Genomic DNA, 282,641 nt, shown 5'->3' on the forward strand with positions numbered 1-282,641 from the left:
GGAAGGAAGGAAGGAAGGAAGGAAGGAAGAAGGAAGGAAGAAGGAAGGAAGAAGGAAGGAAGGAAGGAAGAAGGAAGGAAGGAACGAACGAAGGAACGAAGGAAGGAAGGAACGAATGAACGAAGGAACGAAGGAACGAAGGAACGAAGGAACAAAGGAAGGAAGGAAGAAGGAAGGAAGGAAGGAAGGAGGAAGGAAGGAAGGAGGAAGGAAGGAAGGAAGGAAGGAAGGAGGAAGGAAGGAAGGAAGGAAGAAGGAAGGAAGGAAGGAAGGAAGGAAGGAAGGAAGGAAGGAGGAAGGAGGAAGGAAGGAAGAAGGAAGGAAGGAGGAAGGAAGGAAGGAAGGAGGAAGGAAGGAAGGAAGGAAGAAGGAAGGAAGGAAGGAAGGAGGAAGGAGGGAGGAAGGAAGGAGGGAGGAAGGAAGAAGGAAGGAAGGAGGAAGGAAGGAAGGAGGAAGGAAGGACGGAAGGAAGGACGGAAGGAAGGAGGAAGGAAGGAAGGAGGAAGGAAGGAGGAAGGAAGGAGGAAGGAAGGAAGAAGGAAGGAAGGAAGGAAGGAGGAAGGAAGGAAGAAGGGAGGAAGGAAGGAAGGAAGGAGGGAGGGAAGGAAGGAAGGGAGGAAGGAAGGAGGAAGGAAGAAAGAAGGAAGGAAGGAAGAAGGGAGGAAGGAAGGAAGGAGGGAGGGAAGGAAGGAAGGAAGGAAGGAAGGAGGGAAGGAAGAAGGAAGGAAGGAAGAAGGAAGGAAGGAAGGAAGGAAGGAAGGAAGGAAGGAAGGAGGGAAGGAAGGAAGGAAGGAAGAAGGAAGGAAGGAGGGAAGGAAGGAAGGAAGGAGGGAGGGAAGGAAGGAAGGAGGAAGGAAGGAAGGAGGGAGGGAAGGAAGGAAGGAAGGAAGGAAGGAAGGAAGGAAGGAGGAAGGAAGGAAGGAAGGAAGCCCATCTTACTGGGCAGTTGTGCAGCCTTAGTAGGATAATACGGGCGCTTGCACCACGCTTGGCACACAGTAGGTACGCGATCTGTGCTCATTTCCTTACTCCACCTCCTTCTCTAGGTCAAAAGAAGAAAACCCTGCGGCACATCCACTCCTGTACACACAGATGCCCCACTTCGGGGCTCTGCCTTCCCTTTCGTTCTCTTTCTGCGCCCTGCTCTGTGCCGGGACCGACCTCGCAGCGCATCTGGTCCAGGGCTAAGGTGAGCCACGGCTGCACACGGGAGGCTGGTCGGTGGCACGGTCGACGGTCCGGGCCCCGCCACACCCACCCTCTCTCAGTGGAGGCGATTACAGGCCGTTGACGGAGGAGGAAAGTTAGTCAGTGGCCCTGCGAGCTGGCAGCAGCAACGGCCTGTTACATCACAGCCCGCACGCCCGGCCGCCTGTCACCCACCCAGCACGCTGGACAACGCCCCAGCGCCGGTCCCGGCCGGGGATGCATCATGCCGGTAACCCTGCTGCCTCCCTCAACGGTTGGCGGGCCCCGTCTTGCCTGGGCACCCTTGGCTCCAGCTCTTACCCAGATCATTATGGGGAGGGTGGCGTGAGCAGCCTCTCTGTCTCCTGGGGTGAGGTGGCTCAGACTGCTTGCACAGGGCTCCGTGGGATCTGGGGTTCTCTCCCAACAGGCCTCTGCGACCAGCCACCGGAGGCCCAGGGGACAGCTCAGGTGGTCATCGCTTTCAATGGTGCAAATGGACCGGATAGGGGTTGCAGGTCAGTTTGGGAGCTGGGGCTGCCACCGAGCAGCTGCAACTCTGAGCGCGTTCCTAGCATCTCTGAGCTGGTCCATTGGCTGTAAAGCTGGGATGATGACAGCACCTACTTCTCACAGAGTCTTCTGTTAAATGGGATAATGCTATGGAGCCCCACGCACCACGTGCCCGATGCAGAATCAGAGCTTATTCCGGAAATGGCTACCACCGGTGTAGCCGGAATGATACTCCACTATTCTTTTCCTTTACAACTGGTCAAATGGCCAAATGCAAATGCTCTCTCCAATGACATATGGTCACGGGGAGAATAGAAAGGAAAAAAAACAGTGTAATTTTGGATTATTAAAAAATCCTCGAGTTGGGGGGCCATGGGTGGCAGAAAGATGGGACGAAGATGGTACCTGTTTAAGCGAGGCCAGGGGCACGAGGGGTCCTTACGCCATTCTGCTGACTTCGTGTATGTCCGATGTTTTTCATGATAAAACGGTTAAATGAAAATCATACTCTGTGAGTCAGGCCGACACTTGGGTTGGTTCGGGAAACTCACATTGACTGACATGGGACAGATTTAATAACAATTTTTCTGAGGGCTGATTCTGTGGCAGGCTGGGGAATCGAAGATTAGGAACGGAGGGCCCGCTCTTAGTGCTTCCAGTGGAATAGAAGAGAGAACCATCAACAGGTCTATTGGAGATGAGCACAAAAGGGGGCCTTCCTAATGAGATGAGGTCTGCGGGGAAGAGCATTTCAGCAATGAGAACAGCCTGAATGAACATGCAGGGCTCACAGTGGGCCCCAAGCAGTTCTGGACGAGAGTGACTTGTGACACCATGCATGGCAGATAACAAAGCTGGGCAGGTGGCGGGCAGCGGGCATTAACTGTGGCTGCCTGCATCGCTGGGCCTTCAACTGGAGACAGGAAGAGCCCCAGGGGTTGCACCAGGTAGGAGAAGGGCTTACAATGAGATGTTTTTCAAAAAGTTCATTTCACAGCCATGGGGAGAAGATTGGAGGGAGCCAAGGACCAGCTGCGAAACTCCTGCAAGGGGAGCTTTTGAGAAAAAAATCAGCAGCACTAGGCTGTGATCAGATGGAGGTGGGGGCAGGGCTCTGGGTGCTCCCCCACCTTGATTCCCGGCTGGGATGATTTGTGGAATCTCAATAGTGGGGAGGAGGGCATGTGGGATGGACCCCAAGGCTGAACTTGGCTCCCAACGGACCTGCTATTGAAACTCTCCAGGAGGTGGGTGCAGCAGGCTCAGCCATGGCTGGAAACAGAGGTTGGCATTATGAGTGGAGAGGTGACAGCCGAAGCTGATGGGTCACTGAAGTGGAACCTGGAAAGTGAGAAGGGTGGGGATCAAGTCAAGGGCAGCTGAACATAAAGGGGGAGCAGGGCAGGAAGGAGGGAGCAGTGTCATGGAAACCAAGATGGAAAGAGGGTCCGGGAGCAATCTCAATGTCAGATGGGGACCGGCAAAACATGAAATTTGCTCATTGGACTGACAACACACCCATTGCTGGAGACTTCCACCAGGATGGAGCAGGCACTACAGCTGAAATGCCATGGGTTGAGTGGCACACAGGAGGCCGGGTCATGCATGTCCTGATGGTGTAAGTGAATCCTGCAAAGAAGGAAGGGGACAGGGAGTTGGAGGAGCTGGAGCAGGTGGGGTTGCAGTGGGGCTTATTTGGGGTGGGCAAAGTTTCTCAGAGACAGCCTCACCCTTCTGCAGGGCACTCTAAGCCTCTTGTCCTGACCACAGGCACACCCACGAGGCCAACAGCAGCCTGGACCCAATCACACAACATTGGGCTGTTCACACCATGGACCCCCAGTGACTCAAAGGAGGAGCAACAGGTCCTAGAAGGAGGTCGCAGAAAGCGTCTGAAGACCTGGATTCTTGTTGAAGCTCCACCAATCCTCAACGTTCTCATCAGTGAAATGGGCATAAACATGTTGGGTCATTCCCAAACTTGGGCAAGGTCACACACGCGGACGTTCTCTGCGTTTGGTATTGTGTAAGGGGAGCATGATCCTTGCTAGACAGTGCTGGCCTCAGTCCACGGGATGTTCTGCAGTGCTTCCTCCCTTGGATGAATCTTAGTGTGTCAAGGGTCAGGCTCCACGATCCCACTGTGAAAAGCTGCCATGATCTTCTTTGGGTTGTAGCTCCCCACCAACTTCAGGGACCTCATCTGGCACAGGGGTGTCTCCAGAGCTCACCTGAGTCCACGGCACTGTCCCACATTCTGCAAAAGTAAACACTGCCCAGCCAAGGTGGCTCCCTGAATGGTTTCTGGGTGAATCAATGAGACAGTTTACACATCCTGTTAAGTAATCATCCTCTCTCCTGGGGGTCCCCCTCTTTCCAGGATGTGATCCATAGAAAGCCTGCTGTCTCTGTATGTGTCCTAATCCAGCGTCATTGCCTGGGTTGCGCAAATAGCCCGTGAGGAGTGCAAACAAAGGCCAGCTGCTGAAGTAGGCGCTTCCAGTGAATGATGACGGAGGGCCCAGTGCACATAGGACATGGGTTCCTGAAACTCCCACTGGTGGTCCTGGCCCACGTTCTCCAAGGGCCAACTCTCCTTATGTTATTTGGGTCTCAAAGTGCCAGTCCAGGGGAAAAACAGACGCTGCCTCCGAACCTACTAAGTCGAGTCATTTCCAGGATGAGACACCTCCTTCCTTGCAGTTTAGGGGTTCAGTACTTTGAAGGCAGCTCAAGTCTTAGGGCCTCGAAGGGTAATTCATGAGCAGCTGGATCCAGCAAACATTCCACTAAACACCCACTGTATGTTCATGAGAGGTCCTTTTACCCTGTCATGAAATTACACTGTTTTATGGTCAGAAGGGACTTGTATGGTCATCTAGTCCAACCCTGCCTTCCCCTATGCTTGAATAATCGCTCCAGAGGTTCGGCTGGACAGTGGATCAACCCCTGCTTTGTTAAATTCTTCAGTGCCAAGGAACTCACTACCTTACAAAGTGGTCAGTACTGTCTTACAGCACCTTACACTGATAGATTTTCTTACTATGAGGATTTTAGTAAATTCTTAGCAAATCATCCAGGATTTAGTAAATCACCCCAGAAGCTCTGATTCGTCTTGCACTGACTCTATGGAGCCATGGGGCCCTCATCCACCTGCCAGCCCTCTGGGTGTTTAAACACAAACCTGTTGGCTGCTACTTTTCCTTCTCATGATTTCTAATACTTGTTATTGCCTATTTTTTTAAATTATAACCATCCTGGCTGGTGTGAGGTGGTATCTCATTGTGGTTTTGATTTTCACTTATCTAATGGCCAATGATGTTGAGCATCTTTTCATGTGCTTACTGACCATTCATATATCTTCTTGAGAGATATGTCTATTCAAAGCCTTGGCCAGTTTTAAAAATTGGATTATTTGTCTTTTTTGTTGTTGTTGAGTTGTAAGAGCTCTTTATATATACTGGATACCAAACCCTTATAAAATATATGATTTGCATATAGTTTCTGTCATTCTGTGGGTTTTTTTTTTTTTACTTTCTTGATAATATCCTTTGACACACAAAAATTTTATTGTATTTTTCCAGCTCTATTGATGTATGATCGACAATTAAATTGTAAGATATTTAAAGTGTACAACATGATGGTTTGAAAAAATTAAAAAAATTTTAAGGCCTTACTTTTTCAAAGTAATCTCTGTACCTAGTGTGGGGCTCAAATTCACAACCCCGAGATCAAGAGATGCATGCTCCACCAACTGAGCCAGCAGCCACCCCCCCAAAAATTTTAATTTGGTAAGGTTTAATTTAGTTATTTTTTTGTCTTTTGTGCTTTTGGTGTTACATTTAAGAAATCATTGCCTAATCTAAGCTCACAAAGATTCATAGCTAAGACTTTTTTTTCTAAGAGTTTTATAGTTTTAGCTCTTACATTTAAAAATCTTGGATCCATTTTGAGTGGTTTTCTGTATATGGTGTGAGGTAGGGGTCCACCTTCATGCTTTCACATGTAGCTCAGCACATTTGTTGAGAAGACTATTCTTTCCCCCATTGAATTGTCCTGGAATCACTGTTGAAAATCAATTGTTCTTATGTGTATGGGTTTATTTCTAGATTCTCAAATTTATCCCATTGAGATGTCTGTCCTTACACTGGTACCATACTAGTAGCTTTGTGGTAAGCTTTGGAAGTGGGAAGTGTAAGTCCTCCAACTTTGTTTTTCCTCATCAATATTGTTTTGGCCATTCTGCATCCTTTGTATTTCCATATGAGTTTAAGGATCAGCTTGTCACTTTCTAGAAAAAAAACAAATCAAAACAAAAACCCATCTGGCATTTTGATAGGGATTGCATTGAATCTATAGGTCAATTTGGGAAGTATTGTCTTCCTAACAATATGAAATCTTCCAATCCATACACTGGGAATGTCCTTCTGTTTATTTAGGTTTGCTTTAATTTCTTTCAACAATGTTATCCCCCTCTCTCTGGGCCCACTCAAACTTTTCTCGCAGCCAAAAACCTGCAGTCCCTCCAGGTTACATATAGGACGTGCATATAAGCCCCTCGGCCTCCAGGCTGCTCCTCTGAATGTGTTCCTGTTTGTCCAAAGAACCCCTGAGCACTGTGCTCCCAGTCTGGTCGGCATGGCAGGGGAAGAGGCCTGCTCCTCTGGGATCCCCTCAGCACCCTAGGATGCCATGCTGACCTCCAGTGACCCACCTGCTCCTAGGTGCTGGCATGCTGATCCTCAGTGTTGACTCATCTGCCTCCCCCAGGACACTGTGAACTAGTTGGAGGCAGTAACCCAGGTTCAGTCAGCTCTGTCTCCCCAGGATCTGACTCCAGGGCTTCTGTGAATGTTTGCAGAACAAGGCAGTTTCCTTGTTCTGGATCTAGACAGCTACGAATTCCACCAAAGAGAACACCTTGGGGATGCTCCTAGACCCTATTGATCTTATGGCATGTCTGTGAGTTAAAATCCCTCTCTCTTTGGAAACCAAGCATTCTAAGCATTATTGGAGATTCCTATTCCCCCTCTTCTCTCATTTCCTAGCTTGCTTCAAACTGACGACTCAGGACATTTAGCTCTAACTTGGGTGCTTAAATAGGAGCATTGTTCACTTTATGAGTACCCAGAGGCTCAGAGATGGAACACTTTAAATGCCATAAATAATAATAATAATAATAATAATAATAATAATAATAATAATCTCTTCTCCTGGGGGCTAAGTCTTTAAATTAAATGTTTGGTTTGGGTGGCGCCTTCCAACGCCTGCAGGCAACATGTAGCACCTTCAGATAGGAATTGGAAATAGTGAGAACCATGACTCAGGCACGGGAGAGACTCAGGAGAATATTAAGAGTGCTGCTTCTGAGATACAGCATCTCAGGGGACAGAAATAATCGGAAGTTTCCCCAGTAGGGCAGAAACAAGACCAGTCAGAACAGAAGACACTGGATATGTTGTAAACTAGATCCAGAGCCTGAATGAATGAGAGGTTCCTTGGGGAATCAAGCTGTGAGATTCAGCCCACCCTCTTCACTCGGGAGGTTCTCACTGAGTTAGGTTATCTAGAGAAACCCCACTGGCCAGGTCGCTGACACCCTGTTCGTGTCCAGATACCAGGTGGGTATAGTAGGCTCTCTTTTGACTAACAGAAGAGTCTGGATCCTCACCTTAAGTTGCTGGTGTGATTTTACTCACCCAATAAGAATTCCAAAGTAGGTGCCATTGACACGACTTGGTCTGGTCCTACATTCTGGGGATATCTTTCTTTCTTAGAGCACTCTAGAATCTGAACTTTACAAACTGGTCATGTTTTATGCCAATCTGCTCTCAAATGTTTATTGACGGATTGGCTGGGGGTCACCCAGCCCTGCCTCTCACCCACAGTGGGTACTGCTTTTCTTCTTTCAGATCCTGAGACTCAAACCCTTCTTCCCTAAGGTGGAGTGTTGGATTCAGTGAGGTCCAGGCCTTCAGGCCCTGATGCCCTAGGATCCCTTCCACCCTGACCATGTTTGAGCTACAAACTGAGCCTTAGGAAACTAGGGTCCCCTCCCAGTGCCCCTCAGTGAGGGGTAGGCACTGGGGGTTTGGTCTCACGGCCTGAACACTCAGGATTCTCTCAGGGGTGGCAAATCTGAGTAAACCTAACATGGTTTCCTATTGGATTATCTCTTCAAAAAATAAAAATGGTCACACAACAACATTTAAGGTTGAAACAAGTTCTAAAATACCAGCCCTAACTTTCTCTCTCTTCTTTATCTGTGGGCTCCTCCGTGTTCTTTTTCGCTCAACTGTGGAATCTTAATTTATCATGAGAACCTCTCCCCCCGGCACACACAAGGTCTTGGTCAGCTTGACACTAAAAGTTCCTCCTGGACTTGGCCCTTTCTCTGCCCCAGCCACAAGCAGGCTGGGCGGCCTGGCCGGCCCTCCACCACACGGAGCAAAGCCAACCTGCACCCAGAGCCTTCGGCAGGGTCCCCACAGAAGCTGACAGGGGCAACGCAGCGTTGAGGCCCTAAGGTACCTTGAGGAGGTGGAGGGACCAGGTGGGTTGGGGAAGAGGGTCTGGCAGCAAGAGCAGGGAGGCCCGTGAGGAGAGGGGTGAGCACTTCCTCCTCTCCAGAGGGGGGTCCTGGGTCAGCACCCGAAGAAGGCCTCCCAACATGAGGCTGGAGCTCAGGCCACCAACACTGCCTTGAAACATTAGTCAAGGGCATTGGAGCCTCAGGCTGGCCGGGCCACTAGCCCTCCTAGGCTAGGTATCCTGGGCCACCGCCTACAGGACAAGTCCTGCTGCCCCTTGTGTCCCCCTTGCTAGACAGTGTGGCCCTGTGGCCATGCTCTAAAATGCAAGAAGTTAGAGAAAAACCTCCAATTGTATCTTCATACCTCGTTGTCTTTTGGAGTTTCCACCAGCACCAAAATAAAGACCTCAGGATACATACATGGCTGCCCCTCCGCAAGAAAAGTCCTCAGACAATGACCCTATAGCCCTGTCTACATGCCAAGGGTTTCTCATTGCCATTTCAGCACCTCAGACAACCAAGGACCCAGAACCTGGAAATACAGAGACCCAAACAAATAAACCAGAAGAAATAGTCTATGCAGGGGAAAGAGAAAAAAAAATCATTCTTATTAAAATCCTGAAAGAAATATTCCATTCATGAAGGAAGCAGTAAGAAGATGTCTGATAGAAGGACAAGAAAATTAAGGAACTCTCTCCGAGGAAGTAAAGCAAAAAGGTAAGTGAAGGTACAGGAGAAGAGAAACAAGAAAACTAACGGGTCTAGTGCAGGAGGCCCACTTACATAGAATGGAATACATTCCAGAAAAAGAAGCCAAGAAAAGAGGAGAGGAAGTAACCAACAAAATAATTCAAGAAAAAGTTTCCCAAACGAAAGGCCCAAATGTCCAGAGTAGCACAGAGTTACAATACAATGGAGGCAAATGGATCGATGACCAAGGCTTTCCTGGGAAGGTGGCTTGATTTTATTTCTCTGAAAAGTTGTAAAATGTAGAAGAGAGGCCTCTAGTTCTGGCGGGTGAGAAGGCTTTGCAGATGGAACTAAAAGGGAGGCTTTGCATGCCTGCTGCTCAAGCATAGCACCAGGGCCTGTGTTCTGTGGGCCCCCAACACTCCTTGAAGCATGCTCCCTCCTTGCCCCCTTGGCAACCACCTGATATGTTCCTTGGATCCAAATGTCACGGGAGGAAATGATGGACTGCAGCAGGGTCTCATCAGTTGAGCAGCTTACTGAAGGGAAGTGAGGTCCAGCCTGGGTGCAGGAACTCCATTAGAGGTCCAGGCCCCCTCAACACCAACCCCCCAATGCATGCTGATTCCCTGGGGAGCTGGAGAAAAGAACTAGGGTCTGGAACAGGGGCATCAGGAACAAGGATCTTTGAAGGCTCCACAGGGTGCATCTGTGATGGTTGAGGGAGGGGTGCTTTAAATGCATTTTGGCAGAAAGAACAGATGATACCAAGGCATCACCCTCCCCCCTTGGCCTCCTTAAAACCCTTCATCTGTTGTCACACCTGTATGTGAGGCAGTGACGACGTGTGTTTCGAAGCAGGTTGAGCAACCCACCCAGACTTACTTTGTGGTTGGGTGTGAAGAAACCAAGGCAAGGATGACAAGGCCGGCGGCCTTTCTCCAAGGACAAGATTGATCTGTGATTCCTGAGTCACAAACGGGCAAATGGGAGAGGCTTTCAAATCAGGGCGTTGGAGAGAAGCTCGGGTTATGTAACAGAAGCACGGTGAGCTGTTCTTGATATGATTACCACTCTCAGTAATTATTATTATTATTTGACCTACTCAGATAAATCCAATTAAATAGAATTATTTTGCAATCAGTTGTTCCGATGATGGCAAGGAGCTCTCTCTGCGGAGGCACGAACAATCCCTTGGGTTTGTACTACACTGAGTGGTTAAGAAGACAGCCCCACCTGTACGGTCTCTTTTAGATTTCGATGCACACAACCAGAAGAAGAAGAAGATCAGATATGAGTTCCCCGTTTTATGAGCAAGGAGTTATTTTATGGCTCAGAGACGCCAGGTGACTTTCCCAAGGTCACATAGCAGGAAAAAGACAGAGCCAAGACGGGGCTGGTCTCCGGGACCCCACTTCAGACTTGGCTCTACCACTTCAGGCTAGGCTGCAGAGAGCCTCTTATCAGGTGGCACTCTTCCGGGCTGGAGGGTCAGCAAGTGCTAGAAAGAGTAGGAACTTTGGATTAAATAAAATAATGCAATGCGGGTCCCTAAAATGAAACCATTGTGTGGTAGTGAGGCATGGCATGCCCCTGAGCCATGCAGAATCTGTGAGCCTCAGTCCTTCACTGAGATCCAAACAGCCTGTACTGTGAGAAACCTGCGTGCTGTTTGCATCTGAAGGAGACATGAAAGTCCTGTTATTGCCATCTCAAAACGAAAATGTGGTTTTCCTCCTGATCGTAACAGCACGACAGATTTACTCTAGGAAATCTTGAAAAACCAGAGAACTATGAGGAACAATATAAAAAGCATTCATATTTCTACTAACATAATGTATTTCCTTCCTGAAATTTTTCTTGTATAGACGGGTATTTCTATTTTAAGGACTTGGGAATCATGCTGTATAAGGTTTTGCATCCTAGGGTTTTTTTTTTTTTCCCCACTTTAACTTATTTCACGGTTCCTTCCCCATGACATTGGTCTTTGAATATAAAAATTTTCCTTGATTTTTGTCCTTGTTAAGCCACAGAAATGAATTAAAAGAGAAAGAATGAGAAACAGGATATATGCCTGTGTAAATTTCCAAGCATATAAATTTGTTCTTGAAAAACAAAGTTTGAGCAATGTAAAGAAAAAAAAAATCACACACACACTCACACACACACACACTAATTGAGCCTAAAAAGCATTTGACAAACATTTAGCATTCTTTCTTAAAAAATTCTAAATAATAGATCATGGAGACTTTAAAAAAAAAGACGATTCACTAAGAACCAAGAGAAAACAGTTTTCTAAATGGTGAAACTTTAGAACAATGATCAATGAAATCAGGAACTAAACTGATGATACTACCATTATTATTACTGAACATGGTCTTGGTGCTTCCAGCAAATGCAATAAGATAAAAATACTATAAAACTGATTTGAACCTTGGAGAACAAGAAATTAATTTGTCTATTTTTGTTGATGATATGACTATATACCCAGAAACCCCAAAATTAGCAAAGTGACTAGAATTAAAAAGTATTTTCTAACATAGCTAGATACAAGTAAATATACAAATATTGACAAGTTTCTATTCTAGCCTTAAGTAATTAGAAATGGAAGAAAATATATTCACAACATCAAATAAAACTATTCAATACTTAGGAATACAATATACAAGAAAGAAAAACATTTGGCATTAAAATAATAAAATATTACCAAATAACATAAACCAAGACATGAATAAAGGGAAAGCCATATCCTATTCTTACATGAGATGACATAATATGTATTTAAAGTTGCCCCTCCAGAATTAATATATATATTTAATTCAATTCCAAATAGACTCCTAACGGAGTTTGTGTGTGTGTGTGTGTGTGTGTGTGTTTGTGTGTCTGTGTTTTTGGACAGATAATTGGACAAAATAATTATAAAGTTTATTTGGGAAAAATTCTTAAGAATACTTTTTGAGGGGGCGCCTGGGTGGCTCAGACGGTTAAGCATCTGCCTTTGGCTCGGGTCATGATCCCAGGGTCCTGGGATCGAGCCCCGCATCGGGCTCCCTGCTCAGCGGGGAGCCTGCTTGCTCCCTCTCCCTCTGCCTCTCCCCCTGCTCATGCTCTCTCTCTGTATCTCTGTGTCTCAAATGAATAAATAAAATCTTTAAAAAAAAAAAGAATACTTTTTGAGGGGTGCCTGGGTGGCTCAGTCTGTTAAGCATCCGACTCTTGATTTCAGCTCAGGTCATGGTCTCAGGGTTGAGACTGAGCCCCACATTGGGCTCTGTGCTGAATGCAGAGGCTGCTTAAGATTCTCTCTCTCTGCGCCTCCCTTGCCCTTGTGCACATATGCGTGTGTGCTCTCTCTCAAAAAAAAAAAAAAAAAGAATACCAATTTTTTGAAAAAGAATAATTAGAGGAATTTGCATTTCCAGACCACGACATACCAAAAAGCCATTCTATTCAAATAAATATGGTATTGTCATAGGAAGAGAACATTACATCTAGAACAAAATGAGAAAGTAGAAATAGAAAGCAAAAGCAGTATGTTTAAAAATATAATACATGAAAAAATGGTCTTTTACTAATGGGAAAAGATAAATTGGTCTTCAATCTTACAACTTTACAATGACCAATTTCAGATAAAGGCTTAAATATAAAAAGAAAATAAAAATCGCAGAAGAAAGATTTTATTTCTTTTCTTTTTTTTAGGAAGCTACATAATAATTTAGCAATAAGAAAACCTTTTTCTAGAAACTCAGAAGCTATTAAAAGGGGAAAAAAGGCTCATTTGTCAATATTAAACCACGTAAAATTGTTTATGGCAGAAATACTTTGAACAAGTTGCCAATTATATATATTTGCAATTCAGAGAACAGACAGTGGTTTAGTATCTATTACATAGAAATTGATGAGAGACAATCACCCAGTAAAAAATGGATTAAGAATATGGAGAAGCAATTCATAGAGGAGCAAATCCAAGTGACTAACAATTTTTTTAAGGATTCTCAAAACTCTAATAGTGTAGGAAATGCAATTTACACTAACTGAGATAATTCTTCAAAATGATAAAACTAACAAAATTTAAAAACAGCAATAATATCTTTTACTCTTGAGGTATGGGAAAATCAGTACTCAGTTACTGGTTACAGTTTAATTGAGAGGCAATCTGGTAACATCTATTAAAATTATATATATATATATATATATATATATATATATCCGTCAGCCCAGCAACAATCCATGCCTGGGAATCTAGTGCATAGAAATAAAAGCATCAGTATATAAGGCTATATATTCAAGAATTGCAGCCTTGGAAAACTGTGGGAACAAAGTGAATACATACCTGTCAATAAGAGAGGTTGAATAAAGCATAGTAATTCTCACTTTAGAATATAATATAACCATTAATAAGGATAAATTAGGGCTGTAACTGTTGACATCTTGGAGAAAACGGTGATGCAAAAACCTGTATAAAATATGACCTTGTTTTTGCAAACAATAGGATAAAAACCCTCTCTGAGCTTGTATATTGTTATATGAGTAAGGAGAATATATATTAGGTTGTTAGCATAGACATCCTGGAGAGTTGCTATAGGTAGAGTTGGAAGGGGCATGGAGGTCTGGCAGAAAAAAGGAAAAGGAAAAAAATTAGCACCCCAAAAGAAAAATAAACCAAAGGGTGGGGATGGTGTGTTCTGGGCCTTTTCCCCTGGCCTGAACCCAAGGGAAGTCCAGTGAGATTTGCCATATCTCAATATAAAGACCCAGCATGGAGGCTTTTCCTCTAATATTCAGCAAGTAGGAAAGTGGGAGACATAAACTTATCAGCTTATGCTTCATATGACTCAGAGCGGGTCAGTATATTCCTATTGTAGCTTCTTTAACAATAAAGCAGTAATGGAAAATCTCACCTCGTCCCTCCTTCATACGGGTGATGAAATGCAGTATTTGCCCTACCACAAACACTTCCTTGGACAACCTTGCTCCCCAGAATGTCTGCGGCCCACAAGGACCATCTGACTCGGGTAGCTTATCCACTGGCGGCTGATCCAGGCCAGTTGGAATCAGGGTGAAAGTGGGAGCTGAGAAGACACCAGGACCAGTCATTTGGTGATTGCAAGCTTTTGCACTGAGAGGTCATATTGAGTTGGGGTTGGGGTGACCACTAGGGCTGAGGAAGCAGGATTGCCAAGAGTGATGGCACTTGACTCCATCAGCTGGGTTCTGGAAGAGCAAGGGCCCTGTGCCTCTGCAGTCTCCTTCCTCAAAGAGTATCGGTGGGGAGCAGATTCCTCCGGGTGCTGAACATAGCAACAGCCTGTGTCCCATGCTTTCCCTGGAACGCGACATTCATGGATATGGGTCGCTAGGTTTCCATCTCAGCTTTGTGGCTTACGAGCTCTCTACCCCAGGTGGGGTAGTCAGTGCTCATTCGTTGACCAAACAAAGTGATGAACTGGTTTCCATGACACTGCACGTTTGTGTTTCTCTCTCTTTCTCTGCTTTCCAATAACCTTTACAGGAACTAATAAGACTTTAGATCACTTTATGCTACTAAAAAGTATCATGATTTGCCACAGGCAAATTTGTGAGTCATTCAACAATTGCATTGCTAGGTATTTACCCCAAAGATACAAACATAGGGATCCGAAGGGGCACCTGCACCCCAATGTTTATAGCAGCAATGTCCACAATAGCCAAACTATGGAAAGGGCGCAGATGTCCAACGACAAATGAATGGATAAAGAAGATGTGGTGTGTATACACACACACACACACTCACACACAATGGAATACTACTCAGCCATCAAAAAGAATGAAATCTTGCCATTTGCAAAGACATGGATGGAACAAGAGGGTATTATGCTAAGCAAAATAAGTCAGTCAGAGAAAGATAATTATCATACGATTTTACTAATATGTGGAATTTAAGAAACAAAACAGAGGAGCATAGGGGAAGAGAGGTAAAAATAAAACAAGATGAAACCAGAAAGGGAGACAAACCATAAGAGACTCTTAATCAAACTGAGGGTTGCTGGAGGGGAGGTGGGTGGGGGGATGGGGTCACTGGGGGATGGGCACTAAGGAGGGCACGTGATGGAATGAGCACTGGGTGTTGCATGCAACTGATGAATCACTGAACTCTATCTCTGAAACTAATAATAATATACTATATGTTAATTGAATTTAAATTAAAAAATAAAATTTTTTTTTAAAATTTATGGGTCATTTCACCGTCTTGGAACTGCTGATAAATGTTTTCAAGTGAGCACATCTACTCATGTTAAAATGAGTGGAGTTACAGGCCTCAGAACAACTTAATAATAGTGTTCGTCTTCAAAAATTCAAATACCGGGGCGCCTGGGTGGCTCAGTTGGTTTAAGCGACTGCCTTCGGCTCAGGTCATGATCCTGGAGTCCCGGGATCGAGTCCCGCATTGGACTCCCTGCTCGGCAGGGAATCTGCTTCTCCCTCTGAACCTCCCCCCTCTCATGCTCTCTCTGTCTCATTCTCTCTCTCAAAGAAATAAATAAAATCTTTAAAAAAAAAAAATTCAAATACCAACTTTAATCAAGAGGTGGCTTAAACTCTGTATGAAGGAGTTTATGTGACCACCACTGTTAGCTCTAAATCCAACTCCCATATAACCAGAGAAATTTATTTCTACTATCTTGAAGAGAAGAGAATCTCCATTTGTCTGTTCACAAAAAAATTTAGTGATTTTTTTTTTTTTAATGGAAACTTCCAGGAGAATATTCCACAGGCACAAAATTTATGACCTTTACGGAGTGGCAACATTTCCCTTTCATCTCTCCTCTCTGATTTCCCACCTCATCTTTGTTTTCCCGCCATTACAGAGTGGCAAGGTCAGACCAGGGTCAACGGTCGTCATGAGAAAGGAGAGCAAAACACTCCTCATCTCTTGCTAACAGGAAGACACAGGCAAACACATTATGGTTTCTGGTGGGGTTGATGTGTGGGGCACACACCCACACACTGCTGTGTGGACTTGTTCCCACGAAATGAGTCTTTCATGGTGGGAAGGGAATATTAATTTATTTGATTGGATGCCTGTCAGCATTGTTCTAGAGGGAAAATGCCAGAACCGCACCAGCAGACACAGTCATGACAAAGCATCAGCTGAAGAGCTTTCCTTGATTTACTTTAACATTTCGTCACCACAACTTCTTGCGGCCCTTGTGCCTACATACACCAACTGAATTCATTCCATTGTTCATTCCATACCTATCCAGTATCTTCCACATGTTGAGGACACACAAAGAACCTAGGGTCCCACCTTAAGGAGCTCCCACTTGGGGGGCAGAAGAGGAAAACACACAAAGGACCAGTGCTCAGTGCCCCGGTAGAGAGAAGCTCTGGGCAGTTTGGTGGATAGGCAGGCCACTGGCTCAACTCGGGACAGAGGAGGCGCCCTCACTGGGTCTGGAAGGGTGAGTAGACCTCACCAGGAAAAGAACCAGAAGGTACCAGTGTTCAGAAGAGGGAGAAGGCAGCGGGCTCAGACCCCTCCAGCAGTGGGGTGGGCCGGCAGCACGTAGACACACAAAAGCACCATCCTTGTTTGTTGGGCTGCATATCTTGCCCAGTGGACTAACTGAACGTTAGTGCACAGATGGCATTTCCTTCCTTTGTGGGAGCCCCAGTACCCCACAATGGGCTTGATACAGGTGGGGCTACTTGGTGAATAGAGGTGATTCAAACAAAGGCCATCACCCAGCTAGCCATGCGGTGGGCTCCATTTTGTCCTGGCCCAGAAGGGACTTAGCACCCTTTTTTCTTCGGCAGAGCCTGAGACTTGGGATTCTGATCTGAGAGCTTCGTGGTTCCCTCAAAACCCCAAGATTCCTCCTCTCTCTGTCCATATTTACAGAAACAACAGTGAAAAATACAGCATTTTAAAACTGACTGGGGAATACTAATGCCAGCTCTAAAAATGGGATTTTTTTTTTCTCCTCCTTTTTGGTCTATCAATTAATGTCAAAGAAAGACATATGGGTAGAAGATCATACCCTTTGAAAAAAAAATTAATTATTTGATCAAAGAAGAATGTTTGGTAAACTTGCCCAGAGTTAAACTAATTGGTTTGGGAGCTGATAGAATCTTCCTGAGGTGCTCTGTTGCCAAATTAGTATTGGTCAAGATGTTTGAAGTTCAGAGGAGAGCGGATTCTCAGAGGAGAAGCCCATTTGAATAATTGGCATCACTTGGTGTTCTGGTGTTCGCAAACACCGTCTTCCAGCATCCAACCCTCCTGGAGAGATGAAAGAGACACTTCCTCTCTAACTGACCTAGCTCTTCTGCAATGGAGATGCTCTGGAAACTTTGAAGAGCAAGTGGCTTACCTGTCCTTGAAAACGAAGTGTTCTGGAACACTAACAAGCACAAAGAGAAACGGAGGGAAAGCCTCCAGCAGGGTCTGCACCACAGCGGGGTTTCTCAACCTTAGCAGTGCTGTTGACTTTAGGGGGCTGCTAGGTGCTTTGTAACTCAGGTGGCAGCATCCCTGGCCTCTCCCACCCCCCCGTTGTGACAACCAGGTGTCTCCAGACATTGCTGAATGTCCCCTGGGAGGCCCACATCACCCCCAGTTGAGAACTCCTGGGCTAGACCTGTAGAGTCTATTCTTGGCTCTAAACAAAATTTGGTACCTGTAGCTTCAACTTGGAGACTTCCTTGGTCAGAGAGTGTTCCCTCCTCTTGCTTGTTGCCGTCCTCTTCCTAGCCTGTAGTGTTAAGACAGAGATTGACATCATAGGGGCGCCTGGGTGGCTCAGTTGGTTAAGCGTCTGCCTTCGGCTCAGGTCCGTGATCTCAGGATCCTGGGATGGAGCCTCACATCAGGCCCCCTGCTCCGCGGAGAGCCTGCTTCTCCCTCTGCCCCTCCCCCTGCTTGCTACTAAGTCCTCTTGCTGTTGGCTGAACTCATTCACAGCCCGTCTTACACATTTAGAAAGAGCCAGGAGGCTATGCTCTCTGGGACAGGCACTCAGGGCTCAGGGGAGGAGCACGGGCCTTGGGCTCAGTCGGGCCACACTCGGTGTCTGGCCGCACCATGGCCTGGCTGGGGCCCGGGCGGGGTCACTTAGCATCCTCACACTCCCCCCACCTCCCCGGAGCAAAAGGAGTCAAGAATCGCTACTTCACAAGGTCTTAGCGAGAAGGAAGTGGGGAGACAGATGGAAAAGTTCCCGGCACAGAGCAGGTTCACGGACATGGTAAATGATCCCGTCTGGTCGGTCATCATGACGAGCCCAAGCTGCGGAAGGAAGACAGAGAGCAGAGCGTGACAGGAATCTGTTCGCGGAGAGGCGACAAGGCAGCTCTCTGCGGAATGTGCTGGAGCAGTGTCCCTCAGATGGGGCTCCTGTGCAGCGCTAAACCAGGCACGAGCTCAGTGGCAGCCTGCCGCTGAGCACCCTCAGGTTCTAGAGCCACGAGATGTCAGCACCAAGGGGACAGTTCATGACCACCTCCTTCAGGGCTTCCAGGCTGTCAGTTTTCTTTAAGGAAGAAACTTCCAACTCTTCCGAACTAAGCCATTGGTTCCCCTGAGACTATAAAACTCGCAAAGGCAGTGCCGAAGAGCTAGGGGCAGGTGGGGAGCAGGGTGGGGTCAAATCCTCTGGAGTCCCCCCAGGGGACCTTCAGGGTCAGAGACACACAAGTCCAGAAGCGCTTACTTCACGGTCTTCGATTTGGCACACAGTTCACTTCCCCTTTTTCTTACTCTGAGAACCTTGGTTCTCAACACCACCACCATGGGTCCTGCTATACGTGCTCACGTATGCTATGGTTCTGGAATGACCGTGTCTACCTTAGCACTTCGAGGACGGCCACCGAATGCAGCCTAGACCCTTCGGTGGGTCCTTAGGGTGACTGTCATCACCAGCATAGAGGTGTCAATGGAAACCACGTTTCCCTGGACGTTATGTCACCAAGTTGATAGACAAACATTTACTTAATTAGTGTGTTTTATGTTTTATGGTTTGCTTTGTTCTTTTTTTCTTACCTCTGTTTTTTTTTAATTTTGTAAGTATGTGCAGCTTCCAAAATTAGTACAGGAAAGCAAGGCACGTCTGGAGAGGTCTGGTTTCCAAGCCCGTGTCCCCTCTGGCCCTGCCCTCGCCCTCTGCTGACAGGCTACCCTTTAAAATGAGGGCACCTGGGGGGCTCAGCTGGTTAAGTGGCTGCCTCCGGCTCAGGTCATGATCCCGGGGTCCTGGGATCGAGTCCCGCATCGGGCTCCCTGCTCAGCAGGGAACCTGCCTCTCCCTCTCCCTTTGCTCCTCCCCCTGCTCATGCTCGCTCTCTCTCTCTCAAATAAATAAAATCTTTAAAATATATAAATTAAAAAAAATAAATTCTTAAAAATCAATCAATCAATAAAATGAGTCATTCACTCTTTATTGATTCTTTGTGAAATATAAGAGAAGATATCTCTTGAGTCTATGTACTGAACGTGCACTGTATCATATTGTGTATATACACATATTACATCACATATGTACATGTAACTTTTATTTTTTGTACGTATAATTTTTAAATTAGCATGCTGCATACACACCATGCTTCTATTTCTCAACACAGCTTGAAGATCTCTTCCTTAGCAGAATATGAAAGGTTTTTTTTCATTCCTAAAATCAGCACCTCCAACCCTTTCGTTCTGACAGGTAAGGACACTGAGGCCCAGAGACTCCATCTGTCTGCTGAGCTCAGCAAGTGGAGGTCCGGGAGACCGCAGGTCCAGCCCAGGGCTCCTTCCATTAATCACAGACGGACCGAGTGTCCAGGGCCCCCTGGGATGAAAGGTCTTCCCAAGGCGACAGGCTGGGTCACATGCGTGCCGCCCTCCGCCGTACCTCAGGCAGAGGGCCAGAGCCCCCCGGGGACCTCATCCAGACCTCATCCAGACCACAGGCCCCAGAATGGTGGCTAGAGAAGGCTTAAGCCACCCTCAGCCCCGTGCCACTCCCCCTGCACAGACAAGCAGCCCGAGGCACAGTGGTGGCCCCCAGCCCAGCCTCCCCATGCTGTGGGGCCTCAGGTGAGTCATCTGACAGCGCTGAGCTTCAGTGCCCTCACCTGGCAAACAGGGATGCCCCGCGGGTTCCATGCAGGATGGGGCGAGGCGGCCGGGAACAGCGCACCATGGCCAGGCCTGCTATGAACAGTGGCACGGCATCTCCCAGCACGGCCTTTCGGGAGCAGCCACCCAAAGGTGGAACCCCAGCCAACGGAAAGCCGGTGTGGGGGGCGGGGAGAGTGGATGCGGGTCAGGGAGCAGGGTGACCTCCACGACCTGCCTCCTCATCAGGAGCAGGGCCTGTGTCGGTCCAGGGCCAGGTGCCCGCCTGGATTGAACAGAGAGCCTTCAGCAGAGGTGAGAGAAAGGTGAGAAAATCCTGACAAGGCCCCAGCAGCCCTTCCTCGGCCCATTCTCCAAAAGCAGGCCCAGAAGTACCAGAGCCCCAAAGCCCGGCCTCCAGCCCCGTCTCTCTGTTGATAGATAATTCCCCGCAGCCCTCTCAGCCCCCCAGCTAGCTTTGCCAGCCATCATTTCTATTCCCATGATCACTCTGGCCTCTCCATAACCCTTGGGACAAGCATGGAAGCTGCTGTTATCCCAGGTTTGCAGATGGGGAAACCAAGGCCCGGGAGGTCCCCAAAATGATAGAGTCTGTGAGAAATGCCACAAGGGGACCCTGACCTTCCCTATCCAGGAAGAGCGTGTCCCCTACTTTGGTACCGTAGGAAAGTCCCCAGGCCTCTCCGAGTCCCAGCTTCCTTATCTGTAAATCAGACTCTCAGAAGTCCCCTCACTGCTTAGTTAACACCTCAAATTCCAAGAATCGGGAAAAAAGATTTCCTTCTTCTGGCCCATCTGTGCCAACACTGCCTTGGGGGTCTGAGCCGGCAGAGCCTGGGGCCGAGTCTGGGTGCCCATATTTGGTGGGATCGCAGCCCCATTGGCCTGATCTCCAGGTGTTGGACCCTCCCTGGCTCTTAGTCACCTGCCCAGGAATTCGGGCACTTGTGGGAGGTGACAGAGCATCTCCGAGCTTCTGTCAGCCAGGTGCTCTCCAAGCCCGCGTTTCCTGCTCAAATCCTTGCGTGCTACGGAGACCGAGAGAGGGATCTCATGTCTGTCCCATGACATCTCAGATTTTATCTTGCTCTCTTTGTTTCCAAAGAAGGACATTACTTCTTGAAGGTGAAATTAAGATGCGAACACTTCACCTCATAGATTCCTTGGAGGGATCCGATGAAGTGAGATTTTTTTTAAAGCACATTTAGCAAGGAGCTGGCCCAGACCGGGGTATGGCGGGGCCTCGCAGGACCAGGCACCTCTGTGTGGACACTTTCCCAAGCGCTGACACGCTGAGTGGTCACGGCATGCTACGGGGAGGGGGTCCCTGTTTTCCAAAGAAGGAAAATGCCCAGAGAAATGAAAATACTCCCGAAGTCACAGAAAATAAGTGGTAAAGCTGAGATTTGAGGAAAGGGAAGTTATTGGCTCTTCCCCCATTTGGTGCCCAGAGGAAGCAGCTTAGGTGGGCTGTGACCCTGATTCCTGCTTTCAGCATTGCCTCTATGTACCTACCCCCCCACCCCACCCCACCTTGTCCTTTCTCAGACAGCTTCCCCCTGTCCAGCAGAAAACCCTCCCCAGACATCCAGGATCCTGGGATGAGCAAAGCGGATACACCCTTTTCTTTTCTATGGATGCCCATTCATTTTATGATTTTCAAGTCTCAATGTATTATTTTTTAATTCGCCAGAGAAGGTGTGAAATTATATGACTATTCTGCCTACCTTGCATTCTCTCATTTCTCGGTGCATCTAATCTACAAAAGAAAAATACTTTTCTTTTTCAGGATCCGTTGCTTTATAAGCACTGACTAATAAAACCAGGGGCTTAGCTTTCACTCCCAAATCTCACAGCGAATGGGGGCTGCGCTAGAATCGATCCAGGTCTCCTCAGACCCCAAGCCTGTGGCTTTTCCACTCTGTCTCCACTTTCCCCAAGAGAGAACCAGCCCAAGGGCCTGGGTCTGCCTGCCCGCCTGCTCCAGGCCTCCCCAGCCTGGGGCTTATCTGCACTCATGGCAAGTCTTCAAGTCAAGATGAAAGAACCAGCAATAGAGAATTTTTCCACACACAGGCCTCTCATCTGAAAGCCCTATCTATCTATTTATCATCTATTAATGTTTTTAAAAGAAGGTAATTGACTCTCCCAACACAGCTCAGAGGCAGGAGGAGACAGTCTTTCCTTTTTTCCTCGTGAAGAAAGAAGCCTAGAGGTGCGCGCTGGCCGGCTTTCTCCGGGGACGGGCGTTTGAACATGAGCTAGAATGCCGAACGGCAACAGCTCTGTTTTCCCTGACCCCCGCCTGTCTCCGTTTCCCTTTGTGGTTATGTCTCAGATCTGCTTAAAGACCACCTGCCAAAGGGAATCAGCATGCCACCAAGGCCTCCTCCCCGCTCAAGCATCAAGAGCAGTGACCAAGGCCAGGAGAGGATTCTAGACTCTGTCCTGGAGTCCTCTCTTGGGGGGATGATGTTCATCTCGTGGGGTTGTCATGGGATTCCAGGAGATAACTCGTAGAGAATCCCTAACCCAAGGCCCAGCACACGGATTAGAGACACTTACTGTTAGGATTTGCTGGCCTCTGACTGAAATCTGTAATTATCATGCTGCATTGATTATTGGCAGGGAGCAAACATGGTATAATTTTTAAAAATTATATAAATTATCTTCTAGACTTTTTTTTTAAACTTTCTATGACTATATCTGCCTTTGTTTCTGCTTGTATGGAAATTAAAATTTTGCCTTTTCCTGCAAAATTATCTTTTATAGCCTACTAGATTATGATAATAATACTTTGTACTTTTGTCGGGCCTTTTATCCAGGAATCTCAAAGCACTTCATAAACTTTAATTAATTCTTGCAGCAAGCCCCGTGAGGTAGGTGAGCATTATTAACCCCATTTTACAGATAAGGAGAGCGAGACATTGAGAAGTTAAGTAATTTGCCGACGGCCCCAAAGCGTTTAGTAGCTAAGTCTGAACAAGACCGCAAAACGCCCGTCTCAGGCCTTACTTGCCCGCTGGGGCTGCCCCGCTGGTCTCCCGGGGCCCCCCGGGCGTGATTGATGGGGAGGCCTCAATTGATTGCAGCGTCCATGTTAAGTACATGTTGTTGGGCTTACAGGCGTTATGGGGAATTAGTGAAGCTGACTCACGTTTCGCCCCCGGGTACTGGCCTATCTTCAGGTGAGCTGGGCAAAGCCTGCACACCCATTTCTCAGATCAGAATGTTCCTCTGCTACAAGACTGTCTCCACCAGTAGACTCCCATTTCCCTCCTATTTGGACTCAGCTAAGCATCTGCTGTGGGCCAGGCACTGGGATAGGGGCTACTTTACCTGTTCACCTCCTCTAACTTATTTTATGGCAACCCTAGGAGGGATGTTGTGACCCCTCCCATGCAGATGAGGACACCGGAGGCTCAGAAAGTGGAGTGGTATATCCAAGGCCACACAGTAGGACCAGAATGCCAACCAAGTTCTGGCTCAAGGATGGGTGATCTTGTCACCCGACCGGCTGACAACTGGCGTCCGGCTGTGTCCCAGGGAAGGCTGTGGCTTTTCCAAGGGGCAACAGAGTAAAGAGTCTCTATTGTCATTGTAAGCCAGGTCAAGCTCATAGCTTCTCTTCGTGGTTGCGTGAATTAATAGGCAACTCTCCTAGGAAGGTCTTGCTATAGGCAAGATTTCAGAAAGGGACATGGTTCCTCCAGAGACCCTTTCCAAAGGGTGCCAGCAGAAGGCTTTTATTGCCTGTCTCTACACCGCCCCATCCTTCCTTACTCAATGGCCTCTCACCACGGGCAGCAAAACTCCTTCCCTGGGGCTTGAGACACTGGGATGGCTCAGGATCCTTCACTTTCCTCCAACATTACTGTTGAAGTTGGACAAGCCTGGATTTGAATTCCAGGTCTGTACTCACTTATGGTTAATCTTGGGCAAGTCCCAACCTCTGCACAGCTCAGTCTCCTCATCAGTAGAGGGACGGATTGCCAGGATTAAATGAGTTGATGAACACAAAAGCCCACAGCACAGGGTCTGCATTCAGTAGGTGCTCATTAATGTCCCCTCTCCCCTCATCTTCTTGCCGGGTCATTGCCTGAATGGAGCTGAATGACTCACAGCAGTGCTACCCCGTTCTTTTCCTTGTCGGCTTTGCCAGCATTCTGGCTCAGACTCGAGGCCCTGGCATAGCTCACCCAGGTCGCTGCCACACCCACCAGCGGTCACAAGAGCCCTCCCCGCAGTCCCCTGTGACCACTGGCAGGGCCAGGGGATTGGCCGGGGGTCACCCAGCCCTGCCTTTCACCCACGGTGGGCGCTGCTTTTGCCTTTCAGATCCTGAGACTCAGACCCTCCTCTCTAAGGTGGAGTGTTGGACTCAAGGTGCTCAGTGAGCTTAATGGCCCAGGGTAATGAAGATGTGACCTGACAGCCGGGAATCTCTTCTGCCCCCAAGTTTGAGCCACAAGCTGAGCCTTAGGAAACTAGGAGCACCTCCTCAGAGCCCCTCGGCAAGGGGCAGGCACTGGGGTTCAGCACCACGGCCTGAACACTCAGGATTCTCTCAGGGGTGGCAAATCTGAGTAAACCTAACATAGTTTCCTATTTGGATTATCTCTTTAAAAAATAAAAATCGTCACACAACAACATTTAAGGTTGAAACAAGTTCTAAAATACCAGCCCTAACTTTCTCTCTCTTCTTTATCTGTGGGCTCCTCCGTGTTCTTTTTCGCTCAACTGTTGAATCTTAATTTATCATGAGAACCTCTCCCGCCGGCACACTCAAGGTCTTGGTCAGCTTGACACTAAAAGTTCCTCCTGGATTCGGCCCTTTCTCTGCCCCAGCCACAAGCAGGCTGGGTGGCCTGGCCGGCCCTCCACCACACGGAGCAAAGCCAACCTGCACCCAGAGCCTTCAGCAGGGTCCCCACAGAAGCTGGCAGGGGCAATGCAGTGTTGAGGCCCTAAGGTACCTTGAGGAGGTGGAGGGACCAGGTGGGTTGGGGAAGAGGGTCTGGCAGCAAGAGCAGGGAGGCCCGTGAGGAGAGGGGTGAGCACTTCCTCCTCTCCAGAGGGGGGTCCTGGGTCAGCACCCGAAGAAGACCTCCCAACATGATGCTGGAGCTCAGGCCACCAACACTGCCTTGAAACATTAGTCAGGGGCATTAGAGCCTCAGGCTGGCCGGGCCACTAGCCCTCCTAGGCTAGGTATCTTGGGCCACCACCTACAGGACAAGTCCTGCTGCCCCTTGTGTCCCCCTCACTAGACAGTGGGCACGACAAACTCAAAGCTTGGAGGGCGTGTCCTTGTGCACCCAACCTTGTTCAGGGTGGCCTATCCAGTGACAGAAGCATCCGGTCTCCACATAACCTGCCCCTCAGAGGAAAAAAGTGAATACAGTTATCATGCTCACCCGCATGTTTGCCTGTGGGTTCCCCAGGCAACTTCTGACAGAGTGATGCCCCCAGCCTAGGAGAGGTAGGGCTGGCCACTTGCCCTGCATCCAGCATACCCACAGCTGCCTCTGGTCTTCAGCTCCCCAGTGGATCTGCTGCCCCCACAACCTCCCAGTATGGGTTGACCTGAGCCAGTCCCTTAAGCCTTGACCAATGGGGAGGTTCTGAGCTGCAAAGCCAAAGACCTGGCCTTGGCCAACCCCACCCAAGTCCAGCCCTCAAGGATCCTCTCTTCCCATTCTCTGGGCCATCTGCCCACTAAGATGGCCTTTCTTATTTAAATAGTAGCAGAATTAAATAAATGTTTGCTAAGCCCTTGAGCCTAAGACAACCTCATGAACTCCCACACTGATATCATGTAATCAGTCCTTCCACTCAAGGGAATCAGACTTCTTTACAGCAGTGTGTCTTTCTAGAAGTTTCTGGACTATCACAAAGGGTGCAACTGTAAAAGAACGAGGATGGTGCTCACATGTTCGTGTGTGGGTGTGTACATACACGCCTGTGTGTGGCCCCTGGGATCCCACGTGAAGTATCTAGTATAAGCCAGATTACAAATATGACCCTGAACCACAAAAGCCCAGCCCAGGGGCCAGGCCTCTCCTCTCAGATGAAGGGAGTGAGAAGAGAGATGGGCTCATCCTTGGTCTGGCTTAGAAGTGCTCAGCCCCAAAAGCAACACTGTCTCCTCTCATCTTTAAAAATCCACCCCTGGATGGTTCAGTGTTAAAGTATATGACTCTTGATCTCGAGATCATGAGTCTGAGCCCCATGTTGGATGGGAAGATTACTTTTTAAAAAACTCACTTTTAGTACTTATGATCGTAAAAGTTAAAACTTGATTGTTACAGAAATTTTGGAAAATACAGAGAAATATGAAGAGAAAATAGCAATGACTGTAACTTTTACTGAGCCCTCCGGGCTTGGTGGGTGCACATTCCTGTGAGTGGGGGTGGGGGGGTGGGAGGGGGTTAGGTGGTAGGCTTCAGGCAGGCAGGCAGGCCCGGAGCCCCCTCCAAAACAGTTCACATTCTATGCTTTTCCTTCCAATGTCATCTTCTCCCTCACCCCCACCTTTTCAACAAAATTGGGCCCAAATGGCATTCATTTGCATTCTTCTTTCTGTGTTAAACCCTGTATTGGAAACATTTTCCCTGGTCACAGAGCATTCTTTGAAGACATCATTTCAGTTACTGTGTAGGATTCCTGCCTATGAAAACCTCTCCCATCATGTATTTAACCATCCTGCCTGGTGGACTTTGGGGGCAGGCCACGGAAATATGGTGGGCTCTGCCCCTCACGAGAAAGTCCTTCCTGGGGCCTGAGCCAGTTTGCATCCACTGGCCGGTGAGCCAGAGCCGTGGCCGGGGTTGGGGCTCCCGGGACGCCCCCAACTCTCGTCGTCAAAGATAATTCTCCCCGTTAAAACTGCCAGGCTGCCTAGTGGTTGTGAGGTTTCCTTTTGGGGAGATGAGAAAATTCTGGAAGGAGAACAGTGGTGCTGGGAGCAAAACACGGCAAGCAAATGTCCTGAATGCTGCTGAATTGTAAATTTTTTTTTTTTAAAGATTTTATTTATTTATTTGAGAGAGAAAGAATGAGAGACAGAGAGCACGAGAGGGAGGAGGGTCAGAGGGAGAAGCAGACTCCCCGCCGAGCAGGGAGCCCGATGTGGGACTCGATCCCGGGACTCCAGGATCATGACCTGAGCCGAAGGCAGTCGCTTAACCGACTGAGCCACCCAGGCGCCCTGCTGAATTGTAACTTTAAGACAGTAAATGTTATGCGTATTTTACCAATTCTTTTTCGTAAACTGTCGAACTGGAACGGTCACCGCGGCCCCAGGTTTCCTCCTGGCTCATGCACACACCCACTGCGATGGTGCAGGTGGCCTCACTCTCATGGGTGGCAGAATGGAAGGAAGGCTTAGAGCATCACAGAGAGGTCTCAAATACTGTCTTTCGGGTCAAGGATCAGCTCATTCAAAGCCCTGCCTCCCTGCGATGGCTGTGTCCCCTCGGCAGAAAGCCTGGCGCTGGGGCTCTGCCTGCCTGACGTCCCCCCGCCACTGGGCATTGCCCCAGCTGGCAGCCAGGGTTTTCTGCAGCCGCTGGCTCTGTGGCCAGGTCAGCGGGGATGTCCTGGCACCTGATGAGGTGTGATATTTATTGCTGTTGCCGTGGAGGGACTCTTGTGCACATCCCGGCCCAGGTGCCCCTCTTCATAAAGCCTTTCTCCATGCTTGCTGCTGGAGCCAAAGCCCTCTGTCCTTGCACCTCTGTCCTTGTCCCCTTCTGCCCTTGGTTGCAGTGATCTCTGTGCTTATGTCCCCTGCTAGATGGCAGCACTTCTAGAACAGAAGCATTGCATCATTCACGAGCCACCCCCAGCCCCCACAGCCACTCAGGACTCGTTTCTTCAGCATACGGTGAGGGGATACTTAGCAAGGTGCTGAGGGCACGACGGTGGACCTTGTCCTCCCCACAAAGAGGCTTCCTTCCAGTTAGACGTGCAGAGGACTTCAGTGCAAGAGTGTTAGTCCGCGGACAGGAGTGGCCAAGCTATCGCTGCTAAGGAGATGTGTCCTTCACATAGGTTGGGTGGAAATGGGGTCCATGTCACTGTTTTCAGAGGACAGATGGTATTCTTTGCAGCACGTGCAGCCCTTCTGCTGCGTTTCCCTCCTTTGCAGCAACCCCCTTCCGGAACTTAGAAGCAGGGGCTGTGTTCTAAGATTTCATGTGGAAGTTAGTTATTTGGAATATAAGGTGTATGTTACTGGAAACACTCCTATGAAAGGTAACCAGTTGTCCAAAATCACTCACAAAATCAAGTCAGCTCATATGTTTGAAATGCTACACACTAGTCAGTAAAAAATATTAGAATCTAATGGCCCTAGAACCCTGAGGGGATGCTGGTTGTCCTAACCTCACGTACAGGCAGATCCAGACTAAGTGCCTCCAAGACCTCAGTAGCCCTTACCCCACCTGCTCACATAGGCCCAGCCCCCTAAGAGCAATCCCTTGTCCTGTGTCTCTCTCTGGCAGACCCTTGTTGTGGGTGCTTACACACAAGACGGCTGAGGGGGCTGAGCAGGCTGAGCAGGCTGAGCCACAAGCACATGGCCTGGTGGAGCCCTTGAGCAGCCTTGCCTTAGCACCACCATCTTGAACTTTGTGGGCCCTTAGCCCCCTGGGCCCGCTCTCACCTGTGGCCTTTAGGGGAGCTGGGGGAAGCAGGCAGCGCAGGGGAGCCCCTTTACAGCTCACCTCAGCAGACTCCCGGCAGATCTGAGAGTTGGCCCACACTCATTGACGGGGGTGGACAAAGCTGGGTGTCACGGGGGCAGATGGTGTCTTGGTGCCCGGTCATTTCTGCTGAGGCCATCACCAGAACTCTGCAGAACTCAGGGTTGGGGAACCAGAGAGCAACTTTCCCTACTCTTAGTTTGTTCGTTCAACCTGTAGATCTTTACTGGGCATCAGCTGCGTGCTTACTCTTCGGCTGTAGACCTAAAGAAGCATATTTGTTGGCAGTTGTCTCAGAACAGAAAATCTGGATTCGCACCTGCTATTAGACTAGAAGCATCGGATTTCCCTGAGCTTTAGTTTCCTTATCTTCGACAGGGTTGTTGCCTTGCTGGGCTGTGGCAAGAGTTAAAGACGACCAAGCTCGTGGAAATATTTTGTGAACTGGAAGCACGGGGTAAATGCCGAGTAACTAAGTAAATGGGGAGAGGGTGGCCAGGTGGCTTTGGAGTGTGAGTTCTTCCGGGGTCTCGTTGTTTTCTTGATAACAAAAGGTAACAATCATACAAATGCTTAGATCTGCTGCCACCTCCAAATGGTGCCTCTCCCCATCTAAACGAGGTGAACTCAAAAAGAAGGACCTAAATCAATCAATCAATTAATCAACGTAAGACAAGCTTCTCATCATTTTTTAAAATTCAGAAACATAAAAAGTAAAAAGAAAATCCCCCCTCCTTCTGCACAGGTGCATCTGTAGCAGTATACAGAGACGATAGCACAGCAGAGGTCGTTTCTTCCCTGTAGACCCCAGACATTCTTAAACGTTTCAGTATGCGGACCTAGAGCGGACGCCCATTACCCGTCCTTTGGGTGGGTTCCCAGGGGGTGGGAAGGTCCTGAATTGTGGAAGGGCGCACGTGACCTCACATATCATATTCACACAGGAGCCTGCTCTAGAGCTTTGATTCTCCAACATCTGTGTGCTCACAGCTCACCTGGGTCTTGTTAAAACACAGGTTCTGGGTCACTAGGTCTGGGGAGGGGCCTGAGAGTCTGGATTTCTAGCAAGCCCCCATGCGACCGTGGGACCACAGGCCTCCATCTGAAGGGCAGGGCTGGGGAGCCGTGGTCCTTGTCCCTGGCAGCACGTTAGGATCACCTCAGGGCTCTATGGGTCATGCTTGGACACCACTCCCCTCAAAGTTCTCTGCTTTAATTGTCGAGGTTGGGGTCAGGGCATTGGCATATTTTGAAAACGCCCCAGATGATCCTAATGTTCAACTAAAGACATTTCATTTTAGGCCGGCAGACTTATCAAGCAAACACAATTTGTATAGTCTCTCTTTGATTAAAATAAAACACGTGTTGTTAACAATAATGTATTGGTATTTCAATATTGATTCATCAGTTGTAACAAACATACCACATTAATGCAAGATGTTAATAATAGGGAGAATGTGGGTGGGCAGAGGGGCAGGTATATGAGAACTCTATTTTGTGCTTGATTTTTCTGTAAACCTAAAACTGTTCTGAAAAATAAAGCCTATTAATTTTTTTTAAAAATTAACAACTGGCATTACGCAGACACTGACCAATCAGATGGAAGCAGAGTCCCTAGGGGACGGGCCGCAGGGACTTTGCTGAAGTCATGGAGGGGGGGTGGGGGAAGGGGGGTCCCAAGGGAGGGGCTGAGCGGTCAGAAGGCTCAGGACTGCAAAATTACTTCAATATGTGAGCAACTATCATGGTCTCAGCACCCAAATATCAACTCTGACTAATGCTACTATTATCAGTTGTTGTATATGAATTAAAGGCAGAAATGAAGGATGCCAAGAAATGACAACTTGTGCAGTAGATATTGTTATCCTCATTTTATACACGAGGAAGCAGAGGCACACAGAATTCGTGACTCGCCCAAGGTCACGTGACTCTTCAATGGCAAGCCTGAGAGCCGAACCCAAGCTTGTTGGCCTCAAAACCTAAGTTCTTCTCCGGCTCAGGTTGCTGGTGTTTAGTGAGCCTAATCTAGGCTTACGGGTTTACTTCTCTGTGCAGGTGGGTCATGAAGCTGGCATTTGCAAAGTGCCAAAAAAGTACACCTCCATTTGTGCACGGGAGGCTAGAGTTCCTGCCCAGTTCGGCCACTCACTTCACCAGGCGGATCTTTCCCTCCTTCTGCTTCACTGTAGACCTGGGGGAAGTCAGCACAGCAAAGACCTTCGGGATCCTTGGTCAGTGGTTCCTCCTTCCCATTTTGTAGACTGGAAAAGTGAGGCTCGGAACAGGGAGGCAACCTGGCTAAGCTCTTGGCAGGGTGCAGGTCAGAGCACTGTAATGCTCCCAGGTGCACAGGTGCAATTAAGCCAAAAGGAGCCATCTCCCCCTGCAGTCAGTGGGCCACAAGGCCGCTCTGTGAGCTGAATGCAGTGACGTAAGTGGGAGTTGTCCATGTAGGACTTCACAAACGTGTGACGAGGATGCCTACACTTGAAGCCCTGTGCCTCAGATCTGCAACTCAGTATCCTTCCGGATCCTTCATCTGGCCAGCGTGCGCTTCGCGAAAGTAATGGTTAGAGGAGAGTCCATTTAGTGTAATGAGGGGTTTGGTTTTATAAGCAGGAAGAATTGCCTTTGTCCAGCAGCATGAAAAAGTGATTTTAAAAGTTAAAATTATGTCATGGGGTGGCTCTCAGACTCCGGCAATGTATCACACCTCAGCAGAGAGTTACAGGGGCGCTTTCTTCCGAAGGGAGGTCACAGCTGAGGATGCCCAGCCTGTGGCTCAGGGAGCCGTTCCCACTTGCTTCTAAAGCGCTGAGTCAACAGACTTTCCAAGGAATATCCTGTCCTTGGCCGGAATCCTGTCCTGCAAACACGGTTCCTGGAGGGCCAGGTTGAAAGGGGATCACGGGCTCAGTAGGTTCAGATGGTCTTCAAAATGCAAATGCCGTTGGGTATGTTGCTATTTGTATGTCTGAAATCAACATTTATAGCTTTCACCTAGAGCTTCAGGGTCTGACATGGTAACGACCAGCCGGGCATGGCTATTTAAAAGCTTAAACTAATCAAAATGAAATACAGTTATAAATTTGATTTCTCAGTCACTCCAGCCTCATTTCAAGAGCCACATGGGCCTCGCGGCTGCCATATTGGACAGCAGAAATACCCAACACTTCCATCATTGGACAATGGATTGGTGCAGGCGTAGAAAGTGAGCACCATTGGCAGGAGGGGGTGCAAAGAGCATATCATATAGACCCGGGGAACCAATCAGAAAGGCCCAAACCACATGAGCAGGTGAGAGAGTCTGTAAGTCTAGATGTGGTCAGAAAATCTAGACCTGGGGATGGTGACACCACCCTACAAGGAGAAATTCTCCAGCTACATCAAGGTGCCAGATTGGTTCTGTCCAGAACACAGTTCTATAGATCTGTTCTCACTTTATCACATAGCACGTTTCTCCAAATCATTATAAAACATTCATAAACACACTTGTAAAGTCTGAGTACTGTTTTATCCTACAGCTATAGCATAATTTTATCATCCTTCTACTCATGTTGGATATTTGAAGTGTTTCCAATTTTTGTTATTATAAATGACATTTTCATGAATGCCTTTGTGACTAAAATGTCATCTGCTTTTCAGAGTCTATCTGTGGATAGTTAGAGCCCTACAAGTGGGTTTGCTAGTTTAAAGGGTACAACATGTTTGAGGCTTCTCATACTTACTGCGAAATTGTGTTCAGTAAGTGTGGTACCGATTTATATTTGTCCTTGCTGTACAAGAGAGCAGACTGTCACACCTGCAGCCCAAACAGTTCATTTGTGAAGGTCCCAGGCAGCCCATGGCTCCTCCCCTCCTCCTGCTTGAGTCTTGCTTTCACCCTCCACATGCTGCTGTTGGTTGAAAGCCCAGTCACGGTGCTCAGGCCACTGGCTCAGACTCATCTGAAAGGTCATGGGCAACGGGCCTCCCAGAATCCCCTAGATGGGTGTATGGCCCGGGCCCGAGGTTCAGACAGGTACGTTCTGGAGAGAGTGAAAGAGGAGGTGAGTGCCCATGAAGCCGTGAGAAGATCTGGGAGATGAGGCAAGGGTCATCTAGAGGGAAGGGACAGTAAGACTTCTCAGCCAAACCAGGACTCGTTGAGAGTGAAGGGAAAGTGACCACTCATTACGTGGGAACAACAGCATAACCCAGGGCTGACTGTCCCAGGCAAACCGGGATTTACACTCACCTTACAACATCATCTGGGACCATATGTCTACCCTAAAGTCAGCACCAAGAGTCTGTAAGGAAGGGGACCCTCAACATCAGAAATGAGGACCTAATTAGGGACTATGGCTGTTTGGTTTCTAAATGGATGCAGCGAAGGGAAAACATGGGCTCATCGTCCACGGAACATGCAATTTCGTGGGGTAACAGGACAGCACGTGCACCTCAATGCTAATACCCCACCTTGTCAAAGAAGCAGAGACCAGACAAGACCAGATACGGCCCAGAGACCCAGGAGAGGGCAGATGTAAACAGATCTGTAGGAATGTAATTACCGGGATTTCACTGATTTGAGATGAGGCAAATTTTAATCAGCAAAGATCTAACGGGAAGGCATTCCAGGAGAGGGAACTGGCTGGGGTAGATACGGAAGCAGATATGAGAGTTCTCAACTGTTTGTTGTTGAGCCTTTCCCAAATGTCAAGGCCGGCTCCAGGCACCTTATAATCTATGGAATAATCCAGTAACCAACAGCCATGCAAATTCCTACGTCCAGCAGCTCTACAAAATAACAGTTAGACGCCCCCACTCACAGAGATGGGGAAGACTTTCCCCCCAAGAGCCCAGGACCAGCTGTACTGAGAGCTAATGTCTCTGCTCACCAGGAGCTGTGGTTTTAGACCGGCGGGACAGCCGAGCGTCTGCCCCCCCGACAGGCAGTCGGGACCTGCAATGTCTGTAGGTAATTTGAAAACGATAACAAAGCTGACCGGAAGCTGCCTTGCTTGTCATTGTCCCCTGGCCCATCAATTCTCTCCAGTGGCACAGATGAAATACTCCTCCTTGAAGAAGTTCCTTTGTTCTAAACAATCGCTGTGGTTATAATTGCGTTTTAATGATACGTCTGCGAAACGTCACGTTTTCATTGCTCGCCTGGTTCATAAATTGTCCTTTGCTGCACCTCGGTTAATTCAGAAAACTCTCAGTTCTGTAGTTGGCCCCTGATTCACACAGACTTGGCTACATGTGTTTGTTCTGTTTCTCGTGGTTTGCAATCCTTCGGGAGGCTAACCAGCTGGTCCTTGCCAATCGCCCAGGACGTTTCTGCTCTTGATCCCTGCCTTTGAGCTCAGCCCGGGAACAATTCATGTCTCCAGCTCCCATGACAGATATGAAATAAACAACAATGTCACAAGGTTGGGAATGCAAAGGAACAGAGCTTAAATTCAACCTGTCCTTCCATATGTAGTTTCGATACAGAAAGTGTAAGCAGTGGGGATGCTAACTGTAAGATGTGATATTTGTATTTGGTGGATATGGATTTTTGTTCATACACGAAACATTTAATTTAATTTGAATAATATCTGTAGAATTGAAGTTTCTTCTTTTAAAACAATTTTTTGCTTGTTTTAAACCTAAAGAACAAATCAAGAAAGTGATCGTTGCTGCTGGTTTTTACAGAAGTTACTAACAGAAAACAGTTTTGTTGTATCGAGGCAGAGGACGTTAAAAAGGTTTCCATTGCAGCTGTCAATTTCAGTAGATTGTAAATTATCTCATTTAATCTCCAGGGCAACCCCAAGAGGTGGTTTCTATTATTTCCCCCATTTAGAGATGAGAAGACTGAGATTCAGGGAAAGGAGCTGACTTGCCGGGGAGGTCTGGGACTCAGATCCAAGCACTCTGTCCCCAGAGCTCACTCTCTCACTCCTGTGCTAGGAAATACTTAACCCCAAAGCTGGGCTCTTCCAGAGACAGCTGCTCACAGGGGTATGCAGGCCCAGCTCAGAATTTTTTTTTTAAGATTTATTTATTTTAGGGAGGGAGAGAAAGGGAGAGAGAGCATGCACGTCAATGGGGGGAAGGGCAGAGGGAGAGGGAAAGAGAATCTTCAAGCAGACTCCCTGCTGGGCCCAGGGCCTGACACTGGGCTCAATCTCGAGACCCTGAGATCATGACCTGAGCCGAAACCAAGAATCAGACACTTAACCACCCAGGCACCCCGCTCAGAATTTTTGGTAAGAATATTATAGCTACTTCTTTCAGTTTTATATGGCTATGTAACAAATTAGCCCAAACTTTAGTGGGGTAAAACAACCATCTATTACACATGAAGATTTGGTGGGTCATGGACAGTGGGGCCAGGTTTGTCTCTGCTCCATGACGTCTGGGTCCTCAGTGGAGAAGATTTGGTGGCTGAGTGACTTCCCAGCTTGAGCTGGATTGTATGTGTTGGTGCTGGCCCTGGATCCCTGAACGGGGCTCTTCACCTGGCTTGGGGTTCCCCCAGCATGGTGGCCTAAGGGCAGCCTCCCATCTTACAAGGTGACCCGGGGCTCCAAAGGCCAGCGTCCCAGCTCACAACGTGGAAGCTGCCTTGTCTTTACCATATTCTGTTGGTTTAAACAAGCCACAAGGCAGCCCAGATTCCACTTAATGTCTTGGCGGGGTGGGGCTGACATATTGGAGCAGCTGCCTTTGTAAAATCCAATCTGTGTCGCTTCTCTTTTTTCTCGTCCAGCTGGTTCTGACTCTTCCAGGCTGCTCAGCTCCCAGCTGGGCTCTTCCTGGGACTTCTGGCCTCTTCCAGACCCAGGTCCTTCAGGTGGCCCCAACCCAAACGGCATTTTCAGGTGCACCCTGGGGGAGGCAGCAGATAAGAGAAGCATTTCTAGTGCTAGTGGGTGAATAGAAATCAGTTTAAGTCAACCAGGGAGGTCCCACCCTCCTTCCTAGAGATTGAGAAGGCCAGGCCCCCTCTAGCTGCCAAGGAGGAGATGGGCCAGGGAGGTCCAATTGGATGTGATCCATTCCACTTAATAGGACAGGAAGGGAAGTATGCTGGGGAGAGTTAGTTCTTGTGTAAAGAGAGATAGAGGAAGAGATGCTCTCTACTTCTTTCCACGAGCCTTTGCTTTATAAACTGTGTCTGATGCTGACAACCAGGCCAGCCATCTGCAACCATGAAGGGAGCTCCCTCCACCCTGGGCATGGAAGTAAGAAAGATGAACAGGACCTGGGTCTTTAGTGTTGTTTGTGAGTTTCTAAATGAATGAAACTGGAGCCTCCCTTCCTTGACATTTCTTGGTATATGAGATGATTAGTTTTCCCTGTTGCTCAAGCCAATAGGAAACATAATACTGTGCTTACTGGAACTCTTCTTGGGAAGTGTCCTCCAAGTTAGCAGGAAGAAGATTTTGACAAGCCTTTGGAAAGGGAGCTGTGCCTGTCATTAGCCTGCTTGATCTCATGCCTATCCCCCCACCCACCAGGGCTGGGCTATTTTTCGGGTGGACGGAGATGGGGGCTGAGTCCTGAAAATCACTTGCCAGCTCTCTTGCCAACAGGGTCCAACTGGGGGGGCCTAGTAAGAGAGTGGAGGATGGAGAAGCTGGGTCCTTCTCCTCCTGTCTCTGCTTGGAGCAATATCCCTGGTATTGGCTGCTCCCTTTGGTGGTTCCAGCGCCCTCTGGTCGGTGCCTCTCTGTGGTTCTAGTTCCCACTGGGCACCCCCCAGGTGGCCACAGCTCTGCTGGGGGCCCTTCCTCCCTTTTATGCCCAGCCTATGGGTGGTAGCAGCTTTCTGCAGCAGTTAGATATTCTGTTATCTCTGTAACTAGTTCCCATGTTAAATTCACCCCACTGAACTGCGGGCTGGAGCCCAGACTGATATAGGGCATGGCATGCCGAAGGGGAATGTTTAATAACTGCATAGGGCAGCTAACCCCTCCTCCCACCCTTTGAGATGACTGGGTCCTGTTGTCAGAAAGGATTTGGTTGGGCTGATGGGAAATGTAGATTGAGATCTGTCTGCACAATCACAGTGGCCCCTGAGGGTCAGAGGCTGTCCCCAGAGTGAGTCCTGTCATATAGCCTTTAGTTCTTTTCCCAAGTGAAGCTAGGTACATGATGGTTACCTCTCTCCACGCCCTTAACTTGAGTGCCCTTGGCCCCTCCCCAGCTCAGACCAGCCAGAGGAGATTTTCTCTCTGTTTCTAATACCCAGAGCCAGCTCATGCCTTTGTCCTTGGGCCCCCATGCTGGGCTGAGCACCTGTCCTGGTGACCAGACATACACAGCACATGCCTGGGAGCTGGCCTCCCCTCTGACTGTGCGCTCCTTGAGGACAGGGACCTCCCTGGCCCATCTCCTCCTTGGCAGCTAGAGGGGGCCTGGCCTAGAATAAGGGCTCACAGGTTGAAGGGGGAAAACATGCATCCCCCTGAGATGCTCCTACAGGCTCTCCTGATGAGCCCAGACACACATTGCCTTATGCCCAGGGCGCCCGAGGCTCAGCCCGGCACGATACTGTTAGCCCTTCAGACTTGGGTCTGACTTGGCAGGAATGTGGAGCTCACACCAACCCTAGGCAGAGCGCCCCTTTCCAGAAGGCCTACGTTGTGCCAGGCCCTCCACATGCTGATCCCTGCCATGCAAGGAAGAACTCTTGCAGGCTCTGGGGTTTCCCAGAGGTGGGGACCCCACCAGGGTGGGGCTCCAGCAAGAAGTGGGGCAGTGGCAAAACCCAGCACAGGTGTTGCCACAGGTGGGGTCAGAGGCAGTCACCAGGAGCCTAGGAGAAAATCGAACAAAAGAGGCAGTGGGTCAGAAGGTCGGGCCCTTGGCAGGTAGCACCCAGCACAGAGTGGCAGCCCCAGGATCCTCCGTTGCCCAGCACACCAACTGCATGTAGGAGACGCTCAAGATAAACACGGACTGAATGAATGAATGACCGAAGGGAGAATATTCAGCATCTTTTCTCCCTCTGATTTTAGACGGCACATAGGGAGAAATTCCCATGAGCTATCAGCCGCGTAACCACAAGTCACAGATTTCTCAGGGCAGCCCTCGCTCCAACCTAACAATGTTGAGTGACTTTCGTGTGCCAGGTACTGGGCTAGCAGCTGGACGTGTGAAGGTAAGTAAATTGTGGTCCTTACTTCAAAGGGAGTAGGAAGAGATAGAGGCCAAGACCCAAGGCACCCATCCTGTCTGAGGCGCGCTGGGATGACAGGTGGGCAGGCTCTGCGGAACGAAGGGGTTTAGGAGGGCTGGTGCACAGCCCAGCGCAGGAGAAGAGACTGGGAAAAGGAGTGGGACAGATCTCAGAGGGTCCTGGGTGCTGGGCTAGGTGTCCAGACTTCACCCTCTGGGCCCCAGGCCACCAGTGAAGAGTTGTAGCTAAGTAAAGCGGTCAGATCAAGCGGTCAGATCTGAAAACCTTTGTCCTGCTGTCGGACCCCGTGAGGAAGGTGGCATGTCTGAATGCCGGCTCAGCACACACATCCTGGGGCTCTGTCTTCAGGCTGCTCAGAAGGCAGGCTGTGGGAAGCAAAGCATTGCTAAAACCAATTTGCCAGTCAAATGAACTCCGGCTCTTCACGTCTGGACAGAAGCCACCTTTTCTCCGCAACGTACCGCGTGCCCAGCGACCTGCCACAGGGTGCTGCTGGGCTCCAGGAGGCCCTGGCTCCCTTCCTGCCGGAAGGCCTCTGTGCCAGCAACTTGCCAGGGAGCCCTACCAGGGCGGGGGCGAGGTGGGGCAGTGAGACAACACTTTGTAAAACAGACGTCCTGGCACTTCCACTTACACATGGGTGTCTTTGGCTTCCCACAGACACCTGTGGGGGTGCCCCCCTTCTGTGATGACACCTGTGTTGCTCAGAGCAAGGAGGGCCTCCCGGAATCTCGCTGTGCCCGGGGCACGTCATTTGGACATGGGTGAAGATAGCACACTTTCCACCTTGGAGGGTGGATTGGATTTTTGGAAACACGTCAGGCGATTCCAGGGCAAGGCTAGTGAGTGATGAGCGACTGAGCTTCAGAACGCATGGTCAAACATCCACAGGTGACTAGAGTGTCCCATGACTGCTTCCCAGGTGTCCTGAATCAGGGCACCCTTGTGGGACGGGCCCTAAACTCTCCCAGGTCCTCATGTAACTGGATGTCACGAGAGCCTCACTCCCGAGTTGACTCTTGTGCCTCTGGGAAGATATCTGGTGCTGCAGCAGATGACCTTTGACATGTGGACAGAACACAAGCCCATTTTCCAGGAGGTTCTCAATGTCTAATATTCCAATATCGACTGCATGGATACATAAATGTTCGCCAACTGTTGTCTTTTACGTTCTTTAATTATTTCCAGTAAAGGGGACTCCTTAAATTTGTATTCGCTATATATACCTTTATAAGCCCTTCCGTGTTAGTAAGTAAATGAAGAGAAAACACCCCCTTCTTCAGACATGTCCTCATTTTTTGGTTCAAAAACCGTATACAGCAGATTTATACATGAGCCTCGTTGTAAAAGAAGTTAGAGATTCAAACATCGGAGTGCAAGAGCTTTGCATGTTTACGTACGCCGATCCAGCTAGAGAGCATTTTACACGAGGAGCCGGAGACCCAGTGAGGGGAAGGGTTCCAGAATGAGCTCGGTGGTGAGGGCAGCTAAACAAATGGGAGTTGGTCCTGGAGCTTAGGTGGGATAACTAAGGATGCACATCCAACATGGTTTTTGGTGTATTTCTTTGCTGCCATTACGGCTTCAGCTCCAAACACAAAAAACCTCACCTTCACATTAGTGTAACTTTTAGGCGTTGGCCACCACGTAGTTGACAAGGATCTGTTGCTTTTCTCCAAGGAAAGAAAGAGTCTGGGAGACGATGGAGTCTACTGAAAATATGCAGAAAGACATTAATGCCACACGTATGAATAAGGCCTGGTTTAGTCATCACCGATTTATCTTCTCAAACCCAGGTTAGTAGCTGGGTTTAATGACTCAGGCCCTGCTAACTCCCAGACCAAGGCCAAGGGCCTCTCCAAGAGTTTGCCCGCAGCCAGCTGGGCCAGCGCTCAAGGAAGCAGCTCCGCCTCCTTGCCTTGCTTCTGTTTCCCTATCTGGGTCAGATGGATCATCTGGGCAAGATGTGGCCTCCCCAAAGCAAAGTACGGCATGTGTGCAGGAGTTTGCTGTTCGGCGTGGGCTAGCAGGAGCGGCAGCGTATACGGGCGACCCGGGTGTGAGTGGCAAAAATGTACAGCACAGGGACCCACCAGCCGGCTTCCTCAGTCAAGAACTTGCCTTTTATTTCAATTAATACCTCTAAATCTAAAATATAATCACACAGCTGAGCTGGAACAGGACCCTGGATCTGGCCCAAAACGTTCCCTTAATGGCTGGAGACACAGAGGCTCAGAGAGTCGGGGAGGCGGCCAGGTCACACTCCCACGGCGGCAAGCTGCAGGCAAGACAGGGCTGACTGTCCTCCCTCCAGGCCGGGCCACTAGCAGGACCCCATGTGCGGAGACATCCGGTCCCCGCTGCCTGTAGGAGGCTGCAGGGCGGGGACAATGTTCGCCTGCCAATGACTGGCTGATTGACATGCCAAGGAGAGCTGGGGGTGTGGACACTCTTCCCCACTTGGCCGTGGCACTGGACACGGGAGACGTCTGGAATGTGAGGAAAAGTCTGTAATTGGGACAAAATGTTTCTTCACAGAGGGGGGACAAATACCAGGGTGCTTACCATGATCCTAAAGCTGTCTCATTTAGTGTCTGGGCTGTCATGTTCCCTGATGGGTTGTTAATCTCATCCTTCGGTAGGAATTAAGCTTGTTAGGGTGGAGATAACTTCCCTACTCCCTTCCCTAGTCCAGCGATGTCTGGCACCCACCCAGCGGCTGCTCAAGGACTATGTAAAAATAAAGTTGAGCAAGATGTGCCCCAGGCCTAGGGGACAGTACAACGGGAGTTTCTCAAAACCTCACAGGGTTTTGCAGCTGTAAAGATCCTTATGTCATCTAGTCAAAACTCCTCCAAGGCCAGAGAAGGGAGGTAATTCACCCAAGATCACACAGCAAGTCCCCGCCAGGGACCCCGGTAGAGCACGGGGTCCCTCTGCACCAACCACGACTTACCTGGGCTAGCTTTACGCGTTCTTTAAATCCTCACCAGGGACCCTCAGGTGGGCCACACCCCACACTCTAGGGTGGGATGTGATTGTTGCATTTTGTCTTCAAGGGAAAGAATGGTAAAATGAAAGAAAAAAGACGTGCCCCGCCTTCCTTCTCCCCTCCCTGGGGTCAGCGGTGGGGGGCAGCCCACACCCCAGAGGCACAGTCCTCCACCAGAGGCTGCACGCTCTTAGGGATAACAGATTTCCCAAGGCTTTTGCCTTTATGGATTCATTGTGCAGACTCAGTTGCTGTGCTGGGACTTACAGGGCTCTCTCAAAGCGAGGCAATCGCATCCGCCCTTAGAGATGTCTAGTCACTTACGAGTCCCGTGTACTATGGTAAAGGGCAGTGGAGGGGCTCGGTGGCCCGTGGCCCCTCTACCGCCTTCCCCTAAGGCCCTTAGACAAGCCTCTGGCTTAATACTGCACGTGTGTCTTCGCGTGGCCGTCGCTGCCAGCCATCTAGAAGGAACACACCTGGATACGTTTGTTGGCGCAGTGGCTCAGGAGCGGCCGGAAGCGGTGCCACCAACTTGCCAGGTGACCCTGAGCACGCACTTTGCCCCTGTCTACTTCTGCGCCCCGTTCTTGAGGTGAAGCCAGAATCGTTCCAGGTCCCTTCCTCGGCGCTGGAGGCGCCTGGCAGGAGGGGCCAGAGTGCACCCGGGGAGGAGGGGGTCCACGTGGCCCGCTTGTGCCCGCGATCTCCTTTCTCTGCCCTAGGACACGAGGCATTTAAAGCCAAGCAGAAGAACAGTTAATGCCCAGCGCGGATGCTGAAATTCGGCTTCTGCGGCGCCCGCTCCTGCACCAACGTTGATGTCCCGGAGAGCGGGGGGCCCGGGAGGGCCCGGGACCCGAGGCGTCGTGCGCGTGCGCGGGCCCGCCGCAGGGCCGGAAAGGGCGCCAGGCCGCCAGGCCGCCGGGGGTGCCCTGCGGCGTCGTGCGCGTGCGCGTGCGCGTGCCTGCCGCAGGGCCGGGAGGGGTGCGAGGCCGCTGGAGGCGTCCTGCGGCGTGGTGCGCGTGCGCGTGTCTGCCGCAGGGCCGGGAGGGGCGCGAGGCCGGGGGCGGGCCGGGTGGCGCTCGGAGCCGCTGACGTTGAAGGGCTCGGCGCCCCCCAGCCTCCGTCCGGCCGCGGGTTGGCCGCCGCCGCCGCGCTCCGCCCCCTTCCTCGGAGGACGCCCGGACGGAACCGATCGCGGCTGGTTTGAGCTGGTGCGTCTCCATGACGACACGCGCGGCGCTATAAGTAGCGGAGCGGCGGCCCGTCGGCTTTGTCAGTCCCCTCAGCCTCCGCCGCCGCCGCCCCTCTGCCAGAGCTCCGGCGCCACCTCGGGCCGGCGGTCCTCCGCGGGAGGGAGCGAGGCGGCGGGCGGCCGGCTGACGGGGGCGGCGGGGCGGCCGGCGGTCCTGCGCGCTGCGCTCGGGGGCGGTATCTCCATGGGGCTGGCCCGCGGCGCCCGTGCGCTCTGAGGTGAGAGGGGGCGCGTCCGGGCGGTTGGGAGGCGGGAGGAGGGACGGCCACGTGTCGCTGCGCGGCGGGCCGGGGGCCCGGACTGACGCCGCGCCTGGAGCTGCGAGGGACACGTGGTCGTCGCGCCGGCCGCGGGCCCCTGAGCCTGGGGAGCGGCCACCCCCCGGGGCCTGAGTTCCCCCGTGAAGCGGGACTAAGAACTCCCTGACCCTGCGAGCGCCCGGCGGCCACCGTCGCCGCGGCCCGTCCTGCCCCGGATCGTGCCGGCTTAGGGCAGCCAGGGCTGGAGGGGACCGCGGCTCACCCTTCCGAACCACGTCGGTGGGGATTCTGAGCCGGAAGCTGTTGGGAAGGCCCGCGGTGCTCTTTTAAAACCCATGTGGCAAGCCCGGCAGCAGGTGCAGACGTAGGAGCGAGCCCGTGCAGGTGTCGGGCTCCCATCGCTCAGCTCACTTTCGTCGGGATGCCCCGTTGTCCTGGAATTTTGTTCCTCTTGGTTTTCGTGTACAGAGGAAATGACCCGATGTGGAAATTCGCCGGCGTTGCTAGAGCTAAGATACGCGGTAGCCTTGTAGTGACTGTGGTAATGCATTCTCCATTAACTGTGCCTTGGACTTGTCTGTGTAAGGAATCTTTGAATGACTTAAGAGATTTAAGAAAGGCCCAGAATATTGAGATCCCAGTTCGGGCGAACAGACTTACACGTAGGAGGCAGCCCTTAAGATTTTCCAACAAAGCTGATTGTGGTTGTTTGAGAATCCCAACTAATTGGGGAGTGTGGGGAGCAGAACCTCTTAGAAAGGTCTGGGGAGGACCAAGAATGTGTTGACTTTATTTGAAGCTAAAATTGGGCATAATTTAGTTGACTTGTGAAATTTTTTTTCAGTTTGTTTAAATTGGTCTCTGTGTCTTGTATAATACTTTCCAATTGGCAGGGAAGAATTTCGTAGCAGAAGAGTGCTATCTTGTGCTCACTGATGCATCATTTTAAGTAACTTAGCTATACAGAACACTAAAAGGTGAAGTTTCTCTATACTGTAAGTTATTAAAATAAAGCTTTAAAAGATACTTAATAGTAACATATTTCAAAGTAATAAGCTCCCAAGTTTAAGCTTGAACACTGCCTAAAAGCATTTTAACAAGACCCTAACTAGCCCAGTCTGTCACTGCGTGAACCTGAGTTAAGTGTTAATTTTATATAGCCAAATGGGTTTGCTGTCCCCTTCGTCTCGACTTCCCCTAGAGGTGGTTTCGGCAATGTAGGAGGTTGACGATGGAAAGTCACGTTAGATCAAGCCTGGAAACGAGTTCTACCGGGGGCGCCTGGCTGGCTCAGTAGGTAGAGCGTGCGACTCTTGATCATGGGGTTGTAAGTTCGAGCCCCACGTTGGGTGTAGAGATTTTAAAAAATAAATAAAATCTTAAGAAAGAAGAAAACCACACAACGACCACAAAGGACAAATTCTACGATGCATGGGTTTGGATTTATGGCAGGCTCGTCTCCCTGGGCCTCTCATAGTGTCCCATGCCAGAGCAAACTGTGGCCCCGAACCATTGCCTGGCCTCTGTCATAGGCTGCAGGCACTGAAGCGGGTCGCACAGTGAAAAAAAGAAAGTCCTGCCTAGCAGAAGTTAAATAGGTTAAAATCAGTAATTTTAAGATAGCTCATTTACCAGTGTCAGATTTCGTGAAGACCAAGGACAGTGGCTCTGAATGTTATGAGCTTTATTTTTGCTTATTCGTAATTCATGTTTGCTTCCTTGCTTTTGTTATTCTTAAAGTTAGCCAAAAATTATTTCCATATGATTATTGTTCATAGCTAAGCAAGGATGAGGGTGCGTGTAAGGACAGATGAGATTTGCAGAATCACTGACTTGATGACAGGCAACACGGGTTTAAGAATGCTGATTTCTGCTCAGATACAGCTGCTGTAGTACACTGTGTTGATAGGAAGATTGCTCACTGTAAAAATACATGCATGTCATGAAAATAAAATAGCATAAAAATTAGCTCATAAAATTCTTAGGAAACTTAAGGGCACTCAGTAAGTTTAGCCTTTAGTTATTAAAAATTCTGTGTAAGACTTACTGAAAACAGAAGGTGGATGTTTATAAGGCGCCTTTCAATAATTACTGAAATGCTGTTTTAAGCGTCTAAAGAAATGAAACGGACCGTTACAAAAATTTTTCCATTTTAATGAAGTGATTCTGAAACCTGCTTTCTGTAGGTTTTTTAGCATGAATATTTGAAGTGCTTATTTTGAGGTATATAGTAGTACATACAGAATTTTAGTGTGTTGCTTTGAGAAAGCCTAGTGTTGAATCTACAGTGTCCTTGGACTGCATAGAGGTTTATGGAATCCTGTGACTTACACCTGAAATAATGGGATTCCCAAATCCAGCGAGTGAGCTATCTACAGAGAGCACTTGAGCAGCACTGCTTCCTGTGTGCTCACAGCCAGTGCCTGATCTTTCCATTTGATGTACTCCTAAGGTGGACCAGCAAATTCTGTTTATCAGAACATTTCCACTGCTGCACCTGAGGGCACGCGCATCTTCAGCGGGACTTGGAATTCCAGAGAATTGCCTTTGTGAGAAACTGGCAATAATTTCTTTAAATTCCATCTCTTAGTTTTCCATGTAAGTATTCATGGTTGTTGTTAAGAATTACTGAGTATTATATCAAAAACTAATGATGTAATGTACGGTGATATAACAATAAAAAATTTTTTAAAAAAAGAATTACTGAGTATTGGGGCTCCTGGGTGGCTCAGTCAGTTCAGCAGCTGCCTTAGGTCATCCAGGATCTACCAGGATCTAGCCCCACATCTGGCTCCCTGCTCAGCGGGGAGTCTGCTTCTCCCTTTCCCCTGGCCCCCTCCCCCCCACACTGTCTTTCTCAAATAAATAAGTAAATAAAATCTTTAAAAAAGAAAAAAAAAAGAAAAAGAATTACTGAGTATTGCTCCCGCTTCTGAGGAAATTTCTCCACCCTGTTTGCAGTTTGTTACGTTTCAGAGGAACTTCAAGAAACCATGAACAGCTTTAGTAATGCAGATTTAGACTGCCATTTCCTCGATGAAGGCTTTACTGCCAAGGATATTCTGGACCAAAAAATTAATGAAGTTTCGTCTTCTGTAAGTATCTTAAGTCGGTGCTGACAGCACAGCTTTGAAAATGCTGGGCCCATGAGTGAGAGACTTCAGTGCGGTCTTAAGGAAATGGAATGGAACTCACACGTCCTGTTAGGGAATTCAGAATTTATTAGCTGCAGATCACTCAGTGATAATAGTGATGTTCGTGTCAGTGGCCAGGGTAAAGAGAGGAGGGTTCGTTGATGGGAACGAGAGGGGAGGCTACATGTGGGATGTGTGATTAGGCTGCTGATGAGTTCCCTGCACCCACTCTTGCTGTAGGATGATAAGGATGCCTTCTATGTCGCCGACCTGGGAGACATTTTAAAGAAACACCTGAGATGGTTAAAAGCTCTTCCTCGAGTCACCCCCTTTTATGCAGTCAAATGCAATGATAGCAGAACCATAGTGAAGACCCTTGCTACCATTGGGACAGGATTTGACTGTGCCAGCAAGGTAAGCAAAAGCAGCAGGACTCAAAAATGATGATCTCAGATGGCCCTGGTTGGGCACATCAAAGTTGTGTTTCTTGGGCAATATATAGTAATGAAAGAGGGGGGACTGAACTCCCGTGTTCTCCTGTTTTTTTCAGTGATTAGCTTCCTATATATAACGTACTCTCTCATGTTTTTCAGACTGAGATACAATTGGTACAAAGTCTTGGGGTGCCTCCAGAGAGGATTATCTATGCAAATCCTTGCAAACAAGTGTCTCAGATTAAGTACGCTGCCAATAACGGAGTCCAGATGATGACTTTTGATAGTGAAGTTGAACTGATGAAAGTTGCCAGGGCGCATCCAAAGGCCAAGTGAGTGACTCCTCCGTTTGTGGGCAGGGCAGGGTCACATATGGGATCTGCACGTTGTCAAATTCAAGTTCATAGTTGTGAGATTTCTGTACTTTGGTAAAGTATAAAAGTCTGCTGGGTCAGAGGCAAAGTAGAAAATCTTAAATCCTCTTGATGAATAAAGCTGTAGGAGACTCTTGGGGTGCCTGGGTGGCTCAGTCGGTTAAGCGTCTACCTTCGGATCGGGTCATGATCCCGGAGTCCTGGGATCGAGCCCCGCATTGGCCTCCCTGCTCGGGGAGAGTCTGCTTCTCCCTTTCCCTCTGTTCTCTCTCGTTCTCTCTCAAGTAAATAAATAAAAATCCTTAAAACAAAACAAAACTTATGAGACTCAAATCACAGGGTATCCGAGCCACGAATTCTTTTTGTTCTAACCATGGCTCTAAGTGGTCTTCTGTCATGGGAAATTTGATAAAATTTTTCTGCTTCTAGGTTGGTTTTGCGGATTGCCACCGATGATTCCAAAGCAGTCTGTCGCCTCAGTGTTAAATTTGGCGCCACGCTCAAAATCAGCAGGCTTCTTTTGGAACGGGCGAGAGAGCTAAATATCGATGTCGTTGGTGTCAGGTGAGCTCTTGGTGGTGGCCTAGGGGCTAAGATACTAGACAATGCACGTTTTATAGGCTTTTCTCCCACTGTAAATAGTAATTTTCAGAAATAGCATATTCTCCTTTCTTTGCCCCAGCTTCCATGTGGGAAGTGGCTGCACGGATCCTGAGACCTTTGTGCAAGCCATCTCTGATGCCCGCTGTGTCTTTGACATGGGAGTGAGTATATGTAAACCCAATTCCGGGGCGGGGGGGTGGGGAGCAGGGCTGATAGTAACTAGACTCAGTTTTAGAATTAACCTTCTGCAGAAGTCATCCCATATTCCAGAGGCTTAAATCCATCTGCTGCATACATTTTCATGACTTGTTACCAATCTGGCTACTCGACTGACTGACTGAACTTTCCTGATTCTAGGCTGAGGTTGGTTTCAGCATGTATCTGCTTGATATCGGTGGTGGTTTTCCTGGATCTGAGGATGTGAAGCTTAAATTTGAAGAGGTAATTTATAACAAAAATGTTCATAGCTATTTTAGCAAGTTCCATTTTGGTGTAGTTCAGAACTTAAGTGTTTTTAAGTAATAACAAAAGAAATTGTACAAACATAAAAATGCCTTAGTATGATACTTTCAGTGAGTTCTGCACTATCTAAAATTGTATTTAATGGGCTTTGGTTTTCTAAACCACAATGAGTCAATTTCCCCCCAAATTGTGGGAAATAGTTGATTACTTTAGGAAAGAGCAGGTGGACTTCAGTACATCATTACCCCCAATGGGGTTTTCTAAATTTTGTACTTTTCCTTTGAACATTTTAATTGTCTTAGTCACTTATGAAGTTAAAGTGGACATCTTATTACGTGGACCATTATGTGGTGGTTGAGTTTATGGAATAGATCCACCTTCTTCTTAAAATTTTGTGAGATAGGCAGAATAGAGTTTTATTCTGTTGGCGTGTATCTGATAGCTTAAAATATTTAGGCTCCTTGATACCTCAGTAAGCAGTAATACATTTATAGTACTGTTTGATAGAATCCTACCCATAACATCTTATAAAGGATGGGGGGTATCCAGAGGGGAATCCAGATGAAACCACAGGGATATGCAGGCTGGGTTTAGGGAGATGCCAGTTGGTTGGTTTTTGTTTCGCTGCCGTCGCCCGGTAGTACACCTGCTGACGCCTGCGCTCACGTTTGTTCTAGCCTGTCACTGGTTCTCACTCTGCCGTGAGTTCCCCTTGATGACTGTCCTCGTCTGTCCCCGTCTGTCCCTTGTAGATCACCAGTGTGATCAACCCAGCCCTGGACAAGTACTTCCCGGCCGACTCGGGGGTGCGAATCATAGCGGAGCCCGGCAGATACTACGTTGCCTCAGCCTTCACGCTCGCAGTGAACATCATTGCCAAAAAACTCGTATTAAAGGAACAGACAGGCTCTGATGGTACGTATAAAGGACGAGTCACGCAAACAATGAATCCTGGAACACTACATCAAAAACTAATGATGTATGGTGATTAACATAATAAAATTTAAAAAAAAGGATGGATCATTGCACACGTAGCTGTACGTTGGTACAGAAAGTGGTAATTGAGACTCCTGTGCCTTTCCAGATGAAGATGAGTCGAGTGAACAAACCTTTATGTATTACGTGAACGATGGAGTGTATGGATCGTTTAATTGCATCCTCTATGATCATGCCCACGTGAAGCCCCTTCTGCAGAAGGTACTTCTGAACGTAGTATATACAGCAGTGAGGATGTGGGGTCATAAGCAGGGTAACTGGTTACGTTTTTCTCTCTCAAATGTAGAGACCCAAACCAGATGAGAAGTACTATTCAACCAGCATATGGGGACCAACATGTGACGGCCTGGATCGCATTGTCGAGCGCTGCGACTTGCCCGAGATGCACGTGGGCGATTGGATGGTCTTTGAAAACATGGGTGCTTACACGGTTGCTGCTGCTTCTACTTTCAACGGGTTCCAGAGGCCGACTATCTACTATGTGATGTCGGGGCCGACGTGGTTAGTGACGACACATTTCATGGTTTGATAAGAGCAGGTTTCTGCTGGCTCTTGTCTGGTTGAATAAGAAATCGTCTTGTTTAGATTAGATGTAAATACTAACAAGGTTCTTAAAAATAGTTGTTTTCTGCCTGTATTAGGAGTATATGCTTTAGAGGGGCGTCTGTGTGGCTCATTCAGTTAAGCGTCTGCCTTCGGCTCAGGTCATGGTCCCAGAGTCCTGGGATCGAGCCCCGCCATCGGGCTCCCTGCTCGGCGGGAAGCCTGCTTCTCCCTCTCCCACTCCCCCTGCTTGTGTTCTCTCTCTCTCTGTGTCAAATAAGTAAAATCTTAAAAAAAAAAAAAAAAATATATATATATATATATATATATATACATATATATATATATATATCTATGCTTTAGAAGATTTGGGAAATACAAATGGAAAGAAAATTCTCTGGTGATACTGATCTGTATTTGTTTTCAGATTTTTATGAAGGTGTAACTATTTCAAAAAAAGCCTAGGGTATTTCTATATAAATAGAATATTGTAATGAGCGCACATGACTTGTGCTTTCCCTGTTACTGAAAAGGTGGTCCTGAAGAAAGGCTTGCTTTAGAAATACACTGAACTGCTTCCTGATGACGTAGTAGCCGAGGAAGTAAATAGGCTCATGAGTAAGTGACTCTCATGAAGCTGCCGAGTCCTGGGGACTCAGGGTTTCTGAATGTGCCCCTTCTGTCTCTCAGGCAACTGATGCAGCAGATCCAGAACCACGACTTCCCGGCCGAAGTGGCGGAGCAGGACGTCGGCACCCTGCCTGTGTCCTGTGCCTGGGAGAGCGGGCTGAAGCGCCCCCCGGCCACCTGTGCCTCCGCCAGCATCAACGTGTAGGTGCCTCTCCTGTAGCTGTTACCTTCGAGTTTAGCTGGAATTGGGGGACTTGGGGGGGACCGTTTAACTTAATTCTTGCTAGTTTTGAAATGTCTCTGAGTAGGGTTGGCACGGATGCAACAGTATGGAAGACTAGGAGATGGGGTCACTTATCTGTGTTCCTATGGAAACTATTTGCATATTTGTTTTATATGGATTTTTATTCAGTTTTCAGACACGCTACTAAGGCGCGCCCCCTGCCGCTGAGCAAGCGTTTGTAGCTTGAACACTGCAGGGCGGGCCGGAAGCTTAGTGTTGTGACCTGTTTTAAAAATAAAGTATCTTGAAATAATGAGGCATTGGGGAATTTTTACAATGTGTCCATTCCAAACGGCTCACCTTGAATGTGTTTTATAAGTGGGAATTGATGTTTTGTCCCACCTGCTGAGAAAGTTGTCCCAGAGGACTTAGGAGTTGGTGGTCTTCAGTATTTTGAAAATCTGTCGAAATGCCATCTTCCTGTTCAGCATTTTTATTTCAAGTACATGAGTCTTGTATGAAGTTTGCTGTGGATCCTCACAGAGAACAGTGGATTTAGCCCGCATGTAGGGAGAAGGAAAAGCGTGGGTGAGGCAGGCCGTCCCCTCTGCTGCTGACACAGCTCGGCCCGCCCCGAATGTCCCCAGAAGTGGCTGTGAAGGAGCGCCTAGAGCCCTTTGCTAACTGCCTTGTGTCAGGGCTGTGCCCCGGGAAGGCCCCAGAAGCCCCCCGAGCGCTGCCTGCGGGACCCATGTTCCCTTCCCACTTGTCTTCTCTCCGGGGACAAGTTGCAGAGCTGCAGGTTAGGAATGTGGTACAACATTTGGCACTTACTTTAATAAATTCAACAATTATCCTGTCTTGTAGATCTCTACCTTCTTTGACCTTGACCACTGGCCTTTTATGTTCTTTTACTCAACTCGTACCCCTACCGCCCCCGAAAAGGACATCAGGCTCTCATACAGCGTAACCCCCAAGATGAGAATGTCGAATCGTGCAGTAGCCATACGTGGGGAAGGAAGGCCGTGCAAAAGCCAGACGTAGCCCTAGGATGCCACTAGTCCCCGCTGTCATTGAGCAGCATTGTCTCACCGGCTCCAGCAGGGGGCCATGGGAAGACCAGAGTCCGGATGGGAGGGAGTACTGCAGCTCCTTTCATCTCGGGGAGTAAGTGAAGCCAGGTCCTCCAGCTAGGGCTGTATGAGTACATTTACTAAAGGATTTGAGGGGAATGACCTGTTCTCTAAAAAGCCACCGTCCCCCCGCCCCCCAAGACCCAAGTTCCACATGGACACTGCATTGTTGTGGTTGCACAGTCCCCCCTCTTCCTTGGCTGCTCAGCCAGACACGGGCTGGGCATGTCCGCAGCTCTGCTCTCCCTTCCTAGACCTGAGAATGTGGATTTAGTTGCCATACGTACATACATTCATCAGGAGCTACAAACAAAATAGTTCTGACTGGAGTGGGGGCCAAGGGGAGGGAAAAACCTCTTAAAGTGACCGTTTGTCCCGCTTCTGTGAGCACATCCTTTTCTGACTCCTCAGGATGTTCAAAAGAAAGGAATTGGTGTTGAGGAATGGGAGCTAGTCACCAAGTCTGGAATCTTGGTAAATTAGGCCTTCTACCAGGAAGGGCTTGAGATCTCCTAGTGGCAGCAATGAGCTTGGATGGAAAAGAGAAAGGGCTTTCCACTCGAAGTATGCTAAGGATCTGGAAACTGCTCTTCTCTCAGCCAGTCCCCACCCAGCTGTCCAGTGCCAGTGGGGACAGAAACAGCTCTAGGTTGTCCTGTTCCACCCACATAACAGCCTCAGCCTCAGCCTCACTCCCGACAGTCTGCTTAAATTGCTTGTAAGCGCCCAGAGTTTCTGGGCTCTGCCAGGGCCACATTTGGGTCTGGAGGGTAATGTGGCCTGGCTGGGCCAAATGGCCACCTCTGGTCCTTACACCTGGGAGTGGGCAAGTGAGTTTAGCCAAAGAGGATGGAGATCTCAGATGCTGGATATGTGTCAACACTCCTCCAAGACCCTCCAGGTCCTAGGTTGCCGTGTGCAGTTACCTATTGCCATGTGGTGAAAGATGGCACTGCCTAGGGGCACCTGCGTGGCTGGTTGGTTGAGCGTCTGACTCTTGATCTCAGCTCAGGTCATGATCTTGGGGTCGTGAGATCGAGCGCCACGTCGGGCTCAGCACGGGGAGTCTGCTTCTCCCTCTCCCTCTGCTCCACCCCACACTTGAGTGTGAGCTCGCTCGCTCTCAAAAAAAAAAAGAAATGGCACTGTCTAGTCATTCACAGAAACCGGACACTTCCAGACTTAGAGTGTGAAGTGACTATGGCTCTGGGCAGCGGGTGAATTTTCCTCTGAATGTGCTGGAGACTCCAGATAGGCCCCCCATGGGAAGGGACCCAGAGCTCTCAAGCTGTTGGTCCAAGATGAAGGCAGTGGTCTCAGCCTGCATTCAGTTCACTCGGGGGAGCATCTTCTGAATACGGATCGTAGGGCCCACCCCACACTCCAGAGATGGGGTAGTGTGGGGAAACTGGGCCAGTGCCTGGAAAGTGCAAGAAGAGCCTCCCCAACTCCTTACATAGTCCATCGGAGGTGAGAGTTGTAACAGAGCAGACACAAAATTAACACATTTGAAGTCAAAAAGGTAAGGGACAAACAACCACATGAGCCCAGGGCTGACTTTCTAAATATCGGAAGGCTCCGGTCAATAAAAGGACAATATAATAGAAAGTAGACAAGTCACAAACATGGATTTACAGAAAAGTCCGAGTGTGAGACTTCCAAACTCGAGAAACGCACATGAAAACAGACTACCCCATGTCAGGTGGGCAGACGGAGGGGTTGCCTCGGCCGCTGGCTAAGCAGACGTGCTCACGCTAGACGGGAAGGGAACTGGGGGGGTGATCTCTTCGGAGGCCACTGGGCAAAACCACAACCCAAACTGACGCAGCCGTGTAAGGATTTCCTGACAGAAACCCCCTCACAGGCTCTTCACTGCACTGTTCACAGCACACGTTGGAAACACGCCACGTGTCCACTGAGAGGGACAGGCAAGATGACAGAGGGCCGGGGCCGCGGCTGCTCGCACCGGCAGGAGCTCGTGGGGCCCGCCTCCCAGCCACAGTGCGGACGAGCAGGGTGAGGAGCAGCGTGTCGTGCACTGTGTGTGTGTGCACGTGTGTGTACGCGCATTCCCGTGTGCACGGGGCCTTTTGGGAAGAACCGACGCCCGGGTGGGGGGAGCATCGGGGCCCGAGGAGGCTGCACAGCACCTTCTGCGTGTGTCCGCATCACTGATCTTACTACAGAGACCACGAGCCTCCCAAGCGAGGAGAGAGGCTCCGAAATGAATTGCGGGCGTCCGATGGCACGGCGGTGGGCAGAGGCAGGCCACGTGGCTCCCACGTCCACTTGGCGCTCCTAGCCTACACAGACGTTGCTGAGCTTGAAGCCAGAGAGGCCAAGTGACTCGTCTAAGGGAGCCAGTGAGTCGGGAGGACCTAAGAGGAAGGAGGTGTCCGCTTCCCTGGCCAGTCTGTGGTCCCGGTCACTCACTGAAGAAAAAGAGCCGTGGCGGGAACGTGGCCGGGGACGTGGCTCCGGGCCCTTGCTCTCCCTCGGTCTCCTTCCCACTCGGGCCGGCAGCAGCACCCGTGGCTTTGAGCCCCGGCCAGTGGGCGCCTGGAGCTGCGCACACCCAGCCCCTGCCTCCCTACCAGTGACAGGGCCCCACCGTAGCCGCCGACCCCTACAAGCGAGGCTTTCGAGTCCCTCGAGTCCCTCCCTGGCAGCTGTTCCGAGGGAGGGTCAGGGACGCTCAACGAGGCTCATCGGAATGTAGTGCCCGGAGGGAAAACGCCCGAGACGTCCTTGCTGCTCTTTCTGGGAGCGGAGGATCGTTCCATTGTTCATCCTCTCTGCTGACTAGAATGGGGAGGGTCATGAGCAGAGTGGCCCTGGGGGTGGCCTGGCCCCTGCAGCTTCTGACCCCCCCCGGGGACTGTGCACACTCAGCTCCCTGGCTTGACAAGGGGAGCTGCCAGACTCAGCAAATAAAAATATAAGATTCTGCGTGGGACAGAGATTCGTTGTCTGAAACTGAAATTTAACTGGGCAACACTACCGAAAGGCCTCCGAGTCCTGGGTATCAGGAGCCCAGCCTCAGCCTCTGGGCACTGTGTGGCCCACAGAAAGTCAGGTGCTCCTCGGAGCCTCAGTCTCCTTATCTGACAAGTGGAACAGGGACAGAAAGCTGTATGAGGCAGGCCCAAGTGGCTCTGAACCCAGGCGGGGAGGCCTTGGGGATCGGCACCCCAAGCCTGAGACCGCCCTCCCGGCTGCAGCCACCAGGGGGCAGCAGCACCTCGTGCTCCAGGCTCCTCTGCTCAGCTGGGAGCTGTGACCAAACTGTCAGGTCACACAGTCACTCAGCAAACCCTTGACCAGGGCCCCCGAAGAGCCCTGACTGTGCCAGGAGGGCCGTGGGAACAGGACATGCTCTGGCTCAGACGGAAATCCAGGGCCGGCCACAGCAGTGGATCTGGGGCTTTGAGGAAGGGGCTTCAGGCAGCCTGGGCCAAGACCAGGCCACTGCCCCCCAAAACTCTTCCTGAGCCCCAATAGGTGAAGCCCATCCCCCAGCCCAGCTGTCGCCCCTCCTGTCTCACACCTGCTGCACCAGCCCTGTGAACAGCCTTGCCGCCCTCGCCTTTCCAGAGTGGGTAACTCTGGAACCCAGCCACCTCCGGAGGTGACCTGGTGACCCTGCCCACTGCCCCACTTGCCCTGGACAAGGCCCTCCCTGTCCTCTCCTGTAAGACGGTGACGCTGAGGCTTGGCCTCCCTGCTGCAGTGTGGGGGTAGGGGAGGCAGAGGGGCGCTGCTCTCAGGGGATCCCTCACCCACTGCGCTCTCCTTGGAGCTGGGGTCCAGGTCCCTGCCTGTCTCCATGCATCGGTACCTAAGGCTACCAGCGCCATCCCCATCTTCACATGGTCCCAGGCCCACGTTCTTCCCACACCAGAGCTGCCCCCACGGGGGTGGGGGTCCAGTCCTAACCCTGGCTCTGGTCCCATGGCCCCCACATCCGGGGGATCGAGGAGCCCTTTGGCAGCCCTCGCTCTGAGCTGGAGAGCCTGAAGGGCAGATGTCGACCCAGGGGGTGGCTTCACCCGGCCCCGAGGCCCTGCAGCCCTTCCCTCTGGCAGCCGACGTGCAGGAGAGGACAGGGAGGGCCTTGTCCAGGGTCACGGGGCTCCTCAGTGGCCAAGCTGAGACCCGTACCTCTGCCTCGGGGTCCAGGGCCGCTGTGGTGCAGCTCCAGGGAGTAGGGATGGGCCGCGCGGCGACTCTCAGTCATCATTCCCCGGCCACTAATCCCATGCTGGGCCTGGCACTGGATCCAGGGGCAAAGGGGACCGGAAGGAGATGGATGGACAATATAAGGTCCATGTGAGGGAAGCAGCGCTGGGAGTGAGGGGAGCGGGCGCGGGGGGCTGTAGGCACTGTCTGCGGGGAGGCGGGGAGGGCTTTCTGGAGGAAGGGACATTTGCATGTAGTCTTAGCAAGGGCCCGGAGTGTGGGTGAGCATGAGGTTCAGGGAGGAGGAGGAGGGAAGGCTACTGTCGCCTAAACTGGGCTGGGCTGGTCTCTGCCCGGGACGTGCCTGGCCGTGTGTCCGTGACACCAGCACACGGACAGACAGACGCACGCTCCGGCCTGGACCGGCCAAATCCACACCGCTGGTCCCCAGACGCACACGGAGGCACACGCACAGTGCAGGGGGCACCGTGTGGGGGCTAGTTCTGATTCTGCTACTGACGTCTGGGACCTGAGCGAGCCTGAGGGGCCTGGCTGACGGCTCGTAGAGAGCTGGGAGCCGGCGGTGGGTCTGCGGGGCCAGCCCGCTCCCTTCCCGGGGCTCGGCCAGCGGCCTGCAGGTGGAGCATGCGCACCGCGAACGGAGCAGCGCGGCCCGGGCGCAACAGCGGGGCGGGGCGTGCGCGCGCGGAGGGCGTGCGCGCGCGAGCGGGGGGCGCACCCATGCCACGGGCAGGGGAGACGGGCCAGGACGGACCCAAGTGGGCCCTCTCGTGAGCTGCAGGAGTCGGGGGGCCGGGCGGGTCCTCAGAGACGGCTCCCCTTTGGGTCTGAGCCCAGGGACGCCCCCCAGCCCCCAGGAAAGCCTCAGAAGCTGCTGGGAAGAGCCCGTGGGTGATGCAGGGGGAGAGGCCCACTCTTCGCCTCGGGGGCAGCTGCCTTTCCCCCCAGGCGCCTGCGCGAGTCAGGCGGCCCTCACCGCATGGCTCCTCCGGCCCCGCGCCCTGCGTGGCGACCCGCACGGCCATGGCCCAAGCTCGCCCGTGGAGCGTCCGCTCCGTAAACACGCGTCCCTCCAGGCGCAGGCTCCCAGGGCCCCCGCCCCACTGCGTCTCCCACGCCGACCGTGCCTTCACCCCTTCTCTTCTGACGGGCCTTCTGGATGTCCCCCGAGCCAAGGAGAAGGCCGAGCCGCGGGGCTCAGGCTCCAGGCAGACCGCCCAGGGCATCCGGCCTGAGGGAAAGCGGCGGAGGCGCCAGGCCCTGAGAACGGGCCCGCGGGGAGGACGCCCCTCGGCCGCTGCCGGGGATCAGGCCTGGGTGCCGCAAACGCGGCCCCCGCTGAGCCCTACTTAGGGACGCACGGACGAGCCCTGCATTTCCCCAGACACGTGGGGCCCTGAAGGCGGCTTCAGCTCCCTGAGACCATTCTGTAATTAGGGGGAGCCCCAGCTTGGGTCCTTGGGAACCTATCCCGGGCTCCAGTCCCACATCTGCCCCTCCTTTCTGGGGCAAGTGACTGCCCTATACCCAGTGGATCCATCTGTACCACGTGGGTAGCAATGCCCGGCTGCAGGCTGATGGGACGTGTACATTAATACATTCAACAGCATCTGTCCTAGGAAAACCTCAGCAAACGCGGACCCACGTTTTGCTGGCTTAATGCTGGTTCCCACCGAGGAGGCCAGCCCACCCAGAGAAAGCCTGAGGCTGCAGTAATGAAAAGCCCGGGTTCAGAGTAAGGGGGGGTTAGCACTGCCCTCACGGGGGTTGACCCTGGCCTACCCACATGAACGGCCTTGGACATCACACCCCAACCTCCCCACTCTCCCCTCCACATCCCAGGGCTTCGAAACATGTTCCTACTTCAGGAGTTGTTCCTATCGCTGTATTTCCTCCAGGCCGGGGGGCGGGGGGGGACACTGAGCTGGGGTGTCAGAACTGGAACGGTCCATGGAGACATCGTGCTGGGGCAGGGGTGCTCAGTCCACAGGAGGAATGGAGAGCTGAGCCACAGCCTTTGAGCTGCCCCTGGGGCACACTGGGATCCTGTGTTTTCTGGGCAGGACCACACGGGTCCTGGGCAGAGTCACAGGAAATGCAGACCAGATCAGGGCCACTTTCTAGAAGGCCTACTTTAGACACATACATTATTAGGTCTGCAGTCTAGAGTCTGAGGGATACATAAGAAACTCCTAAGGAACTTGAACCAACTTGAGGTGCCCATACAGGATGGCAGAGGGTCTGGGCTCCCCAGGGCAAAGAGAAGGCAGGATGAGACCCTCATAGGAGAATGGGGACGCAGGGAAAAAGGGGCAGGCCCAGGCCTGTAGTGCAAATTACCAGGGAGGGACAGGAGACCTTACAATCTGCTCCAGAAGAGCCTGCTCCAAGATAGAGGATTCTTACTGGGAAGGTAGCTGGGACCAGTTTTGAGTTCAATTGTGGGTTCTTTCCTCCTTGGATGAGCTGAGCTTTCCTGGCATATGGATACCATCTTTAGGGCTACTTCCCCTCACTCTCAGGTAGCAGTGGACTCCCTAGAGAATGGCCACACTGACTTCTGTGAGCTCCTGCTGGCGCAGGGTCGAGGACCCCCAGACCCACATCTTCCACATTTAGGCAGAAGCACTTGTGATAGTTTCTTGGTTTTTTTTTTTTTTTTTTAAAGGTTTATTTATTTGAGGGAGAGAGAGAGCACAAGGGGGGGGAGTGGCAGCACAAGGCGGGGGGAGTGGCAGGGGAAGGAAAGATAAACTTAAGCAGACTTGGTGCTGAGCGCGGAGCCGGATGCGGGCTCGATCTCACAACCCTGAGATCACAACCTGAGCCGGGAAACCAAGATTCAGACGCTTAACCAACTGTGCCACCCAGGTGCCCCTGATAGTTTTATGTACCATTTTGACTGGGTCATGGGGGCCCAGATACCTGGTTAAACATTATTCTGGGTGTGTCTATGTGGGTATTTCTGGATGAAATTAACATTTCAGTTAGTCAACTGGATAAAGCAGATAGATGGCCCTTCCCAATGTGGGTTGGCCTCAGCCAATTCGTTGAAGGGCTGAATAGAGCAAGACTCAGTTAAGGGAAATTTTGCTCTGTCTGAGGGTCTTGAACTGGAATGTCGATCTCTTGCCTTCAGACCCTTTCTTGAATTATGCCATCGGCTCTCCTGGGCGGAGCTCCAGCTTACAGATCTTGGGACTGTTCAGTCTCCAGAATCATGTGAGCCAATTCCTTATCATCAGTGTGTGTGTGTGTGTGTGTGTGTGTGTGTGTGTGTGTAGATCTCCTGTTGGGTCTGCTTCTCTGGAGAATCCTGTTCCAGCAGTCCTTCCCATCTATGCCCCTCCCAACCCATTCCAAGCGCTGAAGCCCGCCCCAACAAGCAGTATTGATTTAACCTTTTTTGCAAAATTCAAGTTCCTCACTGGGAGGGGAGACCCCCCTGGGCCAGGCAGAGATGTCAAGGCATGATCTTGCCATTTTTAGCAATGGAGGGTGCTGCCCACCGAGGCCCAGAGCTGTGGGTACGCAGGGAGCTGCGCCGTGAACCAGCCTCTGCTAGGACCACTGGCTCGTTAGGCACTTGCAGACGGCCCAGTGTTCCTACTCAGAGGCATGTATCTTACAAGATTACTAACAAAATAGCCACGGTCCCTGATGGCCTGTGAGGCAGGCTCTGAGCTGCATGCTCTGCCCACTTACCTCCATCACCCGCCTCTCCATTTCACCCCTTTCACCAGCGAAGACACCGAGGCTCTGAGAGGTCCCACAGCCCAAGGCAGGCAGGTGAGACTGCTGGGGCCCATCTCGGAAACAGAACTCCAGTCCCGTCCAGCCCTTCCCACTGCCGTGCCCTCTGGGGAAGGTGAGCCCTCCTCAGCCAAGGGTACATCTTGACTGGCCAGTCACGGTCACCTCACACCCCCACCAAGGTTCTGACTGACCTGGGTTCCAGCCAATGGGAAGAGAAGCTGATGAGGAAGACAGGGTTGCTTCTCTTCTTGCCTGTGGAATGCTGTGTCAGCTGAACTGTGGGGACCCCGAGAAGATAAGTGTGAGGACAAAAGCTAAATGCGAGATTGAGGGGCGGGGGTGGTGGGGAAGGTGCAGGGAACCTGGGGGGCCCCAGTGATGCTCTCTCCAGCTGCTGGATTAGCCAAGCCTACAGCACGCTGCCTTTGGACTTCTCGACATGTGGGACAAACATCCTATGGTAGAAGCAACCTCTGTTCGGTTTTCTGAGGCTGGGACCAGAGGTGTCCCTCCAGCCACAGCCGGAGAAACCAGGTCTCCTTCCCGGCCCGTGCTGATGGCCCTGGTCCCCGCTCTGTCCTTGCAGGGCATGTGCTGTCCTGCTCCCTTGCTGATCAAATGGGGGCAGGGTGGGACGGGCGGGGAGGGAGGCAGGCAGAAGCCTGAGAGTCAAACCTGCCAGGGACGGTCACCTTTTATTTCCACAAGTATTTCTTGGCACGAATGGGGCAGATATTGAAGAGCAGGCTGCACAAGATTTATGGACACAGGGACACGAGAGGGGCCGAGTTTACCGACAGCAACTGGCCCTGCTGAGTCTACCTTGACCCGAGGGTCCTGAGCAACCCGGGGGCTCTCACAGGCCAACACAAAACTCGGAGAATTCCATTTATTTGATCATTTTTAATACAGGAAATGCCAGACCAATCAACAAGGACGACAGACCTTACACAGATGCCTGCATTCACTACGTGGACGGGACGGTCTCCACGGCACTGGGCACGCATGCATTTCCTTGGAAACGGGCAGATCGAGAGCGCATAAATACCACAAAATAACCGGGCTCCGGGGCGGATCACAGGCCACGGGGGAAACCACGCTTCACAGGCAACGGAGGCATGAAACACGGGACCTACACGGCACATTTCACTTCACCAGAGGCATAATTTATACACGAAAAGGAAGGAGGCCCCGGTATCTATACGTGCAAGCAGCTTTGGTCAGAGGAAACCACGAGCGAGGTGGAGCCATGCACGGGGAGGGCTTGCCCGTCTACTCTCCCTCCGGTCTCGTCCCCACCTTGCCCACGGTCACCTGCCATCACAACATACAACAGCTGGCCTTGTCTCCATCTTAGAAGCCCCATCCATGTCCTCAGCGGTGCTCTCGGGGCTCCCTGGGGCGGGGGAACACCCCAGGAGCCAGAACTGTGAGGCCTGTGTGGAAACACCTCCCTGGGGGGTGGGGGGCGCCCTGGGGGGCCGGGTGGGGGCAGGAGGAGGCCAGGTGGAGGAGGGAGGCACAGCCACCGGGCCGGGCAGGTGCCGCGTGTCGCCTGGGCCCCGGCCGAGAGCAGGAATGGTGGAGGAGGCATCCACCTGTGCAAGCAAAGCTTAGACGGCGAGACGAGCCCGTGTTTCTCTGCCGCTGTCCGGACGCCCGGCCCCTCAGAACTGACTGGCACTGCTGGGGTCACACTGCAACAAGCGGACGATGGAGGGGTCGCTCTTGGCACCTTTAATGAATTCTTCCAGCGACAGTTTGCCTGTGGCACGGGAGAGAGGAGAGGCGGGGCTCAGCCAGTGCTCCGCGGTCTTCGCACATCCAGAGGTCCCATCCCCGTCGGGGGACGCCCCCTTTGCCCTAAGTCTCGCACCTTCCCGAAGCTGGACCAAAGTGAGGCTCCACCCGCCCTGCACACATTTCTGGAAAAATCCCTTTTCGCTTTCACGGCTCATGGCAAAGCATCGGGCAACTTAAAGGACACACCCCCAGTACGACAGGGGCTGTGGCTTGTGGGATAATGTAAATCCTTTTAGAAGCCGCCCCAGGCTTTAGGTAACAAAACTGTGACCCCATTGCTGCTAGGGCCAAGAGTAGGAAAGCGGGTTTGAAAACTGAAGTGAGTTCCGGGGGAGCTGATGTTGGGGACACCCACGGGCCCTCCTCGGCGGTCCCTCTCCCAGGACCCCCCAACCCCGACGGGGAAGGACCTAGGTTTGAGGCTGGCTCTGTTCCGGCGGGCTCATGCCTTGGGGGAGTCTGCAGCTGTGAAGCCGTGGTGACATTGACCCCGCGGGACAGCAGTAAAGGGGCTAAGGAGCTCGTGGCCTGCGCCACGCCGCCACGGGCCACGCCGCCACGGGCAAGCTACCAATCTTTCACGGCTCAGGATCTTCAGCCGCAGCCTGGCCTGGAGAACGCGCCCAGCGGGCTGCTACCAGGGAGCCAGGAGAAGGATCCAGAGGCCCCCAGGCAGAGACCTCCCGCCAGCCCACTGCCAGGGAGGGACACCCCCTCCTCCCGGCCCCCAGCAGGGGGCAGGTGGGCTGGCCCCAGCGGAGACTAAACAACACCAGGGCTCAAGGATGGTCTGGGAAGCAACCCCTTCAAAGGAGGAGAAACTCTCCGGGACCCTCTGCTTACACAGAGGGGCTACTGGGCTTTGCTTCTCTCCTATGGTTGGTGGCGACTTTTACCCGCCACTCCCCCAACTCTGACCACTCAGATCGAGAAGCTTCTGAAAGCACAGCCCCCTCCTCCTGGCAGACAGCGGGGCAGGTGAGGGGCCGATGGGGGGCAAGAGGGGCCCTGGGGGTTCCTGAGCACGGTCTGGGTCTGTCCGGCAGCGGTCAGCGTGTTCCTGGCGATCGGCCAGTCTCCCATCACACGTACAGCCAGGAGGGGTGTGAACAGGAGAGGTTTGTGCTGGAGGAAACCCGCCAGGTACTCCTGACCCCTGGATGGAGGGGGCAGGGAAGGTGAGACAAAGTGTAGGGCCCTGCTCACTCCTGAGCAGCCCCCTCAAGAGGGGGTGCCCCTGAGCACCCCTGCCTTCACCCTCATCTCTCCAACATCGACCCTCCCTTCCCTCCCCGAGGCCCAGGGACAGATGCACACTGGGGCTCACAGAGGTGCCCTGCCCCACTGGGCACAGACTCAGGTTCCCCGACAAGCTGGGAAGACACGGCCCTGCTGGCCCTCCAAAGGGACGGGGTCGCGCAGGCTCAGGCAGGGGAGAGGGGTTGACAGCGCAGTGCCCAGGACTCTGTGCTCACAGCTTTCTGGGCATGGTCTCATTGAATCCTCACAACCACATGAGCCTGAATTTGTGAACCCCATTTCACAGAGGAGGAAACCAAGGCTGAGGAGAGCCAAGACTCGGTGCAGGTCCGTCGGAACCCGAAACTCTGCGCCCTGCTACCCTGGAGGGTGAAAGACAGGTTTTAAATCAGCCCATGGGCAATGCCAGGCACAAGGCTGTCTGATTTTACACACGACCGTGTTTGGGAAACTGTTCCTATGCTGTCTGGTGCGTCCGATGTACCTTCAGCCGCCTGTGGTCACACAGTAAACCCCATCCCTGGGCTGGCTCGGTCCTTAAACTCATTTGCCAAAAGCACTTCAGAGTTTACAGAGCATTTCCTCCTGCATTAGCTTATTTTTCATCTCCAGCACAACCCAGGGGGTATTTCCTTTTCTATTCTAAATGTCCCATTTCTTTATTGTTCAAAAGCAAATCAGACCTGACTCTGGGACTGCACTTGACAAAGCCGGCAGGAGGCCTGGACCCACCAGGTCGTGGCTGCTTGCTCTTACGTGGATCCTGCAGAGCCTCACTGAGAAGGCACCCCAACAGAGCCCCCGGGGGCCACTGGGGAGCCTGCTGTCTCAGGATGACAGCAAGGGCCCCACCATCCAGGACCCTTGATCCTTACCTTCCCCCCAACCCAAACAGGGCCCAGGTGCCGTCAGCACCCCTGCCTCCCCCTCCCTGAGACACATCCATGAGGCTGACAGTCTCCCCTGTTTAAGAAGCAGGGACACTAGGGCTCAGGGGAGACAGGGTATGTCCTGAGGACAGAGTCAGAGTCTCCCTGACTCTGAATCCTGCCTCTTCCCTCAGGACAGCTGTCCTGGCTGCACAAATCCAGAGGGGAGCTGGGGGAGGCCTGAGGAGCTGCCGAGGGAAAGGGAAGTGTTCCAAACATACCTCTGCTCTCAGTGGCCCTGCGCGCGCGCACACACACACACACAGACACACACACACTCTCCTTACCGTCATTGTTGGTGTCCATCTGCCTGAAGATCTTGTCCGTTCGTTTCTCTGGAGTGGACTCATCCTCGGGCATTTTCATCACAGAGGACACCATTTTGTATATAGCCTGCAAAGAGACACGTAGAAGCATGTGCTCAGAGATTCTGGAATGTTCCTGAGCAGATGGGGCAGGTGTGAGCTTCCACCCAGGCCACAGCAAGGCATGAAGAGGTCGAGATGCGAGCAGCCTTCAAGACCCTTCCTCAGCTTTCTAGAGGAACATTTCTAGAATGTTCCATGGTGGCTATCACAGATGGCACGCTGGGCAAAGGCAGCCAGACCAATTTACGTGAAGCTCGAGAGCAGGCAAAACACCACCACAGTGACAGCGCTGAGACTGGGGGCTGTCTGGGGTGGCAGGCGGCATGGTGCCCGGGAAGGAACTTGCGGGAGCCTTCTGGGGGGCTGGGAATGTCTGTAACTCACCGAGGGTGGTGGTGGTCATACAGGGATATATGTACCTGATCCACCACACTGCACACAGCTGTGAGCATTTTACTCTGTGACTGTTAGACCTCCGTTTAGAACAAGAAAGATTTTGTCCCTGAAACCCATAGGGAGAACCACATCACGAGCCCCAGAAAGGACCGGCAGATAGCTCAGGTCTCTCCAGAAGGATGGAGAACCTCTTCAGAGCACCTCACAGCACAGGCAGTGTGCGTCTCCCTGGGACAGGACATCCTCTTGGGACCGGGCCACACAGCACATCCAAGTGCAGAGCCAAAGGCAGCAGCGGCCCCTCCAGGGTCTTGACAGACTTCTGAAGTACCTAAAACACCATTCCATGCTGAGAAAGGTACAGGAGGTGAGAATCCCACCCGCCAGGCTGAGAGGCCATGGGGAAGGGTCTCAGGGTCTGCGGACGGGTGTGGCCGCATAGCAGCCAGATCCCATTTGGACAGGTATGGCGCCCACCCCTACCCCGTACATGCTGTTTTGAAGAATCCCACTGGCGTGTCCCAGTTTTGGCCAGGCCGGTCTTCTCAGCCAGTGATAGGCATGCCCGTTTGCGAAAGGGGCGACAGACAGGTAGGTAGGATTCCAGGGAGACAGAATTCTTATTTCTATCACCTCTTATAGCTAAGAACCAGAAGTGACAGTTGAACCACAGAGGTCCCCAAACCCGTGTTGATTTATTCCGTGTGAGAACCACCTATTAGGGAAATGGGCTGGTCACTCCTCGGGCCATTTGCAGCTGGTTTAGGAGTTCATGGGTTTGAAGCTCTTTGCTCAAGACTTAGCTCCTGAGCCGAGACAAGACTTACATGTAGACAATGCCTCTTCTGAGGAATCCTAGAACCGAATCCCCCAGGCTCCAGGAGTAGGGCACTGGGGGGCACCAGGGAGCAGGTCTGGGGTTCTTTACTCTCACAAACCCAGGCACCCAGTGAAGTGAAGAAAACTCGGTTTCTTTCTGGAAAACAGCCTCACCTGCCAGAGCTGTTAATAGGCATGAAGGTGAGGAAAAAAGGTCTCACGAAGAAGTGTTCCTACTGCGTCAGACCTTATTATTCCACGACCACTAATATTTCAGTTTTCCTTTACCACGGCATGCTCCTGGGGACGTGACATGCCGTGTGTCGCATTCTCAAATACGGGGACTCGAGAAGGTCTTAGTAGGTGCCTTCTGCAAGAATCCAGGGACCTCTCCATTATAATTTTCAGCTCTGTAAATTTTAGGACATCACCTCTCTGAGCCTCGGACTTTGTGAAATGCAGAGAAGGAACCGCCCCCCGCCCCCCCACAGGGTTGTGAGGAACAAAACAGATCAAAGCCCTTAGCCCAGGCCTGATCCAGAAACACTGGGTCTTCGCATTCCTACGGCAAGGACCCTCCCGGGCAGGTGACAGGCAGTCACTTTCACAAGCGGTGGCCGGGGAGTGGCTGGCGTCAGCGGGGACCGGGGGGGGGGGGCCCCTACCTGCACGATCTCCAGCATCTCACTGCGGCTGATGTAGCCGTTGCCGTCCAGGTCGTACATGCTGAAGGCCCACTTGAGCTTCTGCTCCAGCTTGCCCCGGGACGTGACACTGAGCGCGATGATGAACTCCCGGAAGTCGATGGTGCCGTCCCCGTTGGTGTCGAAGGTGCGGAAGACGTGCTCGGCGAACTTGGACGCGTCGCCGTAGGGGAAGAAGTTGGCGTAGATCTTCTTGAACTCGTCCACGGTCAGGTGGCCGGTGGGGCAGTCCTTGAGGAAGCCCTTGTACCACTCCTGCAGCTCGTGGTCCGTGAACTCCGTGTTCTCACGCAGGTCCTGCAGCACCTCGGGCCGCAGCTTGCTGTTCTGCTTGCCCATGGTGGCGGCTGGTCACACCTGCAAGGCGGGGGCGTCAGCGGGGGGCGCCCGGGGGGTGCGTGGCCGGAGAGACCACCACCGGGCCCGGGACGGCTCAGCCCGTCTAGGACGCCCTGCGGGAAGGGGGACCGCTCGTGGGCACACTCTGACTTTGAGAATGTGGATATGGGGGGGATGCAACTGAAATCAGTGGAATGAGGTGTTCACCAGGGCTGTACAAGACTTGAGGATTCATCCTCACGCTCCTGAGCCTCACCCGCTCCAGGCAGAGTCCCTGCTGTGCTGAGTGCACCCCTGACCCTGTGGTTCGTGGGCACCTCATTCTGTTTTCAGAACAGGTGTCCAGAAACTTTGAAGGAGTCCCCTCTCTACAGGGCCCCTGAGAAACTCCCCGGGGCCAGGGCGTAGGGGTGGGGTGGCTCTAGAATTAGCACCAGGCGGTCCACGATGTCTCGAACGTGACCAGTAAAATACCGCAGAACCTGCTCCCCACAGCAGGTCCCCGCACGGCCCGGACAGAGGAGCGACCCGCAGTGACGTCACTGCTAGAGAGTAACCCAGCTGTCACCTCCCCTCCTCATCTCATGGCCCGGCTCTGACAGTAACACGATAGTCGTCGTCTTTTAAGCATACAGAAGACGAGACAACCAAAGTGAAATGTCCCCCGCCCCAGTCCCCAGGTGCCCACTTTGAACTGCTTCTGTATTTATAAACTCTGAACAGTACGCACTGCATCCTCATTAGGAAAGATAACAGATACAGCTCATCTCTTCTCCCTGGCACGTCCTCCTTTGCCCCCTCCTGGGTTTTATTAGCTTTATAATACATATCCCTGTTTTTACTTGTTATCCTTACAGCTTTTTTTTTTTTTAAGATTTTATTTATTTATTTGAGAGAGAGAGAGAGTGAGCATGCGCGAGCGGGGAGGGAGGGACGGAGGGAGTGAATCTCAAGCCAACTCCCTGCTGAGTGCAGAGCCTGAACGTGGGGCTCGATCTCACGACCCTGAGATCATGACCTGAGCTGAAATCAAGAGTCAGACGCTTAACCGACTGAGCCACACAGGCGCCCTTTTATGACTTTAAATTATATAAAGTTCCTTTCCTGACTTCTACAGAGGGCAGCCTGGCCATGTCTTTCAAAATTGCAAACGCCCAGTTCTCCCATTTGGAGGAGTAGCTAAAGATACTCCAGCTGTGCAAACCGAGAAGCAGTAACCAGGATGTACTTTCAAGTGAAAAGGGAAAGTGTAGAGCCCACAAAGAGTTTGCTACCATTCGTGAAAAAGAGAGAAAACAATGTATATGTGCGTGTCTCTGTGTCTGGAAGGTCCTATTTGGACATGGCGTTGCCCAGAGAGAGGTGGCTGATGGACAAGGTTCGAACGGGGAGTTTTTACTGCAAATCCTTTGGCAACTTTAAAATGTTGAACTCTGTGCATGTATTTTCATAGAGGGAGCATCTGGGAGGCTCAGTCGTTAAGCATCTGCCTTCAGCTCAGGTCGTGTTCCCAGGGTCCCTGCTCAGGGGGCAGTCTGCTTCTCCCTCTCTGTCTGCCCCTCCCCCTGCTCATGCACTCACACTCTCTCTCAAATAAATAAAATCTTTAAAGATAAATGAATAATTAATAAACAAAAATAAAAATAGCCCAACCTCTATTTCTTGATCAAGCAACTTTATTCTTGGTTCTCTCTCCATAAGATCAAGCTATGGATCCCCCCGCCTTCCTTCCTTATCAGCTTCTGTTGCGAGAACCACTCTTTTCACAGTGTCAGGGTTTACAATTTCTACTTTCTGCCCTTACCTATAGGCTGATCTTAAAATGTGGAAGCCAGCAAATGTCTAAGGACTGGGGCAGCTGTCCTTGCCGCACCTGAGGTCACCAGGAACCTGCGAGGACACACATGATCTCCATTCCACAGGAGCTGAGAGGTCACAGGAGGTCCAGGCCACCATGTACAGATCGGGGAACCCCACGCCTCCACCAGCCAGCTCTCTGACCCACCCTGGGACTTGGGGTGGCACGCTCTGGGAGGCCAAAAAAGTCCTGGCGTTCACACGTCACTGATTCAACTTCTGGTCCCTTCGGAAACTCAGTTCATTAATAAGAGTTTTCTTTTTTTAATGACCATTTTGATTTCTACGTGAAAAATAAAGGTGAATGTGAAAATCGGTGTCTTGACGGAAGAGGAAAAACAACCAAGGTGCAGATCAGATCTCTGTCCTGTGGGAAAAAGCTCCAGGCCAGATTTGGAGGTGTGGCTGCCTCTTGATTCTGCATTTTCTGCCATGCTCTTGGGGCCCCACCCAGACCAGCTCCCGGGTCCTTCTAGGTGTCCCCTTGGCGGACCTGATGGTGGGTCACTGGGATGGCTCCGTGCCCAGACAGCCCCGCTGGGCGGGCAGGGCCATGTGCCCCAGCACTAGGGTGGTGCTGGGCGCCCAGGACAGCCCAGCATGGCAGGTCTGTCTCCTCAGGCACACTCAGGTTATGATTGAACTGTGACCTCCCAACCAAAAAAAGATGCTGAGGTTTTAACCCCTAATGCCTGTGAACAGGACATTATTTGGAATTGGGGACTCCGAAAATGATCAAGTTAGGATGAGGTTACTGGGGTGTCCTTACAAAAAGAGGACATTTGGAAATAGTACAGAAGGAAGACATGTGAAGAGGTGGGGAGAAGACAGAGCCATCTACCAGCCAAGGAACACGGGAGGCCTTCAGAAGCTAGAATAGATGCTTCCCTACATCCCTCAGATGACCCTACCCACACCTCCAGGACTGCGAGGGGAAACATTCCTGCTGTTTAAGCAGCCCGGTCTGTGGTACCTTGTTAGGGCAGCCGAATATGACAGACCCCAGGGCTCAGCACCATAGCCAGGGCACCTTGCCCACCAAACCCAAGGACAGGAGCTGAGGGCACAGGGAGAAGCCACGTGGGTGTTGCCAGGGCCTTAGGCCAGGTGCCCATCCTTCTCTGCCCGTCCATCTGTCCATCCACAGGCTCTCCCACCCGAACTCCAAGGTGGGGACCAGATCCAGGCAGCCTCAGGCATGACCCTGAGACCCGCCCCCTGAGGCTGATCCCCTCATTGAGGCACCTCCTGCCCATGCTAGCCTCCTGGGGGCATGTTCTTGCGCACACACGTCTACACCCACAGGGGGAGCAAGGAGTCCAGGAGGCCCCTGGTGCTGGGTGGGCTCCCCAAAGGTGACTCTGCAGAAGCCACTGATCGGGCAAGCCAGGTGGCAGAAAGAGCCCTCGCAGCTCAGGGCTACGGATGCCCTCCGCTTTCTCTGTCCCCAGGGACCTCTCCTCTGCCCCAACTCCCATGTGCTTTCTCTGCTCCTGTGAGGATCCCTCTATTAACCTGCTAGTCGCACCCCTGCTTCTGTCTGCTCTCTTTAAACAGCCTCCGGGCCTCCTCCAGGTCCTATCACGTAGGACTTTTGAACTGCAAATTTTGGACTGCAAAAGGTCAGCTGACCCGGCAGGTGGCCCGAGACCGCCCCCATGCGGGGTGACTCGCTGTGTGGCTTCTTGCCGGCAGACCCACCTCTTTGTGTCTGCAGAGCACTGGGCAGCACCCGCCCCGGGGCTCCCGGATGGGACCTAGGACAGCCTGAAGACTGAGCACTTCCAGGTCCGAGGTGCCTGGGCTTGAAACAGACTCATTGTCCAACCCTTTAATCAGTTTAGGTGCTCTCAAAGCCTTGGTATTTGCCATGCTCCTCTCGAATTGTGCGCGTGTCCTAGCCAGCGCCCGGAGGGGGCAGAACACCCACAGTTAGTCCGAGGCCTCTCCCGCGGGACCTCCCCGCCGAGACTTCAAGGGCGGGAGAGCCACGCACGCAGTGGGCCCGAGCCTCGGATGCTACTTTCTGCACCGGCCCCTCCTCGTTCTTCACTCCGTCCGTCCGGACCTGGCGCTGTTCCCACCAGCAGCGGGTGTCCCCGTGTCCTCAAAGGGGGCGCGTCATACTGCACGGGGCCCAGTGGGAGGGGACCAGAGTGAGCAGGGCGGGCCAGCTGCCATTCTGGACTGAACCAGGGCCCCCAAATTCACCTGGGAATGTGACTCGATTTGGAGACGGGGCCTCTAAGAGGTAATTAAGGCAAAATGAGGTCACTGGAGTGGGTCCTAATTCAACGTGGCAGGTGCCTTACAGGACACAGAGGGCTGGGGCGCCTGGGTGGCTCGGTCGGTTAAGCGGCTGCCTTCGGCTCAGGTCATGATCCCGGGGTCCTGGGATCGAGCCCCGCGTCGGGCTCCCTGCTTGGTGGAGAGTCTGCTTCTCCCTCTCCCACTGCCCCTGCTTGTTTTCCCTCTCTTGGGGCGCCTGGGTGGCTCAGTTGGTTAAGCGTCTGCCTTCGGCTCAGGTCATGATCCCAGGGTCCTGGGATCGAGCCCCGCGTTGGGCTCCCTGCTCAGCGGGGAGTCTGCCTCTCCCTCTGCTCATTCTCTCTCACTCTCTATCTCAAATAAATTAAAAAAAAAATCTTAAAAAAGAAAAAAAGACACAGACGGAAGGCCACATGAGGTCACAGCAAGAAGACAGCCATCTGTGAGCCAAGGAGAGGCCTCAGAAGGGACCAAACCTGCGACACCTTGGTCGTAGACTTCTGGCCCCCGGAATTGGGAGAAAGCAAATTCCTGTTTTTGAAGCTGCCTGGTCTGTGTCCCTTGGTTACGACAGCCCTGGGACGCTGACTCGGCTGCCCCTGGACAGTGACCCGATCAGCAAGTGCCCTTAGTGTCTGTGGGGGCCAGGCACCCGGAGGTCCCCACAGCCTCCCTCCCGACCCGCCAGCAAGCTCTGCAGGCAAAGCCAGCACTCGGCCCGGGCTGTCTGGCCCACACCCCACATCCTGCTGCAGGCAGCCACGGGGAGGCTGGTCCATGGGAGGGCCACGTGGCCACGAACAGCACCTTCCCCAGGCCACCTTGGATCGTTAATGGCACATCCTTTACCCTGACTGGCATCCTATCTTCTTCACCATGGAAACAAGCGGCTTTCTGTCAAGTTCTAGGCTCTGAGGGCTCAGGATTTAGAATCCACTCCCCTCACTGAAGACCAAATCACCGCTCAGAACGCTGCTATCGGTTTGCCTCAGAATGTATCTGTGATTTATCACAGGTCCCACAGAAATTCCAAACCCCCAACACCTCCTCTGCCTGAGAGAACACATGTTTATGGAAAGGACAGTACCAGATTAGGGAGAGGGACCAGTACGGTCAACCCAAAGCTGGAAGGTCACAGGCAGAGGGCTCGGCGGTGTGCCCGGGTTTGCCAGCTCCTTTCCACGTGTGTCCCTGAAGCTGACCCGCAAGACTGAGATTCCCCCCTCCCAGCCCCTCCTTCTCAAAGTGCTTCCAAGTCGGGGGTGGAGGGCATTCCTGGGAGGGCTGTGTGCGGTGAGAGGGCCTCCTTCCCGGACTAGGGTCCCTTCCTGGTCTGACAGTCTAAGATCCCTGGGTCTGGAGGTCCCAGGCTGAAGATTCCTGTGTCTATATTCGAGGTGGGGGAGTCTCTCATCACAAGCAGCAACCCCTCCCAAGAAAGGCAAAAGGGTCCGGGAAGGGGGTACAGCATTCCCTGGAATATTCCAGAAATGTGTGGTCTACAAATCTGTGTGCCTCACCAGACCCGCACTGTGTCCTGAGTCCTGATGCTTGCCCGCACGTGTCCCCAAGCCGGTGCTCTGCTCCCCAAAAGCCCAAACCCAGAAGTGCAGGCACCCTTGCCTTCAGCACGTTCTCAGGGCCTGGCGCCAGGCTGGGCTCACAGTGGTTATGCATCTACTCGAGTCCCTCGGGCCCTCTGAATGCCTAGGGATGCACCTCCTGGTTCTCAGTGCTCTGGGCTGCTTACGACACAGGTGCCTACGGATGGGGGTGGTGCTCCAGGGAGGAATCATTCATTCCCACAGGGGCGGGGGGACTAGGCAGTCTGCCTAGGAAGACAGCATGTGGAATCAAAACTGAACGATAAGGAGGACTTTAAAAGCCACTGGAGGTCGGGGCGCCTGGGCGGCTCCATCGGTTAAGCGTCCAACTCGATTTCAGCTCAGGTCTTGATCTCAGGGTTGTGAGTTCAAGCCCCACACTGGACTCCACCCTGGGCATGGAGCCTACTAAAACAAACAAAACAAAAACCAAAACCAAAAAGCCACTGGAGGTCGACCCCCCACACGCCACTTCTAGGCAGATTCCAGGTGCTGGGAAGATGGGGGTCACACTTGGCCAGGTTGGGAGGGTGCAATGTTATCTCCATCTTAGAGACAAATGAGGTTTCCGTGGGGCACGTGCTTGTCTACGACCTTCCCCGGGGCCCCTTCATTGCCCAGGTCCATGGGCAGTGATGGAGGCCACCACGGTGCTCCCAGCTGGTATCCCCCGCCACCATGAAGTGGGGCCCGTGAAGACGAAATATAGCTCCTCATGCACTGCCAGTCCCTTCCTGGGCCAGCTCACATGTGCCTACCAAAGACACAGACGAAACAGTTAATACAGAGAGCCTCATTTGTAGCTCTCTCCTGGAGGCTCTCAGCCCAAAGCACGCGGCCTCTCAGGGACCCGGGACGGTGGAATGCTGCATGCACGGTGACCCCTCTGTTACTAATTAAGCCAAGGAACCATTATTGACGACTGGCTGGCTGGGAAGATGGATGAGAACAAGCCAGCCTTTCTGCAAAGACAAAGCAACCACCCCCGTTTCTCAGCAGAAATGGCCCCCCAGCCCCGGTGCCCAGGCACACACCCATCCTTCATCTGAGGACCCGAAAATCTTACTCTCCTCTCCGTTGACAGATGGGGTGAAGAATGGGCGTGCCAGGAAGGGTCATCAATTCGGGATCAGAGCCACCTCTCACTTGGCTTGAAAAGCTTCATGACCAAGCAGGGCTCGGATCAGACAGGCAACAGCCTTCTGAATGCGTCAAAGATCACATTTTAATTCCCAGTAATGGCAGAATGGGGAGACAGTTAATGTAGCATTTACATCCATCCATCTCTCTGGCTCTCGGTTACTCCATTGTTCTTAATGTGCTAAATTGTTCAAAAAAAAGGGGGGGGCAAACATGTAGCTGGGGAGCCCTATGAAAATATTTAACCCAAAGTAGGCATCGCCTGCAAATTAAAGCCTTTTTAATGGCACAGTTCTACCAACTGCTCGGTGAGGCTCCAGGGAACCAAGTAGCAAATGTGTCATTAATCACAGCTCCACACCGGCTGATGGCATGGGTTGACATTTCAGTCATTGCTTTAAAATGCTTTCATCAGTTTGGATCTCCACAGCTCGCTGGGCCAAGCCGACTTACAAACACTCGGAGGGAAAACGATGGGAAAGACGGGAGGAAGCAAGTCCTTATGAAAGGCCCCAGCTCAGGATGAGGCTGAAGGGGCATCCGCAGTGAATCTGAACTTCAAGGGACCAGACGGCTCTTTTGGCGACGCGCACTTATTCTGTCTGGGCTCGAACAGGAAAGTCGGGGCTGAAGGGACCAGCAGAGAACAGGCAGTTTGTGCTGTTCCTCGTGCAGCACAAGACCCGAGCCGTTCTTTCCCCTGGTGACCCATTAACAAATGGACAAATGCTGAGAATTTGTCCTTCTTTTCTCCAAGGCAGTGGGTGAGAGGCAAGCTGCAGGCAGCCTGGGCTTCTAGTGCAGCTGCTCTGAGGAGGGGTCGGTCCTGTCCCAGGGGGTCTGTGACACCTTCCAGAACCCCAGCAGGAACAGCACGCTTGGGGCGGCTCAGGCTGCAACACGGCTGGGCGGACGCTAGAGGGCGCAGGCAGGCTGACTCCTGGGGACCCGGCTGGAGACCCCGCCTTCCCGGCCCCGCCCCCTGCCACGCCTCCTCCACGTCGCGGGTGCCTCCGTTTCTGTCTATAAACTAGATTTGTCCAAGTCAGTAATCACCAGCCACATGTGGCGATTGAGCACATAAAATGTGGCCCGTCTGAATTCATATATGTGCCCCAAGAGTAAAATACACACTGGCTTTTGAGGACTTACCACATAAAAATAATGTAAAGTATCTCATGGTGATTTTGCTATCCTGATTACATGTGGAATGACTAGTGACACCGTTTGCGATATCGTGGGTTAAATGAATCACGTTGGTGACACTAATCTCATCTGTTTCATTTTACCTTCTTAATGTGGCTACTAGAAAAGCTAAAATGACATATGAACGCGGTCGATACTCTATTTCTACTGGCTGCTCAGCCCCCGGTAGATCCTTGGGACACTGCAGATCTGGGGCTACCAAAAAGGGACTCTTGGAGCTCATCAGCACCCTATTTACAGGCCCATTGCTACTGCGACCCAGCTGGGGGAGGCACTCTTTATCTCCCTCCTCGGGCCCAGGAATGAAAGATCATGGCATTTACATGAGTCCACAAGTTTCTATTTCCAGCAGCTTCAAGAACTTTCCTAGAGGCCAGCAGCAATGATGGCCCAGGTCAGGAGGGTAGAAAGTGTTCTCGAGGGAGAACAGCCGAAGCCCGAGCGAGATCTGGGGACAGAGGCGGTCCACGGCAGGCCCCTCTGGAGCCGATAGTTACAGGGTGTGCCCAGATCCAGACTCAGCCTGCTGACTTCCAGGAACCTGTTTTCAGAGGGCTTCCTGAAAACCTGCTGCATCCAGTTTTACCAGCTGGATGGGCTCCAGGCCAGCGACCTTCGGTTGAGAAATCCCACTGAAAACCCTCTCGACTTCTGCACCCATCCCCAGCAGCTTAAATCCTCATGACTCCCCAAAAGCTTAAAAAAAAAAAGGAGGGAGGGAGCGAGGGAGGGAGTTGGCCGAGACATAGAACTCCCCTCCCTGTCTTGAGCTTCCCTCCACTCAGCACAGGTTGAAATGCCCTCAGTGAGGCTGAGAGAAAGGAAAAGGTGGAGAAAAGGAGAGAGAAACCCTGAAGAGACCACTCTTTCTCCCTCGAAGAAGCTGCTAATGCAATAGGAGGGGGAGAGCCATGCTCTCCCCACACACCTCATGCCTCTGAAAACACTGGTTCATCCATGTGGCTGCTCGCCTCGGCTGCCCAGCAAACTCCTACTCAACCTCCAAAGCCCAACTCACAAGTTACCTCTTCAGAGATGCACGTCGCAGCCCCCAACAATTACTCTTCCTTTTGCATCCCGATACCAATTTTTAACCTATTTCTATTATGACCTCAGCTTTTATAACATCACTTACTTGTATTTTTCCCTCAGATTGTGAGCTTATTGAGGAAAGAGAATACCTCATTCATGCCAAAGCATGTTCTAGCCTCAAGGCCTTTGCATTTGCTGTTCCCTCCACCTGGTCTCAAGGTGCATTCCCTCAACGTTCATGTCTTTGCTTGAGGCTTCTTGGGGGTGCCTCCTCCACGGAACCCATCTCAAATAGCATCAGCCCTCACGCCCTAGTCCCTCATCCTGCCCCCTTGTCATAGGGTTCCCTACTACTTGGCGCCATATTGATACATTTATTGTCTCTGTCTCCTTTTGTTCACACTGTACCCCCACACTGCCCAGAACAGGGCTTGGCACACAATGGGTGCTCAGTAAATCTCTCTGAAGTAATGGCTGTGTGTTCCGAGGGCCTAGCACAACGCCTGAATGGATGAGTAGATGGAGGAGTGAATGGGTTTCTTCTAGGACCCTCTTGCTTCAACATTCTGTGACTTCTCAGGAAGGAACATCATGGATCAGGATGGTAAAGTGCTCTCTTGCCCAGATTTGAAGCTCTAAGAAGGGACATTCTGTAATCCAGACTTGGTATTTTGGAAAAAGCTCCATTTGCTGGCCCAGAAACAGCCATAGCAGAGCAGGGGGCCTGCCTGGGGCATGTCAGACCCCGGGGTCCAATCACCAAACCCATACCATCTCCTTCCTCCCTCCATGAACCCGCCCCCAGCTATGTGGTCCTCGGCCAGGGTCCTCACTGCCCCCTCCAGCTGGGATCTTTCACCCAGAGCAACTTCGTGGCTCTTGGAGTCTCCTAGGGAGGAGCACCCGGAGCTGCTTGCCCAGTGGAGGAAGGTAGCTTACTGGAATGGACATAAATGAGCCTCTGGGGAGAAAAGCCAGAGAGGAGAGGAAGAGAAAATGCCCAGTAGAACGATCCTCCCCCTTGTAGAATCTGCTAACCCAACAGGAAGAGAACTCTAGGCAGGATTCAAAACAAGACCACAGGATTTTTTCTTAACACCAAAACCGCTGCATAGGACCACCCATATGTGAGTTCCAGATTCTGGGGCTTCCGGTGGGAGTTCATCCCTGTCAGGCTGGAGTGGGCAATTGGAAGTTTCTGAATGTGCGCCCTTGTGCCAGCAAACGTTTCCAACAGTTCCATTTCCCTCTGTGCCAGTGTGGGAACAGCTGGATGAACAACAAAGACCCTCCGCAGGTGCCTGGAGTCCCCTTCCCCCAAGCACGCCCCTGAGCCACGGGGTACTGTGCACCGTGAGGCTTACTTAAGAGGGACCGGGAGAGCGGGAGCAGAGCTAGCCTGTCCCCGAACAATGGTCACGAGGTCTGACCGGTGAGGTCTGAGCCAGGCTTAAAGGCTCCCGGGAGTCCTCCAGGTGGGCGGATGAAGGAAAGAGCGTGTGCTGCGGAGAGGGGCAGGGAGAGTCCACCCTAGGCCACAGAGGCTGCGACATTCCCAGTGAGCATGACTGTGGAACAATGCAACATTGAGGAGAGGGTCCAGGACAGAAACAAGAGGGAACTGGAGAAGGCGAGACTGGCCATGTCCCCTCACCATCCCCGGCAAAGGCCCAAGCCCTGTGAAGCACTTGGAATGAGACAACCAGCTGAGGACTCAGACTTTATCATTGTTCGATCATCCACACCCGGGAATCGCCCTACATCGCCCTTGCAGGGATCTGGAGCCCACCAGGGCTAACTGCTCTTTCAACGGAAATCTAAGACGCCCCAGTAGACCGGTCCGTGGGGCCTGAAGGCAGGAGCCAGTCTGAGATTTCAGAAGCCCCCTCCCCCATAGATCTGACCCGGCTTCAGTCCGCCCTGGGGTCACAGAGCTGGTGGAGGGCCCCCACCCGGCTCAGCTGCGCGGATATGTGTGGAGACGTGGGAGAGCAGCCCCCACACAGCTGCGTAAATGCCTCCGGGCTACGCGTGTCTGGCCGCAGAATGACTCCAGCACCAGCCAGCCTGCGTGGGACAGATCCACACGGCACGTGACAGAGCGAGTCCCCGATCTCGCACCGATGCTCCTGGCCAGGATGTGAACCCCAGTCCTTCCACCCCCCGCAGGAGGGAAGCCCATCCTCGCCGGCAGTGCCTACACACCCTGGCCAGTGGGGTGCCTCTTGGGAGGCGGAGGGCGCACCGAGCCAGGCCCTGGGGTGCCGTGGTTCCCAGGCTCGGAGCCTCAGATCAGCGTCTGCTCGCTCCTCCGTCGTGGGACCAGAACGGCCACTCGGTGGCAGCTGTGCACGGAAGGGGCCACACGGGGTAGCAGGTGCGCGGAAAATGGCCGGCCCGGCTCTTCCCAGGCTCCCCCGCCTCGCCCTACGGTCTTGGCTGTCTCATAACTTCTCTGGGCCTCGGCTTCCGAAACTGTAAATGGGAATAACAGTCCACGCCTGCTGATGTGACCATGGAGCCGTGCGGATAAAGGGAAATGAAGGACGTAAAAGGACCGACAAATTTAAAACATCAGACTAATACCTGGAGGTAACATCACAGCTTTTAGGATAAAAGAAATGTGTGATGAACTTAATGAGCTTAATTGCAGTATCAAGCAGAGCCAGGCTGGAGGCTGAGGCTGGAGGCTGAGGCTGAGGCTGAGGCTGAGGCTGAGACTGGAGGCTGAGGCTGGAAGCTGAGGCTGAGGCTGAGGCTGAGACTGAGACTGAGACTGGCTGAGGATGAGGCTGAAGCTAAGGCTGAGACTGGAGGCTGAGGATGAGACTGGAGGCTGAAGCTGAGGCTGAGGCTGAGACTGGAGGCTGAGGCTGGAGGCTGAGGCTGAGACTGAGGCTGAGGCTGAGGCTGAGACTGGAGGCTGAGGCTGAAGCTAAGGCTGAGACTGGAGGCTGAGGATGAGACTGGAGGCTGAAGCTGAGGCTGAGGCTGAGACTGGAGGCTGAGGCTGGAAGCTGAGGCTGAGGCTGAGGCTGAGACTGAGACTGAGACTGGCTGAGGATGAGGCTGAAGCTAAGGCTGAGACTGGAGGCTGAGGATGAGACTGGAGGCTGAAGCTGAGGCTGAGGCTGAGACTGGAGGCTGAGGCTGGAGGCTGAGGCTGAGACTGAGGCTGAGGCTGAGGCTGAGACTGGAGGCTGAGGCTGAAGCTAAGGCTGAGACTGGAGGCTGAGGATGAGACTGGAGGCTGAAGCTGAGGCTGAGGCTGAGACTGGAGGCTGAGGCTGGAAGCTGAGGCTGAGGCTGAGACTGAGACTGGAGGCTGAGGCTGGAAGCTGAGACTGAGGCTGAGGCTGAGACTGAGACTGGAGGCTGAGGCTGAGGCTGGAGGCTGAGGCTGAGGCTGAGGATGAGACTGGTGGAGGCTGAGGCTGGAGGCTGAGGCTGAGACTGAGGCTGAGACTGAGACTGGCTGAGGATGAGGCTGAGACTGAGGCTGAGACTGAGACTGGAGGCTGAGGCTGAGACTGGAGGCTGAGGCTGGAGGCTGAGGCTGAGACTGAGACTGAGACTGAGACTGGAGGCTGAGGCTGAGACTGAGACTGGCTGAGGCTGAGGCTGAGAGGCTGAGGCTGAGACTGAGGCTGACTGGAGGCTGAGACTGAGACTGGAGGCTGAGGCTGGAAGCTGAGGCTGAGGCTGAGGCTGAGACTGAGACTGGAGGCTGAGGCTGAGACTGGAGGCTGAGGCTGAGGCTGGAAGCTGAGGCTGAGGCTGAGACTGAGACTGGAGGCTGAGGCTGAGGCTGAGACTGGCTGAGGCTGAGGCTGAGGCTGGAAGCTGAGGCTGAGCCTGAGAGGCTGAGGCTGAGACTGAGGCTGACTGGAGGCTGAAACTGAGACTGGAGGCTGAGGCTGGAAGCTGAGGCTGAGGCTGAGACTGAGACTGGAGGCTGAGGCTGAGACTGGAGGCTGAGGCTGAGGCTGGAGGCTGAGGCTGAGGCTGAGACTGAGACTGGAGGCTGAGGCTGAGGCTGGAGGCTGAGGCTGAGGCTGGAGGCTGAGGCTGAGGCCAGCTAGAGCCCGTGGGCTGCCTGCACTTTTGCAGACACTTCTTGCCCACATGCCCAGCACAGAGCGTGAAAACCTGGGATCCCAGTAGCCCAGGCACATCCAGTGCGTGTCAGTCAGTGAAACTCTAACTCCTGTTCTTCAGAGAAAATGAGAAAAACGGACAGAAGAAAAGGGCAGTCCTCCGGTGGCCGAGCAGAGCCTCCAGCCAGCTCACGCTGCCTGAGGTGCCAGTCCGGCAAAACCACCCGAGGCTCCGTCGGCACTGCTCGGCTTCTGCTGGCCATGGGACACTGTGACCCCCACCCCGGGTGGGGAGAGAGGAGGGGGAACCCCTCAGGGAGCGGAAGGGCTCTTCTCTAAGGGCATGATGTCTCCTGGGGAGTCTATCAGGTCCACTTAAACAGGTACACGTAGGAGCCAGTTTCTGCACAGGACAGATCCCCGGAAGAACAGGGAGTTTCGCAGATGCTTAAGGAGAGGTCTGGAATTTGCCCAGGGCGACCCCCAGCATTCCGAGGCGGCTGGGCTGCTGGGATCTGTGCAGGACAGGGGGCATGCACACACACAAACACCCCACGTCCTACCACACCACACACACCACTTGTATATATCACACATGCACACACACTCATGGCCCGCTGGGGGTTTGTGGGCGCCGACAAGTGGCTCTGTCCCCAGGAAGGTCCACTCCACGAGGTGCAGCCCATGGCAGAGCTCTTGGGGGCCCGGCTGCCGCCAAAGGCCGGTGTATAGCTTGCTCATGGCTCAGCTCCCTAATCCAGAAATTTTTTCTTGTTTTTTTTTTTTTAAACGTGGAAGGAAACTTCCAGTGAATCATCTCATATGCTATTTGATTCATGTTTAATGTCTTTGGGAAGAAATAAAAACAGTAAGTCATTCTCAACACAAACAGCATCAGCCCGGCTAAAACGCTAGGCGCCCGAACGGGGATGCGCCATCTGCCCTTGGGGACCGTAGCAGCTGCGGTCCTAGCTTGTCATTAGGGAGCGTGTTTATAATCCAGAGGGCAGACAGCTCATAAAAGCTGCCCTTTGCCCTTTTTACTTTTAAATCACAACACCAGGAGCCATAGATTCCACAGGGAGAGCGGAGACCGATGCGCAAACTCGCGCACAGTGTCGATCCACACGCATTAACTGAGCTCGTACCTAGTGAAAAACAGCGCGCTAAGTGCTGGGGACACACAGAAGGACGGGAGGCTCTCGGACTGCTTCCAGTCCAGGCGGGGAAACAAGGCATGAATCCCTTCCTTCTTCTCTACACCAAGGGAGCTCCTCTGCTAGCCAGGCACCCAGCTCCAGGGCTGGTGGCATGAGGGGGAGCAAAGGAAGGCAGCGTTCCAGGAGGAACGGACGGACTAGCTTTCAGGCTGGGGCCCACGTCCTTTCCTAACTTTTTTCCCCAAGGACACAGAGCTGAGTTCCGTTCACCCAGAGAGCAGCTGGGAGTAAGCCTGTAACCAATTAGCACCATGCCTGAAACACGGGAAGATTGCAGTACTTGGCACTCGGTAAGAAGAAGGAAGTCAGGGAGGGAGGGAGGAAAGGTGGGGCTGACGACCCCCAGCTCCTCTGTAGGCCCAGCCTTTGCGCAGTGAACTTGACCCGGCCCCGCGGAGCCCCTCTTGCTGGTGCACCAGGTCTCTGAATTTCCCACCCGAGACTTTCCAACCGAGTCTTGAACTTCAGGGAAAGAGCCAGTCTCCTGGAGACCCTACGGGGTCCCAGATGCAGCCACCAGAGCAAACCTTCGTGCAGTATGCTCCTGGAGAGGACTTTTTAGCCACAAACCTGCACGTACGGTCTGATAGGTCCAAGAAGAGTCAAGGGGTCCACAGGACAGAAAACGTGAAATCCGGGCTGACCCGGAAATCTGGGCTTCGGCAAGTGAGAAGGATCAGTGCGGGCCACCCTGAGGGGCCTGCGTCATGGCAGGGAGGGTCTGCGTGGACGCAGACCTGGGAGGGGGCCCCGGCCCAGGCGCCAACAAGCAGCAAGATCTTGGGCTTGATCATTCATTCGTTCACTCGTTGGATGCGGAGGTTCCGTCTGTGTCCCACCCTTTCGGCGCCGAGCAAGGGCTGACTGGCAGTTAAAGCACCCTTCCTCCCCAACAGGACGCAGAAACCTACCCGGAGTGGAAGCTCACGGACGCTGAGGGCAGTGATTCCCTTGCCTGGGGCTGGCAGTCCTGATTCGGGCCAGGACAACAGCCCTTCCATGGATTCCCCAGCGGGTGAGAATGCCAAGCCGAGCTGTGCATGTCCATGGTGCGCGTGCATGTGTGTGTGTGTGCACCCGCGTGCCCCCCAGCAACCCTGTGCCCACGCTGCCCACAACGCTTGCCGTGCAGGATCTGCCCCTGTGGTTGAGGCCTGAAGGAGACGCCCACAGGAAGCGATATTGCAAAGTCATCCCAAGTCGCTAGTAAAAATAACCCTCAACTTACAACACAGGAAGGATTTCCCCTTTCCAACGCCCTGCCTCAAAACTGGCGCCGTTTCTACTTTGCAGACCACTTCAGAGCGGCCCATGGATGGCTCCCTGGGACCTGCAGATGAGCAACACTTCCGCGGGCTGCAAGCCCGGCAGCCAGAGGAGAGGTCAGTCCGGCATCATGCTCTCCTATCCACTTCTGCAAAACCCCAAATCTCCATGCCCCTGTTCACCTAACATCTCCTAGCAGAACTGTGGCTAGACAAATCTCTGTAAGCAACAATTATGAGATTTTTGAGGAGGGGGTCACTATTTAAAGGACTGAGGAGGTGCCTTGTATGGTTTGATTTGGGCAGCACTGAGATACCGCGATATCACCCATATTCCTCATCGGGTTAGCGTTGCAGGTGTCCTGTCCCCGTGTATGACCTACACCCCCTCCCATCCCACCTGCCTGGCCATCTATCCCTGCACCTGCCCATCCCCATGCAGTGACAGTGATCTTCTTGCTGCTCCTTAATGACTCGGGCGTACGTCTGCCACAAGCCCTTTGCACTGGCTGTTCCTCAGATATAAAATTGCTCCCTCCCCTCCTTCAGGTCTTTCCTCAACACGCTTCCCAGCGAGGCCTTCCCTAGTACTATATCCAAGCTGAAACCCCAACACAAATTCTTTATTCTCCTGTCCTCCTTGATTTTTTCTTTATATTTTATTGAGTTCATTGTCTCTCTCCCCCCAGAACTAGAATGCAAGGTCCCCGGGGCCAGGCTTTATTCTGGTTTGTTCTCTATTGGAAGCCCAGAGCCTAGACGCTTCCTGGCACAGAGTGTGTGATCAATAAGTATCCATTAAGTAAACAAACGCAGGGTTGCTGGGGGGAAGGCTGGAACCCATGGCCTCACACCCAGGTGCTTCTCCAGTACCTGGGAGCAAAGAGAAGGGGTCCTCCCATTTGCCATCACCTGACCTAGGACATCCACGGCTAAGGACACCGATGTACCAGAAGTACCATCTGAGTTCCTTATCTCTTGGTGGTAGTGGTGGGGGTGGGGGTTAGCAGGCATTTGCTGTGGGCACTGGAACCCTGGGCTGGGAAGAGACACTCCTCGGCCCCCTTTGGGCCCCTGTGCCTGCTCCAGCGTCCTGACATCTAGCTACGAGCCTCCGCAGGACCTGACCTGGCCACGAGCCTCCCCCAACCCCAACCCCGCCTCTAGTTGGGATGCGTGTACAGGTATACCTCGGTTTTATTGTGCTTTGCTTTCTTACACCTCGCAGATAATGCTTTTTTTTTCTAAAGATTTTATGTATTTATTTGTCAGAGAGAGAGAGAGCACAAGCGGGGGGGCAGCAGGCAGAGGGAGAAGGAGACTCCCCACTTGTGAGCAAGGAGCCCGATGTGGGACTCTGGGATCATGACCTGAGCCCAAGGCAGACGCTTAACTGACTGAGCCTCCCAGGTGTTCCATGGATAATGCATGGTTTACAAACTGAAGGTCTGTGGCAACTGTGTATCAAGTACGTCTATCAATGGCATTGCCCAAGAGCATTTGCTGACTTCGTGTCTCTGTGGCACATTTTGGTAATTCTTGCAATATTTCAAACAACTTCATTATGATTACATTTGTTACGGTGATTCTCTGATCGGGGATGATGAATCACCGAAAGCCCAGATGATGATTAGCATTTTTTAGCAATGAAGTATTTTTAAATGAAGGTACGTGCATTGTTTTTTTTTAGACATACTGCTATTTCACACTTAATAGACTACAGTATAGTATAAATATAACTTTTATATGCACTGGGAAACCAAAACATTCACTGACTCACTTCACTGGGACATTCGCCTATGGCTGTGGTCCGGAACGGAGGCTGCAGCGTCTCTGAGATGTGCCTGCACGCAGACAAGGTCCGGGTAATGCACAGCCCCATTTGCTCGTTTCCCAGCTCCCAAAGAGCTGGCGGAAGGAGATCGAACTAGTGAAAGCCACACTTTCCACGCTCATCTATCCCCTGAGGCAGAGGCAACCCCAGGAGCACTTTCACAAAGGTGAAGAGGAGAGATGAGAGAAGGAAGGACATCCAAGCAAGAGATGGGGGGACCCCCCATACCCAAGGGATGCAGGCTTCCTGCGGGGGCAGGGAGCAGGGAGACGTGCTGTGCTCTCTGGGGGCTCTGCTGGGAGTCTGTTGGTCTGACCTGCGGGCACACGCTCACATCTGCTGGGGGTACTCACGTGAAACCAGCAGCTTGGCCTCTGCCCTCCCCAGGCTTGCAGCCCCCTCAGCCTCCTCAGGCCCCTCAGACCCCTCAGACCCCCTCAGGGCTATAGTGCTGGGCACCCAGCAACCCTAGGGTGGTTTATTAAGGTGGAAATTAAGGCAGCTTTTGGGTGCAAATCGTAGCCTCACAGCTGAGCCTTAAAGGTGATTCCTTCTGGGTGGAAGGTGAGAATTACACGCTTGGAGGGCCTAGAAAAGTCCAGACTTTCTGCGAGGGCTCTGAGGCGGGCTCTCCGGGGCTGGGCCTGACCCTGCAGGGCTGAGCCCCCAGTGGCCCTTCCCTGATGCTGCCTCATCCCGCCGGGTGGCCGTCGGCCACAGACCCCACACCCCTGGCCTCGACGGGGGCTCACAGCACTGGGGTGGGCCGGGCAGAGCAGGGCAGGGCCGATAACTAATGACAGTCACTGTAACGATTACCAAGCCGGGCAGGGGGAGTAAGAGGAAGGGGGGCTGTAGGGCGGCTGAGGGTTCCCCACACCTCTACTCTTGTAACCACCCAAGAGGGAGGCGTGACTGACCCCCTCACAGATGAGGCGGGGAGGCTGTCAAGTGGGCCCAGCGGGACCCAGACTGCACAAACCCAAGGGCAGAGGCCTTTCTCCCACTCGCCACCTCCTTCCTCACTTGGGAACAGAACCGAACCCTGAGCTCAGCAGGAGCGACAGACAGCAAAACAGAGGCGGGCCGGTCCGGGGGGGCCCCCCAGCGGGGGGTTTGTTCAGTGCTCAGTCAGCACTTCCTGGTGGGGGAGCCACCTGGTGGCAAGAGAGCCCTAGGGAGTGCCTCTAGAGGACAGAGGACAGGCAATGGGCTCAGCCCCGGGTCAGGAAGGCTTTGAGAAAGGACGCCACCCCTGAGCTCAGCTGTATGGGATGGACAGGAGTGGGCCAAGAGAGGGGACAGTGGTCTACACAGAGGCGCCACTGAGCAAAGGCCTGGGGGCTGGGTGGCACTTTCGAACATTGCAGGCCTTCTGCTATCGCTAGAGCTTCCCCAGAACCCAAGCAGGCAGTGGTGAGAGGCGGGGCCGGGAGGGTGCTGGATTCAAACAGACCAAGGGCTGGTAGGTCATGTTAATTTCTGTGGACTTGACCCCTTCCCTGAGAGGAAAGCAGCCGGCTCCAGGTTTGGGGGCCAGGCCTGGTGAGGGCCTTGCCACGCTGGAGGGCAGGAGGGGCATGGGGCTGTGAGTGAGAAAGGGCGGTCAGTCTCTAGGGGAGGCAGGAAGGGCAGCAAAGCAGAGGGGCTGGGAGAAGTCCTAAGGAGCCAGAGAAAAGTCTGGGAGGACAGGGGTGGGGCCAGAGAAGAGGACTTTGAACCCAAGGTTTCCCAGGCCCCAGGGAGGCCTGGGGGAGAAGGGAGGTGGGGTGGGGAGGCTCAGCCCTGGGGCCCTGGGAAGGGAGCTCTTCCCCTCTGTGGGTAGGAGGTGGGCAGGGCCTGGGAGATAGAAGCTTTCAGGAATCCCAAGTCAAAGTACCCCAGGCCAAATGACCTACCAGAGAGACCTGGCCGGCTTCAGGCGGAACCGAGATGATCACGGGACCTGGGTGGGTTCTTTGCATCCCAGAGTCTCAGTTTCCCGACCACTTCATGGGTGTGCCAGGCAGGCTGTCCCCAACTCCTGATCTCTTCCCACTAAGCTGGGTGAAATCCTCACATGCCAGCCACAGGCAGGACCCCACAGAGTGGCAGAACCCCCACCCCACCCACAGGTCCTCCCCTGCTTCCAGGCCCCTCTGGCCTCCCAAAGTGACTTACCCAAGGCCAAGTGGAGGTGGAGACAGTCAGGACCAGAAGCTCTGGGGGCAGGTTCCACAACCTTGTCAGGGCTGCTAGACCATGCCCTGGGAGAGAGGAACAACAGGTCACTTAGGGTGCGTACAGCCCCGGCCCAGAGCCTACTGCCTTTCTGGTAGCTTCTGTGTGCGTACTGGGGGGACCACAGCTTTTGTGAGCCCCACACGGAGTACAAGAAAGCCCTGGCTCCTGGGCCCAGGCAAGCCACCGAGCATATGGACCTGCTGCCCCGGGAGGGAGGAAAGCCCGCCTCAGTACTGATGGGAGAGGTCTCCCGGGGAGACCCAGGCCTCCCCGTGGGTGAGGGCACCAGCTATCATATGCTGGAGCAAAAGGAACGCGGGCCGGTGGCCTCCGACCTCTTCAGTCCGCACACCCAGGGCTTGGGCATTGGCAGCATCACTTGAGTCACCGTGGTCTGTCCCAACGCTCTGACCCACAGGGTCACCATATAGGCCCCGGGATTGTGCACACCACAACCTGGCACAGGACGGACTCACAGGGGCTCCCGCAGCCAAGCTCCCACCCCTGCATGCAGAAACAGCCAGAAGGCATCACCAATCTCGAGCCCCACGGCTCACAGTCATACGGTCGGTCACTATGAGAAGTCCACACGTCGTGGGCATCCTGGGTGCCCCGATCACTCCCCCACCTCACCTTCAACCATCACACCACCAGCTTCGGGCACATTCCACACACCCTGCATGGCTGGCGGATGGCTGACCTCCTCCTTTACCCCTTTCTGTGAGCGGGCTGCACCCTGTATGTGGTGTGTAGTTGTAACGTTCTCAGGGTTACTGTCCCTAGGCTGCGGGGGCTGTGCTAAGAGCTTTCTGTGCGTTTATTCGCACTAGCCAATTCAATCCTCCATCAACCTTATGAGGTAGGCATAATGACTAACCCTGGTTTCCAGGTGGGGAAACTGAGGCTTAGAGAAGCTAACTACTCGCTCAAGGGCATGTGTCTTCCAAGTGGCAGAGCCAGAATGGAGCCCAGATCACACCCCGGGGTACCCGCCTTCCCCTCTGGCTGGCTCCTTCTCAACCCCCAGTCCCCTGTCATGCGTCTCTTCACCTGAGACCCCATTTTTCTTCCTAATCTAAACACACTTCCCAGCTATTTCCTCCTAACGCGGGTTATCTCCTGCAATGATCACGGTTTATACACACTCACTGGAGTGGTCCTGAGGACGGGAGCCAAGAAGCTCATTCACCCCAGAAAATACGGCCCCTGGACGGTGCAGGTGCTGGCGGGGCTCCCCTCGCACCTTGGCTCGAGGGACTGTATCTCCTCCAATTGACTCTGAGCTCGGGGAGGGCGGGGGGGGGGGGGGCCTGTCTCTGCTTCTGAGCAGCTGGGATGCAACGGCGCTCACTAAGTAATCAGTGGTGGACAATGAAGGCCCCAAAGGCATTGCATGGACGTTCCTGGAAGCAGAGTGCACTTGGCTCGGAGTGAAAAATTCCATCCCGTTTCACCAATATGGAACTTCTATGCCGATCACGTTATTTAAACTCACTGCTGGGATCTAAGACCTCGAAAGAAAAGCCGTACATCTTCCCACCAGAAATTCTCACTGGAAGGTCACTGAGCTTTTAGACAGCACTGTATACACACAAACACAAACACACAAACACACACGTGTCTATAGACACACATATATATGTATAAATGGATATTTAAGATTTTATGTATATATTTTTTCATTATATAATGTATTTTTAAAAAACAGACTTTTTTTTAAGATTTTATTTATTCATTTAAGAGAGAGAGAGCACATGTGCACAAGCAGGGGGACAGGCAGAGGGAGAAGGAGAAGCAGGCTCCCCGCTGAGCCAGGAGCCCGATGTGGGGCTCGATCCCAGGACCTGGAGATCGTGACCCGAGCCGAAGGCAGATGCCCAACCATCTGAGCCACCCAGGCGCCCCTAGACTTTATTCTGAGAGCAGTTTAATGCTTACAGCACACTTGAGCAGCCTTCCCCATGATCAACCAAAGACAGGCACATTTATTACAGTTGATGAACCTACATCGACACACATCATCACCCCAAATCCATAGTTTGCATTAAGGCTCACTCTTGGTGTACCTTCTGTGCGTCTGGACAAGTGTATGATGATGTATGTCCACCGTGACAGTATCATACAGAGAAGTTTTACTGCCCTAAAAGTCCTCTGCGCTCCCCTTGTCCCATATTTTTTAAAGGCACTTTAAGTCCATGATCTTAGCTGAGCCATCTTGCAGCTCCGGAAGCCCTGCTTTGACACTCAGGGAACTCAGGCCCAGATAGGGTCAAGGGCCCTCCCCAAGGTCGCCTTTGCAAAACCCAATAACAGAGCCAGCAGCAGAATGTGCTAGACCCATGTGTCCAGTGGTAATTTTATCATCCATCCTATCAGCCCATCCTAACCCCCAGTTTACCGAGGGGCAAACATACTTGGGGACACTTGCTATGGTCACACGTGGCTAAGTGGGATGCCAAAAAATGCAAATTCCTAAACCCATTCCTGCTCTCTCCATCAATTACAGGAGCTTCCAGGAGGCTGTGGGAATGCAGTGAGCAAGCAGCCCCTTGGGTCAGGGGGACTCTGACCCAGAGCAGGTGCTCCCCCAGCCCTCAGCCCTCTCAGGGAAACCTGCCCTCCAGGACCCACTCAGCCACCACACTGCATGATTCATGCCGCTGCAGCGAGCTTGGGTGAAGGTCAGTTGGCTGCCTGCTACAAAGGCCCTACCACTTCCAGCCTCCCGGGGGCAGCCCTCGACAATCAATGTGTTCAGTGACCAGCTCAGGGCCCTGAGTGCCAGGTGAGAACATATCCAGTCCACACAGACACCTTCCTCCACAGCTCTTCCTGTCCCACTGAGACACACACCAGCTCGTATGGGGCAAGTACTGGGTGGCAGGAGAGCAGACCGGGTGTGCCCCTGTCGCTAAGTGGCCCTGTGACTTGGGCACACCCTGTCATCTCTGTCATTCTCTTCCCCCATCCTTGACAAAGCCTGTGGGCTGCATCCCCTCAGAGACGGGGCCGGCTCTGCCATCAGGCTTCCTCACCGAAGGAGGGTCCATCATTCCAGAGGCCTTGGAGGCTCTGGCTCCCCAGCTGCTTGGGGATGCTCCATTAACTCAAATTGCACATTTCCTCCTGGCTCTATCGCTGAGCCACAGGGGCTCCCTGGCCACCAGCTTTCCTGTGACAGATAAAGATTACAGTCATTGCTCAAGACTGAATCAAGTAGCAGAAGTCATTATGCAGAAATAATTATGTTGAGTTATGTCTGGTGGCTCCTGATTTCTGTCTAGCAATTGTCTTGCAAATGGTCTGCCTTTTCCTCTCCAGAGGAGCTAACTGCGGAGGCCTGGTGATTCAAACAGACATAGGGGGCGCCACCCCACTGCTCCAACCCCTGCCAGTGGGGAGAGGGCATCAGCATCCTACGGGAAGGTTCTCTGTGAGGCTCTTTTGCTAAGCACTTGGGAGAGACAAAGACATGGAAGACAAAAGCCCCGGAAGGGCCTCACTCACAACTCAGCCACATGTACCCCTGTACTGGACCCTCCTTCAAAGCTTGCTTCACACATCACTTGCTCCATGGGGCCCTTCCTGACACTCCAACTTCCCCAGCCCCTTGCTCATGTCAGGCATAAGATACCTCTTTCTCTTAGGTTTGGGGTCTCTGGGGAGTGACTTGGGCAATGACCAGGTCTGACCTATTTTTGTACTAGCACAAAGCAGGGCCGCAGGAGAGCAGGGAGGACAGCAGAGAGGGCTGTGTGGCCAGGCTGCCTAGGCTCAAATCCTAGCTCTACTATTGCCTGGCTGTGTGGCCCTGACCCATTGTTCAACTTCTCTCTGCCTCAGTGTCTAGGTATGTAAAATGGAGACAATAACTGCCCTACCTAGATCATCAAGTTCTTGTAAAAACTAAATGAGCTAATGCACAAAAAGGTGCTTGGCACACAGGAAGAGCTCAATAAATGTCAACAATGACTGAAAGAGCAGAAAGAACATGCTTATAAGAATCTAAGACAGTAGAAAGGCACAAACTACCAAACCTTACTCAAGGAAAACAGACAATCTGAAATAAAGAAGGAGACGATCTGAAATGCCTATAACAAGGCAATACATAGAATTGGCAAGCAAAATATTACTCATACACAAAAAAGCCCACACCCAGATGGCTCCCCTGCTGAATTCTACAAACATCTAAAGAATCAATACCAATTTTCTTTTTCTTTTTTTTTTTTAAGATTTTATTTATTTATTTGAGAGAGAGAGAATGAGAGACAGAGAGCACGAGAGGGAAGAGGGCAGAGGGGGAAACAGACCCCCAGCTGAGCAGGGAGCCCGATGTGGGACTTGATCCCAGAACTCCAGGATCATGACCTGAGCCAAAGGCAGTCGCTTAACCGACTGAGCCACCCAGGCGCCCATAAGTTTGTAAGTGCATCTTTTTTTTTTTTTAAGATTTTATTTATTTGACAGAGAGAGAGAGGGAACACAAACAGGGGGAACAGCAGAGGGAGAGGGAGAAGCAGGCTTCTCGCCGAGCTGGGAGCCCGACGTGGGACTCGATCCCAGGACTCCAGGATCATGACCTGAGCCGAAGGCAGTCGCTTAACCGACTGAGCTGCCCAGGCGCCCAATACCAATTTTCATAAATTCTTCCCAAAAAAATAGAAGAGGAGGGAACACTTCCCAGCTTGTCCTATAAGGCCATTACCACCCGGATACCAAACCAGAGAGACTTCAGAGAGAGGATATAGACCAGTGTCATTATAATGGACATGGACGCAAAAACAAACAAACAAACAAATCAACAAAATACTAGCATACCAAATCCAGCAACGTAAAGAATAGAAAGAATTACACACCACGACCAAGTGGGATTTATCTCAGGAATGCAAGGTTGGTTTACCATCCAAAAATCCATTCATGTAGTATATCATATCAATAAAAATAAAAAGCAAAAATCACATGCTTATCTCAATTGATGCAGAAAAAGTACTCGACAAAATCCAACACTTTCATAATAAAAACACTAAATAATCTAGGAGTAGAAGGGAATTTCTTCAACCTGACAAAGCTAACATCCTACTTAATGGTGAAAGACTGAATGCTTTCTACCTCAGATGAGGAATGAGACAAGGATGCCCGCTCTCACCACTTCTATTCAACAACATACTAGAGGTTGTAACCAGGCCAATAAGGCAAGAAAAAGAAGTACAGGATTAGAAAAGAAGAAGTAAAACGATCTCTATTTGCAGATGACATTATCTTATACATAGAAAATTCTAAAGATTCCACTAAAAAAACAAAACAAAACAAAAAAACTAACAGTTCAGCAAGGTTGCGAGATAAAAGATCAATATGCAAAGATCAATTTTATTTCTATATACTTGCAATGAAAAATCCAAAAATGAAATTGAGAAAACAATTCCATTAGCAATAGCATCAAAAAGAATAGAATAGGAATGGATTTCACAGAAGAAGTGCAAAACTTATACTTTGAAACTATAAAATATTGTTGGGAAAAAAGATCTAAATAATTGGGAAAATATCCCATGTTCATGAATCAGAAGACTTAACATTATTAAGAAGGCAATACACCCCAAATTAATCTACAGATTCAATACATTCCCCTATCAAATTCCAGCTTACTTCTTTGCAGAAATTGACAAGATTCTAAATTTTATATGGAATTGTGAGCACCCAGGACAGCCAGAACAATCCCGAAGAAGGAGAACAACATAGGACTCACACGTCTCAATTTCAAAACTTACTACAAAGCAATAATAATCAAGACAGCATGGTATTGGCCCAAGGACAGATATATAGATCAATGAAATAGAATTGAAAATCCATAATTAAACCCACACATCTTTGGTCAACTGATTTTGAACAAGCGTGCCAAGACTAGCAGATCGGGAAAGAATATCTTGTAGACAAATGGTGCTGGGATGACTGCACAGCCACATGCAAAAGAATGAAGCTGGACCCTCACCTCACATCATATAAAAAATTAACTCAAAATGGATCAGAGAACTACATGTAAGAGCTAAAATTATAAAACTCTTAGAAAAAAAACCCATAAATCTTCATAACCTTGGATCTGGCAAAGGATTCTTAGATATGACACCAGACGGCCAAATAACCAGATAAGATAAATAAATTGGAATTCATCAAGATTTAAGACTTGTGCTTCAGGAGGACACAGACAAGAAAATGAAAAGACAACTCACAAAACGGGTGGAAATATTTGCAAATCACATAACTGATAAAGGACTTGTATCTAGAATATATAAAGAACTCTTACAATTAACAGAAAGACTTATAACCCAATTGAAGCATGGGCAAAGGATGTGAATAGACATTCCCCTAAGAAGACATACAAAGATCGATAAAACACATGAAAAGATGCTCAACATCATTAGTTATTAGAGAGAAACAAATCAAAAGCACATTGAGATACCACTTCACACCCGCTAAGATTTCTAGAACCGAAAAATCAGATCAATACAAGCGTTGACAAGGATTTGGAAAAATCAGAACCCTCATACATTGCTGTTGGGAATTTAATGGTGCAGCTGCTTTGGAAAACAGTCTGGCAGTTCCTCAAATGATTAAACATATATATAGTTACAATGTAACCCAGGAACTCGGCTCCTGGGTAGATACCCAAGAGATGTGAAAACGCATGGCCACCCAAAGACTCATACACAGTGTTCACAGCAGCATTGTCCATAATAACCAAAAGGTGGAAACAACTCAAATGTCCATCAACAGATGAATGAGAACAAAACGTGGTATATTCATACGGTGGAATATTAATTAGCCCTAAAAAGAAATGAAATACCGACATATGTTACAACATAGAAGAACCTTGAAAAGATCACACTAAGTGAAGAAACCAGACACAGAAGGATAAATATGACATGATTCCATTATATAAAATGTCCAGAATAAGAAATCTATAGAGACAGTAAAAAGATTCATGGTTTCTTAGGGCCGGGGGATGGGGAGATAGAAGGTGACAGCTAAAGGGTATGGGGTTTCCTTTCAGGGTGATGGTAATATTTTAGAATTGACTTGTAGGGATGGTTGCACATACTTGTAAGTGTACTAAAGCCCACTGCATTGTGTACTTTATTTATTTTTATTTATTTTAAAGATTTTATTTATGGGGCGCCTGGGTGGCTCAAGTCGTTGAGCGTCTGCCTTCGGCTCAGGTCATGATCCCGGGGTCCTGGGATCGAGCCCCGCGTCGGGCTCCCCGCTCGGCGGGAGGCCTGCTTCTCCCTCTCCCCTCCCCCTGCTTGTGTTCCCTCTCTGGCTGTATCTCTCTCTGTCAAATAAATAAAATAAATAAAATCTTTAAAAATAAATAAATAAATAAAGATTTTATTTATTTGTGCATCCTGTACTTTAAATGGGTGAATTATATGGCATGTGAGTTACGTCTCAACAAAGCTGTTGAAAAAGAAAAAAAGGACTCTAAGTCAAGGTCTTTGGACAGAAGGGCGAAGAGCAGGCTCACAGGAGCAGGGAGGCAAAGTGCAGGGCTTCCCACCAGAGCCTGGCAGCCTCGAATCTGGGGACATGACCCCTAGGAATGTGCTGCAGACCTGCCCCGGAGAGCCCCCCACCACAGACACAGTATGCACTCCACACTGTCCGTGTGCCCAACATGTGTGTTAGGTGCAGGAACAAAAGCCCCACTTTTGAGGAGCCCACAGCCAGTGGGGTACGCTCAGGTGTGTGCCAGATGTTTGGGGTGGGCCCACAGACACAAGCTTGCTGGATCTCTCTGCAGTCAAGGGCGTGATCCAATGCACTGCAGGGAGCGGGCGGGGGGGGGCAGTCCCTCAGGATACACACTCAGAGAGGGAGGTGCCTCTGAACACTCCACTCAGCTCCTGAAATGGCCCAGGCAGCCCCCCCCCCGCCCCAGGGCACTGTGGGCGCCACCTAAGGAGTTACAGTTCTGGGGCCTTTCTGGAGCCAGTTCCTGGACCCAGGCATGGAAGGACGCAGTTCCCACTGTCCTTGCTGGCCAGTCCTGAGGAAAACAGCTAGAAAAGCGTTTTCCTTCCAAGCCCAATGAGCCTCCTCACACCCACAGACTTCCCGCCCTGCCTGGGATCTGCAGAAAACTGAACGGCCTCTCCTGCTGGCTCACACCAGGGGCGGATGTGTGCTCAAAAGCTGACAAATTATTTTAATATATCCTGAAATCTAACTTAATTAGAGAGCAAAGTCCCCAAGGGAGGAAAATATAGTGGGGTCTGAAGTCCAGATGGATGGGTTTTGGATTATGACTATGTCTGAGCGGACTGCAGTTTCAGGAATGACTAATTCCACCGCGGTCCCCAGGTCTTCGGGCAGATGCTTACTGAATACTTTCACGCAGACATTTCCCACAACAGCCACTTGGGAGAGGCATTTTCCTCCACTGCTCAGTTCAAGAACCGAGAGGGGCTGTGTGCCCTCCAGAGGGTAAGACCACCCAGGCCGCAAGTCTCACAGAGGGGAGCAGGGCTGGAAAAGATGCCCAGTGGAACAATGAAGGAAACCCTGAGCATTAAACAGCCATGCACGTGGCCCGGCACCAGCTCCCTGGTCACCTGGACCACCGCGTGGTGGCCGATGGCACCCCCGACTTCCAGTGTTTGATGGTATCCCCCATGGCCGTTCCAGGAGTTCGCGATCTTGTCACAAAACCAAAGGAGTCCACCTTGGACCGCTCCGAAAACCTGTTCCGAGTGTTTACCAAAGATGACCACACACCCCCATACACTAGGAACTCAACTTCTTGCTTTGTTCCCAACAGCAAGATTGGCACGTGTCCACCGAAAAGCAGGATTCGTAATGGCCCCCGCTGGAAAGTCCCCAAGTCCATCTGCAACAGACTGGTGAATGAACTGCGGTGTGTTCATACGACAGAGGACCACAAGCCATCAGAATGAACCTCAGTGACACAACACAGATGAGTCTCCAGACAGAGCACTGCGTGAGGCGGCCAAACACAAAATACTTCATGCTGGAGGATTCCATTTACAAAAGGAATAAAAGCAGGCGCAGCGAACGCGTGGTGATGGAAATCAGGACCGGCCACGCTCGGTGGGGAAACGATTAGAAAGTCGTGATGGGGCTTCTGGGTGCAGGTTACACGTCTTCTCTTGTGAAAATACGCACTTTAAGGCACACCAGTTAAACTTCAGTGAAAAGCCAAGCAGAAAGCGAAGCACCCACGGTCATCCCGGCATCCGTCCCTGGCCCACCCTGGGCAGGGCTGGCGGCTTCCCAGCACTCCCCTACCTGACTGAGGCCAGAGCCCAGGGGTGTCTTCCGCTGGGAAGAGAGCAGGCCAGTTCAGTCCTGACCTCCCCAAGGCTGGCTAACCTCTCCGCACCCCAACTTCCTCACCTGAGCATGGCTGTCACATCTGTCGGGGGAGGCTCCCAGGGATGTGAATTTTCAGGAAGTAAGGGCCCTGTGTAACCAGCACCCAGCCTGCAAGCCCCGCATCAGTCATCCGCTTGCTAGACCGAAATTTATGAGGAGCTACTCTGCGCCAGGCACTGGGGATTCCTGGGTATTGTCAAGCACTCTGCCTGCAAAGGGCTGACTTTCCAGTAACAAGACATAAATGGGGGGGGGGGCAAGAAAAATGGGTGAAAGGGGCCAAAAGGTAAAAAAAAAAAATTAACACACACAGATTGCACTTGAATACCCATAAAGTACTGCCATGATGGTCATGGGTGGGGGGAAGGGAAATTGCTCAGACTACCACCTCGGATTGCAAGCGAAGTATCTCCCCTCTTTACAATAAATAATAATTTATGCCACCGGTCAGTGAGCACCAGCAATAAGGAGTGTCTCAGAACCAAGGCTCAGAGGCGAGGGGTTGTGCGTGATCATTTGCAAAGACAGAGATTCTCAGAGATCTGGAAGGAAAAGGAGGACCCGCAAAGCGAAGGGCTGGGGTAGTTCTCGGGGGCGCTCCTGCCAGGGCAAACTCCCAGGGTCACATTTCCAACCTAGGGGAGTTCAGCAGCCAGACACGCTCTTTCTTCTAAGAGCCTCTGTCTTCCTTTACCCCCACCAATGACAGGTCTCTCTCCAGTTTGTCCAGCGCAACAGGGGAACTGGTCAACACCCCCCCACTCCTCCTGTCTCCACCCAGACCTTTAGCGCATGTTCTAAGACTTGCCCCCCCCCACTCCCCCACCGCCAGCCCCACTAGCACAACAGAAAAAGGAACCAGGAAAATGGCATTTGGATGGTGTGCCCCCCGCCCCCTTGCATCCATTTCCTCTTATAATAATTCTCAGTGTCTCTTAAGGGTCCACACCACCCGCATTCCCAACTCACCGGACCCAAAGGGGGCTCCCTCACTTTCCCCCCCAAAGACGGGGCTCTCTCCCATTGTGCTCTGTCCTGACACCACGAATGACTGGACATCCTGCCCCATCAGCCACAGCAGGTGGGCTTGCAGATAGCACACGGGCTCGGAGAACAAGGGGAGCACAGCGGTGGAGGTCCCTGAGTCGGCAGTGTCCCCACCCAGTCCACCCTGGACTCCTCAGTGTTGTGAAATATTAAATTCCCTTGTTTGCTTTAACCAACTTGAGACCGTTTTTTCCATCGCTTTCAAAAGAGTCCGAACTGATGCAAGATGCCTTATATTCTTCAGAAGGTAAATACGACTGCATCTCATCTTCCTCCAGGCTTCACTGTTCTGCTGAAGGACCTTTAAGTGTTGACACGTCTTCATCTTCCTGCTCTCATTTACAAAAAAATACTCCCAAAAATGTCTTCCAAGGAAAATTAGTTTGGGGTGTTGCGCCTCACAGGATGTAAAAGGTAAGAGATGCTCCACGGTCATGTAAATGTGCAAATTACTTCCTGTCACAAAGTTAAATTGGTTTCTTTATTGCAGGACTTCTCAAACCCTTTTTTTTTTTTTAAAGATTTTATTTATTTATTTGAGACAGAGAGAATGAGAGAGAGAGAGCACATGAGAGGGGGGAGGGTCAGAGGGAGAAGCAGGCTCCCCGCTGAGCAGGGAGCCCGATGCGGGACTCGATTCAGGGACTCCAGGATCATGACCTGAGCCGAAGGCAGTCGCTCAACCAACTGAGCCACCCAGGCGCCCCTTCTCAGACCCTTTAATGTATGACTGGTTTGTTTGTTTTTAAAGATTTTATTTATTTATTTGTCAGAGAGAGAGAGAGAACACAAGCAGGGGGGAATAGCAGGCAGGAAGAAGCAGTCTCCCTGCTGAGCAAGGAGCCCCGACTCGGGACTCGATCCCAAGACCCTGGGATCATGACCCGAGCCGAAGGCAGACGCTTAACCGACTGAGCCACCCAGGTGTCCCTGACCAGTTTATTTTACTTCAATCTTTGTGACTAAGATTTATGTGCTCAATTTTTAAGGGGGTGTAACGGCATGCCTGACTCCCTGCCGTGTGTTTGGCTGTGGAAATCTTATTTTCATGGAGTAACTATAGGACAAAATGACATGAAATACATTTCAGAAAATGGATCCAGCTGGAATTCCAGATTTTTTCTATTCCAAACTGCTTAGCCTTTAGGGATCTTTTGATTTTCCCACCTGAGCCTTTTGGTTAAAAAAAAAAAAAAAAAAATTTTTTTTTTTTTGTTTTTTTTAATTTTAAGCACAGTTGTGGCAGAAGAATTTTGAAAACCAGAGAGTGCTACTAAAATACCAGGCACTGGGGAAGGGATTCTAAGAGTCCCTGGACTGAGGGGCAGCAAGGAATTGAGGTCTCTTCACAAGCTGCCATTTTCTTGAGCCATAAAATTCAACTTTGTTGACTCTCAACTCTCCAGGAAAGAAAGGAAAATGGCTCAATGCCCACTAATGGGATTCTTGGAACCTCCTGCGTCCCGGCCACTGCCGCCCCCACCCCCACGGCTCCCCGAGGCCACCGACCCCTGGACCAGAGGCCAGAGAAAGGCCACTCTGGTGTTCTTCTTGGGCCGTGTCAGAGGAAGAAAAAGCGAGCGTTTGCCAACATCACAACAATGAGGCGGCCGCAGGGGAGACATGAGTGGGGCCCCGGGAGGTGGAGAGCAAGAAACCCAAACCTGATCCACGGTTTCTATTTGGGGGCCCGTTCTGCCCACAGACACGTCGCTGTTTGTTGTGTATCCACCAGAGAACAAGCCTCGCGCATCTCAAGGCCTGGACTGCAGGGACCTGGGCCAGCAGCCGGGTGTCCCTCCACCCTGCAGGGCCACCTCGTGTGCCCTGTACATGGACCTCCGTCTGTGATTTCACTTGGAGGGAAAAGGTTCAGCTGCAAAGAAGAAGAAGAGAGAAGCCGCGTGTGTGGTCCAGCCCCTTCATTCTGCACTTGAGCAAGAAGGGTCTCGCCTGAGAGCACAGAGCCAGGGACGAGCGGGGCCAAACTCCGGGAGGGACGCAGGCACTTGGGTTTGCTGGGCACATGCAGATTCCAGGTGCCCCGTGGGCCGGGCCACAGGCCTCTCCCTTAAACGTCATGAGAGTTTTGTCAATCATGATGTCGGAGGAGAGCAAAGGTTTGGGCCAGGCCGTCAAGACCGCCCTCTCCCATGAAAGCACGTGGTGCAGGAGAGACAGGAATTCCACAGGGGGCGAATGGCAGCCACGGGTCCACGTGCATGAGCCCAGCCGGGGCGGGCACAGCAGTCAGTCCCACTTCAGGCACGAGGCCACTGAGGCCCAGACAAGTTCAGGGTCTTGCCTGGAGCCACAGGGCCAGGAAGAGGAGGGGAGCGTGGGCTCCGGACTCCAGCTCAGGGAAGCGGGCTGAGGCAATGCCACGGCCAGAGGAGGTTACCTGTTGTCCGACCGGTGTTGCCCACTCAAGGCAGCTGCTCCTTCCAGGAGGAGTCTAGTCCCAGACTTGAGGTGGGAGCTGCCTCTGGCCAGTCGGCCTGCCACTCTGCCAGGCAGTCCTCCACGCACTCACCCAGTGGCCACGCGGGCGCAGAGAGCTCACAGCCCCCGTGCGTGGCTCATACCCCTTGTTGCAGGTGCTGTGCACTGAGGGGAAGAGGGCATGTCATTCTAAGCTGGATCCCCCAAGGAAGGTGTCACCAGGTGACAGGGGGCCAAGCCTTGCAGCATGGCTACGCCCTGGCTCTCCGCTCTCTAGACGCAGGCCCCGCTGGGGAGAGGGGGCGTGAGGGGCACCCTTTCTGCGCCTGCCATCCCAAAGACCCCTCCTCTCCTAACCACGGTGGTGGCCAGGTGGCAGGGGACAGGAGACCTACTCCCTGATAGGCTGCCCCTGGACCCGCCTGGATGCCTCTGGGACAGCAGGGAGTGCTGGAGTGTAGGGGTACCAAGCACCCCTTCCCATGCCCGGGGCCCAAAGAGTATCAGATTTGGACTCTGATGTGCTGCCGTGTGGCCCTAGGCAAGTCACCTCTCCTTCTGGGGCTGCTTCCTGCTCTTGAGTGCCCGGAAGTAGCTTCGAGGACCACGGGAAGCAATGAGTCACAGGGATGCTCTTCCAGCCCCGATGCCTAACCCTGGAGTCTAAATGCAGCACTTAAAGCTCTACCTCAGGACCTCTGGGCACATGAGGTCACCACCACCCACTACAGATGAGGAAACCAAGGCTCAGAAACAGGAAGCCACTTTTTCAAGGCCACACAGCCAAGCAGTACTGCACCCCCTGAGACTAGCTGGCCTGTAGGCCATGCTTCCCCCACTGGCCACAGGGACGCCAGAGACCCAACTCTGCCCTCAGGATCGACAAAGGAGCGAGGAAAGAGGCACAGTGAAGTATGTAAGTGTAATTAAGCAGTGAAAGCAGAAGGCAGTGCAAAGGGGAGGCCTGAGGTGGGGTCTGTGCAGAGACGGGAAGGATGGGTGGACAGAGGGGCTCTGGGCGAGGCTACCCACAGAGCGGGCCCCTCAGGCCAGGCTCCAGGTGCCGGCCTCTCAACCCCACTGAAGCCCCTGGTGGTCCCATGCCCCCTCCAACCCCGGTGGTTCAGCACTGGAGGCCCTGGTCCCGCCAAGTGTGGCAGGTTAAAGATGCCAACAATTCTGAGACTCCCTCCCATGAAGCCTCCCTGCTCCCCACCGTCCCCAGGGCCCTGAGGGTCTGTGAGGCCTGCCCGTAACCCATCTGCTGGGGCTCCCCACCCCTCTGGATGGAAGGCTCAGAGGGCAGGGTCTTGCTCCCACGTCGCCCAGCAACCCCCCTGCATGTCGCTTGGGGCGTGGGGGGCTCTCGATCAACATTTAACGAATGACTCAGGGAGCTGGCAGCTCAGAGAAGAGATGTGAGGTGGAGCCGGAGAGGAACGACAGAGCCGGACCATGGAGGGTTTGCAACACTGGGCTTCACGTCGATTTTGGCAACAGGGTGCCATGGTGGGCTCTCGGGCGTGGGCTTGGAGGAAGGTGGGCTTGGCGGGCTGGACAGGAAGGCTGGTGTCGGGGGCCGGGCGGGTAAGCAACCTGGGCGCAGGCACTGGTGCAAACGGGACATTTTCAAGGGCGACTGTGAGCACACACAGCTTGGACTCTTAAAGACCCCCAGGCCAGCTAGTACTTGGGGGGGTGGGGGGGTGTGCACGCTTCCCGAAGCAGGCGACCAGCAGAGAAAGCACAATTACCCCCACAGACAGAAAGGAAAGCGCCCAGAGGGGGGCAGATCTGGCTCCCCTGAAATGCAGCCTGCAACCAAGGGCCGGGAAACAGGCGCCCAGGGCTGTGGGGATTAAGGCCAATTTTCCTGCTACTTAGCCGGCGCAGCGTGCCGAGCTCGGCCACCGTATCTATGATGAAGGAATAAGTCATCTGAAAACACAAATAAATTATTCGCTCCCCGCAAATGAGCAGCCCCTCGGTTCCTGCAACAGCCACTACACCACAAACACCCCAAAGGCTCAGCGAATCCTATTAGTGACACTGCTCTGCGGAACAGACACCGGATTCCGCCATCAGCCCATGTAGACAGCTCTCGCCTGAGACCTGCCCACACGGCTTTCCATTCTGCAGCCACGAGTGACATCAGCCCAGCATCAAATGGAAAATCACAGCCCAGCCCGGCCTGGCTTGGGAGACGTGGGCTTCTGTGCAGAGCACGTCTGCACTGAAGGACTGGTCTTCTACCCACCGCCTCCTGACACTGACCGCTCCCCCCTGGGGCCAAGTCACCATCCGGGCCAGGGACACAGCTAGCATGTGTATTTCTGGGCCCGGACACCTCTAGGGTTCAGCCCGGGGGTGGGGGGACACTGCATTTCCCAGCTGGGGCCACCAGGAGGAAGCCCCTGGATCAATCACAGCACAGCTAGCCTCGCACCGCTGGGCAGTCCTGGGTCAGGTTCTCGCCTCCTGGTGCCCCAGGTGCCCTGACGGGTTTTGGGGGGATGGCATGAAAGAACATTTGCAAAGCACTTTCATGCACTGGTGCTCAGCGGAGGTCACTCACAGCTGGGTCTTTGCATAGGCTCACACCTCCAATTTTAGATCTTTGATTCCTGTCTGCTCAGCTCGGGTCACAGTTGGGAAGGAGAGCCTGGGAGGTTTTTCTGAGTGCTTGCCTAGAACACCCCCCTGAGTGCCCAGAGAACCCCGCCCTCCCTTCAGACCCCAGCTCTCGGCCCCTCCTACTGGGAGGTCCCCAAACTCCAGGTGGGCGCTCGCTTCTACAGCACTACGCTTTGCTGGGATTTGCTCACCTGCATCCAGAGCCCCACAAGCAAAGGGACAGTAGAGGGACTGAGGTCTTACCCCTGGGGCCCAGCACACCGCCGGGCCCAGAGCCGCAGGGTCAGCGTGGGCAATGAAAACTAACCACCTTCTCTTTGCAGAGTTAGTTGTCCCATGTGATGTGAGCAGAGGGGCTTCGTCCCTCTGTCCCTGCCCCTCCATGACAGGTCTGCGCAAGAACAACCCTTGTTGTGAGAGGTTTCCAGCCCCTCCCCGGCTCCTTGGGGGAAGAAGTGGCTTTCTAACCGGACTGAAGAAATGAATGACCTTCCAGCCTGGGGGCCCCCACCTCCTCCACGCTGCCCCCCCAGGGCGGAGATCAGGAGCTGCTCCGCTGTCTGTGTATGAAAGGGAAATTTCTGGGGCGCCTGGGTGGCTCAGTCGTTAAGCGTCTGCCTCCGGCTCAGGTCATGATCCCAGGGTCCTGGGATCGAGTCCCACATCGGGTTCCCTCCTCGGCGGGAAGCCTGCTCTCCCTCTCCCACTCCCACTGCTTGTGTTCCTGCTCTCGCTATCTCTGTCTCTGTCAAATAAATAAATAAAATCTTTAAAAAAAAAAAAAAAAAAGAAAGGGAAATTTCTTTTAAGAGTAAGGGCAAGTAACAGGAAGCTGACTCTGGCCAGAGAGCAAGCTTGCCCATTTGCAACTACCTGCAAAAAGGAGCTCATGTGTATGTGTGCACGTTCACACACACACACACACACGCGCGCGCATGCGCACGCACAATTTAGTGGTTCTCAACTGTGGGTGATTTTGCCCCCCTGGAGCTTTTGGAAGTGTCTGCAGACATTTTTGGTTATTACCACTGGGGCATGGGGTCACCCCTGGCATCTAGTAGGCGGAGGCCAAGGATGCCCCTGAACCTCCTCCAGGGAACCGGAGCCCTCCCCAGCCCAACAAAGAATGATGCAGCCAGACCCTCAGCAGCGCAGAGGGCGAGAGCCCCTGACGCAGATACATTCCCGGGTCTTTGTTTGCCCCTCATCTGGTGACAAACCTTCCCTGACGGACGCGCGCCCCTCCTTCCCAAATAAAGGACCAATGGTCCTGCAGGACGCAGAGCCACCCCACACGCCCACTGCTTGAGAGCGTCTTGCACAAGCCAGCCCACGCTCCCCACGCTTCTCTTCAACAGGGAGGGGCTCTCGGAAGCTGAGTTTCGATGGTTGAGGACTCGCGTCGATTGTGGAGGGGCCTGTTGTGTGGCCGGGCGGGAACAGCAAGATGTGCAGCCTTTGCGGCTGGTTTGTGGACACCACACTCGGCGGTGACAGCAGGCACACACTCCTGACACCCCTCCCACGTGGGCCAGGGTGTGCGGCCCGGGGCCTCGGCTCCAGCTGACAGGGGTTAGGAAGCCCGGCCCATACGGCAGGACTTGGCATGTGGCCATTTCCTTCTGAGCCCGATTTTTGTTTTTTTTAAGATTTATGTATTTAGGGGTGCTGACCCCTCTCCCCTCTCATGCTGTTTCTCTCTCTTTCTCTCAAGTAAATAAATACATAAAATCTTTAAAAAAAAAAAAGATTTTATGTATTTATTTGAGAGAGAGAAAGAAAGATCGAGCAAGAGCAGGGAGGGGCAGAGGGAGAGGGAGAAGCAGGCTCCCCACTGAGCAAGGAGCCTGATGCGGGGCTCGATCCCGAACCCTGAGATCATGACCTGAGCCGAAGGCAGACGCTTAACTGACTGAGCCACCCAGGCAAACCTCCTCCCTTTTATTTTTTAAGATCACACAAGATGGGGTCTTTTCTGCACACCAAAGTCTCAAACATTCCATCAGAGAGCTCTACGGACATGAGGTTTTGGTGGCACAGAGAACCTGGGCAGGGAGTTTATACAAAAACTGTCAACCCCCACCCCAGTTCTTCAGAGGAAAGGGAGGCTGACAAACGCAGTCCCTTACGTAGAGGCTGCCTGGAGGCAAACAGGCTTGAGCTACGGAAGGTAGAAGGGCCCACAGTGACCACCTGGCTGAATACAGACAGGCCCATCAGGTGACCCACCTCAAAATGCCCAAAGGCCCTGAGGCGCCTGGCTGGCTCAGTCAGTTGAGCGTCAGACTCTTGATTTCGGCTCGGGTCATGATCTCAGGGTCGTGGGATCGAGTCCCGCATCAGGCTCTGCGCTGGGCGTGGAGTCTGCTTAAGAGTCTCTCTCTCCCTCTGCCTCTGCCCGCCCCCCAAAAAATCCATAGGCCCTAACTGACCCACGGGCTACTTACAACCAGAAACAGTTACCAATAAAGGGAGAATTCCAGACTTTGCCGTACCGCCTCATCTTCCCCCTTTAAAAACAGGCCCCAGCCACTGCCCCACTGGCAGAAGGCCTCTCCTGGGCGCTCCTGCCCACGCTCCCGCCCGCGCTCCCGGCGCTGTATTCAGTAGACTTCTAGCGCCTTTGTTCTGCCTCAGGTGGATGCTTCCAACTGCCCACGCCACCGGCTTCCACCCGCTCATCCCCCCACATTTGGGGGCCCTCATCTGATTGGGAGAGACACCCCATTCAAGCACCACACCTTAGTCCTGCACGATGTGTAGAGTCGACACCCAGTGTCAAACCGTGAGGGGGACGGAACAATCCGCTCCACGCCGCGTGCATTACAGTCCAGAGAGGACGTCACTTAACCCTCCCGACCTGGAAGCCTGGGCCGGAGAAGGTGGGAGGCTGGCATTGGTCTGAGTGCGAAGGGAGATTCGAGGTCCCTGGGCAAGACTTCTCCCGGGGCTCAGCGGACAGGGGCCTGCACTGTTGTTCAAAGCACCACCTTCAATCTTACAGGAGCCATAGGTGGCTTCTTGCTTGGCTCAAGGGCCTATCTGGTATTTCATAGTTAGGTGCACCTCCCCGGTGGGCCCTATCAGGGGCACCCAGACACCTCAGACGGACGGCAGCAGGCCCCCTGCCGGGAGATTCCGGGGCAATGTGACACGTGCCATGAGGAGGGTGAGTGCAGGATGCTGGCGGCCGTGGGCACTGAGAGACCTACAGCCCTACCTAAGGATCTGGGAAGGCTTCTTAGAGGAGGTGACATCTAAACAGAGACCCAAAGGATGAATCAGAGTTAGCCATGCACAGAGAGAGAGACAGAGAGGAAACGCAGAGGGGTGGGCTATAGGGAGCGGCCTTGCCAGGGACTTCCCAAGAAGCTCCCTCCGCCAGGCAGGGGCAACGCAGGCCCTCGGGGCCCAGGCACTGCACGGGCAGACTACAGTCAGTGGGCCGCCGCGGTCAGGGCCCCTGGCTCCCGTGTGCGAGGCACCTGGGTGGATCACAGTCAGGGTGCCCGCAGGCTTGTTCCGGCACGGCTGGCCTGGCTGGAAAAAGCGTAGGGGCTGGGCGTACTCGAGACACAAACAGCAAACACCCCTCCACCCCCGCCCCGCCGACAGCAGCACCCCTGCCCAGATCCTCTCTGGTTCTCACGGGCCACTGTGCCCACGAAGAGGGCAGGCTGAGACCCGGGGCTTTGCCACGACGCACCTGCCCACACACCTTCCTGCCAGGCCCAGAGCGAAGGAGCCTGGTGTCTTCAGACCCAAGCGCACCTCGAGCACTTCCTCACTGAGAGCTGGATCCTTCTTCGTAATTGCAAGTGTACTGTGGCCAAGGGGAGCAGCACCAGCAGCTTCCACGGGCCCCTCCGGCGTGCGGGGGCAGGGGCGCAGTTAAAATTGTGCCGTCTGCGGGGATTACAGTTCCCATCTGGACCTCCAGGTGGCCCCGGGGCAGGGAGTCCACCTTCCCTTCCAAGAGACGTTGCCCAAAAATCGGGCCCGCTCCTGACTGCAGCGCCGGGGCTGCGATGCACCCTGTCCAGACCGGCGGGCAGGAGCTGCTGACTCCGGGGCGCGCACCCGCCTCCCACAGCTTTTCATGTTTTTCTCAAATCTGTACACTCGTGCATGAACGAATCTATACTTAAACCAAAGGGCAAAGCCTGCCTTTAACCCTGTTACATTTCAGCTCATCCTTTCCACCTCGCAGAGCTTCTGGTAGTCCATGGCCCCCCGGCTTTCAGCCACTGTGACGTAGGTACCACGTCATACGCAGCAGCAGGTGAAGATGCTGACGCAGTCAGGGCAGAGCCCCACGGCACCTGTCGAGAGCCGTCCGGGGCCACCGTGGGCCCACCGCTCAAGGCCTGCAGGGAGGGTCATGCCACCATCCCTGGGGCCTCTGGCCACCACTGCTCAGCCCCCACCACCAGAGCCTCCACTGCACCCTGCTGAAGTCCGAGGGCAAGGTCACAGCCCCGCTGCCCAAGAAAGGAGCCCGGTCTGTGTGTCCTCACGGGTGGCCGCCCTCAGACTCCTTCCCGGGGCCGCGCCCCATCACAGTAACCCCCACAACTAACACCTCGCCCATCTCCAGATTTTCTAGAAACACACAGTGAAGGATATTTTGCAAATGGAAAGGAGGAGGCCGGACTTGGGGAAGCAGCGGGGTCGGACTTCAAATCTCGTCTCTGGAATTGCTGACTTGTGCAGGTGGACAGGCGCGGCCTGTGTGCTGGAGACTCGAACGTCCTTCCCGAGGCAGGGAGGGTGGGTGGGGAGTTCACACGGTGGCTCCAGGCTCACACCCCGCTCTCCCCTGACCTCCCCAGGAGGGCGCCAGGGGCGCAAGGCTTGCCTCCCGTGGAACGAGAGGCTGGACTGAATCATGTCCACATCCAGAACCTTCTGTGATTTGCCATCAAAAATTAAGTTTATAAATACTTGTTAACGACATGGGGAAATGGGCTATGGCACTAACTGGAAAGGTGGGATATGAAGGGGATTCGTGGTATATGTCCCTTCACCACCCTATCTGTAAATAACACTGACTAGAAGAAACGGCCCACCTGTTAGCTGTGATTTTGCTGAATTGCAGGACAGGGGGTTAGATTTGCTTTCTTTTTTTCTGCATTTTTCACCTTCTTCACAATGAGCACCGAACATATATAACCAGACCAAAAAAACTTTGATTGCCTAGAGGACCGCAGCCTCACCCCAGCCGCTGGGTCCTGGACCAGGCAGCCCCCTACTTTGGGGGCAGGGGGTAAAACACAGCTGCAACCAAATTTCCCCAGCCCTGAGCACCATGGAAATGTTGATTATTCACACAAAGGAGTCCCACAACTCCCTTCAAAGCAGTCTTTAAAAAAAAACAAAACAACCCAATTGAAATTACATCTTCCTGCACTTTGCTGTGGGCAAGGCAGGTGCAGAGCTGATACTGGAAAATGCCAGGGGATTCAGGCAGTTGCATCCATCCTCAGGATCCCACCATGTCACAAATCCCACCAAGAGCCCTGAAACCGAGCAAGTTACCCCAAAGAGCCAGTGTCATCCTGGCCTCCAGCATCCACACTGACAGGAGGCCACAGGCCTGGAAATGACCACTTGGCTCAATGAAGGCCTTCAGCCCCAAGTGAGGAAGAGGCTCCTCTCCAGCAGCCCCCTTCTCTGTAGCTGCTCAGACACCCTCTCCTCTGTGTGCTCCCCTGCCCCCCCACTCAGAGGGCAGCTTGCTGCGCCTAGGAGGACTTCAGATGTTCTTACGTGTGTATCCATTTACCTTCCACACTGGGCTGACAGGTCCTCAGAACAGAACTCCCTAATAACCACTTTTGCATTTCAGTGCCAAACCCAGTGCCGGGGCTGAATGGAAGGGAGAGAGGCGAGCAGGCCTGGTTCGTGTGTTAATGGTGAATAACTTGGCCCTGGCCCCACCTTGAAGTTGCTAATCTGCTGGATACTCTCCAAGTACAACGTTCCGGTAGGTGGAGGCATGATGTGAGCCAAGATGAAGGGAACCTTCCAGGAGGTGGGCTTGGGTGTGGGCCAGGAGAAGTGAAGTGCACAAGACAGGACAGGAAGGGGATGTGTCCCCAGGGAGTCAGGAGAGGGGTCCAGTTTGGCCAGGCGCTCAGATGCCAGAGTCCAAACTCACCTGTGAACAGTAGGGCAGTGACATTCTCAAGTCCTATCCATACACCTCTCCAGGTGAAGCGCTAAAGCGGTGGAAAAAAACAGAATAAATCCCTAGTGCCCAGCAGGTCTGGACATCCAGGGTACCGTGCTTTAGCTGTGATTCAGCTCGGCCACCTCCCACTGGCCATCCACGGTGGGCAGGTGCAGCCTGTGCAGTCTGGCTCACCCCATCTCTCCACGGTGCCTTCTAGAAAGACCAAGTGCAGAACAGCAGGGTGTTTGTTAAATAAGTAATGCATGCCCAGGAATGAAATACAGCCAAAGCCTGCAAAATCGGGCCACAAAGGATGATTTTAATAAAATGGAAGAATGTGGGGCGCCTGGGTGCTCAGTCGTTAAGCGTCTGCCTTCGGCTCAGGTCATGATCCCAGGGTCCTGGGATCGAGCCCCGCGTCGGGCTCCCTGCTCAGCCAGGAGCCTGCTTCTCCCTCTCCCGACCCCCCTGCTTGTGTTCCCTCTCTCGCTGTGTCTCTCTCTGTCAAATAAATAAAATCTTTAAAAAAATAAATAAATAAAATAAAATAAAATGGAAGAATGTTTTCAGTAAGTTATGTTAAACAGGTTACGACGCAGTATGTAAAAAGTAGAGTCTCATTACAGCGAACTTTAATGAGACATGCATTTTCTGACATTCATGAGACCAGAAACTATAAGGCAGTGTGATCCGGGGCTCCCCTGCCAGGCTAGGCAGGTTTATTTCCAAAACTGCTCTCCCAGCCCCCCTGTGAGCCTGCGAGGCCCACTCCCACCTTGGGTCTGGCACTGGCTCCACCTGGGCCATCCTCCCCCGCAGCGGTCCCCACATTTGGTCAAATATCACCTCCTTTTTTTTTTTTTTAAGTATTTATTTGAGAGAGCATGAGTGAGGCGAGGGGCAGAGGGAGAGGGAGAGGGACAAGCAGAGTCCCCTCTGAGCGCGGAGCCCAACTCGGGGTTTGATCCCACAACCCTGAGATCATGACCTGAGCCAAAACCAAGAGTTAGATGCTCAACCGACCACACCACCCAGGTGCCCCCTCAAATATCACCTTCTTAATGAGGTCTGCCACCACTGACTTATCTCAAATTGCAAGCCCCTCCGTCCAAAGCCCCCACTCCCCATTACCCTGCTCAACTCCTTCCCAACATGATGGAATTTGCTCGATTATCATGTTGGTCCCCCACTAAATGCCTCGTCCTCGAGGCAGGAGCTTTGTTACTTTATGTTTCAGGAGTATCCCCGGAGCCTAAAACAGTGCCTGGCACATAGTACGCATTCAATAGACACCTGTTGAATTCACATGTCTATCTTTTGTAATAAGAGAAGAAATAACAATAGCAAAATATTTAAATGTCAAAAAAAATTTGAATGTCGGGTTTTTTTTTTCTTCCTCTAGATCAGGCACATTTCCCCTTAATGCGAGACCTGGGTATTTTCACATGCTTTATAAGCATTAAGAATGGGATCTTTTTTTGTAAAGGCAAGTTCTTTAAGATGTAATTTACATATACTAAAATTCATCCCTTTTAGGTACACAGTTCAGTGAGTTTTGACAAATGTACACAGTTGTATGACCCCCAACATAACATTTTCAGCACAAGAATGGGATCTTTGCAAATTATATATTAATAAGCAGTTATGGCTAATAGGAATATTTATCTTCTCTCCAACTACTCTCCTAATTATTTCACTAATTGATAGTTTTGCAACTGATTCTCCTTTTTCTCCCCAGATACAAAAGAAGGGCAGAAAGGAAGCCAACGTTTGCTGAGCACCTGGTACACATAGGTGCTGGCATGGAGATTATCTTCCTGGGTCTCATTTTCTCCTGGAACCCTCCGAGGGGGGTGCTGCGTCCAGGGCACAAGGGAGGAAACCACAGTCGGAAAGTTAAGCACCCTGCCCAAGATCACAGAGCTGTGAAGAGGACAACTGGGGGCTTCCATCCGTCAGGTGGATTCTGACTTCAGAACTCATGTTCGTCCCAGCAAACAACAGAGTCATTGTCATAACCGTGAATGACGATGGGGTGGTTGCAATCCGTGTTCTTCTTTCTGCATCTAGTGAGACAGCCTTGCCTTGAGTTTCCAGCACGCTATGAAATAGGGTGGTCATTGATCCCATGCCCTCTGCCCAGTTTGCTTGTGTACTTCGTTCTTCACCCCGACGCCTCTGACACACAGCTCTGGGGACGAGAAAAGTCCCCAAGACCCCCAGCCCCAGGACGAGCAGCAGAATGCCCAAGCAGGAGAAGCTCCTTGTTGATACCATCCAGCCTGGTGAATTCTACAGAGAACAAAGCGTCGCTGAATGAAAAAAAGTAGGTTTTAAAACAGTACCTAAGGAATGACCGCATGTACGAGATTCCATCTGTAGGACTATGTACCTGCAGGGGCGTCCTCCTGGGGGTAGGACAGGCACCACAATGTTGTCTCTTGTGCTGGGATTACGGGTAGGACTTCTCTACCCCCTGCCCCCACCTCTTTGTTCTTGTAGGATTTTCTTCCCTAAAGACAGCTAACTAGGGAAGATCCCCACCCCCCACAAAGACCTCTGGGCCCAGATCCCTCCAGATCCTCCCAAAGACCCTCTAGGCCCAGATGTCCCAAAGACCACCCCTGTGTGGCCAGCGCATGGACACAGACCCCTGCCTGTCTGCCCTCCCTTCCATCCAACAGTTCAAGGCAACCGGTTCTGGGCGACGAACTGACCAACGAAGTCCTGTCCCATGGAGCGTCTACTCTGGTGGCGGGAGGCGGGGTTAGGACGCCACCCCTATGCCATCGGGCAGAATGGTCTGCCCGCCTCCCCTTTGTCCAGATCCTCCCGCTGTGGACACTCAGCTCAATTCCCAGGCCCTCCTAAGAAGCTCTTCCAAGAAGCCTTCTCAGATGCATAGAGTCCAAAACATTCTTTCCCAACACCCACTTGCCTCAATACTCTGCTCCCGCCTCTACCTAAACTCTTGTCCCATGCATTGTCTTTGAATTAAATACCCGTGTCTGTCTCCCTGCGCGATCCTATGGGGCAGGTCTGGTTCAAAGTCGTACTTCACTCAGCGTCAGCCCAGGCCTGTCCAGCAGCCGTGCCCCAGAGCCTTGCTCAACTCAAACTGGGCCTCCGGTCTGGATGGGGGCTCCCGGAGGGCAGGGCAGCTTCTGTCTCCACATCCTGCACTCCACAGAACTGTGAGGAGCAACAGCTCCCCGTGATGACTGCACAGACTGTGAGAACGGTCAGGTCAGGGGTCAACAGGCAACCCTGCCAGGCAGGGGCCACCATCGTGAAGAAGACAAACAAGGCCAGAGGGGAACACATGGGGCGGGGCGCGGGAGGGCTGCCTGTGTTGGAAGGCGACGATCAGTGGTTTGTTTTTTTTTTTGTCCTATATCCCGCCAACTTTCTGATGTATGTTATGTACTGTATTACATAACTTTTCTAATTAAAGGAAGAGTTTTATGCAGTCCAGCATCTCCTGGGCTCTGGTGTTCTGCCCCAGTGACCTCAAGGACGTGGCCCAGTGAGTAAGGCGGACGATCGAGGACACCCTGAAGGAGGGAGGGAGGGAAGGAAGGAAGGAAGGAAGGAGCACTCCAAGGTCCTAGGGCCCCAGGGCGGCAGAGGCTCACCCAAGAAGCAACACTGGGGGGCAGAGGCCCCGAGCTGGTACACGAGGTGGCGAAGACTAAGGGACTCCCACCATCTCCGAAACCGAGAGACCGTACCCGTTTCCTTGGCTTAAAAAACTCTGAAATATTAAAACCCCACAACTGCAGGGGGTTTTGGGATGATATTATCTACACTGAGATCTGCTCCGGCACCCAATCTCCGGTTTCTAGAAACGCTCCTGTCACTTGTCACTTTAGATCACTTTAAATTTTAATTTTTCTATTATCAGTCAGATGATAACAACGATACTTCCAGGCCTCCACCCTCCACATGTCTTATTCATAGAGAGGCGGCTCAGCGTGGAGGCTCGGAGGCCCCGTATTGCCCCTTTCTGGACAAGCCCCTCCGCCCCGGGCCTCAGTTTCCTCTCCTGCCTCCATTCCAGTCAAGGAATCTTGACTGTCTCCCACCCCAGGCCCAAGGCCCCACTGGCCCACAGGCTGTTCTCCTTCTCCTGCTGTTCTCACAGGCCTGCCTGTGGCTATGCAATGGGGCGCCCAAAGCCCTTCTTACTGGAAGGTAAGGTCAACTTGGAGGAGGGCAAGGCAGCGCTCCCTTTCTGGGGGGCCCTAGCACTGTTCTCCTCATTGGGGAGGGCACTGAAAGGATGGAGGGCAGGGAGAGGGGGCCCCAGGGGGCTTCCAGAGGTGGGGGGCGGGGGGAACCCTGAAGCTAGCCACCTTCTCCAGGACCAGCCTTGGCTTCCGGGCCAGGGAGCTGTGGGGGCCCCTGCGGCCCCAGGGACCTGTCTCCCCGCCACCCAGCTGGAGGCTCCCAGGCATCAGGCCTTACTCATCATGTATCCCCTCCATGGAACAGTGTCTGGAACACAACAGGTGCTTAATAATTGATGGAGGCCATAGAGTGGATGTTCCACGCACTCAAGCGGAATCCAACTGCGCCCCGAAGAAGTACCTCTCACGCGATTTCTCCCCCTCTCCTCAGCCAGCACACCCCCCGGCGCACTCTGCTCTCTGGTGTGGCTCACGCCAAGGAAACGCAGCGTTTCTGCTCTTTAGCCCCAGATGGGGATGATCAGAAACACAGATAAAGCAAATGTGAAATCGGGACCTCTGGTGACACTAGACGGAGACCGTCCGCTATACTCCCCACATTTCAGCAGCACCCTGGTGTGCTTTAATGTTAGAGAAAGACCCCCACGGGGTATTCCTTCATCTTTGAAGCTCATTGGGCAGAAGAAAGAAGGTGAAACGGGCCTCCGAGGGAGAGAGAAAAGTCCCAAGCGCCGGCAGACCCAGTTGTGACCCGAGGAGGGTGCGGCCGGCCTGTGCCCTGAGGTCTCCGTGTCGCCCAGGAGTAGCTGTGTGGAAGTTTCTCAAACAAACCCGGGCACGGCGCCACATGGGCAGCAAAGGACCATGGCTGGAAGCCAGGTCCCCGTCCTCCATGGCACCCTGCCCCCCGTGGGGGTGAGACGGCCCAGGCCTGGCAGAGGGGACTTCCTGGGCACCTCACCTGGCCGCTCAGCGGGTGTCTCTAGATGAATGGAGCAGCCCTATGGGGAAAATAGGGAGGATGGGGTGAGGAGGCCACTCGGAAATGAAGGTTAGTGTCCACGGGCCATGGGAAGAAGGACGCGGTCCCTCCACCATCCCCTCTCCCTGCTGTGGACCCCGGGGCTGGAGCTGAGGGCAGTGGGTGGGGCCGGCACCCCAGGACTGCCTTCCCGGGCAGGGCCATTCAGCTCAGGTGAAACTGCATTCAGGGGACACTGAGTCACAAAGTGAGCAAGGTGAACAGTTTGCTAAGAAAAGCTCTTCCCAGAGGAGAAGCATCGAACGGGTCAGCCACAGGGCAGACGTGGATGTCAGCTCTGCCTATCTGCCCGGCTCCAGGGGCTGATGGCTATTCAGCCTGGTTCTCCCCTGCAGCCCAGTAGCCGGCCCCACCCACAAACCCCCAAACTGCAAACAGCAGGGCCGCACACGCCTCATGCCATTGCCTAAACCTGCCTTACCAGTTCCCACGGGCCACCAGCGCCACTCCAGGGCCCCGGGTCATGCCCCCTCTCCCTGCCCAGTAGCCCCTGCGTCCCCTGCTCTTCTTGTCGGCTCACCACCGGGTCCCGGATCCTAGAGGCACCAGCTCGGGCCCCCACGGCAAAGGGGCCAGCCCCTTAACATGTCCAATTCGGTAACAGCCTCAGATGGGTCCTTGGTGTTACAGGTGGGGAGACTGAAGACCACAGGGAGGGGAGGGCAGAGGCTTGTGGGAGGTCAGGATTGGAACCCGATCTTCCTTCGATGTGGCCGCCACCTGCAAGCCCGTCACAACCCCAGGAGCAGGGTGCCACGCGACAGAGGAATGCACCCTCGGGATCTTCCAGCCGCTGAGGGGGCTCTGGTGGTGCCTTTGTGGGTGGCCCTGGATCACGCCGCTGGGCAGGCTCCCATGGCCCGCAAGAGGCCAGTGTCAGTGGTCACCTCATGTCCGGAGCCTGACCCTAGTGTCCAGGCACCACAGGGCAGCCTGTCCCAGGGCCAGCTCACTGTCACCCCTCAGTCCTCCATGGAGGACCCTGCTTGGGGTCAGACACAGCAACCCACTCTGAGGCCAGCACTTCCCACACTCCTCGGAGCCTCTTCCTGTCAGCATCGAACTAACTGTGCCTAATAGAGACAGTCCAATTCTGCACGGGGCCCTAGAGCTTCCACGGTTGGGGACAAATATACTAAACAGGCCAGAAACCCGCCAGGCCGAAATCCTCACCCCCAAGACCACCCCCATCCAATTCCATGCATGCACCTGTTGGGCGCACACACATGCTGCCCCCCTTTCTTCCGCCGCACACCCCACCGGGCCCCAGCACTGCTGGGAACTGGGAAAGTCGTCACCTCTAAGGGGAAGGAGAAATTCAGGAATGCAAGCAGCAGAGGGCTCCTAGAGATCTCCAGCAAGGCCCCACACACAAGTGTTTAGCTCTACTTGGGCACAATGCCAAATCCAATACCTGGGTCCCCATCACCCCCCGGGGCCCAACCCAGTCGTTTGCTGAAGATAAGAGGACCAGGTATGCGTCTGCACGTCCAGATAAGGGCCATATATAGAAGGAGAACGTTGTTTTTTCCAGAATGTTAAGAAGCACATTTCAAGGAGGGAAAAGGTTTCAAGGACACACAGGGGGTGGCCTAATGAGGCCAGAGCCTTTTCCTTTTTCAAAACCATAAGCTGAACTTCTCAAAGTCTAAGTAAATCTGGCCTGCTTGAGTTCACATTGCCTTTTAGTTCACTTTCCGCTTCCCCTGGGGGATCCAAACACGGCATATTCATTATTATTTGATTAACAAGGAACAGTTTCCAATGGACAAAATTGGCTTGCTTAGCTGCCCCCTCCTCCAACGAGGCCTCAGGGACTCCTCCGAGGGTTCCTATCTCCACCCCCCACCTGCCGTAGGCCCTGGCGGGGGGAGGGGGGAGCAGGGGTGGGGCCGGCAGTTCTAGAACTTGCTTCGGCACCAGGTGGTGCTTACCGATGCCTGTCAGACGGAGCTGAACGATAGAGTGACCAGGAGGCCCACGGGTACATGCATCTAGAACTATCCACACGCACGCGCATCTAGAACTACCTGTTAAAACCACCACACACAAAAGCACGTTTTTATCAACTATCTGATTTCTGTACTGACCTGATTCTCATTTCCTAGGGCGAAGCCTGCTTGTACTCATGCAGCCTCACGCCCAACACCAGGCGGGGACCCTAGTGGGAGATGAAATCGGAGGCCCGGCCATCAGCCCAGATCTCCCAAAGATTGACCCGACGCATAAATCGCCCCAGAGCAAGACGGGCCAGGCTGACTTCCTCAAGCCAACAGCAAGGGCGGGAGTGTAGAGAAGGAGCACGCTAGGCAAGCTGGGAAGAGCTGGCCAAGGGCGGACAGTCGGCTTTCTGGAAGACAGCTCTCTCCTCGGAAGTTCCTTAGGAAAGCTCACTTCTCTCTGGAAGTAGCCCGGGAAGTAGACAACACTGGGGTTGAAACCCGCTTCCTGCCCACTGTTCCCACCGCTCTCCAGCAGCAGGCGGCTCCGGATTCATACCCTGGGCCCGGGCCCGGCTCCACGGAGAACCCAAATGGGAGCACAGGGCAAATGGCTCCCCTCACGCAGCCCCCCGCCTCCTGGCCCTGCAACCACCAAGCACCTGGGCAGCAGGAAGGCAGATGCCCTGCAGGGTCGGGAAGGGCATCCTGAGATTTCTGCACGGTTTCTCCCGAGACCGTGAGGCTGGGAAGACCCAGAGAGAACTTCCCAGGGGCTCGAGAGAAGAGCAAAGTGAGCCCCCAAGGAAACGCACCCCTACAAGGCCAGATGGGGCACAGAAACCAGGCACAGGCATTCCATGACTTTCCCAGGCAGAAGAGATGGCTCCCTCCCCCTGGCCCCACAGAGCTGGAGGGAGCTCCCTCGCTGCGGCCGCCCCAAAGCGGCACCCTCAGCGGGACTGGGCTGGCCTCGCGGCGGGCAGATTCGACCACTGGGGCAGGCGTGGCGGCCTCCGGTGCAGCCATCCCCCCGTCTGGGGGGAAAGCCTGGGCCGCCGCCAGCTGGGGAGACAGGCTTTTGGGAAAATCCGGTCATGATGGCATTCCTCTGCCATGTCTCCGCACTCGGGACAGATGCTGGCTAAGAAAATGAAGCCGGCTGTGGCAATGACTGTATCAACAGATACAATCAAATGATCTCTTCCTGGATTCTGCAAGTACTGAAATGTAATTCAATTCCTGAAATGTCATTTGGAGCTGCTGGTGCAGGTGGCAGGGCAGCTCGGTAAACACATCCTCGTTCAAGCCCAAACACACCCGCTGACCCTGAGCCCCGGTGCACGGCGTTGTGCTGGGGCCCGCACCCGAGGACGCCACGGCCGGCAGGGCCCGAGAAGAGCAGTCCACGGCCGTGAGTAAAAAGCCCGACGAAGCCACAGGAGGTGTGCTGCTGGAGACACCCCGAGGAGCCACACTGAGCTCGAACAAAGGGGCTCGCTGCACCTGGGGCAGGCGGGAGGCTCCTGGGCGAGGCGACGGTGTCACCGAAGCTCCACTGGCCACTTGAGAGGAGGAAAACCGCCCTCAGGGGGCTCCAGTCTAGTCCATGTGGACGCATGTCTGTCATCCAGCCCCCCCCACACACACTGACACAGATGTGTGCACACAGACACGCATGCCCGTGCACACACATGCCCCCACGAGCATGCACACACACATATACTTGCCCCCATGTGCATGGACACATACACACACTGCATGCATGCTTGAGATGCAGACACACACACATGCACACACATATGCATGCCCCCACATACATGGGCAAATACACACTGACATGCATGTCTGAGATGCAGACACACGCACATGCACACATATATGCACGCCCCCACATACATGGGCAAATACATACAGACACACATGTGTGACATGCAGACACACATGCACGCACATGTGCATGCTCCCGTGTACATGGGCACATACATATACACACTGACATGCATGTGTGATATGCAGACAAGCATGAGCACACATGCACACACAAGCATGCACACGCCCTCACATACATGGGCACATATGTACACACTGGCATGCATGTTGACATGCATGAGCACGCTAGCACACACACATATATGCATGCCCCATGTACATGGGCACACACGTACACGCTGACATGCATGTTGACAAACACGTGAGCACATTTGCATGCACACACATATACGCATGCCCCATGTACATGGGCACACACGTACACACTGACATGCATGTTGACAAACACACATGAGCACACTTGCATGCACACACATATACGCATGCCCCGTGTACATGGGCACATAGGTACACACACTGACATGCATGTTGACACACATGAGCACACACACAAGCATGCACATAAACACACATGCATGCCCACTGGCAAACACAAAGAGAAATGCACGTGTGCACACACACAGATGCCCACATAAACACGTCTACGCACACAATGCACACACACACAGGCCGACGGCAGAGAGGGCAAGATCAGATGAGACATGAGGATCCCACACGGCACAGACTCCAGTGTGAGTGGCACAGGGCCGCCCCTACTCCAGTGCAGTGTGTCCACATCCCCCACCCAGCACAGGGCTCCTTGTGACAGCTCCACAGTTTTCTGCGGGAGCTTTAGTCAGGGGGCTGCAGTATGGGACGGGGCTTTTCCGGCACTTTGATGCATTTATGCTAGGAAGCCAAAAACTGACATCAGAACTGACATGTGGGATTATGGTGATTATTATTTTGCTTTACTGGTTTCTTTCTAAAGTTTATGAATTTTCCATAAGAGAGATTAAAATTTTAGTTTAAATTATGACAACAAAGTGCCCGCCCGAGAACAACACCGGTCTCTGCCCGCCCTCCCTGGATTAAATATCTCATATAATAACTGCCTCACGTGCAGGGACGAAGTTCTCCTTAAGTCCCCAGCAGATGACAATAAACAGAGAAACAACTGGAAATCGCTCGACAGACTCATCTCCTTTGGACTCCCATGGCGACACGGCAGCCTCTCAGCAGAGGCGGGACCAGAACCACTCTGTGTGGCTCCAGGCACCCCTTGCCCGGCCGAACACCCCATCCTCACACACGGAGGGAGCCGGTGTCTGCCCTGCAGCTGGCTGTCCCCCCGGAAAGTCCCAGGCTGAGGCAGCCCCCCAAAACAAGGGCACTATACGAGATACACTTGGGGCCCCCATGGCCTCCAGCATCCTCCGTCTGACAGCCAAACCACGGTGCTTTCTCGGTGTGCTGAGGGCTCCCTGTGCCGCTGTTGGGGGCTGAGATGCATACGTGGTGTCCACATCAGGGAGTGGAAACCAGGACAGCGGCCCATGTGGGGAGCCTGCGGCAGGTGGGGAGGGCATCAGAGGCTTCCAGAGGCGACACCTGAGCCCTGAGGTGACAGAATGGGGCTGTGGGTGGGCTGGGGAGAAGCACACCAGGATGGGCCAATGCCACGAGCTTGGCATGGGTGCTTCTCCTGGTCCTGGACAGATGTGCTCTCGGAAAACTAGCTCTTAAAGCGAACTGGGAGATTGTGGTATTTATGGGAGCCGAGCGGAGAGCTCCTCTGGTACACAAAGCTTCCCTCCCGGGTCCACATTCCAGTCTGGCTCGAGCTCAGGGGGAGGCCTATGGGACACAGGGTGGGGATGCACATCCTGAGCAGGGGAGGTCCTTTTACAGGAGGACTGCTTTTCCAGAAACCAGAAGACCTGGGGCTGGTCCAGACCGACAGCTCAGTATTCTCATACTCCACCTTCTGCGAGCCTGTTTGTGAGGTGAGGACAAGAGCCTACTCGGATGAGTGGGAGCCTGGGTGAGGGTGGGTATGACCTGGAAAGCCTGGCGCCTGTTAGCTGTTGTTACGACTTACTCTCTGCAGCAGGGGAGGGAGGTGAAGACTATGGGGCCAGGTGGGGCACACTGTGATGTCAAGGGGATGAAGAACCATCCAGAACAGGTGGGAAGAGAAGCAATGGCTCCCAGTTGCAACCCCCAGAAATAGCCATCTGTGAGGAAGACCTGCCTGTCCCTCCCCAGGCCAGCATCAGCACCACCCCATCTCCCGCGTGGACTATGGGCTGTCTGTTCACAGAGCAGACACCCCACCCATGCACCTTGGTGCCGGAGGGCACATTTATTTCCAAGCACATCCCCAGAGTCGGGGTTCAGTCGCTCACAAATACCACCCCCCCCCCACGCACACACTCGGGCCTGGAGCAGGTGCATAGAAGGTGGGGTCGCCAGCTGAGATAACCAGGATACTACTGTCCCAGAATATCATCTGAGAGGAACAAGAGCAGGGTTAGGGAACCTGAGTTCTAGTTCCAAAACATCCATTTCCTCACCTATAAACCATGTGGGTGACCAAGCTCCAGAGGATGGGGACAGCCCTGCCCATGACTGCCTCCGGGCGCTGCGCCTACGTGTGTGCGTTGGGGGTGGAGGGGTGCGAGCACGTGCAGAGAAAGGGGCCACAAATCCCTTGCATCCAGCTCCCTGGGACTCCCTGCATTTTCAGGCTGGTGGTCAGAGGGGCCAGGACGCACATGCCCAATGACACATGGGTGACCTCACATGGGAGCACGTGGCTCAGGATATGGCCGGCTTTCGTGTGCCCAGGCCCCAGCTACAAAAGGACAAGCACTGGGAAGTCGTGAGGGACTGTCTCCTTAAAGGGGGGGCTGCACTTGCTGGGGGGATGGCAGCAACAGGGGAGGGAGAACTGACTGGGCAGGAGGAGACTCCTCAGCAAGAAGTCAGGGGAGGGAAGAGAAGTTCCTCGAAACCAGCCAACAGGAAAGGGAACATTTCCTTCCGATAATCAGTGGCCGGCCCTGAGGGTGCCTCCCATGGGACTTATCAGATCTGTCTCCCCGGAGTCCCCCGCCCCCGGCCCTTGCACACACAGCCTCCCAGCTTCTGTCTCCCTGGCAACCCCAGGTCAGGTCCCAGCCCCTCCTCCCCTGCATCCGCAGCCGCACCTGGAGGGCTGAGCAGGTGCCACATCCCTGTGCTCGGCGCGCTGGGCCCATCACCCATCACCGCTCAGGAAAATCGCCACAGGCCCCTAGGGGAGCCCATGACCTAAAACGGTAGGTGTGGTATACCCACCTTTCAGACCAGAAACCCAAGGCTCAGGGATGGGAAGCAGCTCACTGGAGGTCAGGCAGCCCATGGAGGCTGGCTCCAGATCTGAGCCATGTCCGGGCTCCGGGCCAGAGGGTTCACACCGGGGCTGACCTCAGAGCCTGGTTAACGTGCAGATGCCTAGTCCCGCCCTGGAGATCCTGATCAGTAGGCCTGGGAGGACCCAGGAGTCCGCATCACAGCCCACCAGCTGCCTGGGGGTTCCGATGGAAGGTGGGCCACACCTTTCAGAAACAGAAGGACGCCCGTGCACCTGTCATTGAACTGGAATGCCACAAGGAGAGGTCAGACACCTCCTGCGTGCCGGCACATCCTAAAAGGGCCCTTCTAGGAGCTCCTACAAACAGCCAAAAAAGTCCCAGGGGTCTCTCTAGCACCACCCAAGTTTCGGGGGAGCAGGAACGGGGCTGCTGGGGCACAAACCTCCAGCCCCCCACACTGCAAGGGCACATGGCTTGCTTCACGTGGCAGAATTCTCCAGAGTCAGAAATATTCCCTGCCATGGTGTCACAGTGACCTCAGAAGAGCAGCTTTAGGAGAAATCCATTTCTCTGCAGCTCTGCTCTGCACTGCCTTTATAAAAAATTAAAAAATCTTCTCTTCTTCCAGTCTATTTCAGAAAAAAAATAAAATAAAATCAGACACAGCATGTGATAGAGTGAGACCGGGGCTGTGTGACGCTGGGAAAACCGCTTTCCCCCTCTGAGCCTGAGATTCTCTGTTCCAGAATAATCTGACCGGATCTTTTCTAACGCGGGCTGTGGCGGTGCGAAAGCCACCGCTGAAACCAGTCCCGTTGTTGGGCACTTCTTTCTGGCACAGGACCACGAGGGGCTGCAGCCTCCCCCTTCAGGGTCCCTCTGTACACAGCGTGCAGTGTGCACGGCCTCCGGGTCTACCTCCCTCCTCTCCGACCGCCCCAGAAATGGGATCCGTATCTGCAGATAAGCGCCCGGGGCTGCTGTGTCCCCCGCCTGGCTGGCCATGGGCAGAATGTTACAGCAGGTCGCGGTGAAGGCCTCGGCCGCCCTCCATCCCCGCGGCCCACCTCTCTTTCCTGAAGGAACAAGGCCTCATCTAAATAAGGAAACAGAGGGACAAGCAGAAGCGGTCCTTCCCTGTTCTCTCCACTGCTGGATGCTTCATCCCTCACACTCCCCAGAACGTCCCTCCGCAGCCGTTAACCCCCAAGAACTCCGGCCTGACCTCTCTGGGAAGCAGGACCAGAGCCGTTCGAAGCTCGGCCTCCCGAGGATGCCACCCTCGCTTCCTCACTCGACAGCCTGACCTGCCCGCCACACACCTGCCAAGGGCTCCCCCCACCTGCCTGGGTCCCAACCCCCAGCTGCCACCCTCTGTCCCCGCCGCCGCCCGAGCACCGCGTGCTCCTGCCTACCCCACGTATGCACCTGCTCTCATAATGCTAGCATACAGCAAGTGCTCAATAAAGACTCATCGGCTGAGCAACTCAAATTCAACGAGGCAGAGTCGAGTCGAACCAGCCGTAGGGCCCTTCTCTGCCACTCACAGCTGCGTGACCTTGAGCACATTCCTTACCGTCTCTGAGCCTCCGTATCCTTGTTATGGGAGAGATGGTAACCCCAGCTCATAGGACTATCATGAGACAAGTTAGCTAAAGTATATGAAGGCAGTTGGCAAGCTTTCAAGAGCTATGGAAATGTTATCGATGTTATTATGGAAAGACAGTATCACCATAAGAGAGATCCTAACCTTCCGATGTACTGGAGTAATCGTTGCAAAATGGAAAGAGCTCTCATCACAATGGTAAGCACTGTGATCATACTTGTGATCATACAGCATACTTAATGATTCTCAGAGTATTGATTTTCAGTGGACAGTTAGATGGAAATGAATTATAAATTATTAATGAGTCACATTTAAGAATTATTCCTTGAAATAGGATAATCACCAACTGATACTCCTATATTAACTATTATACAAATAAAAGAAGTAAGGCAAAAAAAAAAAAAAAAGTCAGTTAGGGAGTCAGTTTAAAATAATCGGTGACTCGTTCATCTCCAGTTCCCAAACACGATGGTTTCGCAGTGCCAACGAGGAGGCAGGACAAACATCCAGAGAGCTGGGACTGGTCAAGGACTTTGGTTAGAGATTCCGTCTTCTGGTAATTTGAAGCCAAGTAGGGTAACTGATTCAAATTTCAGAGAGACGTGACAATGTCCAGGGGTGGCCCTACACACAGGGTTTTCCAGGGGAGCCTCACCCATCCTCAGTTAGTATTCTAGAAATAGGGTCCCCCGGCCAACAGGCTGGACGGTGAGCTCCGTGAGAACATATCCCCAGCGCTCAGCAAATGTGTGGCACATGCCAGGATCCCAGACATCTCTACTGAAGGGATGCTGATGGACAAGGGATGAAAATGCAATTAAGAAAGTTCAAAGGGAGGGCGCCTGGGTGGCTCAGTTGGTTAAGCGACTGCCTTCGGCTCAGGTCATGATCCTGGAGTCCCGGGATCGAGTCCCGCATTGGGCTTCCTGCTCAGCAGGGAGTCTGCTTCTCCCTCTGACCCTCCTCCCTCTCATGCTCTCTGTCTCTCATTCTCTCTCTCAAATAAATAAATAAAATCTTTAAAAAAAAAAAAAGAAAGTTCAAAGGGAGAGAGAGAGAGAGAGAGAAGGAACGAAGGAGGGAAGAGAGGAGAGGAGAGGATAAATGGATAAATGAAAGGCGGCGCTGATCAGCCCACAAGGTAAACTCGCAGGCGATGAGGAAGGGCTAAGAGGCAAGTTTAGGGGCTTCTGGGCTGGGTGAAGACAGCAGAGTTAACCCAGCCTTCTTTGAAAAGTGTGCATTAATGCATCAACAAATATGAAGATAAAATCGCCCACCACTGCTGGTGGTGCTGGCCTCCAGGAAAGGGGGCACCTTACTAAGAGTGGAGAGGAGCTGGCTTGACCGCCCGCCCACCAAGCAGTGAGGTGAAGGTCAGGGTCAGGGTCATGGGAGGCAGGGAAGCGAGGGTTGAGGTTTGTCTGGGGTTGGAGGGTGAGGCCCCAGCCACCCAGCAGGCCTGGAAGGTGGGGTCAGGGTTCATGGTCTAGAACCTTCCTTCCACAGCCCCCAGGCCGTAGGTGGGAGGCTCTACCTGGGCAGAGGGCCAGAGAGACCTGGCCCCATGGCTTGGTGGCTCCCCAAGAAGCAGAGGGCAGAAGAAAAGCCCTCCATGCCAACTCGGGGACTCACTGCTGCCACGCAGGCCATCAGGACAGGGGGAGGAGAGACCGGCAACCAAGGCGCCTGGTTTCACTTCTCAGTCACTACTCTATACCTCGCTAGCAGGGGCTACAAAGGAAAATGGATGTGGGCGCAGCCAGGTAAGAACAGCCCCACCGAGTCTTCGAAAGTCCTAGGCCGGGGGTGCCAGATGGCCTTGCAGGCTGGACTCCATCCTGATGGCTGCCTGGAGCCCCTCACGGGCCAAACTGCACCTCTGCCACTATCCGGCCACCACCTCGGTCACCCAGAATTTCCAAAGACCCTATTTCCAAAGGCTCTCTAGATGGTTACTGCCCCGCTTTACCTCTGCTTCTCTCTTCCTACTTTAAAAAAAATGGGGCTCAACCCAGTGATCCCGACACCCGGACATCACATCTGTCCCCAGCTTGTAAAGTGGGACCAGAGGCATTGCGATCGGGGCCACGTGTAGCCAGAAACTGGAGCCAAACACTCTTCTTTCTTGCAGCGAGTCCCCGCGGCCCAGCAGAAAGGCTCCGTTCATCAGGGCTGCACACAGCAAAGCCGTGTCTGAAACGTGAAAGGAAGCGGGTTCGGGGGGAGAGGAGGGGCAGGGGCTGCAGCCCCAAATCACAGCCACGTTTCCCCCGGAGGGGCAGAAGCTCGGGGGGTGCAGACCTGGGGGGGCCTGGCCATGCCCCCTTCTACCTCTAGCTGCTCCTTCCACGGCCTCGCTCCTGGCAAACACAACAACACCCTTCCTCTGCCTAAAGACGAGACACCGCTTCGTAACAGGAAGACAGATCTGTCGTTATCCCCGATGGGGATGGGACTGCGTGGAGGAGAAAAACATGGTTTCTTGATTTCCTTCTCTCCGCTGCAGGCAGGGAAAGAACAGGAGTAAGTATCATTGTTCTGCAGACACCTGGTGGAGAGGGAAGGTCGCGATGTTTAAAAGAACCTGCTGGTCCCGTGATGGATCTCATTCTAGGGCGATCTAATCTAGTAAAGATGCAAGAGACTCTTCCTAATACACTCCTTGGAGGAAACGCACTGCGAGCGATGGTGTGAAACCAATCAGGGCAGAACCGTGCAGCACGGGGCCTCCCTCCCGCATCCATCCGCACTAGTGGCAGCTTCCCGGCCACGGCAGCACCACAGAAGGTACGAGACTCTGGCCTCACGGCACAGCTCACGCCGCAGAGAAAGAAGTAAGATAAGCAAGCGCTGCAACATCAAGAAAACGCACGATGAGGAGAAGCCAAGCCTAAGACAGTGCACGGGCCTCGGCTAGCCCGGGAGTCGTGAACTCCTTCACGTGGCCATCACCTGCCGAGGCGCTCCCTCCTCTCCCCTCCCCCCGGCTGCCTGGACTCCTGGGTCCCCAGCACACCGCCTTCAGCCCCCTCTGCCACGCTGGACCTCAGGACGCAGTTCCCTGAATGGATGGCATGGGAACGTCGGAGCAGGTGCCTACCCCACGAGTCGAGAGATCACTATTGTAAACAGCTCCGCAGCTGACGACATACAGCCAGGGTTTGTGGGATGGTAGCTGGTGCAGGTGGGAGCCCCTGAACGTGGCCAGGCGGGAGGAGTGTGCAGGGACAGGCCCACATCCGTGCAGGGCAGGGGCTGAGACCTGGGGGAAGGCCGGAGCTGGGCCCAGAACCCCGTGGGAGACCTTAGAGAACAAAGGTGAGGGTTTTACCATACACCCACCGCTCACTTTGTGCCACCACCACGGGCGGGCCCTGGCCTGCTGGCCAAGCCCTGGGTGGTGTGGCCTACAGGGCAAAGACTTGCTATGGCACCAGACAGAGTGGGTCCCCATCCTACCTTTACACCCCGGACCAGTTACTTAGCCTTTCCAGCTGGCTGCAGGACGAAGGGGACTGTGTGTGTGATGCTCCCCTGCCCCCCACTGTCCCGGCCTGCCCCTCCCTACTCAAGCTTCTCTTCGGCTGTCCTCTGAGGCCCCCCCAGGCTAGAAGGGGTATCCCACCATGAACTTAGGCGCTGTGTGTCTTTAGGGAAGTTACCTAACCTTGCTGGGCATCAATTTATGTATAAAACAAAGACAATAATACCGGCCTCTGCGGGTTGTTGCTGGAGTCAGAAGAGCAAATGAGGGAATGAATAAGCAAATGAGTGAAGAAAAGGGCCTGGCGCGGAGCGAGCATGTGAGAGGTGTTGGCGGTATCAGGACTGAGCCCCTCGCGGGCCGGGACATGCTGCAGGCGCGAGGTGCATTGTCTTGCACAGCTCCTGCCACGGCGTTTGGTGCAGGATGAATGCTCGGCGACATGGATGGTGGGGGGCGGGGGGTGGGGCAGGAGGCAGCTCTCCACGCACGTGATGTGAACGCCCCTGCCAGGGGGTGGAAAGCTGGCTTCCCAACCCCGAGGAAGCCCAGGTCGTTGGAGGTGGCACCTCCGTCTGGCCGGGGAGCCCCACGCAGGAGAGAGGGCGGTGGAGGGCAGCCCCTCCTCAGAGACAGGGAGAGCCCACCCCTGCAGCTGGGAGGCGCTGTCCCTTCCCAGATGTGAGGCAGGGGCCCTCAGGATCCCAGGCCAGGGGGCCCCAGCCCGAAGGGTGCTTCCCAGCGAGAAAGGCCAGGTGGGGGTAAACTCAGGGCACTGGCCAAGCCTCCCCTCTCTCCTCTTGTTCCCTCCTCACCTTCTTTCTCTCTCTCTCTGCATCTCCCGCACCCCCCCCCCCAATTGCATCCGGCTCTGCTCCTCTCTCCCCACCCCCACCCGGATCCGGAGAGCAGACCTCCTCTGTGACCATGCAGTCAGGCGCTGCGCAGAACGTCTTCAGGCTGCCTCTCTCACCAGTTATAAACAGGCGCATTTTGCCAAAAGGCCCACAAATCAATACCATCCCACTCTGTGCAGTTCCTGAGGTAAATTACTGTTTCGTGACTAACGTTCCTGGGGAAGAGAACGCACTCTCCAAGACGGCCCAGCACCTCAGCCAGGGGCTCCTGTCTCCAAATAAGAGAAAATAGATACTGATTTCCAAGACCCTCAGAGCAATGTCCTGTGGGCCGCCCCCCCCCACACACACACACGGAGCCAAAAGAAACCTTCATAAGGTCATTATTTATCTACTTAGAAAAAACGTGTACATCTAACATGGAGTTTAATGTTCCCAGGCCTTCGCAAAACTAGCTTCTCCATCTCCTTGAGCCCCTGGCGGTAAGCAGATAACACAGGAAGTCAATCAAACCCTTAGTGATTTTCCCAGCTATTCGTCGGGTGTTTCTGCACAAACTAACACAGTCGCAGTCTCCAGGAAAAGTTGTCATGACTAAACACCCAATGTTGCTCCCTACTTACTTTTTAGTGATCAGTTAATTGTGTGACTGTCCCACAAACTCCTATGCACCCTTCAATGCCCAACCCAAATGCCCTCTCTCTCTGCTGCCACCACCCACCTCAGGAAGGTGTCCCACCACTTGCTCCCCCTGGGCTTTCAGAAGGCTGGGTGCACAGGCCCGTCTGTCTGACCTCCCACTAGCCTGTGAGCTTCTGGGGCACAAGGACACCGTCTTCCCCACCGTGTGCTCTGGAGCACCTAATGTCATGCCTGGTTCATAGAGGAGACTCGGTGGGCTTGTCAGGTGAAGGAAATAGGAGGAGGTAACAGAAGTTTGCAAAACTAAGGTCACATCACAAGTTTTCACACGAGGCCCATGCATGGGGCTGCACATTTAGGATCAGAAGCTCTTGGTAAATCTAGGTCACTGGTACAATAAGCCCCATCCACATTCCCATCCCCGGAGCTATGCAAGAACCCAGAGAGAGGCAGAAAGGAGGTCTGAGTAGTCAGAAGCCCGTCTCAGCCTTGACAGTGCGGGGCCTCAGAAAGAGTGTGAGGCTCGTGGCCAAGACCTGGCTTAGAGTTGTGGCGCCTCAGCCTCCAGCTGTGCGGTGAGCGGGAAGCCTCAGTTTACTCCTCTGTGCCAGGAGGATAGTGATGCCTCCAGGCCACCTTGGCAAGGGAACCTGTAAGGCACCTGACCCTGACCCGGCCTTAACCTGGCAAGGTTGGCCTCGGTTTGTACCCAGAATTTCTGAGAAGACTGGAGGTTCTGCCCGAGGGAGCAGGGGAGTGGTGTGGAGGGGCCACTTACAGTGAAGGGGAGAATGAAGGCACTGGGAGGCTCCCAAGAGGTCTTTACCTGCCTGGCAGTAGGAGGTACTCAGAGAGCATCTGTGGGATGAAGGGGGCAAAGGAGTGCAGGGGACCTGCCTTGCCATGGGATGCCACCCTGACCTCACGGTCCCATACTGAACACACGCACAGACCTTTGTTGGTTTACAAGCAAACCTTTGAAGCTAGCGAGGCAGAAAATTGAGGTAGAGAAAGGCCAAGTGACCTTTCCATGGTCCTCCAACAAACCAACTGCGGGTAGAGAAGTGTATCCTCACTGACTGCCTAACAGCGCAGGGCGGTGGGGAGTACCTCTGCCTTCATCTTAACCTAGTCAACCACAAATCCAACCACCCTCGTCGGCAGGACTGACAAAGCATCGTCTTCTCCAAGTCTTTGTTTTCAGTGACCAGTTCAAATAAAAAAGTGGTAAGTGTCGAACCTGCTCACTATTTTTTTGTTTTAATGTCAAGAATGATACCTGCCTTGGGCGCCTGGGTGGCTCAGTCGGTTAAGCGACTGCCTTCGGCTCAGGTCATGATCCTGGAGTCCCGGGATCGAGTCCCGCATCGGGCTCCCTGCTCAGCGGGGGGTCTGCTTCTCCTTCTGATCCTCTTCCCTCTCGTGCTCTCTGTCTCTCATTCTCTCTCTCTCAAATAAATAAATAAAATCTTAAAAAAAAAAAAAAAAGAATGATACCTGCCTTTAAAGAACTTACTAGCTGGTCAGAAAGACTGGAAGATTCTTTTCATTCTGCTCCAGAGAGTGCAGAGAGCTGGAACGTTCCCCATCTGGAATGTTCCAGAAGGCCTGGCAGAGCAGGGAGATTCCAATAGTGCTCCTGCTGGGAGCGCCAGGCCCTGAGCTCCTTCCCCACCTCTCTGTGGAGGCCTGAGCTCTCATGACCCCCCAGTAATGAGACCAAATCCCCAAAAAACTAGACAGGAAGGGACATGCCTGGGTCTTGCCCCAGCATGCATGACCTGTGCTAATGGAATCAGGTGCCGATGGGGGAGGAAGTCAGTTGCTTCCAGGATAATTAATTCAGAATCAGACACAAACCTACTGGGAAATCAGTCCATTAAGAAAGAGACTCAAGACCAGAATGGGAAAGTTTCAGCAATATATGGGTGGGGATCAAGGTGTATTCTACGTCCTAAGGGGTTTAAGGGATCAGGGAGGGAAAAAAGGAGGGTCCCAAACACTTCAAGGGGAACTCGATGCAGAACCTCCCTCTCCCAGAAATCTGAATGGGGAAAGGGGAGGGGGTCGGAGGGGGAGGTTGGGGGCATAGTGTGGATAGGCAGCAGGGCTCCTGGTGTTTTGTTTTTAAAATAGTAGCTTTCTTGAGATGTAATTCACAATGCACACAACTCACAAATCTCAAGTATGTAACTCAGTAATTGCACAGAGTTGTGCAACCATCACCACAGTCAATTTCAGGACATTTTCATCTCCCCCAAAAGACACCCACACCTATTAACAGTCACTCCCATTCCCCTCCAAGCCCCCAGCCCCAGCCCTGGGCAGCCCCGAATCTACTTCCTGTCTCTATAGATTTGCCATTCTGGACACTGCATATACATGAAATCACACAATCCATGGTCTTTCGTGGCTTACTTCCTTCACTCAACATATGGTTTTCAAGCTTCTTCTGTAGTATAGCATGTGAACAGGACTTCCTGTTCATTGCCAAATAATATTCCACTGTATGGATCTAACACATCTTGTTTACTCATTCATCAGCTGATGGACATCTGGGTTGTCTCCACATGTATATGCACGTTTCATGCGGATGTGAGTTTTCCTCTCCCTGGGGTGTTCACCTGGGAGCGGAACTGCTGTGTCACGTGGGAACTCTCTGTCTAACCTTGGGAGGAACTGCCAAGGCTATTTTCCACAGCAGCCGCACCAGTTACATTCCTACCAGCAGTGTTGAAGGATTCCAATTTCTCCGAGTCCTCGCCAACACTTGCATTTATTGGACTTGATTCTAGAAACCTCAGTGGGTGTGAAGTGGTAACTTGTGGTTTTGATTTGCATCTCCCTGATGACTAATGATGCTGAGCATCTTTTCATGGGCTTGTACATCTTTGGAGAATGCCTATTCAAGGCCTTTGCCCTACTTTTAATGGATTTTTTTTTTAAATACTAAGTTCTAAGTTCTTTATTCTAGGTACAAAGGTAGAATACATGTGACTTGCAAATACTGTGTTCCATTTTATGGGCTGTCTTTTCACTTTCTTGATGGTGTCCTAAGAAACACATTTTGATGAAGTCCAATTTGCCTATGGTCATTTATCCTTTTGTTATTACATTCAAGAAACAATTGCTTAATTCAGAAGATTTCACCTATTTTTCTTCTAAGAGTTTTACGGTTTTAGCTCCTACATTTAGGTCTTTGATCCATTTTGAGTTAATATTTATAAATGGTGTGAGGTAGGGTCCAACTTCATTCTTTTACATGGGACTATTGAGTTGTACCAGTATCATTTGTTTAAAAGGCTATTCTCTCTCTACTGAATTATTTGCTACCTTTGGAAATCAATTGACTGTAAATATGAGGGTTTATTTCTGGAGTTTGAATTCTATTCCACTGATCTGTATGTCTCTCTTTGTGCCAGTACCACACTGTATAGATTACTATTGCTCTGTAATAAGTTTTGAAATCAGGAAATATAAACCCTCCTACTTAGTTTTTCTTTTTCAAGACTGTTTGGCTATTCTGGGTTCCTTGAATTTCCATATGAATTTTAGAATCAGCTTGTTGATTTCTGCAATGAATTCAGCTGGAATTTTCACAGGGAGTTGTGTTGAACTTACAAATTAACTTGGAAGCAATGCCATCTTCATAATATTAAACCTTCTGCTCCATGAACATGGGATGTCTTTCCATTTACTGAGGTTGTTAATTTCTTTCAAAGTACATTGTCAGTTTCAGAGTAAGTCTTGCACTTCTTTTGTTAAATTTATGCCTGAGCATTCTATTCGTTTTGATGCTACTGCAAATGGATTTATTTTTTCATTTAATTTTCAGGTTCTTCATTGCAAGTGTACAGAAATGCAATTCATGTTTTATATTGGTCTTATATCCCACAACCTTATGGAACTTGTTTATAAGCTCTGATAGTGTTTTAGTGGATTTCTTAGGATCTTCTATATGTAAAATCATCTCGTCTGCAAACAGTTTTAATTCTTACTTCCCAATCTAGATGTCTTTATTTATTTACAGTTTTTTGTTTGGTTGGTTTTGGTTTTTTGTTTGTTTGTTTGTTTGCCTAACTGCTGTCAATGGCTAGAACTTCCAGTACAATGCTGAGTCGAAGTGGCAATGGTAGCCATCCTTGTCTCCTTCCTGGTCATAGAGAGAAAGCTTTTAGTATTTCACCATTAAGTATGACATTAGCTGTTATGTGTTTAAGTGTAAAAATCTCAGCCTGGAATTGATAACATTATGAGACTTCTCTCAAGTAGTTAAAAGAAGGAATCACACAAAATGTTCTATATGTAAAATGAGCATAGATGCCTCCCCTAAACTGCCCTTGGACTATGGGATGCTCAGCATTCCCCGTGAGGTGCTCCTGCCAGACACTTGGGGTGGGCTGCTCTCCGAATTCACCAAGACTCAGCCGTGCTTGTCCTCAAACTTGCCTACACAGGTTGGACTTACATAATTACATAACTTAATTAAATTTTATGTAAACCATTGGAATAGGAGTTAAAAGGGAATTGTTTTTATGAAACAAGTGTTAGATATTTGGGGAAGATCACTGCTAAATTAGGCATGGACAAAAATCACTGTATGATATCGGGGGAGTGTATGAAAATCTGCAAGTAGTAGGTTCTCAGTCCCTATTTCACTTGACAGAAACAGAAACAGAATCAGAAAAAGTAGAGGGGGCATTAAAGGGAAATACAAAAAAGATAATATGGACATCATCCAGTAGACCCATAATGCAAGAAGGCTTTGGTCTTAAATCAGGGGACAGGCAGAATGAATGCATGTTTTATGTTAAAATAAAACGTTCAAGGTATGTCTGCATCATTTTTTGGATCCTTTCTTTACTAATCTTTTTCAACCAAGCAACTCACTGCCAGGGCTGACGGTACCAAAAGAGAGTTTCTTGTGAGACACAAATACAATGGTGGTTACCTGGGCAGGTGTGACAAGATGTCACTTTTTTTCAATCTTCTTTTTCCATTTGGTTTTTGAGTATGTATTGCTTTTCCAGCAAAGAAAATGTGTAATAAAATACCGTGTTTAAGATTGAGATTCTATTACTTCCTGCTAACAATGGGAAGGAATCCAGAAATGCCACCTTGTCCTGATCAGCATTGTCCCTGGAGCCAATGAAGGGACCCAACGCTACAAAGGTAAACAAGAAATATGGAAAAGGAACAATACAGAACACCAAACTAATCAGGACTCCCTGGCTCGAGTGCACTGCCATTTTCTTTGAGAGTTAATTAACACTGAAATTGACTCCTTAATTTGGCTGAAGCTGAGACAGGCCCCTTCACAGAGCTCTTCGGTTCACCTGCTGAAAGGCAGGCTTACTTTCAGAAGAAGGTTCAAGTAATACCACACCAGGCAAATCTTGGTTTCCTGGGAGAAGACCAGAATTCAGAGTTATTTTTGCAGAAACGCAGTGTTTCTTCTTCACTCTGTGCAGGATGAGGATGAGACAGGTGCATCTCACTGGACCTAAATTCCTCTACCACCACCCTGGCTTCTTCATCCCAGCACTGTGCTAGGTTTACAGTAGGCATCTAATAACAGAATGAATGAATGCTGCACTTGAGAGTAGTTTATCAGGACGCTGGGCCTTCTCTTACAGCCCTGGGCTTCTGGAATGGCAGAGGCTGCTGAATCATGCACACACACACACACACGCACACACACACACACCATGCCCACAGCCTCACATTCTCATGATTACTCGCTGTTATGTTTGAGATACAGTTTGCTAAGCCAGACCCTGTCCAAATCCCCAAGGACACAGAAATGAAGGGATTGGGAGCAGAAAGCAAGTCGATATGGCCAGTGCCCTGTGCCAGGCACTCAGTGGATTCCAAGGGTAGGAAGGGGGCCTCCAGGAATTCCCAACCTCCCCCAGACACGAGGAAACGGCCCCAGTGCCATGGAAAGAGATGATAAGCAAGCTGTTTTTAAACCTGCAGGGGAACGAGGACTGGCAGGACCCAGAGAGTCTGAGCTGGGCTGGGACACACACGTGCGTAAGCCACGGCAGAAATCTTCCCAAATGTGGCTAAACGTTCCCAGTGGTCACCCCTTTGGGGGGAGGGGGTGTTGTACATAATCAATTCATTTCCTACTTTATTTTTAAAATATTCTACTGTGAACAGGCATATATCACATTTCTGTTCAGAAAAAGTTCAAGCGCACAATTTTTAGAAGTCTTTCTAAGACAAGTAGTATGGACAACCTCCTAGTAGGACAGCCTCCTAGTAGAACACACTATTAACCTCACCTCATTCCCCTAACAGCACTGAGCACGAGGGCCTCCATGTTACAAGGGAACAGACCAAGGATGAGAGAGCCAACAGAGCGGCCCAAGGTCGCCTGGCCAGCCCACAGCCAAAGCTGAGAAAAGTGGTGTTCTCACGCCTGGGAAAAGGCTTCTCTGGTGTTTCCCGAAGACAGCAGAGAGCTCGCAATAGGAGGAGAGGGAAGGGGGGAGCTGCATACGTATGGCAAGCCAGATGCCTGTCCGTCTTACTCATTTGATTATAAAATATTTCTGAGCCACCAGATGGTACTGCTACTTTTCTTCATTTCTTTGCATAGGGCTCCATTTCAGGGACCTGAAGAGTGATATTCAAGAAGCTATTCTGGAGTTCCATAAAGACAATAACTGTAGAATTGAAGAAACGCTATGCGGTGCACCTGCTTCCCAGATGTGCGTTTGTTCGTGCTTCCCAGACCAGCAGGCCTGAGGCTAACCCCAAGGCACCTGGGGGCACTTGGGCAGAGCCTGCCAGGGCCCCTTCCCAGTGTGGCCGGCCGCCCGGGGATCTAAGCTCTGTTACGTAATCAATCCCTGGCTCGGAGACACAGCACTCCGCTGGCTGGCGCGGGGACGGGCCGTGGAGGGAGCGAACATCAAAGACCACGTCTTCCCTGTCCTCCAAGATCAAAGCCGCGAGGTTGATGAGTTCACCGTAGCACTCTGTCTTCTGCTTGGCTTGCCCTGCCTTTTTTGTTTCTTGTTTGGTTTTTAATAAGAGACCCTTCATCCCTGGTCCTTCAACAGCTCAATAACCTAGTTAAAAACACAACAGGTCAGGGCTCTTCGCTGGAGTGCGGATGCACTTCAAAGAACTGGTGCACCAATGTTCTCGATAACCCAGAGAGGAGCGCGGGTCTTTCTGAGCCGGAGGCTGGCTCTCAAATTACTTGCTTAGGAAGAGTGCGGCCACTGGCCATTTGTCCAGCCCTGCAGCAGTGCCGCAGAGAGACCGAAGACTGACCCTTTTTCTCCCTCCTCTGAATCACTCTGAGCCAGGAGTGGCCTCGCTCAGTCCAGGGTCTGCAGTCAAAGGCAGCTGCAGCTTGCAAACACGTTCACCAGGTCCCCTACCCAAAGCCACCGCTCACCCTGAAAATGCTACAGACTTCAAGAAACCTCCAAATCCAGAAGCAAAAGATGGAACAACCCTGGGAACAGCGGGAATAGCTTATGTGGAAGTCAGCGGGCAGATACTAGGCTGGCTCCCCTGCCTGCCTGGTGGCTCACGACCCAAACATTCTCTGCCCCCATCCTCCCAGGAGTCCTGGGGGATAGATAGGGTGCCGTCAGTCCTTCACACACTAGTGAGAATTACCAGCGGGTTGCATTCATCTTGCTCCAGAAGAGCACCACTCTCTGAGGATGGGCCTCTCAGTGGAGGAGCAGGGAAAGGGGGTAAGTAATGAGTGTGCTGAGTTTTAGGGAGTGGGACAGCCCTCCGGGGGTTGTTGGAGTGGGCACCTTGGGGAAGAACGGTCTTTGGCAGGATGGACACACTAAGGGAGGGGGTATAAAGAGGAATAAAAAGGAACAAATGTTCCTCTTGTCCTAAAACTCTGCCATTCTCAACCCCGACCTTAGGTAGGGAGAAGAAAATAGTTCCTCCTTCTCCCTCCTGTCCCACATGGGGTCCTGACCAGGAGCTGGCCATTACTAGGTCCGTGTTTCCGCTGCGTGGCTCAGCCACGCCCCAGCTTGAGCATCAGCCCGCCCATAAGGGGGATGGAGGACGTCGTCGAGAGGAAAAACAAAACGGCCACGAACATGCCACAGCCTTGGATTCAGGCCCCAGGACAGACAGACAGAATCCTCAGAGGCCAGGCCAGAATGTTCTGGCCCAGCCCCTGGAGGGCAGACGGCCCAGCCCGGGGACATACTGTGCCTCTCCTTGACCAGGGACAAAACAAAACTCAACTAGAGAAAGAACGAGAACCACAGACAGGAGCTTATGGAGTGGCTTCAGCATTTCTGGCTCTTTACAGCCCAGACACCTTAGCACATGCTGTTCCTCATGCCTGGAATGCGCTCGCCCCAACTTCTTCCCACGCCAGAAGTCTAGCATCCTTAAAAGCCCAGGCAAGTGTCCCTCCCTGGGAGGCCTCCCTCACCCCTCCCAGGCTGGGTCCATTACTTCCTCCTGGAGCTCTCTGGGCACTTGTCCCCGTGAGCAGTATTATCTATGTACCCCTCCCTGATCGGGCTGGAGCTCCTTATTGCCCCAGGCCGGGACCCAGAAATGTCCAGCCTGGCACATGGGATGCAGGGCCGTGGCCTTGGAGAGAATGCGGTGAGCACCCCTGGGGAAAAGGAGCACAGCCCCCGCCTCCCACGCTCATTCAGTGTGGAGTCAGGGTTTCTGTTCTAAATCGTACCCTAATCCTAATCCCCATCTAAATGAAACAGACAGCACCACTGTGAAATGAAGGACCCCTTCCTTCAAGTTCAAACTTGGGGATCTTTGTGAAATACTTGCATCTTCTCCAGGGTACTCCAGAGGGTGCTGCATCTAAGACCCTGGCATTGTCGGGAAGCCCTGGGCCCCACCCCCACTCCCCACCCCCCCACCAGCCCCATCCTCCCTCGGAGGTTACAACACAACCGAGCATCACAGAATCACTTCCTGATTTTAACAAAGCCAACAGCTCCCATTTAGGTTTCTGGGTCTCTGGGCAGCTACCAATGTATCTGGGGGAGTTCCTGCTTAAAGACCCCAGACCCCACAAGCCCTCACCCGGGGTCACCACCAAGCCTGACAGAGAGGGCCTGAGGGCACCCATGTAGCTCCATCTCTGCCACGACCTGCATTATGGATCTGGACCCCTGAGTCATCAACCCAGACCGTCAGAAAAATTGCCCCAGACAGGCCAGTTAAAGCATAACCCTGCTGAAATCCTGCCTCCGGATGCATTATAGTGTAACGAGCCATCACATGTAATTTATTTGGAGTTTAAGACGGATCAATATAACATCTAGAATTCCTAACAGATGTTTTGGGGGGGTATGATTTAGCCCCGAGAACAGAAGTCTAAGGGTCAATTTAGTAAAATCATCATGATTCTAAAAGCTCTTTCTTACCTGGAGGACAGTAAACCAGGACAAGCACACAGGCACTGGGGCTGGGGGGCAGGGGGAGGTGCTGGGCCAGGAGGAAATTTGCAGGGCCTTGCAGGATGCAGTTTCTTCTCAAATCATCCAAGTCCCAAAGGAGCCTCCCCTGGCATCTGGAGTGAGAGCCTAAAGGCAAAGCTTTGGGAGCAAAAGCATGGGCCCAGCAAGCTCAGTCCCCTCTGAGCCTGCATCTCGGGGGGACGGGGGCACACTGTGCCCCCCCTACAGCTGGGCTCTCAAGTTCACCTCCCTTCTCTTGTAAGCGGTATTCTGAGTCATCCAACAGGAAAGACACACTAATAACTAGAACCTCTCCGCCAACCTCTGGAAAACATTATCCTTTACCGAGATCGTGCGCTTTTTAGCAACAGGCCCTACAATGTAACAGCTCTTCTTTACATGGTCAGAACAGTCTGGAGGCCCACACTGAGGAGCTCCAGGAATCAGCAAAGGAAGCGTTAATACCTTTCTGTTCAAGGGAGGAAACTGGGCTCAGAGAGGCTAGACGACTTCTCCAAAGCCACACAGCTGGTGAGGGACGAAATTTCACAGGGAGGTATGTCTCACTTCTGCTCTGCGGGGAAGGGGATGGTGGGGGAGAAAGTGCAGATATGCACCCACCCCCCACTTGATTCTCACATTTTTGAAAAGTCACAGGATGAGAAACCAAGTGATGTCACGTGCCCACAGATTCTACCAGACCGACATAATCTAGCGAATGAACCCCCGATATCATTAAGGCCAGAACGACCAAGAACCCCCAAATTTCAGCATTTCAGCTCTCCAGCCCCTCCCACACATCTCTCAAGCCTAGATCTCTTGCGATAGGCAAAGAGGGAAGAGTATCAGCCATGGCTGGGGACACAGGAACCCTGGCTCCTCAAGGCCTCTGGCAGGAGGAAGAACTGGTCTCAAGTAACCCCAAGAGGACCCCTGGCCCAGGGGACCTGCCCCGCCAGCCCGGTTGCTAAGCCTCCCCATCCAGAAGAGGGTAGCAAGCTCCCTGAGTCTTGCCGTGTAACCTTGCACGTGCTCTGTACCTCGACTTGCCCTTCTGTAAAATGAAGAGCATAGCGTCTTACCTCACGACGTCACTGTTTAAAACCTTTTCTTATAAAAAATTGCCAATACGGGGATGCCTGGGTGGCTCAGTCGGTTAAGCGTCTGCCTTCAGCTCAGGTCATGATCCCAGAGTCCCGGGATCGAGTCCCACATCAGGCTCCCTGATCTGTGGGGAGTCTGCTTCTCCCTCTACCCCTCCTCCCGCTCGTTCTCTCAATCTCTCTTAAATAAATAAATAAAATCTTTAAAAAAAAAAAAATTGCCAATACGTACAAAGCAGAAAGACTAGTATCGTGAGTGACGGGTACCCGCGACCCAGCTGCAGAGGCCGGGACATGGTGCATCTTGTTCCCTCCGGGCCACACTCCCTGCCCCCCCCCCCCCGCCCCGACGGTCCCGACGGACGATGGCCCCGCGAACAGTTTCTGACTTGACGGCGGTGCGAAAGCGCGAAGCATTCAGTAGAACCCGGACTTCGATCTTGAATTTGGGTCTTTCCTGGGGCCGGCGACTGGCAGCATGACGCTCTGGCGGGGCTTGCGGGGCGGCGGCCGCAGCTCCCAGGCCGCCCCGTGATCACGAGATAACCACGCTGATAACCACGCTGCACCCACACCTCCGTTCTGTTTCTCACGTTCAGAACAGTGGTCAATAAACTACACGAGCTGTTCGACCCTCTACTGTAACACAGGCTTCGGGTGAGCTGATTTTGCCAGCTGTCAGCTAACGGAAGCTAATGGAAGTGTTCGGAGCGTGTTTAAGGCAGGCCAGGCTAAGCTACGATGTCTGGTAGGTTACGTGCATTAAATGCATTTTCGACTCACAGTATTTTCAACTTGCAATGGGTCTCCCGGGGGCATCACCTTACTGTCAGCAGAGGAAGATCGGTACAGGGGTGGGCTCTCCGGACGGGACCCTCCAGCACCTGGTGTCAGGGGGTCTTGCCAAGTCGACTCAGGGCCTGGGTGTGCCCACAGGTGGGGGCTGTGCCTCTCTGTCTTCATGCACCTGCTGCCCCCACAGAGCGGAGCACAGAGAAGGTGGCCGAAAAATCACAACTACAGCTCTGCGAGCACCTGCTAGTGCCGAGCCAAGCAAACATCACCTTGCCGAGTGCGTACTCTACCCCGAAGTGGCAACTCCCCACCTTTACCAACGGGGAGACCGAGGCTCGAAAGGACGAAAATCACACAACTAATATCCAGGCCTGCTGGATTCCAAAGTTCACACTCTGTCCCCTCGCGTTGCCCCCAGTAACTTAACAAAATATTATCCATTATCATTCCCTTTGCTTTGTTTTGAAAGGATACAGTTCCGCGGTTCCCAGTGTATCCACAAGGTTGGGCAGCCATCACCACCAGTCTAATTCAGGGCGTTCTCGCCACCCCCAAAGACAGCCCACACCCTGTACCAGCCACTCCCCATCCCCCCTCACTTCCAGCCATGGCAACCACGAATCTGCTGTCTGTCTCTTTAGACTTGCCTATTCTGGATGTTTCGTATCAATGAAATCATACGAGATGTGGCCTTTCGCGTTTGGCGTCTTTCAAGCAGCATCCTGTTTTCCAGGCTCATCCATGTTGAAGCATGAGTCGGCACCTCACGCCTGTTTACGGCTCGCTAACATTCCATTGCACGGACAGACCACATTTTGTTTATCCATCACCAGCTCGGGGACATGTATGTTGTTCCCACCCTCGGCTCTTAGGAATAATGCTTCTATGAACATTCATGTACAGGTTCGTGGGGACATGTGTTTTCTTGGGCACATAGCTGCGAACGGAGACATGAGTCACATAGTAACTCTATATTTAATTGTTTGAGGAACGCCGCCAGATTGTTTCTCCAAAGTGGCTGCCCCAGTGTCCATCCCCACCACCAGTGAGAGTTCTGATTTCTCCCCATCTTCACCAACACTTGTTACTGTCCATCTTTTGGGTCCTGGCCATCCCAGCAGGTGTATCCATTTATAGTCTAGGCATTCACAGCTCACACCACACCTCTGTGAAATCTCACGGGCTCCCACAGTAAGCACAGCAAAGAGGCAGGGAAGAATTTCACATTTTTTTTTAAAGATTTTATTTCTTCATTTGAGAGAGAGAGCACAAACAGCGGATGGGGGGGCAGAGGGAGAGGGAGAATCAGGCTCCCTGCTGAGCCAGGAGCCCCACATGCAGGCTCGATCCCAGGACCCAGAGATCCTGACCTGAACCGAAGGCAGACGCTTAACCATCCAAGAAACCCAGGTGCCCAAATTTTACATTTGACAGATGAGCAAACTGCAGGCCCAGAGACAATGAACAACCTGACTCAAAGATGATGGCACGTCACCTCAATCTCAAAGCAATCAAGGGCACAGGGCACCATTCCGAGCTCAGCTTCTCCTCTGGTCTAGAGACCAAGTGGACGCTTGAGGTTCCATGAGGGACGAGGAAGGAATCGGTCATTTAGTTTGGCCCCACTGTGAGGTTTACTTAGATTTCAGCACTTACCCATCATGCACACCAGTCCACCGGTCTAAAATGTGCCACTCCTATGAAAGAGCCATCCTCCTCGACAAACAAGCATACGTCTTCAGTTCCACCAGCTAACAGGATTTATAACGCTCTCTTATGTTTTTCTAAAAATAGCAAATCCCCTCCCCAAGTCCAGAGATGGTCAGCGATACCTTAATGCAGATTAAGCCAATGCCGCCATGGCTGGCTCATCCTCAGAGGACAGGCTCTGACGGGCTTCCTCAGCGCGGGGCCTGGGCCTGGCACCTCTCTGAGGACCACACAACCAGCCATGGGGCACGTCTGGAAACGGAGCAGGGGCTGGGTGGTGGGAACAAGGGGGTTGCGGGGATTTTAGTCACAGACTCCAAAGGCCAGAGTGACAGAGAAAAAGCCCAGCACTGAGTAGAAGTCAGGGCCTCTCCTTGTTACCTGCTGTGCAATCCTGGGCAAATTTCTCAACCTCTCTGAGCCTCGGGCTTCTCACTTATAAAAGAGTGATAAAACACCTGTACCACCAAAACTCACAAAGCAGCTACAAGAGGTAAATAAAGTTGTTATAGTCATGGGGGGCGGTGTAGGGGAGTATTTCCATGTAATAGTATTTTTTTCCTTTAAAAATGAGTCATCGGGACTAATAATTATTTATAATTTCACAGCAGGAATGCAGTAAAAGTTAAAACCTAACATAATAAAGAGCAAAAGCTTTACAAACGGGCATGTTCCTAACCTAGCAATTCTACTTCTAAGAATTAATCCTGAGGCGTAATGATACAAACTAGTGAGGGTGAGGGGTATAGAAATGTTCATCACAGCATATGGAAAACTCTATTGCTCAAAATCATCATTGTCCCTTCCCATGGGGGAACGATACTTTTTACCCCAACAACATCAGGCCCTGCCATACGGTTGGCTTTAGTCAATGAAATGTGAGGGGGAAGAGAACTACCCTGCGATCCAGCAACTGCACTACTAGGCATTTACCCAAAGGATAGAAAATACTGATTCAAAGGGATACATGTTTATAGCAGCATTATCTACAATAACCAAACTATGGAGAGAGCCCAGATGTCCATCAACTGATGAATGATAAAGAAGATGTGGTATATATATTACTCATCCATCAAAAAAAGTGAAATCTTGCCATTTGCAAAGACATGGAGGGAGCTAGAGTGTATTATGCTAAGTGAAATAAGTCAGTCAAGAGAAAGACAAACACCATACAATCTCACTCATATGTGGAATTTAAGAAAGAAAACAGATGAACATAAGGGAAGGGGGAAAAGAAAAAAGGAGAGCGGAAAACAAGCCATAAGAGACTCTTTTTTTTTTTTTTTTTAAGATTTTATTTATTTATTTGAGACAGAGAGAATGAGAGACAGAGAGCATGAGAGGGAAGAGGGTCAGAGGGAGAAGCAGACTCCCCGCCGAGCAGGGAGCCCGATGCAGGACTCGATCCCGGGACTCCAGGATCATGACCTGAGCCGAAGGCAGTCGCTTAACCAACTGAGCCACCCAGGCGCCCGCCATAAGAGACTCTTAACGATAGAGAACAAACCGAGGGATGCTGGAGGGAGGGGGGTGGGGGATGGGCTAGATGGGGGATGGGGATTAAGGAGGACACTTGTGATGAGCACTGGGCGTTGTATGTAAGTGATGCATCCCTGAATTCTACTCCAGAAACCAATATTGCACAGTATGTTAACTACCTAAAATTTAAAAGAAAGGAAGGAAGGAAGGAAGGATGGTGAGGGCGATTGACAAGTGGTACAGGCAGTTTCCACTTCTGAGCAGAAGCTTAACCATCATGTTGTTTCATCATCTTTTCTCTCTCCATCACGAGACCAGCAATGTCCCACACGGGCTGCTCTGTCAGCCTGGGTCCCAGGGGGACGAGGGTAGAGAGCAGAGCCATAGCCAACACTCGATGGTCATGTAACTTGAGCAAGAGAAAACCTACATTATTGCAAGCCAAAAGATTTAGGGGGCCATTTGTTACCAGAGCATAGCCTAGCTGACTGATACACAGCCATATTCCTACTAATGTAAAGTGGCAAACAACCTAAATGACCAACGAAATGACATAGTATGTATATATACTAACAAATAACACACTATATGTTATAAGATATATACAATGTTTATGTTATATGTGTGCTATATACAACATGTATTTATATATAAATATGTGTATATCTTATTAGATATGTGTGTGTGTATATATGCATCTCTATAATACGATGCCAATAAAATGTTCACATTTAGTGCATAGCTAAAAAAATGTTCACCAGCATAGAAAAACATTCTCAACATGCTATTAACTTAAAAAAGCGGAGTACAGGGTGCCTGGGTGGCTCAGTTGGTTAAGCGACTGCCTTCGGCTCAGGTCATGATCCTGGAGTCCCGGGATCGAGTCCTGCATTGGGCTCCCTGCTCAGCGGGGAGTCTGCTTCTCCCTCATCCTCCCCATCTCATGCTCTCTCTCTCTGTCTCATTCTCTCTCTCAAATAAATAAATAAAATCTTAAAAAAAAAAAAGTGGAGTACAAAATAGTATTACTGACCAAGGATTAGTCTCCAAAATATAAAAATATCTATAAGTCAATAGGAAAAAGATAATCTACCCCCCAAAAAGGAACTGGACAAAGGAAACGGACATGCCAGTCACAACGGAGGAAACCAGAAAGGACAATAAATATGTTGGAAAGGTGTTCAACCTCACTAAAATTCAGGAACGTACAAATTAAAAGCCCATGAGATACTGTTTTACACACATCAGGTACATGGGTTAACACACTAACATCTGAGAACACAAGTGCTGGAGAGGCGTGGGGGAAAGGAACCTCTTACCCTCGTGGGGGGGTGGAGCTCTGTTTCCGGGCTCACTCACATAGGTGTTGGCATTCTCCCCACAGGGCGCCCTCACCATGCGGCAGCTGGCTTTCTCCAGGGCAAGAGACCCAAGAGAGGGCAAGAGAGAACCCCCAAGTTGGCTGCCGTAGTCTTTTTATAACCTAAGAAGGTGATTTCGCACTGTGCTGCTCTTTTCCATCTTGGAATCAAACCAGTAAGTCCAGTCCACACCCAAGGGCAGGGGATCACACAGGACGCAGGGATCACGGGGCACCGTGTCCGAGGCTGCCTTCCAAGGCACTCAAGAAAAACAGTGCTCGTTACAGCATTCTCTGTAATGGTAAGAAAAAACAGAAATGACCTAACTGGACATAACTTGGGAAATGGGGAAATGTGGTTTATTGAAACAAGGGAACTCTACATAGCAGTTAATAAGAGGGGGCAAAGAAGACCGTGAACCATATCTACATATCACTGGGATTAACCTCAAAGACAGTGCTGGACACATTGTCAAAGGCCAAACTACAAAACGATATGAATAATAAGTAGATTTATGAGTATTTCTAACACATTAAAAACTAATGTTTGTTTAAAGCTCTTACCACACATGTGGCAAGAACCCAAAACATGATGGACACAACCCTACTCCCTCGGCAGAGGGGCGCCCTTGGGAAGGGGCAGGCAGAGAGAAGGAGAGGGGGCTTTGGCTGGTCTGTCATGTTTACAGGTCTTTACAGAACAATTAGTCAAAATGAAATGAAACTATGATCTTATCTTTTGCTAAAATACATACAATTTTTATTATATGTATGTACACAACATCTATAAAGTCTGGACACAGAGGACGTTCTTTTATTCTTTTACAGATCAAAGATGATGTCATATCTATCTGCCTATGTTTCCACACCACGGACACCTTTTTGTAGACAGAAAGGAGGCTCGAGGGCTACACAACGGAATGCTAACAAGGGTTATATGGGGGGGGGTGGTGCTTACAATTTTATAAAGATTTCTTTTTCCCTTCGTTTTTCCGTGTTAGCCTATCTTACCAAAGTGATGCAGAATTTTGTGTGGGAAAAGGAATAATTTCGTCAAAGATTAAGTCAAGCACAAAAGCAAAATGGCCACAGTTGAATACCAGAGCACATGAGTTTTGAGAACACAAAGGAATTCCAGTTTACAGGGGAAGGTTTGGGGAGAAAACACCTGCCTCTTCGGAAGACAAGACACAGGGCCCCTGGAAGCTCAGCCTAGGTGGTGGCCTGCCCCGGGGTGGCCCAGGGAAGTGGCACCTGAAGTCAGGACCCCGGGGAGCTGTGTGGGAGGCTGCAGGTGCTCCCATCCCTGGAGGGAAGGGCTTCCTGCTGCCGGCGTTGGAGGCCAGAGGCTGCTGACAGCAACGTGCAGGCTCCTGGGCCCCCAGCACGGGACTGAATGTCCCCCCTGAGGGCTCACAGATTAGCAGGGGTCAAAAGGAGAACCGCCAAACCAATTCCCGGAACACAGGCTCCGGCAGCTACAATTAGTTATGACCACCTGATTTATGCCCCTCTCCACTTCCTGAGTCTACAGTGAAAACACATTACTTTTATCACAGGGGAACAAGTAACTTTAAAAAGAGAAATATCTTTGGGGTGCCTGGGTGGCTCAGTCATTAAGCGTCTGCCTTCGGCTCAGGTCATGAACCCAGGGTGCTGGGATTGAGTCCCACATAGAGCTCCCTTCTGCTTCTCCCTCTTCCTCTCCCCCTGCTTGTGTTCCCTCTCTTGCTGTGTCTCTGTCAAATAAATAAATAAAATCTTAAAAAAAAGAGAGAGAAATATCTTTATCTACACCCACAATGCCCAAGAGGCTGATGAAAGACCGAGCCCGGGGTGACCCAGTTCACGCAGGGACTCCGCGCCCCACGTGCCAGTCAGCACTCGCCACCCCCCCACCCCGAGCCCCTCCTGGCTGCCACCTGGCCGTCTCGGCCAGGTTAGTGAGAGTCCCCCATCCTCGACATCTGACCACCCGCAGCCCCTAACCGCGTTCCTCATCCCTGACCTTGGATGTATTATTAGTCCTTGGCCGGTGTGAGCAATGAGCCAACAAGACTCCTCCAACCCTTGAGGTCCCGATGAGTGATGTGCCATCCGCTGACCCCCAGCTCCTTGGCTGTCCTCCCCACTCGTCCATGCTGTGTTCTCCCCTCTGCTGCCACAGAGGCCACCCTCCTGCCCCCTGTCCTGAGCCTAGTCTCCCCACCGCTTAACACAGGTCAGGACGGTTCCTTCCTCAACAGCCCGCAGCCTGGCTGGGGAGCCTGGGGCCCCTCCCTGCACGCGACCCCCACCTGCCCGGGAAGGGGTGGGGGTCACAGAGGCAGTTCCCAAGAGACACTGGGGGCGGGGAGCAGGCCACAGTGGCTGGAGCAGGGAGGGCAGGCCAGGCCAATGGACCTTAAACACACGGCTGGGAAAAGGTCAGAGAACACGGCGACCCTCGTGCTGCCGTGAAGCCTTCCATGGAGTACACGGTCAATGCGGAGGGGACCCGGAAGGAGAGAAGGAAAAAGGAGGTCAGCTAGGGGAGGCGTGGGGAAAAGCGGTGACAGGACAGGGCTTGGATCCCAGCGCAGCCTCAACTCTGGGTGACCTTGGACAAGTCACTTCCCCCAGAATCGTCCTCTGTATCTTCCACGGAAGTAGGAAGGGAGAGGACACGAGATAAGGAACCACTGTCCTGGCGAAACAAGCCCTTCTGCTCTCCTGTCTGTCCATCCATCCGTCCGTCCGTCTGGCAAGAGGGACACACGTCTGTCTGGGAGGAGGGACACTCAGGACGCTCACCACGTGACATGGGAAGTCCACATACAGCAGCCTGTCTCCACGCACCGCCAGGCAAATCAACACTCAGAACTGAACTTTTGAGTTCAACGGGCTTTAGGAGACTTAAAACACTTTTAGAAAGCCCGTCACAGCTCCCTGGCAGCCTGCGATCTCTCAGGCTCGGTCAGCAGGATGACCGGGCGCCGTCACTGACTGACCCCAGAAGCCCAGGGTGCTCAGCCTCCAGCACCTGCCACCGCCCGTCGTCTGGGGAGTGGACCCCCACACGTCACCCTGCTCCCCAAAGCTGTGGTCCCACCAGGCCGCGGCCCCAAGCTCAGCCGTCTGGCCCAGAGCAAGCTCCCTGCCTGCCACCGCGCTCTGCCAAGTGACCAGTGGGGGGACGCTGTGGACACCCAAGGTCAGGACAAATGGCAGCCCCCCACCACACCCCACGCTGCCTTCCTCTCAGCCAGGCTCACCTGCCCTTTCTGGCGGCCACAACAGCCCTTAGGGACAGCCGGGACAGACCGACCTGACCTCAGTGACCTCCAGTGAATCCACCGACAGGGATTTGTTCTATGAGCCAAAGAAGGTTAGCACTAGACCTTAGAGATTGCCCGGGTTAGTGTTTTCAGACACTTTGGCTGCAGATATGAAAATGAAACTTCCCCCAGAACCTCGCTAAAATGCATCCTGGGGAGTCGGGGGGGCCGGGAGAGCTGCTCGCCCCTCACTTCCACTCGGTTACTCCCCGGGGGCTGCTCCGCAGAGCGGTGACCTACAGACCCCACACCCGCCTGGAGCGGGACTCACGCTGGGGCTCGGGGCCGGCAGCCCATGTGTGCAGCTTGCTTACCGCACAGCCAGAAGCCAAGGGTGTGAAGTGACAACAGGTGACACGGAGCTCCCTGGTGACTTGACAACAGGTGACACGGAGCTCCCTCACCAAGCGGGCACTTCACCAGCACAGGCAACGAGCTCAGCCAGGGGCCACCACGCACGGCCCGTGCGGCCAGGCAACCGACGGCAGCGTCCGTCCAAGTCCGCAGAGGATCAGATGGGGAGGGAGAAGCGGCTGGAGCCCCACGAGGGCCGTGAACCAAGAAGGAGACAGAAACGGTACAAGCGGTGAACTCACCAAAGTCTGGGGACGTTCGGTGAAAGGCAAGCACAGCCTGGCCTGCAGAACACGCCTAAGAAGACCGGATGTCCATCTCAGCTTGGCCGCTGGCCGTGACACAACCTCAAAAAAGTTACTGGGAGTTCATTTCCTACCCTGGAACCTCACTTCTTACATCCACTCGGCCGGCAGACATTTCCTGAGTGTCTCCGGGTTCGGAAATGGTGCTCGGGGCCACAGAGGACACGAAGGAGCCCCGTGCTTGTGGACACAGATGGGAGGAAACGCAGGAGGAGGGGTGCCAGGGAGGGGTGCCAGGGAGGGTCCTCGGGTGGGGGGGGCATGCGCGAAGCTGAGGGGGCAGGACAGGCACCCGGCTCAGCAGATGGCACATGGCTCTCAATGGCACACAGTGGCGAGGAGTTGGGCAGGAGGCCAGGCAAGATCCACCTGGACACCAGGCAGTCCTCTGAGCTCGAGCTGTCCTCTGCAGACTGCTGGCAAGCCCTCGGAGCATGGGGCAGAGGGCATGTGGCTCAGAGAAGTCACTCTTGCAGCCGGGAGAACAGATGGATGCGTGAGATGGAAAGGGAGCCACCCAGGGAAGGGGGACAGCCCGGTTCACAGGAGAGTGGCAAGCATGGACCAAGATAATGACAAGACAGCAGGCCAGGGGGCCGTGGATGGGAGTCTGGTTCTCAAACTGCAGTTCATGTGCTTGGGAATACTTACTTAAAATGCAAATTCCCAGGCCCTGGCCCAGCAGCATCTAACTCCAAAAGCCTGGCGTGGGGCCCAGGTACCTACAGTCTTGGGTAGAAGATCAGGATCCACATTTTGAGAAACACAACACGGACAGCAACCACTAGTGCGTGAAGCAAGTTAATGTCTAGCGAGAACCTAGACCTGGCATGCAAGCGGCACTCGAGAAAAATCCCTCCAAATTTTCCACAGCTAGTCCTGGCTTGCCACCTCTTGAGTGTGCTAAGCACTTAAATACATCAGCACTCAAATTAATCCCTTACCGACCTGATTTAGGTGAGCACTGTAATTCCCACATGAATGGGAACTCAGCTATGGGCTGAGGTTTGTGTATCCCCCCCACATCCGTATGTTGACGCCCCAACCCCAGGACCTCAGAATGTGACTGCACTTGGGAACGGGTTCTTCACAGAAGTGACTGAAATGACCGGGTCCAATCTGACTGGTGTTCTCGTCCGAAGAGGAAATCAGGACACAGACACACACAGAGAGATGACCATGTGAGGACAGAGTCAGAAGGCGGCTGTCCACAAGCCAAGGAGAGAGGCCTCAGCAGGAAGGCTCAGAAGGCTCAGAAGGCCTCCAGACTTTAGCCTCCAGGACTGTGAGAAAACACTTCTGATGTGTAAGCTCCCCGTCAGAGAGAGGGACAGTTAAGGGACTTACCAGTAAGGGGCAGGGAGGGACAACATGGGACCCAAGTCCCCCACGCCTCTCCACAGCTAACGCTCCCAAGCACTATCCTTAACGGACTATGACTATTTCCTGTGAGAGCATTCTATGCCCAGTAAACATCCGCCCAAAGGTTCAAGATGGACCATCTTGCCTCCTCATCAGAGGTGTCTACACGGGGAGCACCAAGCAGGCCTCACGGACCCCCATTACAAGGCCCTCCTCACACACTCAGAGATCACCGGGCCACTTGGAAAAAGAAAACATGTCTGGCTCACCACAAAACCGTACAAAGTCAAGTCTCTAGTTTAAAAGGAAAAAAAAAAATCAAAAGGACCAAGATTTAAATAACAGGAAATGTTCTGAGGGCTGCAGACCAGGTGTGCAGGTGGAAGGAGAGAGTGAGCTACAGAGAAGGAGCCCGGGTCCTGGAACCCTGCACCGCTTGACGCGGCCATGGCCTGCACCCCCTCAGACAGTTAGACCACGTCGTTTAGGAAAAATGCGACAAGTCCAAGGCCAAGATGACAGGACCGGCACCACTTCAAAGGCGCTTGGTTAGCTGGATCTTTAACTCTGAGCTCCTGGGTGTGGGCAGGGGTGGGGCCAAGGCGGCAGGGTGGTGGGAAGGGGGAATGTTCTGGAGGGAGAGCATGAAATGATGAGGAAGAGATTGGCCTCAATGGGCCAGAGGGGCCAGAGGGCTGCATCTGTTCTAAAGGCTCCGAGGGAGACTCCGTTTCCCTGCCTTTCCCAGCTTCGAACGGCCGCCTACATCTCTTGGCTGGTGGCCCCATCCTCCTCCGCAAAGCCAGCTGCAGCGCTGCCCTGCATCTCTCGGCCTGTTCTTAGTCACATCGCCATCAGACTGACTGCAGCTGGGGGAGGCTCCTCCCTCACAAGGACTCCCGGGTCTACCTGGAGAATCTGGATACAGTCCCTGAGCCAAGATTCCCAATCTTAATCACAATGCAAAGCCCTTTGCCATGTAAGGTAGCAGAGTCTGTGACTTTGCTAGCTTACATGGGATCAGGGATGTGGACCCCTTTTGTGGGGGGGGGGGGGGGGTAGGCCACTATCCTGCCTGCCATGAGACCATTAAGGGAAGGGATTCCATAAAGCTGGAGCTGTGGTTTCTAACTTCTGGGTGCACAGAAACCCCAGAACAGCTCAAAGGCATTCTGAGGCTCACCCCTATTGTCCCTGATGCCGGAGAGCTGGGCTGGGGCCAGGAAGTTACATTTTAATCACCTTCCTCAACAGCCCCCCTACCCCAACAGGCCTGAACGTCTGGGGTATAGAGTGTTCAGGTGGGCAAGTCAACCAGATCTTGGACAACAAATTTCACTGAGCACCTGGTCCAAGCTAGGCACTGTTCCAGGCTGGAGCCAGACACACCTGAGTTCCAATGCATATTGTCACTTCCGAGCAGTGAACCCTCAGAGAAGTCGCTTGACCTCTCTGGGCCTGAGTGTCCTCGCTGTCCAACGGGATCCTTGCCATCACCTGCCTACTGCGAAGAGCGCCTGAGCCCACACACACAGCCAAGTGCACAGAGCGGCCCCTCGGCCACCCCTCTCCATGCCTCATGGGGCCACTGTTCTAGAGGTACACGAACAGCTGTGGACAGAAATGGCCTCAACTTACGTCTTTTTATGCTTACTAAATCTTACAGGCCACTACAAATGCAGCTTCTGATACATCAGTCAGGAAATGAAAAGTGACGGGTCTGGTGTTAACCATAAATCACCCACTTGTGAATACATATATAGTAAGTCATTAGCGTTACCGCCATCTGCAGAGAATGCTACCCAGAGAATTCAGTCCCGTACAACTGGGCTCTGAATAACACCATTCTCTAGAGGAACAAGACAAGGCTCTTGGCCAAAATTAGGTCCTGGCTGAAGGTGAGAGTACTTACACCCACAGATGACTGGCAAATTGGTTCCTGTTTGGTCTTAAAAGTACTTCAGAAGAAAAACCAATGGAGCCCTGACATTAAGAAACTAACATGAACACAGCACTCTAATACAAACTAGCTCATATAATCCTCATGACAGCCTTACCATGTCAGCACAACTTACACATGTGGAAACCGAGGCTTGGAGCAGCTAAGTGACTTGTGTGGGGCTCACGGGGCCAAGAAACGGGGCCGAGGTCTACCCCCTCCACTAGCCATCGCAGGAGATCGAGAGAAGCAGCGGCATGGTCCGTCCAATAGCAGGCCCACAACAGCTACCTGGGCAGCTGCTTTATACGTTCTGGGGTTACAGAACCAATATCCACGAAACGCACATTTTGAAATTCTAACATAATCTAGAATACCGCCAAGTATTTCCCCAACGGTTAGCCGTGATGGGAAGGGGAAGCTGGATTCCAGGTAGACTCAGATGACAGGAGCCCTTCCACATGCTGGATGGGGTGCTGGGGCCCCAGGGAAGATGAGCCCCAGCGCGTGCCCCGGACGGGCTCCCCTCCTCAGGGACGCCGCAGCAGAGAGCCTCTGGCACCATCTCCCTCTGAGATATGGGGTCCACAGGTCAAAGTAGGGAGCAGCCCCATGTGCTCTGGCCACCCGGACAGAAAGCTCGCTCTAGCTTGGCCAAAGGGAAGGACAGCAAAAACAAAGAGCCGGAGGCCAGAAGGACACGCCGATGTGTTTGCCGGATGGCGACAGTCCAAGCCAGCTGGAACGTGGGGTGGATCCGGCGGGGGGTACACAGTGGCCGGTGGCCCAGGCTGAGAGCCCAGAGCATCGTTAGCAAGCACCAGCCAACTTCAGAGTGCACGGGAGGGGGAGGGGGGGCAGCGTTCTCTAAAGGACAGAATATGTGTCAAGTGACAGTGCCCCAATTCTCCCCAAAGGGAGAAACGCCATGTCTCGTATATTTATCAGTGCTGCTGCTGAGAAGGGAAGAGAATCCCTCACGCAGGGCACCACGGGCTTCAAGCCAGCCTCGCACTGTCCCCTTGAGTCACAGAAGACGAGCTAACACACAGGGGAGGGCACTGAGGCTTGGGGCGGAGGTGAAGGTAGACCCCCAGGTCGGCTCACTCCTGGCCCAGGTGTCCAGCCAACACGACCGGACCCCAACGCCCCACCCCCAGAGAGTGGCCTGCCAAGGTTTTGGAGGTCAAGGAAAAGAGTGTCCAAGGTCAAGGTGTCGAAAGTAGGATCAACCAGAGGGTTCCCACCACCTGCTTTAAGAGCCTGAGGATGACGAAGATGACACACCAGCCTCCTTCAACACACACTGAAAGCAACCTCCCACCTTCCCCGGGACGACTGGGGCTGGCCGGGCAGCATCTGCTCGTGGCCCCGTGGCCAGTGGCCCGTGAGGCAGGGAGACCCCCTCCGTGTTTACTTTGAGAAGCAACTCCAAGAAAACATGACTAAGTTAATTAAACTTTATACCCCCAGGCCAGACTGGGAGTGCACCTGTCCCTCCCTTCTGGAATTATCCGCCCCCCCCCACCTTCCGATGCACTCAGCGGGCACCTAGCGGGCATCACGCCGATGGGGACATGTGGCGGCCCACAGCACACCTGAGCCCTCAATGTCACGGCCCTCCGCCTCCTCCAGGGCCTCAGGGTCCGCCGAACAGTCAGCCCGCTCTGTGGAGGGTAAAACAACCTAGTTCCTACAGAGTTTAAAAATCCGCAAGTGCCGCATCATCTCCCAACCACCGCCCCCCACGGAGCGGGAAGAGGCCAGTCCGGGTCTCATTCCACAAGGCCCTGGATCGCAGCCCCATGGAGCCACTAATTAGCCCGATGGAGAGTAGGAGCATGGGGCAGGGACAGTGAGCCAGCAGGTGGCACCTAACAGAGGCTTCCGGGCCCTCCTCCCGGCTAAGAGAGCAGAGGCTGAATATGCACCTGCAGTTTTGGATCCTGACATCCTAAAAGCACGTACCGTGTTAGGAAGCTTCTCTGCAGGGACACCCCAAAAGAGACATCATGGTGGTTCTGGGCCCAGCGTTAGGAACTGAGAGGCCTGGGCAGCTGGAGTCTGGAGGAGGAGGGGTGCTGGGACCAGCTCTGAGCGGGCCTCTGCGGAAGCGGGTGCGGGAAAAGGCCGGGAGGCGTGGGTCAGGGGGCCTCCCTGGGACACAGCACCATCTCTGCCCGGCAGTCAGGAGCCCACGGCAATCCTGGCACGGCTATCCTAGGGCCCTGAGACCTGAATCCCAACGTCTGTAAATCCCGCCCCTGTAAAATAATTACGGCCCCGGAGGCTAGGGCTCCGGAGTAAGCAAAATTAAATGAAGGCTGGAGAGCATGTCTGTGAACTGAAAGCCCTAAGAAGATGTGATGATGGCAGCTGGTGGGTTCAATCCCAACAACCCCCCACCCCCCCACCCCCACCCAAAATGGAGCAACGGAGCAACAGAGCAGGTAGGTCCTCGCTGGCCAGGAGCCAAGACGACAAAGAACAGCACCTTCACCGAAGGTCAGTGAAGACAGACAAAGCGGAACCAGGAGCAGCTCCTTCACCTGTCCTCGGCTCTCTTATTCTGGTTTCCCCAAAAGGCAGCCTGAAACCCAGCAAGGTCAATCAGGAATCCCCAAAATTAATGCGGTGATTTCTGAGAAGTGCTGCAGGGCTATGTTACCCCCAGAGCCCCAGAGCCCCAGAGCGGCTGTCCCTGAAGAGAGGAAACTGAGGCAGAGGGGACATGGCTTCCTTCCCAAGGTCATGAAACAGGTAGCCTGGCTGGACTGGGCCCTCCCTCCAGAGAGCTCCGCCCCTGCCCCAGAGATGCAGTCACTCCGGGAGCCAGGGCCCAGAAGAATTCCCCAGAAACACACCACTCAAGACAGAGCACCGCTGTCATGGCAACGAAAGTCTTCACAACTTTGGCATTTCCACAACCTTTGATTGATCCAGTTCTCAAATTTACATTACAATGAAACAGTATTTGCATTTAATTTATTTTAATTGGCTTTTACATAACTAAACGTCTGGGTTTCACCCTTAATAACAACAGGGTGAGTTGGGGCGCCTGGGTGGCTCAGTCGTTAAGCGTCTGCCTTCGGCTCAGGTCATGATCTCAGGGTCCTGGGATCGAACCCCGCATCGGGCTCCCTGCTCCGCGGGAAGCCTGCTTCTCCCTCTCCCACTCCCCCTGCTTGTGTTCCCTCTCTCGCTGTGTCTCTCTCTCTGTCAAATTAATAAATAAAATCTTAAAAAAAAAAATAATAATAACAGGGTGAGTGAGTTTTTCATAGGGGGACCCTTAAGACAGCACAAAGAAAGCTAGTAATTTAGCGTTGTCCTGTTTGGAAAAATTCTTCACTGACTTTCTAGAAGTGCATTTTTGCTTAATTCTCCTTTTTTTTTTTTTCCCTGAGAAGACAGTAGGACCTTTGGCAGGTTGGAGTTCATCCTTTAGACTATGCTGGCATCACATTGAGAGGTTAATCTGATTAGAATGCTTTGCTTGGTAGTTCAAGGCGTGTGGGGCAGTAACCATGGAAGCACAGGTGAGTTCCTCTCATCCCTGCCATAGAGCAGACACGGTGGTAACTGTGTGTTGAATGAATGAATCAGGGCTAATTCTCATGGCCTGATATAAAGTGCCACTTAGAATGGTGCCAGTCACTTGAGCTTTTACTATTTTCATCTAAGTGAGGTGCGGTTTGAGCCCAGAGAAGGCGGTACGTTTCTGGAGCTTTAAGAATAAGGGGTGCAAGTGTGGGGGGCTCACCTGGGAGCCTTCACCTGCAGCTACCTCAGGTGCACTCCCCACCAATTCCACTGAACAGTCATCCATGGCAAGGGGCAGTCACAGCCCCAACGTGAAGCCTAACAGGGAAGAGAGAGATGAACGGGAACGTGTTTGGTCTCCACTCTCCAGGGGATTCTGTCTGCTGGGAAGAAAGACTCATTTTTTTCATGCCATTCCCTCTAAAAGACGCTCTGATAATGACCGTACAGTACAGATGTGCAGGGCACAGGCAGGGGAAAAGGCATCAACTGGCTCAAGAAGCCCTGCTTGCTTCTCGAAGCTTCTTGAAGGATGTGTGGGTGCTCGCCAAGTTGTAGGGGGAGGCTTCCTCTCATCAAATGATGAGAGTCAAGGTAAGTGTTCTCTTTCCCATAACCCAAGAGCCGAGACCCAAGACAGGGAGCACCCTGCAGCCCAGGACCAGTTCCACTTAGCAGGCAAACGTCAGACATGAAAAAAATCCCTTGAGAGTCTTCCACCCCCAGTCCCTGCCCCACCTGCTCCGGCCCCACCTGCTCCCACCCCTCTGGTCCCAGCAAAGGTGACCAGACAGCTGGCTGTAAGCGGGGAGTAGGTTTAAGGGGAGCTGCTTGCTAAACACATACTCTGATTTGAGCCAAGCTTGACTGTCTGTATTTGAACAAGCGTTTTTAATCTGACCAGTAAGTTTCCAGGCTGCCCGACACACAATCAGCCAGTGATTCCCCTGCCTGCAGACTTAGAAAGATGGAGGAGATCCGACAGTCCCAGAGATGGGTGAGCAGATACAAATTTCCATTTCTTTTGTGAGTCTCGGACAATATGGTTCTCCGGGCCTCTTCTGTGGGCTGACACCTTGTAGGAGGGAAATGAGAACCACAGGTTGACCCCAGACTGGGAGAAGAAAAAGAGGAGAAGACTCAGAATTTAGTTTCCATGGCGGGGCAGGGGGGAGGGGGAGCATAAAGACCCAGCAAGGAGACCCGCCGTGTTAGACCACTATGTGTCAGAGGCTGCAGGATATGACTATAAAAAGATTGATGATGATGATGACGGTAATAGTCTTTCCACGAATACAGCACTTTAGAGTTTATAAGAGGTCTAATGGCTATTTCTTATGACAATCCAGGGAGGGAGGGTTTTATAATTCCCATTTCAGATGAAGAATGGGATGCTCCAGCGCAGTGCTCCAGGAGACCCAAGGGACCTGCATGGGGAAGCCATGGTGGGTGCTGTTTACACCTCGGGAAGGGGAGCAAGATAGGGACCAAGTCCATGCAGGTACCTTTTTTCCTTTTGAAAAGAATAGTCGGTTCACTATCCATTAGAACAGAAGAGACATCAAGAAGAGACATCTCTAGGGGCCCCTCGGGTGGCTCAGTTGGTTAAGCATCCGACTCTTGATTTCAGCTCAGGTCTTGATCTCAGGGGTGTGAGTTCAAGCCCCATGTTGGGCTCCATGCTGGGCACAGAGCCTACTTTAAAAAAACCAAAACAAAACAAGAAGAGACATCTCCAGTCTGGGGTCACCTTCTGCAGCTCAATGAGGCAGGAAGTCTCCTCGAGGCCCAGAACACTGGGGGCCTGAGGGTTGTTTTCTTATTCAGATGACAGCATCCTATGCGTGACCGCTGGTCCGATCACCACGTATGCAAAGGCTTGAGTCTGCTGCTTCCTCGACATCACCAACATCTAGTGTGGCCACCAGCTCTGCCCTGTGCCCACTGGCAGCCTATTCAGGCTGTGACAAGCCCACTTGAGATCCCCGCCAGATAACAAGCTTGTGCAAAGCGGGCCATCCAGTGGTGAGGTTGCAGTAGCTCTTTGCTTACTACAAACCTGCAGAAGGTAGGACAAAGAGGTCGTGCCTTTCTCTGCAGAAGTGACCACAAGGAAGCATTTGGCAGGAGACAGAGAGAGGCAGGGATGCCCGCCACGAGCCTCCAGCTGCTGATCCTATGGGAGGCTGTCTGTGGCTCCGTGGCTGCTGGTGGGAGCCAGGAGCTGGGAGCAGATTGGCCTGGGGCCCCTCCTTGGCTTCATGCTGTCTCGTTATGGGTCACAACCATAACATAAGCTCGGCAAGGCCGGGGCCCCCAACATCCCCCTCACTGTTGGTCCCCAGGGCCCAGAGCCCAGCCTGGTGTACGATACATAAGGGTTGAATTAATTTGCCGAATTGTACAGAGTAATCATCATTCACACTAAAGAGAGCATCCCTAGCTTTATTAGAAGATTTTGTTCTAGTTGTTGTTTCGGGTAGGTGTTCCCTTGATGCATTTTTTTTGTTTTTTTTAGTGTTTCCGGCAAGAAAGGCAAGGGCACACAGCATTAATAATTAGACAAACAGAAAGGAGGGCAAAATTATGTCAGAAATTACCTAAGTCCATAAAACATATGACCTTTTTTTAGAAAAATTTAATTCACACGCACAATTTCAGAAATAGAAGTCAGGCTTACTCCTTTTCCAGGACAACTGGGATACCCAGGAAACCACAGGGACACGCCCAGTCTCCATGGAAACCTACCTGTTTCCAGTGATTGGTGGGCTTCCTTCCTGCCTCCATGTGGAATCCTACAATAAACTGAGGACCCAGCTTTCAAAAATAATTTCTGAACACTGTAGCCATACTAATTTTTTTTTAAATATGGGTTCCTTATGGTTAAGATCCTGAAATAGCGTACCAGATGTGTGCGGAATTTTGCTGACAATTATTTTCTTGCTCAGGATCAGAAATATGGACCGCAGACTATAAAGCTGTGATTTTTTAAAAAAATTTCAAATCCAAGAAACTATAAGCAGACACTGAGCTAGTAGTAAAGGGAACCTCTGGTTTTTCACATTATATAGCCCAGCCACCAGTATCTCTCCCTCATTCACCCCAAAATTAATCCTTCCTATTAGCCAAGTTCTCTGATGATTGGCCTCAACCTCATAACCTTCCACTGCTGACTCAGTATCCTGGACTCAGACAGATCGAACCTCTGAAAAAAAAACAGCCTAAGAAGCCTCTGGAGCGATGCCACCAAAAGTCAGGCATGGCCCTAACAAGGGCTAAGAGGGTCCTGCTTCCCAGCCAGTAAATAAAGACAGTCAACCCAACGTCAACCCGACACCAACCCAACGTCAACCCAATGTCAACCCAACACCAACCCAATGTCAACCCAACACCAACCCAATGTCAACCCAACACCAACCCAACATCAACCCGACTCCAACCCAACATGAACCCAAGTCAACGCAACACGAACCCAAGTCAACGCAAGGTCCAAGGCAGGAGCAGCACAGGGAGTGGGGAAGGATCACCTCCAACTGGAAGATGATGGAAGACCAGCAGTTTTACTTTTGGGCCAGCATGAAGCAAGGTCAGGGATGGGGAAATAGAAAAAGTTATTTTCAAAAAGGGAGCTGAAAAGCAGCCTGACCAACAAACAGCAAGGAGATTATCCCTGGAAGAAGGCCACTGTGCTCAACACCTGGTGATGAGAAAAGCAAAGGAAAAGCAATAGAAGCCGAGACCAGGCACAGGTGGCGCAAGGACACCGACCACCTCATTCAAATACCCCAGATAAACCCAGGGGGAGCCACAAAGGCTCTTCTAGGTCAAGAAACAAAGTGAACACCCAAATTTAAGCAAGTAAAAAAGAAGAAACATATTCTCGACCATAAACAGACTCCACCCTTGCCATGTTGAAATGGTGAATTTCTAGGAAGGCTTAGAACATTTTTCTTCATATCCAGATAATAAAGTTACTCAGGATTGAATTTAGATGAGATTAGCAAATTCTAATGACGCATTATGATAAATTTCCATTAATTCAAATCATCACAACTATGGAATTCGTGGGTTCCAGACAGTCTGACTATAAAAAGAAAGTTTGCTAAGCAAATAATAGGGTAAACAAGGTTATCAGAGGAATGTGTCCTTGGGGTTCCTTTTAAAACCTTTTTTTTTTTCCTAATTGCAAGAATAATACATACCCATTGGTGAAAATTCAGAGTGTAGAGAAATATGAAAAAGCAGGAAGGAGAAACCACTCATGATCCCATCAGACTCAACCACTGTTAAAAGTTCAGTGTATGCCCTTCTCATCTATTTTCTCTGGCCTTTTTCCCCTCGCAAACATAACTGGAATGAAACTGTCCATATAGTTCTATACCTTGCTCCCCAGCCCCATATTTAGGAGAAATGCTTAAATTGCTTATTTTCAGCCCCTTTAGCAAAAATCTAGCAGCCTATGACCATAAATGTGCTCATTTCAAAGAATTCTCTAAGATTTTTTAAATTAATTAATTAATTTATTTATTGAGAGGGGGACAGAGAGAGAGAGAGAGAAAGCACTGGGGGAGGGGCAGAGAGACAGGGAGAGAATCTGCCCTGAACAAGAGCCCAAAGCAGGGCTCGATATCAGGACCCTGGGATCATGACCCGAGCCAAAACCAAGAGCTGGGCACTTAACCAACTGAGCCCCTCAGGTGCCCTCAAAGAATTCTCAATAATTCCTTAACTCAATTAATTCAGGAGTCTGCATTAATACATACTTTTGTCCAAAAATAACACAATTCCTTGTCTTCTAAAATACTCCCTAATTGTCCCTTGGGCGCCTGGGTGGCTCAGTCGGTTAAGCGACTGCCTTCGGCTCAGGTCATGATCCTGGAGTCCCGGGATCGAGTCCCGCATCGGCCTCCCTGCTCGGCAGGGAGTCTGCTTCTCCCTCTGACCCTCCCCCCTCTCATGTGCTCTCTCTCATTCTCTCTCTCTCAAATAAATAAATAAAATCTTTAAAAAAAAAAAAATACTCCCTAACTGTCCCTAATTCACAGTTAGTCAAAACAAAAAGTTCAGTCTATCAGTTTCGTGATAATCAGCAGTAAGGGCCTCCCAGAAAGAACAGAGATGCACCATTACAAAGATGAGGGCTGTATCCTCTGCACTGGTTCTCCCTGGGCGTGTCCTCTGAAAGGGACAGTCAACAGCTTCTAAATCAGGCGCCGGATCTAGAGCCTAAGAACTTAGCTATACTATCAGCCTTCTGTGCTCCCACCGACATTGCTCACCTCCTTTGTACCAGGACCCAATTCATCTCAGCTTCCTTCACACATAGCACCGGTCCTGGGACAGGAAGTTACAGGGATGTGCTGAATGGATGGAGGGGTGGATGAAACACACAGAGCTCACCTCCCCAACTTCAGTATCCTCTGACACTTCCCCTGCCTTCTCATCTGTGCTCCACAGATTTGTCCCTCCACAGGACCAGCTTCTTCTGAATTAGGGTGCCGGCTCCTGAGATGGCACTTGCTAGGTGTCTGTGCTTTCTAAGACGTTCCTTTCTTTTTTTTTTTTTTTTTTTTTTTGCAGTCAGTTTAGCTAGGAAAATTCTCTCTGTGCTTTACGTTGGGTATGCCCTACGACTCAAGTTTCCATTTTTTTTTAAAGATTTTATTTATTTATTTGACAGAAAGAGACACAGCGAGAGATGGAGAAGGAGAACAGGCTCCCCGCTGAGCAGGGAGCCCGATGTGGGGTTCGATCCCAGGACCCTGGGATCATGACCTGAGCCAAAGGTAGACGCTTAACCGACTGAGCCACCCAGGTGCCCCTACATTTTTTTTTAAGATTTTATTTTTAAGGGGCACCTGGGTGGCTCAGATGGTTAAGCGTCTGCCTTCGGCTCAGGTCATGATCCCAGGGTCCTGGGATCGAACCCCACATCGGGCTCCCTGCTCAGCGGGGAGTCTGATTCTCCCTCTCCCTCCTGCTCATGCTCTCTCTCTCTCTCTCTCAAATGAATAAATAAATCTTTAAAGAAAAAAGATTTTATTTTTAAGTAATCTCTACACCCAACATGGGGCTCAAACTCACAACCCCGAGATCAAGAGTCGCACGCTCCACGGACTGAACCAGCCAGGTACCCCTCAGGTTTACATTTTTAAACATTTCTCCTGAACTGTAGAACTGACAGAGAATGTAGAGGTTACTTAGTCCTGAGCTCCATATGACAAACAAGGAAACTGAGATCTGGAGAGGAAAAACCACTCATGCCAAGTTAAAGCCAGACTTTGATAATCAGCCGGGGATAATTCCGCCGGCCGAGAAAGCCTTGATGGCTTCTTTAGCACCGTGCTGCAATTTTAGCAAATGGGTAGAACACTTGCCAATCAGTGATAAGCACGGAAAACAGTGCTGACCTGCCAATCATACATTCAGCCTGCAAAGCAAGCCCCTTTGGCAAAGGTGTTAAGGTTAAACACTTCAATTCCCCCACCATCCTACAGCCCAGGGAAGGGAGTGGTGGTTTAGCCACACATCTGGGCACCCACTGTGTTCCAGGTTCTGTGCCAGGAATGGGGGGCCGTGGAGGAGAAATCTACAAGGTCCTACGTGCCAAGAGGCCCACTGCCCTGGGAGAGGCAGACAAGCACAGTGCCCAACCAGCAAGGTCAGACTCCCACCAGCACTAATGAAGAGTGGTGGCAAAAGGCCAGGAGAATACAAGAGGGGGCCAAAGCTGTCCTCCCTGGAAGGGCCATGGGGAACTCAACGGAATAGGTACCACTGGCTCTCTCTGGGCCTGCAAAACAGGTGGTTTATCAGTCAAGGTTCTCCAGAAAAACAGAACCAGTAGGAGATATATGTATGTGGAGACTTACCGGAATTGGCTCATGCAACTTCGGAGGCTGAGGAGTCCCACAACCTGCCATCTGCAAGCTAGAAACCCAGGAAAGCTGGTGTTATTCAGTCCAAGTCCAAAAGCCCGAAAATCAAGGGAGCCAATGGTGTAAGTCCCAGTCCGAGTCCAAAGGCTTGAGAACCAGGAGCATGGATGTCCAAGGACAAGGGAAGACAGACGTCCCAGCTCAAGCAGACAAAGTAAATTCCACCTTCCACTATCTTTTTGTTCTATTCAGGCCCTCAGTGGATTGAATGATGTCTGCACACATTGGTAGAGGGGGTCTTCTTTACTCAGCCTGCCAATTCAAATGCTAATCTCTTCCAGAAACACCCTCACAGACACACCCAGAAATAAAGTTTTACTAGTTATCTGGGCATCCCTTAGGCAAGTCAAACTGACACATAAAATTAACCATCACAGGTGGGATTTTCCAAGAATATTCCAGATCAGTGAGTCTCATGAGGTCTCTTTTAGAGTAAAATTCCATCACCCACCCATTTGGGTTCTCTATGCCTACCATCATCTTGTACTAACTCCCCTCATTACCCTCCTAACAGTAGGTGTCCCCCCACAACCTGCCAGCAAAGAACAGCTAACTCAACAGAAATAGGCCATGTGAAGCAGTGACCCCAAGGTTGGTAAGCAATGTGAGACTGGATGGTGGCATTGATGATGGTGGTAAAGGTGACGGTGATGATGATGGTGATGATGGTGATGATAAGTGTGATGGTGGTGATAGTGATCATAACGATGTTAATGACGGTGATGAGGAGGAGGAGGAGGATGGTGATGGTAATGATAGTGATGGTGGTGATGATGGTGAGGAGGATGGTGATGGCGGTGTTGATGGGGAGGATGGTGGTGATGATGGGAGGAGGATGGTGATGATAGTGATGATGGTGAGGAGGAGGGGGATGGTGATGGTGGTGATGATGGGGAGGAGGATGGTGATGGCGGTGTTGATGGGGAGGATGGTGGCGATGATGGGGAGGATGGTGGTGATGATGGGGAGGAGGATGGTGATGATAGTGATGATGGTGAGGAGGAGGGGGAGGAGGATGGTGGTGTTGATGGGGAGGATGGTGGTGATGACAGTGACGGTGGTGATGACGGGGACAGTGATGGTCAGAATGATAATGTGGGAAGCCAGCATGTGGCCCAGCACAAAGCACAGGGGAAAGGAGCAATGGGCCGCAGTGAGATCTTCACGCTGCTTGCGGTGGCCTGGCCGAGAAGACCTGGAATTCCTCACCCATGCTATAACTCCCCTCCCCCTACCTCCTCCAATGATAGCGAAAATCATTCCCAAATGCATAAGCTTTCACTTTATAGCTAGCTCTGAAAACAATCAGCCAGGCCATTTTGTTTTGAGGGCAGATAATAGCATATCACCAAGAACATATGCCAATAAAAGCAGCAATTCTTTATCCCATCTTCAGAGAGAAAGAAGAGGGACAAACACTCCCCAGAGAATAAGAATGGATCCTAAGTGCCAAAGGTCCAGCATGAAAGAAGGCCAAGCCTCGACATCTGTCCGAGGCCTCTTCGTACCTTCACTTACTGAAACGAAAGACACCCAAAGAAGGCAAAGCAACCACCATATTTTGTCTCCCACCCTTGGAAGCTGAGCCAGACTGTCCAGGCTGCGTCACCAAGCATGAGATTGGCACTGCATGACTGAGGATTTTTAATAAAGCCTTATTCCTGCCACTGCCCCCCCACGCTTTGGAGAGGGCTGAGAGAGAGAGAGAGCGCGCACCACCAGTCCTGCCCACCCACAGCCCTGCCTTGGGCCCACAGTTGGGGCATAGGTTTTTCTAGACATCCCACGCTCATTCTGGCAGGAGTGACTCTCCAGCCCCACATGTAAATACAGAAAATTGTACGATGTTGGAAATGATTCATTTTTAAACCCAGGTGATTGATTTTGAGAGGTTCTCACTTCCCTCCAAAAATGGATTGTAGCACAGCAAAGAGAAAGGATGGGAGTGACAGGGAAGGGTGGGGAGCTGTCGTCAATTCTGCTTTCTGGAAATGTCTGTTAAATGCACAGGAAGGAAGCAGAGACTTGAGCATTTTGCTGCTGGAGGGGGAAAACAGTGCTATGATCCGTATACACCACTGCAGAGAATCGTAATCCTGCCGGTGTTCCCCAGAGTCCCCGGGCCCATTAGCACACAAGCCAACTCAATAAAGGCTTCCTGGCCCCCTGGGAGACAGGGGATCAAGAGGTCAGGGCCTCACTGAGTCTGAGAAATAACCTACCTAGATCTGAAGAATGACCTAACCTAGATCTCTTTGTCACCACGGCTGTGTCAGCGACCCTCACAGAGGCTTCTGAGAAGACATGAGCTGGACAATCCAAAATGGCAGCTCCCTAACCTCCAAGTCATGGCCCCCACCAGCTCCCTTCTAGGAGCCTTCACACACATTCACAGGCTCTCACATCAAATGCTTCGCTACTACAGGGTGGGTCAAAAGATGCCTAATAAACCTGAATATGAAAAGAAATCCTTAGCGGCAGAGGAGGCACACCACCCAAGAACGTTTAAATAGCAACAACGGGGCGCCTGGGTGGCTCAGTCGGTTGAGCGACTGCCTTCGGCTCAGGTCATGATCCTGGACTCCCAGGATCGAGTCCCACATCGGGCTCCCTGCTCGGCAGGGAGTCTGCTTCTCCCTCTGACCCTCCCCCCTCTCATGCTCTCTCTCTATCTCATTCTCTCTTAAATAAATAAATAAAATCTTAAATAGCAACAACGGCCACCACTTAGCACAGACATGTGACCAGCCCAAGACTCCACGGCTCTAGGTCCACGTTCCATGTGATAGTCCAACGTGGCCCCGGAACCCCTTCATAAACGTGAGCAAACTCGGGCTCAGAAAGTGTCACCCAGCTAATAAATGACAGGGCAGAGCCTGACTCAAACCCAGGTCTGCTGGACCCCAACATCTGCAATCTTCCGAAAGAAACAAGACACTCTTGCTGTCGACCAAGAAAGTTCTCCGCCTCGGTGGGAGACAGAGACCATTTATGTTTTCTGTTTGGTTTTGTTTTTCACCTCTACAGGAGTGTTTCTTTTTTGTTGTTCTTGTTTTTTTTTTTTAATTTTATTAGTTAACAGACAGTGGAGAGAGACCACTTGTGACCTGGTGGTCAGACCCAGATCTACCTGCCTATGCTGCGTATACAATTTCTGTGACTCAATTTGCAATCTGTAAAATGGGGTCTCCTCCTCTGCTTTTCCTTGAAGAACAAAAATAACCCAAGAAGGGAAGTTCTGAAATGCACAAGCCAGGCAAGTGCACTCCCCTCCCGGGGCCTCTGTCTGTCTACCTCCCAGGAGACCTCTCTGCTCCCACGCACACTTACGTCACTCCTACATGGTCAGCTGTGGGCCAAGTACTGGGGCAAATGAAGACGTGCCATATTCCGCCCGTGCCCTACAAGGAATTTCCATGGCTCGGAGGCCATACAAGAAAAACTGAACATTACTCTGAGAAAAGCCCCAGAAGGGCAGATCCCGACTACCAAATGGGTAGGAGAGAACGAACCCTGGCTTAATTCTTATAAGGTTCTTCTACTTCTTGCCCACGGCTTGGCTGAGTTGGTGTGCTCTGGGCATCCTGGATTTTTTCGTTTAAAAAATTAGTTTGGGGGCGCCTGGGTGGCTCAGTCGTTAAGCGTCTGCCTTCGGCTCAGGTCATGATCCCAGGGTCCTGGGATCGAGCCCCGCATCGGGCTCCCTGCTCGGCGGGAAGCCTGCTTCTCCCTCTCCTACTCCCCCTGCTTGTGTTCCCTCTCTCTCTGTCTCTATGTCAAATAAATAAAACTAAAAAAAAAAAAAAAATTAGTTTGATCCCTTTTGCCTCACTCTGTACTTTAAATTCGAACCCCCTGCTGGATACTCAGGAGGTGACTGACGAGAGAAATGGGGGGAAGCAACTTCACTGAGCGCAGCCAACAGGCCCTATAGGTACCCCAGGCGCCCAGCGCTGCGCTAGGGGAGGAATGGGGGCCAGAAGGATGCAGTCACTGCGTCAAAGAGCTGGCCAGCCCTCAGGCAGGCAAGCACCCAGCCTCTTTGATCAGCCTGAGGGAGCAATCAATTCTCACTGGAAAACTCCAGGAAAGCCTCAAGGAGGAGGCCCTGGAGCCAAATCTACAAATGAGAGTCGGGAAGAAAAGGCAAATCTAGAGACAGAAAGCCCATTAGTGGTTGCCTTGGGGTGGGGGCGGGGACAAAGAGTGACAATAAATGGGCCGGAGGGAGCTTTCTGGGGTGATGCAAAGGTTCTAAAACTGGATTGTGGTGACAGTTGCACAATTCTGTAAATTTACTGAAAAGTACTGGATTGTGCATTTGAAATGGGTACACTCCACGGTATATAAATAATATCTCAATAAAGCTGTTAGTTAAAAAGATTTTTTTTCCAAGGATGAGTAGGAGTTTAGCAGATAAAGAAGTCTGGATGGGAAAGAAGAAAGGCAGGTGCTGTGGCAACCCGGCTACCCTGACCCTCCTAGTCCCACCTCCCCCCAGACACCTGCACCCCTCCCAGCACAGCTGAGAAGGTTAGTTCCCAGAGAAGGTTAGTTCCCTGCCCGCCCTAGCCCAGGGGGAGGAGCTTCCCTGGAGCACTTGTCAAGCTCTGAGGGCTCCTCGGAGGGTCTCCCCAGTCCCCAGCCCAAGCTGGGCTCCAGCCGGGAGGAAGCCTGTGTCGGGCTTTCAGAGTCCTGCTTGGAGCAAGGCACCCAGCAGATGTTCAGAAGAACACTTACTGGGCAAGAACATGAACTTGGGGCCGGGGGTGGCTGGGGGGCCAGAGTGCAGAGTGAGAGGACAAAATCTGTTTTCCATAGTAACTTGACGACAGCAATGACTCAAGTGGAAGCGGGGCTCCAGGATAAGGGATGAGAAAGCTCTGCTGTGTGGGAACAGGAGCCTTGGGGTCGTCGGAGAGGAGGGGCTAGGGCAACAGAGGACTGACCAATTCCGGATTTCTGGACAGACGAAGAAAGGGAAAGAGCCCAGAAACACTCCTGAGGTTTCTAGCTGGAATGAACAAGTAGGCGAGAGGCATTCATTACAACAGGTAGAGGGACCCGCTTGGGGGTGGAAGGAAGTTCTGGGCTCTGCTTTGATGTGGAGCAGCGTGGAGCCTGCACGCTGGGTCTGAGCATGGGGAGAGCTCAGGTTTGCTCACCTGCCAATGCACAGACGTGAGCCCAGGTGAAAGGAGAGCACTTAGACTGTGCCTGACTAAGGGACCTCCCTGGCTGAAAGAGGCTCGGGGAAGATTTGAGGCAGATACTGAGGCAATCAAGGGAGACTTCCATGAGAACCGTGCACCCCCCCCGAAGCCTTCTTCCTGTCTGCAGAATCATGGCAGCTTTATCCACGGAGTACAAATTGAACTATCCTGAGTGTTTCTTAGCCAAGAGTCACAGACCCATCACTCGCTCCTCAGAAACTTCTCGTCGAGTGAGGCAGGTGGGACTGATGCCAGCACCCCGACCCGTCTCCTGGCTTGCTGCCAACCTGAGCTGCACCTCAAGAGCTGAAAAGCAACAGATATCCGGAAAACACAGCTGCTGGATTAGCAGGTGTGGGGCGCGCTTGGCTTATAAAGGTAAATGAAGGGGCGCCTGGGTGGCTCAGTCGGTTAAGCTTCTGCCTTCGGCTCAGGTCGTGATCTCGGGGTCCTAGGATCGAGCCCCGTATTGGGCTCCCTGCTCAGCGGGAAGCCTGCTTCTCCCTCTCCCTCTGCTCCTCACCCCCGCTCATGCGCACTTTCAGTCTCTCAAATAAATAAGTAAAATCTTTTAAAAAAAAAAAAAAGGTAAATGAAAAGAGCCCCAAGAAGATATCTCTGCGCACCTGCAGCCAGCAGGGGAGGGCTGCAACAGGAGGAGCCTGGGATCTCTCCGAAAGTGTCTTTAGTTAGTCATGCCTCATAAATGCAGAGATATGAAGCTTTGCCTCTGAAATTCAATTATACTTGAAAGGACATGGCCAAGGCAGGGCTCTCTTAAAGGATTTACTGTGCTTTCCTGATGATAAAAAAAAAAATGTCTTTAGACTTGCACCTTGCTCATCAGTGCCTAAGAAATGTTCACCTGTCAAACCGTATTGATTAACGGAAGTTACATTAAAACCCACGCCACTAGATTCCAACCCCTTTTTTTTTTTGGTGGAAAGTGATTTGAAAGAAATATTTTTCCCCATGGTGCAAGAGTCACCGAGACAGCCCCTACCTAAGCCTGCTTTGCCATCTCCATATACCATTACCTGTCATTCCCTGATTAGAAACTCAACCCAAAGGGAAGAGGACAAGAAGGTTGTCCACATGAGATGCACAGACTTATGTGTGGGCATGAAAACACCAAAGAAACCCAATGAGACCGTGGGAGAATGGTGAATCCCACAGTAGAGAGAGCGCGATTAAGGTTTATAACTGCCCTCCTTCCACAAACACAATGACATCTGACAAACTAGCAAAATACTCATAATCCCCCATCAAGCCCGGGCTGGCGACTCCACAAATTGGAAGCATTATCCCATAACAAACAAGCTTGGTTTAGGGCTTGCTGGCATGCTAAATTCTAACACAAACCTGATCCTGATCTAGATAAAATTTCAGCTGCAAAATAGCTTACTCTGTGTTGCCAAATAACTCTGGGGCTCCTTAGTAGTCTCCAGGATTAACACTGGTCCCTAAGTGACCTGGGCACTTTACCACTTATGAGTGGCTGGCTATACAAGGGCCCAGGACAAGCTGGGGGAAAGGACCACAGGCATAAGGGGGAGACAGACTGCCTAATACACAAACGCTTAATAGGGTATTTTTATGGGAAAAGGCAACCCTTGGAACTGTGCACATGGAGCCCCAAAGGCAGTGGGTCTGAGGCCCCTGGAAAGCACTACTGCTTTACCAGATCAAACTCCAGAGCAGCCCCAGGTAGAGAGAGAGCTCAGTAAGGAGGAGGCCCCGGATGGGGACTGTGCGTGAAGGCGAGTCCACTCCTTGTCACTCAACAGCTTGTATTTCTAATTCTGCACAGCCCAGTGGCCAAAACGGGGCATTAAGATAAAATTCTGAAGGAATTAGTCCAAGCTCCTTTATATCTCTTAGAGTTTCCCTCTAGAGGGCTTATTGGAAATGAATGGATCACCGGCTAGGGTTTGGGCAAATCTCTGTTCTTCTGGCGGTTTGACCTATTGTTTCTCCATAAGTCTGCGCTTCCAGGCATCTGATTCCCAATGCCAGGTGCCCCAAATTATTATCGCACGTTGACGTCTATTTTTCACCTTACAAAAAGCATCCAAGTGGAACCCAAAGGGAGCAGGCAAGGCTAAAAACGCACCACATCCCACGGCAAGTGAGAGGCAGAGCCCCTGGGCCTTCCCTCCAGCACATTATCCAATAAAGCCTCAAGAGCTCAGTAATTACAGGCGCTCTCAAAAGTGAAACAGAAATAGATCTAGGGCCGACACACTGGTTTGCTTGAGACAGAGGGCTGGTTTTAAGCAGCAAAATACAAAACAGCCACCCCAATAACAAACAGCCCAGCTTTTGGTCTGTCTTCTGAGCTGAGAAAGCCAGCCTGATTTTTTTTTTTTTTTCCTTCAGTATTATTCAATCTGATTATGGGGAAGAGAGTAGGATTGAGATGAAAAGCCCTTTTCTCCTCCAGGATATAAAATCATTTTATGCAACAGAAAAAGCAGGTTGCATTCTAAGTGTGCCCCTGACACCAAATCAGATGAAAACTTAGCTCATCCAAGTCCCCTGGCCTGCCATCACCACTGAGACCTCAGCATTCGGGGCTGGCAGAAGACAGACCAAGCAAGAGCTTTCTGCTCCCGTTTCATAAAAGCCTGCAAAGGATTCCAGCTTCCCTGAGCACACCCACCGGGAGCAGGTGATCCCGGGAAACACATCCCATACCTAAGCACAGCCCAGCTGATGATCCCCATGGCCCCCGAGCCCATTCCATGCCGATGCTCCATTTTGAGAGCGTCATGCACCATGAGGTCGGCTGCTCCCTTCGTGAAAGGTTATTTGTTTTTCCGACTGGGAAGGGTCCTGAGAGGAAGAAAGAAACCACAGCGATGGAGGGAAGGAATCCCCAGCTCTGGCAGAAGGCAGCAGGGCAGCCGGGGCCAGCTGGCCCCGCCGGGTCTAGCAAGCGCTATGCTGCGGTTGGCAGGACTCTCCCTGAGAGTGAATCGTGGTTGGAGGGTGTGCACGTTCACTGCAGTTCAATGTTACGTAGTAGTAGGCTTCAAACTAAATATTTTAAAAATTAAGGGGCAGGACTAGGAGGAAGGATCCCACGCGCCCTGGGCCTCCTGCGTAAGGCTGATCCAAGAGAGACGCGGTTGGATGGGTGGGGGGAGGGGTCGGAGGGTGTCCAACGCCGAGGCCCAAGGCAGCACTTGCGGTCCTGGCAAACACCCTCCTCTAGGGGGACTCGGTGTTGTCCGGGAGTAAAGGAGATGGCCTTCGGCTTGACCAGGCCCGGCCGGGATGCCCTGGGAGCCCGAGGTCCGTCTCTGCGGGGAGCGCCCCCTTCACGCCCTGGCTGTCAGACTCTGCAAGCCGCAAGCCCCGGGGACTAGGCACTTGTTGAACAAAAAGGCTCCCGACTCCAGCAGCCGCCCCAGTTGGCCAGGAGAGGGACCCCCAGCTCGGGCGCGGGAGCCTTCGCGGCTGGGCGCTGCGCGCTCCTGCACACTCGCGGCGGCGCCGCCCGGGAGGTGCGGCGAGCAGGCAGCGCACCCGGCAGCCTAAACTTTCTCGAATCTCGGTGCTTCGCAGTTAAGTTAGGGCCGTGAGAGAGGCACAAAACACGCGCGGGGGGGGGGGGGGGGAGGCAGGGGATGTAATAGCCCCACCACGACAAAGGGAAAAAAAGGATTAAAAAATGAGAGACACTAATTGACACTAATTCAATTAACTTAGCACCTACTATGTGCCAAGCACCAGGCCAAGAGCTATCTTTAGTGCGTTCTCATTTTAAATGTCACGGCAGACCCCTAGGGAGGAACTGTCCCCATTTGATAGAGAAGCAAACCTCAACCAGAGAAGGTGGCGTGTCTGGCCCAGGTCGCAGTGCGGGTCACGGCGAGGCCAGGGCTCCTAACTCCGGAGCAGGGCTCTGTCCGTCGCCCCTCGGCCTAGTAAGGAGGGAGCAGATGGCCGCCGCGCCAGCCCCCAACCCTGGAGGGAGCGCACCTGCCACCCACGTGGGCCTCGCGGACCTGCCCCCCAGCGGGGCTAGCCCAGGCTGCCCCAGAGGCCCGCGCTAGCTCCTTTGGATCCCAGCTGTCCCCGGAGCCCCTGGAGCTCCGCACTGCGCCGGCCGGCGGGAGACAGAGGGCTCCGCACACAGGGCTGGACCGCCCACGCCCACCCGCCACCCGCCCCGCCACTCGTCCCCACCAGCAACTGCGCCCGGACACACAATTCCACAAACGCAACCCCAAAATGTGCACACCCACTGTACACACGGATCCCCACGAGGACACGCCATTCCAGGGACACACCACCGTCCTCGGTCACCCACAACTCCGCCACGCAAACACAGGCACCCCCAACACACACACGCGCGCGCGCGCGCACACACACACACACACACACGCAGAGAGCCCGGTCGCAGCTCACACCGGTGCACACGCCCGCACTCTCCGCAGACAGCAGCCCCCCGGTTGCCCTACCTGCTCCGGCGCAGGACGCGGTCCGCCGGCTTCCCGAGCCCAAGTTCGGCGCGGCTGGCGCTGGGGCGGGAGCGGGCCGCTGCCCGGGACTAGCGCGCCGAGGCCGGGAAGGGTGGCTAGGAGCGCGGGCCTCCGTGCGCCCGCAGCCTCCGCGCCGGCCCTGCGCTCATCGCCTCCCAGAAAAACAAAAGGAAGCCGGCAGCGAGGGAGGGAGCGAGCCGGAGGCGCCCGCCCGTCCACCGGTCCACCCGTCCGCCGCCAGCAGTCGCCGCGGCCCGCCTGCCAGCGCCGGGAAGGAAGGGACTCGAAGGCGGGACCCGGAGGCGGGGGCCGGGGGCGGGGCGTGCGGCCGGGGCTGGCGCTCAAGTTTCCTGCGGACCCGCCCCCGCAGGGCCACGCCCCACACCTAGCCCCGCCCACCTACCCTGCTTGGGTCGCGCCCCTGTCCCTAGCCACGCCCCTTGCTGGCCCTTCGGTGCCGGGCCTCCGAGCCTTCCAAGCCGGGCCCCTCACTTGCTCCGTAGCGCACTCTCCGCCCAGTCTAGGCCCTGAGCGGGTCCCAGTCCCGGGTGGATTTCGGCGCAGGAGCGAAGCTGAGCACCGGTTCCGCCTCCCTAACCCTTGGCCTCTGGCCTGCGGGTGTGGGAGAGGCGGGGAGGCGGCACCGGGAGGGGCCAGCTCCGCGCCCACTCCCCCGCCTCCCCAGTCCTCTGCAGGAAGTGAGGCCCGGGTGGCCCAGAAAGGGAAGAGGCCGGAGTCGCCCCAGGCCGTCTCCCAGGGCCCTCTGGCACCCTCACCGCCAGTCCCCTGAGCAGATACCACAGGCCTTCCCGCGCCTCCTTCTGGGAAGGAGCCGAGGACCGGGAGGAAGGACACCTGAGTTCCAGTTCTGGTTGCCTTTGCCAGTTCTGGGCGATTGGGGCAAGTCCCCGAGACTCCCGCGGGCTTGGTTTCCCCACCTATAAGATGGACGGGAGGAGGGGCAGGCTTCTTCGGGCCCCTCCCTCCCTGACTTGCTGTGGGTCTTTAGTCTCTGCTGAGGAAGGGACTTGGTGGACATCTCGGTCCCAGGGACAGGCGGCCTGGGAGTCAGGGAGAGACAAACCTGTGTTTCCCATAGACTTCCTCTGTCCCCCTCCGAACGCACCTGCCTGAGAGGGAAGGAAAACGGGACTGTGCTTCCCAGAGCCCCTCACCCCAGGAGCTCCTGAAAATCTGGGCCCTGGAAAAAGCAAATATATACACACACCCACCACTACCAGCACCACCCACCCCAAACATCCCCGAAGAAAGGTAACCACAGAAACAGCCCTGATTGTGGAGCTGGGCGATAGCGTTAGCCTGAGACAGACTGTCTTTCTGGCGTCTCTAGGGGAAAACTCAAATCTTCCTGCAAATCCTCCTCCCCAAAAACACCGGGAGTGAACTCCCACTACACAGGAGGCTGCTGAGAGGAATGCTGGTGGGCGGCTTGGCAGGGGAATAGCTGGGCTGGCAGGCCAGGTGGTCTGAGAGCCCAGACCCCTCTCTCAGCAAGCAAATGGCAAAACCAACCCCGGAGGGAGTTAGTCTCCTAGGCAGCCCTGCTGTGGGGATTAAATGCAATAATGACTGTGAGCGTCAGCGGTATGGGGCTGAGGTGATGTCACACGGAGCGGCTCTGGTACCCAGGCCAGCATCTTTCCTTCTCAGCAGACCAGGGGCCAGGGTCACTGAGCAGCTTCCCTGTCGTCTGTCTGCACAGAGGGTGGGGTTACAGGGGACAAGCCCCCAGCCATGTGTCAAGCCCAGGCCCCTCGGCCTGGGTGACTGCAGATACTGGGTTAACTGGCGTAGGTTATGTTCTGCTGTGGTCACACATGAGACCCACCTCTCACTCAGGCTGCGGTCCGGTGCTAGGTCGGAGGGCACAGGGAAGACTCCTCACAGACGCTCAGGAACTCCAGCCTCTTCCATCTCGAGATTCTTCCTTCAGGGCTTCCCAGGACATGGCTGGCCCCTTGACTTCCAGCCAGCAACAAGGGAGGAGACAGTGCTGGGGGAGGAGGGGGGGTCAAAGAGGGGGGGAAAGGGGTCATTGGGAGCCAGGCCTGGAGGAGGCACACATCACATGGGTCCATATTTAGGGACCAGAATTAGTCACGTGGTGCTACCTGGCTGCAAGGGGTCCAGGAATTACAGCCTTCCTCTGGGCCCGGGGGAAAACCATCGTGTTGGTGAGCACGCCACGATGTCTCTGCCACGGATTCAGAGCACAGGTCTCCCCAGCTCAGTCACAGGACAACAGATAGACATCCACATAGAGCATGATAATCACTGTCATCGAGGACTGAGCTCTAGCTAGCTGTGACCCCCTGCAAAATCAGCTTGTGGGGAGAGGAACGGCTCACAGAGCAGATGACAGTGTCACTGGGCTTTGAAAGATGAGGAGGAGGGGAAAGTACGGGAGACCCAGGGTGAGGCTGGTGGAGGGTAAGGAAGCTCAGGGAGAGTACAGAGGCGGACTGAGGCAGTCCTGGACCCCGCCTACCAGTGGACCTCGGGGCCTTTGCCTGCGCAGTCCTCTCCCACTCATCTGGAACCTACCTATCCCTCAGGGAGGGCTCAGTTCCGATTTCACCTAGCCCTCTGACATCTCAGCTCTTGGGCGCTTCTCCCTTCCCTGAACTTCTAAAGGAGGAGTGTCTCCCTCAGGTGAGATACAACCTGATCGCTTCCTTTTGTTCTTGCAGGGCATGTAGTAGTTACTCAATAAGTACTCTTGAATTTAATAACCTAGAGCAAAGCAAAAAGCAAATTCAGGGTAGGGTGTTCTGTTAGTTTCCTGGGGCCGCCATAACAAAGTACCAGAGGCAGGCTGGCTCAAACCAAGACATTTATTGTCTCAGAGCTCTAGAGGCTGGGAAGTCCAAGATCAACGTGTCAGCAAGTTTGGTTCCTTCTGAGGGACCTGAGGGGGAATCTGTTCAGGTTTCGACCCCTGATTTCTGTCAGATGCTTCTTGGCTTATGGATGGCTGTCTTCTCCCTATGTCTTCCTTCATCTTTCCTCTGTGTGTGTCTGCCTCCGTGCCCAAATTTCCCCTTTGCATAAGGACACCAGTCATATTGGATTAGAGCCCATTCTAATGACCTTGATCGTGTGCAAAGACACTGTTTCCAAATAGGGTCATCTTCACAGGTACCAGAGATTAGGACTTCAACATCTTTATGGGGGAACAATTCAACACATAACAGGTGGCCTGCTGTATATACAATTTGTCTTCCATAACGTGGCTGTAAACACTTTAAGTCAGGAATGAGTCTCATTATTCTTAATAATAACTGACTTAGGGCACCTGGGTGGCTCAGTCGGTGAAGCATCTGCCTTCGGCTCAGGTCATGATCCCAGGGTCCTGGGATCGAGCCCCGCATTGGGCTCCCTGCTCAGCGGGGAGCCTGCTTCTCCCTCTCCCACTCCCCCTGCTTGTGCTCTCTCTCTCTCTGTCTCACTCTCTCTCTCTCAAAATAAATAAATAAAATCTTTTAAAAAATAATAATAATCATATCTGACTTCATTTTATGACCTTACTCTTTTTGAAGCAGTTATACATATGCTATTTCCAATGAGATTATCCCCATGTCTTACAGACGAGAACACTTATACCTGGAGAAAGGAAGTGACCAAGGACATGTATTAGCATCAGTGACAGCCAGGTCAAAAAACCGGATTCAATATCACTGCGCTGGGCCCACACAGGCTTTGGAAAAAGTCCTATTTAAAAAAAACAATTATTTGTAGTCCTTTGATGAACTTGAGTGTGTATCCTACTGAGGAGGTTCTTTCCAATAAACCTGGTTCTAGCTCACAGACCCCTGCTCCTGAATGCTTGAGGAAGTGAAGGCCCACTTGTCTCCAGGTCCTCTTTTGACTCTGGTCCTCTGTGTTATTGTAACTACAGAAGGGAGAAGTGTGGTGGCTGGGAATGGAGTGGGCCATGCTCCCTTAGGCTGGATGCAGCATGTCTGGCTGCCCACCCTCCCCCTGACCCCAGAAGCTCAAATCAGAGGAAACAGAGAACTTGCTGGTGACGCCAATAGCGAGACTCGCCGGGATCGCTGGATCCTGCCTCGGGTCAGTATGGATCAGAGGTGGGGAAATTGGATGATGAGGCCACCGTGCCTCTCCCTGAGGTCCACCAGTGTTCATGAAGGCCCCTGAAGCAGATGCTATGACCCAGGGCTTACCGAGGGAGTGTGACTCAGAGGCACATTCGGATAGATCTCCCTTCCCCCTTCCCCCTTGCAAGCTCCGAGGGATCAAGATTAAACTAGAGTGTCCCTTCTCCTAGAGTAACCCCCCTGCTATGGACTGAATCGTGTCCCTCCAAAAGTCATGCATTGCAGCCCTAACACACCCAGTGTGCCTGGATTTGAGAGAGGGCCTTTAGGAAGTAATTAAGGTAAATGGGGTCATAAGGGTGGGATCCTCAACCAATAGGATTGGTGCCTTTGTAAGAAGAGGAAGAGGGAATGAGATCTCTTCCTCTCTCCACAGAGGCCATGTGAGGACACAGCGAGAAGGCAGCCATGTGCAAGCTGGGAAAGGAGCCCTCACCAGATTCTGAATCTGCCAACACCTTGGTCTTGGACTTCCAGCCTCCAGAGCTGTGAGAGATAAATGTCTGCTATAAGCCTCTCAGTCTCAGGATTTTGTGATGGCAGTGCAAGCTAAGACATGCCAATATATCTTCTCATCTGTTTCCCACCCCATCTGCCCAGGTGCCCCCCTCAAGTCTCAAGGCTGGGCCCGAGGACCCAGTCCTCAGGACCAGGGGCTTTCAGGACCTTGTTTTGTTCCTTGAGCAGTGCATCGCCCACTTGCCCCTGCTCCCCGAGGAAGAGGGTGAGGGTGTGGAGGGGAGCCTGGCTTGCTGGTGAGGGCTCAGGAGCTGGGCTGTCTCTCAACAACACCCAAGGCATGCTGCTGAGGTGCAGGGGAAAGTGAGTGGGGTTCCGGGGCAGGCAGGCCTAGAGGCAGGTCTGGCTCCAGCAGTCACGGGCCTGGGGATCTTGGGAATAATTCCCTTCCTCCTTCTCTCCCCCCTCCTCCCTCCTTCTCCTTTAGCGGGCCCAGAACATTCCCTTCAGCAATCCCAACTGAGCCCTAATCCAGGGTTCCGATTTCCTAATTTGTAAAATGTGGATATTTGTGTCTCCCTTGGACTAAAAGGGGCAGTGCATGTAAAGGGCCTATGGCATGAGAGATACTGGATAAGTGATTTGGACACTACCTTCAGCATCATCAGCAGCATTACCAAAGGCTGACTGACTCAGTACAAACGTATAGAGGAAAGCATCCCGTTGAATCTCAGGAGAGCCAGGTTCTAGTCCAAGTTCTGACAAGTTCTAGCTGTGTCACCTGAACAAGACACCTAACCTCTAGGAACTTGTTTCCTCAGGACAGCGCTGCCCACAGGTGACCAGGGCGAGGGGAGAGGGTCAGGTGCACCAAGGATTTGAGAAGTAGCTTGGGACCCTGTTGAAGTACCTGCTGGGGGCTTCTAGTGCTGATCTTGGAGTTGCAGCTCCATAAGGAGCGCTCATGGTGCATCGGACTGGAGCCCCTGGGACAGGTGTACCTTGCTGGTTTGCACAGCTGGATGCACGGGGGCCTGTGTCCATGTCCCGCACGATGACCCAGGGTAGGTGGGGCACACCGCAGCAGCAACTTGCCAGGCCCCCGTATGTCAAGCCAAGCCCCCAGCCCGGGGAGCTGCACAGCCAGGCCAACATCCTTTCCATGCTGGTGAACCATGAGGGAGCAGCCGAGAGTCTGTTTGGCTGCATTGCACTCCTGCTCAAGCACAAAACCCAAAGCCAAACACAAACAGTGGCTTTGACCGCTTTTCCCAACCAGTCTGAACCAGAAGAGGCGGCTTGCCTTTCTAGCTCTGCTCCCGATGGCTTCTCTTCTGGGAAATAGAGCTCTTGGAGCCTGAGAAATTGGTACATTCCCTGAGCAGGACAGTAGGTGAGTGTCTGCCCGAAACAGTTCAGCAGATAATGTGGAGTAGAAGTCTCTCATTTCACCTTCTAGCCAACTGTCCACATTCCAACAGAAAGAAAATGTGACCCACATATGCAGGCACATTTTTAAGTGTAAAAAGACACAGGCAAAATTCATTTTAATGATACATGTTTTAATTCAACATAGAGGAAATGTTCTTACTTCAACATGTAATCACTCTAAAAATTATGAATAAGGTACTTTGCATTCTTTTTTTCATATTAAGTCTTTGACATTCAGTGTGTGCTCTATATTTATAGCACATCTCAGTTCGGGCTAGCACAATTCAAGTGCTTAACAGCCATATGTGAGGGGCTGTCATCTAGATGGTGCAGATACAGCGCAATGGATCCCCATCTACAGTGTACATAGGAATCCCCCGAGGAGCTTGCAAAAACACAGATCGCTAAGCCCCACCCCCAGAGTTAATGGTTCACAAAGTCTGGGGTGTTGCCTGAGAGTTTGCATTTCTAACAAATTACCAGTGATGATAATGCTGCTGGTCAGGAGTCCACACTTTGAGAACCACTGGCCTAGGCAGTCTTCTGAGGCAGATGAAATGTGCTTTATAATTTACATCTGGGAAAGCTATACCATTACAACAAAGCTACAGTAATCAAGAGAGTATGGTACTGGCATAAGGATATATATATATATGGAATAAAACTGAAAGTCCAGAAAAAACCCTGACATTTGTAATCAATTGCTTTTTGACAAGTGTGCCAAAACAATTCAGTGGGAGAAAGAATAGTCTTTCCAACAAGTGATGTTGGAAACAACTGGATGGTCAGAGATGGTCACCTGTAGAAGAATGAAGTTGGACCCCTACCTCACACCATTTACAAAAGTTTAACTCCAAATGGATCAAAGGCCTAAACATAAGACTAAAGACTAAAGCTATAAAGCCTTAGAAGAAAACACAAGCATAAATCTTTGGGACCTGGGGTCAGGCAATGGCTTCTTAGGTATGACAGCAAATGCACAGGCAATCAAAGGAAAAGTTGACAAAATTTAAAACTTTGGTGCTTCAAAGGGCATCATCAAGAAAATGAAAAGATGGGGCGCCTGGGTGGCTCAGTCGTTAAACGTCTGCCTTCGGCTCAGGTCATGATCCCAGGGTCCTGGGATCGAGCCCCCATCGGGCTCCCTGCTCGGCAGGAAGCCTGCTTCTCCCTCTCCCACTCCCCCTGCTTGTGTTCCTGCTGTTGCTATCTCTCTCTGTCAAATAAATAAATAAAAATATTAAAAAAAAAAAAAAAAGAAAATGAAAAGACAACCCACAGATATTTGGGTTGATATTTGGGAGAAGATATTTGCAAACTGTATATCTAATAAGGAATGTCTATGGCATGTATATACTGAACTCTTACAACTCAACAATAAAAAGACAAATGACCCAATTTAAAAATGGAAAGGGATTTGGATAGACATCTCTCTAAGGAAGATATACACAGGCCAAAAAGCACATGAAAAGATGACCGACACTATTAGTTATCAGGGAAATACAAAGCAAAAACTCTATGAGATTACTTCACACACATTAGCGTTTTTATAATCAAAAAGAGGAACAGTAAGTGTCGGTGGGGATTTGGAGAAGCTGGAACCCACCCACGTTCATTGCCAGTGGTAATACAAAATGGTGTGCTAGCTGTGGAGAAGTCTGGCAGTTCTTCCAAAAGTTAAACATAGAGTTTACCGCATGACAGGGCAGTTCGACTCCCAGGTGTCTACCCGAGAGAATGGAAAATATATATGCACCCCACAGCTTGGGCATGGACGTTGATAGCAGCTCTCCTCATAATTGCTACAAAGTAATGAAGGGGATGTGGGGAAAGAGACTTCGCAGCCACTGAGGGGAGAACGTAAATGGCAACAGTCCCTTTGGAGAACAATTTGCCAGTATCTGGCAAAGATTGAGAGACAAATACCCTTCAACCGAGCAATTGCCCCTCCAGTTACCCACCCCAAGAAAACTTCTGTGCATATATAAGCCAAAAAGCCATGTGGGAGAACACATAGCAACACAGGAGGAGTGAAAAGCAGCCTCAATGTCCTGCACGGGGGGAAGGAGTGAACAAAGCACCTTATATTCATACGACAGTTTACTATAAATGGTAGTAAAATCCATCCACTAGATATGTCTGAATCAACATGGAGAGATCTTCAAAAAAAGCATTGAATTCAAAAAAAGGAATGGAAACAGAATGGTATGTGTATGCGACAATACAACGTACATTCGTATAAATGTATACAAATATAGCAAAAGTATCAACGTGGACTGAAAGACAGCCCACGGATTGCTGTTAATGATTGCTTCTGGAACAGGGCGAGATGAGAAAGAGAGTACAGCGCTAATCGACTGTACCTGACATGCATTATTTCTAAAAATATGAAGCCAATCTGTTTCGATAGCAACTCCATTGCAGAAATGTATGTGTATGATATATTAGTCTCTATATTTATCTGTGTTTTACAATATTTCTCATAAAAAGAAAAGTAATACGGAGAGTATCCCTTGTCCCTCGTTTTGTCTGTTGTGAAGTCTGGATTCTAATTTGTGGTAATGCCCAGCGAATGTAAAAGGCAGAGTGCCAGGAACCCCAACCTTTGGGAACATAGCCCTCAAACCAAGTAGAGGGAAGACTTCTTGCCATGGAGGAGAAGGTTGCTGTGCAGCCCAGGTCCTGAATTCCGTAGAAGCCTCAGCCTTAGTTGGTAAAATGAGGCAGAGGCATGGAAACCGGTGAGCCGTCCTCAGAGCGGAGAAATGCCAGTAGCTCAAAAGGATGTTAAATTTCACATCTTTGGAGCAGGGTCAGTGAGGTCACCGTGAAACTCAAAATAAGGAAGGGTCAGGACACAGGGAGGCATTGCCAAAGTCAGGGTGTGGAAAGACAGCCCACCAAGGGTCAGCTGGAGAGACGGGTAGACAACGCATCTGACACCACAGCTTCCCAGGTGGGAGGGGACCCTGTACAGAAGGAAAGCAGGAGGGACAGAACTTCAGGACCCACAGAGCCGGGCACCTGCCCCGTCAACAGCATGAGGCTTCCAGGCAGGTACAGGCTGCTCCCACGCAGCTAAGTAACCCCTGAGGACATGGTGTCACCGCTGCGGTGACATGCTTCCAGGATTCCCCATCAGAGCTGAGACACGTACCCCTCAGCTGCTGGGAGTGGTGGCTGCTCGTGGCTCTTGGCTGATTCCTCCCTGGAAATTGCCATTGAGTGAAAAGAGCTGCCTGGCCTCAGGTTCCCTGCTCCCCAGGTCCAGTCCCCATCCAATAACTGGTAACTTGGGGACCTAGCCCAGGACATCTCTGAAGGTCTACCTTGGCCTCAGAGCTCCCTGTGGGGATGGCTGAGCCTCTGGGGCCGTTGCCCTTACCCTGTGGTCCTTCCTTCCTGCAGAGGTGTGTGCCCAAGGGCACTGCCTAATAAACCTCTGGTTCAAAAATCTCATCTCCAAATCTGTTTCCTAGGGAACAATCTAAGATATGGGATATCTAACAACAGTTAAGACAATATTACAGTGTGTGTTTAGGAGCCTCTCTTTGAGGCTGCATGTAATATATCTACAGTCACTTCTGCATTAGAATCAGCTGCAAATCATAAAGGCCCCCAAAATATTGGCTTCAGCAAGATAGACATTTAGTTCTTTCTCGTTTTAAGAGCAGCCCAGGGCAAAACTATTCTGTAGGACAAAACGCAGGAAGGTGGTACCTGAGGCAGATGTATGGAGGGTCAGGGGAGCAGGGATGGAATGTAGAGGGGTGCAGAAAACTTTGGGGAGTGATGGAAATATTCTACATCTTGATTTGGATGGTGGTTGCACGGGCATACATTTGTCAAGCCCCAATGAATGGTACACTTAAAATGGGTGCATTTTAAGTAAATTGTAACTCAATAAACTTGATTTAAAAAAAATTTTTTTTAAGTAGTCCAGAGACAGGAAGTCTGGGATTAAAATGGTCCCAGATGACAGGGACCCAGTCTTCTTTTCTTGTGTTCCTCCTCCTTCCATGATCTTTGGTCTCAAGGTCACCTCATGGCTCAGAATGACTGCAAAAGCTCCAGCATTTATAACCTTGTTCAAGCAGAAGAAAAAAGAAAAGGGAAAAGGGCCATCCCCTCCTTCTAAAGAGAAGGCAACTGCCCCGCAGTGCTTCTGCTCACGTCTCATTGGCCAGAACTTAGTCATATGGCTACACCTTTCAGTAAGGAAGCTGGAAAACATGTAGTCCTTAAATGGGGTCTTTGCAGTTCCAAATAAATTGGAGATCCTGTTGTTAAGGAACAGGAGGAGAATCACTGTTGGGCTGATTTTCACAATATCTTAGATTTCCATGATGAAGTGGCTGAAATAAAAAAAATATATTTTGCATGCTTAAAAGGGAAAGGATCAAGCTAGAAAGTTGACCATGTGGAGATCTGGGGGCTCTCCCAGTGAAGGCGCAAGATCCAAATGTCAGCATGGATCTGTACCTCTACCACAGAGACAGGTTTAGGATCTGCAAAGATCAAACATCCAAAGTAAAAATCACTTTATTTTCTTAGTAAACTCATGGTTTCCTAGGGCTGGAGGCAGTGATCAGAGTACAGTGTGGGGTTATCTGCTAAAGGCGATGGGTTTCTTTTTGGGGCGATGAACATGTTCTAAAATTGGTCGTGGTGATGGCTGCACAGCTCTGTGAACATACAGAAACCATTGAATTGCACACTCTGTGGATTATATCTCAATAAAGCTGTTATTAAAAAAAAGCTTTCATTTTCCTGTGTCCTCTTGGCGGTCACCTGAATAGCATCCCTGCCTCCGGGCCTTCGCCCACGCTGTGCCCTCCGCCCGAGGCACTCCCCACCCGTCCTCCACCGAGAAACACATGTAGCCTTTAGAAGCTCCTCAGGCGTCCTGAGCCACAGCACAGCCTTGGGCTGAAGGGAAGTGTGCACCCCTCCGTACACTTATCCCAGTTCCTCCCATTTCTGAACCCAAATGGGAAGAGAGGCTCTACACTCCAAAGCCATGGCTACGTGGAAAGCCCCGAGTCGCCCAGTCTGTACACAGGCCATTATCAATTCTCTCGGCCACTGTTAAATCTGTCCAGGGGACAAGAAGGCCACATGGCCATGACCTTGGGTAGATTAGACACACTTGTTCCCATTGCTCAAGAATGCAGGTTCGTACAAGAAGCAACAGCCTGTCTCTGTTCAAGTTTTTGATATTTTGTTCATCAGGGATTTTTTTTTTTTTTACATCAATGCTGAGTTTTAAAAAACATGACATTAAAATGGAATTGTCTTGAGGACTGAGTTTTTGGTACCCGTTTACATTTTGAGTGTAAGGTGAGGGCCTCACTCTCCTCGCCCTGATCCTTGCTCTGTGGAAGCCTACCCTCTGCTTGTCCTGCTTCTCTGGAAGTCTGTCCCACAGCTGTCACAAGCTCAGTATCTGCCTGTCTCCACCACCAAACTGAGAGCTCCCTGGGGGCAGGACTTTTCTTATATATTCATTTCTTTTTTTTTTTTTTTTCTTTTTTTTTTTTATATATTCATTTCTATACACAGGGCCTGGGCAGGCTATGCGAGAGGCAGGCTGTCACCAACTGGCTGAATTCACAAACTCAGGACCCAGTATTGGACACTCCTTCTCCCTTCTGCACTAGAAGAACAGAGCCAGAGAGCCCAGTCTCCCTGCCTGCCTTCCGCACCTCCCGGAAAGTAAAACAAAGAAGTAACCTAAGTTCATTTATCTCCTGGGGAAAGCTGCTTGGAGCTGGAGAGGCTTGGTGGGCCAGGCTTTATCTTTAGGCCTAACCTGGGCTGCCAGAGCAATCCTGTGTTTTGGCTTGGGGAGTAGATGGCCCCTTCTAGGCCCACTGTCCCTGGATTCAGACCGGGTGCCAAAAGAACCCCCAGCTCTGAGATACTAGCAGGAACATCTCAGGCAGCCATCCTGGGCAGATGGTCTAGAGGCTCACAGGAGGCGGCTCCAGGGAGTCTGGGTCTGGAATATTCCGCCCACGTCAGTTGCAGGTGGAGGAAGACAAGAGTACCCAGGCCCCTCTCTATGCCAGTGACAGTTCCAGCTGAGAAACCGGGGCTCTGGACCCCACCCAACCCACGGTTGGTCCTACCCACACTGTGCCCCTCCTTCCTTTGCTTTGCCCCAAAGCCCAGGGCAGAAGCTTTCCCCTATCACTGTCTTCAAGTAGGGGTGGGCAAGACACCAGCAAGAAAAGGAACTCGAAAGCTTTGCAGGCAGTAAAGCACCTCGTCTTGTTTCTCTTTTCAGGGCTTCGGGCTACCAGTGTGCTGGGTCAGCTGGAAGGGTGCCAGGCTCTGCTCAGGGTGGGTGGGTGAGGGGTGATTTGTTGGTTCGGATTCAGGGGCTGTTCCGGCTTCTACCACCTTCCCAGCCGACCCGGTTTGTCAGAGAGAATGCCCCAGCTCAGAGGGAGCGGGGCCCTGTGCTCACTGACCCTCTGCAGCCCCAGGCCTCACTGCCCCAGCTGACAGCAGACGAAGGTGAAGGCCAGGGCCCGGCCGTGGGGAGGCAGGTGAAGCCTGGCATCTCCCTGCCCTGGTAGGCCTACTCTCCAGAAAGGACTCCCCATCAGAGCTTTACACTCAGGGAAGACTCTATGGGGGTAGGAACCCTCCCATGGGATTGGCACCCAAGGCCTTCTGTCTTCTGAGCTCAGTAAAGACAATAAAATATTGCAGACTTTTCCAGCTCTGGATCCTGCCCAGAGCCCCACCAGCCTTCCTTGCTCAGAGCCCACCCAGAAGCCGGTAAGAGTGGAGTCAGCTGAGAATTCAGGGCCCACCACAGGCTGGAAGGCCCTGAGAGCCAGAAAATGGGCCTCCTCTCTCCCTTGCTCCCCTGAAGGCCAGTCGGCACACCCTGGAATTCTTTCTGCCTGGCATATGCCAGTCTTACCCACACCTCCGGGCCGGAAAAGCAGTCCCCCCACATTCTCTCCTTATCAAGCACCTTTCACCCTTCAGAATTTGTCTCAACGCTCAATGTCACTTCCCTAAGCACCTCTCCGGCAGCCAGCGCAAGTGGCCCCCAGATCCTCCAGCCTGTGCTTCCAGTTCCTGGGTGCCCCTCTGCAGGAACTGGTTACCTGCATGTACCCCCCCATCCTGAGAGCATGCTGAGGGGGGCTCCCTGCGCGGCACGCAGCAGCCCTCGCCCAGCAAACACGCAGCAGTTGAGGCCGGGGCGGGCCTCCCCAGGCCCCGCAGTGGTGAGTGGGTTGGCTTGTACACAGCTGGACAGGACCCACGGGGCGGCTGGGCAGCCACTTTCCTCCTGCCCCATACCAGCCAGGGGCCAGAGTGACTCAGCACGGCAGGCTGGCTTCCTGCTGAGAGCCTGGCCACTTCCTCCAGCCAGCCAGCCAGTGGGGAGCTCATGTGCCTTCTAGGGCCTGGGGCCTGTGTTTCGGGGATGCGAGCCCTGGACCAGGGGTCAGACTTCAGCTTCCAATAAACCATTTGCAGCTGGGTAGCCTCAGGCATGTTGCACAACCTCTCTGAGTCTGGGTTTGCTATTTCTGGGAAGTAGGGATTAGGTCTCAGCATTACTCCCGAGCTGATTCAGGAATTAAGTAACTGTGACCTCCGCCCTGAACGTCCCGTCCCTCGTCTGCAGGTGCCTTGCTCTCTTACCTCTGCAGAGTTGCTCCTGCTGTGGCCGATCTAGGCAGCCCCTCCTGCCTTGGTCCCTGAGAACCGACCTCCTGGGCGCCTGGGTCCCCGCAGGGGGCTGTGTGGCTCCCAGCACTTTGCACCCCCTCCTTACAGCCCTTCAGTACCCCGTGGTGCCTCTCTGTGTGTCTGTTCCATTCCTGCCCAGGGAAGGCACTCCCCGAGTTTCTCTTCTTGCAAGAGGGGAGGCACGGTGGTGGCAGAGGAAAAGCCATGGACTGCAGGTCACTGACTGAAGTTCAGACTCAAATATAAATTCCTGCTTCTGCCACGTGCCCCGAGGCAGGGCTCTCCCTCCTGCCCATGTCCAGCTTCAGGAGGCGGCTTTGACAGCGGCGTGGCCCTTCCTCTCGTGGGCGTGGTGGGGCTTGAACGAGTCCACCTGCAGGGAGCGCTCTGTGTCACGGGCAAGTTTGCAGAGGTTAGTGCAGCTGGGACGGAATAGGTCCTGGAGGTCACGGTCTTGGGGCACTAGCTGCCATGGGGTCTGTGGTTGTGTTTTCCAAGCCCCGAATCGGGACACCTAGACTGGCAGTGGGGAAAGGTGCTTGTCCTGGAGATTCTGGGTGCTGAGACTGCTGCAAGGCGTGCAGGCTGGGCCTGTGTGTGTGTGTGTGTGTGTGTGTGTTGGGGGGCCATATACTCAGATCTCCGGGGGAAGGGAAGCTGAAGCTGCTCAGCCGCTAATGGAGCCTGCGGAAGCATCCTTGCCCTGGTGTCAGCCCCTGCACGGGGTCCATTAGCGCCTGCCAGAGGGCACAATGCGGCTTTGTACTCCACCTGGCATCCGTGCCAGGCTCCGACAAAGCAAACCCATCACAGGCCTCAGCTCCCTGCACCCTAATGGCAGAGGGGCCTGGAGCATGGCAGAGGGCTCCGTGCAGCCCCGCTCCCCCACCCACCCGGCCTGAGAGCTCCAGAGGCGTGGGAGTCCCAGGACTTCCCAGAGGGGAAGCAGGGGTGATACCGTCTATCTTCAAGCTTGCCCGTCTCCCCTGAAGGCTGGAGCACCTCCCGCTTCTGTGTTTCAAAGCCTGGGTCCTGAAGCCGGGCCGGGGGAGCCCTCCCCCCGCTTCCCTGCTGGGCCAGCCGGCCCTTGCCCTGGAGTCACTGGGGCCCAGAGCCACCTCCCAGCCCGCACGACCTCTGCGCTGCGACATCGGGCTTTGCCCAAGTAGAGCTGAGGGCAGGAACTGGTCTTATTCCCCTCTGTGTCCCCAGCTTATTGTTAGGGCCCTGACAACAAAGATCTGAATGACGTGAGACAGGAAATAAAGGTACAACCTAGTTTGATATGGAAACTATGATTTTTTTTTTTCCCCTCTTCATTTTCTTTGTTGCATAAGAAGGATCCAACCCATTTCAGGGTTGAATGCACCTCCCAGGAGAAAACGCAAATATTTTCCCTTATATCCAGGAAGTATCTGGAAGTTAAGCCATCCTGGCCTTTGTAGAGAGGGGACCGAGGCCCTTAGGATCTGATGTGAAAGAAAAAGAAGAGACGAGGGCCTCAGGGTGGAAAGATAAAGAAGATGAGGGTGAAAGACAGGGGATAGCTGCCCAGGCTGGGAGCTGCTCCTGCCAAAGAGGCCCCTCCATTTTGGAGGGGTGAGTGGGGAGGAGGAGCTTCTTGTAGGAAGAAGGGCTGGGAGTGGGCCTTGAGATTGGGGGTCCAGCAACTGGCCGTGAAGAACAAACCTCTCCCCACAGGCCAGCACTCCTGGCCACTCACTGAAGTGCCCAGAATACCAGCCAGCCAGCCAGGGGGCTGCTGGGCCAGCAGGCCCGGGCTGATGACAGGCCCCCCGAGCTGGGTGGTGCTTGCTGACACCTCATGAGAGCTGCGTTAGCAGGGGAGGGCTGGCACAGAGAGGCAGTGCGGTGGCCCTCGGAGGACAGCCCAAGGCTCCATTGGCTTCAAGGCCACAGCTGGGACAACCCCTCCCCCCCTTTCCCTACCTTTCCTAGCTCCTCTGCCAAACCCATTTCAGGGCCTGAGGACCTCTCCCTGGGATGTGCCGGGTGAGAAGGCACAGGGAGAAGGCCATGGAGCCCTCACTGTGCACAGGTGGGCTCCTCCCCACTGCTCCATCCCTGTGGGAGGTGGCCAGGGACACAGCTCATTCCTCCCCTCCTTGGGACGCTTTTGGGCCCAGCACCCTGCCAGGGACAGTCAGGAAGCAGAGGTGAATTTGACTCCTTGCTCACGGTATTGGTCCCAAACCTGGCTGTGTCTAGGAGAAGCTCCTTGGTTCAGTCTACTCAGAATACTCAATCCCAGATGTCTGGGTTTTCCCTGCATCAAGCAATTCGACAGTACCTAGTGCCCTGCAAGTCAATTCCCACACTATCTACCTGGACACAGAGGCAGGTCCCACCGGGTTAAGGGCTCAGTCCCACCAGACTGCCCCCACCTCCTTCAGGCTGTCACCTGCCCTTCTGACCGACTGGCTGAAGATTGGACGTTCCCATGACCCCCTCTTATGGTTGATGAATTTGCTAGAACCACTCACAGAACTCAGGAAAACAGTTTTCTTGCTAGATTACCTGTTCATTGTAAAAGATACAACTCAGACACAGCGAGGTGGGAGAGATGTACTGGGCCAGGGATGTGGTAAGGGGTGTGGAGCTCCCATGGTCTCTCCAGGTGCATCACCCTCCCAGCACCTCCACACCTTCCCCAACCTGGAACTCCCTGAACCCCGTCCTTTTGGGGTTTTATGGAAGCTTCATTAGAGAGGCATGACTGATTAGATCATTGGCCGTTGGTGATTGAACTCAATCTCTAGCCCCTCTCCCCTCTCAGAGGTCAGGGCTTGGGACTGAAAGTTCTAAGCCTCCAATCGCTTGGTTGGTTTCCCTGGCAACCAGCCCCCATCCTCCGGGGCTTTCAGGAAGTCACCTCAATAACATGAACTCAGGTGTGGTTGAAAGAGGCTTAATCTCTCTTATCACTTAGGAAATTCCAAGGGTTTTGGAAGCTCTGTGCCAGGAAGTAGGGTGGGATGGGGTGGGAGAAATGAAGACCAAATATATATTTCTTTTTAAAAATCACAATATCAGGGGGGGGCCTGGGTGGCTCAGTTGGTTAAGCAACTGCCTTCGGCTCAGGTCATGATCCTGGAGTCCCTGGATCGAGTCCCACATCGGGCTCCCTGCTCGGCAGGGAGTCTGCTTCTCCCTCTGACCCTCCCCCCTCTCGTGTGCTCTCTCTCAAATAAATAAATAAAATCTTTAAAAAAAAAAATCACTGGGGCGCCTGGGTGGCTCAGTCGTTAAGTGTCTGCCTTCGGCTCAGGTCATGATCCCAGGGTCCTGGGATCAAGCCCCACATCCGGCTCCCTGCTCCGCGGGAAGCCTGCTTCTCCCTCTCCCACTCCCCCTGCTTGTGTTCCCTGACTCACTGTGTCTCTCTCTGTCAAATAAATAAATAAAATCTTTAAAAAAAAAAAAATCACAACATCGGGTGCCTGGGTGCTTCAGTTGGTTAAGTATCTGCCTTCAGCTCAGGTCACGATCCCAGGCTGCTGGGATGGAGTCCCGCATCAAGCTTCCTGCTCAGCAGGGCTCTACTTCTCCCTCTACCCCTCACCCCCCTCTCATGCTCTCTCTCTCTCTCTCACGCTCTCTCTCTCAAATAAACAAATGAAATCTTTTTAAAAAAATCACAGTATCACAGGCTGCCATAACAAAATACCACAGCAGACACTTATTTCTCACAGTTTGGGGGCTGGAAGTCTGAGATCAAGTTGGTGGCAGATTTGGTTTGGGTGAGGAAGCTCTCCAGGGCTTGTAGAAGACAGCCTTCCCTCCGTGTCCTTGAGGCAAAGGGAGTAAGGACGCCAGTCCTATCCAATCAGGGCCCTACCCTCATGATCTCACTTAACTCTGATTACGCCCAGAAGGGCCCTTTCTCCTGGGGGAAAGCCACCTCGGAGTTGGGTTTCAACATAGGAGTTCAGCGGGGACATTCAGTCCAGAACACCTGGGTCCTTGAAGCTCCTGGGCCTCCTGTGGCTTCCCTCTCTTTCCTGGCAACAATCCGTGCAGGATGCACCCTCACCTTGGGAAGCAGCTGAAGCCCCCTGCTCACCTGCAGGACCTGCCCCCTGCTTCCCGGAGGATGCGCCCTGGGCCACGGGAGCTCCCTGCGGGGTGACCTGGATCGGCGGGAATGGGGAGACGTGGGCCTGCGCAGATGTGTTTCCTTCTTTTCAATCTGGGCGCCTGCTGCGTCTCCTGGCTGCCCACTGGGGAAGCAGCCGTCAGCATGGTCACGGACACAGTCACTGTCCCGCGTAACAGAATGGCATTCCCCTTTCCCTGCCTGCTTCTGGTATGTCCTCACCCTCGGAGCCCTGGGCTTTCGCTTTCCAAAGAAAGAAGCAGCCCTTTGACCTTTGCTTCATTTCTACAGGGCTGGGGCTAAGACACATGCAGACCCAAGGGCCGGAGGGAGCTCAGGAGGTAGTGGTATTACCATGCTGTGTGCAAGAGAGCCACAGAGGAGGACAGATATGAGGGAGTCACCATCATTCCCACGCTGGATGGCCAACCTCTAAACTTCTTTCCTGATGGAACAGCCTCTTATGAGCTTGAGCCCCTGGGGTTGGTCTCTGACTACCTAGAACAACGTAGCACAGCACGAGGGTGCTAGGGCAACTATTTCTCACAGTCCTGGAGGCTGGGAAGTCTGAAGTCATGGTGTTGGCAGATTTGGCTCTTGCTGAGGGCCCTCTTTCTGGCCGGCATATCAGGGATGGGGATCCAGGTCTCCTGGCCCCAAGGCAGCCACTCTTGGGTCCTCAGGCTGTGAGAACAGAAAGGGAGGTGATCAGAGGGAAGCAGGGGAGAGAAGAGGCGAGAAGCCCAGGCTCCTGGCTCAGGAGCTGGGTGGATGGCAGCACCGTTGGCTGGGAGAGGGCTCTAGAGGGGTGAGGGGTTAGGTAAGGGAGAGAAGATCACGGCAAGAGATGGGGCATGCGCAAGATGCCCTGCCCATGGCTGGGTACGTCGGAACGGGGCCTGGAGGAGGGGCAGCGGGGGTGGCAGTGGGAGGAGGTGGCTGAGGGTGGGGAGGAGCAGTGTGGGGCTAGCGGAAAGCAGAAAGCCAGTGGCCGGCGGAGCTGCCAGGCCCTTTCTCAACCCTCTTTCAGTTCATGAAAACATAGAGGAAGAAACTCTTCAAGCAGGCAGCTGCGCAGGGCGGGAGGGACAACGGCACACAGCTCTCGGCAGGGATTTGCTAGAATCCTCTGCAGGAATCCTCCTTCCTGGCCAGACCCGCTTACGTTTGGGACCTGAACTCAAATGAGGTCAAAGGATTTGTAATGGGTCTTTCTGTGTAAAGCATCTGGTTGGATGTTTAAAGGATAATTCAGATGTTTTCAGTGTGATGGACATATAACCTTTCAAGTCACCGCACAAAGGGGCATCCACACGTACTGCAGAAGCCCACAGAAATACTCCCCCAAGCTCTCAGGGCTGGGGTCGCTTTGGTTCACTTATTCACTTATAGTTCACAAAAAGTTGGTTAAAATGGAAAATTATTTTTTTTTTAAGATTTTATTTATTTATTTGACAGAGAGAGACACAGCGAGAGAGGGAACACAAGCAGGGGGAGTGGAAGAGGGAGAAGCAGGCTTCCCGAGGAGCAGGGAGACCAATGTGGGGCTCGATCCCAGGACTCTGGGATCACGACCTGAGCCGAAGGCAGACGCTTAACGACTGAGCCACCCAGGCGCCCCTGGAAAATTATTTTTAAAAACTCAAACATACCTTAAAATTTTTCTTTTTAAAATTTTTTTAAAAGACATATTTATTTGAGAGAGAAAGAGAGAGAACATGGAAGGGGCCAAGGGAGAGAAAGAGGATCTCCAGCAGACTCCCTGCTGAGCATGGAGCCCAAAGCGGGGCTCGATCTCCCGACCCTGAGATCATGACCTGAGCCGAAATCGAGTCAGACACTTAACTGAGCCACCCAGATGCCCCTAAAATTTTTTTATTTTTAACTGCAATCCAACAAAAGCATATTCACCAGTCAACTTGGACACAGGGGCAAAGGCTTCTCTGAGCGGGGGTCCCATGGTTGGAGTAAGAGCGGACCCTCTCGCTCCAACAACCCCCCCACCGTACTCCTGACTCCTACTTATTACTTCTTTAAAATCTAAAGAGAGCTTAAGAACATTTGTGAAACAGCCGAAGTGCAAGCTCCACTTAGATTTTTTTCATTTTTCTGTGATTCTTTCACAGAGGCCTTCCCTGGGTGTGCTCGTTACCTCTGGCCAGGTAACAACTACTTCAGTACGTGGTGGACCGTACAGGTTGGCCCAGGGTTTCTCCTGAGGCTGGGCCAGCTGGTGGCCGGGCCTGCCCTCCAGAGAAGGACTGCCCAGGGCTACCGGATCGGCCTCCAAATCTGCTCACTCCCACGGTGGAGGCCGGTCTCTCCGAAGAGGCCGGGGTGTCCTCACGGTGTGGACAGCTTCCTCCAGAACTCATGACCCAGGAGAATCAGGCAGAAGCCGCAATGCCTTTTACTTCACCTTGGAAGACACACAGTGCCATGGACACAGTTTCCTCAGGGTCTCGCAGAGCAGTCTTGACCCGGAGTGGGAGAGCCTCCACGAAGCTGTGAATACCAAGGAGCGGCCGGCCCCGGGGCGGGGCAGCGTGGACACGGGCTGTCCCACCAAGCTTAATTTGACAGCAATATTTTTAAAGCAACTCACCCTTAATGAATCTTTTTCAAAGCATTTAATTTAGCGTTCATAGAGAAACCCTCTCTTTGAATTCCTACTTTATCATTTTATGTATATTGAATTACACAATGTCATTATAATAATAAGCGTAAGGAACATAAATGGGTTTGGGAACATGATCGACTGACAGATGGTCAGGTACCACCCGATGCAGCCGCCCAGGGACGCGGGCGCCCCAGGGAGAGCGGGAGGCGCTCTGGGCCTGGTCAGAGATGGAGAAACAGAGCCTAATGTGCCATCTGGTGTCCCCTGGAGCCCTTGAGAGGGTCGAAAGTCTCTGAACCCAGGACCACTCTTTATTTCTTGGTGAACCTAGGGGTTGTACAAAGTATGTGTGTTTGGGCAAAAAAAAAAAAAAAAAGGTTAGTTCACTCCAAGAGGCGTTTCCAGAACCCTTGAAGATCCAGGCCCCGAAGGAGCTGAATTCTCCAGGGAAGGGGCTGTCCAGTGAGGGAAACAGGGCTACAGAGAGTATTTCCACCAGGTGCTCCCTGGGGCTGGGGTGGAGGGAAGCCTGGAGGTGTGAGACTCCAAGGGAGGGTATTAGTTTGCCTGGGGCCTCCATAACAAAACACCAGAGTAGGGGCGGGTGGTGGTGCTTAAACAACAGACATTTATTTTCTCACAGTCCGGGAGGCAGGAAATCCAAGGTCAAGTGTCAGCAGGGCTGTTCCCTGAGGCCTCTCTCCTGGGCTTGCAGCTGGCCCTCCCCTCCCTGTTCCACACGCGTCCTTCCCTCTGTGTGTTCTCTGTGTCCTAATCTCCTCTTATAGGCCACTAGTCTCCTTGGGTCAGAGCCCACTCATGTGACCTCATTTTACCCTAATTACCTCTTTAAAGGCCCAGTCTCCGGGGCAGCTGCATTGCAAGGTGCTGGGGCTTTAGGGCTTCACCGTATGCATTTGGAGGGGACAGAATTCAACCCTCATGGGAGGGAAGGGCATCAAATCCAACCCGGGAGATCTGAGTGGGCTTCCAGAGCAGGCACTGCCCCAACCAGGTCCTGACGGATGGCTAGGAGTTTTCTTGGCGAACAGAGGGTGGGTATGCGGAGATGCGCTCTGTGTGGCCAGGAGGGGAGGAGGGATCTCAGCCATCAGCACGGAATGTGGGCTCAAGCAGGAGAAGCCCTCCTTATTTTAGAACAGGCCCCTGGGCCCCCTCCACCCAGCCCTGCCTCTCGCCTCTCAGGGCTTCAGCTCCCACCTCTGTGGAGAGCGCTTGGGGAAGGGGTCCCCCCTCAGAACCCAGCACCTTGCACCAAGGCATGAACCAATACTCTTGCTGCTAACTGGGAGTAACTGGTGTGTAATTTGGCCTTGAGCGTGGAAAGTTAAATCAGCTGGGAAGAGTAAAAGGAAGTTGGAAAAACATTTTAACCCAGCCTCAACCACAGGAGTGATAAAGAGGTGATGAGGTCACTGGGACCTGAGGAAAATATGAATTGGCCAGACAGTCTGCGGAAAAAAGAGTAAAGCAGGGCCCTGTGAGCCCAGGGACGGGTGTGTGTGTGTGTGTGTGTGTGTGTGTGTGTGTGTGTGTGTGTGTAGGCCGTCAGCCTGGCCGCGTGTATGGAGTCTGGCCCCATATGACAGTGTCTGTCACCCTTCAAAGAAACTTCGGTCTGTCTCCTCTTACCTGCTTTGCTGAGGATGTTGGACTCCAGGGTCTGGGAAAGAAAAGGAGGGTTATAAGTGATCCTTCTCATGAGCTACACCTCACAACGGAAGCACTTGCAGGGAGAGAGACTAAAGGCTCACACACACACGCACGCACGCCGAGAATGGGTTCAGAGTCCTACGATCGGCTCAGCCTCCGCTCATTCAGGTTCTCGCTGTGCTTCTAAGTGGGGCAGGACGGGGACTGCCTGTGGGCGGGACGGTGGGCTTTAAGCCGCAGGGGGAGGTGCTCCCGGGCTGGGGGCACGTGCAGGGGCCGGGCCTTCCTGGCACGATGCCAACCTCAGGGCCCGGAAAGGGTTATGCTGCCAGGGGGAGGCAGAGCCTGAGTCCGCCCGCAGAACAGGCTCAGGTCCTCAAAGGACGGATCCCTCCAAAGGTCTCCTAAGTGGAGTGTAGACCCACCTGGGGTGAGGGTACGGAACAGCCCGTGTGAGAAAAACACTGCCTGGGCGCCTGGGGGGCTCAGTCGGTTAAGCGACTGCCTTCGGCTCAGGTCATGATCCTCGAGTCTGGGGATCGAGTCCCGCATCGGGCTCCCTGCTCGGCGGGGAGTCTGCTTCTCCCTCTGACCCTCTTCCCTCTCGTGCTCTCTGTCTCTCATTCTCTCTCTCTCAAATAAAAAACAAAAAACAAAACAAAAAAAAACACTGCCTCTCTGTCTGATTTGATTCGCCCTTTAAAATTTCTCTTTGGGGCGTGTTTCATCATTTACATAACACAGTACAGGAACTCTTGTGTATAATACATAACTGAATAAAGGTTGTACACAGCAGGGCGGGTGCTCAAAACCTCCTTTTTTTCAAGTTTTTATTTTAATTCCACTTAGTTAACATAGAATGTTGTATTAGTTTCAGGTGTACAATATATAATTCAGCACTTCCATATGTCCCCCGCTGCTCATCAGGACCAGGGCCCTCCTTCATCCCCATCACCTCTTTCCCCCATCCCCCCCACCTCCCCTCCTGTAACCATCAGATTGTTCTCTGTAATTGCAAATCTGTTTCTTGCTTGGACTTCCTAATTTTTTTTCCCTTTGCTTGTCTTTTTGTTTCTTAAATTCCACATGAGTGACATCACGTGGTATTTGTCTTTCTCTGACGGATGTTTCACTTAGCATTGTACTCTCTAGCTCCATCCATGTTGTTGCACATGGCAAGATTTCGTTCTTTTTTCAATGGCTGAGTCATATTCCATTGTATGTATACACCACATCTTCTTTATCCACTCACCGGTCGGTGGACACTTGGGCTGCTTCCATATCTTGGCTATTGTAGATAATGCTGCTATAAACATACGGATACATGTATCCCTTTGAATTAGTGTGGTTATTTATTTATTTATTTATTTGAGAGAGAAAGAGAGCGCGTGTGCACAAGAGAGAGCGAGAGAGAGAGATCAAGCATGAGTTGGGGGGGCAGAGGGAGAGGGAGAAGTAGGCTCCCTGCTCGGCAGGACTCAACCCCAGGACCCTGGCACCATGAGCTGAGCCAAAGGCGGACGCTTAACTAACTGAGTCACCCAGGAGCCCCTGAATTAGTGTTTTTTGTATTCTTTGGGTTCAAAACCTCTTTTTTCTTCTAAAGATTTATTTATTTATTTGAGAGAGAGAGAGCGAGCATGAGTCAGGGGAGGGACAGAGGGAGAGAATCTTCAAGCAGACTCTCCACGACCCTGAGATCATGACCTGAGCCGAAACCGAGTTGGAGGCTGAACCTACTGAGCTACACAGGTGTCCCCCAAAACCTCTTTACTGTAGGGGAGCGTGGTCACAGCCCCTCTAGCCCACACCCCCGGCCTGGCATTCAGGCTCTAAGATACCACCTCCCTTCTCCCATCTTCGGCAGCGTCTCAGGGACAAGCCCTCCCTCTGGGGCAGGAGCTGATGTGCTGGGAGGCCTCTGGCTCTGCCTTTTCCTGAGGTCAAGAGGAGCCAATTAGAAACATCCTTCTGGTGTAAACAGAGGCCGAGCATGCATGTGAGCATGCACGCGCGCGCACACACACACACACACACACACACACGCTTCCTACTCAGCCTGAGATGCCAGGTCTGCAAGCTCTAGATTGGGTGTCTTGGGCAGGGCTACCCTGATAAGGCTCCTGTGCTGGCCCCAGAAAGGGGATTGGCACCAGATAGGCCAGCTGGCATGGCTACAGGGCCCCGCTAACACCCTCGGCCCGTCTGCCAGCTGGAGCCAGGCAGCCCTCATGGGCTTGGTCCCTGGGCGCCTTCACCCTGGAGAAGTCCCCCCACCGCCCCCCATAGAGGCTCGGGATCCTGGAGCAGACTCTGACCCTCTCCCTTCACAGCTGCCGACTGAGGCCATGGAAGAAGAAAGACATGCCCAAGGTTACCCCACCGGCCGGCCGCTGAGCCTTGTACCGTGCCTGCCCTCCCCACCTCTCAAAGCCAGAGGACCTGGCTCACCTGCCAGGCCTTGCAGGGGGGGCAAAAACAGGCCAGCACCTGAGCTACCTCCCACAGCAGGGGTGTGTGTGTGTATGAGAGAGAGAGAGAAAAACAGAAAGAAAGAAGCCCCTCCCCCTCTACCACTTACACAGCTTCCATAGCCGGGCTTCTTGTTGGCCACACGCCCTCCTGATACCCAGGGAAGCACAAGGAACAACGTGAAAGGTGATAAAGTTGTTGCTTGCACAGAATTTCGGCTTGAAGCTATGTCTCTCCACCCACCCACACACACGTGCGCGCGCACACACACACAGGAGCTGAGTGTGGAGTGGAATTACCATCTAGGGCAGAGGAGGAGAAGGAAGGGCAGAGAGAAGAAGCTGTGTGTGCAGAGCCCACCGACCCTTGTCTCCTGCTCCAAGTTCAGAGTCATCTCTCCTGCCCCCATGTTACATCTTAATAGCTTTTATTTTAGGGCCGGCTCTAGACCCGCATTCTCAAACTGTATGGTCTCAGGACCCCTCCACGCTCTTAAAAATTACCGAGGACCCCAAAGATGCTTTGTGTAGGGGAGTTATATTTATTGATATTTACTGGGTTAGGAATTAGAACAACAATTTCAGCAATATTTCTTATTGTTTCACTTTAAAATAGATCCATTACATGTTAGCATAATAACATTTTAAATGAAAAAAAAAACCCTACATTTTCAAAACAAAGCAATTTAGTGAGAAAAATGTCTTTGCAAATACCTTTAATGTTTGGCTTGATAGAGGACTCTGCATTTAAACTCCACTGCACATTCATGAGAGAATAAGAACAATAAAAGCAAAAAATGTCTTACTATTTTTATGGGAATAGTTTTGATCTGCAGACCCCTTGAGCCAGTCTTGGAGTTCCACAGTGGTGCCCCTGGACCAAATTTTGAGAACCGCTGCGCTGCGTTCTCTGTGGTATGGTTTGCTTCATACCTCATCTTCCTTCACCACATCTCCTTGATTCTAAGCTGCATCCCCCTGCCCCTGCCGTGATACTCTTTGTAAAATCCTAATCCTAATCCAGCTACATTTGGGTTGTCCCCCCCCCCCACGCTCCTCTGCAATTGCAGGTGCATCTTCTAGTAGGTGGCCTCTTAGAGTCAGGGACACCGGGTCATAATGATCACTGATGGGGGGCGCCTCTGCAGACAGCTCCCAGCACAAAGGGCTGGCCCACGTTGGCTGGAACATAAAGGGAGCGAAGGCTCGACAGGCATGGGGGCAGGGGTGAGGCGGAGCCCCCGGACGGGTGAGGCCAGCCTGCAGTCTGCAGGAGGAGCACTCCAGCCCAGCCTCTGTTTACAGGCTCCTGGGGAAGCCAGGTGGGTCTCCTCTCTTCCTCCCAGGGCATGTGTACTTGCCTGGGGACAAGCTCTTGCTCTGTTTGTCTACGGGTCTGCCTCCCCACCTGGCTGTGGGCACCTGCGGGGGAGGGAGGGTATCTTTTCCATTTTTATAGCCTCGTTTCCCAAGCCCGAGACTCAGCACACAGCCAACCCTCAGCTGTCGGAGAAAGGGGACTGGCGGGTTCTGCCCCATCAGCTAGGGAAACCTTAGCTCGCAAAGGCCCATTCCTGGGAGCAGATGGAGGGCAGAGCCGGGGGGTGCCGTTAGGGTGGCCACGCAGGGCAGCTGTTGTGGGGCAAGGCCTGTGTAATTCTGCGCGGAAGGGGGTTCTGTTTTGGCAGCTACTCAGCACCCCGCAAGATAACCTGTATGGTGCCATCAGGCAGGGAGCCTCGCTCCACACAAGAGGTGTTGTCTGGAGATCCTCATGAGGAAAGGCAGCTTGGGAAGATTATGGCCCCAGGATAGGCTCCTGGGACGTCCTCTGGTCAGTGGCGCCCCTCGACGACGCCGATCCTGCCCTTCCCCGCCCTGGACACAACTCCCTGCCTGCTTATAGTTACGGGGAATTTTCTTCTGCTTGTTCTCTCTGGGGCCCCCAGGACAGGACCCATCGCAGCACCTGGCACTGGATACAGGGCTGGGAATTGAATATTTTAAGTACACCAGGAAGCGGGCAGGGGAAGGAGCAGCAAGGTGATTGAGCGGCTAAGTGAAGTTTTTAATCCGGACTGAGAACAGTGGGGACCTCACTGACTCGTGTGGATTTTCCTATACGAGGTTTTCTTAAAATGGGGCCCATTGGGCATTCATAGCCAAGGCTGCTGGAATGCTCAGGAATTCTCACCAAATCGGAACAGGACGTCTGCAGAGGAGGTGAGCTGAATTCTTCCTCCAGAGCAGGGGAGCACACGAGGAAGGTTGTGGGGGCCCGGGGGGACAAGCCTTGGGGGCAAAGGACCATCCAGAGGCCTTTGGGGGATTGGGGCAGTTCCTCAGGGGGTGTCCTCGTGGAGATGCGAGCTGTGAGTAAGAAAATTCTAGAAAGCTCACAGGACTTTAATAAAGGTGGAAGGGAACAAGGCCAGAGATTAGGGTGACCTCCTCAGTTATTCCAAACTGCTGGGAACCCGGCAAAGAAAGAGGGGGCTGCCTTGTGGGTCTGGGTCCTCATCTTCATTCCAGGCAGGCGTCAGAGTATGGAGGGTGAAGGAGGGAGGAGGTGTGAGAGGCACAGAAAAGAGCCCCATATACACATATTTTTCTACCACAATCCTGGAATAGTTTCTAAAAGCCCCATGTAAATGACTCACTTTTTTGGGCTAGGTCAATAAAGGTCTTTGTTTCTTTTTTTTTTTTTTCTGTTTTTTGTTTGTTGGTTTTATTTTGTTTGTTTGTTTTTACAAAGAACACTGTATCTGAGAAACCTGGGCTTTTCAAATTGGGGTGTGAGTGCATTAGAGGGTGGACTTTGGGGCACCAGGGAGTATACAGGTACCTGCTTAGATGTTGGGTTCTCCTGGGGGCATTCTTTGCTCACAGACTGGGAAGGAAAGCATAATTTTTATGTTAAAACAAGCATAGATGTTTTATGGAAGTGAAGGAAAATAACTGTGTATGTTTTGGATTAGAACTGGGAATCTTCAAGGACATTTCTGGTTTATAGGCAGGCCCCTTGGGATGCCCTAAGACGTTCACCCTCCAGAACACTCATTCTCAAACTTCTGCCACCAGGCGCTCTGGAATGAAAAGTTTGAGAGCTACTTTATTAAGTCCATTAAAAACCAAGACTTCGGGGTGGGGGGGGGGCATGGTGCCTGGGTGGCTCAGTCAGTTAAGCTTCTGCTTTCGGCTCAGGTCACGATCTCAGGGTCCTGGGATAGAGCCCCGTATTGGGCTCCCTGCTCAGTGGGGAGTCTGCTTCTCCCTCTGTCCCCCCCACTTGTGCACACAGTCTCTCTCTCAAATAAATAAATAAAATCTTAAAAAAAAAAAAAAAAAGCAAGACCTCAGGCGCCTGGGTGGCTCAGTTGGTTGAGTGTTTGACTCTTGATTTTGGCTCCAGTCATGATCTTAGGGTCGTGGGATCGCACCCTGTGTCAGGCTCCGCGCTCAGCACAGAGTCTGCTTGTCCCTCTCCCTCTGCTCCTCCCCTTGTGTGCACTCTCTCTCTCTCAAATAAATAAGTAAAATCTTAAAAAAAGAAAAAAGATTTAAAACAAAAACAAAAACCAACCAAGACCTCATCATTGCCCTGTGCTTGATCAAGTTTAGAGCTGGCCAGTCTCAGGGCTTTGGGAACTGGCACTGGGAGGAACTCAGAGATCACCCTGGTGGTACAAGAAAGAACCCTGAGCCCCAGGAGACATGGCAAGTTGCCCGGGGAAACCGAGGTTGCTCCTGAGTCAGCATATTCCACCCTGGACCCTTTCCTTGGAGAGTGAGGTCCCAAGCTGGCTACCTGGCAGACTGTTACTCGTGTTGAAGAACACCCCCCCCCCCACCCTGGGGCCTGCAGAACACCAGGAGTCCCTAGGGCCACCTCCCTGGGAGCTCAGAGGAGGTGGGGAGGAGACGGCCAAATCAGAGCAGGACGTCTGCAGAGGAGGTGGGCTGAATTCTTCCTCCAGAGCAGGGGAGCATGTGACGAAGGCTGAGGGACCTAGGGGGACAAGCCTCAGGGACAAAGGACCATCCAGAGGCCAGCCCCTTTGGCGTTGGGTCGGGGGGTTGGGGCAGCCTCCTTGGGAGAAGTCCCACTTGCATTTGGACTTGGAGTTGCAGGTGTGAGTGAAGAACCTCAGACAGGATGCATGGGTCCTGGAGGTCAAGTCTGCCCTACCTCTGACTGGCTGCATGCTTTTGAGCAAGTCCCGGCCATGAGCTTCACAGTGTCCCCTGTGGTCCGAAGGCGAATCATCCCAAGGTCCCGCCCAACCCTGAAACCGTGGGCTCTGGACTCAAATCAGCCAGAACTGGGAAGGGCAGAGCAGGGTCCTGGGGGTGGTCAGCCTTAAGCCGACCCCAGGGAGTAACTGCATGGGGCGGGGGCCAGGGGCTGGAATATTCTTGCCACAGGGAGGGACTCTGGATTGCCTGGCCTCCTGTCAGGGTTGTGTGCAGCTCAGGGCCCCTGTCTGCCTGTGGTCAGCTGAGTAACAGCCCCCAAAGGCATTTATGTCCTAATTCCAGGAATCTGTGAATGTTACCTTATACCAAAAAGGGTCTTCGCAGGTGTGGCTAAGGATCTGGGGATGAGGATATAATCCTGGATGATCAGAGTGGGCCCTAAACACAACCCCAAGTGGCCTTATGAGGGGGAGGCCGAGGGAGTTTTTTCCAGAGAGGAGAAGGTGGTGTGAAGACAGCGGAGAAAGATCTGAAGATGCCCCACTGCTGTCCTTGAAGGTGGAGGAAGGAGCCCTGGGACAAGAATGGAGCCCCAGAGAACCTAAGGCAAGGAGACAGACACCTTGGTTTTAGCTCCATGAACCTGACTTCAGACTTCTGACCTCCAGAACTGTAAAGGAATAAATACGGTGTTTGGGGTTTCGATATACTTTATTTTTAGAGCAGTTGTAGGTTCACAGCACCATTAGGAGGAAGGTACAGAGAGTTCCCCTATACCTCCCGCCCCCACACAGGCACAGCTTCCCCGTTAACAACAGCCCCCTCCAGAGTGGGACGTTTGTTACGGTTGGCGAACCTACAGTGACACGTCGTCATCAGCGTCACCCAAAGTCCACGGCTGACATCACGGTCTTCTCTTAGTGTGTGCGTTCTGTGGGTTTGGACCAATGCACAGGGGCATGTGTCCACCATTATCATATATACAGAGTAGTTTCCCGGCCCTAAAAACCCTCCGTGCTCTGCCTATCATCCCGCCCCTCTCCCCTCCATAACCTCGGGCAACCACTGATCTCCTTATTGTCTCCGTAGTTTTGCCTTTTCTAGAATGTCATGTAGCTAGAATCATACAGTATATAGCTTTTCCAGATTGGAATATTTCACTTAGGACCATACATTTAAGTTTCCTCCATGTCTTGGCACGGTTTGATCGCTCATTTCCTTTCAGTGCTGAATAAGATTCCACTGTCTGGATGGACTGCAGTTTATTTATCCGCTCACCTGCTGAAGGACATCTTGGGTGCTTCCAAACGTTGGCAATTAGGAGGAAAACGGCTATACCCATCCACGTGCCTGTTTTTGTGTAGACAACGGCTTTCAACTCCTTTGGGAGATTCCCAAGGAGCATGATTGCTGGGTCATATGATGAGAATATGTTTAGTTTTATAAGAAATCACCAAACTGTCTGCAAAGTGGCTGCACCGTTCTGCATTCCCCTCAGCGGTGAGCGAGCGTTCCCGGCGCTCCCCAGCCCCGCCAGCATGCATGTTGGCAGTGCTCTGGGCTTTAGCCACTCTAATCGGTGTGTACTGGTATCTTGTTATGGTTTTCATTTGTGATTCACTCATGACCTATGACGTGGAGCATCTTTTCATCTGCTTATTTGCTATCTGTGTATCTTCTTTGGTGAGATGTCTGTTCAGGTCTTTGGCCCATTTTTTTAAAATCAAGTTGTTTGTTTATTGATGAGTTTTAAGGGTTTTGTGTATTTTGGGTAACAGCCCTTTATCAAATATGTCTTTTGCAAATGTTTTCTCCCAGGCTGTGGCTTGTGTTCTCATCCTCTTGAATGTGCATTGTTTTAAGCCACCGAGTTTGTGTAGCTTGTCCCTGCAGCTGTGGGAGACAAATATATTATCCATGACAAAGTTATTCTCAAGCCTGATAAGCCATGACTAACCAGAGCCAAGGGGCCCCACTCAGGACACCGCTGGGCTCAAGAATATATGGACCAGGGGCGCCTGGGTGGCTCAGTTGGTTAAGCATCTGCCTTCAGCTCAGGTCATGATCTCAGGGTCCTGGGATCCAGCCCCGCATCGGGCTCCCTGCTCTGTGGGGAGCCTGCTTCTACCTCTCCCTCTGCCTCTCCCCCTGCTTGTGCTCACTTGCGCGCGCTCTCTCTCAGATAAATAAATAAAATCTTTAAAAAAAAATGTATGGACCAAGGAGACATGCAGAAGACAAAACCAAATAGGCATCAGGTGAGGACGATGCCAAGGGCTTTCCAACAAAGGCGAGGGTGTTGCGTGCCTCTGGAGCGGGTGGTGCTGGTGGACTGGGAAGGGCAGGGGACGCTCATTGGGAGGCTGTGGGCTCCCCTCCCCCACCCCTCCCCTCCCACCCTGGAAAGCACCTGACAACCGTCAGGCTTTGGAATCAGGTCGCAAGGGAGAGAGGACATGAAGCCCAAATGCAGGGATCGGCAGCCTGTCTTCAAGAAGGGTTTGTAACGCACAAACAAGAGACTCTGAAAATAGAATAAACAAAGTATATGACAAATGAGGGAAAGAAAATGAAAGGGAAAATAGGTTAGTCCTCAATTAGAGGAAAAGCAGATTAATTTCCTGATTTTTTTTAATCCCTCTTCTCTGCTTTCACTGAAAGCTAAAACATTAGCAGTCATGTATTTTGCAGAAATTATAAAGAAACCTAAAACAGAAAACCTCCATTAACTTGAGTCCAGACCAACCTTTCTCTCTCCCGATTCTAATGTCTGAAGCTTTCTCTTAACAAAAATTTTCTCAGTGGATTTGGCTTTAATCAGGAAACAAAAATAGCTTCAAGAAAAGGAATAAGCTTCCATGCAAGATTAACAAGAACCAAACCTCTCCCTGTGTCATGGGCTCAGAGAACACTCATTGAACCTGGCCCCAGGCCTCTAGACCCTCCGCCTTCCCTTCCCTGTGGGGCCTGCAGGGGTGGCCTTCCTTTCAAAGTAGGCTGCATAGGTCACTCCCCTACTCAAAGATCTGCCATGACTCCCCATTGCCCCCAGAAGAAAGATGGTGTTCCCTGGACTCTGGCTCCTGTAGGAGCTCCTTCCTCCTTCCTCTGTTCAGAGCCCCCCCAGAGGTCTTCCTCCCCCAGATTGCCCACCTGCCCTCGTGCCTCCATGGCAGCTCATTCACTTAGATAACCGCGTATACGTCCGTCAGGCCTCTCAGGGATTGGAGTAGATGGCAGATGTGATTTACGGCTCCATCAGGCCTGGCCGTGACAACCTTCTTGTGCTCACCCTCTGTTCTCCTTTTCCCTCCTAGTGAGCTGGAGGGAGGCAGCCTGCAGGGTGACTTCAGGGAGCCACATGGCAAAAGGGTGGCTCTGCAAGATGGAAGCCGTCTGGGTCTCCAGTCTCTGCTTACTCTATCTGCCCAGGAGAGCTGCCCCCACCCGGCCGCCCGACCCCCAAATCCAACTATCGCCTGAGCAACAGAGAAGATTTCTGTGTTGAGCTCCTGAGATGCATGAGGTCCTCTGCTAGACCAGCAGCATTTCCCTGCCCAGTGTCCCCCAGCATCACTCTGGACCCCACCTCTCTCATCTCCCATCAGAGAGAAGGAGATTCTGGGCCATTTACGTGCCAGATGTCTCTGGATTGACTCCCTCTCTGCTCATCCGGCCTCAGCATCTCTAGTCTCCTCACCGGTCTGCGGGCCTCACCCCAGCGCCCCCACCCCCACTTATCCTCCTGTTGCTGCCAGTGTCGCTTCCCACACGCCCCGGGGGGACTGTCTCATGCCCCTCCTAAACCCCCCCCAGAGATGTCCATTGCCTTCGGGACCAACTCCAAACCCATGGCCGTCGTCCTGGCCCCTCTGTGTTCTGCCCACTGCCCGCCTCCCCCCCCAACCCCCCCACTGGTGCCACTCCCGCGCCATCCTAGGCTCCAAACACTCTCCCTGGATGGCGGTCCCCTTCCCGCTTGGTTCCCCTGCCTCTATGCCCCTCCTCCCACACTCAAGCCTCAGTTTGGGGCTCGCACTCCAGAAGGGCTTCCCTAGCCACGCCAGGCTCCCCCAGCCCCGGGTTGATGCCCGCTCTGTCCCGGGGAGGCCATGACCTGTTTTCCTGAGTGGAGGGGCTATGTGTGGGGTTCTGTCTGCCCAGCACCCAGCACACTTGTCCAGTTGGGGAGCTGTCCACCCTCTCCCTATGCCATGTGGTTCTGGGGGCCCATCTATCCAAGCACCTGTCTAGGACCTGACCCATCACAGTGGGATCCCGTGAGCCCATCAGGCCATCATAACTGTGGTCAAGGTGGGATTGGCTCCAACCCTTCACCCTTCCTACAGTCAGACCTTTTGCCACATGACACTGAAGTTTCTGCTCCCACATTAATCTTTCCGGTTTGACCATGGTCCATTTGAGCTGCTCTAATAGAAATACCACAGTCTGGGTGGCTTATAAACAATAGAAATTTATTTCTCACCATTCTGGAGGCTGGGACATCCAAAATCAAGGCACTAACAGACTTGGGTGTCTGGTAGGGGCCTGCCTCCTTGTTCTTAGATGGCCATCTTTCCTCCATACCTTCACAGAGATCATGGAAGGGGGCTCTCTAGGGTCTCCTTTATCAGGGCATTGATCCCAGTCATGGGGCTCCACCTTCAGGACCTCAGCACCTCCCAAAGGCCCCACCTCCTCACACCATCAACCTGAACAGGGGAGGGGGGACACATGCAGACCATTGCACCCTGGGACTAGGTGGGAGAGAAAAGGTGCCAGTTCTGAGCCTTGGCTTGAGGCCTTGCATGTTTCCACTCAAGCTCTTGCACTTCCCCTCCCATCAGCACAAAAAGAGCTTCCCCAGGTGCCCACTGCCCCCTCAGCCCTGCCAGAGTGGACACACGGGGAGCGAGCCTGCACCCACTGCTCAGGGGCAAGCTGAAGGCAAAGACCTAAGAGAATCCAGCCTGGATCAGCTAAGCCCCAGCAAACACCGCAGCCACTGAATTTTGTGGACGTCTGCTTAGGACCAAAGCTAACTGTACAACTCTTCTTAAGAGATTGCCCACATGCTTGCTGAAAGGGACAGTTCTTTTCTCTTTCTGGTTTGGTTCAGGGCTGGGAGCGGCCATCTTTCCTCCTAAGTCTGGGGTACATCTGAAGCAGGAGAGCATGAGGCTGATGTGCCAAGGGCAGCGGAGATAAGCAGAACAGAGAAGTGGAGGAGACAGAGCCCAGACAGGATCATTTAAGGTCTGCATCAGCCCCGGCACTCCCCAGCCATGCGGGCCAAAGATGATTCATTTTGGAATGGTCTAGATTTCTTCCTTAGGCAACTGAAAGGCTCTTGGTTGTTTGGTTTTGTTTTGTTTTAAGATTTATTTATTTATTTGAGAGAGGGGGGTGGGAAAGGGCAGAGGGAGAGGGAGAGAGAAAATCTCAAGCAGACTCCCTGCTGAGTGCAGAGCCTGACATGCGGCTCGATCTCACGACCCTGAGATCATGACCTGAGCTGAAACCAAGAGTTAGATGCTTAACTGACTGAGTCATCCAGGTGCCCTGGAAGGCTCCTGGTTCTTAAGACATTTCTTGTCTCCCTGTGTCCTTAGCTTCTCAAGGACAATGACTTAGCTTAATTCACCTGTCTCCAAAGCACAGCACTGTGCCTGCCATAGGGCTCGGGCTGAATCAGTATTTCTGAGTTTTCTACAATAAGTGTCCAATCAGAAAGAATTGTCCAGCGTTGTCTGCTTTAACCTGAAAAGCCACAGGATCCTACAATTGATGGTTGAAGAGTATTTTCTGGAAAAATCCAGGACACAATAGGTAGGTGGAGACCTCAGTCCGGTCTCCCAATTCTCATTCCAGTCCACTTTGCTTTCTAGGATTCTATGGCTTTTAAGCAATAAACTCAAAGCCTGCATACCCCACGCAGCACCATCCCTCAAGGCTTTACTACAAAATCAACACAAATGTCCCAGGGCAATTTGGGGGTGGTGGGGGTGATGGCAAAGGGGCGAGAGGATGGGCAGCCATGGAAAGCGAGGCGCCGTGTGATTTGCCAACAGGGGAAGTTGCACAGAGCTCTGCAGAAATGTGGGGCTGTTCAAAAAGTGATGATTTGTTCCCCTGTAATTGCAGGTCTCTCAGATGGTGGAAGCTCTTTGTGTTCCTAGGGAAATTTGATAGAGCAATAAAGTTTTAATGACCCCCCTCCCAACACCGTGCACCCCGCCCCTGGGTGCCAGGCGGTCAAGGTGTGCCCTGAACAATGGGCATTAATCATCCTTCTAGAGTGTGGCTATGCCCTACAGCTTGGAAACGATCTTTTATTTGTCCAGGACCTCTCAGAGGTGATGTACCTAGGTGATGTTGGGTAAACTGAGGCAGAGAGCGCCCACTGCACTTGGGCAGGGAGGTAGAATTCTGGGATGCCCTGGCTCCTCTTCGCCCTTAAATGCCTCTTGGGATCTCTCCAGCCATGCCCAGGCGCCAACATTTCACGACAGCCTCAGGCAAGAAGGCCCTTTGGACTCAGAAAGAGCTGGTTTGAATTCTGTCTTCTTTATAAAATGGTGCTGTCCATGCCTCCTTCACAGGTGCTGCCATGAGGGTCCAGGGAGACAGGCCTGTAAAGCACCTCACTGGCCCTCCCTCGAGCACCCCGGCCACAAGTCCCCCGAGACGTCTGTGTGCAGGTGCCTGAGCCCCGGGCGGCCATCCTTAGTCCACTCCCCTCCGGGACTCCCCACCCCTACCTCTCCTGGGGCCCCAAGTGGGAACCCAGGAAGAGGAGGGTCTGTGGGCAGTGCAGGAGACAGGCAGGAGCCTCAGCGGGACTCCTGGGGCCCACCCTTCAGGCCACAGGCAGAGAGACACAGGGACCAGGTCCATCCTGGGCTCCCCAAGGCCCGGCCCTGCGTCCAGACCCATGCTAACGGTGCTTCAGCCTCTCCTCAGCTGGACACTCCTAGGGTTGCAGGCAAACACTGTCACCTCACTCAGCACAACGCGTGCATCCTGCAGCATGAGCTCTGATCGCACCAGGCAGTCGCTGCAAGCTCGCCGTTCGGAGCAGACCCACCGATGGGCTTGCTTTGTGCTCACCGGTGTGTGATCTTGGAGGGGACCTTTGGTTCCGGTCTGACACGGGTTTGTTTTTTTCTGGTGGTTTAAGAAACAGGAATCACTGAACAGCTTAGCAGTTGAGACCTGTTGTTTCTGTGCTGATGCAACACGGGGTGGTCATAGGAATCTTCCCACCTCACCACTGGGCTGGCGACATCCACAAAGACAACTGGGGACATCTTCCTCTCAGATCAGCTTTAGAAGAGAGAATGGGGGATGCTGCTGGGGGGCGCCTGCTGGTGGTGACCACGGTCACTTTCTTGCTGCCCACCTTTCCCTCCTGGGGAAACTCCATCAGGATAGAGACCTCGGCCTCGTCTAGGGAGCCCAAAGGTACCAGCTGGCCTGGGACTGTCCCGATGTCAGCATTAAAAGTCTTGAGTCCTGCAGAATCCCTCTGTCCCAGACAAACCAAGATGGTTGATTGCTTTGGTCAACCCAGGACACACATACGGTACACGCTCTGCAAATATTTATTGAACGAGTAAATAAATTCCATTTAGTTTCAGATGATTAACAAACTCCTGTTAGACAGATACATAACAATGTGGTCTGTTTCTTATTCGAGGTGCAGTTTGCAAAGCTCCTCTGTGTTAACCATTTTGACCTAACCCTCCCGCTCCTGGAGGCCAATGGGGGGATGGAGAGGTAGACGTTAGGTATTGCTTATAAGTCAAGGTCATCGATGCCGGCGTCCTAGCTCAGAGAAGCTAAAGGGCAATGCATTGCTCCAGGACCACAGCCTTCCCTGGGGTGCCATTAGCCCAGGCCAGCCTGGCGGTGGCGGCCCCAAGGATGAGGGTGGCGCCTTGGCCTTGCCGAGAGTCTCACCACCCCAGCCCTTGCTCTCCTTGGGTGGAGCTGCTTCTTCCAGAGCCCACTTGGCACCTGGTGTCCTTTTTAATAAGAAGACCCATGTGTTACCCTCACCCCCTGACATTTCTTGAAAGCATTTTGGGTGAGGGGACGTGGGGAGCAGGTCCCAGAGACAATGGCAGTGAGGTTCAAAAACAAGCAGAGGGCAGACCCAGGGCACGAGGACAAGGTGGTCCCCAAAATGCTCTGCAGCAGAGCTTTGTCTTCCGGGCTGCACGCCTCCCTCAGAGCCTCCTTCAGGCCCTGGGAGCTCATGTGGCTCCCTCCTTCCCTTCCTGCACTGTCAGCCCACCATATCCCCGAGCGACGAGCCCTCAGTAAGACTCCGGTTATATTGTGTGTCACTGGATGTAATCTTGTCACTGTTGTTTGTGGGGTTGGCTTGTTCGTTGCTTGGGGCCGTATCTGACAAGATATGATGCTAGGAGGGTACAAAGTCGTGCCCACCAAATATAAGTGGCTGGTGGCAGAGATGCTGGTAACAAGCATGGTGTGGGGAGTGTGGAGAGGGTGAGGAGACGATGGGTGAGGCGACAATAAGGGACAATGATGTTCACTGCAGATGGAGTCAGACAAGGCTGCTCTGGGTTTTGCAGGTCTGGGTCTGTGATGACAAGTCCAGGAAAGGCTCTAGCACATTTATGTACCCCAGCTTTGCAATCAAAGACGCTCTCCACCCCACGGCCTGGCTCAGTCCATCCCCTGTCAAATGCTGCTCATGATCAGAAAAGCAAAACTCTAGGAGGAATGCATTTTCTCTCTGGGCCTTTGGAAAGACAGAGGGAGGAAGAATAACTTGGGAGCAGCACCCCCGGGTGCTTCCTGCCTTGGCCAGGTTGGGGGCTGGAAGGCATGAAGCAGACTGAGTGCCTGGCAGCGTGCACGGCCGGAGCCGCTGGGAGAGGCTGCGTATCAGAACCTTCCCCGCATTTGTTTCCTGGAAACAGCCCCTCCCATGGGTGGGGGTGGGGGGCTCGCCTTTGAACACAGAGTGTGCTCACCCTCCGGAGAGCTGTATTTGGGATTGCTGGCTGGGTGCTGAGCTGCCACGACGCGTGTCTCTGAGAGGCACCGTCCGGACAAGCCAGGGCTGTGGAACGCAGCATGCTGGGCGCCATGGTGGCCTTGCCCCCCACACCTGGGACGACCATGTGGCCCCAGGCCCAGCATGGAGAGCTAGGACAAACCGTATAGGCAAGGACAGTGGACCCCCAGGATGGGGTGCTGGGGGCAGGAGAGGGAAGAGGAGCAGGACGGCCTCCTCTGCCTCTTCATGGGGCCCAGGGCACCCGCCTGGGTTGCCCTAAAAACCACGAGGCCATCACCAGCACCCCAGGCAGCCCACTTGCCCACTGGGTCCGTCCCACCTGGACTCCACTGTGTCCCTGCCCACTGGGAGCCCGCCTTGGTACTGCCCCCCACCCCGGGTTCTCAGAATGACACTGCAGGTCCCGACTTCCATCTGGGCACCCCAATATGGGGCTCTGGTTCCACCCTCAGCTTCAGGGAACGGAAGGAGCCAGGAGGCAGGCAGCGGGAGTCACTTATGACAGGTGCTACAGACAGGGTGTGGGGCCCAGGCTTGAGTGGTGACCGGCTGAGCAGAGTAAGGATGGGCCAATCTCAAGGGTGGCAAGAGACAAGGCTGGGGATCCCCCTTGGCCGGGAACTATTATAAGGCCCCAGAGAGTTAACAACCCCCGGTGAATTCCAGAAGCGCCCCACACAAGGGGTCTGGTGTCACCTGGTTTTCTGCCCCTTTTTCCCACACTCCCTTCGGCCCTCAGGGTCCCCCATGATGACGGCCACCCCCTGATGGGGGATTTTCAGCATCAAGCCTATTACGTTCCCTTTCTGTCCTGTTGGTCTGTCTCTTCTCGATCAGATTTCTGTCTCAGAGCAAAGCTATAACCGACTAATGGGTCTGTGATGGTTAGCTTGGCTGGGCCATGGTGCCCAGGTATTTGGTCAAACATTATTCTGGATGTTTCTGTGAGGGGAACTTTGTGTGAGGTGGACATTTAAATCAGTGAACTAACCCTAACCTTAACCCTAACCCAAGCCTTCCCCAGGCTGCCATGAAATGGGCCCAGTTGGATTATCAGCAGACCTCCTCCAGCTACACAAGGATAAAGGGGAAAGGGGTGCTCTGCCAGGCCGCCTCCCACTCCCATCCCTCACAGGCCATTAAAGAGGGGGTCACCCTGGGTGTGCCCTCCCTCCATCGTGCCTCTCCCCTCCCAGGCCCCTTTTCCAGCACCCTCCCAAGTCTGGTGCTCTCTGCCCTTCCCACGGGGGCTCCATCCCTCTGTGTAGACGGTAAGACTGTTTCTGGGCTTTGGACTTTGGCCAGAGGTGGATAGTGGAGTCGGCTCTGCCGCCGTAGGGCCAGCCTTACAGCGGGAGAAGCGGGCTCCGGTCCCATGATGTGGGTACTGGCGGGTGCTTCCAGCCGGCAGTGTCACCTCCTGCTGGGGAGACGTGGTGGCTCAGTCACCACTTACCAGGGGACACAATCAGCTGGCTGGGGCAAGGGTGAATTTCTTTTCCTTAGAAGCAAAACAATGCAGCAGCATATGCAGAAGGACCTGTCCCTCCTGGTGACCGCTCTGGCCTGCACCTGTGCCCAAAAACAGCGGCTCGGTGCCCTGGGAGGGCCCACTCCTCCGGGCCGACCAGCTGGGACCAGCTCCGCACACCGTCCTCCCCACACTGTCCTCCCCACGGCACTCCCGCAACCCTGCCCGCTCCCCCCGCAGGAGGGCTCTGCCTTCAGTGCCCCCACCTCCCCAACACAACCCTCCCTCCCCGAGGACCCCTGGCCAGAGTTAGAGCCAGACAGCCCTGGACTGAATCCTGCTTCTTCTGCTTCTCGGAGTCACCGAAGATTCCTTAGCTTGCTCAACCTCCATTTTCTCATCGGTAAAGTGGGCTGATAGTAAGGAGGCCTCGGCCGGTGGAAGTCCCCCTACCCCCAGGTGGCAGGTATGTAGTAGGTGGCGGTCACCGAGCAGACTCCAGGCTCTGCGGCGGTGACAGAGGGAAGGGCCAGTTTGGGTTCCAACAGCCGTGGCTCTGAGTCTCGCTCCACCGCCCGCTGCCTGCTTTCTCTGGGCCTCCACTTCTTTCCCTGCAGGTGATGTCCCAGCGTGGCCTTGGGGACACCAGGGGATGCCAGGAGCCAGCGAGCTCTGGGGAAGGCTTAAATTAACGGGACTCTGGCACATTCCAGAGAGCCTCCTGATGGTTCCCTCAGAATTCAGCTAATGCTCCGAGCCCACATCCTCTCAGGCTTCGGAACCGAAGAGGTCCAGGAGGTGCCCCCCCTCCCAGAAGAGCCTCTGAACCCCTGACTCAGGAGTGCTGTCTGCCAGTTTTTCTTGCTGCCTGGGGAGGGGGTCCAGCAGAGGAGAAATGGCTGCAAGATGGGGGGGGCCTGGGGGCAGGGCAGACATAGAGTATGACTTGGGGGTCTCCTGCCAGGGCGGTCACGATGAGTGTGGGGGGTCGGGGCAGAGGTCGGGAGCAGGGCCACGCAGCCCCCAACCTCTCCACCAGCACAGCCCCCTCGCTCCACCCCCGGGCTCCATGGGACCGCAGATCGTGTATACGGGCCCCACGGGCCAAGTGTCCACCAGGAGCTCGACACACACATGCACGTGCACACACACACACACACACACACCATATGCACCCCCACACATACGCAGAGACACATACACACAGAGCCCAGCCAACAGCTCCCCCTCAGAGAAGCTTCCAAGGAAGACAAGCATTGCCCCACATCTTCCTGCGTCTGCTCGGCGCCCCCGGCCTGGCCAGCATTAGGGCTGTGTCCGTAGGTGGCTAGTGGACTCAGGGCTCGCCCACCCAGCCTGGCCGTGACTCATCGCATTGCAGTTAGCAGTGGTCCTGCCAAATAAGGGAGAGGAAAGCCGTCCTTGGAGCCGAAGAGTGGGCTTTGCCAAGCACGGGGCCAGGGGGCGGTCAAGAGGCCACCTGAGCCCAACCCCTGACCTGAAGGCGCACTGGGCTGGGCCTGCCGAGGGCTCATCAGGCTTCGGGGGTTCTGTGAATGCCCCCTCCTGCTGAGCTGGGAAAGAGCCCCGAAAGCAGACCTTTTGGAATAGGTTCAAATGCAGGGCTGGCCCCCGGGCGGGAGGAGGAAGGCTGCTATCAGGCCAGGGTGTTCACCCGAAGGCCATTACAGATGCCAGGATCACAGGCAGGAAGGGGTTCACCTGGGGTGGGCTAGGGTGCCAGGATCACGGGCAGGAAGGGGTTCATCTGGGGTGGGCTAGGGTGCCAGGATCACAGGCAGGCCACGCAGGAGGGATGCAGCTGGGGACAGAAAGCGCTGGGAGTGGAGCGGGCAGCAGCCTGGGAGATCTGGGCTCTGCCGGCCACTACAAGGTGACCCTGCCTCTCTGGGGAGCACTCACACCCCAGTTGCCCATAAGAGTGAAGACTGCCATCCCCAAGGCCAGGTTCAAGTCCAGCCTGGCACCCCTAGATGCCGCCCCCTGGGCACTGAGATCTGATGCCCACCTGTATCCTCCCCTGGGATTACAGACGAAACAGGGCTCAGGGCTGCCTCCCCCTACAGCTCTGTCCACGTTCTCCTTCCTTTTTCTAGATGCCCCCTTCTCGGGGGGGCTTTCTGATCTCCCCCCCCTTCCACCCCCTCATCTGCTCTGCATCACCCTGCCCCATCCTTGGCTTTACAGTTACTGTCGCCTTCTGGAATGATCTTGGGTAAGCCATCTAGCAGAGCCCTCGACGCCTGCCAGGGCCTCAGGAAACATCTGTGGGGATAAAAATGAATAAAAAAAAAAAATGCGTGAGAACACGAACAGCAACTGTAGAGTCCCTTCCTGGGTCTGGAAGCCGCAGGGGCTCCTCAACCTGAGTCTGGTGACCAATATGGGCGAACCGCTCACTTCAGGAGCCCCAGCCTGCACTCAGAGGGGACGCTGGTGGCCACACAGGGCATGGTGGGCAGTGTTCTCACGGCAGTGAACGTGGGTCTGCCCGGCCCCTCCCCTCCCGTTACTTGGTGTGGATGACAGTGACATTTCTCCCTCCGAGCATGTGGCTTTCAGACCAGCCGTTCCTTCCCGCTGCCAACAGGTGCTGCCTCTAAGTCCTGTCCTTGACTGGCTTCTGGAGCTCAGCAAGCAGGGAGGGCAGGCAAGGGCCCGGGAGCACCCAGCCCTCACCTGGTCACCTGCAGAGTGAGCGCAGGGCCGCTGTGCGGATTGGATGAGATCCAGTATCAAAAGCGGGAGAGTGAGCCTTCGAACAGGACAGCAGTTCCTGGGCTTCTTTGCTTGAAAGCCTCCTATGGCTCCCGTCTTGGTCAGAGCCAAACTCCCCGTGGTGACTGACACCATGTGGGCCCTGCTCCCACCTTGTTCCCTGTAGCACCAGCCCCTGCTCCCTCTGCTCCAGCCTCTGTGCGCCTTTACGTCTCCCAGCACGGCCTCCTCAGGGCCTTTGCACGTGCTGGTCCTCCTGCCTGCAGCGCCGCCCTCAGGCACGCTCACCTCCTTGCCTGTCTCTGCTCGGAGTGGACTTCCTTCTTCCCCACATAGGTTAGTAAGAGAGCCCCCCCTTCCTCCATTAGTCTGCTTTCTTTTCCGGTTAGCCAGTTTACCACCTGACATTATATTTTTATCTGCCTATTTACTTCTTGCCCCCTCCCTCCAATGCAAGTGCCAAGAGGGTAGAGTTCATGCCTGCTTTGTGCACTGCTGAATCCCTATCTCCCCCTGGAATGGTCCTGGCACATAATAGGTGCCCCATAATAGGCACATAACAGGCGCCCCATCAATAGTAATTAACAGAACAAAGGGCATAGTTGAAAGTGTTGACTCAGCAGAGTATTTAGTATATAAAAGGCACTCAGTAGATGCCTTGGCTGGTGTCCTATGCATAGGGTTGCCAGATTTAGCAAATAAAAATACAGGGTGTTCGTGCATTATTTGGGACCTATACAAAACAGTTATTTGGGGCTTATCTGAAATGCCAGTTGAACGGAGCATCCTCTGTTTTATCTGGCCACTCTAGCCATACAGCCCCCCGCTGACCTCTGCATCCTTGCTTTTTCCTCCTTGTCCCCAGTGACCCAGGGGCCAGTGACCCAGTGCGCGGAGAAGACCTGACGTTTCCCACCTGGGGCAACCTCTCCAGAAGACCAGCAGCATCTTTTCTCGGAGGAGGTGCTGGGAGTCGCTGCTGTGTGGAGCAGCTCTCTCCGCAGCTTGGGGTCGTCATAGCCTTCTCCCCCCAAAACCCGCTAGGCTTCTGTCCCACGGCCGTGCCAGCCTTGTTGCCTGCTTGAAACGTGGGGTGCAAGCTGTGCTCCGTTCGAGCTGAACACAGGCTGTGCTGGAGCCGAATTCCTTATAGGGGAATGTCCCCAACATCCCACTCTCTCCCTGCTGTCACCGTCACGGCAGGGGGCGGGGGGGGGTGAGGTCTCCAGATCATCAAGGGTGACGTGCTTCTCTGCTAAGGACAAACAGCCAGACTTCATCTCCCTCCAAGAGTCCCTCCCGCCCCCTATACAAGGGCTTCGCTGTGACTGGGGCTCTCGTGTTGGGGCCCGCAAACCCTCCACAGTCCCCCCAGACCTCTGAAGGCCGTGCAGGGAGACTCTGGAAGATCCAGCTCAAGCCCACTGCACCAGACCCCCCGTGTAAACCAGTGAAGTCAGCAGAGGCCTGAGCCCCATGCAGACTTCTAATCGGAGTCTCCGAGGCCCGGGCTGGAATGTCCCGGGGGCTGTCACGCACGCTCAAGTTTGAGAACCTCCCTCCAGGCAGGTGAGTGGCAGCAGGGAAGGTGATGGGAGGCGAGCGGGGGATCTGTGGGACTTGCAGGCCCCACCGCAGCAAGCACAGGCCTTCAACCCTCAGCTCCTTTCAGCCGTGCGCGGTCAGCGACCCCGTACTGAGCATCCTCCCCATGTGAAAAGTGCTGCTGAGTCCCGCCCTCCAGCTCAGACACAGGGAAACCCCTGGGCACCACCGTCTACTCTATTTCTTAAGCCAAAAACAAGATTCCTTTCTGTTCTTGACTCCCCATGTTAGCAAATCTCATTGACTCCGCCTCAGAGCACAAGGCAGATCTGACCAGCTTTCCATCTGTCCCACCAACAGCCTGGCTCGACCTGCCATCACCTTTTCCCTGGACCATGGCAGAAACACAGTGTTCTCCCGGCTTCTACTCTTTTCCGTTCCAACCAGTTCTCCACACAGCAGCCTGGAGGGTTGTTCCAGAAACCCTTCTCTATTCATGGTAGCCCCAAAGTGGACACTACCTGTGTTCTTCAAAGGGTTAATGGTTAAATAAACCATGCTATAGCCTTCCAGCAATACATGGACATGAATTCTTGAAACATAGCCATGCAGTTAGAACTCAAGGAAGTTGTGCTGAGTGAAAGAAGCCAATCTCGGGCGCCTGGGTGGCTCAGTCATTAAGCGTCTGCCTTCGGCTCAGGTCATGGTCCCAGGGTCCTGGGATCGAGTCCCGCATCGGGCTCCCTGCTCTGCGGGGAGCCTGCTTCTCCCTCTCCCACTCCCCCTGCTTGTGTTCCCTCTCTCGCTGTGTCTCTCTCTGTCAAATAAATAAATAAAATCTTAAAAAAAAAAAAAAAAGAAAGAAAGAAGCCAATCTCAAAAGGATACCCACTCCATGATTCCAGTTCTGTGGCCATCATGAAACAACATAATCACAGAAGTGGAAGACAGAGTTGTGTTTTCGAGATGGGAGAGGAGAGGATGCGTGTGACTACAAAGGGCCGACGTGGGGAGCCTTGGGGGATGGTGCCGTTAGGGATCTTGATGGTGGTCGTGGTTATACGAGGCTGCACATGGGCACTATTACATGGACCTCCACACACATGCACACGCAAATGAGCGAGTGAACGGTGAACTTGGAACGAGCCCTCTGGATTGCACAATGAGAGTTTCTTGGCTCTGGTCAAGCAGGATGGTTGTGTCAGAAGTTAAGACCGGCGGGTGTGGGAGGGGGTGCCTGGGACATCCCGGTACATTTCTGTCCAATAGACACATGTCTTGTTATCCTGCCCCCATCACCCCAAACCTTCCATATATTCCAGCTTTGTGGCTCCTGTTAAGGAGGGCCTCTCCACGGAGGTGACATTGAGACCCGAGGGATAGGCTTTTTGGTGTTGCGTTGTAGAAGTCCTTTATGTTTTTTGGATATCAACCCCTTATCAGACATATCGTTGGCAAATATCTTCCCCCATTCACTAGGTTGCCTTTTTGTTTTGTTGATGGGTTCCTCCACTGTGCAAAAGCTTTTTATTTTGGTGTAGTCCCAATAGTTTCTTTTTGCTTTTGTCTCCCTTGCCTGAGGAGACAGATCCATAAATATGTTGCTAAGGTCTATGTCCCAGAGATTACTGCCTTTGTTTGCTTTTAGGAGTTTTACGGTTTCAGTTCTCACATTTAGGTCTTTGATCCATTTTGAGTTTATTTTTGTGTATGGTGTAAGCAAGCGGTCAAGTTTCATTCTTTTGCATGGAGCTGTCCGGTTTTTGTTTTCTGTTTGCTTGTTTGTTTGTTTTAACACCGTTTATTGAAGAAACTGTCTTTTCTCCATTGTGCATTCTTGCCTGCTTTGTTGCACGGTCCCTGACCATCAAGCACAGGTTTATTTCTGGACTCTCTATCCTGTTCGATAGCCCAGCCCAGCTGTGATCAGCCTTGTCCGTACCCCGGGGACTGTGCAAGGTCCATGGGATACTTCTCACGAGGGTCCTGCCCCGAATCAGGTTGTGGGAAAGCCCATCTGTGTCCAGAGAGCAAGTGAGGATGCATTCACCCCAGCGGCTGGGAGCTTCCCTCTTATGTCAGCACATGTGGAGGGCAGAGCCCAGAGACCTGCGGAGAAACAATCAGAACCCCTCTAACCAGGCCGGAAAATGACTCTGCCTGGGCTTTCTGTAGGTGAGCCATCACATCTCCTTGATGGATCCACGAAGCGGTTCATCCCTTTAGCACTCGTTCTTGTGTTTGCATTTGTATTATGAAATATTTCAAATAGAGACCAGCATAGCAAATGGACTTGATCCCGTAAGTCAGTTAGCAAGACTGTGCAGACGAGTCCGTTGGAACCCAGAGTGGGGACAGAGCCCCCCACCTTCCGTTCTTCTCCCCTTTTCTCTTCTATCCTCTGCCTCCCTGCCCCTCCCCCCACCCTCCAGCCCTGGAGCCAGGCTCTCCAGGTGGGTCTGAGCCTACAGGGGCTGGGGTCCTAGGTGCTTTCCCGCCACCAGTGGGGCGCTGACTGGGGTCTTCTCCACCCCATCCCCCTCCTGGTCTCTGTGTTTAGTTACTGGGGGCAAGGAGTTTCCCCTTCTCCATCGTTCGGGGCCCCAGCCGGTAGAAGAGATCACGTGGGGATGGAGGCTGCACTAGACCCGCAGAATCTTCCAAGAGGCAATCCTGGGCTTGTTCTCCAGCTGGAGGCATCTAGGGTTACTTGGGGCTAATTGCATATATGAAGAAACCGAAGCCCAGAGGGGGCCAGGTGACCCAGTGGGGCTATTGCTCACCAAGGCCTTTGCCCCAGGTGAGCTCCCGGGAGAGGGGCCCGCTCAGGGGGGTTTGCAGACAAACAGAGGTGAAAGGCGACAGGGGGAGCCTGGCTGGAGGGAAACGTGGGGCTCCATCAGAAGGCAGCAGATTAGGGACCGGGCTGAGTGTTGGAGGGGCAGGCTGGGGGCTCCAGGGCAGCTCAGGGACGCGGGGGCTCTTGTCTGTGGCTTGGAGGCAGTGACCCTGTGGGGTGAGCACTGAGGGAACGATGGGAGCGACAGCCCAGCCCAGCGCCGGCACCTAATAGGGGCTCACTCCGAGGTCACTGTCACTGCTGTCTTGTCGCTGTGTCTGAGAACCTGGGCGTCACTCCCTCAGCCTCCCTCACCTCCCCACCCAGGCCCGGCCTGGCCCAGCCTGGCTTTTCTCTCCCTAATCAGTCGGCTGGGGAGAAGTCATTTCCTGCAAACATTGTCCTCACGTTACTCCACTCCACTGATCAATATAAAGAATGAAAGCAATAAGCGACGTTTAGTAGGCACCTATTATCTGCTGGGCAACATGATGACTGCTGCGTAGCCGGGAGGGGCTGAGACAACCCTCCCTCCCACACCAGATCCTGCCCCTTTGAGGCCAGGACCCAAGGGTCCTTCCCTCCGGAGGGGTGTCTGGGTCCACGTGTCTGCCTGGCTTGGTGTCGCTCTGTTCGTGGCCTCGTACACGTCCGTGCCCCCCACAGGCAGCTTTCCTGTCCATAGAACAAGAGGCTCGGAGGAGCAAGTTCTCCCCGGGGCCCCTGGGGCCCTGCACGTTCTGAGGACCAGAATAATGACGGTCACACAAGTGCTTCACGGGCCTGTGGGAGCCCTGGTTTCATGGCCTCCATTCATGTAGATGCATATTTTTAACATCCTCCGGTGCCCTCAATTTGTTTTCTCATTTTTCATCCTTATTTCAGTTGCCCCTTGGGACTTGGAACCTAATTTTAGCGAAGGTCAGATGCAGTTTCTTGGGGCTGCCCCTTTCTCGACACCCACCTTCACAGCGCAAGGCAGCAACAGATGCTTTGGGCTGTGTCTGCGGCCTGGCTCCACGGTGGGGGGCTCGGGGCTTCTGGTGTGGACGGTGTGGGGCCCCATGGCTGGTAGGAGTTACCCAGCTGGTGCCAGGCTGAGTCCTGGCTGGTGCAGGTTGGCCTGGGTGTCCTTCAGAAGGGCCCAGAGCTGCGAGAGGCCTCAGCAGTCTCTGCTTCCACCTTCCCACTCCCAGTAGGGGAAACTAGGCACAGAAAAGGACTCGTGTGAACAGCTGAAGATGCAGCTTCATCTGACTGTCAAATCCCATGAGTCAACGTCAAGAAGAGTGAAAGGGAATGGGGTCACTCCCCAGACATGCATCACAGCATCACACCCCAACATCCACAGCGACCTGAACACTCCATTTAATAACTGGTAGAAAAGGGGCGCCTGGGTGGCTCAGTCGGTTAAGCATCCGCCTTTAGCTCAGGTCATGATCCCGGGGTCCTGGGATCGAGTCCCGCATCGGGCTCCCTGCTCAGTAGGATGTCTGCTTCTCCCTCTCCCTCTGCCCCTTCCCCCACCCCCACTCATGCGCGCTCTCTCTCTCTCAAATAAATAAATAAAATCTTAAAAAAAAAAATGGGAGAGATAGCAAGTCCCTGTATTTTCTCCAGACTCCGGCTGGCTTGAGCTGGGCCGGGTGTGGTGACCCGTGCTGACACGCTTGGCTGCACAGGCGTGGGGCCAATCCGTGGCTAAATGCTACACATGAATGTGAGTGTTTCTTAGAAATACAAGGTTGAGTCAGAAGTGCCCTTGGTTGACCTCTGTGTCCAAAGAACAGGCTCCCTGAATGATGCGAAGACACTTGGGGGGAGGTTGGGGGCTGGCCGTGGGGGTGAGTTTTGAGGGCCTGGGTCTCAGCGAGGGGCCAGTTGGGCTGAATGTAGATTTGCTCGCTTACGATCTAGCCCCCCACCCCCAGTCCTACCCCACCGTCAGGGGGCCGTGAGAATTAACAGCTCACAGCCCCAAAGGTCCCAGGCACCGGTCCCCGGCGGTCGTCGGCCTGCTCGGGGCCTGTAGACCAGGTCTTCTACCTTCTGCCCCACTGTGGGGGCTGCCTGCCCCTCATGGCCTCCACCTCATTCCTTCCGAATAGCCAGCAGCAGTGGTTCATGCCCTGTCGTGACCATGAGGAATAGGCAATGTTTGCAAATAATGATTAATCTCCAAGGCCACGGCTCAGGAAAATGAAAACTGCAGATACCGGGCTGGGCTTTTAATTATGGGAGATATTGAAGAGGGAGGAGGCAGCCATTCCTGGGAAACACTCCTGGCTTGGGGACCCCCCTCCCACCCCAGGAGACTTGTGGTATGAGGGGTTTGCTGGGATCCACAGAGGCAGGAACCTGGCTGCCTGGCCCAGCCTTGAAGACAGTGCTCAGAGACCTAAGGGACAGGAGGGTGGGGCAGTCAGGCTGAGCCCTGCCCCCCAGCCCCAGGCCTGGACTTTCTCAAACACTGCCTCATCTGAACCTCCTCTGAACCTCCCCTGAACCAGGGGGCTGAGGGGGGAGGGCCTGAGGGTGGGGACAGCTTGTGTATTACTCTGTCCAGATCTGGACACAATGGGAAGACAGGTGCTTCAGGATGGCTCGGGGGACCGGGACACACAGAACGAAATGGGCTCAGAGGGAGGCCTGTGGCTGCAGAGCCTCAGCTGTTCCACGGCAGGAGCTCCACGCCTCTCTCCCCAGGCTGTCAGCGGCCCCCTGCCCGCCTCTCAGCGCCCCCTCCCTCCCACCGGGACATGCTGACCCAGGTCCCCAGGTTCTTCTCAGTGTGCTCTTCCCTGCAAGACCTCTGCTCAGCCCTGGGTTTCCCAGCTGTAGATTCTCTAATGTGTGTGTGCGCACGCATGGGTGAACGTGTGTGTATGTGGGTGAATGTGTGGGTACACGTGTGTGTGCATCAGTTGTCTTTTCCAGCACCTTCCAGCCGGGCAGATGGACTCACCCCAGAGCGGACAAGGCCCTGCACAGAGGGACTCTCCAGGGAGGAGATGTGGCCAGCTGTATTTGACATTGGGACACTAAGGCTCGGGGAGGTAAGGGAACCTGCCGCAGGCCCCCAGGCCCTGCCCCACGATGCTGCCCTGGGCACCTCCTGCCCTGGGCTGTAGGTCAAGTGCACATGAGTGCATGTGTTGTCTGCACTGTTCTCAGCTGGGCCGGGACAGATGTCTGCTGGGGTGTGAAAGGGGCATTGTGAGGCCAAGGGCCTGTGTGTGAGCTGAGGGGTCCCCAAGGGGGCTATGCTTCAGTGTGGGCTCTGTGCCCCTTTTAACCACTTTCCCCCGAGAAAGCAGGCCTCCTCAGGGCAGGGCTGATGCCTGAGACTGCCCCCCGCCAAGCTTCCTGCAACTAGCACACAGAAGGGCCTCGTCTGCTTTGGAGTGAGTCCAGGCACGGGGTGCCACCCCTCTCTGCCAGCACTGCGAGCCCAGCCCACCTCTGACTCACCCCTGTGCGCTGGGATCCCCTTGCTCCCCCTGCAGGAAGCAGGGCACGCAGTAGATGGTTGAGGAATGGCGCTGAAGACGGAAGCAGGGGCCCAAGGACTCCCAGAGACATCCCTGTCTCGAGGGGCCCCCTCACAGGCACACACACCATGATGGGAGGAGGGCGTGATGGAAAATTCCGCCTGTGACTTCGCGTCCCTGAGTGCCCTCCCCCCGGCACGCCGGCCACTTCCCAGCTCAGCCAGCCGCCTAAGTGCTCGGAGCAGTGAAAACCTTTTAGAGCTTCTGGGACCTTTCCTTGGCTATTTTTTTCCCCTTCCATTTGAAAGAGAATTGAGTAGATGTTGAAAATGCAGGCTGAGCACCTTGGGGTGGGGTGGGCTGGAAGGCACGGTGTCCCCCGCCTCTAAAGGGTCACCTGAGACTCTGCGTGGAGCTGGGTTGCAGAGGAGGGGACTTGGTGGGACTTTATAGGAGCCAACCAGAAAGGACAGCTCATTTTGGGGACCAAAATGTCTCATCAGGCCGTTCTACCGACCGGCAAACTGTCCCTTCGGGGGGGGGCTGTAGAAAGATCTGGCGCCGAGGCCTCTGTGGGGCCTACGGTAGGAGCCGTGCTCCTTCCCGCCTTGCCTAGCACCAAGCCTCCTGTGGGTCCAGGCCCTTTGACCTTCCTCTGTGTAGTGGGGGGATGGGAGGGGCTGACGCTCAGGCCTCTTGGGCTCAGGACGGATTAGGGAACTTTAGGAAAACCAACGCGCTATCAACGCAGCCCATGGAGGGAGGGCTTCAGGGTGGACAGGGTCGTTACCAGCATTACTGACCCAGCCACAGATGTCCGTGGGTAATCGGAGGGACCTGTCCAAGATGGCGAAACTTCTGGATGGCTCTGCCTCCAGTTCTGGGACGCCCTGGGCAAGGCACCGCCCGCCTGAGCTTCAGTTCCTCCCCAGCTCAGAGTGAGGGTAGGACCAGGACCCCGCCCGTCGGGGATGCCACAGTGCTCACCCGCTCTGTGCTCAGACGGAGGCAGGAGGAAGGAGCTCTTCCTTCTGTGGAGGGGGCAGGGCGCATGGCTCTCGTGCCGGGCCTTCGTTGCCTGACCCGGCACCCGGGTATGGCTGCACCCCAGAGAGCCAGGGGAGGGGCAGCCGGTGAATGTGGGTGTGCGAGGCCACACTCTGTCCATCCTGCGGGGCTGGCCTGATGTAGACCGTGCTTGGCTGCGGCCGGGGTTCCCGGCTGAAGGAACTGTCTCCCGTCCAGTGACTGGCCTCACGCTTCTCCCAGGACACCACAGGACACTGCAGTGGCAGGAGCAGGGGCCAGAGGGCCTGAGAGACCATCGACCTCTCTGGGCCCTGCCTCTAGAGGGGTGCCTCCCGAAGGTCAGACGCAAGCTGTCTGGGAGTTGAAGCCCAGACAGGTTGGCTTCCTCTATCCCAAGGTTCTGCCAAGTGCCCCTCAGCGTGTCCTTGAGCAGGTGGCAAGAGAGCATGAGTCGGGGTGGGCCCACGGCGGAGCCCCTTCGGCTGATGAGGGTGGACAGCCCCGCACCCGAGGGCAGCTAGAGCTCACACCTCCTGCCGCGGCCCGGCGTGGGGCCCAGCTCCAGCATCGGGCCCGGGAAGGCCCGCGGGGCCTGAGTGTCTCCAAAGATCTGTGCATGATGCCAACGGGGAAAGGACCCTGCCACCCCCTACCCCCATCTCCTCCGACACACCACCGTTAGGAAGGAGAAAGCTGAAGAGAACCAGCCGTGCCTGCTCTTACGTCCCACGGGGCCCCCGAGCCTCACGCTCCTTCCCCTCGGCTGCAGGAGATACCGCGTCCTCTCCAGGGGGACCATTCCCTGCGCAGGCCCGGGCGGGCTGGCAACATTATCTACAAAGAGAATTGTCTATGTATTTGGGGAATAAAACTAGAAAGCCCTTGATTTGATAAATGTCACCCACCGGGGGCGTTTTCAGAAATGCATGCAGCAACCCAGCGACAATCGATGGCAAAGGAAGCTGGCATCACACTGCCCTGTAAATAACGGCTTCGTACTTTTCCAGGGCGCTCCTAGGGATCCGTCCTAGAGCCACGCGTGACTCACCCGTGTGGGTCACGTCAGCCCTCTACCTGAGCTCAGACAGGAGTCCCGCGTTCCACAGGATCCTTCCGATGCCTGTGAACGTCATGCTCGCTGGACTGGGACATACCTTCTACCACAGACAGGGTCCCGGGCTCCATTACACCCCCAACAGGCTTGGCCTGCAACTGGAGGGGCTCCCTTCCTCCTTTCCCCAGCACCCCCTGGATCTAGAACATCTGTCTGATGGTCCATCGGTGCAATGGGTACCATGAGTTAGACGTGGCTGGAAAGAAGACCTGGCACCTGGCAATGTGTGGCTGACTCGGTTGGGGGTCCTGGAGCTCTGCATCTGGATGAAGATGGGTCCCCAGGGGTGAGGGATGGAGGTGGGCGAAGGGGGGTCCCCAGTGGCGAGGGGTGGGGGTGGGCGAAGGTGGGTCCCCAGTGGCGAGGGGTGGGGGGTGGGCGAAGGTGGGTCCCCAGTGGCGAGGGGTGGGGGTGGGCGAAGGTGGGTCCCCAGTGGCGAGGGGTGGGGGCACATCAGGATCAGTTGAACCATATCCATATCTTTAGATAGAGCTGTCCCTGGAGAATGCCCAGTGGGGATCTGCTCATATGCCTGTGTGGGACTCCTGGATAGTTGTGGGGAGCAGGTGGCCAGAGCTGCAGGGGAGCCCTGGAAGGATGGAGGAGAGGGAAGAATGGAAGGGAGGACAGCGGGCAGGGAAGTGCCCATCTGGTGCTGGAAAAGGCTAGACTGGGAACAATCCACCTGAAGCAGAGGGCAGGGGGTAGCTGACTATCTGGGAAGAAGCCCCCTCTTCCCCTTTGCCACCCCCCAATTCTACAGAGTGGGCTGTGATCTCTGATTTAGGCTGAACCCCTTCAAATCATCAAGGATATAGTAGAAACCATGATGGCCTTCATTTCAGACCACGTAATTTAGAATCCAAACAGGGTGCTTTGGGGCATGGAAAAGGCACTCTTGATTGTGGTCCTGAGTGACAGATATACACCAGACTGGTCAAGACGCCAGGTACATACCCACCCTGTTCCAGAAGACCTGGGCTAGCAAGGGCTCAGCATTTGCCAGCTGTGTACCCCTGAGGATGGCACCTGATCTCTCTGGGCCTCAGTCTTCTCATCTATGAAATGGGTACAGTAAGACATAACCCATGGGGATGTCTGAGGGCAAGTTGAGAGAGCAGATGTGGCTTCACTTTGCAAACTCCACAGAACTAACCAGAAGGCACAAGTCACTGTCATGTCCTCATGACCAGGTGCTCCCGGATGGGAAGGATAGAAAGTGATTATGGGATGATTTTCCTAGTCTTTTAGGAACAGTCCTGGGATGACAGGGAAGACCATATCTGAGGACAGTGAGTTGCCGAGAAGCTCCTTAGAAAATTCCCAATCCCAAAACAAGGATGTCCAGCGATGCCTCGTGTTTCCCTGAGAAGCCCTGTCCCACCATCATCTCCTGGGATGTTCCCGACAGGGAATGGGAGGGTGGCAGCGCTGGGGCCGGGCTCCAGACCGCTAGAGCCGCTCAAGGCCCACTGCCTCCTGCCCGCACCTCCATTTCCGCTGGGAATTCCTGAGCAATTCCTACAAGCCAGGCACCGACTCCACACCTTGGCCATGACCCATTTGACCCTCACCCCAAGATGGGCTGCCATCTTCCTCATTTCCAGAAGGAATGAAGGCCCCCAAAATTGGATCCCCAGCCCCAGGGTCCAATGGGGATTAGAAACCTTTTCTGCCTACTCTGCAGCCCACAGCCTCCCTCTAGGATGTTCCTGGGAAAGTGGACAGGGGCTGGCCTGGAGCCCAGCTGACGGGAAGTAGCCAGAGGGACGCGCACATGGGTCTGTGTTTCCTGAGAGGTTGATAAAATGATGTCTGCAGGCAGGCCTGCCGACGTGCCTGAGAATCCAGCCCTGCCCTGGTGACCTCGGGTGGCCTGGTGGCTGCCTGGAGGGGTGTGGCTCAGTCTCTCTGAGTCTCCCTGACTCTCCTGTAGGAAGAGTCCCCGCTCCCATCCCCCATCCTGCTCTTCCCACTGGCTCCCGAGCTCAGCCCACTGGGGGAGGCCCACAGCTGGGAACAGGGGCTACCATGCTCGCTGGGGGCGGGGTGGGGGGACCAGCTCCAGTGAGAAGCGTGGCTTCAGTCTTTTCACACCCTTCCTGTTCTTGCTGGAACCCCAGCTTCTCCTTGAGGCCTGTGAACATGGAGTACCCTGTGCACATGTGCTCAGCCCCCTTTATCCTGCTCACACTTTCTTTCATCAATAAGCTTGCTCAGGTTCATGTCTGCTGTTCAGGCTCTGCCCCACCCCCCACAAGGTGAGCCCCCAGATGACAGGGAGCCAGGCCTGGCATTTTGTAGGAACCTGAAGACTCCGGTCTGCGGCCTCTGCAGAGCTTTGGCCCATGGCAGCCCGTCAGCACCCCTTCTCGGCCTCAGAGGCCTTGACTCTACCTCTAACGTCTGCCCACGCACAGTCTGCCCACACACACACCTGACCCTGAGCTCCCACTGCCCTTTGCCCTTGCAGCTTCCTGGACTGAGCATGGTCCTATTTGTTGAGCGTGCAAAATGCCACCTCAATTACCGCCATTCGAGCTCCATGCCAGGAAGGCGTTATCATTACCCGCTCTGGGCAGAAGAAAACCCCGGCAGAGCTGTGATACGGATTCCTCCCCAGGGTCCTGACTCTTACTGCAGCGTCCCCTCAGGCTGTGCACCCTCACGGCTGCGGAGAGAGCTCAGCACCCCGAGACAGCCCTTCCAGCACTGGGGTGCCCTGACTTGCAAAAAGTGCTTCCTCGGTTTGAGCAAAATCCAGCTGTTCCTCCAGAGATTGAGGACAGTGCTCCTGACCTCCTCCAGCATCCCTTCTCCAGCTTAAAATTTTCCTAGGCCCTTCGGCTTGTTCCCTTGTGACCTGGTTTTCTGTCCGGCAGGCCTGAGGGGCAGAAATAAGAGGGGGTTTCTGGTCTGGGTTTTTAGAAAGGGGGCCTGGAGACTTCGGTAAAATTGCTCATGACAGTAGAGACAGTGCCTCGGTCCCTGCAGCCAAATGTGTGATGTGTAAAATTTAAATATCCACGTTGGGGAGGGTTTCTTTTGAGCTGGGTGCTGACTTGAGGGGGTGTGGACATACATGAGAACCCCCCCCGCAGAGTAACCTGCAACAGAGGAAGGGTGAGCCGAGAGGTGGGGGAGAGAACTCTGAAGCATCCTCTGGGTGCCTGGATGCAGCCATACCTGCATACACATCGTAAGCATCTACATTCCTATTGGTGTCTGCTTTTTTTGTTAAAGCCAGTTTGAAATGGTTTTCTGTCACTTGCAATCCAAAGCTCTCTGACTGCCACAGCTTTGTGAACACAAAGTATTTGATAGTGGCATCTTAAAAACTGGGTTCCTGGGCGCCTGGGTGACTCAGTCAATTAAGCATCTGCCTTTGGCTCAGGTCATGATCCCGGGGTCCTGGGATCGAGCCCCGCATCGGGCTCCCTGCTCAGCGGAGACTCTGCTTCTCCCTCTCCCTCTGCCACTCTCTCTGCTCATTCTCTCTCTCTCTCTCTCAAATAAATAAATAAAATCTTAAAAAAAAAAAAAAAAACTGGGTTCCTAACAAAGCCTAAGCTTAGAGTCATAATAAAATGATTATAATCACATATATTACAATTCATACTGATCAATAACATAATTATAAAATAAGTTAAGCCATCAATCCAGAGTCATAGGAAAGGTCTGAGACCATGTCTATCCATGTGCTTGGGAATAGTTAATGTTAATTTGGAAAGAAAGAAGCTAACATCTAGTAAGTACTCCCATTCTCTGTTCCACGCACTGTGCTAGGCCCTTTTGCATGCTTTATTCCATCTTCCCAACAGTGCTAGGAGACAGTGTTACTTAGGATAGCTCTAGATGCTGTAGCCCAGAATATATAACGGCTTGACAACAGAGGTCTACTTTTTACTTGAGGTAGATGTTCAGAGACCCCAACTCCTTCCATCTTGAGGCTCCACCAGCCACGCGGGCCTCAATGTCCTCTGCTTTCAGCTGACAGAGGACAACAGACCTGGGAGAGCGCATCCTTACTTCTCAGAATCCCTGATACAGGAATTTCACCCATCATGTGCACTCATGTTCCCTCAGCTAGGACCGACTCACGTGACCACAAGGAATTGCAGGGAGGCCAGGAAGCAGACCTGAGAAGGGGATCTGGGGAACAGTGGGGTGTCATCTGCTCTAAGATGAATAACAAGGGGTTCCCATGGCTGGTAAGGGACTGAAACAGAATTTGGACTCAGGTCTGTGTGAGCCCGCATCCCACTCCCTTGTCCTTTCTCCATGCTGCCCGAATCCGTGATTGGTAGGACACTAAGTGGCCTAACAGTGGGGCTAACAGTCCCTTAGGGAAAACCCCAAATCCTGGCAGAATAATTCCAGATGGAACAAGAGGCCACAGCTGGGCTGGTCAGTGGGTGCTGTGTGGAGGAGGGATCGGGTGGCAGGATGCTCAGCTGAGGCAGGACCTAAACACCGAGCAGGTGCCCTCACGGGACTCCAGCGATAACCTCGGTCTCACGTCTTTGAATTATTCGAGAGAGAGGATGCAGGAACGAGGGCAGGCCCTGGTGTTTGCGTGAGTGCAGCTCTTTTTGGGGAGGGAACCGCCTGTTGGTGGTTAGACCCCCACTTCTTCAGCAAGGTCCCGGCCGCAAACAGGTCATGTCAAAGAGGAACGTGGAGCTGGCCCCACTCAGACCCTGGAGGCTCTGCTAACAAGAGGGGTGAAAATACCCTCCACAGCAGGTCCCTGAATAGCTCCCCCCCACCAGCCCTCCAGCTCCCCAGAGTCCCCACCCTTCCTTTGTGTTCATACTTCCCCTCCAGGCCTGCAGTCACAGCCTTGGGCTTCCTGGCGGAGCCTGGAGAAGGGGACCCTGGAGCCCACACCTCAGGGGCAGCGTGGCGCCCAGAGGAGGCCTGGCTCCCGGCCCAGCCCTGCTTCCTGCTGTCCAGGATCCTAGGGGTCTCCTCCCCTCTCTGAGGGCATCTGTCGAAAAGGAAAAAGACCACGTGATTCCAGCCCAAGCAGCCTGCAGGGGCCAAGCTAGGGGGGTGCCTGGCTCCCGCCTGAGCCCCAATATCCGGTGCGTCATGGTTCTGATTGCTGTGGTGTAAACACTCCCACCAAGTCACCGCATTTGAACAACCAGCTCGCAGAACTCCCCGTCTCACACTGGGCTCCCTCGGCACCGTCGCCTCGCCTGGAGGACACTTGAACCACTTCTCCTGGTCAGCACGGAACACAGCTAGAAGGAAGCTCCCCGGCTGTCAAAACAGAAAGTCGCAAAGCCTATGCCCTAAAGCTGAGAGCCCATTAAGGACAAAAAAAAGTAAAAGCTTTCCCGACACTGGAAGCCGAGGGGACAGACCACAGCATGGAGTCATTTAGGGGCAGAAAGTGCCCAGCTGAAAAGCAGACGGAAGGCTTAGCACAGCCAGTGACATCACCAGGTAGTGCCTTTGAGATCCAGGAGGCAAGGTAAGGTGAGTTTAAGGAAAGAAGAGACAAAACGACTGGAAGATTCTGGAAGATACTAGTGATGCCTCCACACTCGGGCTAGCAGAAGTCATGGGAGCACCTTCCAAGCATACAGGCCCTGTGTCTTCAGCTCCCCGTCCTCCCCCATACTCACGGGAACGGGTCTTGATGGGCTTCCATTTATTAAGATCGGGGCCTTGACTGGATCTCACGGTTGGGAGGCAGTGATGGAATCTGATGGAGGGTGAGGGCTGTAACAGGCTGACGTCTCTCCTGGAGCCAGGAAAAAGCCAGTCGGGGGCTGGTCTGGTTGGGCGACGCCATCAGGAGCCTTGACTAGATGTCTTGCTCCAAGTCTGTGAGGGTTTTTGGTGGTCTGGGACAAAGTGAGAACCACGTTTGTAGGTCGTGGGTTTCCTAAAGCTAAGTGTGTCCACTGTGGAGTTCTGACCTTCGTGCTGAGATGTGTAACCATGTCCAGTCCTTCATAAAATGATGGGAGAATGGAGGGCAGTTGCTGAGCTTTGTAAAAGTCCCCCCTTCTTGTCATGGGAAATTGGTGACTCTCCGTGGGTCTTGTGTGGCCGGGAAAGATGATGTTAGGGCCTGGGAGGTACAGAATCTGGAAATGATGGGTGTGGTTCAACTCCCTCATGTATAGACAGATGACTGAGGGGCAGAGGAGAGGGAGTAACTTGCCCTAGGTCCTATGGAGAACCCCTCGCAGTCTGAACTTGAGGTTCAAGAGTGTAGGGTCTCCTCCGGACTCTGGCTGTTCCAGATCCGAGAAGCCCTTGGTGCCATGGGCATTGTATCAGCTTCCACAGGCTGTGGTGACAAATCCCCACAAACGTAGTGGCTTAAAACAACACAAGTCTATTCTCGTTGAGTTCTGGAAGGCAGCAGTCTGCAATGGGTCGGCAGGGCGGTGTTCCTTCTGGAGGCTCTAGGGGAAGACCTGTTTCCTTGCCTTTCCAGCTTTTAGTGTTTGCCCTGGATCTTGGCTCATGCTCTGTGTCACTCTGACCTCCGGATTCTGTCTTCACATCTCCTTCTCTGACTCTGAGCCTCCTGCCCCCCTCTCTTATTTATAAGGATTGTTGTGATTACTTTGGGGGATTTTTAAAGATTTTATTTATTATTTGAGAGAGAGCGAGCACACAAGCAGGGGGGAGGGGCAGAGAGAGAGGGAGAGGGAGACTCCCTGCTGAGCAGGGAGCCTAATGCGGGGCTTGATCCCAGGACCCTGGGATCATGACCCAAGCTGAAGGCAGATGGTTACCTGACTGAGCCACCCAGGCACCCCTGTTTTGATTACTTTGGATGGACCTGGTAAGTCCAGGATACTCTTCCACTCTCAAGACCCTTAATTTAATCACATCTGCAAAGTCCATTATACCATGTCAGATAACATATTCACAGGTTTTAAGCATTTTTTTTAAAGATTTTATTTATTTACTTGAGAGAGAGAGAGAGAAACAGCATGAGAGGGGATAGGGTCAGAGGGAGAAGCAGGCTCCCCGCTGAGCCGGGAGCCCGATGTGGGACTCGATCCCAGGACTCCGGGATCATGACCTGAGCCGAAGGCAGTCGCTTAACCAACTGAGCCACCCAGGCGCCCCTAAGCATTTTTTTTTTAAAGATTTTATTTATTTGACACAGAGAGAGAGCACAAGTAGGTAGAGAGGCAGGCAGAGGGAGAGGGAGAAGCAGGCTCTCCACTGAGCAGGGAGCCCGACGTGGGGCTCGATCCCAGGACCCTGGGATCATGACCTGAGCCGAAGGCAGCCACTTAACCAACTGAGCCACCCAGGCGCCCCGGTTTTAAGCATTTTGGCGCAGATATCATTGAGGGTGTTATGGGTTGAATTCTGTCTCCCAAAAAGATATATTCATTCTACACTACAACTAATAGTTGGAGACTTCAGTATCCCACTCTCATAAGAGATAGAAGAGCCAGAGAGAAAGTAAAGAGGGAGCTAGAGGGCTTGAACTGCACAATAAACCAAGTAGATCTAACAGACATCACAGAACACTGTGCCCAAAAACAGAACCCATGTTCTTCTCAAGGGCACACAGGACATTCTCCAGAGTGGACCATATACCAGATGGCAAGTGAAGTGTCAACAGACTTAAAAAGTTAACTATTATACAAAGTATCTTCTCTGACCACAACAGGTTGACGTTAGAAATCAAGAACAGTAGGAAAACCAGAAAATTCGGGAAGTTGTGGAAATTAAATAACACAGTCTTAAACTACCAATGAGTCAAAGAAGAAATAATAAGGGAAATCAGAAAATACTTAGAGACAAGTGAACACGAAAATGCAACATACCAAAGCTTATGGGATGCAACAAAAGTAGTACTCTGGGGGATATTTATAGCTAGCAGAAAGAAAGAAATAATAAAGATCAGAGCAGAGGTAAGTGAAATAGAGAATAGAAAAAAAATAGAGAAAATTAAAAAAATCAAAAGTCGGTTCTTTGAAAAATGCCAACAAAACAGACACACTTTTAGTTACGATGACTTCAAAAGAAAAGAGAGAGAAAGATCAAATTACAAAAATCAGAAATGAAAGTGGGACATTACTACTGATTCTATGGAAATCAAAGGGATTATAAGAGAGTACTGCGAACACTTGTAAACAAAACAAAGCAGACAACCTAGATGCAATCCCTAGAAACATGGAACCTACCAAGACTGAATCATGAAGGAAGAGAAAATCTGAGTAGATCTAAAACTGGTAAGGAGATTGAATCAGTAATCAAAAATCATCTGACCAAAAAAAAAAAAAAATCCCTGGATCTAATGGCTTCCCTGATAAATCCGATGAAATATTTAGAGAATAACAAATACCAATCCTTCCCAAAATTTTCCCAAAAAAACTGAAGAGGAGGGAATGCTGCCTAAGTCACTCTATGAGGCTAGCACTGCCCTGATGCCAAAGCCAGACAAAGACAAAAGGTAACCCTTTATCACCATTGATGCAAAAATCCTCAACAAAATACTAGCAAACTAATTAAGCATGGCCAAATGGGATTTCTTGCTGGAATGCAAGGATGGTTTGACATACAAAAACTGATTGGTGGGATACACCACATCAGCGGAATGAAGGGGAGGGACCACATGACCTCTCAACTGATGCAGAAAAAGCATTTGATAAAACACAACACCCATTCATGATAAAAACATGCAAGAAACTAGGCATAGAAGGAAAGTACCTCAACATAATAAAAGCCACATATGGAAAACCCACCACAAACACCATATTCAGTGGTTGAAGACTGAAAGCTTTCTCTCTAACATCAGGAACAGGGCAAGGATGTCCACCTTCATCACATCTGTGCAATGTATGTACCTGGAAATTCTATCCAGGGAAATTAGGCAAGAGAAAGAAATAAAGGGCATCCAAATTGGAAAGGAAGAAGTAAAATTATCTCTGTTTGCAGATGATATGATCTTATATGTAGAAAACCCTAAAGATTTCACCAAAATAACTATTAGAACTAATAAATGAGTTCAGCAAAGTAGCAGGACACAAAATCAACAGGCAAAGCAGTTGTGTTTCTATCCCCTACCAATGACCAATCTGGAAAGGAAATTAAGAGACCAATTAAGAAAAGAAAGGAAATGAAGAAAGCAGGTGTGTATGCTTGGCTCTATGATGAGGGTGCAGCCTCTGGGGGACACCCACACCCCAAGGTCAGAGGCAACAGGACTGACGCACATCTTAGTCCATCCTCGTGGGCCCCAGCTCATCAAAGTTTCCAGCTTATTCTTCCTCTTCCCTCCCACCTTTCTGTCCTGGGGACTTCAATTCCCTTCCTACCTGCCTGTCTAGGGGACTTCAAGCTCCGGCATCAGCTGCAAAGATAACAGCCTTCCAGAGACTGCTTAACCAGCCTCCACAGTTGCAAGCTGCCCAAGGTCAAATCCCTATAACAAATCTCTTATAAACGTACACACACGTGCACATGCACTTTCACTGGGCAGATGCTGGGGAACAGAGCTTCTGGCATCCCAGGCCTGCTCTCTTGTGGCTTCCATCCTCGTTGTGACAACGGTTAATTATTAACTTGCAATCAATACCTCCACTCCGCCATCACCTCAGAGGGTCAGTTGGCCCATGGAAGCAGGAGTGAGTGTGCCGGGTCCTGGCAGCAGGCAGCCCTGTCTGCCCAGAGGCTGCCCAACTTCGACGGGCTGCCCAACTTCGACGGGCTGCACTCCATCACTCCCCCATCACTCCTGTCCCGGGAGGCTGCTGACAGGCCAGAGGCTAAGGGGCCCGTCTAGGAGGCCACCTTGGGCACAAGCTTGCCTTGCACAGAGTCGACCTATCTCAGCCAAAATCCCTCCAACCATCCCCTTCACTGGCTTCCACTTCGGTCGCTGGGATATTTGCTTGTGAAGCTTTCAGCCTCCATTCAATCAGCTGGACTGCCATTGGCTGCCATGTTGTCAGGAAGCCCAAACCAACCTACAAGAGAGACTGCATGAAGAACCCCTGGGACTTCAAGAGAGCGATGCCTGCCTGGCCCCCAAGGCCTTCAGACCCTGCTGCTCTGACTCGAAGCATGTCTGACTGCAGCCACATGAGATCCTGAGTTAGAACTTTTCAACTGGGGGCGCCTGGGTGGCTCAGTTGGTTAAGCGACTGCCTTCGGCTCAGGTCATGATCCTGGAGTCCCTGGATCGAGTCCCGCATCGGGCTCCCTGCTCAGCAGGGAGTCTGCTTCTCCCTCTGACCCTCCCCCCCTCATGTGTTCTCTCTCATTCTGTCTCTCTCAAATAAATAAATAAAATCTTAAAAAAAAAAAAAAAAGAACTTTTCAACTGGACCCTCCCCAAATTCCTGACCCACAGAAACCATGAGAGACAACAAAAAGATTGGTGGTATTGGGGGCCACTATATTTTAAGGTGATTTCTTACACAGCAACATGTAACTGGAATACCTTGTTTGACTGATTTGGGGAATGCTCACAAAAAACCCCAAGTCAGAGGCCTTGGGCAAAAGAGAATGTTGGTGGACAAGCCCCACCGAGGCTGGGTCCGCTGATGAAGGTCAGGGGTATCAGAGCTGTGCCCGCCATGGGGGTCACTGCTGCTCTAGAGCTGTCCGTAGGGTGCTATGGCAGAGTGAGCTGCAAGGGAGGCTCAGGGCGGGCCCGGTGAGCCCTCCCTGGGGAGCAAGGACAGGGCAGTAGCCAAAGGCTGCGGGCAGGTAGGGGAGACCCCGAGGGGTATCTGCTCCCAGCCCAGTCTCACCCTGCAAAGGGAAGTGAACAGCCACGATCCAAAATGGACTTCTGAGACCAGAGGAAGTCATGGACTCTGCAACCCTCGAGAAGCTCAGGGAGCTAACGAGATTTTAATATTTCAGAAGCTTCTGGGTCATGGTCGAAATGGTGTTTCAGAGGCTTGCAAAGTTCCGGGCCACACCTAACATCACCCAGCCACACAATCTAGAGGCACAGTGAGGCTGTGAGGTCAGGCTTGGGAGTAGCCCGCCTGCGCTTCCAGCGAGCCCTTGACCTTCACTGGTTGGGGATACCCAGGGGGTGACACAAGGTCAGGAAAAGCTGGTTGGGTCCTAGCACTGCTGCATCCTGGCCGACCTCACACAGGACAGAGAAGCGGCCCAGGGAGACCCCCAAACAGGGGATGCCCAATGGAGCAAAAAGACAGGTCAGTGGGGGTGATGGGCGGGGCCTCCTGGTCCATGGGGACTGTGGCCTCCAGTGAGGCGGCCAGAGCTGGGCTGGGGACAAGGAGCATTTGGCCTTGGAACAAAACAACAGCAGGCAACCACAGGTGGAGGTGAGGGAGCAGGAGAGGTGGGCCCGTTCCCCGGGACCAGGGCTAGGTGTGTCTTCTGGAAAATGGGTCCTCCCAGAGGATGCTGTGCTCAACCACTCACGCTTTGAGACCAGCAAAATGGACTTTTAAAAAGGCTCTTAATGTAGCACTGAGAGAGAAAGAGGATAGGACTCGATGAAATGACATGGGACAGGTCCCCGGGGCATCGCAGGAGTGCAGCGATGGAAGATTCCAAGCTTCCTCCTTACTCCTGCTCCTTTAATCAAGGGGGTCACCGTGAGAAGGCTGTGGGCATCCTAACTCTGCCCAAGGCCCCGGTGGGGGTAGACATGAGGGGGCCGGGGGGTGCACCAAGCTTTGGAGTTCTGCAAGCCTGGGCCCGAACCTGGACTTGGTCACTTAATACTGTTAGGCCTGGGGGCGCCTGGGTGGCTCAGGCGTTGGGCGTCTGCCTTCAGCTCAGATCATGATCCCAGGATCCTGGGATCGAGCCCCACATCAGGCTCCCTGCTCAGCGGGAGGCCTGCTTCTCCCTCTCCCACTCCCCCTGCTTGTGTTCCCTCTCTTGCTGTGTCTCTCTGTCAAATAAATAAAATCTTTTTAAAAAATTAAAAAAAAAATACTGTTAGGCCTGCCCAAGCGACTTCACCTGAGTCGAGCGTCCTCGTTTGTTGATGGAGGGGAGGGGGTAACCCCTACCCCCGGAGTTGTGAGAACCGATGGGCCTCCTCTGAACCGGGAGCCCAGCCCAGAAGCTGCCGGTGGTCCCGCACCGTCTGTCTCTCTGACGGCTCTGAGTTTTTCTCCCCCGTGAGAGCATCCTGTGCTCCAGGCTCCCAGCGCCGCGGGGCTCCCCGCGCAAGGGGGCAGCTCTGGGACAGCTGGTGTGGCGACCCGCTCCTCGTGGGCTGAGCCTCGCCGAGCCGCTCCGCAGCTAACGGACGGCTCATGACCGGCTCCCCTCCCCGCTTCTTCACTGAACATGCCGGCTGCGCGTCCTGGGCGGCCAGGTCCTGTCCGGCTCTCCGAGTGTGCGCATTTCCCACGCGCTTCAAACCACCGCGATGCCTTGTCTCACAGCTCCGGAAGGCAGAAATCCGAACGCAGGATTCCCTAGGAGAGTCTCCATCCCGCCTCTTCCAGCTGCCCGTGGCCCCGGCGCTTCTTGGCTGTGGCTGTGTCACCCCAACACCTGCCTGTGTCTTCGCGTGGCCGTCCCTCGGAGTGTGTGTCTCTCTCCCCTCTTCGTATAAGGACACCAGTCATTTGCGGTTAGGGCCTTATTCCAATACGACCTTCATCTTGCCTTGATTACATCCTCAAAAGCCCAATTTCCAAATAAGGTCACAGGGGTTGGGACTTGAACATACCCTTTGGAGGAGAGCCAATGAAACCCATGGGGATTTTGGATCCCAGGGACATCCTCAGTGCCCCGGGCAAGGCCCCTAACCCTCTGGTCCTCCATTTGACCATCTGTAGGCTGGGGACAGCAATCCATTTCCTGCAGCCTCCTAGGAGATGACAGTTGTCCCTGTAATCCCCAACGGCACGTGACAGAGGGCGGGGAGACTGGGCTTTGAGTCCCTATTTTGTCACTGAGTAGCTGACCCATCAGGGGGTCAGCGAGACGGGGACAATGACACCTACAGTAGTCTCACTGTTGAGCATGGAATGACCCAGTGGATCACGGCCTGAGCCACGGGATGCCTGAGCCACGGAGCTGTGCCTGTCCCCTCCCCTCCTACTGGATGGGGACCGCTTCCCAGTGGGCCGCAGGCTCCCCGCCGGGCGGGCCTCCCCCAGTCTCGGCACTTCGCTGGCCATCACCAGCCTGCGGGGCCGGGCCCCCCAAGGGCGGTTTCCCTCCCCACAGGCCCTGCAGCGGCCACCTTCCCTACAAGCTAGGCCTCCAGAAGCGGGTTGGAGCAAAGAAAGCCGCCTTTATTAAATGCTTCTCCACTCAATTAGGGTTTTCTACAAAACAGAACATTTTATTAAAAGACCTGAAGATAAATTATTACCAACCACCAATGATTATATTTAAAGGAGCAATACATAATTTAGAACAAGGTTTAAAGAAGTTAAAATACCTCGTGTATTTTTAGTTGGAACACTTTTGGTCGCTAATGACAGGAACTCGGCCCCATCCAGCTCAGACAGAAAAGGGAGTGTGTCAGCTCACGACACTAAGAAGTCCGGGGGGCCGTCGGGTTCAGACACGGTTGGATTAGGGGCTCCAGTCAGGGATGTCTTTCTCTGTCAGCTGCTCTTGTTCTTCAGCGTGGAGCCCACGAGAGGGTAAAGGCGTCCAGGGGCACCACCACCTCGGTAACCCGGAGGAAAGACGTTCTCGCCCCTGGTAGCTCCAGCTGGGGGTCGGCGCTCTGGCTGGCGCCCCTCCCATCCAGACCCAGGCCACGGGAGCTGCAGTTGGCCGGACCTGGTTCCACGCTCACCTCTGGAACACTTCAGGGCAAGGGAGTGTGGGGTCCACCCCGAACCGAGAGTGTGAGGGCTTTGGGTAGATGAGGAGTGGGTCCCCCAAAGAGGGAGAGGGTCTGGTCAAGCTAAGAATGCTTTCCCCTGGGCCCTGGATTCAGGAGCCTTGAGCGACTCTCCCTTCCCTGCTGACCCCAGCCCCAGATTGATCTCAGGCATGAGTCAGGGGCACCGACTTAGTCATACTTAACCAAATTCCTGGAAGCCAAAGGAACCTGTAGGACAACTCCAGCCGCTTGGGTGGTCGTGCAAATGTCACTGGCCCTGCCAACCCCCAGCCCTCAAGGATGACCCAGGCTGGGCCCAGTGGCCAGGCAAGCCTCGGCCAGCGTGTGCTCGTTAACGCTCTTCATCCAGCCTCCTCCCCGAGGGCCTCCACCAGTGGCCCCACCATTAACTCTGCTGGGCTCCCTCCGTGACACTGGATCCTACTAGCAGCTCACTTGTTTGTATCTCAGAAGGGGTCCCTCATTTTTATCCCTTTCTAACTAATGCGACTTGCCCCGTCACTGTGGTGATTCTGGGCCCCCGGCCCCATTTCCCTGCGTGAGGATGACTCACAGCATCCGAACTGGTTCTGAGGCAGAGACAGAGGGTGTCAACAAGGCGAGACAGAACCCCACCAGCCCTGACCCTTTCTCCGGTCTCATGCCCTCCACAGTTTCTGTGTCCCTGTCCCGTCCCCCACGTCACCAGGTGCCCTCGTTGTGCCTGTGAGGCTGGTGGGGACAGCACTGCCACACCATTTTATGGAGGACAAAAGGCAGGTCATTGAGCCACAGAGTCTCTAACCCCATCTGTGGTCGGGGAGAGCTCTGTCCTGGCCTTGGTCACATCAGAGTGGAGTGTCATCCGTCCTGATGACCAGCCGGGTGAGGCATTCCTTCACCCTCCCTGAGCCTCGCCTGGAAAATGCAGATCATCCTTAAAACCCCAGGCTGGCTGGAAAGATGAAATGAGATATCGATTGGGGACGTGCGGCCTAAACTGTAAAGGGCCACGCACCTCAAAGGGACTGTCGCTGTCTTTGTCGTCATCATCCTGGTGAATGGCCTCTCCTCGGAGGGAGGCCGCGGGTGACAGCCAGCCCCCAAGCCGACAGGCCGAGCAGGTGCCTGGGGACACCTAGCCCGGTGCAGGCTGCCATTGGCCGGCTGGCGACATTCCTGCAGGAGGGAGAGCGGCTGGAGCCGGGGTCCCGGACACCGGAGCTCCCCCGGCCGCCTGCCCAGCAGCTGCTCTAGAGTTCGAGCAATCAAGTGCTTTAGGGCGCCTCACGGCGCGGTGAGCAGAACAGTCATTACTGGCAATGAGAGGAGCAGGGTGATTGAGGGCATTCTTCTCCGCCAAACCTGAAATTACTTTTGCTATTGGCAGGGGCCTAATGGGAACATCAAGAAACTCCCGCAGGGAGCCCGGCCGAGTCCCTGGCGGCCCCCACAGCCTGGAACGCCCTTGGCTCTGCCCTCCACCCTCCTCCGCCCTGTGCCCTGGCGTCTGCGGCACCCCGAGGGGGGCGTGTCCTGGCTTCAGCAGGCGGCAGGTGCCTGGTACGATGAGGTCGACGCCTGCTGGATTATTAAGGATTCAGCTCATCCTCACCACAGATATGTGGTACTAGAACCTGTCGTCCCCCCTCAACCAGTCCCCTGGGGGGGGGGGTCACTGGCGGCTGCCTAGTTGCTCTGATTTCTAGCAAGTTCTATGCTGCCACATCCCCACCCAAGGACTGTTGTGTTTTGTTTTTATTATGATAAAATAGCTCTAACATAAAACTGACCGTTTTAATCATTTTTAAGGGCACGTTCGGTGGCATTAAGTGCATTCACGTTGCTGTGCAAGCCATCCATCTCCTGAGCGTCTTCATCTTCCTGAACTGAAACTCTGTCCCCCGTAGATAACAACTCCCCCGTCCCCCTCCCCCAGCCCCTGGTAACCACCCTGCTACTCTCCGTCTCTATGAATTTGACTCCTCTAGGCACCACATACAAGTAGAGTCATCTGGTAGTTGTCCTTTTGTGCCTGGCTCATTAGCATGAAGTCCTTAAGGTTCATCCATGTCATAGCATATGTTAGAATTTCCTTCCTTTTTGGGGCTGGATAATATTCCATGTAGACAGCACATATTGATTATCCATTCATCCATCGATGGGCACTTGGGTTGCTTCCACCTCTGGACTATTATGGCTGACGCTGCTCTGAGCACAGGTACGTTATGCAAATTTCCACTCCAGGCCACTGGACCACAGGGTAACTCTGTATCTAGCTCATCGAGAGCCTGCCACAGTTTTTCACAGGAGCTGCGCCCGCTTGCATTCCCAGCGGCACAAGGGTTCTGATTTCTCCACCTCCTGGCCAGCACTTGTCGTTTCCCTTTTTGAGGGTAGCCATCCTGGTGGGTGTGGGCTGGTGTTTATTCACTGAGCTTGTGCGGCTCATAAGCCGGTCTCCCACTGGATCAAAATCCCAGGGATAAGACCTCTCAGAACCCAGCGGGGCACCTGCCACAGGGCTGAGCCTGTGGTCCAAGCTGAGTTTATTTTATGTTTTTTAAGATTTATTTATTTATTTGAGAGAGAGCAAGAGTGGGGGGAGGGGCAGAGGGAGAGGGAAAGAGAGAGAGAGAGAGAGAAGCAGACTCCCCACTGAGCGTGGAGCCAGACCGACTCGGGGCTCGATCCCATGACCCTGAGATCATGACCTGAGTTGAGATCAAGAGTCGGATGCCCAACCAACTGAGCCACCCAGGCGCCCCCACGCTGAGTTTAATTCTGTCGGCATCACCCACCCCCTATTCCTCACCAGCCCCTCCTCCCCCGCCCCCGCCCTGGACAGCCGCTTCCTTCCCCAGCGTTTCCAGAGGAACAGCCTGGCATTCTCTCTGCGCGTGCAAGTCACAATTTGCTCTTCAAATTGCCAAACTGTTTACCAACAGCAAAATCTCCTTCGCACTCTGCTGATCTGCAAAACCAGTAATTATCCCAAGTCTGGCCGCCTTACTCTGAGGCGAACAATGGCTTAATAGGAAAATCAGCACCAACGGCTCAGAGACCTAATCACTGCCCTCCAGTGAAGCCGGTGCCCGACACAGCCTGGCCTCAGCCCTGCTGTGGGCAAGGGGACGCAGTGCTCGAGACTCACCGGGAAGAGGGCTGGCTCCTTCTGGGGGAGGACAGGGCTTCCCCCTGGAGGAAAAGGCAGCTCATCACATGGTGCCCAGTCCATCCAATGGCCAGAGGTAAAGCCCTCCCCTCAAAGACCAGCACCCTGAAGATAATGCTTCTAAGCTGCTCAGCCAGCAGAAGGTAGGAAGAAATGTGGTCAGAGTTCTAGCCAGACAGATTAAGATGGAGTCCTATCCCTGCCATTCCCTAGCTGTGTGACCTTGAGTAAGTCACTTGACCTCTCTGAGTTTCAATTTCTTCACCTATGAAACAGAGACAGTAATAGTACATCTCTCCCAGGGTTTTGTGAAGTCTCATCAGAGAGAAAATGCACAAAAAACTTCTGCCGGCCTGGGGCGTCTGGGTGGCACAGTCGTTTGGGCCTCCCACTCTTGGTTTTGGCTCGGGTCCTGATCTCAGAATCAGGAGATCGAGTCCTGCATCAGGCCCCATGCTTAGCACGGAGTCTGCTTGTGATTCTCTCTATCCCTCTCCCTCTGCCCCTCCCTGCTATGCTCACTCTCTCTCTCTCGCTGCCTCTCTGTCTCTCTCATAAATAAATAAATCTTTTTTAAAAATCTTCTACTGGGGTCTGACACATGCACTCAATCAGGACACAGATGTATGTGGGTTTGAATCCCAGCTCTGCCACTCACGACCTCTGGGAACCTGGACCTCGAGCTTCTCCATGTCTCAATTGCCTTGTCTGTAAACAGGAATACAGTACCCATTTTGTGGCATTTTTGCAAGGATTACAGGAGATGATGTGTATGAAGACCCAAGCAAATGGTAGCCTAAGGGGTCATAAGCGGTGGGTCGCCCTGGGAGATGCCCCCCCACCCCCAACACACTTACAGAGGACGGGGTCAGTGCTTAGCAATGCCCAGACCTAAGTAGGAGCTCCTGGGGAGTGAGGGCCAGCGCGCCTGGGAGGACCATCCAGCGTGGCCGACCCCAGGATCTTTGAGGGGCACGTGCGGTCACATCCAGGGCCGGGTAGCCCAGGCCGGGCCCAGGGCCCACGCTCTCAGCATGGCGGTTCTGCAAGTCGCCGCTGTAAGCCGAGGGCCCGAGAGAAGTGCTCTCTGGGGGAGAAGCTCCCCAGAGTAAGACTCTGGCACATGGGGCCTCCTTTCCATCAGGACGCCTTCTTCTGCACTGTCAGGTCCTGTCCCCTCCATCTGGCCGGAGGTGGCCTGGAGTGTCGGGCAGAGCCTCTCAGGCTGGGCACTCCCAGGGCAAGAAGCCTGTTCTGGAAAAAGCACATTGACGTGTGTGCCTGGCTTCAGACCTGGAAAACACTGGGCTGTTTTCCTCCAGTCTAATGGAGGAAGCAGACCCAGACTGACGGTGGCAAAAAGGATAATTCAGTGTCTGATGGGACAGGGTAGCGAAGGGGACAGGGAGGGCCCTGCCCCAGCCGAGAGGTCCCAGGAGGCTTCCCGGGGAGGACTTGGAAGAGAGCAAAGAAGGTGATCAGTGACCAAGTTAAAAGAGGGCAGGATGATGAGGGGCTCTCACGGGCTGGCCAGGGCACGGCATCTGACCTCCAACCCAGTCAGTATCAAGACTCAGAGACTGCTGGGCCCTGCCCCACCGGGCACGCCAGCCCAGGCCGCAGAAGCGTAAGGAAGTCTAAGATCCCCAGGGAAGCTGTCCCTGTGCAGCTGGGAAGGAGGTCGAGGAGACGGGCACTGAACTGTGTAAAGGTCACACCGTCCAGGCAGACTGGCCTCAAGGCTCTGGGCTCCAGATGGGACCTGGTGCTCACACACAGGCCAGATGTGCGCTGGAGGAGAGGCTGCTGCTGGGCTCCGCTCTCTGGCTCGCCCTGCTCCCTCCATCACGGGGCTCAAAGCAGCCCGTGCTCACTTTCTCTCCATCCCAGCTGCCATGGAGACTCGGGGATGCTCTGTTTTCCTACAGACTCCTGTTGCCATTCGGCCATTTATCTGCTGCGTAGGGATTTGCCGGCTTGCAGACCTGGGAGATTCCAGAACCTTCCTTTCATCTTGATTTCCACCCCTCACAGGGCTCCTGGTGGGCAATCCCACCCCCAGGGGTCTGGCTTCAAAGAGGGGTGAGCAGGAGAGGAGGGAGGGCCCCCGCTCCGGGAGGCAAGGGCTTGAAAAAAATGCCATGATTCATCATCCCCGAACAAGAGCCGTCATAAATAATAGAACAAATTCGGACATGGTGATTCAGTGCGTCGAAATATAGAAAGGCCATTTAGTATTGGTGACAAAATTAGATGAAAGGCTGCACTCCCTCAGATGAGGAAGCAGACAGAATGGTGTGGAGACAGGACACAGGGCCACACCTCCACACGCACTGGGGTCACTGGTGACCACCCCAGCCTGCTCCGCCCTAACAGGAGGATTACACGGGATATGCACCCAAGAAACCTCACACGGGATATGCACCCAAGAAACCTCACGTCGCCCAAGTGCACCTTCGGCAAACAATTGTTTCTCTGGGAAATCTGGAGTGAAGAGCTGGAGTGTTTCTGATTTGCAGTAATACACTCTTTGCAGTAATACACTCTTTCCTTGCAGGAATTTAAATAATTCAAAGGTCTTCCATAAAAACATTCTTCAGCTGCAGCCTAGAGAAAGTAAACTGATTGATCAAAACTCACCAAAAACAAAAACAAACCAAAACACTCCCCCAAACAGACCTGTTTCTCATTTACACTTTTCAAGCTGGGTGGCACCTCCAGCACTTTGGGCCTCCGTGTTGCAATGTTGCTTTGAGCACGATTTACGCAAATGAAGCACCACCCCCAAGTCCTTTGAGCAAAAGATTCCTCCAGGCGTCCATGTCTCCAGAGGCTTTTCGAGCCCCAGCCTTCCCCCCCCAACACCCAAGCAGTATCTACGGAAACTGTCAGAGAAAACCCCCGCCTCGTCCCTAATAGATCTTGTTATATTCCATTTGTGCTGGGAAATTTGCTCTGGGAAAGAAATACTGCTGTGGTCATATAAGAACAGCGTTCTTCCCTTGCTGCCGGAATCCACCACGAGATTTCTAACTAATCCCATGAGATGGAACACATATACACACACACACACGCACACACACACACACGCCCCCCGGTATGGTTCCTTCTCTCCCAGACCTGTGCGGTCTCTGGGGGATAATTATCCAGGTGCACCCAAGGGGCCCTGGCCTGTCCTCGCACAGCTAGGGGGTCCCTTTCCACATGGATTCCGAGCAGCGAGTGCATCTTCCTGGGCCCGGCAGCAAAGAGGGCTCCTGAGAACCCAGCCCCACCCTGGAGACTGCGTTAGACCATACACAGAAGCAAAGACCAAGAACGTCCCATGGTGAGTGATAAGAATCCGAAGCTAAAGGCAACGTGTCCCAACACAGACCATATGGTGAGAGGCAGAGAGCTGTGGAGTCCTCCCCGGAAGGCCTGGACTGGCCCAAATGCCACCCTCGGCCACACTGGCTAAGGCTGTCACCTGCCTCTGAGATAGGAGCAGCCAGGCAAACGTGCACTGAAATGCACGGCCCCTCCCTCTAATGCCGAACTCATGGCCAGAACTCCTGAAAGGCGGCACTGACCCCCTGTTCTACATCTTCCTTTTGGGGAGGGGAGTTACACCCTCTAGGAAGCAGGAACTGGTGCCCACACTGTTCCCAGGCCAGCAACCCAGGCCATCAGCCTTGGTGGTCCCCAGTACTGCCCCGAGACCCAGACAGCCAGTGACCCTCCTGCCCTGGGTCTCCTCCAGCCATGCAGGGCTGAGGGGACTATCCGCTCAGAGCCTGTGCCCCCTGCCCCTCTGACCACTGTCCCACCCCGGGCACGCCGAGCACCCCGGGCGTGGGGACTTCCTGCCCAGACAGGGCTGTGAAGGCGGGATGGGAGCAGAGCGTGGGCGTGCTGCCCGGGGGCCATATGTGTGTGGGGGGCGGGGGTGGGGGCTCCTAGTATGGGGTGGACCCAGGGTGATTTTCAAAACCAAGAAATGAAATTTGAGTCACTTCCATTCTGTCCTTAGTGCAATGACTTAGAGTTTTATTTTGTGTAAATATTTAAGAGCTTAACAGAGCACAGACTGCAAGGTCTACTTCTTTATTTGAAAAGTACAATATTGGGGCGCCTGGGTGGCTCAGTCGTTAAGAATCTGCCTTCGGGGGCACCTGGGTGGCTCAGTTGGTCAAGCGACTGCCTTCGGCTCAGGTCATGATCCTGGAGTCCCGGGATCAAGTCCCACATCGGGCTCCCCGCTCAGCAGGGAGTCTGCTTCTCCCTCTGACCCTCCCCCCTCTCATGCTCTCTGTCTCCCATTCTCTCTCTCAGATAAATAAATAAAACCTTTAAAAAAAAAAAAAAAGATTTAAAGAATCTGCCTTCGGCTCAGGTCATGATACCAGGGTCCCGGGATCGAGCCCCGCATCGGGCTCCCTGCTCCGCAGGAAGCCTGCTTCTCCCTCTCCCACTCCCCCTGCTTGTATTCCCTCTCTCGCTGTCTCTCTCTCTCCCTGTCGAATAAATAAATAAAATCTTTTTAAAAAAAAAAGAAAGAAAAAAAAGAAAAGTACAATATTTCGTTCAGCTCAGCGAATCCTCACCAAGTGAGCGTATCTGAGAAGCACTCGCCAGACTGAGAAATAAAACTGCTGGAACGCCCCCTCGTGCCCCTTTCCAAGGGTAAACACTATCCTTAACCTCTACCAGGACAGACCAGGGTTGCCGGTCTTGACCTTGAACGGGGTCGTCCATACTGCTGCATGTGGCCTCCTCCCCACGGCGCTGGGGTTTTCCATTCCGCGAGTGCACATAGTGTGCTTGCCCGTCCTGATGGTGACATTTGCATCGCCTCCGGTTCTGGGCTGTCGGCAACACTGCTGCTGTGAACGGCTGCACGTGTGTTTCGGTGAACGTCGGTCCGCGTATTTGTTGAATGACACCAGAGGAGTCTTGCTGTGTCAGGGGGTGCTCACACCCAGCCTGACGTACACGGCCAGCAACCCCCTCCCGTGAGGCAGGCGAGTCACGGCTGCTCGCATCCTTCCTACTCTTGCAACTCGCGACTTTTAACTTCAGCCCTTCTCATGGGTCTGTGGTGGTACCGCCTGGTGGCTTTAATGTCTGCTTCCCAGTGGCTACGAAGTTGATCACTCGGAGGGGTTTATCAGCGCCGTGCATATGCTCTGTTGCAAAGTGCCTGTTCAGATTTTTCTGTTGGCGTGTCTGTCTTACGGATTTGAAGGAGTTCTTTTTTTTTTTTTTTTTTTTTTAAAGATTTTATTTATTTATTTGAGAGAGAGAGAGAAAGCATGAGGTGGGGAGGGTCAGAGGGAGAAGCAGACTCCCCGCTGAGCAGGGAGCCCGATGCGGGACTCGATCCCGGGACTCCAGGATCATGACCTGAGCCGAAGGCAGTCGCTTAACCAACTGAGCCACCCAGGCGCCCTGAAGGAGTTCTTCATATACTCGGATTTCAAGTCTTGGGTCAAATGCACGTATGGCAAGTTTCTTCTACCACTTTGGTTTGGCTTCTCACTCTCTTCATGGTGTCTTCTGTTGAACAGATGTGTTTAATTTTCTTTTTTTAAAGATTTTATTTATTTATTTGACAGAGACAGAGATAGCGAGAGCAGGAACACAAGCAGCGGGAGTGGGAGAGGGAGAGCAGGCTTCCCGCCGAGGAGGGAACCCGATGTGGGACTCGATCCCAGGACCCTGGGATCATGACCTGAGCCGAAGGCAGACGCTTAACGACCGAGCCACCCAGGCGCCCCAGATGTGCTTAATTTTAATGGAGTCCAATTTATCACTGCTTCTTCTGTGGTTAGCGTGCCTTCTGTGTCTTGCTTAAGAAATATTTGCCTGCCCCACAGTCATGAAGATATTCTCCTATGTTTCTTTTTAGAAACGATATTATTTTGCTTTGAAATTTTCTATCTATAATCTGTATGAAATTGGCATTTGTGCAGGGATCAAAATTCACTTTTTTTCCATTGGAATATCCAATGAGCCCCGCACCTTTTATTGAAAAGATCATCCTTACTCCCATCACACGATGCTTGCAACTTTGCTAACAATCAAGTGACACTGAATGTGCGGGTTGCTTCTGGATTCTCTATTCTGCTCCCTTGATCTATTTGTCCATCATTGGCAATTAGCGGGCTGTCTCTTGATTGCCGTGGCATCATAATAAGGTGTGGAATCCGGTAGCATAGATCCTCCAGTTCTGTTTTCCCTTGTTAAGGTCATCTAGTTTTTCTTGGCCCATTGCATTTCCATAAAAATTTTAGAATCAACTTGTCTGTTTTCTCACACACACACACACACACATCTGAGTTGCTTTGTGAACATCATTTCTGTGACTTGTAACTGTTGCATGGTGTGTGTATCAGTCACTGACCAGTTAGGAAACGGAAACCTCTCTTTTTCAAACGAAGAGGAATTTAATTCAAAGAGGAATAATGGAGAGAAGAGGAGAAGTGTGACCCGGAGATCAGGGCGTCGCTACACTCCCAGGCTGGAGGTGCAGTGGGTATGTAAAGGGGTGCTACACAGAGATAAGGAAGCCATCAGCCCCCCGGGCTGGGGTCACAGCCCGAGCTCCCCCAGTGCCCAGAGCGGCCACCAGGAGCACAAGGACTTACACCTCTGCCCACTGTTACAGTTGAGTGTGTACCCGCAAAATTAGTATATTGAAATCCTAAGATTCCCCAAAGACCTGAGAATGTGATCTTTTTTTTTTTAAAAGATTTTATTTATTTGACAGAGAGAGAGAGCACAAGCAGGGGGAGCAGCAGAGGGAGAGGGAGAAGCAGGCTCCCCGCTGAGCATGTCCCAGGACCCTGGGATCATGACCTGAGCCGAAGGCAGCCGCTTAACCGACTGAGCCACCCAGGCGCCCCGACAATGTGATCTTATTAGAAAGTAAGATCATTGTAGATGACATTAGTTAAGGTGAAGTCAGATTGGAGTAGGTGCCGGTCTGTGGCTCTTTGCTATGGCAGCCCCAGGTGAGGAACACACCCAACTTCTCATCTAGAGCTGACACCTCCTGGTGGATGACTCCAGCTGGAACCTGGCTGGCCAGGGAGCCTGGGACATGCAGGTGACAGGCGTCCAGCCCTGGCAGCACATACAGAAGAGAGAAGTCCATGAGCAAGGGACAGCTCTCGGGCCCTATGTATGTCTGCCAGGGGCCCCCTGCCCATCTACCCCCGCAGTGGACACCACCGTCACTGGAATGGACCCCCTCTGTCATGGCTCCTTGGGATCTCTGTAAGGATTTTGGAATTTATGCCAAGGTGACGGATTTCTATCATGCCTTTGTCAGGTGTTTGCCTCTCTGCCCCCAGAGCCCACAGTAGGGCCCACACATGTAACAGGTGCTTTATAAATATCTGTTCTCTATACCATGAAACAGAGCAGGTTCACCCAAGCATGGGCTGAGGATAAAGCCAGCTCTGAGCAGGCCTGGCCCTGGCGGGGGCGGCGGGAAGTGTGGGGGGGGGAACAGCAGGCTGCCGCAGAGCTTGCCAGCCTAACCTCTCACTCTCGGTTCCCTTGGGCCTCTGATCTCCAGCCCAGAGCAGCTCTCCTCACAGGCCCTGCCCTTCACCCCGGTGGAGAGGGTGGGCTGGAGGGGCAGGACCAGAGTTGGGGAGAGCAGGCTGGCAACCTCCAAGGACACAGTGGGGGAGGGAGGTCTCGGAGAGGGGCGAGGGTGCTTGAACGGGCGTCCGTTGGATGTGGATGGGGTGCGGAGGCATCGAGGATGATGTTCGGGTTCCTGGCGTGGCGCTGAGCGGCGGACACAGCAAGAGGGGTAGTTGGCTGGGAGTCAGTGGGTCTGAGGGGCCTGCGGAGCACAGACACACAGACATCCAGCAGGCCCGCGATACACACTTCTGCAGCTCCAGGGAGACTCGGGTTGCAAGCAAACCCATGAAAACCCCATACAAATATTTCTGTTCGCCATAATTAAATATTAAAGCAGCTCATGAAACAAAGAGAGGATCGATAACCCTTTACGCACCTCACATTAACGAAGACGAGTTCCGTACGAGGCTTGCAGAAAGAATGAGGCTTTAGTGCAAGCACCACGCGTACGCGGAGTGTATTTGTGTGTCTGTTCCGCTACTCAAACGTCCAATGCCTTAATGATTTTATGACTCAGGATTGTTTATTCCTGCCTCCTGGGCCTCACCACAGTCCCAGAGACACTGAGAACTGCACGTTTTCAAACAGGGAGAGGCTCCCGTTGGTCTTTATTTAACCTGCTTGGCAGAGCTGAGAGGCCCCTCTCCCCGCCCCTCCCCTCGGAGGCTCGGTGGTCTCAGGTCTGCCTGGAGAACCTCTTGCCCAAACACCTGCCATTGGCCCACGCGCCCTCCCCCTGACCACCCGCATCTCCCCTACACCCTCCTGCAAAAATCTGCAACTCGAGCTCTGCTCCGTTTTTCTCCCTTTTCTTTTCCCAATTCCCAATTTTTTCCCATTGCATAGACTCGCAATTTATTGATACGAGAACCGTTGTTCTCTTGATGTGAAAAAGAAGTGACTCTGCATATTCTAGAACTTCACATGAGGGCAATTGCAGGACAGGAGGCACCATTCACCGATTCATAAGTCCAACAATTATTTGGTGAATTTCACGATGTGTCCATGGTTGTGTTTGTCCTGGAGATATACTGGTGGGCCAAAAAAGAGAAAGTCTTTTCCCTATTAGAAATAGAAGTCCAGCCAGACCATAATTAATTACACAAATAAATGTGAAATCGCTCCAGTAACAAGTGTCATAGATGAGGGTACCATGGTTCTATGAGTGCATTTAAGGGGGGACAGCTGACATCAGCAGGGAAATCAAGCCAGACTTCCTGGAGGAAGTGCCAATTAAACTGAGATCTAAAGGATGTCATTAATTAGGAAAAGAAGAAAGGGAAGGGTTCTCTGAGCAGTGGGAAACACATAGGCAACAGCCTATGTGGGCAAAACAGACAACATGTCAGGGACTTAGAGAGTCCAGAGGGCCTGGCAGGGGTGGGTGGGGGTGGGGAGTGGAAGGGGACAGCACAGGTGACTGTGAGAAGCAGGCAGGGACTGGACTATACAGACCTTCTGTCACCTGATAAAGATTTTTGTGCTCATCCCGAGAGTAATAGGATGCCATTTTGTGTTTTAAACAGACGGGAGACATTGTCAGATTTGCATTTCACAAAGATCACCCAGGCTGCAGTGTGGAGAACAAATCAGAGGGGCATCCTGCTTGCTGGAAGGCTGTAAGTGTAGCAGAACCTGCCTGCAGCGTGGAGGTGGAGACAAGTGGATGGGTTTGAGGGCTACTTGGGAGGCAAAGATGCTGGGTCTTCCAGGAGGTTGGATACAGGGGAGGTGAGAAACAAGGGGCATCTGTGGCACCTGGGTGGCTCAGATGGTTAAGCGTCTGCCTTCAGCTCAGGTCATGATCCCAGGGTCCTGGGATCGAGCCCCACATCGAGCTCCTGGCTCAGCGGGGAGCCTGCTTCTCCCTCTCCCTCTGCCTCTCCCCCTGCTCATGCTCTCTCTCTCTCTCTCTGTAGCTCTGTGTCTCAAATGAATAAATAAAATCTTAAAAAAAAAAAAAAAGAAAGAAGGGGCATCAGATGATCTGTTTCTAGTCCATGTAATTACAGTCACCGTTCACTGAGGCAGAAAGGGCCGGGGTCCAGATTATGAGTTCAGCTTGGGACACACTGAATCGCCATTGGGACAGCCATTCCTTCTTTCGTCTGAGACCCTCCTTCTGAAGCCCTTCTCCTTCTTCCTAAAGTACATTTTGGGGCTCATTTAGTGAAGGTCTCTTTGTAACAACTACTCTCAGTTTTTATCAGAAAATACCTTTATTTGTCTTCATCCTTGAAGAATATTGTGGCTAGGTACAGGATACTAATTAGCTTTAATATCCTTTCAGCATCGTGCCTCCCAGGATTGCTGCTGAGAAGTCAGATGTCAGTCTATCTGCTGTCGTTCGAGGGCAGGTGTCTCATTATACGAGCTGCTTCCAAGATCTTCTCGTTGTCTTTGGCGATCCGCAGTTTCGCTGTTATGTATCTGGGTGTGGATTTCTGCTCATCTGTTCTCTTTGGGAATTGTTAGGACTCCTGAATCTGAGGATTGGGGCCTTTCTGTGGATACTGCTTCTCCCCCCGTTCTCTGCATAATCTTCTGAAACCCCAGTTAGTCACCTGTTATGTGTTAGACCTTCTCAGTCTACCCATCCTGCCCCCTCGCCTTTTCACTTCCCTTTTGTATTTTTCATGTCCTGCATTCTAGCTACCTTCTTTCCATCTGTCTTTTATGTCAAAGGAGCATCCCAAGCTAGGTATCCCATGCTTACTCTTTCACATATTAATAGATGTCTAGTTATAAATAAAGCTGTTATGAACAATCTTATCAAGTCTTTTTTTTTTTATGAACATGCGTTTCATTTCTCCTGGATAAATATCTAGAAGGAGGACTTCTGGGTCACAGGTTGGATGTGTGTTTAACTTTAAAAGACACTCCCAAACTGTTTTCTGTTTGCTTTTCATCCAGCATCTGCACCACGAGACTTCTGCAGATGCACAAACTGCCACGTTCTGGAAAATGAAAGGCCCACGTGTCGCTTTCACATCTCTCTTCCTGCCCTGCTCCCTGAGAAGGTAGAACCTGAAAAGGAAAAAAACAGAGCCCTCCCCCTACCTTCACACACCTTGGGCCTAAGTCGTGCCTAAGCACGGGAGGGACAGGAAGAGCTAACCACCAGGCAAGACGGATGCATCGAGCTCTATGAGTGAGCTGGCCCCTAGGACTGCAGTGATGAGAAAACTCTGGGATTTGCCTACAATGCTGTTCCAAACAAGGAAAAGAAGATTCACCAGAATGTACTGAGGGCAGCGACTAGAGCTATCCTAAACCCCATTTCATGTCTACGCCACACCTCATGGACTATTCTCCATAACCACCAACACTGAGCCCCTCCTCATTGTCCCGGCCTCAGCCCCAAACTCCGTGCTCTCTCTTCACCCTTCTCTCCTCCCGTCCAGGTCTGTGACTCCTGGCTACCAGCCTGCACTTGTCAGGACAAGGGCCAAGACTCAGAAGGGAAGGCCAGGACAAAGGAGCCGTGGAGAGGGGCTTGCATGAGAGGGTTCATTGCACTGTATGTGGACGACGCAGCTGCTTCTGGCCACTAGATCTGACTTGGCTCAGGCCAAGCCTTGTCCTGCAGGGACCATGCCTCTGCCTCCCCCAGAGCCCTCTCTTGGTCTCGGTTGGTTGGTCTGGTTGGGGTTCTCACCAAGAGGGGCTGTGGCTTGGAGTCGGACTCCATGTTTGACAGACCCTCATACGTATTAATTCATTCACTCCTCACAAACAATCTGTGCAGAGATAGTTAGTGTCCCCCATTGTACAGGGGGGGAAATTGAGGCACGGGAGGTCTGGCAACAGCCGGTGGGTGGCAATCAGGAAAGGAGAGCAGCCAGATTGGCCCCAGATCCTCCTCTGAGCCACACTGTCCCTAGGACTATATAATAAGTAAATGTGTGGGGCGCCTGGGTGGCTCAGATGGTTGAGCGTCTGCCTTCGGCTCAGGTCATGATCCCGGGGTCCTGGGATCGAGTCCCGCATCAGGCTCCCTGCTCCTTGGGAGCCTGCTTCTCCATCTGCCTCTCTCTCTCTCTCTCTGTCTCTCATGAATAAATAAATAAAATCTTAAAAAAAAAATAAGTAAATGTGTGTTGAACGAGCGAGCAAATGAATTAGGAAACTGACACAGAGCTGGCCTCTCCCTGCTGTGTGTTACCCCCCCGCCAAGTGTGGGCGCTGTCAGGCCCTTCCTGATGGCTGGGTGGTATTTCCTGGGGCGAAGCCGGCCGGCACACCTGTCACTGCCAAGGTAATTACGTCTCTCTCGCTTGCCTCTTGGGGAGCTGCAGCCCTGAAAAGTCACCGTGTTCTTTCTGCAACATCTGCAGCGAGATCCAAAGAAAAGCCTCGAAGAAGATAAGGTGGAAGTCTGTGTCGTCTTGCATGGTCGGGAAGGGAGTTCGCAGCTTCGGGAAATGGGCCAGGAAGATGGTGAGACCCAGCTTGGTGGCAGGGTGTCCCACTGTCTGGGCTTTTTCATTTTAAGGGGGTGCTGACTACTTAGCAACCAAGTGCCAGAAAGCTGTGAGTAGAGTTCATCGGGCCAACCCGGGTTTGTCTCCAGATCAGCACACAGAAGTAACTGTAGACAAGGTGTTGGTTAATACAGGGAGGACCAGAAGTTGAGAGTTGCCCTGGTCCTGGACAAAGACGCTACGATGATTGTCCTCCTGAAGGTGCGCCCCTGCGGATGGGGTCCCGTGAAGTCAGTGTGTACTCCCACGTGATGGTCTATAGGACCCACGTGGGAAAGAGGCAGCTCCTGAGGCAGGAAATGGGCTCTGGGGAGAGAGGAGGGCTGCATCCCCCTTTGGGGTGAGTGGTGGTCGGGGCTTACACCTAAGACTCAGGGGTGTGCAGGCGAGATCTGTGCCCTGCCCCAGAGGAGGCTGCCACAGGTGGGACAGGGTGGTATTTGCACCAGCAGCTGGCTGTAGACCTTCTCAGAGCCTTCTCCCCTTCACAGCCCACCTCCAGGCGAGTGTGGCCAAGGCTCTGCAGCCCCTGCTATGCTGGGGATCCCAAGACAGGATGAGTGGAACATCAGGGAGTGGGGATTGTGCGACAGACACAGAGATCCTGCCTGGGAGCGAACCTCAAGGTTTAGCACGATAGATGTGACTTCATCTCAAACATAAGGGTTCGAAGGCCTGGGAGCTGTTGGGGCTGCCTGCCCAGTAAGGCTCATTAAATGCTACATTATGATGTCTGCTCTTCCGTCTTAGTGGCCGCTGTGTCCTCGACCCCTCACCTGTGTCTGGCAGGCCATCTCCCGGAGGCCATCCCCTCCCTGGGGTCACTGGGTTACTTGCTGCCCAGCACAGCTGAAGGGTGTCCACCCAGGGTGGTTTGAGCAGCCTTGTCCCAGGAGTCACCACGTCCCCCCAGATCGGCAGGAGAGGGGGAAATGGCAAAATGAAGAACACAGGAGAGAGAACGCAGAAGTGGGGTGAGCTGGCTGGCGGGGCCCTTCCAGCCCCATGCTTCCGGTCAGAGGTCACAGCAGCGCTCCGCACGCGTGTCAGCCTTCAGAGTATCCCCTGCCGTGACCTCACCTGACCCACGTCACATCACGAAGCAGGGGTCCTGGACCCTTTGAAAGAGGGAGAGTTATAGCTCAGAGACTGAGCAAGTCCAGAGTTGGGGTAGGGGAACTGGACATCCCGGGGCCGGAGTGAGGCGCTGGCCCCAGGGGTGTGGATCAAGCTGGTCTGGAGTGGAGCGTGGAGAGCTCCCAAGAGTGAAGTCCTCACTGCCCCCCTCGTCTTTATTTCTGGGGCAAGCAGAGCTGCTTCCCCTGGGTCCCGGAGCCTCTTCCCCGACAGCAAAAGGCCAGTGGGAGGTGTCAGTGCTTGAGCGATGGGAGTGTCCTGGAGAGTGTGGTCATGGAAGGGACGCGCTGCCCTGGGGACCCCAGTTCTGTAAGGTCTGCTCTCTATCATCCTGACGTCTTGGTGGGACCCTGGCTTTGGATCCCACTCGAGCCCCCGGCCCTACTTCACCCTCCGTGCTCCTGGCGTCTTCAGCCTTCAGTGGCCCCAGGCCCCTGGCCTGCCAGACCCATTCCCCCGACTCTGAGCGCCTCAGGCCTCTAGTCTGTTCATCCTTGGATCCCCAGTGCCCGCACAGGGCCGGGCCTAATGAGCATTCTACTGGGTGGATAATGGCTGGTTCTGGATTCTTCACAACCCCCCCTCCCCAGCAGGGGTCTGGGCTGCAGTCTTCCTTCTGGTCACCGTTTCCTAAATTTGCACCCCCCCAGAATTGCCCCAGGCCCCTCTCCCTCAGTGGCTGGTTGCCACAGAAACTGCCACCCAGTGGGGCTCTGGGGCTCCTGGTGGTTTGCGCCAATCACTAGTATGATTGCTTCCTGGGAATAAACGCAGATCTTCCAAGGAGCCACGAGAACCACAGGAGGCAGAAGAGGGGACTACTTGGCAGACCCCATCTCACTGCTAGAGCCCTGGGCTTGCTGTCTGTGGGACGGCGTGGCCCTCGCCTGGTCTCACGAGGCCGCCTTTCTTCCCACAGCCCTCTGTCTCCCCACACGTCTGGAGACTCTGCTGACTGTGCCTCGGACGAGGACAAGAGTACAGATGCAGCAGGGTCCTGGTCAAGGCAAAGGGCTGCTAGAGGAAAAGCTTCAGGATGTTGTCCTATCAGGAATTTTTATTTTAGAAGAGAATTTTGAGGGGTCCCTGGCACGTCTGAGGGCACAGCCCTTTCTGCCTCACCCCTTCCTGAGTCTGTCCCTCTCCGTTCCTCCCACCTGCCTCTCATCTGGTGCCTCATCTTCTGAAAGTCAAAGAAGCATGAACCAAGACGTGAGTCATCCTGAACCTCCCCCTCTCCTCCACTCTGCATAGCCAGCCCATCACCAAGTGCTGGAGATCTTACCTTCCACTGTCTCTCAGGTGCATCCTTTCCTTCCCATCTTCAGCTCTAGTCCAGCCATTCTGGTCCACACTTCCCTTCAGCTCTCAGCAAGGCTTCTCCTAACTGGACTCCTCACTCCCTCTCTGGCCCCCTTCTAAACTCTTTTCCAGGCTCTGGCTAGAGCAATGTTGACTGGGATTGTATTGAATCTATAGATCACCTTGGAGAGAATTGATACCCTAAAAATGTTGAGTTTTTCCCTTCATGAACACAGTATGGTTCTCCATTTATTTAAATCTTCTTCAATTTCATTCATGAGTGTTTATAGTTTTCAAGATATAAATCCTACACATATTTGTTAGATTTATATCTAAGTATTTCATATTTGGGGAAGCTGTTGTAAACAGTGTTTTATTCAATTTTTAATCATTCATCGCTGCTACATAGAAATATAATTGATTTCAAAGATAGTGTTTAATTATAGATTCATAAAAATCTGCAAAGATAGGAGAGAGAGGTCTCCTGTTCTCTTCACTCAGCTCTCCCTAACGACTGCTTCTTGCACAGCTATAGTACAATATCAAAACTGGGAAACTGACATTGGTACAATGTGTGTATAATTCTATAACATTTTATCACATGTAGGTTTGTGTAACCACCATGTCTCAAGACAGAATGAAATACAATTGATTTTTGTATATTGACTTGCTATGCTGCAACTTTGCTAGGCTCACTTATGAGTTCTAGTAGGGTTTTTTGTAGATTACTCGGGATTTTTTTACATAGACCAAGTACATCACCTCTGGATAGAAACAGTTTTGTTCTATTCTTTCCAGTCTGCATGATTTTTTTTCCTGCCTTATTGCATTGGCTAGGCCCCCCAGCTTGATATTGAACAGAGGTGATGACAGCAAACATCCTTGTCTTACTCTTGATCTCAGAGGGAAGCAGTCTTCCATCACTAAGCATCCTATTAGCTGTGGGGTATGTGTAGGTGCTCTTTATCAGATTGTAGAAATCCCCTTCCAGTCCTAATTTGCTGAGAGTATCTGTCATGAATTATTTTGAAATATTTTGCCAAATATTTCTTCTGTATCTATTGAAATGATCATATGGTTTTCTTCTTTAGTCTGTTGACACAGATCACAATGATGTATTTTCAGAGTGATATTAAGAAGGCACAAATATAATCATATCATGGCCCTCTTCAAATGTTCAAACCATTTAATAGCTTCCTATTGCTTCTAGGATAAAATTAAAATACTTAACACAATGGATCAATGAGGAATGTGTGTGCGTATGCAAAGCAGCGTGTCTAACTAATTGCCTGCAGAATAAAGCCATTTTATAGCCCATAGCCAGTCTGCACTCCCAGGGCTGGTTCAGCCATTTGGCAGCATCAGGTCATCAGGTTGGCATCTCTGCCTCGCCCCTCATGCTTACAAGGTGGCTACAGGAGCTCCAGGCATTATTTTCTAGCACAGGTGTGTCCCCAACTGGGAGGGTGGGAATGAAGCAATTTTCCTCATGCGATTATTTGGATCAAAGAGAAAAAAGCCTCTTCAGCAGGTTTTCCCTAACATCTCATTGGCCAGACAAGCTCACCTCCTTATCTCTAAACCAATCACCTGGCACAGACTTGCTGTGACCAGCAATCACAGTCCATCCCCAGAGCCTATTGCTGCTGGACAAACCAGGGCCATGGCCAATGTGTCTACAGCACTGGGCCACCCGAGTCTCTACACAACCAGGCTTCTTCCTTGCTTCCCATTCTCCGGTTCCCGTAAGTACAATCCCTTCCTCCTGAAATGCTCCTCCTTCCCGCACCTGTTCACCCAGCGGAAGGTGCTCTCCTTCCAGGTCCTACCTAACGTGTCTCTGCTGACAGCCCGGCTGGGTCAAGTTCTCTCCCAGCACACCTGTGCCAGCCCTCCTGTGCTCATGACCCGGGCACAGCCAGAACTCAGCGTTCCCAGGGCTGCCCCTGCGCTTGTCCCCCCCTCAGAGCCCTGCTCGTTCTCTTCCTCCCTCCCCTGCCCTCCCCTCTGCCTCCAAACCCCACCCATCCTTCTGGGACCCTGCAGCTCCCTTTCCCCTCTTCCTCCCCTAGTAGCACAGTGATTTCAGCAGCCTGTCATCCCTGGGAGCTCCCTGGGGGCCCAAACCACGTGTCATTCTTCTCAGTAGCCCCTGCCTTCACCGCGAGTGTCTGTCCCACCTCGGGACTCGGCAGGTGTTCAGAAGCTGAAGGATTAGAAAACAGTGCAGATTGGAACAACCACGGCTGCCATCTCCTGGTGGGGGTGGCTGGGGGGCCTTGCATCTCACAGACATCAGTTCTGTGCCTTCCCCCGGTGGAGTGGAAGGTGTACTATTAGCCCCATCCTCCCACCGAAAACTGAGATGACAAGAGGTGAAATAAGTCACTCACCTGAAGTCACGCACAGGTAGCACCTTTAGCTCAAGTGTATTTCTGACTCCAAAGCCAGGGTTTTCCCCACCACGACACAGGGAGGAGGGTGAGGAGGCTGGTCTGATGGAGGCCTGGTGGATGAGGATGAGGGCATGGTAGGGACGAGGACTGGAGTCTGGACACCAGCCCCTGAGCGAGGGCCCTGGGGCCAGAGTCCGTGCTGGGTTCAGGGGTAGAGCCATGGTCCTCACCCACAGGGGATCGCAGCTGGGAACATGGCCATCTGAGGACGTGGTCATCGGAGACGTCATGAATCCAGCTGCTCTGCACGCACGCGCAGTGCCCACCCTCACCCCACACACCGTGCGCTTCCAGCCCCACAGCGACCAGGGAGCAGGACCTGTGTTCCCATTCCACAGATGGGCAAACTGAGGCCCAGGCCAGGTAAGGCCTTTCCCCAAAACCCACCCCCGGAGTTGGACTCAGGTTGGCCTCCCCCCCGACCCCAGACCTCTCTGCACCCTAGCCAGGCAGATGTTCCCCAGGACCGCTTCCAAAACTGGCCCTGGCCGTGTCCATCCAGGGAGCTAGCAGCCTCCTCCTCATAGCCGTTCTAGCTCTCTTGGTTCCGATCCCAAGTCATTTGCCACCATACATCTCTCTCTTCTTTTCCTTTCAAAAATGACTCATGAGATGAAATGAGGCGTTTGGAGTAAATGATGATGGGGCCTGAATTATTCAAACTCCTCCAGATTCTGAAATGACCTTAATGTGTTTATGTTTTGCATTAAGCATCGAAATGGGCTGAAGGTTCACAGGATTTATCTTAATTTGTGAAATGCTTCTCCAGCCCAGGACCCGCCATCATACAAATGTCCAGGGACATCAAGCCCAGTGGCCACTTCCCTGCTAATTCCTCTGTGTCTTTCTTCCTGCTCTACGTGATGGCTCTGCTTTTCTTGCCATCTTGTGTCCACTCTAGAAAACCCAGCCCTGACCTGGGGTGGGGAAGGGTTGCTTTGTGACTGTTGCCTGTTCTGCTGAGAAGTGTCCGTGCTGTGCCCACGCATGGCTCCGGCCCTGGGCAGGAGGACGAGCTCCTGGAGATGCACTCGGCTGGCATTGGGAGGAATGAGAGGAGCGGCAGAAGAGCGAGAAATGTTGAGGCCCCTGGTGTCCAGCTCTGTGGGGGCTGGCACCCCTCCCAGGCCAAGGGGAGGGAGGAGCCCCTGCCCAGATGGCAGTTCTGAGCCAGAGAGGAGCACGAGGAACGTTCCAGCCTCTCTCCCCTCCCGCTCTTTCATCTCCAGCCCTGGCTTTCCACCAGCCAAACCCAATGGGCCCACGGGGGAAAGGTGAGTCATTGATGAGTCCATGCAGGCCAGCCCTGGGGACCCAGATGGGACAGAATTACAGAGAACAGATGTGGGGGACTGGCAAATGCCTGAGTCCACCACCTGAGGCCTCTGGCTCGTCCCCAAAGCCCTTCTGCAGGAAAAGGCCCTCTGCCAGAGCCTCCCTATCTGGGGGCAAGCAGAGCAGAGAGGGGGCCCAGGGCAGGTCTGTGTGGGAGGGACAGCAGGAAGGGCACAGGGGCAGAGACCCAGAGGCTCATTCTGCCTCCCACTGGGGGATGCAGGCTGTTGGTGGAGGGGGTTGGGTTGGAAGCTGAGTCATGGAGAGGAAGGGCCCAGAACCATGAAGTTGGGATTTCAGGGTCCAAATGCACCCCTTCTGGGCCCTTCCAGCCAGACTGGAGACACCCATCCCAGTCGGACACCATCAGCCTCTCAGAGTGGGTAGAACCAGGGTTCCTCCCAGAGCCTCAGACGGGAAACGGGGACCCAGGAGACCAGGCCAAGGAGGCAGAGGGCGGTGCTCGACTCTCCCTCTCTGGGTCCCTCTCCCACTTAGGCTCGGCCTTGCGGAGGCTGCTCCTACACGGGAGGGATCAAAAGCCTCAGCCATGAGTGGGCAACGCTAGGAGCCAGACAAAGAGAACCGCACCCCTGCCCTGGTGTGGCGGGGTTCTGAAAGCCTGTTCCCCAGATCTAGAACACTGCGAGGTGCTGTAAGGGGCGAGGGTTCTGCAGTCACACGCCCCTGTCCCCGCCAAACTGACCTGATGCTCCAGTCCTGGAACGCCATAAATTCAAAGCGTGCGCCATTGTCCCTGTTGCCCTGCGTGACATTGTCACCTTCCGCTTCCAAGCTCCGGTTTGCTCCCGCTTAATGGCGATGAGTCATTCCTCTCCCCTCCAGGACGGCTCCCGGAGCCCCCTTCCCTCCCAGGCCGTGGTTCCAAGCCTGACCTTTTCAGGCTGCAGAATGGGCCCGGCTGGCCGCCCTGGAAACTGGGGCCGCCGCCCGCTCTGCACCCACCTCGCGGACCCCCTGAGAGCAGCCCTGGCCTCCGGCAGCGGGGACAGGCCAGCAGGGTGCGGCCAGTGAGGGTTCCAGAGCCCGCCAGCGCCCGGGGTGGAGTCTCAGCTCGCTGCCTCGGACACTGCTGAGCCCCCGGCCCCGTTTCCTCACCTGGGGGAGGGGGCGTTAACCGCGGGCCCTCCCTCGTGGCCTAAAACACACTTAGCAAATCCTGGATCCTGGATAATAAATGCCCAACAGACATCGGCTATCCGGGGGCACTTGTGTTTCCACAGTAGGACAAAGCCGCCTAACGTGGCCACGACTGGGGCCTCTTGAATTGTGACTTCTCGAACCCAAGTCTGTGGAGGACGCGGGAGGCACCTCCAAGGAGACCTGCTGCGGGGCACAAGAGCCCCAGCTGCTGTCTTCCCACTTGAGCCTCGGCCCCGCTCTTCAAGGATCTGCCGTGTTTGGGGTGGGGTGGACGCAAACACCAGCCCACGACACCTGCCCCACGTCCACCCCGCGTCCAGCCGCCCCGGGGTGCCCCAGGCCGCAAGCTGCCACGAGCTGACGAGGCCTGGAGGGGGGGTCCAAACGTCGCAGGTGTATGTGCCCCCCCTGTTCACACGTGGAAGCCCAAACCCCCAGTGTGACTGAACATGGAGATGGGCCTTTAAGGAGGTAATTAAGGTTAAATGAGGGCATGGGGTGGGGCCCTGATCTGATAGGACTAGTGTCCTTATAAGAAGAGAGAAGGCCACCCGAGGACATAGTGAGAAGGCCGTGTCCGCAAGCCAGGGAGAAAGGTCTCACCAGAAACTGAATCTGCCGGCACATGACCTTGGACTTCAGCCTCCAGGCCCGTGAGAGATGAATGTCTGTTGTGTATCTGGGTGGCAGCCTGAGCTGAGACACTGAGGGGCGTCAGACTCCAAGCAGGACGGCCAGGTGGCCCTAGCCCAGCCCACTACAGCTGACCTCCTGGACCCAGCTCAGACTCAGCCCAGGTAGAAGGGGACCGGGCTGGGGGCGGCAGCTCAGGAGGAAAGCGGACACGGGTGGGCCATTTCTCAGGGAAAGCGGACGGAGGGTATTATCCACAAATTGTCAGGACAGCAATTTGCAGCCTTGAGGGGACATCAGGAGCCCCTGGAGGGCATGTCAAGACACAGATGGCTGGGCCCCCAATCCCTGGAGTTTCTGACTCAGTAGGTCTAGAGTAGGTCCCAAGAATTCTCATTTCTAGCAAGTTCCCAGGTGCGGAGATGCTCCTGCTACGGGAACCCCACTTTAAGAACCACTGAGGGAGCACTGAGTCAAATGTCAAAGGCAGAGGCAGAGAGCAGAGGGCTCCCCCCCCACTTCTTCCATCCCTGAGTGGAGCCAGGATAGCAATGAGGTAGGACATTTGTCAAGCCCCCTGATGTGGCAGGCCCGTGCATCGGCCCACTTGATCTTCAGGACGAGCTGAGGGGGTGGGCATTACCATCCCCATTTTATAGACAGACCCCAGCTCAGAGAGGTGACGTGACTTGCTTGGGGTCCCACAGATACGCACGGGGCCGCAGCCCCCACCCTTCCCATCCTCCTGGTGACTCTCCATCACGGTGACTTGGAACACAGGACAGTCCCAGGCCTCAGAGCATCCACGTCTCCCAAGATGTCACTGCCAACAATGAGCGAGCAGACAGATGCAGACGTAGAGACAGCCCTCCTCACGTGGGCTCCGGCATTCCTGCCCATTCCGAATGGCTAGGATCAGAGACTCTACACTCCCCTCCCAAGCTCTCCCCGAGAACTGTCAAGGCCTAGACGAGGTAGGAAGGAAAGTGTGTGTCCCCTGCTGTGCCTGTCGGGTCAGGAAACTGGGTGCCACAGACAGAGCCGTGCGCCGCGGGTTTCTATGACAACCTGGGCTGCAGTTGTCCATAATTATAATTAACTTCAGAGTTGATCATTCTCCTAGACCCTTCTGGTGGGAAAGGTGAAGGCAGTGGAAGCAAAGGGGAATGGTTATCTGAGCCTCTGGGTCACTCCTGGTCTGGGAGCCTTCAGGGAATGGGACTGGGGAAGAATGTGCCATGTGAGGCTGGGGTCCCCGCGGGGCTGGCTGTACAGGGACTCTGTCAGGGCCCCTGCTACCCAGCACTGCATTTACCTCCTCTGAGCTCCCCCTGTGACGGGGGGAAGGGGCCAGGACATGGTCACGGGCACCACAGTGCCTGGCTCCTTGTTCTGGCCCTGCCTGACCTGGGCCGTTCAGAGCACAACCTCTCTGGGACCTGAGAACACAGGGCGCAGAAGGCCGGTGTCCCTGCGCCCCTGTGGAGGGTGGGGGCTGGCCCAAGGTAAGGAGAGGAGGGGTGGCCAAGGCCCAGCCAGTCCCCCGGCCCCATCCTGCCTCAGCCAGGGCACAGAAGTCATAAGGAGGGCTGGTGTTCACCGAGCACGGACTGTGTGCCAGGCCTAGGCTAAGCCCCACAGATGTACCTGATCCCAGGAAAGCTCTCAACAATCAGACTCACTTGGCAGATGGGCAACTGAGGCACAGAGGGGGAGGGGGTAGAGCCCAGGCTGCCTGATCTCAGCTCTGCTCCTGTGGACCCTGGTCTCGCTTTTGACTGCTGGGGTTCACCGAGGCTCTGGTTGGGGGGGAAAAAGGACTCTGCTTCCAAAAACGGGTTGGAAACCACTGTTGTGGTCCAACCTTCCCACTTCACAGAAGAAGAGACTGATGCTCTGGGGGTGAAATGACCCGTCCTAGGTCGCACAGCTCTGAGTCAAGACATCAAAGGCAAGTCAACATAGTCATCGATCCTAATGACTTACAGTTCTGGAGTGATTCATAACAGGTGGAACTTTTTAAAGATTTTGAAGATTTCTGCCAAGTGTAGGCTAACTCTTCTGGACCTGACCGTGTAACCACATTGCAGGCATGTTGAACTTGCCCTGTCCAGCTCCCCACTGCTTCAGCTGGAGGAAACCCTTAGACAGGGGGTTCAGCGTGTGGGGAAAGTCAGCTCCACACCACCCAGACTGCCCACTCCCAGCAGGTGCCTCCAACGGTCAGGGTGGAGTCTGTAGGTTAGGGGGACCGCGGAGAACAGAGAGGGGAGGTGGAGGGGTGAGGGAGGAGACAAAGGGACGGAGAGGGGAGGCTGAAAAGCAGGGAAGGGGAGACTTAGGGGTGTGAAAATGTATATTTGCAGGAATTCTTCATCCCCCAAAATATATTCAAGGGTATTTTCAAGAACACATTTAGTATACTTGAGAAGACAGTCCCATTTACAGATGACATGAATGGCTGGAATTCCTTAACAATCCGTGTTTGGGAGAGGAGAGAATGCATGGGGACGGAGGTGAGACAGGACTGGTTACGCATTGATCCCTGTTGAAAAGCATGTGGTGGGTTGGGCTCATTATGTTCTATTTGTGTATGTTTGAAATTTCCCGTCATAAGAAAGCTTTTTAAAAGCATATGGTCAATACATTCCAGAATTTTGTAATGAATAGTTTTTTGAACACAGTTTTCTTTGTAAGAAGAGTGGATTAATGAATGAATGCTCTTAGCTTTCCTTCCGCACCCCTGTCTCTCTCAACTCCCTCTGTGTCCCTCCCCCCCCTTCATCTGGAAGTCAGCACCAGCCAAGGTTAGCAGCTGCATACTGATTCCACGCTGTCTTTCCTCCAAAACATTTGTCAAAAGAGCAGTACAAAGGAAAAATAATTATTAATCAAATAAAACATCACAGAAACCTTCCAAATCTGCCCCCCCCCCACCCCGCATTCTGCACAATTTGCTATCAATGTTAAAAGTCTGACAACTTGGCCATACTGGCCATTTCCACACTGGTTCTCACGGTGGAGACGGGGCTAACACCCAGCTCCCCTCTGGGGAGACCTGTGCTAACTGGATACCCACAAAGGCTACAGAAGCAAAGTTGAGTTGGCATTATTATTACTTGGCAAAGTCTCCTTTCCTGGCTCAGTTTCCCCATCTATAAATGAAGTGGGAGGACGAGATGATCACTAAGCCCCTCCCAGCCCCAGGATGTGAGGCTGCCCGTGCCAACCTTCTCGCAGGGACCGTGGCGTTCCTGGACTGGGGTCCGTCCTGGGACACAGGAAGGGCTCGGGTCTCCTCCTCCAGCCACCCAGCTCACTGCACAGAGCCAGAGAGAGAAACGGGAGCTGGGGAGGGGGCTGCACCGAGGCCTCAGCCCCGAGCCAGGCTCGTGCCACAGGACCCAACCTTCCCCCATCTGCTGCCAACCACAGGGGTAGCCCAACATCCCCAAGTGGGAGCCTCCCAGGGGAGATGAGCAGCTGTCCCACTGTGCCCAGTCTGAGGGGTTCCCAGACTTTCAGTGCTGAAGCTGGGATAGTCCGCGTCGGCCTGAGCAGGCTGGTCATCCTACTCGCAGTCAAGCTGGCTGCATAAATTCTTCGCAAAGAGGAATATTGGTAAGAAAGCACGTTGAACTTTTGTCATGATTACCCAGTTTGGAGAGAGGAGGAGAGCAGAGGCTGTTGATGAACTGTAGGCCCCATGATGAAAACAGCAAAACACCAGGCCTGTGCTGATCAGCGAGACCCGACCGCAAGGACATTCGCGATCCGGTATCACTAAGCTTTGCCTCTCTTAGCCGGAGCCAACAGGAAGAATCCTGCTTCTGTGAGTCCGTCAGCCAATGAGAAGCAGAGCCCTGTTCTGCGGTCCGGTGGGAACAAGAGAAGTGACTTAATCGGGGAGGGGCGGGGGCGAGGCCCAGAGGGGTCTCCCTCGGTGGATGCTGCCTCCGCCCCACCAGCCTTCCAGAGGCCATGGTCTGAGGCCAGGTCCTCCCTGCCGGCACCTGCCAGGACCTGCCAGCCTCGGGCCCGGCCATGGCATGATAGGGTGGTGGGAACCTCCCCGCTTTGGAAACAGCCTCTGTTTGAGTGGGATATGTGAAAGGGCAGCCTTGCGTCATGAAGTCAGGACCAGGTAATTCAGACTGCTCCCCTCCGCTTGTCCCTTGTCACCCCTTCCTTTTCCCTGGAAAACAGGAAGGCGTGGGGGGTGGGCTCCAGTTACGTGGTACCTGGTCAAAACACATGACCGATCATGGCTAAGGCACCAACGTTCTGGGTTGCTTATTTCTGTGGCATCCCTGTTTTAGCCCTGCCCTCACCGCGTTGCGGCCGTGACCTCGGGGTGGCCTCTCACTTGGCCAAGCCTAGCTGTGGGGCTGGGGGAGACCTGAACCATGATCCCGAGGGAGGGGCGGACGTGAAAATGGGTTGTTTGGTGCCCCCCAAAATCATCGAAAGCAAGCACAAGCAAGAAGGGGGGGAGTCCCATGCTCGTGGGGACGGAGGGTGGCCACACTTGCCTGGCGAGCACCGAGAGATGGACACAATTCTCCAACGGCCGTGTCCCACGCCTGAAACTAACACGACGTCTTATGTCCACTAGACTTTAATAAAACAATTAAAAATTTTTAAAAAGCAACAAACTCAGAGCCCTCTGGAGCAGTTACAAAAGAAACAGCAAGATAAATCCAAAGAAAGTAGAAGGAAGGAGTAAAAATAAGAACACAAATCGATGAACAAAGAAACGAACAGAAGCAGCAAAACCTAAAGTTGGTTTCTGCAAAGACAGAACAAATGGGTCAAGTTCCGGAGAATGGGCAGAAGGAAAGTTGGGAACAGCTCCCGCCGTCCTGCAGGCAGCTTGCGGCTCGGCCTCTCACCCGTGCGGTGTGTCCTTGGGGGACTTAAGCAACCTCTCTAGTCTGCTTCTCCTTCTCAAAATTAAGAAATACAATGTCCGCCCTAAGTGCAGTAAGTGCAGGGGGTGGAAACCGAATGTAAATGTTCTGTCAGAGCCCCAGAGTGCTGTGGGGGCCAGGGAGGGAGGGTCCCGGAGGGAGGGCCCATTCCCTCCAGGGAGGAATCAGGGAGGAGCGACTTCCAGGCTAACCCGTGGAGGATAAGAACTCACGGGAAGAGCAGGTCAGTCCAGGCTTGGGAGCCTAGCGAGCCTGGAGGCCTGAGGCCCGTCCCTTCCCCATAAAACGGGGCTTGAGAGGAGAAGGGGAGAATCCCTTCTGGGCTGACTGCCAAGCCGTGGGCTGACATTTGAGGCCAATGTGGAGAACACAAAGGGGCCTGGCCGTGGGCTTCTGCTTGGGGCTCCTGCATTATGCAGCAGGGGTAAATAATGGATAACTTGGAATGTTTTTTTAACCATTTGGTTACCGATCTCCATCCAGGATGTTGAAGACACAATGGCCTTACCCAGCCTGTCCTCTAGTTGAGAGAATGATTTCATTACAGTCCTCTCTCTGGGCTAACTGAGACATTCTTTTCAGCTGGAAGACAGTGAGCAAGTTTGCAACAAACCGAGTCAGCTTGTCCCAGAAGAAAGGAGTCCCGTGGGGCTCTGGGAACTTTCCCAAAGGCCTCAGTCTACCCAACAGGTGATACACACCTTACATTTTCCCAGGTAAAGAGAACTTGCGTCTGGGGCAGAATGCCTTAGCCTGTGAACTCATGGGGTCCTGCCCCTGGGCAGAAGGGGATTCAACCCGGCGTGTCCTCTGCTCAACCTGCGGGCTCCGCCACCCCACGGGAGGGTCTCAGTGGGGACCCTCTCAGAGGGAGGCTGATCGGGGGTGAAGTGCCTTCCTCCCCTGAGGAAATGTCTCTAGACCCAGGTTAGACAGAGGAGGCTCTAATCCCCCAAAATGAGGGATGGGGGCCCCTGAGAGGTCATAATGAAGACTTAGGGTCATGGAAAGAGATTGCATTGGAATCGGTTAGCAACAGAATAATCTATGAACTTGGGCTTCTCTAAAAATAGTCATGAGGCAATTGCCAAGTGACCCAGCAAGTGCACTCTTGGGCGAAGTTATGATCACACACAAATCTGTACACAGATGTTCACAGCAGTTTTAGTCATAACAGGCAAAACCTCGCAAACACCCAGATGGCCCTGAAAAGGTACATGGGAAGTACACTGCGGTGCGTCCATTCCATGGACCACCCACCAGCAACAAAGAAGCCAACTACTGATCCACCCAACAACCGGGGTTCATAAAGAACTGTGCCGAGTTCAAAGAGCCAACCCTGAAAGGGTCCAGACCATTTGAATCCATTTACATAACACTTTTGCCGCGACAAACGTATAAAGATGGAGGACGGGCTCATGGTGCGGGGAGAGCCACCAGGAGGACCCCTCCGGTACCTGCTGTGGTGGTGGGTCTCACAACTGCGTACGTGATCAAAGTGCCCAGAACCAAGTAAACACACACACAGATGAGTCCAAATAAAACCAGGGATGTCTGAGGGAGATGGGGGTCCACATACTGATGGTCCTATTAGACTAGCGTTTGCCAAGAGGCCTGGAGAAAACTAGGTAACAGGCACACTGGATGTCTCAGGCTTGCTTCTTACACCTGCATGTGAATCTATAATTATCTAGAAATAAAAGACTGAACTTAAAAAAATAGTTATGACATAATGCTCAGTGCAGAGGGCCAACCACAAAACCCAAAGTGCATCATTATCAGTACTCTTTTCAGACTTCAAAATGTACACCCGTGTACTAAAGCTAAACCATGGCCTAACCCATGGCCCTGCACTCGCACCGCTAAATATATTCCCAAGAGAAATGCGGGCACGTGGCCACCAGAAAACATGTATAAGGCCATTAGTGGCTTTCTGCATAATAGCCAACAGTCAGACACAATGCAGATGTCCATCCACAGGAGAACTGACAGATGGCATTATGGTCACCCAATGGAATCCTTAACGTGGCGATTAAAAAAGGATAATCGAGCGCCATACACATTGATGAGTCTCACGGATATGACGATGAGCAAAGGAAGCCAGACACAAAGACCACAGACTATATGGTTCATTGATACAAAGTTCAAGAACAGGCAAAACTATTCCATAGAGACAGGTCAGAATAGCAGTGACCGAGGGAGTGGGAGGACTGCCTGCGAAGGGGCTGTGGGGGCCTCCGGGCACTGAGTGTCCTACATCCTGATCAGGGTGGGGACACCACGGGTGTATATACGTGTGAAACTTGATCAAACCACACACTTCAGATCTGGGCACTCTGCTGTGTGTGCTATACCTCGATATACTTTTTATTTTTATTTTTTTAGATTTTTATTTATTTGAGAGAGAGAGAGAGAGAGAGTGAGCCCATAAGCTGGGGGAGAGGCACAGGGAGGGGGAGAAGCAGGCTCCCCGCAGAGCAGGGAGCCGGATGTGGGGCTCGATCCCAGGACCCCGGGATCATGACCTGAGCTGAAGGCAGACGCTTCACCGACTGAGCCACCCAGGCGTCCTTTGATATACTTTGTAAACAAGAGAAAAAGCATGTGTACCTAGATGAGAGAACAGAAGGCAATGCACCAGCACAGGGGGCACCTGGAGGGGCCTCCATCACCCCACCACAGAGAGCAGAAATGGGAGCTCGAGAGGGGAAAGGACACTCGGTCTCCTGTCCAACAGGCATTTCCTCAGCACCTCCTACCTGAGGGCATTACTATGGGCCCAGGGACAATCCGGGTGGCTCCATGGGCAGCGACCCCGGCCATCGCCCAGGCCCAGTGCTTGGTTTAAAGTTCTGCTGTCCCCATGTGGAAATTCTTCATGTTCAAAGGAGGGGCTCCACATTTCACAAATTATGTCTCCATTCCTGAGTGCAGAAATGAAGCAAACACCCCAAACCCCCCACTTCGCAGGATCACGGCCTAGAGGCTATACCCACAGGTCAGAAGAAAGAGGGACAAGGGGCCTGACCAAAGCAGAGGAATCGAGCGTCTGCTGGTATCGCAAGGAGGGTTGGGGAAAGGGCACGGATTGTCCTTTAAAGCTGGAGACGCATAACTCAATTCTTCTTACAATTTCATTACTGGAAAAATCTATCGGCCCCAGGAGCATTCTGCTCACAAAATTGAACTAAAAACAAAAGGGCACTCACTGTGTCTTCCCTGAGCTCTGAGCTGAGCTGGATGCCCATAAATCACTGACAAGTAGAGAAAAAGGAGCCTCATTTCGCTTTGTCCTCGCCCGCCCACCCTGGTTCCTCCACGGCTGGGGGCAGCAGAAGTGATAGGAAGGCAGTGTTGACCCAGAGCCATGTGCCTGTCAGCGCAGCGAGGGCCCTCCCCAGACTGGTGTGAGGGAGGGATCAGCACCCCCATTTAGAGCCGAGACACTGTAACTTGTCCAGGGTCACGTGGCGACCATGTCCCCCTCTCCACATATTCATGCTAGCCTGTTTTAATCCCCGAAAGGGTATTTTTGGTCCTGGACGATGGGGGCACCTGGGCCTGGAACAGCAACCCCCTGTTCCTCCAGCAGGCCATTAGACATCCCGAAGCAGAACCCTCCCCCAGATCCTTCCAGATCCCGGCCAGGTGAGGGAAGCGCTCACAGCTCTAGGTGCTCTCCCTCCCCCGACTCCACGAGGTCGCAGTTTCTGTCTGTCATGTTTGCCACTAAGACCCTGTGTCCAGACAGCGCCTGACACACAGTGACACTCAATAATTTTTAATGAGAAAAACTATTCGAGTGATGTTGGCTCTGGGGAAGTGTCCGTGATGGTTCCGGTCTCTGCCCAGCTGACCGGCTGACCTGCCCTGTTCTGCGTGCAAGGACCATGTCACGCAGGGAGCTGGGACATCACTGACCCAACACCCAGGGCAGCTCTGCCGTGGCTCCTGAATCACGCCTTCCCTCAGGCTCTTCCGAGTTCACAGGTCACGCGTAGAGCCCCTAGGAGCTGGCTGGTGCCTCCCACCCTGTTAGCCCCCGTGCGTGTCCCTGGCAGGCCCCTCTTCTGGGCAACTGCAGGAGCACCGTGCGGGCAAGAGAGGCCTGGGGGCAGGACTGGGAGCCAGACTCAGGAGGCCTGACCACGTTCGGGAAAGACAGACAAGCAGACACATCCCAGCTTCCCCACTCAGAGTCCCCATGTCAGCGGTTCCTTTTACTCCTTTGGCGCATCTTCCCTCTTACTCCATGAAGATCAATAGAGGGTCTTTTGTTTTCTCTTTCCAAAGCTCTATTCTATATTATCTCATTTTATCCCTTCAACAGCCCTGCGGGGAGATGGGACCAGGGTTACCCTTAAGGAAGCTGGGTCAAGCTGCAAGCGAGCAGCAGAGGGATTGGCTGTCGATGGCGGGTGGGGCCCCATGGCAGACTCGCCGCCTGGGGTCTGCGCAGGCCCCACACCTGTAATGGGAGGTTCCACATGTGTCTGCTCAGGGCAGAGGGTGCCCTAGATGACCTTGCTTCTTTTTTTTTTTTTTTTTAAGATTTTATTTATTTATTTGACAGAGAGAGAGAACACAAGTAGGCAGAGGGAGAGGGAGAAGCAGGCTCCCTGCAGAGCGGGGAGCCCGATGCCGGACTCGATCCCAGGACCCTGGGATCATGACCTGAGCCGAAGGCAGCCGCTTAACCGACTGAGCCACCCAGGCACCCTAGATGACCTCGCTTCTGATGAGGCCCAGGCCCCACATCTTAAACCAGCCTGCAGCCCTGAGGGGCCAGCTACCGGAGGCTGCGTCTCCTGGCCTCTCACTTCGGGCTGGTTTTTTAAAACGGCCTTCTGTCTGGCATCTGACTTCTAATCAGGCGTTCATCTCCTGTGTTGTCAAGAGGCTGTGGCTGGGAGGGAGCGGGGGCCCAGGGCTCCTGCCCTCTCTGCTGCTTTAAGGTATGTGGGAGCCTCATGGATCCTTCTAGCAGAAAGGCAGGTTGGAGGGAAGGAGCAGGGAAGGGAGAGAGAGAGACCCAGGCCTTAAGTGACCCACCTCGCAGCCAGAGCCTGTGTCTGTCCCCATTACAGGCCCAAATTGACTGCAGCCGCCAAGGGTAGCTGAGCTAATCAGCTAGCCAGACATCATCTACTTAGCATCACTGTGCCTCTCTCTCGCTCATTCTCTCTGTCTCTCCCTCTGTCTGTCTGTCTGTCTGTCTGTCTCTCTCACACACACGCACACCCCAGACAGGAAAACAAGACTGACAACATAGCCCGTCCGCTCCCCACTTCGGCATCCGTGACTCCTACTCGAAGTCCCCTTCTGGTTCCAGTGCCCACGGGCTGGGCTGGGAGCTGCTGGCTCCCCCTCCGGTGAGATCAAAGCCAGAGAAGGGATTATGCAGCAAGCTGGCCAAGAGACCCCTTCTTGGGAGGGAGGACATCTGTTTCCATGATAACCAAGCCAACTCCCCAAGCATGATGTATTTATGTTCTATATCTCCAGCCACCTGCTCAGCCCAAAAACAAATTCCAGGTTCCAGCCAAGGAGGAAATATGACAGTTAATTGGGAAAATTGCAAATGGGTCATCTAGGAGTTGGAAAACGTGGCAAGGGGTTCTATCAGGTGCAGGAGCTATGGCGGGGGAGACTGGGGCGTTCCTGAGCACTCCTTAGAGCGGGGAAGCTTGCTGAGAAAGGCAGTCCCACCCCTTCCCTCCAGAAAGTCTGAGTGGGGGCCTCAGGATGCCCCCCAGAGCTGGTCTTCGGGGCAGGAGGAGCCAGGGTGGAGCTCTCTGGGTCCTGGAGTACAGGAGAACCGAGAGAACGAGAGAGAATAAGAGAACGGGGCAGGTGGCTGGGAGGGCAGGGCTGGGGCGGCTCTCTTGGTCCCTCTCGCTCGGGGACAGAATCTGGATGACAACTGGCAGGTGGGCCACCCTGTCTCTATAAACTGGATGTCAGCCAAGGCCTTGGGGACTCATGGGCAAGCCACCTTTAGAGCTGTTTGAAAGGGGGGTGGTGAGGCAGGGGAGAGCAGTGTGGGGACCCACTTGGAACCCCAGAGTGGGGATGAAGATAATATTAAACTAAAGGCATTTGAGAGTCAACAGGTCCAGAAAGAAGCCTTTTCCGAGCTTCCCGTCTCTGGGAGTACAGCTACCATAAATCCCCTCCCCGGGAGAGGAAGAAGCTGGAGGAGACCAGCCGCATACACAAACATCATCAGGCCGGTCTTATCTCCCATTTTATTCCCCGAAAGGCCCATTGGTCTTTCCTTAAAAAAAAAAACAAAAACGGTTCTCTCTGTCCCTTCCCTTTCCCCGGTTAAGTATATAAACCCCTACCTCTGAGTATTGAGCCTCTTCTTTTGTGTGCTCAGTGCATACGAGTAATACTTTGTCTTTTCTCCTGTTACTCCATCTATTATCAGTTAACGTTCACAGGCCCCAACCAGTGGACCCAAATCTGGGAGGTAATGGTTTTCCTCCCAAAAGTTTGATGTGTTGCTTTGAGACCCTTCTCCAAGAAAGCCCTGGAGATAATGCCTCTGGGCAAGCAGACAAGGGCTTATTCAATGCAGAGAGGCAGTGGGCCACCCACCTTGGCCTTCCCAGGGAAGAGAGATCAGAACTGCCAGGATCATCTTCAATTTGGGAAACAGGAACGGGCAGGCCACAAACATTTGCCCAGATTCCATGGCTCCAGTCTCCTCTCAGCTTCACCTGAGAGCTGGCCATCCTGCCTTCTCTTGTCCTAGCCAGTGCGGCCATTCCTGGCCACCCCCCACCCCCACGTAACCCAAAGCCCGGCCTGACCCGCTGTAGTCCTGGGGACCTGGGCTCTGAACCCTGGGAGGACTGGGCCGTGGACATTTCCCCCAGGAGGCCCAGCCCCACCCTATCACGCTCCCTGGGCCTCCTGTCCAGGCTCTCGGCTTCCGTGCTGCCTGGGTTTTGCCTCCATCTCGTCCTGGCCCAGGGCAGAGAGCAGAGAGGCGTAGAGCCAGGAGGCAGGAAAGCTAAGGGAAAAAGGATCTTCACCATTGCTGTGTCCTTTGTCAGCAGCCAACCGGCTCGGCACAGCCCGACGGTGTGGAAGACCAGCCAGGCAGGACACTACCTTCGCGCCCCGATGCACCCCGTCCCCTAACACGGACCCAGCCGGACACACACCCGCTGCGGGCCAGGAGGGGGCCCCGCCCTCTAGCGAGGTCCAGATCTTGCCACCAGCTGTGTAGGGCGTGGTCAAGGGCACTGTGGGCATTTACAGTTGTGGGCCTGGGCCACGGGGAGGAGGTGTTTATCGGGCCCCTGCAGCCCAGCCGGGGGTCAGAGGTGGGCAGCTGAGCGGGGAGGTCCTGGATTGGGGCGCGGTAGGAGCCATCCAGGGGCTCCACTCGCGCCCATCATGCATTTCTCACTCGCTCGCTCCTTCACGCCTCTATCTGTCCATTCTTTTATCTAATGATCATTTACTGAGCGCTCACTCTGGGGCAGGCAGAGCCAGACCCGGGGAAACCCCGGCAAGCACGATACAGTGGAGATCGTGCAGCACAGAGGCCCCTGTAACGGGGTTCACAGCAGGGAGATGCTCCAGGGGAGGCCAGCGCGAGGCCAGAGCACCCAGAGACGGCACGGACGGGACGGCACCCGAGCCCAGTCTTGAAACAGGCTGTGACCAACAGGTGTTGGTACGCGGGCATCGAACAGAACTTCACATCCAGTCGCAAGGGCACGAGCTCCCATACTTGTTCTTGAGGGTTCTGTCACCATGCCAACAACAGCCCCGGCAAAGCGAGGGGTGTCCCAATTCCCTCCTGGGTAAGAAACCGTCCCTGCCCTGCGCCCCAGCCCTCACAGGTGGTAAAGGCCTCCCCCGGAGAGGCTGTGAGCAAACCAGCACCCTCATAACCAAGTTCTCATTGTGAGATGCCGGGAGAACCACAGGGGCGCAGCGTGCTCCCGTCAGCGTTTGGCAGATGACGTACAAAAGCAGGGCACCCCTCCAAGCCCCCTGGGGGCCGCTGCAGCTCGGAGCCTGCAGGGGAAGCCCTAGTCCCCAGTGCATCTTAGCTGGCCTCCGTCTCTTCAGCTATAAAGTGGGATCACCACTACCCACCTCCTGGGGCAGTTTGGAGGATCAGACAAGACCTGGATGCCACTCACCTCGTCCACTCGCCACACAGTGAGCAGTGAGCAGCTGAAGGACCCCGAGGGAGGCCCCGGTTGGTACAATCTGGTGTCTGGGGAGGGCCCACAGCCTGTTAGGATTCTGTTGGCTGGCATCGGGGGGAGGTGCACCAGGGATTGGGGTGCAGTGGGGAGAGCAGGGCCAAGGGGAAGGGCCGTCGCCCCTACCACGGGGCTCTGATCAGCCCCCGCTGCCCGGCTCCTGCAGCATCTCTCCCCACCGGGGGCAAGTTGTCCTGTCTCTGGCTCTCACCCACCCCCTCTCTGCTTTGCAAGGCCTGGTTAATTTAGAGGAGTAATTTTAATCAATCAGATGAAGTGTAAAATAACTGTTCTGCTCTGCTCAGGAAATGGGGCTTGTTGTCTTTAAGGCTTTACTGAAAAGGCATTAAGATGGAATTGTGTGTCCTGGCAGGTCAGCAGCAGAGGGGAGCTGCTGCCCTGGAGAGAGCTCCGGGAGCAGGGCTCCATCTGCTGCACGCCTGCCCCACTTCACAGCGAACCCGGGTGGAAGGACCTCCAGACCCCGTGACAGCCCAGCGAACCGCTCTCAGCTGCGGACCTGTGCTGCTCACTGCCCTTTCTACCTCCCAGCACCGCCGACTGCCGGAAGGCGCGTCTCTACACAGAGCCCAGACTGTGCCTCCGCACCCTCCAGCAACTCGGGCACGAGAAGACGTGTGTGTGAGCATGTGGCACATGGTGAGCAGTCAACACTGCCTCCAACCACACACTTATTCCTATAAGTCAGATGCAGCTTTTCCAGGTGTCTTCCGGGGAAGGATTCTCCTGGTAGGGTCACCAGTCCCCAGAGGTCGTGCTCTCAGCTCCTTCACCACCCTGATCGTCCAGGAGAGGATACTGGTCATAACAACCACGAGCGACGGGGCCGCCCATCGGGAGGTCCCACATCTCCTCTCCGCCTGCTCCCAGCCGGAAATCTCATCCCACAGGGTTCTCTGAACCCCTTGCCAGGGAAGGTGCATGAAAATCTCCAAAACATCCTCCCAAGTGTTGAGAGTAAGAGAGCTAAAAGGGGAAAGGGGACTGTCCTCTGAGTGGGCAGAACACAAAGCCTTTTACCTGAGGAGCAGCCAAAGGATAAAGGAGTAAAATGAGGAAGCCTTCTCTCGTGGCCGTGGCAGCCCGTGGCAACCTGTCCCCACGTGCCTGGCTGCGAAGGTTGAGGCCGGCACCGCAGCCTCAACTCCCACGTGGGCCACCGGGACCAGGGGGCCTGGGTCCACGCAGCAGAACTGGCTCATCCCTGGGCCGGATTCTCTGGCCACTCCCACGTCTGTCTCCTGAGCCCCCAAATTTGGAAGTAGCCCTGAGGGCTGTCTCTTCTCCCTGGGGGGTGGTTTCCAAAATATGTGACCATTAACGTCATCCAAACATAGACCTGCCAGGACTGGCTGAACCCAAGGTCTGATTCATTCATTTCAGCCGCGTGGGAATAGATTTATCTCCGCTGGTACATGTGGATTTTATAGGGCCAGCCACCCTGCGCCGTCCAATAACAAGGATGGTGATGCTAAAGTTTATCGAGCACTTACTAAGCGCTAGTTCCTGTTCTACGTGTATTGACAAGCATCATCCCCACAATGCATGGATGGAGTGAGAAATAATCACTACTGAGAAATAAGGCCACTGGGGATCAGAGCGATTATCACACACGCTTGGTGAGGGGCGGAGCCAGGCACAGACACAGACGCTGATAACACAGCTGTTTCTCTTTAAGGGGAAAAAAATCACATTGGAATATGCTCCCCGGGCTCCATTCAAAAAATGTAGGAAAAGGGTACATACTCCATTTAGAAACACTTCTGTCCAAACAGCCACACACACACACAGAGGTTATGGGGAAAAGGAACTCACGTGGACCCTTATTTCCGATGCCGAGCAATGACGATGAGCATTTATCGCCTACTGGGGTCAGGCCACTGGGTACTAGCGTGTATCACTTAGGAAACTGTGACCCAGGCTAAGGAGCATCCCTAATGTCGCAGAGCTAAGAGGCAGAGCTGGGACTTGAACGTGCACCTGACTTGGAAGCCTGATGAGGCATCTGCATTAGAATTAGAAATTCTCCTCTAGCCCAGGCAGAAAACAGGGAGGGTGGGAGGCTGCGGTGGCGAGAAGTGGCCAGAGGACCAAGGTCTGCACTTGACTGCTGGAGCTCTCTCTTCCGGCCCTTCCGGCACGTCTGCCCTGGCCCCACGGTGCCCACCTGTCGTTCCCGCGATGAACGGCTCCACCTGCTCGTTTTGCACAGCACTCGTCTGGCAGACTCAGGGAAACTGAGACCCCGGGGGCTAAGAGATTTGCCCAAGGTCACACAGCCAGGCAGGCCCAGCCGCTACTCCCTCCTGGTGGGGGCGAACCCAGCCCCAGGAGACCAGCCGGGCAGATGCGCCTCTTTCTGCTATTTCTTCTCCCAACTCTGTGCCCTTTGGTTCCCCTGGGAACAGGCTGACATTCACCATGATTAGCTCGCTTCCCCCTCTCCCCACAGCCAAGAGCTAATTGTCCTGATTTCCTTCCAAGAACGGTCTCTCTGAATAGCCTTCGCAGGCACAATTAGGCAGGTTCAGCCCGGCTTTCACACTCCAGCTCTGAAAAAATCAAATCAGCGAGGAAGTGGAGCCTCTCGGAAGTTCTCTGAGAGCTTCTTTGGGCGGGGAACAAAGCGCACGCATAATTACCTGCTTAGCTGCTGAGCACCGGACCCCAGGGCCCTGCTTGCAGGAGAGCGGTCCTGCTGGCCGCCTCCCCCCACCAACACCCGACCTCTCCCCCCCTCCCCTGTTGGCAGATGTCGTGGGGAGCAGCCAGCTGAGCGCACCTGTCTCCTGAGATGTGGTGTGGGGTGGCCCTATCTGGAGGCCCCCTCCCTGGGCAGGCCTGGCCAGCTGCAACCACAGGATATTCGTTACTGCCTAGAGAGCACAGGCGAGAATCAGTGAAGCCATGGACCCCTGCGACTAGCAAGTCCGATCCCCTCCTTCCAAAGCTGGAGCCCCGAGGTCACATGGCACGTTCAGGCAGAACCCCAACTTGAACCGAGTCTCCCTGTAGGTGTCACTCGGCTAGTGGAAGATGCACAGCCATTTTTGCCAGAAAAAAGTTGGGGCTTCCAGCCAAACAAAGAAAATGGGTTTTTCCCGCTAAACTGATATGTGCATCGAATTGTCCACACGCCAAGGAAGCTGTTGCCAATAGCTTTCCTGGGGACAGAGAGGGGCCCTTTATCTCCACATGGAGAAAGAACAGGTCCAACTCACACAGTCAGTAAACATCAGAGCTGAGACTCATCACACCACCCCCAATTCCTGGGCCAGAGCTCACGAGTGGTGTCAGTGGGCCCCTACCCCCAAAACACTGCATCTGCAATCCTAACAAGACAGCATCCTCATTGACTCAGAGCCCAGGACTTGAAAAGGGCAGCTCCACACCATTCCACGGACCAGCAACTTCGGAGGGCCTAGTGGCTCGAGAGAGATCACTCCAAGTGAGGGGAATCCCACTGTGATCTGGCTCCTCCTCTTTGAGCTCTGTGCACTTGGACAAGTCCCTGCCCTCTTGGTGCCTCAGTCCCCATCTATAAAATGGAGACAATGCCGCCCACCTCCCAGAGCCTGGAGAGTGCCTGATCCAGGTTGCCACGTGGCACGCATGTGCATTGAAGGTCATATCCACTTGTGTTTGGGAACTGCCCCCATTCTATACCAAGAAAGCAGCCTATAAAGGCTCTGAGCAGTCCTGCAGGAGGGAAGGCTGTTGAACTGATTCAACCAGTGCTTCCTAAGCCTCGATCCTCTAGAGCTGGTTTTTTTTTGGTTGCACTATTTTTTTTTTTTTTAAGATTTTATTTGTTTATTTGACAGAGAGAGACACAGTGAGAGAGGGAACACAAGCAGGGGGAGTGGGAGAGAGAGAAGCAGGCTTCCCGTGGAGCAGGGAGCCTGATGTGGGGCTCGATCCCAGGACTCTGGGATCATGACCTGAACCGAAGGCAGACGCTTAACGACTGAGCCACTCAGGCGCCCCTTGATTGTACTATTAAAATCCTGCCGTAGGGGCACCTGGGTGGCTCAGTCGGTTAAGCATCTGCCTTCCGCTCAGGTCATGATCTCAGGGTCCTGGGATCAAGCCCTGTGTCCAGCTCCCTGCTCAGCGGAGAGCCTGCTTCTCTTCTCCCTCTGCCTCTGCCCCCACCCCCAAGCTTGTGCTCGCTCTCTCTCTCAAATAAATAAATATTTTTAAAAATAAAATAAAATAATAAAATAATAAAATAAAATCCTGCCTTGGAGAACAGCACTAGAGCCCTGCCTCTCTGTGGGGTCCTCATGGAAAGAGCCTGAGTCTGACCTCAGCATCACCAACAGAGGGAGGCTGGGGTGGTGTGTGGAACGGAATGGGAGGGGTAGGCCCCAGCTCCCGAGGGCCAGACCCAGGAGTAGACACTAGGCCAACACTGCCAGCCAAGGACTGGTCATTGGAAGAAACAAGGAATGCAGCGTGCACCCCCAGTGCTGAAGGGCAGGAACCAATGGATAGTGAAGTGTGGAAGTGGCCTTCTGGAATCTGCCGGGGGCCCGAGGAAGAGACGCCCAGTGAGCCTGCTCATTGTCTCGGCATCAGAGCAGGTGAGAACCACTGTCCACAGCCCCTCAACTGCTCAAGCTGAACCGAGGACAACTCCACTCACTAGGGATGGGGTTCTTGTCCTACTTGGGGCCACGGACCCCTTTGAGAATGTCACGTACCCACCCCCACCTCACCTCTCAGGACCAGATGTAAATAAATATTAGGGCCAGATTTGGCCCCCATTCGAAACTAACATCCATCCGTTGGCCCAAGAGAGTGACATGAAGGACAAATTCATGGAAAAAGCCAAGAGACCATCCTACCCAAAGGGCTAATGCCCCAACCAGGCCGCCAGGGGTACAGCTCTTGACGGGTCACTGTTCTAACTACTTGGGGTGGGTGCTGGGGAGGAGCTCTCCTGGGCCTGCCCAGCTTGGGTTGGTCACAGCTGACTGACCCCAGGCTCCTGGCGGAGGAGGCCGCTCCTCGGCAGCACGGAGCCCTTTCCTCTGCTGGGAGCAGCCTGGCCTTGCTCAGAGCAGAGCGTCAGTCCTAACTCCAGAGTCAGACGCTAAGCTGCTTATTATCTGAATTTAAATTAGCATAATGAGTTCAAGAGGCCCTATTACTCCAGACACAGAAAATGAAATTAGTGAGCAGAGATCACTACAATTGTATGCTAATCTCATCCTCTGGCCGAGGAAGGTCGGGGGAGGGAGGGCGCCAGATCCTGGGCCGAGTCTAGGCCCATGGCTCTCATCACAGTCCGGGTTACCGGCAGGGAGAGGACAGAGGTGGCTCCGCGATGAGCCCCCACGCAGCCCGCCGCCCAAAGAGAGTTAGACGTGCCGGTTGGCAAGGTACAGCTGGGACCCCTTCCCTCCCCCACATCCCCCTAAAGACAGGCAGCGGAGGCGGTGTGAATTGTGTGGTGCGCTGACGTAAGGTTCACAGGTTCAAATCCTGGCTGGGCCACTTACAAGCTAGGTCATCTCATACCATAGAGATGACGGGCAAAAGTCTGTGGAGCCCTTTCCTCTGACCGACTCTGCTGGCTGCCTTATGTGCATCCCCCACTCACTCCTTCCATAAAATCAAGATAATCATCCCCATCTCAAAGGATGGTGGCAAGGATTAAATATGCTGATGTTTACGAAAATGACCAGCCCGGTACTGGACAGAAGGAGACATGCGATAATGTTCTTTACAGAAATGCATTCATTCATTCCTTTATTCCTTCCTTAACTTTTGCGCTCTTTTATTTAAAATAAAAAGGCCACAAAAAAATTAATAAAAAAAAATAAAGTAAAATAAAAAGGACAGCTATGGTGCCTGAGAATCCAACAGCCGTGGCTTTGCGGTCCCCGTTTAAACACAGTGTCACCTGCACTCCCCCCTCCCCACGTCAAGCCCCGTCCCCACCAGGGCAAGGTGGTCTACAGAGTCAGGAGGAGAGCTGAGCCATCAGCCCCCTCTACCAGGATCATTCATAATTCTCCAGATGGAAACAGCACGAATGGCAGGCAGGAGTCGAAGGAATCAATTGTGGCGTATTCGTACAATGGAATACTCTCTCCCACGGCAGAGGGGATGGGTTATAGCTGCAACGGGGACGTGTCCAGAGGCGGGACGCTGAGCCCAAGGAGCTGGATTTCCCAGGATTCCCTTTGTCCCCGGTACTGACGCAGGCAAGACCACCCCATGGGGACACAGCCAGCCCCCGGTGAGGTCCGGAGGGGTGGGAGGGGCTTCCTTCCTGATCTGGGAACCAAGGCCCAAGCGCATTCACTCTGTGGACGGGCATCCAGCTGTGCCCCTACAGCACGTGCATTCTTCTGTTTTATGAATCTGGTTTAAAAAAAAATGTCTACTAGGCATCCCAGGGTGGGGTCCTGCAGACAGTGGCCCGGATCACGGTGCGAGTGAGAAGAGAGGAGGCAGGGCTGAGCCCTGGGGCCTGTTCCCAGGTCAGGAAGGGGGAGCACCCAGCAGAGAAGACAGAGAAGGGGGCCTGGTGATGCTGGTGGGAACCAGAGGCCATAAAGGCTTCCAGGAGCACGTGCTGCCAGGACCAGAGAAGACGGAGGACCCACCTTTGGGTCTGGCAACGTGAAGGTCACTTGCTAAGAGCATTTTGGAGGTAAAGAGGGGGACAAAAGCAGACTCCTGAGAAAAGGGGTGAAGAAAGGGGACAAGACCTGATGAATCCTAACTAGCTTTCCAGGCTCAGCTCATGCCACCGCCTCCAGGAAGCCCTCCCTATGACCCTCTTCCTCTCAAGGCCACTTCACTCTACAGTCACTTAAAGCTGTCCCCACCATGTGAGCTTGGGCACCTCCCCGAGGCGGGACTGTCCTATGTCACCCCTGCATCCTGGTCCCTCCATGAGCACTTCAGAAATCTGAGCTCCTCTCTCCCTTCTCAGATCACAGAAGAAAATTCTGAGACTTCCCCCAAAATTTGTCCTCCCGTGCAGTGAACCATTCCTCCCCAACCAATTGTTTGTGGATTGCTGTGAGCAGATTATTAGTATAATGATGAGAGCTAATATTGCATTAATGCGGTTGTTAGATTATTTGTATTGTCATAGTCATTAACTTGGTGATTACAATTTTGTTTCAATTTCAGCTAGCTCCTTGTGCATTCTGTCAAAACTTCCAGAAACAAAGGAATCCAGAACCACATTTCCTAACAGACTGAATATCCAATTTACAGAATTTATGGAAATCCGGCCCGCAGTGACCACCCTCCACCAGGAGAAAAAACAAAGAGAGCCAAGTCCCGACAGGTGAGCGCAGGGCAGGGCCAACCTCCCCACCCTCACACATGGGGAGACGGTTCTCCAGCCACCCCCCCCCAGGCCCTCTGGACCCCCCAGGGCCTCAGGGCAAGAACTGGGTGGTCCTGTGTTCAGAACGGCAGACAAGCAGCACATATCTGCAGGAAGACATGACCCAGCCCCTGGTAGCACTTTTTCTGGTACACAGGAGGGACAGCTTGGCTAATGTAGATCTCTCCCCAACCCACATCATGACCCCTGCCCTGGCCCAGGCTGCAAGGCTGGTGAAAAGCCTGGGTTAATGGAATTCATCTGGCTTTTGATTGCTAGGCTTCACGATCTTTGTGCTTGAACTAAACACGACCAGCTACATTGCTGATGACTGAAACTGGCTTGTTGACTGCCAAGAGCCTCATGAGATAGCATTTGAGGCCTTTGGCAGTTGACCCAACTCAGAAACCTCACTACAGTGCCAGAACCAGAGCACAGCTTAGCTTACAGGGAAGACTCACATTAGCCAAGCTCACATGGCTGATGTATAAAACCAGAAGCCATGTTTTTTCATTGACAATGAGCAACTGAGCTGTGACAAGAGCTGGACTATTTTCTTCCAGAGATGCAGTCTTGCCTTCATCCACCACCCTGGGCCTCTCTCTGGACAGGATCACCGGGTTTTCGTGTCCCAAGGCACCAGGCCTCTGTGTGGCTCTCCTCTCCTGACCCCTGCAGAGGTGAGGCTGTCCTGGCCCCCCATGCTGCTTTAGCTCAGGCTCCACCTCCCATCACTGCAGCCAAGTCCACTGCCCATTTCCTCTTGACTTCTATTGTAACCCCTCACCTTGGGGCTTTTGGGAAAATCCCAGTATAGACAATGGATTGAGCTCATAAACTCCCCTCATTTCAATTTTGCTTTTTATTGAAGTCCAGAATTCAAAGCAGTCCCTTTCCCATGGTCAAAGTTCAACGAATCATTACTGAGGGAATGGATGAATGAACTGGCCTGGCTTTTGCACCTCCATTCTCTCTTCCTAAGCACCTCCCCAGGTGGCAAACAGACCCGGGGGTGGGGGGTGGGGGAGTTGATGACTCAGGTGTGCCTAATCCCAGAGGAAACACGGCCGCCCCCCCATCTTGGACCCCACGGCCAGTCTACCTTTTCTTGGCTCACAGCAGTCACTCCCCTCCCGTTAGGTCTTACAGGCCTGGGAGCTGTTCTCCCTCTAAGACTGTGCATGTCTCTGTTCCATTATAAGCTGACATGAAATTTAGCTTTGAGTGCTTATATTTCCGAAGTCTAGAGAGGCTCCTTGGGGTGCCTTCAGGTTCTACCCATAGACCCAGGCAGACCCTGGCCAGAACACCCCAGTCCTTGGAAAGCAGTGTGGGGTAGGGGCTTTGGAGTCAGACGGCCTGGTTTAGAAGATTGTCCGTGTGACTCTGGACAAGTTGTACAACCTCTCTGGGCTCAACCTCCTTATCCTTAAAGCAGAGTTTATGTTGTGAGAATCTGGTGGCATAATTATTCCTCTCTGGGGGCATGACAGGGGTCACATAATCCTGGCTCGGCATCGCTCCCACAGCTGGGGGACTCTGGCTCTGGGAGAGCTCTCTGCTATGTCCTTGGGGAAACCCCACGTGCTGGAGAGGCCGGGAAGGAAGAGGGCGGGCCCAATGGCTGACACACTGGTTCAAGCTGATTCCAGCCGTGTCCTCTCCACTCCTCTGGGGAAGCCTTGTAGCTGACCGGCTGCATGGATGGAGGAACGGGTACCTTCCATCTGCTGACCACAAACACAGACACGAAAAAACCCAGCAGGAGGAGGTCTCATGGAGCCAGGCTGCAATTTAACACATGACACTCAGATATGCAAAACATTTAGCTTATTTATTCCTCTCTAATATATTTTACCATTTTCACAAGACTCCACCCCATTGGAGAATGTAAACTTGCTGATTTAAGGAAGCCCCATCGGATGGGGCCTTGTAGCCTGAACACAGCAGAGGAGCTGGAACCTTCTACTTCTCCTTTCTGAAGCCAATACAAAGACATCCACATGCAAAAAATAAACCATGACTCTTACCTCATACCATATACGAAAATTAACTAAAAAGTGGCTCATGGGCCTAAATGTAAGTGCTAAAACTACAAAGCTCCTAGAAGAAAATAGAGGAGCAAACCCTCATGATCTTACAGTTGGGAAGGATCTCTTAGGGCACACAAAAGCACTAATTATAGAAAGAAAAAAACAAAGCACATTGGACTTCAGTGAAATTAAAAACCTTGCAAGGTGGAGAAAATGAAGAGGAAAGGCACAGACTGGAGAAAATATTTACAAATCATATTTACAAATCTAACAAAGGACATGTATCCAGAATATACAAATAATCCTTGCAACACAACCTATTAAGACAAAGGATTTGTTGTGTGTGTGTGTGGGGGGGGGGTTGTATTTTTTTTTAAGTAGGTTCCTTGCCCAGTGTGGAGCCCACTGCGGGGCTTAAACTCCCGACACCGAGATCAAGACCTGAGCTGAGATCAAGAGTTAGATGCTTAACCGACTGAGCCACCCAGGCTCCCCAAGACAAATGATTTGAATAGACAGTCAACCAAACAAGATATATGTATGAAAAATAAGCACATGCAAAGATGCTCAATGTCATCAGTCATCGGTGAAATGTAAATTAAAACTCCAGGGGATACACTGGACACCCGCTAGGATGGTTAAAATTTAAGAATGTGCACATGAGGATGTGAAGCAGCTAGAACTCTCCTGTTGCTCTCACATGCTCGTGGGCATGTAAATGGACTGTCACTTGGAAAACAGTTTGGGAATTTCTTAAAAAATTAAACATACCCCTACTCTTTACCAGCCCTTCTGCTCGTTGGTATTTACCCAAGAGGAATGAAAGCAAATGTCCCTAAAAGACTTCTACAGGAATGTTCATAGTAGCTTTATTCATAAGAACCAAAAAGGGGGAAAACTCAAATGTCCATCAACAGCTGAATGGATAAGTAAATATGGTGCATCCACGATATGGAATACTACCCGGCAATAAAAAGGGACAGACCCTGGTTTTACAACCAGTAGATGGATTTCAAAATAATTCCAAGTGAAATAAGCCAACAAAAGAGAAAATATGCTCTAAGACTCCATTTTTTAAAAAGATTTTTTATTTATTTGAGAGAGAGAGAGCACGAGCAGGGGGCAGGGGGGGGAAGAGCAGAGGGAGAGGGAGAAGCAGACTCCCCGTTGAGCAGGGCACCTGATGTGGGGCTCCATCCCAGGACATCGAGATCATGACCAGAGCTGAAGGCAGACACTTAACTGACTGAGCCACCCAGGTGCCCCTATAAGACTCTATTTAGATAAAATTCTAGCAAATGCAAGCTAACCTACAGCGGCAGAAAGCAGCTAAGGGGTGGCCCGGGGACAGAGTGAGGGTAAGGAGGAACCCAAGGGAGAAATCCCAAAGTGGTGAGAGCAAACCAGGAGTGACGCAGACATGCATTAGCTTGATGGTTTCATGGGTCTGTACATATGTCAAAGCTTCTTAAACAGCACAGGTTAAACATGAACAGCTTATTGTATGTCATTTATACCATAATAAAGCTGGAAAAAAGGAAAAGGAAATCACTCCAGAAAAACAAGGAGAAAATCCCAATTCCAAAGGGCAGCAACAACATAAAACAT

The 282,641-nt window shown here is 53.0% G+C and overlaps 2 protein-coding genes, 3 long non-coding RNA genes and 1 other non-coding gene across 11 annotated transcripts; 4 read left to right on the forward strand and 2 right to left on the reverse strand.

The window, feature by feature from the left end:
* Positions 1-26,987: 26,987 nt before the first annotated feature.
* LOC123850823 (uncharacterized) lies at positions 26,988-42,072 on the reverse strand. Of its 3 annotated transcripts, XR_006792415.3 has the most exons (4): positions 40,858-42,070; positions 37,885-40,390; positions 32,458-35,584; positions 26,990-31,610 (listed from the first exon to the last, which is right to left on the reverse strand). It is a non-coding gene; the product is annotated as an uncharacterized LOC123850823 (long non-coding RNA). The 3 variants fall into 3 exon arrangements; XR_010405395.1 differs by having other exon boundaries at positions 26,988-31,610; positions 32,458-40,390; positions 40,858-42,072; XR_010405396.1 differs by having other exon boundaries at positions 32,458-39,613; positions 40,858-42,071.
* A 57-nt stretch (positions 42,073-42,129) lies between these two features.
* On the forward strand, positions 42,130-50,123 carry ODC1 (ornithine decarboxylase 1). Of its 3 annotated transcripts, none has more exons than XM_045884076.3 (12): positions 42,130-42,369; positions 44,864-45,009; positions 45,388-45,506; positions 45,786-45,959; positions 46,139-46,311; positions 46,783-46,917; positions 47,036-47,117; positions 47,314-47,397; positions 48,171-48,333; positions 48,503-48,615; positions 48,701-48,915; positions 49,648-50,123. In XM_045884076.3, the coding sequence occupies exons 3-12, from the start codon at positions 45,405-45,407 to the stop codon at positions 49,790-49,792; spliced, it is 1,386 nt and encodes a 461-aa protein (XP_045740032.1). In that variant the 5' UTR covers positions 42,130-42,369; positions 44,864-45,009; positions 45,388-45,404; the 3' UTR covers positions 49,793-50,123. The 3 variants fall into 3 exon arrangements, with proteins under 3 accessions (XP_045740032.1, XP_045740028.1, XP_045740031.1); XM_045884072.3 differs by having other exon boundaries at positions 42,132-42,369; positions 45,373-45,506; XM_045884075.3 differs by lacking the exon at positions 42,130-42,369 and adding an exon at positions 42,428-42,952 and having other exon boundaries at positions 45,373-45,506.
* On the forward strand, positions 43,841-43,973 carry LOC123852214 (small nucleolar RNA SNORA42/SNORA80 family). The gene has a single exon (XR_006792822.1). It is a non-coding gene; the product is annotated as a small nucleolar RNA SNORA42/SNORA80 family (small nucleolar RNA).
* A 9,651-nt stretch (positions 50,124-59,774) lies between the features above and the next one.
* Positions 59,775-169,513, reverse strand: HPCAL1 (hippocalcin like 1). Of its 2 annotated transcripts, XM_045884070.3 has the most exons (5): positions 169,208-169,512; positions 85,201-85,286; positions 65,140-65,535; positions 63,179-63,284; positions 59,775-60,664 (listed from the first exon to the last, which is right to left on the reverse strand). In XM_045884070.3, exons 3-5 carry the CDS (start codon positions 65,515-65,517, stop codon positions 60,567-60,569), a joined length of 582 nt encoding a protein of 193 aa, XP_045740026.1. In that variant the 5' UTR covers positions 65,518-65,535; positions 85,201-85,286; positions 169,208-169,512; the 3' UTR covers positions 59,775-60,566. The 2 variants fall into 2 exon arrangements, with proteins under 2 accessions (XP_045740026.1, XP_054365571.1); XM_054509596.2 differs by lacking the exon at positions 85,201-85,286 and having other exon boundaries at positions 169,208-169,513.
* On the forward strand, positions 80,838-87,904 carry LOC135361705 (uncharacterized). The gene is made up of 3 exons (XR_010405397.1): positions 80,838-80,956; positions 81,235-81,323; positions 87,770-87,904. It is a non-coding gene; the product is annotated as an uncharacterized LOC135361705 (long non-coding RNA).
* LOC135361706 (uncharacterized) lies at positions 87,929-97,064 on the forward strand. The gene is made up of 3 exons (XR_010405398.1): positions 87,929-88,048; positions 95,976-96,111; positions 96,930-97,064. It is a non-coding gene; the product is annotated as an uncharacterized LOC135361706 (long non-coding RNA).
* Positions 169,514-282,641: the final 113,128 nt, after the last annotated feature.

Source organism: Mirounga angustirostris, unplaced genomic scaffold (assembly GCF_029215605.1).
Source record: "Mirounga angustirostris isolate CCGP_5_RB_7025 unplaced genomic scaffold, mMirAng1.0.hap1 SCAF_10, whole genome shotgun sequence".
Classification (NCBI taxonomy): Eukaryota; Metazoa; Chordata; class Mammalia; order Carnivora; family Phocidae; genus Mirounga; species Mirounga angustirostris.

What these genes read in the sequence shown, in the direction of transcription:
- ODC1 (XM_045884076.3), top strand. Translation starts at nt 45,405, where the DNA reads ATGAACAGCTTTAGTAATGCAGATTTAGACTGCCATTTCCTCGATGAA. An exon ending in TTAATGAAGTTTCGTCTTCT is followed by an intron (nt 45,507 to 45,785) that starts GTAAGTATCTTA and finishes CTCTTGCTGTAG; the next exon opens with GATGATAAGGATGCCTTCTA. An exon ending in ATCGATGTCGTTGGTGTCAG is followed by an intron (nt 46,918 to 47,035) that starts GTGAGCTCTTGG and finishes TCTTTGCCCCAG; the next exon opens with CTTCCATGTGGGAAGTGGCT.
- HPCAL1 (XM_054509596.2), bottom strand. Translation starts at nt 65,517, where the DNA reads ATGGGCAAGCAGAACAGCAAGCTGCGGCCCGAGGTGCTGCAGGACCTG. An exon ending in AGATGCTGGAGATCGTGCAG is followed by an intron (nt 63,285 to 65,139) that starts GTAGGGGCCCCC and finishes GTCTCTTTGCAG; the next exon opens with GCTATATACAAAATGGTGTC. An exon ending in GATGGACACCAACAATGACG is followed by an intron (nt 60,665 to 63,178) that starts GTAAGGAGAGTG and finishes CCCGTGCCACAG; the next exon opens with GCAAACTGTCGCTGGAAGAA.